Raw genomic sequence first — 257,646 nt, 5'->3', positions numbered from 1 at the left:
TGTTATCCAGTTCATCAATGAGAACGCTACAATTAAAAACAAGTGAAACTAAAACTAAGGCCCTATATTTTATAAATAAAATAAAATAAAATTGGGAGAATACGACATCCCGAGGATCACCGACGAACGGGGCAGTATGCGCTGCGCATGAGGAAAATTGTTTTTGTCAACATTTGAGGCGGCCCGGCGCTGGCTGCTGCATCATAAAGAAAATTGGGCCTGCTGATTTTTTTTTTTTTTTATATTTTATAAATGGTTTTAATTTTCTCATGCCATAAGTATCTAATGCTATAGACACATTTTATATGGAGTCCACATCTATTTAAAAAACAAAAAAACAAAAAATATTGAACGAAAATCGAAGGGTCATTGGTAGGAGAAAACAACTCTCCTACAACATAAGAAAATATTTTTTCTTTTATAAATATCACATATCTTTCACGGAAGACAATTATATTTGTTTTTTCCTGAAAATAGATATGTTTAGCTCAAAAGACTAATGAGTTTCTTTTGGATCTGAGTGCTCTCTCTAAGATATCTATGAATTAAATATCCTTGAATATAGCAGATCACTATGCATACGCAAGAGAAAAATAAGTTTTGTCAAAGGGGTGGTATGCGTACACAGTGACAGCATAAGAATAAAGAGAGAGAATGAATTATCCCTATAAGTTTTATCTCTTATTTATAGGATTTATCTGTGGGTATTTGAACTATGGACCATTTGTGCATCTTCTAGCAGTCTAAGCCTATGTTTGATGTTGTCAATTATGATTAATATCTTTAATTGATATTCTCCTTTGATTATATTGGATTCTTATTTTTATTGTCCCTTATTGGGCTTAATATTATATGGGCCTCATACAGCTAGGTAGTCTAGATGTTTGGGCTATCGGGTGTATATAAGTTAATAATTTCGGATCTTTATTATAAGAAATATCTGGGTCTCTATTGACAACTATCCAGATTCCTATTGAAAATTATCAAATTTTCCATTAAGGATCATCCGGATTTATATTGCTCAATATTGATTATATCTTGAAACTATCTATATCTTGATCTAATTGTTATCAAATCAAGCATAACAATAATTGATTCCAAGAAATAATCCATATATTTCTCAGCTGGGTAAATTGAATTCCCCATATTGTGCTCAATATTGTTGAGATATAGTTCATATTCTATCTTTCCGTTTCAATCCGGGTTATGGACATTCTTTGGTTTTTGATTATAAGTTTCCCCCAACCCGGAAGAAATGATTTCTATATCTATTTCGGTTTATGTGAAACTCACTTCACAAGAAAATATTTTCTTGATTTTCTCGTATTGTTCTTTATCTACCTCGGTTCTTAGCCATGATGATAACTTTACTCGTATAGATCCGGGATAAGAATTTCACGCTTCTCAAGTAATGATGATAATTTTACACATAGCAACTTTAAAGGCATATAGCGTATTATAGCCACAATATGCCGTCTTCGCAATTCGTGTGCATTTAATGCACAAATCGTTTCATCTATCTAATCATTACTTTTGAGGTGAATCGACATATATGCCTCTATCCTTTGCTATTCACACCTCCAACGGTTACGTTTTACCTTTCATATTCCCCCCATTTTCTCCTTCGTTTCTCATTTGCATTTCTGAGGGGTCTTCACTTTACTCTCGTCTTCCATTTTTGAAACACGAAAGTTCTGGCATTTTTCCTTCTTCGTTTGGAACGCATTTTGGTCTCCAAATATCTCTTGTTCAGGTACTTTCGTTGTTCTTTAAAATCTGTATTCTTTTAAGCTTATTATGAGTATTTCAAGTAATTTGTATTCTTGAATCTTCACCTTTTATATCATATCGTCTATTTATTCAAATACGCTTTTCTTATTGCATATTCTGCAACTTTAAATCCTTGTTGCTATCTTCCCAATATTTGCACTGTATTTCCTTAAAATTTGTGGTTGATATTTATGATTGAGTACATAATATATGTCTTTTTTCCTTGGTTGGTGTTTGATAAACCCTTAATTTATCATGTTTTAGGGCATAATAATAGAAATACATAGTCAATTGCATGAAAATTTAGGTTTTGTAGTGAAAAAGCATGAAAGTTTGATTTTAAACTAACATAATGTGATCTTGCTTGTTTTGAAGTAAGAGACATTGAGGATGATATTTAAGATCAAAAGAAGTCAACTTGGAGCAATTCACAAGCAACTTGAAGACTGATAAAGCGCTCTTTAGCGTCCTACAGCACGCTAAAGCATGCTCATAAAACAAAAATGGCCAAAACCTCTGTACTAGCGCGTAGAAGCGCTCTACAACACGCTGAAGCGCTCTACAGCACGCTCAGATGAGCAACTTTTCCTTCGAAGAGCGCGCTTAGGCAAAAAAGTTATGGTAATTCAGCGCGCTAAAGTGCACTAATGAGCACTAAAGCGGGCTAACACGATCCATTCCAGGCCCAAAAATCTTAATCAATTAGGGCATGGATTAATTACCTATAAATAGGGGATTTCAACAAAGATTAAAGAGCTTTAGATAGTTTTGATTAGAGAATCCTTTATTGCTTTCATGTGTTTTTGAATTCGCTATGCTAGGCTGGATTTCCATGAATTTAGGGGAAGATGAAACCCAATTGAGTTTATATGTTTATGAATTAATTTATCTCTGAATCTCTTCCTTTCCATAATTGAATGAATTTGTTTATGTTTAGTGCTCTTTATGAGTTTGCTCCTCATAGACTGATTTATAGAAATTGTATGACAATAGGAATGTTGGTACATGAATCCCGATTTAACAAATTTATCATAATCCTTGGGATCTAGGGATAGACATAGGGTAATTATGCAATCTTGTGATTCTTGATCATAATGCATATCTTCTTGAGGAATAATCGGGGAACTACGATTTTTTTCAAGATTACATAGAATTAGGGTAACAAGAGATTGAGCTCTAATAAATGTAGAAAGAATTGATTGGCAATATATTAAGGACGAATTCTTGACTTTTTAATTCATAACATATAGAGGAGATTAGGGAAAATTGAAACCCTGACTACACTTGTTTCAATTGTCAAAAATCAACCTTTTCTTAAATTCTTAAATTCTTAAATTCATATGTTCTTAATCAATTTAGTTTTAATTCAACATTATTAATAATTGTTTGTTCAAATAAATCGCGATAGCGAACTAGTACTTGAATATCGATCCTCGTGGGAATGATCTCGTACTCATGTACACTTTAATACTTATTACAGGTATACTTGCCGAAGTTACAACAACGTTTATGCGTATATAACCTTATTCTACTTCTCCTTTATTTCAAAAGATTTGAGCATTTGCTCTATTTGATTTTTTTTTACGAGAGGAAAAAAAAAATTCCATCATACTAGCCATAGTGATACAACAAAGGAGGATGAGGCCAAATCTCTTCGAAGTATTCCCCTTGGACCCTGATTTTGGCTTTAGGGGATACCTCGAACCGAAGAAAAGAAACAGGAAGCACTACTTCGGGACTATCGTAGAGGAGGTAGTAAGAAAAGATCTGGATTATCAAATCCTATGATCCAGGGAAATCCTATAAGTCGGGGTCGTTCTATTTCAAAAACTCAAAATCCCCAATATTTTTCAAGAACTGACTCAAATCTATCACGGATAGTTTCTTATCAAACCTTGGATATAGCAACTTCCTCATTAGTTTGAACTCCAAAAACCTTAGAGTCAAGTAAGGAGAAACTAGTTGATACTTGTTATTCTTTTGTATTCTTAAGTTATAATCTTGTGGAATGAGTTTGTGACTCTTTAGCCGAGTTTACTTTAATGAGTTGTTTACACAAAAATATTTTGAAACCTAAATCGGCTCCAGGTGATGCAATTCATCCAATTTCAATATCGGATGCGTTATCAAGCTTATCAAGTGATAGTTTTTTTGATTCAGGTATGTCTTTAGTAATTTTTGATTCTGTCTTTCCTTGTTTTAGGTATTATGGGGTCATTTTCTACATAAATTATAGCAAAGTCATGCTTTGCTGAGTCAGATTTCGAACATCCTCTAGCTGCTTTGATATCTAAATATCCTTGGGTCACATATGAATCTTAAAAACTTTATTTGAGATGAGTGTGGAGGATGTTGTCGAGCTTTCTGTTGGTAAAACATAAGATTATTATGTTATTCCTCCCAATGAAAATGAGCTAATGTGATAAACCTTCTTTTTTCTTTTTCTATCGAGATATGATTACCAAAATCGGTCTTCGATTTCCTTTATCCGAATTTCAAATTAGTCTTTTAAATCATCTTAATATTGCTTCTACTCAACTTAACCCTAATAGTTGGGGTTTTGTCAAAGCTTTTGAGCACTTTTATGCATATTTAACCTTGCCTTCTACTATTCCACTTTTCTTTTATTTCTTCTCAATCCTTACTTCTCGTATTGGTCGTGAGCCTTGAGAAAGAATAGGCTGGATTAATATCCGAGGTCATCCCTCCAGAAAACTTTTCAATGTTTATTCTAACTTCTTTAAAAACTTTAAAGAAGGATATTTTAAGGTTGTTGCCCGAGTTGGAAAACAACCTTGGTTTCTTTCTTCTTCTAAAGTAGGAGAGGTTGAAGGGAAGTTTCCACTTTATTGGTCTACAGACCATCATAATTTTTGTCCACCAAGTTACCATTTCAAAGAAATTTAACTTTCGGATATTGAAATTGACACAGCTGCAGCTTTACTTGCAAATGTGAAAAAGCATGGCCATGTTGGCATAGCTTCGTTCCTTTTCAAATCTCAATCCGAGTTGGATTTGGAAATAAGTATGATTTAGTTATTTCTCTTCAATTTATCAAATATATATAATGAAAAATTCCATTACTTGTCTAATTTTCTTATTTTTAATTTTTTTAGTTCCAAACATGGATGAACAACCAACTTTCATTGTGTTGAACCAAAGGTTTCCAAGTCTGCATTGTTGAAGTTTTGATGATTATAAAGGACCAACAAGCTCAACATGGATGCACAACTTAGAAGGCAATGTAACAAGTCTCAAATGGCACTAGAAGACCCAGGCAAAATGCAAAAGTGAAGAAATAACTCAATTGTGCAAAGTCAACTTCAATGTCAAAGTATTCAAGTGAAGAAAAGACCTAGAAGACTCAAATGATGAAGACACTTGAAGATAATTGAAGACTTATATTCTATTTATGTGTCATATACTTTTAGAGTCATTGAATGTATGGATTTGAGTATATTAAGTCTATATTTCTCTAGATTGCATTTAGTAACATAAACTCATGCATACAAGTCTCACACACGTGGACAACTGTTAGATTGATGCTAGGAACATGCATTCATGTGTGAGAAGTGATAAAAGATCATTTAGAACTAAGTTGGATGAAATTCGAATAATTTTATGGTTGCTGTGGGCTATGTAGCACCGATACCGACATGAGACACGTGACACGATACGACACGACACTCCGACACGTTAATTCTAAAAAATGTTAGATTTCGACACGTTAGGACACGTTTTGATATTAAATAATATTGTTAATTTATATAGTGTATATTATATTTAATATTCAATAATTTAACAAAATGTAATATAAACTTATAATATTCATAAGTTTTGCAAAGAAACATAAGATATCTCAAATATTTATATTAAAATCAATAAAATGGTAATCGTAAGTCAACGAATCTAATAGTTGAAACTAAAAACTCAACACAACGCAACCTTTGAACTTTTTTTTGAATTTCTATAACGTGTGTTGGAGTGTCGGGGAGTGTCGGAGTGTCCGAGAGTGTCGGGAAGTGTCGGACACGACACATCAGGATTTTTGAAGTGTCGGTGCTTCATAGGCTGTGGGGTGTGAACTTGTTGGTTGCTTAGATGTTCTTTTAAGGATGTTCCCTTTCTTTAGTTCATCAAGAGAACGAATGTGTTCTCTTGACTTCAACCCAAGTGCGCAAGTGCACCCATCAAGTAATAAATGAGATTATTAATGCCCAGATTATCGTTCCCACGAGGATAGAACTCTAAATAATACCTTGAACTGTTTTACAAAGAATTAAAATGAAACAAAAAGACAATATTTGAACTGTTTGGTCATTCGTTCCCTAGTATCTTGAAAACGTTCCTCAAAGATAATAAGTTCACACTAACTTCAAACAACTCCTCGCATCGTTATATATCAAATCCTTCTTGATGTGAGAAGGAACGACAATATTCATTGGAGTTTTGGTGCTATAGTCACAAGATTTATAAAAGAAAGTAACTACAAGATAACAATATTTAAGAGACAACAATATGGATGGATAAAAATATTTTTTAACACAAGGAATAGATCCACTATTCCATTCTTCAATGGCTATATTCTCAACCTAAGACTTAACCCTTCTGAATTTGTTCAAGTCTTTTCACTGCCAATTATGATTCCTCAGCTCATGGACTTTAATGGCTCATAAGTTTCCATATTAGCATGGCTCCCTTGACTTCAACAATTACTAAGTTCAGAACCTTCAGTGAACGAAATGGTTCCTTATTCCTAAGGCAACCAGTAGTGTTGTTTTTACAACACTACCTTCCTCCTCTGATTAAGTTGTCTGAAATTCCTTCCTTATGGAAGTTCCTTTCTCAGTTTGAGTTCAATTTCCATTGATACGCAAAGAATAAAGCACACTTAAATCACAGAAATACAAAAGCTTCAGTGCAAAAGTTTTGAATATAGTTTTTTAAGAACTTCACAGCTTTTTTGTTCCACAAATAACTTAGCCCATGGCTATAACTATAAACATAATTATTCCAAACTGATGTCCCATAGACACGAGATTCAGTTCAGAGATAACGACTGGAAGAGAAGGGAAATAACAACTTATATTAATAAGAAACAAGATTAGGTTACAAAAAAATAAAATGAAGAAGTATGGTAGTTGCTCATGAGGAGTCTCAAATGGATGATACAGAATAGAGGAAGAGTTGCTGTCACTTAACTATTGCTAAAAATTATACAACTGAAAAGTAGAAACTAAAACTGAAACTGAAACTAATTGATCTCTTCTTAAGGAATTCAATCCTTTCTTCATGTTGGAACGTCCTATTTATAGGCTAGAAGAGTGGATGGCAAAACTTGTAATTTTATTTAAGTTGCTTTCTTGACTGCATGGAAGGGGCGGTGTGAACAGTGCTCTTTTGAGAGGCAAGTTGCTGGATGGGACACTTATTGTTGAGTTTGCATTTCCTTCTGCTTTCCCCAAGCTTACTTTTTCTCTCACCCAATGGTAACTCTTTATTCTCTGCTATGCACTTTTTTCTACTTTTTGGAAGCTTATTTTCAACGTTTCTTACAAAGGGGTCAGAGAGATTGAGTTAGTGGAGCAGATGTATTTAATGAATCAATTCGTTCTTCTTTTTCCTATATTTCTCAAATGATTACCTCATCATATGTTCCTTAGTGTGTTTTTGTTATAAAGATCTAAACATGTGTTCTTAATGAAAAAGTTGGTCACCAGATGAAGGAACATATGGCTTTTTATTGCCAAAATGAGCTTAGATGGGAACGAATTTTCGTCCCATCAGTTGCTGTCATGAAATATCCGGATATATGAACTATGTATCTGGATATGGCATATCCAGATATGGTATCTGGATATCTCTGTTCAAAATATCTGGATACAAGTTCAAATATATCCGGATATATCTCGGGGATCATGTAATAAATTTTAAATCCGAATAAAATCTTTTTGTATCTTTTTAGATATCACTTGGGTTATTATATATTCATGTTTTAGGGTTCAGAAACATAAGAGAGCGTAGTATTACATTTATTAGAGTCAGAATTACTCAAGTACAATGACCAATGCTTAAATTTGATATTCTAGAGAGAGAAATTTCTTTTAATTCTTCTTCTTCTGTTTCTGTGTAATTTTGAAATTAGGGAGGTAGCTCTGTTGTGATTGATTCAATTGGAGTGTTACTAGAGTATAGGTTAAGTGTGATCAAGGGGTTGATCACAGTCTTGTAAAATTTCAATTGAGGTTTAGTTCAAGGGGAGTGATCCTAGGGTTTAGGTTAAGGGTGATCAGGTAGATCACAGCTCATGTAAAATTCCTCTTGTAAAACGATTTCTTCAAGCACCATTTGAAAGCTTAATGATAGTGGAACGATCGACCTCAGTCTGGATGTAACTCTCAGTGGTGTAGATTGAACCAGGATATATCCCGATGTTATCTTATCTTCTCTTACCTTTTTATTTTCCGCTGCATATACTCTCTATGATTCATTGTTCTTGATGTTTTGAATCTTTTTAGAGTTTGAGAATTTTTGTTAATAGTTTAAAATATTTCTTGCATGCTTTCTTAAAAAAAGGGTTTTTAATTTTTCTTTGCTATTTGCAAAAAGTTTTAAAACACAATTCACCCTATCTTGTATTATTATTTAGTCATTTTTTCATTACACATTGCTGCTTTGAGCCGGGATAAATCCACCTCAGCTTCTGATTCGAAGACAAAGAAACACAAAGTTTCTGAGCCTAAGGCTCCAAAAACTACTGCTGGGGTGAGCAAATCAAAGGGAAATCCGACAAGCAAATCCAAGAATATCTCAGCTTATGCTGCTGGTGGTTCTTCCCACATTGAAAAAGATCAAAATCTTGCTCCTCCTCCTGTTGGTCTTTCAAGGGGTTCCATATGGGATATCGGAATTACCGGCAATCTTCGCTGTGTTATCTAACCTCATACTCGTTTCTATGAGCCTTATGCCCCTTCTGATGCTGAAATCAAAGAACTTGAGGATATTGAAGTATATTCTATGAAGGAAACTCCTTTGGTGAAGACTTATGCTTCCATAAAAGCTAAATATGGCAAAGCATACTCCGAGGTTATTACTCTCAAAGAGGAAAAAGCCAAAATCTCTTAGGAACTTGGAAAATGAAGGATGAGCTAAAAACAATGAAGGACGATTTGATTACTTCCAGGAGGGTCAATTCTTTAAATATTGATTCTCTAAAGTCATATAAAATTACAATAGAGCAAACTGAAGCCAAGTTGAAAGAAGCTCAAGTAGATGCTTCGTATTATCATTCTAAGCTTCAAAAAGCTATTTTGAGTTATTTCAACTATGCTCTTTCTCAAATTAAATTCCTCAACCCGGGTGTCACACTCAACATTGAAGGGATGCATCAATTTGCTTACCTGAAGAATGGAGAATTAATTCCTCCATCTCCTTCTCCTTAAGAATTTGACTCTCCAACTCAGTTGAATGGAGACAATAGTGAAGGTGATGAGGAAGTAGGTATCGAAGATGTTATTGCTGCCAGGGTAGACAATTTGATGCAGGTTGATCCTGATATTTTTTAAAGAGTGAAGAGCCATAATGCCAGTTTGAATTTGTATTTTGACTTGGGGCCTTTGGGCCCCATTTGGTATTGTAATGAATATTGCCGGGTTTGTTCCTGGTTCTTTTTTCTTTTGATACTTTTTCTCCATTGATATTTGCATGCATTGCTTGCTTTCAATATTATTTCAATATGGGCGGCCATTTAGGACAAGGCCTATCTAGTTGTTTACAATCATATATCTTTATTGAATATATGATCTTAGCTTATTTACCCAATATTTAGGTTTATGAAAAATTATTTATCTATTAACTTGGATTTATATCCGATATATATTTTTTACCTGACCGAGGTCATACTATATTATGTGGAATCCATGCTTTTATTTACCTGGTGTTACAATGAAATTTATTTATTTTAGCCCACCATGTTGCCAAAATTTATATTTTGAAGGTAACTATTTATCCCTTCCATTTGTAACCTGGTTTTCATCTTTAACCAGGATCAATTCTCTAGATTAAGAGCAATTGTGTCATATGTTCAAATTCAACTTGTTTGCCATATTGTTCGAACATTCTGACTTCATTAGAGTCATTTTGACAATTCATCTCTTAAACACGGATCATTATATTGATGCATCAAAGTTAACTTACAATAATATACTTGAATGAAAACTTTCACATTTATTCGAAATGACAAACGATCCATATAAAACAAAAATAATTCGCCTAAGTACTGAGGAATATTCAAAATAGCCTTTCTAAGGAACTTATATTCTAACTGAAATATTGCTTCAGTTTATCCACGTTCCATGTTCTTTTGACAGGCTTTTTTTCTAAAGTCTCCAGGATATAGGCTCTTTTACCAAGTTTCTCTTTTACCCAGTAAGGGCCTTCCCTGTTTGCTGCCATCTTTCCATCTCTAGTATTCTTATTTCCTATGTCTGATCTACGAAGTACCAAATCATCTTTCTCAAATGATCTTGACCTTACTTTTCTATTTTTTTTAGCTGCAATTAATTTATTGGTTGCAATATCTCGATAATGTGCCGTGACTCTCTAACTTCATCTATTAAATCCAACTCTATAGCTAGAGCTTCACTATTTTTTTTTCTTCTTCTTTCAAAGTCTTTATTTTCTTCCAAGATGGCTCTCCTATTTCAACCGGGATCATAGTCTCACATCCATAAGTAAGTCTAAATGAAGTCTCACAAGTTACTGTTTGAATGCTTGTCCAGTATCCCCACAAGACAAAATATAATTGTTGAGCCCAACTTGCTTTAGCATCTTCCATCCGTTTCCGAAATCCATCCATGATTATTTTATTAGCAGCTTTAGCTTGCTCATTTGACTGGTGATGTTCAACATATGCGAAGTTATGTTGAATCTTGAAATTAGTCACCAACTCTTAGAACTTCTTATCAGTGAAATGGGTTCCACTATCTATTACTATCTCGATTGGAATTCCAAATCTAGAAACAATATTTCTTTCAAAAAATCTTTGAACTTTAGCCGAGGTAATTGTTGTTACGGGTTCAACTTCTATCCATTTTGTGAAGTAATCAACAGTTACAATCAACCATTGAAACTGCCCTTCAGCCGCTTTAAATGGTCTCAAACAAGTACATGCTCCATTTATGGAAAGGCTATGGAGTCGAGATAGATTTCAATTCTTCTAGAGGAGAAAATATCATCTTTTCCTTTTCTGTCAACTATTGCATTTCTTAACATGTTCTTTTGCATCAACTTCCATAGCAGGCCAATAATATCCTGCTCGAAGAACTTTTTGAGCCAAAACTTTGGCACCCATATTTTGACCATTAATTCCTTCATGGATCTCTGCCAATACATACTCAACTTCTTCCGAGTTCAAACATTTCAATATTGGAGAATGCAAGTTTTTTGTATAATTAATCTTCTATCATTGTATACATAACCGCATCTCGGATCAATTTCTTGGCCTCGACTGAATCCTCTGCCAATATTCCTCTTTCCAAGTAAGCACTGATTGGCCGCCTCCAATCTTCTCAGGACATAATAACCATCACACAGCTTGGCTCAGCTATACTCTATTGAACCACGGTTTTATGATTATCTGGGTTCTTTATACTTGCCAACTTAGACAAAATATAAGCTCTGATATTCTCTCCTCGAGGATTAAAATATTTCATTACCAGAAGCCCCTTAACTTGATCTATCCTTCAATTTGTGAAGTGACAAGCTGTGAATCATTTAAGACTTCAGTTTTTTTGGATCCATGTTCCTTTACTTACATTAATCCGGATATCAAGGTTTCATATTCTGCTAGATTATTTAACGTTAGAAAGTTCAAATGTAAGAAATGTTCTACTGAAATCCCTTATGGGCTTTCCACAATGATTCCAGCTCCACTCCCTTTAGTATTTGATGATCCATCAACATAAACTTTTCATATGTCATCATTATCACCACACCCTTCATTAGATGGAGTGAACTCCATTATGAAGTCAACTAGCGCTTGAGATTTGATGGTATGTCGAGCTTCATAAGTAATATCAAATTCAAAGAGTTTGATTGCCTAGTTAGTCATCTGTCCAGCTAAATTTGGCTTATACAACACTTGCCATATTGGTTGATTAGTTCTGACAACAATCTGATGCACTTGAAAGGATGGACGAAGTCTCTTTGCAGTAGTGAGTAAGATAAATGCCACTTTATCTAATTTCTGATATCTCAATTCAGAACTCTGAAGAGCCTTCCTAACAAAATATATCAGCTCTTAGCCTTTATATATTTCTCTCACTAGCACAACACTTATTGCTTCTTCTCCAACAACCAAACATAAAAACAAGATTTCTTCTAATTTCGGTTTTGATAGAACTGGTGGCACTGCCAAACACCTTTTAATTTTTTCAAAAACAGCTTCACAATCTGAGTTCCATCCATATTCAGCTTCTTTTTTCAATAACTTGAAAAATAGGAAAGCATTTTCTCCAGAATTTGGCAGAAATCTCGTCAATGCAGCCAATCTACCTATTAGCTATTGAACTTCCTTTTTCACTTTAGGAACCTTTATGTTTAATGCAACTTTGTATTTATTTGGATTTGCTTCAATTCCTTTATGGGTAAAAATTTTCCAGTCAGGACTCCAAAAGCAAATTTAACCGGGTTCAAACAAATGCGGTGGGCTCGCAACTTCTTGAAAGTTTGTTCCAAATCCTCAACATTGTTTGCAGGATCTACTGATTTTATAATCATATCATCTATATAAACTTCTATATTTCTACCAAGCCGATCTTCAATTACTCAATTCATCATCCTCTAATATGTTGCCCCCACATTTTTCAAACCAAACGACATTACATTATAACAATATTTTTGCTTCTCCAAGATGAATATCGCCTTTTCTTGATCTTCTGGATACATTGGTATTTGATTATACCCAAATTATGCATCCATGAAAGATAACAATTAAAACCCAAATGAATTATCAACAAACTATCTATATTGGGCATTGGATATGAATCTTTAGGATATACCTTATTGTGATTAGTGTAATCTGCACAAACTTTTCATGTCCCACTGGGTTTCTTCACTATAACCACATTGGCTAACCATGTAATGTATTTAATCTCTCTTAAAACCAGTATCCAAATCCTCCTTTAAATGTTCATCCAAAACCTTCCATCATTCAATTCCTAGTTTTCTCTTTGTTTGCACATCTGAAGTCGACCCGAGGTATATTGACAACTTGTGATAACAAAACTTGGGATCGATCCCAGGTATCTCAGGTGATTTCCATGAAAAAACATCTTTATTTTTCTTCAAAAAGTCTATTAACCCAGCTTTTATTTTCGAGTTAATAACTTTACCAGCCTTAGAAAATTGTCCAGGGTCATTGCCTAAGACAAGATATTCTAATTCTCCATCTAGCTCTGGTCCCGGAATCACAGCTTCTTGTCTCATATCCAATTCAACCATGTTGATTGCCTTGATTGGATAGCGAGAGATCTCTTTCTTTCCTGCTTTAGCCCCTAGACGAATCTGGGGTGGAGATGAATGCCCTCCTTCATTATCTTTGACTATCTCGAAATAACATTCACGTGGCTCTTTTTGGTCTCCTTGGATAATGATGACTTCATTTTTATTGCTCACCATCTTTAGTTTCTGATGCTTGGTAGTGTAACAGCCTGTTACGTACCGGTAATGTTATCATTGCATATGGTATTAAGCGCAGTTACAATCACAATAATTGAACTCAATTAAATTATGGTTAAACTTTTTCTTTTATTAAATCCTCATTGTTAAACGTTAACTATTTCCATAATCAATTAAAAATAACACCGTAATTGTAAATGCAAAACTCACGGAAGCATAAAACTTATTCATTACAACCCCTCAAGGCAATACCATTAACTCAGGGTTATAAAATTACTTATTTTCAAAATTTACACAGTGGTAATCGATTACCCTTATTGAGGTAATCGACTACTAAAAGTTCCAAAATGAGGCAGTAGCTAATTTTGAGCTCCCCTGTTTTGGGTAATCGATTACCTTGCCATAGGTAATCGATTACTGAACTAGGTAAACGATTACCTATGCAAAATTAATTGATTACTTTGATCACATTGGCTCAAATTTCACGTCCTCTGTTTCAGGTAATCGATTACCACACTTAAGGTAATCAATTACCCTACCGTAAAAATCACAGATGACAGCTTTTTCATTTCAAAATGGACTAAGTCTTTCACTCCTAACACTTTAATACCCAACATACAACTTGTACAATTAATAATGTAGGTTTTAGACCCTTCCATCATGCATATTCATTATGCAGTGTATCAGTTACAATAGTCCTCAATTCCAACGCCATTTAAACATCAATTGGTCACTTTACATCACAAGTCTCTAAATGCCTCAAAACACAAAATATGTGGCCATGGACAAGTCCCATGCTCACCAAGATGTCAATATAAACAATACGCATTTACAAAAGACTTAGAATCTAATCATGAACACCCAAAAGCATGGCAATATCAACATGCAATATGTTCATGATCTAAGTCCAAAATGCTAAAGACTATGTTATGTGCATCAAATGTAATCCTCCAAAATGCTATATTTTTCATATGCACATTATGCTCAACTCCTCCATTAAGCGGGTCTCTTGCCCGAAGATCCTCCATACTCAACATGACCTGAAATGATGTCCCCAAACTCGGGGTAGATATACAAATAAATCTCAGTAAACCAAGGGTACTAGAGGATCACTCCACCTCATGGCCCACTCAATGTGCATACAAAGATTATCATATAAAATGCATAACATACGAAACCACATCACGCTGGGTTCACATCCAAGAACATCCACACAAGGATTCCGCTCAAGGACCCCATCATATAACTCCCGGGAAGCTTCCTGGTGCCTCTCTCATGGATGAGACGACCCCATGGCAAAACCCAACTGGAACTCTTCAAGAGACATTTCCAGCAGAAGTCCCACGTTTGGATCATCCTGGTACCGCTCCCAGAGTCGGCCCCGCAATAAAACTCGATTGGAATCCCCCAAAGGGATATCTCCAGCGGAAGTCCAAACCACACACATCTACTAACCAGAGATCACAGATATGTCACACAACATGCTCCAAGCATGTCACACAATCATGGCAATAATGCATGAACATACATTTTATACAAGTCAAAGAGCACACAATCCGACCACTACCTTCCACTAGGTGAGGTGGAACACACGATGGATAAAACTCAAGTACCAAGAGTTTACCTCAACTCCGTAAGCAATACCCTTCCACGTATGCTCCAAGCTTATTCCCCTTCTATTTGTTCCGTGAGTGGTAACCTATATTCATCAATCAACCAATATCATCAACACTTGCATACAACCAATTCAATTCACAACAATAATACTTAAACATAACCATTTAGGCCTAATGGCCATCTCACATTTGATTCAAATACCTCAACCATTTTAATCATCTAACTAATTCACCAATCCACTATTCTATGCATCAAAGCATCAACCATTAATTGTACAACATTTTCACATCATTTTTCTTATTTCTTTCCATATGGTCGAATTCTTCATGCCATTATACTCCAAGGCTTTCAATTCAATTCAACCCTCACACACATCATAAAATCCTATAATTAACTCATTCACATGCTCCACAACTCAATTAATCAATCTTATCATCATATCAATTCACAAAGTACTGAAATCTCATCTCAAAATTTCCTAAGTTACAAATTTACAAATCACCATAAATTTTATTGCATCAATCACATCATTTATAATTATAAGCATTTAGTTCCAAAGGAGACATACCATTCAATGCTCCTAACTACTACACTCAACACACATAATCAAAAATCTTCATCCATTTTATGATCTCCATTAAAACTCAAAGAGAGTGTGAAAACTTACCACCAATAGCTTCCTAGTGTAACACCCCGTTGTACACCCGGAACGTTAACATTGCTACATGATGTTAAGCTTAATTTATTTTGTTCCGCAACGTAATGTGGTTATGATCACACAATAGGGCATTTTAAATTCGGCATGTTTTAAAAATAAAAATTTAACCGAATTTTGGTATCAGAGCAGGGCCTCTCTTCCAGTACGGTGTGGTTCGAGCACGAACCAGGCAGAAGCTGGTGGGCTTGTAACATCCTGAGCGCTGACGAGGGAGGGAGGGAGTGATCGCCGGTGCAAAGAGGCACGGACAAGGAGCGGCTCCTGACAGGCTTCCAGCGGGGGTTACTTACATGAATGAATCGAATCGACACCCGAAAGAGAGAGATTCCAAAGACTTTGCAGGTATGAGACTGCACAATTTGGGATAGCTTATAAGAATTAATTGGTACTACCTATACTAACAAGATGCATCTTCTTTTCGGTAGCCCAGAACGGAAGAACTCCACAGTTAAGTGTGCTTGACTTGGAGCAATTCTGGGATGGGTGACCTCCTGCAAAGTTTTACCGGGAAGTGTGCGAGTGAGGAAAAAGCACACTGAAAAGTCTCGTGTTAGTATGTGGGGATAGTCATTGATTCTTGAAGCGGCCGGGCGTTACACCTAGGGTCCAAGAGGATGGTCTCCAACCAATGAATAAACACAAAAAGCACCAAAATTTCTCCAAAATGTCACAAAATTCGTGGCTAAAAATGGAGGATTTCTCCTCACACAATGATAACCACACGGTGCACTCTACAAGAAAGTCACTCACAAGATGATGGGGAACAACTTTGTAGTTGGGAGTTTCTCTCAAAAGTGTCTAGAAAAAGAGTTAAAGATTCAAAAGCTCCAAACCCTCTCCCATGGACACAAGCTCGACGGGAGAAGAAGAAGGAGGAGAGAGAAAATCAGATTTTGCATCTCACTTTGTCCATTTATCACTTAAATTACTTAAGTGGGTCCCTCTTGTCATTTAACTTTCTTAAATCGCCCAATTTAACCAACAAATTCATAACCTACTTATTTTTCTCGTTCACGCCATGTTTTTACTTCCTAGAAATATTGATCATATTTTTGCGCTTATCGATACAATTATACCGCAGTATTTTACACCGATAAAATCACTATTCATCAAATTTGCAGAAACTTGTCTATCCACTCAATTTTTCGTTCTGAATCCATTTTCAGTGTTATTTTTCTCATTTGAGATCTCCTACTCAAATTTTCTTTCCTAGGGTTACGTGTTCAGTAAATTACCATTTTACCCTTCTTATGTAATTTGACCCTAATTTCAGAATTTTCACTAATCCTACCCTTTAAACCACATTTTCATGTATAATAATACGTTTACAAAATATGAGGTGTTATATGTAGAGACAAACATATCCCATTTATGAATAATTGGTCTCCCCAAAATTATATTGTTTAGAGAGCGGAAGTTGGCTACGATGAATATCATCCTTTCTGACTTAAAAGCTTCTTTAGTTTTCAGAGTTAATCTGAGATCTATATATCTCTTTGGAGAGTTATTTTCTCCATTGAAGGCTATCAAGGTAGTCTTGCATGGCTTCAGATCTTCCTCATCAAGATTCATTCTTTTAAAGGCATCCAAAAGGATGATATCGGCATAGCTGCCACGATCTATATAGATTTTCTTAACCCGACTATTCACCAAGGTTCCTGTGATAAACTATCCCTCTTTGTGTCCTGGTACCACATCTGCCAAGTCTTCTTATAGTGAAATATAACAAAGGAGGATCTGGTTTATTAGAATCTTTCTAGAATTTTGGTCGATCCCTAATCGAGAGCACTTCCCTAAAATATAGCAACTCATAATAACTCATATACTAATCAAATATTCAAATTTCATAACATAAATATTAAAAAAAATAGAACATCCCAAGAGTGTAGATTGTAGAATGTAGAAAAATTATTTTACTTATGATTACACACAGTTCAATTATTTTCATCTCCATCTTGAATAATCATGGCCTCTATATCTGGCTCATCAAGTGAAAGGCTAGAAAATTGAATCGCTATCTATATATACATTACTCTAAATCTTAATTGTTATTTTTATTTATATTTAATAGCTTTAATCTATTAGTTTAAGATTAAAAATATAACTTATATATATAAATATTATTTTCTTCGACTAATGACTCATGGTATAAATGGATTAAGATTAAATCTATTAGCTTTAAATTTTTTTCTCTTTCCATTATTTTGTAAACCCCCCTTATGTCATGAGTTATTAAAAAAAATTCTCTTTTAAAATGCAAAAGTATTTTTTCACACACACACACACATACATATATATATATTCTTTAAGAAAAACCTTCGATTATAAATTAAATAAAATAAAAAAATAAGATAAGGGAAACATATATTTACTAAATTTTCACGTCCTTACCTAACTTTCGTAATTGCGGAAGAGAGAGAGCGGGAGGGTATTATTGTCTTTCCGCAAATGGATACAAATACAAAGGCACCAACTCTATAAAGAAGACAAGGATGGCAGTTTGGTCCTTCTGTACCTTCCTCATCTTCCTCGGTACCTCTCTCTCTCTCTCTCTTCAACTTCCCAAAACCCAGAGCTTCAATAAATCTCGTGTTAACGGTTTACACCTATGAAACACGGACACGTGTTTTTTGAAAAAAAATGTGTGTCCGACACGTGTCGGACACGGACACGTTAGGACACGTTCGGACACGCGTCCGACACGTGGTCAACTTTTTGGGACACGTTGACTTGAGGGACACGCGTGTTTGACTGAATCCGACACGCAGTCAACGTATCTGGACACGTTTTGGGACACGTTTTGCACTTTTTTTGTAAAAAATAAATAAAATTACAATTAAAAAAAAGAAAAATTATTTAATAAAAATAAAAAATGAACCCTATCCTCTAATCCTCTCTCGCGCCGGAGAGTGGAGGCTGCTGGTCGCCTGGTCCCCGTCCTTCTCTTCTTTCGTCGTCGGTCATCGTCGATCGTCGGTCATCGTCTCCGGTCGTTGGTCGTCGTCTCCGGTAAGTCTCTTTCGGTTCTCGCCTTTTTGATTATCAGTCCTTCGCTTCCTACCACTTGATATCCCATCTGTTAATGGGATTCCTAATTTGTACATTGCAGATCTATAACACCCTCCTCGTCTCCGGTATGCTGATGTTGGCTGCTCAGCCAATACTGTTGTTCATTTTCTTACTATTTTTATGTACTATTACCCTGCTGTGTTTTTGTTGCCATCAATGTTTGTGGTACTCTTCACTTGAGAGCTTTTTCTACTATGTACGATGCGATGCCTATCTTACTTCTTTTTTCTGCCTTTTTGTTTTTGGTACTATTCACTTGAGTGTTTTTTCTACTAACTTCAATCTTTTGACTAATGGATAAAAGGGTGTTCCATTGTATATATTTACTGTTAAAAGCAAAATAACCGCTAACAAATAACTACTGTTCCCTTATCCCCTGTAATGTAACCTTTAAAATTTATTTAATTTTAGTGTATCTTCTTCATCACGTGACATGACAGCAATGACAGATTGCAAAGATCAACACGTATAATTATATTATATATATTAAAAAATTTATTTAATATCAAAACGTGTCCTAACGTGTCCAAATATGATATTTTTTAGAATTAACGTGTCATCGTGTCGTGTCGTGCCGTGTCCCGTGTCTCGTGTCCGTGCATCATTGGTTTACACTCCAAACTAACACCAACATCACCACCACCTTTTCCTCTTCCATTTCCCTTTCATTTTCTCTCCATCTTCAACATGAAGAAGCAGAAGTGCGTAGAAACGCAGCGTTCGAACTCGAACCTGAACCCGTTCGACGTTATATAGGAGGAACTCCTATTCACAATCCTGGACTTTCTAGATTCAAACCGGAGATTTGAGAATCGAAAGAGACTTACCGATTTCTGATTATGACCGGAGATGTAGACGACGACCGACGACGAAGAGAAGGACCAGCAGCCTCCAGCGTGAATGAACGAGAGAGAGGATAGGGTTCTAGAGTTTTTAATTTTTATTAAATATTTTTAATTTTTTTAATTGTAATTTTATTTCTTTTTTACAAACAAAAATGCCAAAATGTGTCCACATCGTTGACTGCGTGTCGGATTCGGTCAAATTCGCGTGTTTCACTAGTCAACGTGTCCCAAAGAGTTGACCGCGTTTCGGAATGTGTCGGTGTCCGACACGTGTTCGACACGCAAATTTCTCCAAAAATCATGTGTCCGTTTTCAGAGGTTATAACTTATAATCAGTGATAGGAGAAGAGCTTTTTGCAGCAAAAAAAAAAAGACCCAATATGTATATATAAATATAAATTTTATTAGTTTTCTATAAAATTTTCCGGATATCTATATGTTTTGTCCAGTATATCCAGCTTAGACCTATTAAACATAGGGCCCAATAAAGAAAAAAACCATAAACCCCTTAGGAGACTCAAGTTTGTCACTATATAAGAAGGATTTTCACCCTCTTTCATCGAATGATAAGCAATATGCATCAGGTAAGTATTCTACCTAACATAATATATTATAATTGATGCTGACTTGAATATTGAAATGTTTTATGTGTGTACACCCTCTTTTCTTACCGGAGCATGCGAAAAACTACTCGGTCGCCACCGCCATCATATATATTCCTTAAAAACTCAAAGGCGATAAGATCTGGTACACAATTATGTTCACTCTCGTGTCCTATCACATCTCATCAAAATATTATCACGACAAATTTCTCCTGTAAATCCAAAGAATATCGTAATTTGTGGCCTGCATGCAATGTTAGTATAATTTTTATTTATATTTTTTCTGGTGAGCAGCACTTCAAACAGAATATTTTTCAACAGTCACAAGACATTACGAAATTAAATACTTTGAGAAATTAAACACAGGAACTCCTCCGAGGTTGATGAAGCTTCTAAGAAAATATCTCTCAACATGACAACATATATAACGTCAAAGCCATTACGAAAGCCACAATTCTATCAATTTAAGATTTTTTTTCCTGGTAAATGAATTGCCACGTCACCACTTCCCATTGATGTTCCAATGTCACGGATGGGTTCCAGTAGGCGTGTCAATTTGCACGGGCTTAAATACGGATCAACTATGAATTGACTTGTGGAAGATTCAAGAACAACTTAAATTAATTATTTAAAATTTACTCTTAATTTTTTAATTTTTATCATTTATTTTTCAAATTACAGTTTAAAATATTCATTTTAATAATTTATTGAATTAAATCATATCCAAGAGCTTAAATTAAATTATATTAAAAAATAAATTAATTATCACTTAAAATAAATAAAAGCTTATATTAAAATAACATTTAAATAATTGTAATAGTTAATTGCAATATTATTCCGTTTACGGATCCAGTTATTTCACTGTAGGGTAGGTTATTCTACCTCTCACTTTTTTGTCTACTTTTGTCTATCACTCTAAAACAACATTAGATCATAATCTTAACTAACATTTTTTTTTTTCTCTTCTTGAGTAGGGTGGTAGCTGCCCAAGTTCTAGCTAGATCTCATGAGGAGAGGTTGGATGAGTGCTAGGAGCGCGCTCAAGCGCCTTGCTGCCCCTGTGAGTGCCAATGCATTCGGCCTCCTCGCACTGGAGCGCCCAAAATGGGGCTTAAGCGCCCAGGATTGCGCGCTGGAGCGCCCTGGCTTGCGCTTAAGCGCCCTTTGCTGCAGAAAGATGGAATGCTTACTGTCCCCTCGAGTTTTAGCGCCCAGGGTTGCGCGCTTGAGCGCCCTGGTCCGCGCTTGAGCGCCCTTAGCCACTGAAGGAGGAGATGCTTCTGTCTCTGCGCGCTAAAACGTCCCAATGGGAGCTTGAGCGCCCAGAATAGCGCGCTTGAGCGCCCTGATACGCGCTTAAGCGCCCATCCACACTGAAATACCTGATGCTTCCTGCCTCCGTGCGCTTAAGCGCCCAGATGGAGGCTTTAGCGCCCGATAGCGCGCGCTTGAGCGCCCGGTAGCGCGCTGAAGCGCGCGGGGCCTGTGACCAACACTCTTTTGTGTTGCTTCAAATTGTCCTAACTTGGGCTACAGTGCTCCGATTTGGGCGCGGTTTGAAGCCACGCATAGCTAATGAAGAAACCTACAATATAGTAGAAGTTGTGAAATAAATAAAAAGTAAATTAATGGTTTAAAAATAGAATAAGAACATGATGTTAAGCTTAATTTATCTGATTCGGCAAGGTAATATGGTTATGATCACGATATTGGGTATTATAAGTTCGGTATGTTTTAAAATGAAAAATTTATCCGGATTTTAATTGAACCCATGTGATTGTAACTGCGTTTAATATCATAATGCGATGTTAACAAACCGGTTCTAGAACGGGGCGTTACATCTGAGATAACAAATCTCATTATATGTTCTAAATTTCATATCAGATGATGGTCAAAAATCAAAACGGTGGCAGTTGAAGTAAGGAAGTATGTCATGTGCTGGTGTTTCAATTGAGCTTGAAGAGTATTTTTTGTTTGGAATGTGTACATAACCGTAGTAGACCTTGTAACCAAATATACCGGTTGGTTTCTCTATAAAGATGGTATATGCATAATTATATAATGAGGCTGAGTATATATAATTATGTATATCTTAGTATAAGCATGTGGTTTTTAGACCGAATTCTATCCTGAACTGATTTCCTGACGTTTCTTTTCATATTCTTATTTTCTAACACATAGATGAGCATGTTCAGCTAAGAACTTGTTGAAAATCGGTTCTTAGTCCACAATTTTAGTTTACTAGTGTTTAGGAATAATATAACTTATTAACTCATTTTATGTTTGTCTCTAAAGTGCATAATTAAGACATATTCACTTTTGATTTGATTTAAATTATCCCCTCGAGCAATTGAACAAAATTACAGTTCGGATTTTTTGCTGTCAGCTGGGAGCTCATTTTTAATGATCCAGGAGCTTGTATTCCCTTTCCAAAAATAGAAGGAAAAAAAGATTGAGAGAGAATTTAAAAGAAACGAATTCTGATAAAGGACCACCAAATAAGATTATGATCCTAGAGCATATTAAAAAAATACCGTGCAATGATGACCTAGCCTCAATGTTGTGAATCTTGTGGTGTAGCATTGTCTCAGTTTGTCAGTACTAAGATATACTTTATGTTTTAGATATAGCTACTGGAAAGTCGATATGTCCGAGTGGTTAAGGAGACAGACTCGAAATCTGTTGGGCTTTGCCTGCGCAGGTTCGAATCCTGCTGTCGACGCTTTTTTTTTCATTTTGTTTTTGTTTTTTTATTTATATTATAACTAGATCATATATTTCATAACAGAAAAGCCGAAAAGGAAACAACACATTGAGAATGTTGGTAGATTAACGGCCACCGGCACATACAATTATTTCATACGAAGTTAATATGTGATGCATATCCATTTTTGACCAAAAAACCAACTTTTTTGTTTATTGTGGAATACAAAATAGAGCGTGGATATTCTAACTATCAAAAAATTTCATTACTAACTTACTACCCATCATATCATCATTGGATCAAAGAGAGAGAATGTTAAAAAAATTTTGAAAAGAGAGAAAATGTTAATATAATGGTGATTAGATAAGTAGTAAATTAGTAGTGGAAAATTTTGAGAGTGGGAATACCCCTCCTTTACAAAATAATCCATATTCAAATGGTGACCTAGTTTGCAAAATGAAGCGTTCAAGATGATCATTTGAGAGAACAATTTAATTCAACAAGTTTTGGGTTGAATAATCAAATTTTGTTTTCAGCGTGGATTAGGAGTTTTCTTGACCGTGATTGCAACAATAGTGAGCTTCATGCTAGTATGTTAGATATAGAAATATATCCTTGTTTATAAAACTTTCAAACTCTTATGAATGTCTTATTATATAATCAAAGCTGCATTCCTTCAGACAATCCCCAAAAAGCACGCTACCACAAGTTATTCTTTGTTTTTTTTCTCGAATTACTTATTAATAATTCTCACTTCTATACTATGGCCACCAACTATATTTCAGATAAGATATTTATACTATGAAGAATGAAGCACCAGAACTAAAATAGAAAAACTATCTAATATGAATAAAGAGATATCTACAGTGGCAGACCCATAAAATTATATGTCGGGGGGCGAAAATTTATATTACTATTATGAAAAGGTAATGTCAGTTTTGGTTGGATGATCACGTTAGGAATACAAAAATACCTATTAAGAAGAATATAATAAAACTATAAAAAAATTTGCCAATTTTTTGGTTAGAATGTCAATTTTTTATTTTTAGTGACAGTGGTCCAATGCACCCTCTATTTCAATGAAGAACTAGCCATAAGTCCTTATATTTTGTTTCTAAAATCAATTTTTTATTGTTTACTTTCATGCCTTCTGGTGCTATAATTGCACTTTCTTTGATTTATTTAGAATCTTATTTTCTCCCTTAGTTGTTATATAGCAGAAGACACAGTAAATTAATTAACGTGTTATTTATTTTTAGCATTTGGTCACAAATAATAATTAATAACTATTATTGACCTTTTTTCTTTGTCAATAAAGTCAAAACTTAAATAATCTTTTCCTGAGTTTTAACATGAGAATCTGTACAAATTTTTAATGATTATAAAAAGTAAATTATATAATCAATTAATATAAAATCAAATTCTAGACAAATTTGACAAGTATAGTGAATATGCATTACTAACTGAACTCTTCTTTGTATACAACGAAAAAGCCAACTTTGCACATTAATTGAGGAGGATAACAAACCAAGAAGAAAACCTACTATATATATACTGGCAAGTTGAATCTGGTAAATAATAGTTATCTCTAATTGGATGCAATGAACGAGTGGAACACTTTTCTTATTAATAGCATAGCTTGTCTTTCACTTTTTAAAAGCACTTTCAAAATTTTCTTTTTTAGACCATATTGCATATCATTTAGTAAAACATATTTTCATATTTTAGAGAGGGACGGGGGGCCTACCCTAACCCCATGTAGGTCCGCCCTTGGATATCTATAAAAGCATTGACTATGTTTTTAATCAAGGTAAAATTTAAGATTTTTTTGTTTAAATTTCAACCTACTATTTTAATGCTCATCTACAAACAAATGTGGACTATAACTATAAGTGATTTATTTATTATTTTATTGTCTCGAGTTTAAATTTATTAAAAGGTTGTAGGACGTTATATTTCTATGAATTCGCTAGAGTCAGAAAAAGAAATTACTTGGACTAACTAGGAGACAGAATGTTGATTGAAACCTTAACCAAATATTCCAACACAACAAAAAGGAAAACAAAAACTATATTTTGGTTAACTTTTGTGATTCATATAATTGTAAATCCGACCTTAGCTCAGTTGGTAGAGCGGAGGACTGTAGTGGGTTGCCTCAGAGACATCCTTAGGTCGCTGGTTCGAATCCGGCAGGTCGGATTTCATTTTTTTCAATGGATTATGTTGTCATTTTTAACTTTTCAGCACCAAATTTGATTCTTACAGAGAAACACAAAACAAACTTCAGAAGAGGTCCCATCTGGACCCCTTACTGCAATGGGTTGATCAATTGGCGTACATGCTACAATTTATGAGTTATCATTATCACCACCTGCTCGGAAAAATATTGTTTGGCCTTAGCCTGTGCATTTTGATATTGAAGGTGACTAGTCATAAAAATAAATTTTTGGGTGGTCCTTTTATTTGTACTCGGATACGTACCAAAAAAATTAAAACTACCTTAAAAAAAGTGTTTACTTCAGCTGGTATTTGAAAACTACCCATTAAGGAAACAGTGTTTCAATCAGTCATTAAAGGTATGAATCTATGATATTGTGGTAGGTTAATATAAGTCTTACCTTATATATGCTCATACATATGTTTAATACAAAGGTAGTTTGCTAAGCTGAAAAGGTTTTATTATTAGAACTGGGTAATAATAAGAGAATGTGATTTTCATACAACCTCTTATACCCCAAAGCTCTGAGCACAAACAAATTAAAGCTGCATAAAAGTGAAAACATTGCTAAGAGACAACTTTGTCTCATACAAGGACAATGAACACATTTTTCCTTTTTGCCTTTCATGTGATCCAATGTATGGAGCTTCATTACAAAATTGCCACACGAAAAACAATCCTGAAAATGCAGCTGTTTCCTCTTCTTGTCTCTTTTGCAGCCCTTTCACAAAGTGACGAAATTCCTCTGCCTCTCCCATGGACCACTATAGCAAAGCACAAACCATTCCATGGTAGGCCTTGCCACTTATGTTTATGACATATTTGAGTCCATACCGATATTATCCCTTATTTCACTGGGGACCCAAGCTGTCGCAAACACACAGCTGTTACCTTTCCATGTAAGAACCAACATACCCTCTTCCCTTTTCATCCCCCATCCACTAGCATGCTCATCTAGCAAAGCTTTAACTTCCCTAACAGTTTCATCACAAAATGGAAGACTCAAGTAACCAGCATTTTTCATTCTTTGGGACATTTGCATCCCAGACTCCAATCTCTCTATTCTTTGATGACCTTCAAAGCTTATGATGTTTTCGATTTTCTGGCCTATGTCGGATTCAAATTCTGTTCTCTGACAACTATCCTTAGGCAAAAAGGTCTCCAATGCATCAAAGGGTATCCAAAGATGATTGAAACAGGTGGTGATTCTTGATGTGAGACTTGATGCACTAAGATCACAGTCTTCATCAACCAAAAGCACAATCCGGGGGTTAAGACCTTTTATTAGATTAAGAAAAGCATCCCGAAGGGAAAGATTTTGGCGACTTCCCTTTCGATCATCAGACAAATATCTTAGCCAATTTTGGCAATTTATGACCAAAGCTTCATCTTCCCTAAGGTTTAGCACAGTAGGATTCAAGAGACTTAAAAGTGATTCAAAATTAAAGCTACTTGATTCATTGCTCAATTCTGCAGATGATAATGGAGTTGTATTTCCAATAACATTGAATTCAAAAGGGACACCCCTGAACTTAGCGAAATTCCCTAAACGTAGACCAACTTCATGTATTGATATATTAACCAAGGGAGGTACCTGTGGCCCACAAGATGGCACAGTGATTCTAAGTGAAGAAGGTCCTTCAGGCCTTTTAGCTAACGCATCTATAAACGTAGGCCACTGCATACAATGGGTTATGCTAAAATCTAGAATATGTACCCTTTGGAACCCCATAATTGTTTTGAAAATTTCATTATTGGATGCACAAAATCCAAACCTATGCCAAGGGATCAGATCCACATACCCAGCTAGCTCTGTCAGAGTCATCAATCTCCTTTGAATGGTGTTGCTTCCCTTGAAATTCATGGCCGCAGGGCATATTCTTGAAGCCCTAGAGATTAATGCCCTTAGGAACCACGAGGTGAGCCTTTGGTTAGTGTCACCAACAGGAGAAGCAACGTTATTGAGCACCCACATAACTTGTTGAGCCAAGGTGACATCGTTGCTCTCCAAAGCACTGGCACAGTGGAGTAAGAGCTTCTCAATACAAGCTCCATCAAGGCTTCCAAGACACCCTTTAAGTGCCCCTGAAAGAGGACTGTGGGGTGTGTTAAAGAGAGTAGTAGGGTTTTGAAAGGAAAAGGTTGTAGTTGTGCCCTTTAACTCAGCTTTCATGTGGCTATGCGTGGACGTGACTTGCATGGCACAGTTCTGAAGTAGAAAGAAAAGAGAAATAGAGGAGAAGAAGGGTTATGTGCTTTTGTTTGACTCAAAGTATATATGGAAGAGGTTGGTGAAGGGGATTGGAAAGCTAGCTTGGGGTTGGTTAGGTGATGTTAACTAATGAGTTCTGGAACTAAAGCTATTATTGGGAACATAGTATATACGGTAGAGATGCAGAGTGGAGTGGAGGTTTTGATAGCTGCTTAGTTTATATGAATCTTGAAACCATATTTATAGCAGAGGTAGGACCTGGCATGAAGGGCTACATCCAGATGTTGAGTATGGAGCCAAAACTTAATTGTGTCCAAATTTGAAAACCTTGAGTTTTTGGCATACATACCCTGGATAGTTTTTAGCATATGATTTCAATATCATTTTATATAGTTAAACTATAGTGGCATGCTTGGTGATTTATCGAGGACATCAGTGGCAAAAGTCACTTGAGGATGAGAGAGTTGGTCAACTTTGGCTCTAACTATATATAGTTCACGGAAGAATTTCTATGTACGTCTCTTCATAATATATATATATATATATATATATATATATATATATATATATATGGAAAAAATATTTGCTCTTTTAAAGGATATAACTTTATGTCATTTTAGATCCTAATCGTTGATTTCAGTCAATCAATTGTTAGGATTTATTAAGTCAAACTTATTAATTAATTATTAATTCGCAATAAAACCCAATAAATCCTAATCGTTTATTGACGAAAATCAATGGTTAAGATCTAAAATGACACAAAGTTATATCCTTTAAAAGGACAAATGTTTTCCCATATATATATATATATATATATATATATATAGGCAAGATCCTACACCAGTGTCAAATTTGAAATTTGAAATTTGACACCTCATCTGAGAGTCATTAGATTAAAAAAGATCGATAGTGTCACATGCTTATAAATCAGAGTCGTTGATCTCTTTTTATCTATCGGCTCTCAGATGAGGTGTCAAATTTCAAATTTGACACTAGTGTCAAAGGATCCTACCTCATTTATATATATATATATATATATATATATATATATATATATATATATATATATATATATATATATATATATATATATATAGGGTAATAGTTTTCTCATACAATAGAAGATAACTATTATCTCCTACAAACTCATTTGTGCAGGTAGGGTCCACTTTCAGGGGGAGAGAAAAAAAAGTAAAGTGGAACCCATCTTAAATTTGTGCGTGTAGGACCTACAGACTTATTTGTGCAGGTGGGGTCCACTTTCAGGGGAGAGAGAGAAAAATTAGAGTGAGACGCATGTTGAATTTGTGTGTGTAGGAGATAGATTATTCATTGTGTAACATAAAAATAATAAATCTCATATATATATATATATATAAGCAGGAATTTTTCAGTATAAGACTAAGAAATCTTATTTTTTATCTCAGCCGTTGATTTTCGTCCATCTAATTGTTATAGTTTATTGAGTTATATCAATTAATTAAAATTATTAATTTTAATTAAATGAATTACAATAGTTAGTCTTACAAAAAAATCAACAGTTGAAATTGAGAATAAGAATTCTTAGTCTTAGAGTTAAAATATCTCTCCTCTACAATGTTGTTAAAATCGAGATCTTAAGTAAAATCGATAGGGGATTAAAAAATCGTAATGTAAAAAAATCATAAAAACGTAAAAACGTTTGAAATATTAGTAAAATCATTTTGATGAAAAAAAATCGTAAAAACATAAAATCGTCGTGATAAATCGAGATTTTAACAACAATGCCCCTTTACAAGTATATTATATCTCTTATTCCCTTTTTGGATAAATATTGCAGAAGTGATGCCGGGTGAAAAAATTTGGAGTGACCAAAAGATCATATAAACCTAATTTTTGGCGGCTTCTTCATTGCTTTTTAATTAGCTTTCCTTGTTTGGTAGTAATGATTATTTTGATTATAAAGTAAATTAAAACTCAAGGTAGCGAATAGGTTAAAACGGGTGTACTAAGCCGGCCCACTCTTGTCGAATTCGTTTTCATGGAATAGCTATATGAAACAATATCCCAAATAAGTTTACTGCTAGAAATCTGATTTTCCTGCTACCTTCATTCCCATGCTCTTACATAATGCACATATTTAATGCACTATATATATTAAATATGACTGAGTTGTGACATGAGATGCCAAAACTAAAGACAAACCAGAGCTCTTCCTACAAGGCCATTATTTGGGTCACTTTTATGTACCGTTCTTTCTCCTGTTTTTTTCCTTTTCTTTTTTCCCGCCCTTATGCCACTCTCTCTTGTTTGACGATATCCGTTTGTTATAATAAGTAAATTAAGAACACATAATTAGACATGCGCACGTACTTATTCCGGATTTTGTTCTTTAATATAACTCATGGATTTGCTTTTTCTAGAGTTACTGTAGATAAGTTATCTACAGTAAATTCAATACGACGTCGTTTTAGGACGAAAATTATTGTGTTTTTATAATTTTAATTTATTTATTTCAGGATTATTATAGTCTTTATAATTATAATTTTTTAATCTTTTAATTCCAAAACGACGTCGTTTTGAGAGTAAATACAGATAACTTATCTGCAGTAACTATAAAAATATTTTTCTATTCATTAATATACAAAATAAGTTTTAGTTTGAGATCAGAATTATTTTTCCCCTACCAGTTCATCCGTTGCGAAATCGGCAAGTATACCGTTCGTTTCAAGTAATAAAGTGATAAGTAGAGTATCGTTCCCTCGAGGATTAATGCATCAAGTACTAGTTTAACTATTCCCCTTAAGTTGAAAAAAAATTGGTTTGGTTTGTGAAAGTAATTGAGCGTTTATAATTTAAAAACTGAATTTAAAATAAAATAATATTAAAAAATAGAAAATTAAAAACAATTAATTTTCAACGCATGCAAGAAAATCAAGAACGGAACAGAAAATATGAGATTGAATAAATTGTAAAAAGACTGTAGTCAGGATGCAATTCACCTCTGATCCTCCCTTATATTCTTATATTGTATTTTATAATTAACTAATTAGTTTGCTCAGACAATTCATTATTTCCCTATAAAATAGTTGAACTCTAATGTCTTAGTTCAACCCTTTAACCCAATCAAAATTCTAATGTCTTAGTAATCCCTCTTGAATTAAGCATTAAGCAAATGAATTATAAGTCTGCAATCTATGTAAGTCTATGTCTAGGTCATGCACAAATTGTTATTCTATCCTTGTCCAGATTAAAACCCCAATATGTCTATTGTGAATTCTAACTCTCAAAGACCTATAATTTAGAGTGATCAGTTCTAAACAGGATATGGAAAAATTAACACAGGGAGAATAAAACAGCTAACAAATTAAATTATAAAAACAATATAGAAAATATAAAGGATTCACATCGAGTTCGTGATCCCAACTACAAAAAGAAATTAGCCAGACATATTCATGTCTGACTTTAACAAATTAAAAGAATAAAAATTGTTCATAAACTAAAAAGAAAAGAAGAAGAAGAATAAAAACTCAATGTCTTCAGCATTCAACTCCGATGGAATCTTGATCTCCAGCGCGAGTCTCCAAGAATTCTCCCAATTCTTTGATCTTCACAATTCTCTCCAGCCAAAGATTTCTTTGCTCTGAGGTCTGAGTCTTTATTTATAGACTTAATATTGTGCTTAGAAATCTTGATCAAATCTTCATCGTATATCTTGGTCCAATCTCTTCTGATACAGTCTAAAATATGAATAAAAACTATCTCGCACCTCCCGCGCTACTAGCGCCAGTGTCGCGCTAAAAGCGTGGGAGTATTGTTCATGAATCAGTAGCTTGGCGCTACTAGCGTGAATCCCGCGCTAGTAGCGCGGGTGGCAAGATTGGCTGGCGCTACTAGCGCCAGTGCCACGCTAGTAGCGTGGGAGTCTCTGGATGAAAAAGTTCCTCTGGCGCTACTATCGCGGGGCTTCAGACTTGTGCTTCCAAATTGGGCTTCTTTCTGGTCTGTTTTCCTACAAAATTAGTAGAAAATCAATGACAAGATATCTGATTAAGATTTATCAATTTAATAATAATTCTAGCCCTTTTTATCCAAGATTGATCAAGATTCTTTCTCTTTTTTGGCTTAAAATCATATATATGCTGGAGGCATATCATCATCCGTGTAACGTCTGGCAACTTGCAAGGATTAACGACTGTCCCCACACACTAACACGAGACTTTTCAGCGTGCTTTGTCCTCACTCGCACACTTCCCGGGAAAACTTCCCAGGAGGTCACCCATCCCAGAATTGCTCCAAGTCAAGCACGCTTAACTATGGAGTTCTTCCGTTCCAGGCTACCGAAAAGTAGATGCATCTTGTTTGTATAGGTAGTACCAATTAATTCTTATAAGTCATTCCCAATTGTACTGTCCCACACCAGCACAGTCTCTAGAATCCCTCTCTTTCGGGTGTTGATTCGATTCATTCATGTACCCCCGTCCCTAGAAGCCTGCCAGGAGCCGCTCCTTGTCCATGCTCTTTCGCACTGACGATCACTCTCCGCCCTCGTCAGCGCCCGGGATGTTACATGCCCACCAGCTTCCGCTTGGTTCGTCCTCGAATCACACCGTACTGGATGAGAGGCCCTGCTCTGATACCACTTGTAACGCCTGACAACTTGCGATGATTAACGACTGTCCCCACACACTAACACGAGACTTTTCAGCGTGCTTTGTCCTCACTCGCACACTTCCCGGGAAAACTTCCCATGAGGTCACCTATCCCAGAATTGCTCCAAGTCAAGCACGCTTAACTATGGAGTTCTTCCGTTCCAGGCTACCGAAAAGTAGATGCATCTTGTTTGTATAGGTAGTACCAATTAATTCTTATAAGTCATTCTCAACTGTACTGTCTCATACCAGCACAGTCTCTGGAATCCCTCTCTTTCGGGTATTTATTCGATTCATTCATGTACCCACGTCCCTAGAAGTCTGCCAGGAGCCGCTCCTTGTCCATGCTCTTTCGCACCGGCGATCACTCCCTGCCCTCGTCAGCGCCCGGGATGTTACAATCCGCAACACAGCTAATTTGGTTCTAGTACTTCGGAGAGGGTACGGTGCTCTCAATACTATTTTCTCTATTTTCAAGAATATATTTAAAAATAAAAAATGAATTATCTCACGAGGTTAATTATGTGAGACAGGTTTATCTTTGGAAAATATAATCATCATGTTACATGACACAAGTTACATCATGTTGTAGAGACAAAGTTGATAGAGTCCACTGTTTAATTTGTTTTTCATTTTTTAGTTAAACAGTGGACTCCCACCAACTTTATCTCTACAACATGTTGTAACTTGTATCATGTAACATGACCACATACAATCCCTTTATCTTTATGTTCATACATAAATCAATGGTTATATTTTCCTCACTTTTTGTAGTGGTTGAGTTGTGCATGTGTAGATGAGATTGTCTCACATGATGGGATCCATTTTCATTAAAATGAGAATATAAGTGCACGAGGTGCAATTTAAATCTAATGGATCATGATTTTTAATTTTTTTTGTTAGAAAAAAAATATATAAAATTATTAAAGTGGTCTTCACCTATTATTTCGAGCTTTTAGATGGAATGATTGCATGTCATGGTATCAAAGCCTCCCTGATCAATGGATATGTGCAATATCCATGTTTCAAACTCAAAAGGCTATTGATTAAGGGGATATTTCAGAGAAATTATATAAAATACCATTAAAATGACTTTTGTAAGAACCCACACCGTTAATTAAGGAATTTAATTAATAAATTATCAGAAAATAGGAAATGATTTCATAATTGACCCTAATAATTATTATGAGGCTCTAATAATTATAGTAAGTGAGTAAGAATGCTGAAAGTCGTTTTTCGGAAGAAAAGTGCAGATACCGGTTCTGCTAGTCGGTATAAATGCGTACCGAAAAAGTATCCCGGAAATTTGTTATAAGTGCATGATAATTACTAGAATAATATGTAGGACTTGGAAAATGAGTTTCAAGTCAAAATAATGAGAACTGGTGCCAGAAACCGCTACTGGCTATGAGAAGCGCGTACCGAAAAAGTGCTTCGAAAATTATAAGAAAAATATGATAATTCTTGTAAAATTGAGTAGGTTAATAATTCAAAGTTTGGGATTAAAATGTTAAGCGTAGCAATTAAAGTTAATACAGTGTGTTTGAGGCTTAAGTGGACTATAAATACCCTTGTGATGGCACATAACCCTAGGAAATAGATTCTCTACGTGAGTGTGGGGCAAGTCAGCTGCTGGTTCCACTGTTCCATTGCTTCACCACCATTTTGTGAGCCTTGTGAACTCTTTTCTTCATTTTCTCTTCACTTTGTACCTTGGGTGAGTGAATCAAAAAATAATACAATGGAAATACAATGGATTTAAAATTTATACAAAATGTTTTTCTATTTCGAAAATATCGAATATCTTTTTTACATCTTCTGCACGAAGATCTTCCATTTTCAAAAGGTCATTGTGAGTGGGAAAGAAGCACTTTCCCTGAGTGTGGTGGCTGTGTGGAGGCTGTTTGGGGTCTGAGTTGCCTTGTGTGAGTGTGTGAGCTTCTTCCTTGGGTTGTTGGAGCTCCAAGGAGCAATCTTTGTGAAGAAAGATCCTTGCTTGGGTGGTATTTTCGTGCACCCTTGAAGTCAGTACCTTGGAGCTGTTGTGTGAGCTCTAAGAGCAGCCCTTTGCCTCTGTTTTGAACTTTGGTAAGTTGTACCAACCTTGACCTTGTGTTTTGATGAGTAAAAGAGGTGTCTTGGTATGTTTAATGAGTTAAACAAGTAACTAACTGTCATTTGAACATAAATGAACCTTAAGATGCATGCTTTAACGTTTGAAAGTGTTAAAAATGGAACTTTGGAAGGATATCTTCGCGAAATGCAGAAACTGCATTCTGTCACGAAATATCCGGATATTTGTCGTGGAATATCCGGATATGGGGATCTGGATATCCGGATATTGCTAGAGTGATATCCGGATATTGGATATCCGGATATTGCCTGTGAGATATCTGGATATTGCGTATCCGGATATGTCCCCGAGGAATATCCGGATATTCTGAGTTTGCGAGGAACAGTAGCGTACTGTTCATCCAGAACTTATCTATGGGTTTGTGGACCCTAGTTTGAGGAAGTTGAACTTCTGTAATTAATTAATGTAAATCAGAATCATATGATTAAGGGCTTATGGCTTGGTGAGAAACCTTAAGACGTAAAACGTAATGGAAAGGCGTTGTCTTAATATTGTATGCTTGCGGTGCATGTTATTGATATATTGTTGGTCCATAACAGATTGTGAATCTGCTGTGTTTGGACTTTGAGTTGTGGACTCTTGGCTTTGGGTGTTAGCTTGCAAGGTAAGCTTTCATGTCCTCGATTTAGCCATGTTGTGGTTCCACCATGTCCCATGGGGGTATAGTTATATGCATGTTGTGTTACATGCTTTGAGATATATGAATTGCTGTTGAGCTTTATGTGTTAATGGCTTTTAATATGCATGTGTTGTTCCATCTTGACGGTAAGCCTGAGTATGTGGCGTCATACAATACGGTGATCCGGGGTGGATACAAGCAGCGTCTTGTACTTATTGTGGGGTTGCAGACGTACATCCTGCATTTCTCTGGCCAGTAGATTAGTATTGACACACATGACATGATTATCTGCTGCATTGCACTGATTTTAGAACTGATGATGATAAACTGCTTTTAAACTTATATTGCACATGTAAGTGAGCTTGGGGTGGAAGATCCTTGAGGAACCCTTACCTTACTGAGATTTTTTGTTTAGAGATCTCACCCCATGTTTGGGGAATGCTTATTTCAGGTTCAGGTAGTATGGTGACTGATGCCTCTGGCGGCAGGAGGCCAGAGCTTAGTTGATGATTTTACTGCTTATTTGCTAGCATGACTGGGCTGGATGCTGATTATGTTTTCTGCATTATTATTAATATGTTGTTGATGTTGAGACTTATGTTGGGTTTTGTTGCCTTATTTGGGTGAGCATGGGAGTTGTCTATGCCACTATGTTGTTCGTACTTTTGAGTTGAGTTGTATAAACTGATAGTTGATCCGGTCTACGTGTTGTAGTTCCGTGACTAGAGACATACTTTATGTTGTTTTAATTAATGAGGTATTTCAGTTAGCTGTTTTATTGCAATTGCATACAAGCGATGTTTTATTAATTGGTTAATAAGCAAGTTGGTAATGATAATGACTTCATAATTGAAAAGAAAAAGATATTTCACATTTTTAATTAAGCGCAACTTAATACGATAGTATGATAACATTACCGGATATATACGGGGTGTTATAACTTTCATCAAATAACTTGAAATTTTAGGTGAAATGGTTCCATTTCATGTCTAGTAAATTTTTATAAAACTAAATTATTTTTTAGTTTAAAATTATTTGCAGTTGATTGGATTTGAGTCATGAATATATATATCACATTGGAATACACAACACTATTCTTTCTGATTTCCTAGAATATGTTGGAAAATTTTTTCAGGAATATTACTAAAAAGTTATTTGGTAGGGTAAAACTTTCTTGGAAATATTGGGTTAATTTAACTGATATTACGTTTAGTTGATTGTAAAATATTCCTGGAAATTTGGACTAAAATTACAAAGTTGCCAATGTGTTTAAAATCTCTTTTCAACGTTCATTTTACCCCATCACTACAAGAAAAGGTGTATTTCGCGACTGAATTTCAACGACGGTTGACTGTAAACCGTCGCAAAATATGATATCACGACTGTTAGTACGACGCCCTAACCAACGGTCGTTAAATATAACAATTCTACGACGGATATCAACGACGGTTTGTAACCGCCTCCAAATATATCATTTCACGTCGGTTGAAACTGACCCTGAATATACAATTTCACGTCGGTTGGGCTAACCAACTCAGAATATAACATTCCACGACGGTTCGGCTAAATGTGAAAAAAAATTAAACATAATGACAGCCAACAGGATTTGAACACATTACACCTTGGACAAATTAAATGACAACAACCACTAAGTCATTGAATTCTTCGTGCTATTTTGTTATTATTATTAAGATATATATGTGTATAGGATCCTTTGATATCGGTGTCAAACTTTGAAATTTAACACCAAATTATAACAGTTGACTTCCACCAATGAACGATTATCATTTATTAGGAATTGATTTTTAATTAATGAATTGGATTCATAATTAATGATAATCGTTGATTGACGAAAATCAATAGTTAGGATTTAGTGTCTAATTTTAAAGTTTGAAACCAGTGTCACATGATTCTACCCCATATATATTACATACTTTTACGTGTTATTTAAATCAAGCTTTTCAACTAGTGACACTTCCAATTGGACTAGTGAACCACTTATCTACTACCGAAACCGAGTCTATAATAAGTCGCATTTTCATAAAATTGGTTCAACCATATAATTTTGTTGAGTATCTCTTCTCTGAAATCTCCTTGCTATAATTTAGACTTAAAGCACCGAAATTGAATGATGGTTACATAATTTCTATACATACCCTAATATGGAGGCCGGTACAATTGGAATAATGAAAAGTTATATTAATAGAGTATAATTTGGAGATCAAACTGAATATTTAATAACATAGTAATTTTGATTGGAAAGTCAATCAAATTTATTTCGTACCATTCGCTTAATGAGAAAATGTGTATTAAGTGAGAGAAAAAAATAGGTCATGAGAGAGAGAGAATGGACAAAAATAAAATAAAATAAAAGTATGGGTCCATCTTTTTGTGAAAGTGAAATGAGCACAACTTGTGTCAATTTGAAACGACAAATATTTATGTACAAAAAAAGGACAAATATTTATTTCGTAAAATAAATTATGGTTAATATTTAAAATAAATGAATTACTGTAAAAATCCTAGTTTATTTTTAATTTTAATAATCCCTCCTAAATATTTGAAGATGTCACGTTTTAGCAAAGCATAAAATGTAAGTGTATTGACCTAACTTAATTGTAAGGTTGTTATTTGAATTAGTTTTCAAATTTAATATCAACGTGGGAAGTTAACGTGGTTTTAATTGGTTTTCAAATGTTATTTAAAGATCAGTTATTCTTGCGTGATATCAAGGTTCATCCATCCTTGAAGCTTTTGAGTAAGGATGAAAGCATGCGTTTTATCTTATGTGTTTGGGAAATAGTTCCAATGATTTTGGGAAACCAATAATCTGAAGATGCAATTTCCAAATAAACTCTTTTATGTGTAGCATTGATGACGACGACCACAAGAGACGTTAAGATTCTTTTATCTGTTTGACTTAGTTGGTGTTTCAATATTTAAATTAAAAAAATATAATTTTTAGTATACTTCATAAATAAAAGGTATCTTAATGAATAATGTAACTAAAATAAACGATGTTATCAAAAAAAAAAAAAAAAAAACGAAAAAATGTGTATCATTTTAAGCGAGAGAAAAAAAAGTAATGGAAGTGATAGAGAATGGACAAAAAAATAAAGGTATGAGTTCCACCTTCTTATGAGAGTTAAATGAACACAACTTGTGCCAATTAAAATTAAAAATATTTTTCTATAAAATAAATTATAATTAATATTTTAAATAAATGAATTACTGAAAAAACCCATTTAATTTTTAATTTTAATAATCCCTCCCAAATAGTTCTTCAATCCCACTATATTTTCAAACCCAAAAGCCCAAATTTTCTCATTCCCTCTGACCCTTTTTTCCCTTTCCCACATTTTCTTTTAACCCTCCCTCCTTTCACCTTCCTATTCATTAGGTTTTTCACTACCCGCGTTATTTCAGTAAACCCCAAGGAGGACATCCCCGCGTTATTTCACTTTTCGCTTCCCTTCCCCTTTCATAGTGTAAACCTTTTCGTTTTCAACATCAGTTCTTCCCCTTTCCCTTTCAGTTTTCGCTTAATCACCTTTTCGCTTCCCTTCCTTGTTCATTCGAACATCAGTTGTTCAACGGCTTATTTGGTCTCGTCATCTCAAGGCCGGTAAGTTTTTTTAAAATATTTTGTCATCTCTTGATATTTTCATTTCCTCATCTTCATTTTGATTCTGTTTTGGGGATTTAGGGTTTTGCTTATTTGGTCTCAGCCATTATTTGACAATGCTAGTTTTTTTCGAAGGGGCTGTGTTTCTGAATTTTTATATCTCTGCCTCTACCTTCTAATCTTTGTTGTTCTGTTTTTCCCCCCTATCAAACGAGTAAATCCAAGCAATGAGTTTCAGTTTACGAAAAAAATTTAGTTACTGTTTTTTTGAAGTCCAATGTGGTCACTAGCTAACATAGCTAGATTTTTTTTAAGAAAAAAGAAAAACTTGGAATAATAAACGCACCAAGATTTAATGGTTTATTGTTTTTTTTTTTGTGAATGAGCGATTTTTACTGGTTGATAATATCAATTTTTTTATTATCAATTTTTTTTTGAACAGGAGTAAGGACCATAGGAGCGAGTTGTGCGTGAGAAGCGAGAATTGTAGCAGAGGGGAGGATTGGAGAATAGAATTGTAGTAGAAGCGAGTACATAATATATATTATTTATATTATTTATATTGATACTTAGTATATAAAATTAGTGATCATGGTGTTTAACTTGTTTATAAAATTAGTACATAATAGAATTGGGCATCTCTGATCATCAAAACTGACTGCTTCTGCAAGAGTTTAACTTCATTCCATAAATTTATCAAGTGCTTGAATCTGTGCTATTTGATTTGCTTAAATTGATTTATGGTATTTGAATTTGTTGAGCTTGGTTATACTAATAGCTTTCCACTTAATATATAGGTGCACTTGTAAGCAATCTCCTCATTGGAAAGTGCAATTGGTCCCTCAAAATGTAAGTTATATTTTGTTGAAGAGAGAGATGTTGGGGAGATGAATGTCATGACTATCTTAATATCATTCGTAGTTAGATTGGGACTTGGTTAGTCTAAAGTAAAAGATCTCTAAAATTTATTTCAAATATGAGCTAACTAAATGGTTTTTTTGACTTTGTTATTTTGTTCTTCAAATATGCAACTTGTGTTACTGGTTATAGTTGACTTGTAATCATGTCTTATTGGTGAAGTGAAAGATTTATATAACATGTTTTATAATTGCAAATGTTTGATTTAATGTGCTTTGTATTGAAATGCCTATTCTACAAAATTTGGCACTTATTTTGCATGCTATTAGGAATTGATTTTTATTGTTAAGTGTTGATCTTCACAATATGTATAACCCTATATGCTTCCTGTTGGTTTTATGTATAATTAATATGCAAGTTTAGTTATAGTGATTTCTGTGTATAATTAATATGCAAGTTTAGTTATGGAGAATCAGAGAATAGGTAAAATGATAAAATTTTTGACTATTTACTGACTTGCATGCTTGATCTGTATTGGTTATTAAATCTATTTTTAATAAATAAATTGGAATCAATTTAAGTTTGTATATATTATGGCTTGTGTCCTTTTAAATTATTATTTTTGCAACTTTTTTGAGTTCACTCCCTTTTAATCTTACTGCCTTACTATATGTGCATTTTAACTTTATATTAACTTCAATGACTTTTTATGTTGTCTTATTTCATGCCTCTTTCTGTAAACTGTCAGTGCCTTATTGAAATTCTGGTGTATAGTCCCTTTCACTTTCGATACCATCTTTGGAGGTACGTGTAACCTAACACACACTTCATTGATGCATGTTATTTGATGCTATTTTTTGTGTAGAAACAAAATATTTTGCACCGCTTGTAATTTGCTATTAGTACTTGGTTGAATCATATAGAGTCTTGGTAAATAATTTTTGTTGGTTATTTTATTGTTTTAGGAAATTGAAAAAGGTAAGCCTATCAGTAGAGCGGAAATGTATGGCTATTCACATCTGAAAAAAGATGGTACATTTGTGAATGAAGAGGCTATGGAGAAAAATGTAAGTGGAATATAGTTGTTTACTTGTATTCCTATATGACAATGTTACTGTTTTTAAATTGGTTGTTGGATCAAATTTTGTAGGATTTGTTATTATCTGCACAAAATGATGGAACTTTATCCGAAGAAGATGCTTATGTTCAGGTGTTTGGGAAGGAGCACCCTGGACGTGTACGGGGTATGGGATTTGGGGTCTGCCCTTCCCAAATTTTTAAACGTCATTGTAGTTCTGGGGCATCTTCCTCAACATCTAGAGACAATGAAATTAGAGAGTTGAAATCTAAAGTTCAATCTTTGGAGGAAGCATTGGCTTTTGTGGTACGTAGCTTTGGGGGTCAAATGCCCCCTGGTTTTGCATCAAATGGATTGCAACAGGTATATAATACATTTACCAAAATTTTCTTATGTTTTCTGTTTGAGATGATGATTGGAACTTGTTTTAGTCATGTATTTTAAATTGTATAATATGACTGCAAGGGCAGAATAATTTATCAAATTTAACGGATTTAAGGAACTTGATTATTAGTCTCTCAATATATTGTTATATTGTTATGTTGAAACTATAAAGTTGGAATTCCATCACATGTCTACAATTGCTCATATTCAAACTGTACGAACGTAGATCTCTAGTTTCACTGTGATATGTCTGCTGCATATTTTCTGATATAACATATTTGATAATTACAAATTTTCCATGTGGTACAAGGTTGAACAGTTTTTCTTTGGATAATAGTTTTGGTTGGTATAATAATGTATAAATCTTAGTAGTTATGGTTCTTCGAGACACTTATTAATTGGACAAAAACAATTTTTTAAGTAAAGGCTTTTAAATTATTTTTCAGTACCCAATATGATTGAGACTTATATTTGAGCTATTTTTTTTTTTTGCAGCCTCAAAATTTGGGCTCTCCCAATGGATTCAGGCCATCCTCTTCTGCTAGTCATGTACCAAATGCCCAAGGACCTGAACTTCAAGGACACCCATCTCCTCCATAGTTCTCCTTTTTATATATATATTTTTTGTTTTCCAGAACAATATCAGGGTGATTACATTTTGATGGATAGCTTTTGGTGATTACTTTTTGATGTATAGCTGTTGGTGATTACTTTTGGATGGATAACTTTTGTATTTTGGTGTATATCACAATGTCAGGGTGATTTTTTGGTGTTAGGACAATGCTACTTTAACCAACAATTACATTTTCCATTTGATGTTTTAAATTATTAGAATTTAGTGCAAATGGTGATTACTGTTCTAACTTTAATTATGGATGAAAAGCCTTGAATTTTTAATTTATTTATATAATTATTATATTGGATTATAAAAGATTGACTTTTAATCAAATTTGCCATTTTTAGTAATTAAACATATATTGCCATTCCTAAAATATATATATATATATATATATATCAAATTGTATCTAAAAAATAAATGTTAATTTTAAAATTTTAATTTATCAGCTTAAATGATATTTAATGTTTAAATTCTTGAAAATAAATTATTCATATATTTATTTGACAACGTTTTGTATCAGTAAATATTTCATTATTTACCAAAAAAATAATGTATTATTTTATTATAGAATTGATAAAATATAAAATATATTAAATTTTATTTGTTATTCCACGACGGTTAAAAACCGCCTTCGTATATCTACCACTACAAATATTAGGCATTTGAATTGTTATTCCACGACTGTTAGCAACCGCCTTTGAATTGTTATTCCACGACGGTTTCCTCGCAGCCTATGAATTCTAATTCTGCGACGGTTTACCAAACAGACTTGGAGTTCTTATTCCAAGACAGAATTCAACCGCCTTGTTATTGTTATTCAACGACGGTTAGGCACAGCCTTAGAATGCTTATTCCGCGACGGTTACAAACCGCCTTGGTATTCTTATTCCACGACGGTTATAAACCGCCTTGGGATTCTGATGACCGCCTTATGAACCGTCGTGTTTTTCCCAGTCGACGGTTATTCCAGCGGTTCAGCTAAACCGTCGTTGAATTGCCTCTCGACGGTAGTAACAACGACGGTTGGTTAACAGCCGAAACACGCATTTGGAGGCGGTTTTAACCGTCGTGAAATGACCTGTGAAACGCCTCTGTATACCTCTTTTGTTGTAGTGCATCTAGAGATGTGGAATAGTTAAGGAAGGACAAAGATCTTGGAGTAAGAGTTTATAGAAGTGATGATATGTCGTCATTTTCTCTGTTCACCACTCTCCCTCTTATCTTCTTCTTCTTCAGGCTTCAACTTTGTGCTGCTGCTTCTTCTTCTTCTTTCTCTAGCTCTCTCATGGAGACCCACAACCAAGGCCACACCAAATTCTTGGAGTTCCCCTTTGTTTCTTCTAACCTCAAGAACCTCATGGTTGATCTTTTTTCGACACTAGAGAATCGCTTTCACTCCCACCTTCTTCCTTGCTCACTCCCCCCTGATGTTCAACATTATCAAAGCCAGAGTGATATAGTCCAAGTGTTACAAGTCCCAGGGTTTATGAGACCTTGGGCATTCACATCCTTTGAGCTAGCTTTTGGGACGGTGATCTCAAGGTTCGTAACACCAAGCTTCACTACATATCAGAGCAGGCCATAGTAACATCCCAGTATTTTTCCTTCTGCCTTAATGCTCTCACAATCCTTAAATTATTCTAAATTTTCTCTTCCCCCCCCCCTCAGCTCCCAAATAATTCATGCTCCCTTACAAATTAGAAGACGAAGACACACCGCAGAGATGGAGCAGACGAAGACGAAGAACTTCTAGGGCATTTTCATCTCAAAATGTTGTTAATCCTTTCCCACTCGGTGGGAATAAAATAATAGCATGGGTGAAATGGTATTTTGGATTGGGAATGTGTAGTTAAAAATAAAATTATGAAAAAAAATTATTCCGAAAATATTTTAACTTTTTTTTTTTTTTTTTTTACTCATACCAAACATGGAACAATATTTTTCCTCACCCTACTTTCCTAGGATTTCATACAAAATCCTTATACCAAACAGCCCCTAAAGTCTTATTCTTTCTTGATTTAAAAAAATATATTGAAAAGCTGGTACCCACTTTATTTTCTCAAAAAAAAAGAAGGTACATTTATTTTGTATAAAAATTACAAAACTAATGAAAGTAAACTCTTAAATTTATTTATTTTTTTAAGAATTTTTTATTTTTAATATAATTTTAATCTTTAATCTTTTAAATATATGTAAATCCAAAACACATTAGCACTGATGAGATGTTGAATTATGGCTAGTCCAATAGAATGGAGGAAAAGAGTAATTAAAGCCAATATCTGAATATCATAAATTCATAACCATATGAAAATTGATTTTTTGTGTCACAGGCTCACAGCCGTATTAGACGATGGCTGTGAGTTGTGACAAGGGAGGTAACTGAAATTTAAAAAGTTTGAATTTCTACCAGTTGTTTCTTATTTATAAAATTGAATAATAATGGTCTGCAATTTATAGTTAAGGTCAGGAGTTTGATTACAGATAAAAAATGTGTTGGCATATACTATTTGCTTGTCCCATTTTGTCTTGTGTATGATGATCAAGAGCAATAAATAATTGCGATATACAATGAGTGGCTAAATAGCTCTTATTCTATGAAATAAATTTAATTATATATACAATTAATATATCGCATAAAAATGATATATTAAAATTCTAGTTTTTCAAGAATATATTTTTGTAAAATAGATCACCAAACAAAATTTTATTACAAAATAAAATAAGGTGGTTCTTCTAAATCTTTATTAAAATGGTCCCAATTTTTTTTTTTAATTTGTCATAAAATTGGAGATACGTGAATTTGTTCATATTTTTTTTAAAATAATTTTATTTTTATTTGAGAGATTAAGCCAAGTCAACACATTTGACAAGATCTAGTGATGATAGCTCAAGAGTAAGTGTTTAAAAACTCAGCCCGACCATCGACTCAGCCGAGGTCAGGGTTACGGGGTCATGGGTTTAACCAAGGGGACATGGCCACATGGGGTCACTTTGCTGACCCAATTTTAAATATTAAAAAAATATAAATATATATCCTATATGAAAAATTTTAAAAAATTAAATCACCAATCGTCAAAGATTCAAAATATACTTAACATAATTCAACGAATTAAATCCATAAGTCGATATTACACAAGTTAATCAAAGTATCAAACTATTAAAGTATAAAACACATATTCCAATTGAGTTAATGAAAAATTATATCATCAACTAAGGCCATCTTTGTCCTTCTCATGCACCTACATCAGCATGTGAAAGGAGATCCTTTATCCAAGAGAGAACGACGGAGGAGAGGCAGTTGCACAACGAATTAACAAAGGGGAGAGAAGAAGCGGAAGAGAGGGAGAGAGAAGACCAAAGAGGATAAGAGGAACCACCACCATGGCGGAGGAGATCACCGGATTAGGGGGACTGGGTCTGGGTCTAAGAGAGAAGATCGAAAGAGAAGAAGAAGAAAGATTCAGATTTCAGATCTAGGAAGCAGCGAGTTTTTATTTTATTTTATTTTTACACACCAAACAACGTCTTTTCGTGTGTAAACTTTTTTAAAAATAAATTGCAGTAACCCCCTCTAACCCGGGAGTTACGGGTTCATCTGGAGAGTTTCAGGGGTCAACATGCATGTAGGGTCTAACTGTTGATCTTAACCCTCAAAGAGAAGGGTCAGTGATCCGGTGGGGTTGACTCCGGGGTGGGGCGAGATTTTAAAACATTACTATTGTGAAGAGTTTAGTTGATTAATATTTCAATTCTTTTAAATTTTTCAACACGAAGGGTATGTTTCGAAATTCCAATATTTATATTAAGGGGCAGGATATTCTTACATCGGTGCAAAAATAATAAATTTTGTACCAAATCTTGATCATTAATTTGCTTACATCTAATGACTCAAATATTTAATAAATAAAAATCGTTAGATATAAATAGGATCATCGATCAAAATTGAAAGTGTAACTTACACCGGTATAAAATGATTCTGACCCTTATATTGGGGCAGTATATTCTTACTCCAGTGTAAGAATAAGAAATGTTACATTAAAACTTGATCATTGATTTGTTTACATCTAACGGCTCTAATATTTAATAAATCAAAATTGTTAGATATTATATTAATATGATATTTAAATTTTGAATGATATATATACATTTATATATATATATATATATATATATATGAGAAAAATGTTTATTATTTTAAATGACATAATTTTGCATCTTTTTAAATGAAACAACATCGTTTTGATGCATAATTGATTATTTTTTACATTTTCTCTCCTTTACTTTCTCTCTCTTCCAAATTTGATGGAGAATGAGAGAATCTAAAATATTAACAATTATACAGCAAAACTAGATTGTTTAATCTAAAATGACGCAAAGTTGTGTCATTTAAAATGATAAATATTTTTTCATTTATATATATATATATATATATATATATATATCTATATATATATACATACATATGGACATGATCATCTTACACCAGTGTAAGAATAATAAGTCATAAACCAAATATTTAATCATTGATTTCCATGCATGATTATAATTTATTAGGAATTATAAATAATTAATAAGTAGGACCCAATAAATCTCAACTGTTAGATGCATATAAATCAACAGTTAAAATTTGATATAATAATTGTTATCCCTGTATATAGAGATAAAATCAACTTACATAAGAATAACAAGTAGTTTACGGAAAAAAAATCTTAATCGCTAATTTTTGTGCATCCAACGATGAAGATTTGCTGTATACACACACATATATATATATATATATGTATAGGGCATGATCCTTTGATATTAAATCTTCATTGTTGATTTTTGTCAATCTAACGGTTATAATTTATTGGATCAAACTTCTTAATTAATTAGTAATTCTTAATAAACTATAATCATCGATTAACGAAAATCAATGGTTAGAATTTGGTATCAAACTTTTAAGTTTGATATCGGTGTCAAAGGACAAAGACTATATATATATATATATTATATAACAAAAATATTAGATAATTTTTAGAATCTATCGTTACACTTCGTAAACTAAAAAAGTTGTCCCCGTTTAAAAAAAAAAACTCAAAATTAACAACTATTATAACTAATTTTGATAATGTTGTTATTGGAATCTTAATATATATTAAAAAAAGAGTAAATACTGACTGTAGTACTGTACCAGTCAAAAAATATACAAGAATTAGAATTGCCGTAAAAAAACATTAAATATTAAAAGAAATGTAAAATATATGTAGGAGCGGCATTTGCGTCAGTAAGCCCAATACGACGTTGTTTTGGGGCAGAAATCATGGTATTTTTATAATTTTAATTTATTTCAAGGTTATAATAGTCTTTATATTTATAATTTTTTAAGATTTTAATACCAAAATGACGTCGTTTTGGAAAAAATGCAGATAACTTATCTGTAGTAACTGCAGAAACATTTTTCCCAAAGTTAATATTAGATATACTAAAAATAAAGATTTTATGTTTGTTATGTTACATGATGTAACATAACAAACATAAAGCCCTAAAAAGAAAACGCTCCCACAATGTCAATTCCAAGGAAAATTGTAATTTGGACTAATAAAAAATGTACATTGTATTTATAATTTTTTTTTTACAATCTCTTACAAATTATATTATATATCATAGATAGTATATACTCAAATAGTATGTAGTTATGTACTACCTATAGTACGTAGTTTAGTTTGTAAGAGTAAGTAAATAAAAAATTTATAAATATAACTCTCTCTAATAAAAAAAATAACAAAAAAATAGAAGAATTTGTACGTAACAAATCAAGACATATAAAGGATAGGAGAGAGACTTTAAAATTTAGTATAGTTCTCCTAAAATTATTAAATGTTTTTAGCATATTTGTTTTAACTTTTAGCTTTGTGTTCTCAAGACGTATAGTTGTATTTGAATAAGTTATAGACTCAATTAAAATACCGAGTCGATGTTCAGTAATATGTCTATTAGGTCATAATTAGATTGTTTGAACTGAATTTATATAAAAATATGTAATAAATATAATAACAAAACCAAAATAGCAAGTATAATGATGTAGCTTAGTGGTCAAAATCACACGTATCCCTCTTCAGATAACACTGATCTCAACTTTGTGTTGGTCATTTTTTTTTTTTTTTGATAACAAGTGTTGGTCATTTTATAAGTCATATCTACTAACAATTTTTTTTCTTTTTTAATTGCTAATTATGTATTAATTGAAGACTTTATTTGGTGATATTCAACCTGCCAATTATGTGTCAATTATTTCACTTCCTGAGCTTATTTGCACATGAAATTTTTTATTTTTAACCTTTTATTTATTTCATTATTTTTTATTAATATAAGGGAAATAAGTGATTTTAAAAATTTTACTTGCATCTAACTTAGAAATTGTAAACTATTCCTGTTATCTTTTTTTATTTCATTATTTCAAAACTTTGAATTAATTTTTATTTAATCTGGGATTTAATTTAAGTTTTTCTCATCACTCTGTCCTTGTAATTTTTAGACAACTCAATAATACAACTGTAAATTAATAAACTGTTTTTATCTGTATTGTTTTGATGGTCTGAATTAATTTTTGTCGTTTGTAACAGAGGTAATACCAAATTCGATAATCAGCTGGAGAAATTTGAGTATAAACATGTGATACTTATATTTACAGAAAATAGTGCAAAAAAAATAAAAAATAAAAAAGCACACATCATGTTGGATTTGATACAACCTACGTTTATGAAAAATCATTTCTCTTCGTACAAAAGCTGCATGTGAAGAGATGTCTCTATCATTTCATCAATTTGTGGGTAATATATATCTTCTTTGTTTTTGGTGACTTCCTCTTACTACTTTGCGGGTAAAAGGAAGTAATTCTTTTACATTTGCATTCCTGTTTTGTCATCAAATGACCATCGATCATAAGCATTCTTACATTGTAAGATTAACAGTACAATCCTCATTTAGGCTTTCTAACACTAATTTTCTTTTCTTTTCTTATTGGATGCTATGTGAACTACAGGCATATATGAAAATAAAGTAATAAAATTGACCTAAATTATGATTTCATATGATAGTTAATTCATTCATTAGGTAAATATTGATGGAATAATTGAGAAAATTTTAGTTTCCATCGTATTTTTGATATTAATTAAAAATAATAATTAAAAATAAATTATATTTTATTAATTTTATAATATTTCTTATTTTCATTGCACAATCCCTTTAGTTTTTTTCCAATCTCAAACCTAAATGTATACTAATATTCAGTCGAATATTTTTTAGAAACTTATGTTTGCCTCAATATTTGGATAACCTTTGTAATAAATAAAATTTTTCTTCTTTATTTTTTTCTAGAGAACTACTAAGATAAAAAAAATTCCATATCACAAAAGCTTAGTGACAAATAAAATACTACCTATTAGTATAAAAAAAAATGACCCGCGGGCCAATCCGCCCAGACCCACAGCCAACCCGTTTTGACCCACAACTAAGCGGGGCGGGTTGAGGTGGGTTGGTGGGTTGAAAAGTATAACTCAACTCGTCCCATTTTGGCGAATTGGTGGGTTGACCCGTCGGATTCAACCCAAATTGCCACCTCTATTAAAAATTTCATCACTAATTATAATTGAGACTTCTTGAGAGGGACGCTAAACACAGTGTTCACAATCGAAGCCTCAATTCCATTTTCTAATGGCATTAATTTACGGAAAAAGTGTATATCATTTTAAAGGATGTAAAGTTGTGTCATATTAAGTGAGAAAAAGAGATAAATAAATGAAAAGAGAGAGTGGACCAAAAAATATAAAGGTGTGAGTCTCACATCTTTGTGAGAGTAAAATAATATAAATTGTGTCATTTAAAAGGATAAACATTTTTTCCTTAATTTTGATATAAACTTGAAAGTTGTGGCAATATCCATCCCTGCATCTACCATTGCTTGCGAGGAGTAGCCTGTGCTATAGAAAAGATGATTGAAAATTCAAATCACATTGGTATATTAAAAAGTAAATAATTTTTTAATTTTAAATTTAAATGACTCTAAATTAACTACGACTGTAACCAGAGATATAGAATGGGCTTCATGCAAATAGTCCATGTTGAAATTAAACAAATGTAACCAGAGATATAGAATGGGCTTCATTCAAGTAGTCCATGTTGTCAACATGGAAGCTTTTTTTCTTTCGGCTTAAAAGTTTAGAGACCCCAATGGCTTAAATTAAAGCCCAAATTGAAGGGCCTGAAATAAAACACATCAAAGCCTTGCAAATTATAATGATAATCTAAACAATGATAATTTCTAAAGCACAAGTAGGAGACCAAAAAATTCATGATTATTATTTCCAAAAAATAAAATAAAAAATTCATGAATTATGTGACTAACTGAAAGCAATAACTTGGCCGAAAACAAAGTCCATGGTTTAGAAATTACACAAGTTGAACTACATTTATTATTTTTTTGGTGAGGACTATATTTATTGATTTAACAATGTCATATAATAAAACTTCAGCAAATTCACGTGTAACATTATTAGGTTTTAAATTCCGCCATAATAATGACATTTGTCTTGGTCATATAATGTATACATTTAGTACGTAGTTTTGATTCTTCTTCATAGCGAACGTGACTAACTCTAAGGCAAAAAATAGGTTTAAAATTTATTCGGAGAAAAAATTGGTGTATGTACAAAATAGATTTGAGAGAGAAAATATATGTTTTAAAATAATTAAAGAATAAAATATGCAGCAATTTTAATTTATAAATTAAAAATAAAATATAGAAAAAACAGATACAACTTTTTAAGAAACAACAAAAATAACACCATTTGTTTAGATATATATATATATATATATATATATATATATATATTGCAATTGATTTATATTATACAAAATGGATAAATTAATTGCAAAGATATTTGATATTAATTATGTATTTTGATTTATGTAGTTTAAAATGCAACTATTTATTTTATAAGAGAATTTATTTTTCAATTTAATTCATATTAATATTAGTTATTATTTTAATTACAATGCACTATAGTTGCAAGATTAATAATTGATATTGATATATGTTGGTGTTAATTGATATTTTACTTTCTATCTAAAATAATAAATATAATTATCATATATCCTAATTTCTAAAAAAAATAAAAACATTAAACCATTTTTTTTAGATGACATTAAAATTTTAATTTTGAAGATATTGATTTTTAATTGTATCCAAATAATGAAAACGATTTTGTAGGATTTTAAATGCTGTATTTTCTTATCTATTTCTTTATTTTAAGCAATTAACAAGATTTTTTAGATGAAAAACAATAAAGAAAAAATATTAAGGGCAAGTTTGGTGCACAGTATAGTATAAGGTCTGATTGCGTAAGACCTGATTAAATTTTAATAATATCCAGCGTTTGACAAGGTATTGTATAAAATAATAATCATCGAATCTTTGGTAATGCACTATATAATACTATATAGGATAAAAGAAAATATTTTTTACAAAAATACTCTTTAATAAAGAATTTATATAATTCTTCCAAATATGTCATATGATATTAATTTCTACAAAAAGTTAATAATCAGTGTGTCTAAAAAATATATTAATTTTTATAAAAAAAAATACCAATATTTTAAAAATTAATATATTGAAAAATTATTTTATATTTTAATATATTAATATTAAAAATATATTAATTCTTAAGAATTGTACTGGTCAGCGATATTAATACATTAACCCCTTATCAGGCTTAATCTCATCCCATTAGGCCTGATTAAATTATACATCGTTTTGATGTATTAAGAGACTCTATTGTATAAGCTTATATTATATGATGGTCACACCAGATAACTAAAATTGTCATAACATCTAGTATAAGCTTATACTATCAGGCCTTATATCATACCAAATAGGCTCTTAGGGCACGTTTAGTGCATAATATTGGATAAGACCTGATAGTATAAGACCTGATTAAATTTTAATACTATCCAGCGTTTGATATGATATTGTATAAGATAATATCCTTCAATATTTTAAAAATTAATATATTAAAAAAAATTATTTTAAAATATTAATATTGAAATGATATATTAGTTCTTGAGAATTGTACATGTAAGCAATATTAATACATCAATCCCTTATCAGACCTAATCCCACCCCCTTAGGCCTGATTAAGTTATACATCATTTTGATGTATTAAGAGGTTCTGCTGTATAAGCTTATAATATACGATGGTCACACCAAACAACTGAAAATGGCATAACGTATAGTATAAGCTTATACTATCAAGCCTTATACATCACACAAAATATGCCTTTAAGGCATGTTTGGTGCACAGGATAGGATAAGGCCTGATAGTATAAGACCTGATTGTATAAGACTTGATTAAATTTTAGTACTGTCTAGTGTTTGACATGATATTGTATAAGATACTATATAGTATAAAATAATACTATCCAGTGTTTGGTAATGCACTGTATAGTATTAGATAGGATAAAAATAAATAATTTTTACAAAAATACCCTTTAATAAAAAATTTATATAAGTATTCCAAATATGTCATATGATATTAATTTTTATAAAAAAATATTAATTTGTAAAAATAAAAATCTCTAAAATTGGTGGACCCTTTCACACAAGCCCAGCAAGTCCACATTCAACGAGCTTCTGGAAAATTGGGCATTTTGATTTTGATGGACCCTTTCATCAAGCTTCAATTTTGGTTCAATTCCCCTTCCCGTAAAGATGGAGTGGAACGATCTTTGCTGGTGCTGTTTCGGCGGGGATGAAGCTTGTTCGCATTTGGAATTACGTAGGTGCAGAAAGTTGTGGGAGAAGATGTAGATGGGTTTGCAAGGGTGAGATAGTAATTCGAAGGCTGAAATAGAAAGAGGGATTTCAAATAGGTCAAGACGATGGAGTTCCAGCGCTAGGAACGGATACAAGAGAAACCATTGATGTGTGAAGTTTTAGCTCCATGGTTCTGAGATAAGTGTATTGCTACTGCTATGGCGAAAAATATCTACCATCAAACCGACAGGGTAGTTTTTTACTACCAAAGAAGGAAAGCGGGAAGAAGATGAAAGAGGGTTACAGCGAAAGAATGGGGAAGAAGATGAAAGGGGGTTACGGTGGAAGAATGGGGAAGAAGAAAAAAAAGGGTAGGAGGGGTACAATGGGGAAGATAAAATGACTAGAGATTATTTTAATACATTACTCTCTTATCAGGTCTAATCCCACATCCCTAGACCTGATTAAGTTATACATCATTTTGATGTATTAAGGGATCACGCTGTATAAGCTTATTTTATACGATGGTCACACCAAACAATTGAAAATGTCATAATGTATAGTATAAGCTTATACTATCAGGCCTTATCCATCATACCAAACAGGCCCTTAGTGGATAAGTGATAGTTAGAAGCAATTTGTGTGAAGAAGTGCATTATATAAGTATAAAATATGCAAGTTTGTTGCAAGACTTAATCTTATAAATTCAATTATGTTTTCATTAGTATTAATAACTTAAACAAACTACAAAAAAAAAACAACAATCTAACCATCAATTCAAATTCACATGGCACAAAATGAAGTTTTTTCCCTACGCCATAATGGAACACGATGCTTTGTCGTTCAAGGATGATAGCCACCGCTTTGAAAATTTAAGTGTGGGTGATAAAGCTCACATCGGGAAAAAAATGAATCGAGTAAAAAAATTACCCATAATTTTAGTGCTTTGATATTTTAGGTTCAGATATGTGTTGAGACAACTTGTTGTGGGTTGTCGCTTAGCCCATTGATGTGTGGATGCTACTCACCTTATTTTGTGTTCCCACGACTACTTAACAGTGATACCATAGCCAATGCTTGATTGGTATATGACAACCAAGTAATCGACTAAGCTGAGTATTTGGAGATGATGATTTATGTTTGAGTTTTGTAGTTGTGTCAAACCAATTTGTGGAATCAACACTTGCCCACCCTTGTTAATAACCTTGAGAGGCAGTTGACAGGTTGTGGGGCTTATAATTGAGGGGAAGTGTAATGCCCCGTCGGTCGCCGGTGCATTAATATACAATAGTACAAGGCGTAGCATATTTAATAAAGGATACGTGGAAGGTCATTATCATATTATGAATTTATTTTAACCTCACTAAGTGAATAAACTTTTTATTTTTTACCTTATGTATTATAATAAACGTAATGTCCATTAATAGAAATATTGTCTCACTTCATTAAATAAAATACTAATCATGCCCCTACATCGAGTAGGCATGGCAACATCCATACTCATGGTGTGACATATACATAATCCCAAATCAACAATAAAATCAGCTTATCTAATAGTGGCATACACAACCCTATGCTCACATCAAATAAAACATACATAGTTTGGCATATAGTCATATCTAAGTAAATGCAGACACATAAAGTAAAATCCATGCATGTCATGCAAAAATATCTACACCGGCCTCTTGCCTTAAGAAGCATCCAACTCATGAAAATCAGCACTTGGAAAATGTTTCCCAAATGAGGTGAGATGACAATCTCGGTAAATTGGGATTCACGAAGAATCACTCCGCCCCAAGTTCACTTACAGGTATATTAAGTTTAACAGAATAATAAAATGCATAATACTAGATATATAGCATGTAACATGTGCAATATCACTATCTACTGGTCAGAGACAAGTATGCAATATGCACGTCAACAATATACCAAAAAAATATATGAGGATTCCCCCATACCTTACACTCCTATTGTCATATAGGACACACTATCACATTCACATATATATCAATACATTATGCCATAAATCATTTCCAAATACATTAGATATATATTAATGATAAATAATTTTCTAAAAATATACCATGCACATAAACAACCTCCCATGAAGTTTGGTGGAACAAACATGTATTAACCCTGAGAACCAAAAGTTTACCTGTCGCTGCTAAGTCCTCCAACAATAACTCGGCGTCCAACCAAAGTGGTATCCAACAGTGTCACAATCTGTTTCCATAATGTACGTACAATCAATATACATATTATAGTCCAAAATCTGTAGAGAGACTCTATTTCATTTTCATTTTCCACGCTTAAGGCTCTTTCCAAATCCACAAGTGCTTAATCTTATAGGTTATGACTTAAATTTATTTTACAGAGGTCCCTACAGTTCAATTAAGGATTCTATGTCATTACAAAGGGTTCTGCTCGAACAATGCACAAGAAAATGGAAAATCAGGGCAATATCTGAATATTTGTCGGGGACATATCCGGATATTAATATCTGAATATTCCCGAGTGCATATCTGGATATCTATATCCGGATATCATATCTGGATATTTCACAGCAGAAGTTTAGTTTTGCCTTCTACGTGAAGATATCCATCAAGGTTCCATTTTTACCATTAATAGAGGTCCAAGCTTGCGTTTTTAGGTATTTTCATGCTAATACTAACCTAGGTTATCTTATTTACTCGTTTTACATACCTAAGACTCAATCTTTTCATAGAAACTCAAGGTACAAAGTGTAAGATTCATACCCCCAAAGCTTCAAAACAGAGGAAATGAAGTGTCTTCAAGGTCCCTAGTCTACTGTCGACTTCTGCCAAGCAAGGAATACGAAAATGGCTTGTCCAAGTTGGTTCTTTTTCCACATAAATGGATCCTTGGTGTTCTAATGAGTATGAAAATGGCTCCACTCCACACAACAAAGAAGGGCAACTCTCAACCCTCAAAAAATAGAAACCAAGACACTCTAAGAATGAGTTTTTCTTCCACAAGACCTAATTTTTCAAGTGTTTAAGGTCATCCCATGGAAGAAAGGTGAGAAAAATTGGTCTTTGATGATTTTCATGAAAGAAAGCTCAAGTTTTCTTGGAGGAGAAGAAGAGAGAAACCTAAAGTGTTAGAGTGTGTGTGCAACATAGGTTATGTGAAGAATGAGAGGAAATTAAGGGGTTTTAGTCTTTTTAGACTGCTTACTTAAATTATCGATATTAGTTTGGATATCTCTAACACTCATATTTTCTTTTAACTTTGTATTACTAACTTAATATATTATCTAGCAATTTTTCTTAATTTATTTTTGTATTTCGGGTCATTTTGTCGGTACCTACTTTTACCGTGAAATATTTACACTTTTCTCCCGAAAAGTGATTTAATTCATAATTATGATTTTCTTATAATTATCCTATTTCAATTATGAAATAATTTCCTTAAATTCATAAATTATTATTATTGATTCACTAGAATTTCAATTTAACGATGCATGTTCTTACAGGAAGATTTTTAGAAATTCAAGAGTGAGTGATAAAATCCAATATCGGGTGAAAATGAACTAAGCAATGAACATATTAGTAAAAAGACCCTGACTATAATCATTCATTCACAACACTAAATCTATCAATTGTTCACAAAGTTACCAAGCATCCAATCTACAATTAAGGGTGTGCAAAAGAACAAAAAAATTGAACTGAACTGCACTTAAAAAAATTTGATTTTAAAAACAAATTTAAGAACTAAACCGGTTTACAAAACCATGAACCGAATTTTTTTTCTTCTTCTCTTATTTTTTTATTTATCTTTTTTTTTTCTTTACTAATTTTGTTCCTTCTTTTATCTTTATTTTTATTACTTTATGTCTTTAGTTTTTTCTTTTTCTTTTTTCTCTTATGTATTTTGCTCTCTTTTTTATTTTATTTTTCTAATTATTTATTGCTTTATTTTCAAATCTATGGTATTATTATTTTATTTTTTTCTCAATATTTTCATATTTTTCATTTGGGTTTAAATCTAATTTAAAAACCAATTTTATGGGTTTGCAAAAGAATCATAAAAAATAATAAACTTAAAAAAATATTTTTAAAAATCCATTTTTAAACCGAATTGTTTTTAAAAACTAGTTCTTGAATTGAAAATCAATTTATGAACCAAACTATTTTTTTTCTCCTCTTCATTTATTTTTCTTTTCCCCTGTCTATTTTTCTTCTCTTATTTATTTATTTACTGTCTTCTTTTATTTCTTTATTTAGTTTTTAATTTTTCCTTTTTTCTCTTATGTATTTTTATTTTTATTTTTGGTATCATTTATATATATATATATATACATATATTAATTTTTTTCCTTTTTTCCCTTCAATCTCTTAGTAATTTTTATTTGACCCATAATTGATTTTAAAAACAAGTTTGAACTGATTTAAAACTAGTTCAGAACCCTGAATTGAACTTGTTATGAACCAGTTCAAAACTGAATTGAACTAATAAGACAATTCAATTCTCAGAATTAAATTATTCTTTCCAATTCATTTTGGTTCGGCAAAGAAAACCAAACCAAACTGAACCATACACACCGTTATCTACAACTATTCTGCGTGCCTAGTTAACCTCTACATGATGAGCTTATTCACTATAAGCTGTCCATTACAAATGTCAATTAAAAGGAATCCCATACTCTTTTAGATATTGGCACAATCATACAATTCAAGCTTGTATACTCTTCACATATCTCATAAGGCATAAAGTACGTAATAATCATAACTCTCATGCAATTAGAGGCATTGCACACATAGTATGTTAGGTAACAGAGTATCATACAGGTAAAATAGATTTTAGAGAAACATGAATTTCAAGACACTGTTAATCATACCAATTTGTTAGGTAAATGTAAATCTAGTGGGAGTCTTTTCGTGATTCACAACGGTAACTAATTAAATAATCATTAAATTTAAGGTTATCCCTTTTAACCACTTTTTAGATAATAAGGATGTAATTAACTTTATCTTAATTCTATCGGTCAAGAGAACAACAAATACGCCATTTGAAGTGACACACAAGATTTACGTGAAAAACTCAATTGAAAAAAATCATGGGTAAGATCAAAGAAAATTTTCACTAAGTGGAAAAAATTACTAACTCTCTAAATTAAGGAGAGAACAATATCACTCTCTTCTATATAAAGAGAATACACCTTACTAAAAAATAACATTTAGGAGATGCTATTTAATTCCTCTTTGAATATTGTGATGAAAAGAAAACATTTTATCTTGAACTTAGGATGTCAGAGAAAAGGAAATGAATCCTATTCATAGCAAAAGAATTCTACACATTGCGTTTTTGTGTTGCACTGTTCTTCCACATTATTTCTTAAATTATCCGCAATTGAATAACAAAAACTAGTAAGCCAACATCCAAAAGGCCACTAAATGAATAGTGGAAGAGAATTGTTTCATATGAAAACAAAAGCCATTGAAAAATGACTTTATCTTCTCTTCATGATATATTATTTTGTTACACGGGAGAATACAACATCTTTCTAAATATAAGGAGAGAACAATCTTACCCTCTCTTCTATTAAGAGAATACACCTCACTCAAAAATAACACTCAAAAGATATTATTTAATTTCTTTTCGAATTGTGTGATGTAAAGAAAATATTCTCTCTTGAACTTGGGATGATTTGAGCAGAGGAAATGAATCCTATTTATAGCAAAAGAATTATTCGCATTGCATTTTTGTGTTGCGCCGCTCCTCCGTATTCTTTCTTCAACTTTTCACAATTGCATAACAAAAGCCACTGCATGAATAATGGAAAAGATTTATTTTATATGAAAACAAAAGCCATCGAAAAATTGCTTTATCTTTTGGTCATTGTATATCATTTCCATACACTAGGGAATCACAAAACAAAAATTTGGGGGTTTTCTGCAACCACTTAGTCAAGTAACTTCTCTAAGTTATTTGAATAAGTGTCGAGTTTTGCATAAATTTTCTGCAGAATTTGAAGTCTTCATTTTATTTTCTTTTTATTCTCATTTTTCCATTCCAAGATACCAATGTCTAAAAGTCTCAAAGCATACGACAAATGATTTATCAAAAGTTTATTCATCATTTTCACCAAAATCACATATGCACACATGTGGGAGAGGGAAAAACATACATGTATTCAATCTTTATACAAAATTACAACATTCTCCATTATATCAATAAGCAACTCATTCAAATTTTGTGGTTGCAACACAAGGTTTTTGAAGAACTAACAATATACAGCCCTTCAAGTAGGGATGTATATGGAGTAGAGGTGTTCGCGGTCTGGATTGGATCAGTTTTGGAAGCAAAAATCATCTGATCCAATACTTTCGGTTTGATCATTTAATCATCCATTCGGTTTGAATTTTTTTCAAATCCGATCCGATCCAATCCAATTTTTTCCGGTTTGGATTGGATCGGTTTTCGGTTTTTTGAAAATCCTAAAATTTGTTTCATGATTATTGTGCAAATAACATCTTTTGTATATATTGGCTTTGTAAATTTTTATTTTTTTTGAAATACAAAAATATCAGTAAACGATAATATAGTTTTTTTTTGTAATGAGATATGAAGCTCTACACAGATGGAATTTTGTTAATGAGATGTGATTAGGTTTTTTCTTAGGTGTATTTGATGGGTTAACATGTCTTGGGTTTAGAAATTTTGAGCTATGATTAGGGAAAAGCCCAAGTAGGTAGAGGAAAATTAATATATTGGATCGGTTTTCATCAACCCATCCGAAAACCGATCCAATCCAATTAAAATTTGCTATTTTTTTTCGGTTTTTGATTTTTCGATTTTTGGTTTATTCGGTTATCGGTTTTTCGGTTCGGTTACCGCAGTTTGAATCAGTTTGGATCGGTTGATGAACACCCCTAAGCGGTTTGATTCAGTTTTTAATAATAACTGAACCGAACTTGTTTTTATATTTTGGTTTACAAATCGAACCGATTTGATTTTTTTAAAAACCAGATTTAATTTTTCGAAACCATTTTGAAACCAGTTTATAGTTTAAAACTGATTTTAAAGTTCAAAATCGGTTTTGTAGTTCAAAACCAATTTTATAACCAATCCGAAACCCATATGCTAATTGTTTGGATGATACTGGCTCTGCTTAAATTTAATAGTTTCCAATTTGGTTGCAAAATGCTTTCACAAATATAGAAGTTTTTAAATTATTTAGGTTAAAAAAATTCAAAAATTGAATTTTTCATTATATTGTTTCGAAATATGTTGTGGGACTTTGTATTTCAAACTCATACAATGAGATTAATAATTAATATTTATTACACTTATTTGTGCTCTTGATTAATAGTTTTATTATTGTTTATTACGAGAATAAAGGACTTTTGGGCTAAATTAATTAGTTGGGCTCTTAATTTAATTTAATTTGTTTTTATCATAAATTTCCAGATTTATGTTACTGCAGTATTTTAATCATAACTCTTGCTACAAGTGTCATATTAATCTCATTCTTATCTTGTTTTGCAAATAATTCAAAGGGCTACAAATGTTATAAAGACATGGAAGCCAATTCTGACAAGAAGATGGTCGAAGTTAGAGCCCAAGTTAGAAATATGATTATGGAATTTTAGTTAAATAAGCGGGCTTAAGTTATAATTTTGAACACAATGTACATGAGGCCCGGTGTAAGAACCTGCACCGTTAATTAAGGAAGTTAATTAATTAATATATGAAATTAGGAAATGATTCCATAATTGACCTTAATAATTATGAGAAGGCTTAAATAATTATAGGAAGTAATTAATAATGTTGAAAGTCGTTTTTCTAACGAAAATTGCAGAAACCAGTTCTGCTACTCGGTATAAATGTGTACCGATGAAGTATCCCGGAAAATTATAAAAAGTATGAATATGTCACTAGAATAATATATAGGACTTGTAAAACAAGTTTCAAGTTAAAATAATGAGAACTGGTGCCAGGACAGATACTAACTATGAAAAAGTGCGTACCGGAAAGGTGCTGCGAAAAAATAAATAAAAATATGATAAATCCTGGAAAAATGGCTAGCTTCAGAATCCCAAATTTGAGATTAAAATGCTAAGCGTAGCTATTATTGTTAATACTGTGTGTTTAATTTTAAGTGAGCTATAAATACTTACTCTGACCCAAAACCCTAGGCCATATTCAAATGCTACGTGAGTGTCTTTAGCAGCTGACAAGCCTTCCTCTATTCTTTGGCTCCCTCCCTTGTATACTCACCAAAGAAATAATCTTTCCTCATTTTCTCTCTACCAAAACACTTTAGCTTGTAAGAGTTGGTCTAGTGAGAGTGGGGAGTGTCTCATTTCTGAGATTGTGGCCTCTGTATTGAGGTGGAGTTGCTGTCTTGGAGCTGTTTGCTTGGGGTTTGAGGTGGTGTGAGCTTTGTTCATACCATTGGAGGCTCCAAGAAGTCATTTTGTTGGTGAAAGGTCTAAGCTTTGGTGTTAATTCGTGGCTTGACAAAGTCAGAACCTTGGTGTGTAGTTGGAGACTTCTTTTGTGCCTCATTTTCTGAGTTTTGAGCATTGGAGGTGAGCCATGATCACCTCTTTGTCATTTTGATGATTTAAGCTTGTTTAATCGGTTAAAAAGCAAAACTTGGATCATTTAAGTAAATGAATGTGTTTCTGAGTTCTTAACATGCTTATGAACATTTGTTTATGGAGTCATTGGACTCCAAATCACGTTTGAACCATTAAAAATGGAATTTTGCATACGACAGTTCGAATTTCTGCATTCTGTTGGAGAAGTATTCGAATACTTTTCGTTTAGTATTCGAATACTTGTCCACTGGTAATCGAATACTCCTTGCAGGAGTATTGGGATACTTTTCTGGGAAGAAAAATATTTGGATACCTTTGAAGAAGTATTCGAATACTGGAGAGTATTCGAATACAGTGAGTTTTGGTATTTGAATACTGTGGTATTCGGATACTTGGGGTGTGGGTGTTCGAATACCTTGTGGTATTCGAATACTTTAGTGAAAGTAATCGAATACTTTCTGGAGAGTTGGAGTATTAAATACTTTCTAGAGATCGAGCTGAAGTATTCGAATACTAATCGTGTAGTATTCGAATACCTCCTGTAGAAACAGCATGAAATGAGTTAAAATGAGTAAGAAAGCCTTAATCACTTAATGAAATCTTGAGAAATGATTATTGATGATTAATTATTGTATAAACAGATTGTGATTGTGCTGTTTGTGGGCCTTGAGCTTGTGTGGACTCTTGGCTTGGATTGTTAGCTTGCAAGGTAAACTTTCATGTCCTCAGTTTAGCCATTGTGTGGTTCCACCATACCCCATGGGGGAATGGTTTATATGCATGATGTGTTTACATGCTTTGATAATTGAAAATGCTGTTGAGCTTTATGTGCATGGGCTTTTAATATGTATGTGTTGTTCCACTTAGACGGTTAACCTGAGTATGTGGCGTCATACAAGACGGTGACACTGTGGGTGGGTGCAAGTGGCGTCTTGCACTAGTGTGGGTAATAGACGTATTCCTGCATTCTATGGCCAGTAGATTAGTTATAACACATATGACATGATTATCTGTTGTATTGCACTATATTTGAACTTATAATGTTTAACTGTTTTTGGAACTTATATTGCACATGTAAGTGAGCTTGGGGTGGAAGATCCTTGAGGACCCCTTATCTTACTGAGATTTCTGTTTAGAGATCTCACCCCACGCTTGGGGCGCTTATTTCAGGTTCAGGTAACCCATGGGTTGAGACCTCTAGCGGCAGGAGACCGGAGCTTAGTTGATTGATGTTTATCTGCTTATGCTGACTATGCTTGGATGCTGGTTTATGTCTGTTGATATCATGCTTATAGCTTTATTTGATGTTATTGTTGAGACTCTGTTGATTATGTTGCTATTTGGTGAGCATGGGGATTGTCCATGCCACGTTGACTTGACTTTATAATTTTAGTTTGAGTTGTATTAATGTATCAGAATATTGTCCGGACTCGTGTTGTAGATCCGTGACTTAGATACTCACTTATTTATCTAATGAAGTATTTCAGTTAGCTGTCTTTTGCAATTTACATACAAGCAATGCTTTTATGAAAATGATTAAGTAATCAACTAGGCTAAGTGTGGCTTAATACGATGACATGTTAACAAACCGAGTATACACAGTGTGTTACACCCAGAGCAATTATTTCTGTTTTTGTTTCCTTTTATTTTGAGTTGGATTTGTAGAGCCTTGAAGCCCAACTTGATTAGGGATTAAAAGGGCGAGAATAGGGACCTCGTGGATTATTTTTCGTTTGAATTTTCATTTTACAGCTTTGAAATTAATATAACTTTTGTCCTTTTTCTCTCCTATTTTCTTCAATCACCCAAGGGTTGAGGATTCCATGGTTGAATCCTGAGGACCTGCGCCTCATTTTGAACCCAATTGTTTCTCTTTCCAACTCGGTTTGATATCGCGCAATTGTGAGTGTTCAATCTGAGATACACGATTGCGTTCTTGGGAAAGAGATTAACCATTAGATTTAGTGGTTAGGTTGATTAACCTAATGAACTTAAGTCGAACGGGTTGATACTCTGTGATTGCGCGAGTAGACGCGTCGTATTCAACGAAACGCTAGGCGATCCTCTAGAGAGGGGTTCCTAAACGAATATAAGGATTCCGATTCGCTTAGGGTCAACTACGATTTGGTAATTAATTATCCAATGATGGATGTCCTTGGAATTCTAATTATTGGTTTAGTTGCTTTTAATTTGATTATTCTCGTTTCTTTTTTTTTATTTACTTTTCATTTTCATTTAAATTGATAATCTTATTAAATTCCCCCATTTTATTTTTCGTTTTTCTTTAGTTTCCGTTTCTCTTTTTAGTTCCCGTTTTTATTTGGTTTCCATTTTTATTTGATTTCCATTTTTATTTAGTTCTTGTTTCATTTAGTTTTTGTTTTATTTAGTTTTCATTTTTTTTTATAACTGAGCGATTAAGTTCCTTGCAAACTCCTTGAGAGACGACTCAGGTTGACGCTTTAATACAAAATTTTAATAAACCTGATTTAATTAATTTGCGTGAGTTCGACAGCTCGTGTATGCCAAAACTTCACCTATGTGATTGCTCTTGAAGTAGAAAAAACCAAGTAATTGATTCTTGTAAAATATCAAAGTCTTGTATATTACATTTATCTATTGTTAATAGAACCTCTTAGGTTTAACAAGTATTTGAAAAGGATTATCGACCCTTGCCCTAAATAGCAATGTGTAGCCTAATTTTCGAAGCAGTAAATTGCTCAACAACTGCTTACCAAAAAAAAAAAAAAATTTGCTCAAGAACTAAAACAAATGCAAGAAAAGAAATGACTGAGTTAAGAATGGAATAAAGCATACTGAAATATTTTATTCTTTGATGAACAATGTTAAAATAAAATCAAAAATTGGGGAGAAACAAAACTTGTGTAGATGTAATGACAAAGATGAAGATGAAGAGTTTTGTTACAAACGGACTTCAATCTAATTTCTGATTTAGAGTTTTTTTTTTTTTTATAAAATTGGGGAGAAACAAAAGATCGATACTCAAATAGGAGAAGTACAGTACCAAAGTAAAATACCACATGTATATTGGTTTAACTTTGGTTTGATTATTTTGAATTTCCGAACTGTTGTGAAAATGGATAACCAAACCTAAAACAAAATTAAAAAATTTGATTGATTTTTTAAACCTTTTTATAAAAATCAGTTTTTGGAACTAGTTGATTTAGTTCATGAAATGGTTTGGATCATTTGATTTTTTTTGAACATCCCCACCCTCAAGTATTCAACTGAAAGTTTAATGGAGAAAATGAGAGTTTTCAAACTTATGTGATTTGTAGTTTGTTAAAACAAAACTCCACACTTTCACATTTTTACTTCGATTCGAGCCCCTTTCCTACATAAAAAAGCTCATTATAATTAATTTGTAATTTTGAACAAGCCTAAAAAATTCCTAGCTGAGAGAATGCCATAGGAAGGGAGCTAGAATGATGTTTTCAAGTACATAAGGGTGTAACTTTTGAAGGAAACAAATGGGTTGCTTGTGTGAAATTTTGAGAATGAAGGAGAAGTTGAAGGTGAAAAGCTGGGACAAAGATGAAGTGAGCAGGGGCGGACCCAGGAAAATTTTTCTATGTCCGCACATTTAGTGGCGCTGCCCACGAATTTTTTTTTGTAAAAATAAATTAAATTAACGCTTGAACCCGCTCATAATCTAGTTGCTTCCATAACAAAGGATGAAGAAATTATGGGAATGGAAAATCATGGGAATGAGTATGTGACGGGGGAGGAAGAAAAGTGTTCTCTCTAATCAATTTGCATTGCTACATTGTTTTAATCATCTCTGTACGTTGCTATGTTGCTAACTAATATAAGAATAAATATCATTTTTGGTCCCTAACAAAAAATTCGGTCCCCACTTTAGTCTATTATAAAAAAAGAGAGTCACCTGTTCCCTATGAAATTTAAAGTGGACATAGTTTAGTCTTTTTGAGACTAATGTAAGTCTTTTTTGAATTTGTGAGGGATCACGATTTTAATTAAATTATCCACTTTGAATTTTTTAGGAACCTCCTCGAGACTAATTTTTGGTAAGGGACTAAAATGGGGATCATATTTTTTGTTAGGGACTTAAAATGATATTTACTCCTACTATAAATATTGAACCAAGAGACAAATAATAACCTACATGACTACAAAAAAAAATTAAAATCCAAAATCTCATGTCTGCACTTGCGGACATGTGACCCAACCTAGGTTCGCCAGTGGAAGTGAGTAGGGAGATAAATGATTTGTGGAGACTTGTATGTGTTGGAAAGAGAAAGGACAAAAATACCCACTTGTGAAAATAAGAACATACTTAGAACTAGGATGTTTTGGTCCTTTTCTATTTCTAAACACTTAGGGGGTATTTGGTAGAAGATAATTTTTTTTGGTCCGAAAATCATGATTTCCAAGAATATGGAGGGAAAATTACTTTTCCGAAAAAATTACCAAAAAATTGTTTAGTAGGCCAAAATATTATCAAAATTTTGTCCTAAAAAAGTGTAAATTTTTTTCTAACACATGGGATTCCAAAAATACCATCCATTTGGTGGTATTTTTGGATGACATTTTAGAAAAAAATTGTACACAAAATAAAATTTCGGGAAAATTAGATTCCCTGAAAAATTTTCAGAAACCTTTTACAAAATCTGAATAAATACAATTACCAATGTGACTGTTTTAGGAATCTCAAAAAATTTCTCTTACCGAACACAGAAAAAAAAGAGTTAAATACCCTCCAAACGGATGCTCAAACACCCACACAGACAATACCCAGTAATACATATAAAAACATCACTTAATAAAATAAATAAAAATTTTACGGTCACTGCACACCTGATACTAATAACGATAAAAGTTTTATGTTATACATAGTGTTATTGCATTTATGTTCATTAACTAAATTATATACTCTGATTGATTAAGTTTTTAGATTATCGTAACTTTTGTCTTTTGGAGCAATAAGATTGTCGTCTTTCTCCTTTAACGTATAGTCTCTGACTCTCTATCGTTTCATTTTTTAAAGTTTTTGTATTTTTTTATTAATTTTATCTACTATCTTTATCCATACATGTATTTTTTTAAGGTAAGTCTGGTTTTGATCTTTGTCCTTTATGGGTGTTTTGATTTTCTTATTTGGGTAATTTTATGATTTCAGTTGTAACTCTTTTTGTTTGGAGGTGTTGTGGAGAGAGAAGATATTCAAATATACCTTTGGAATGGATAAGATGTAACTTCAAGTTGTAGTACTAATTTGTGTTGGTTTTCATTGTAAAAGATACTTTAGTAAATGAAAGAATTTGGACTAGAGGTAGAGTTTTCTTCCAATTTTTAATTGGACAGTATTTCTTTCCTGGCTAGATTTGATGTTTCTTATTATTTTTTTTTTTTTTTGATAACATGATGTTTCTTATTTAATTTGCAAGTGTTGTCAAACTTCTATTAATGCGATAACTTCTCCTTACATAAAAAATATTAAAAATTTCTATATGTTAGTCTACATCTTTAACATTAAAAAAATGCATAATGACAGAATTAGAATAAATATGTTATTATGTAATATATTTGTTTTCAATGGAGGGTGTTGACAAATATCACAAACAAGTAGCATCTAAAATCATGTTAGTATATTTCCAAAAAAAAAAAAAAAATCATTTTAGTATTAAAACTTGTCACGTTAGATTTTAAATATATGGATATTTGAGATACTTATTAATAATATTTGAGATAAAATTATAATGTTAATAGGCAATATTAATAAAAATAATTTATCAAATTTTAATCGTAGTTAATGACAAATATGTTTTGCCAGTAAGTAAGTAAAATTTATTTAGGGAGATGGCCAAAATCCAAACTCACAAGAAGAGAACTGTTAGAAAGACTTCCTAATCACGAAGAAATCGAAGTTAATTTTGCAACATTGATAGTTAGGATATCATCTTCAAGGATATAAAAAAGTGATAAATAGTTTATCAACAAAAAAAAGTTGATAAATAATGCTTTTGTGTTATTTTAAAGTTTTTGAATCCAATGTCTTAAAATTTAGCCAGGTGAACTAATTAGACCACAAATCAACAGTGTCTCATTTTTTTTTTTTTTAATATGCTAATCTAGAATCCTACGAGGGTAGAAACACCAGCAAAATCTTGAGAGAAAAAGTTGGCCACAACTAGGGAGGTAAATGGGCTAGGTCGGCTTACATGGCCTACGGCTTAGCATATATTAGACCAAATTTGACCTATTACAAATAGTAAAATAGAACAGGTCTAGACTTTTAAAAAAATCTATTTAGAAAATAGACCATATACTTTTTTGTACATGTCGGGCCTATAAGCCAACAGGCCGGCCTATATCATATTATTGATTTAAAATAATAAAAAAAATTATTATTTTAATAATTTTGAATAATAAAATAATATTATTTTAGTTATTCTTTTAATTGTTGAATGTTTAATAGGCTTAAACAGGCTAACAGGCAGCCTAGGTCAAAATTTTTATTTTTTAAATATAAGTCAGACCAGACTTGTAATTTGGAGCCTATACAGACTAACAGTCACCTCATATTTTTTACACAAGTCTAACCTATTTAATTTCAAATCTAGCCTAACCTAGCCACAACCATGAGGAGGCATGTAAGGGACAAATTGTGGGCATAGCTAGCAAGCCAATCAAATCAACAACTTATTTCCATCACAAAATCATAAAAAATCCATACGCATCAATTATGTGATCTCAAAATTTTAATTGATTAAAATTTTAACTGATCAAGGGGAACTATATGTCTCCAATTTCCTTGTTGATCATGATTAAACTAAATTTTAATTGATTCAATTTAACAGTCAAAATCATGACCCAAAAGTCTTAATAATTTTTTTTAAAACCAAGTCTTAATATTTTAAGAGGTAAGATATTCTTACTACAAAATATTCTTAATACCAATTTATTACCACTTTTTAGTCATTGAATCCAACTTTTCAGCAAATAATTTTTGAAAAATTTCTGAAAAGAAATAAAAAAAAAAGCTTTTGATATACTATCTATAATACATAATTAATAATAGATTAATAATAAAAATATTTGGTAATAAGAATATCCAACTTTGTATTTTAATCCCAAAAACATTTGTAACGTCATTTTGAGCCATCATCATAAACACGCCTTCAACATTAATTGTTAATCATGGAATGGGCCAATAGGGCAGCCCAATTGGATACCAGTGGTCCTTCCTTCAGAGTCAACACAAGTTTTCCATTCATATAAGACTGAGATTTCGAAGACTCAAAACCCTCACTCGGCTTGGTTTTTTTCTTCTCTCAGTTAAGTTCCCAACCAAATCTCAAGCCGTTTTCACGCTAAAGGGGTATTTTCGTACTTCAATTCCACCAATAAATATACACAAAATGGGTAAAAAAGAAAAGAAAAGAAAATAATAGGAAGTTTTCGTTTTTCATCCAGACCAACAAGAACACACAACGCAAGGAAGAGAACGACATATAATAGCAGAGAGAGAGAGAGAGAGAGAGAGAGAGAGACACTAAGGAGGAACACACTATTACTAATTACCCTATTCAACACACAATACCTCTTAATAACAAATCGTAGTTCTCGATCCTTCTTCTTCTCACGCTCTAGCTTCGATTTTCTTCCCGATCTATAATCTTTTCTCGGTAATTTTCTTCTTCTTCTTCTTCGTTCTTGTTTTTAATTTGTCCTTCTCGATGTTAACGGAGTGGCTTCGTAGGGTTTAAATCAGGAATTATATTCTTTCTACGTAATGTTTCTCGTTCGTTCGCATATGCCGGTGTGAATTATATAAATTTGCTTCGGTTTTAATCTCCGTGTTCGTTTTTTTGTGGAATTTAGGGTTTTCAATTGGATCGAGGATTGAGGAGAGCTGAAGCATCTGCAGCATGAGCATCGATAGCCCCGGGAAAGGGGACAGCTAGGGTTTCGAGCTTCTGACCTCGACGGTGAGATTTCCATGGGCGATGGAGGTGTCGTGTGCATGCCTTTGCAGTATATTATGGAGAGGTTACCGAATGCCGAGAAGACGCTTTGCGGAGGCAAGAGTGGGAATGGCTTCAATTCCAAGTTGCTCAAGTTTGCTGACAGCGAGAGGAAGAAGATGAAGGCGAGAAAAGAGGAGCCTGCGAGGAAGAGTGAATTAGGGTTGGACAGAGTGAGCAAGAGAAGCAACGATGTTGAGAATGGTGAAATATGCGGGGAGATGGTGCAGAAGGAAGAAGTGGAAGAGGGTGAATTGGGCACTTTGAAGTGGCCTAAAAGTGACCTGGAAAATGGAGAGTTCGTGCCTGAGCTGCTGCCAAGGAGAAGCGAGATTGAGAACGGAGAGATTGTGAGTGAGAAATGGAAAACAAGGGAGCTGGAGAAGGGAGAGATTCATTCTGGCAAATGGAGAAAAGATGATGTGGATAAAGGGGAGGTTTTTCCTGAGAAGGGTAGGAAAGGAGAAGCTGAGAAAGGTGAATATGGGTCGTGGAGAGGTACAAAGGATGACATCGAGAAGGGAGAATTCATTCCAGATAGATGGTATAAGGGAGAAATGGGTAAGGACAATTATGGTAACAGTAGAACCCACAGGTTCCATTCAGATAGGGACAAAGGGTGGAAAAGTGAACGTGAACGTACCCCCACTTCTGGGAGATATACAGTTGATGAAGGATTTAGAAAGAAAGAATTGAATAAAACTGGGAGTCAGCATGCTAAAAGTTCTCCCAGGTGGGATAGTGGACAACAGAGGAATATAAGGATCAGTTCAAAGGTTGTGGATGACGAGAAAAACATACACAACAACGGTAAGGACCCTACACGAGATTATACTTCTGGAAGTCGCTTGAAGAGGTTCGGTAATGATTCTGACGGCTGTGAGTGGAAGCGGGCAGCAGATTATGCCGGTTTAAAAAGCCGAAGGGTTTCTGATGATAGCTATCGCCATGTTTGTTCAGAGAACTATTCTCGTCGCTCTGGGGAGCAGTCTTACCGAAATAATAATTCTGCAAAATTATCAGCAGACAAGTATTCTTCTAGGAATCATGAATCTTCTTTCTCTACCAGACCAGCTTATGACAGGCATGGACGTAGCCCTGGTCATTCTGAGCGGTCGCCTAGAGATCGAGGCAGATATTATGATCATAGAGATCGCACTCCACTGCATCGATCCCCCTGTGGTCGTGACAGGTCTCCATATTACAGGGAGAAATCCCCCCATGGTCGGGAGAGGTCCCCATATACAAGGAACAGGGATAGAGGTCGTCAGCATGATCATAAATTGAGAAGTCCTACATGCGCCGAGCAGTCGCCACAAGATCGAGTTCGGCATCATGATCGGAGGGACCATACTCCAAATTTAGTAGAAGGATCCCCCCTTGATCGAGCTAAGAAAGATGGTCATCAGGAAACAAGTTGTAAAACCTTATCAAGTGAAAAGCACAACTCCGAGTATAGTTGTAAGGATCATGAAGATAAGAACATTCAAAGGGAGTCAAATGGTTCAGTTACAGAATCTCAAGGTGAAAAAAGTTTGCAAGTTACGAATGAGTCTATAGAGAATGACACCTGCTGTCAACCTGTAAAGGAACAGCAGTTCTGCAGCCCAACTTTAATTAATAAAGAATCTCCTTGCTTTGAGCCACCTCCTGAGGAGCTGCCTTCGATGGAAGAAGATATGGACATTTGTGATACCCCTCCACATGTCCCTGTGGTGACAGATTTGTCATCAGGGAAATGGTTTTACCTCGATTATGGTGGTGTAGAAAATGGGCCTGCTAAACTGTGTGACATCAAGGTCCTTGTTGATAAAGGGGTACTGATGTCAGATCACTTTATCAAGCATTTAGATAGTGACAGGTGGTTAACAGTTGAAAATGCAGCATCACCAACGGCAGCTCAGAGTTTTCAGTCTGTTATGTCGGATACCATAACTCAACTGGTAAATCCTCCAGAAGCTCCTGGTAATCTTTTGGCAGATACTGCAGATATTCTTCAATCTGGTCCTGAGAATTATCAGGAAATGCCAGCCCCGCAGCAGCCACTGGTATGCCCGAACGACAGTTTGCTTACATCTGAATTTTTCGAGGACTTCCACATTGATGAAAGGGTCAGAAATCTGTTAGAGGGTTATGATGTCATTCCTGGGATGGAACTTGAGGCAATAAAAGGTATTTTTTTGGGTCCATGTATTCTTGTGAATTTCTTTAAAAAGTAAGAAAAATTCTCAGAATTTGTTATCAATCTTAATTTCTCCCTATTTGCTGAAATATCTTATCTTTCTCAACTTGGTTATCGTTATTTTCTCTTGCAGAAGCTTTGCAAATGAATTTTGAATATGCAAAAGGGGAGGGCTTGGGAGACTATGAAGGTACGTAATTGGCTGATGGTTCTTTTCGGTTTTTCTTTACTCGATCAATTCTAATAATTCATAGTTTGTTTTATTTTTGGTATTCTGACAAGTTTGACTTTATCGTTGATTTGAAGCATTTTATATTGTCCAATATTCATATTGTTTGTCTTTTTAGGGAATTTCAATTTGTTTTGATTTTCTGGTACCTGGCAATGTTGAGGTTGTTTTCTTATTGGAGTTATCCGTTACTAGTGTTTTGGCTTGGTTTATGGAAAGCAGCTTCCTGTTGTACTTTCTGATATTTTTCTGCTTGCACTTTGACAAGAGGACTATTGTTGTTAATACATGGATGGGAGCTTTCAAATGTTTGAACCTTGTATATATACATTAAATAGGTGTTCATTAAAATTTGTATATATACATTAAATAGGTGTTCATTAAAATTTGTAAGTATTATTGATTTAAGCTAATGCATTTGGAGTTGATGTTTGAAATCTAATTAGTTTTTTAATGGTCTACTTATCACTTTCGCAAGGTAATTTGCATATCATTTTAGGCTTGGCTTCATTACCCTTTTGGTATGCTTGCCTGGATTCTCTACTTCTCTCAGTTGATCAAAAAGCTGGCATTCATCCCATTCAGTCGTGTTTGGTGGTTTAGTATTTCATTATATCTTTGCAATTGATATGGTGTGTTGGTGATAATATAAAATTTTGAATTCATTTATACATTGGAAGCAGATTAAGTGAATAAAATCACAGTTTCTGATTTTTGTTAAAAACAAAAAATGCAAAACATGATATCTGGAACTTAAAATTGTGATTTTCTTCATCATGTTATGCGTGTGCACTGTTTGTACATTATGTTTACTCCTCATCTGGAGAAGTTCAATGGAAATGCGCTTAGAGTTATACGCTCCATGAAAAAGTATTTTTGTCTTTGTTCAGGTTTTCCTTGGCATATTTTCTGCTTTAGGGAAGATTGTGATTCAAGTACTGATTTAACATCTAGACATTCAGAGTCTCAGTTAAGTACCGGTGACAAGGATAATGGATATTCCTTTGGTGTTCCTAGTGATTGGTTTTCCACCTGTTGGTCATGCAAAGGTGGCGACTGGAAGAGGAATGATGATGCCCAGGATAGATATTCTCGGAAGAAACTTGTACTAAATAATGGTTTTCCATTATGTCAAATGCCAAAGTCTGGCTGTGAAGATCCTCGCTGGCCTCAAAAAGATGACTTGTATTTTCCTTCTCAAAGCAGGAGGCTTGATCTCCCTCCATGGGCTTTTGGTGCTGATGAATGGGTTGATTGCAGTGCTGCGAGCAGATCAATTCAAAGTAAGCCTGCTTCTGTGAGAGGAGTGAAAGGAAATGTTCTTTCGGTGGTCAGGATAAATGCATGTGTGGTCAAAGACCAGGGATCATTAGACCAGGGATCATTGGTCTCTGAGTCACGCCAGAAGACCCGAGGCAAGGATAGACATCATTCAAGGTCAACTCGGCCTTTCTCTTCTACCAGTGATAGCAGGAGATCATCAACTGAAAAAGATTCTCAGTCAAAAGCTGATAGTGATCAAGGTTCTTGCCGGAGCATGGAATTCATTAACATCCCTAAAGACCATCTCTGTACTGTTCATGAGCTGCAGTTACATTTGGGTGACTGGTATTATCTTGATGGTTCTGGGCGTGAAAGAGGCCCTTCGTCATTTTTGGAGCTACAGTATTTTGTAGATCAAGGAATTATAAAAAAGCATAGCAGTGTGTTTAGGAAAAGTGATAAACTCTGGGTTCCTGTTACCTCTGCTGCAGAAATTTCTGATGTTAGTCTCGCGAGCCACCAAGAAAGCAGTTCAGCGTCTGGTGCATGCTCTGGACTTCCGTCAAAGCAAACTCAAGGTGTTTCATGCAGTGAACCTCACACAATTTCAAGTTTGTTTAACTGCATACACCCTCAATTTGTTGGTTATACTCGCGGGAAGCTACATGAACTGGTAATGAAATCATATAAGAGCCGGGAGTTCGCTGCGGCTATAAATGAGGTGTTAGATCCCTGGATCAATGCAAGACAACCAAAGAGAGAAATTGAGAAACCAATATATTTGAAATCAGGTAATGATTAGTCCTTTTAAGGTACATTTTTTGCTTTGTCATCCCCGTTCCCTGCCTCTATAAATTTTTATCTTGTTTTTTGCCTTTTGTTTTATTGGCCCAAACTTCCAGTTTTTTATTTTATTTTTTTTTATTAGTGATTGGTGAACTGATTCATTTCTCTTTAGCCTATTGCCCTAATGTATTGGCTTGACCTGTATCAGTTGAACTCATTTGCTACCAACTTCACCCTTTTGATCATTGTTTGCGGCCTTGTCATGAGCTCATGTGGGGTAGTGTACATTAGATTGGACTATCCCAGAAGATTTGATTCAAGTGGTCTCCTGATTAATTTTATTGATGTTTTCTTGTTTTGTGTGTGCTTGTGTTGGGGCATGTAAATTTCAGAAGGTGATGCACATGCTGCCAAAAGAGCCCGAATGATGGTTGATGGCAGTGAAGAAGACAGTGATTTGGAAGATGTTGATCTTACTATTGAGAAGGATGGATCAACTTTTGAGGATCTATGTCGTGATGCTTCTTTCCCTGAAGAATTTGGTATTACTGATTCTGATGTAGGAAGCCGGGGCTTATTGGACGGTCGTGTAATGGCACAAATCTTCCATTTTTTGAGATCTGATTTGAAGTCTCTTGTCTTTGCATCAATGACTTGCAAGCATTGGAGAACTGCTGTAAGGTTTTACAGGGAAGTTTCAAGACAGGTCAACTTGACATCCTTAGGTCATTCCTGCACTGATTCCATGTTATGGAACATTATGGTAGGTTTGATATATATTTTACAATTCACATTTTAAGGAATGTTTCTCATTCTTCATTCTAATCTAATCTGGTTATTTGTTTGCAGAATGCTTATGAGAAAGACAAGATCAGTTCCATGATTCTAATGGGTTGTACCAATATTACGGCTGACATGCTTGAGAAAATTCTTCTTTCATTTCCTGGTTTATGTACCGTAGACATTAGAGGGTGCAACCAGTTTGGAGAGCTGACTCCTAAATTTGCCAATGTGAAATGGATCAAGAGCCGAAGTTCACACATGACTAGAATTGCAGAGGAGCCTCATAAAATCAGAAGCCTTAAACACATTACAGAGCAAACTACATCTGTTTTCAAATCCAGCAGTTTAGGTATTGATGATTTTGGTCAATTGAAGGATTATTTTGACAGTGTGGATAAGAGAGACACGGCGAAGCAATTATTCCGTCAAAACTTATACAAGCGTTCAAAACTATATGATGCGAGAAGGTCCTCTTCCATTCTATCTAGGGATGCTCGTACAAGAAGATGGGCAATCAAGAAATCTGAAAGTGGTTATAAGAGGATGGAGGAATTCCTTGCTTCAAGACTGAGGGAAATTATGAAGACAAACTCCTGTGACTTTTTTGTGCCCAAGGTACTGTGATAAATTCTTTTAAAGTTGCTATCATGGAGATGCCCTTTATTACTCATGATTTCTTGTCTCATTCTTTCTTTATGAATAGGTTGCAGAAATTGAGGCTAAAATAAAAACTGGTTATTACAGTGGCCGTGGGTTGAGCTCTGTCAAGGAGGACATAAGTAGAATGTGCCGCGATGCAATAAAGTATGTTATTTTTTCCTATTTTGCCTTATTCTTTGGGAGGTGTTATTCTCTTTTTTTTTCTGATGCCATGGTTATATATTATTGTTGCTGTTGTTGGAGACATTGAATTGAAGATGGGGTTTATTATTATTTTTTTTGTTGGTACAAAGATGGGGTTTATTATTTATTGTGACAAGAATCCTGATTGAGTGCTGTATCTTCTTGCCATGGAGGTTCTTCTGTTTGATTCTCAGCTGTATGCATAAGCTCTACTGTTTTGCAATTATAGTTGTCTTTCATCTGTGCTAAGATTGGTGGGTTTTTATACATCTTAGTTGTTTTGCATCCTGATATTATCTTCAAAATTTATATATTATATGTTCCAGTTGCCTCTTGTTATGGATTTGTTAATTTAGTTTGTGTTTCTTGAGTCATCTAGAATGTGTTTCATCTGACTTCACATTCTTTTTTTTTTTATCCCCAATGTTTAATTTTTTTTATTGTATTCATATTCTTATTGATTACAGAGCAAAGAATCGAGGTGATGTTAGTGACATGAACCATATTATCACGTTATTTATTCAGCTTGCAACACGATTGGAAGAGAGTTCTAAATCTGTGCATGACAGAGATGCACTACTGAAGTCATGGGACAATTCAAAGTATAAGAAGAATAGATTGGTGAATGAAAGGAAGTATAGGAATAATGGAATACATGGTGGTTTGGATAATGTAGATTATACCTCTGATCGAGAAATTAGGAGGCGCTTGTCAAAGTTGAATAAGAAATCTATGGACTCAGAAAGTGAAACATCTGATGACCTTGATAGGTCTTATGAAGATGGTAGGAGCGACAGTGGTACTTCAACCTCGGACACTGAAAGTGACCAAGAAGTACATTCAGAAAGTATAGTTAGGGAGTCAAGAGGGGATGGATGCTTCACACCTGGGGAAGAGTTGGATTTTATAACTGATGATCGCGAGTGGGGTGCTCGCATGACGAAAGCAAGCCTGGTACCTCCAGTTACCCGGAAATATGAAGTCATTGATCAATATGTCATTGTAGCTGATGAGGAGAATGTGCAAAGGAAGATGAGGGTTTCTTTACCGGATGACTATGCTGAGAAGCTGAGTGTGCAAAAGAATGGAACCGAGGAGTCAGATATGGAACTTCCAGAAGTCAAAAATTACAAACCAAGAAAGCAGCTTGGAAATGAGGTTATTGAGCAAGAAGTTTATGGAATCGATCCTTATACACATAATCTTTTGCTTGATTCTATGCCAGAGGAGTTAGATTGGTCTCTTCAGGAGAAGCATTTGTTTATAGAAGACATGATCCTTCGAACATTGAATACGCAAGTTAGGAATTTTACTGGAACTGGAAGCACTCCAATGAGCTATGCTTTGCAGCCTGTTATTGAAGATATTAAAAGGTGCGCGGAGGAGGACTATGATGCAAGAACGGTTAGAATGTGTCAAGGTATCCTAAAGGCCATAGAAAGTCGTCCCGATGATAAATACGTAGCTTATAGAAAGGTAAATGTTCTTTTTGTTGTTTACTTGAACTAAAATTTAATAGTTATCTTCCACTAATTTTCTGGCATTTGATTTGCTGGATCATGCAGGGGCTTGGTGTTGTTTGCGACAAGGAAGAAGGCTTTGCCCAAGATGATTTTGTCGTGGAGTTTCTGGGAGAGGTATGGCTTCATCACACTTGAATATCTCAACACTTTCTTGTTTATTTAATGTGCAAACTATACATGCTTTGTGCTTGCTCCTACTTTGGATTAATCATAGGTTTCTGCGAGAATGTCAAATATCTAAGCTAAGGAATAATCCATCAACTATAGAGAATATAAAACCGTGCACTCTTACGAAGTGTTCTGTATTCTTTAACATTATTAAACTAGTTATGATCTATTCTCTACAAATGTAGACATTTATGTGTTTTACATATGCAACATATTAACTAGGCAGTGATTAATTCTGTGGTGTGTGCCTATAACAACTGTGGTCTATTCAGATCGTTGGTTTTTCTAGTTTTCCTCAGGGGTTTGGACTTTTTCTGTCTTTTCCTGCTAAGGTTTTGTATAGAATGTTACATGGAGATTAATGTTCATATAGATATTTGCGCTTTTGAATTGATGAACTATAATGGTTCATTTCATTTTCTATACACGAGGCTATCTGATACAGACCACCAAGATAATGGAAATAGTAAACAGAAACACAGCTATTTGGGCCCAGAAGGATCTGGATTTTCTTATATATTGAATGAAAAACAGTATTACAAGCAGCAAATGAACTACAATGTTTAAGGGCAGAAAATTAAAGCAATTACAGAAATTAACTAAGACTTAATTCAGTAACAATAAATCCCAGCACATTCGAGAGGTGCTGAAGCTCTCCCAAGAACCGTTCTCTATTCTTCAGATTTCCGATACCCTTGCACGATCCCACTCCCACTACTTAACCTCTCTCCATTCCCATTGTGCTGTGCTCCCCCATTCAGTTGTAACAACCTTGCTGAGTCATCATGTGTTGAACTTGGGGCAGCATGGGTAGTGTAGGTTGGGTTTGGACCAGCATAAGCAGCATGAATTGGGCTCGAATCACCATAAGTTGAAGCCCAAACTCTTCTATTTTTGTCTCTCTTGTACACCCTATTGGGTTTGGATGGGGGCTTATCACTATCCCATTTAGAAATTTGGTCCGAAGTGTCTTATGCCTATATGATGTTGTGATGGCTAGGCATTGTGATTTCTGTTATACTGAATTTTTTTTTCATAGGTTTATCCTGTGTGGAAGTGGTTCGAAAAACAAGATGGGATTCGATCTCTGCAGAAAGATAGTAAAGATCCGGCACCAGAATTCTATAACATCTACCTTGAGAGGCCAAAGGTGCCCGTCACTTAAAAAAAAAAAGTTTATGATGTTCAACTTGTACGGTCCACCCATCTTTCATTCTGTCTTTATCTAATCTTGCAATTTTATGACAGGGTGATGCAGATGGGTATGACTTAGTTGTTGTTGATGCTATGCACAAGGCTAATTATGCCAGTCGAATATGTCATTCTTGCCGACCTAATTGTGAAGCCAAGTGAGTTGTTTTGACTTTCATGTTATTTGATTATTGCTAATATGTTTGCTGACTTTTTCAGCTTCTGATACTAGTTCTCTTGTAAAACAATTTGTTTGCTATTTTAGTGCATTGCCTGCATTTTGGGGGAGTCACATATGCATGAAATATTATGTGCATCCATTTACCAGCTACAGTCATATATATATATATATATATATATATATATATATATATATATATATATTTTCTTTTTCTGGGGTTACAATCATGATTGCTTTTGTTGTACAGATTATATCATTATATCCTTTGATTTAACCTTAATCTGCACGAGTCCTAGCTTTCTTTTGAAAACTGTAGTAACTGCTTGTGGCCCATCATGATCTGCATTTGGCATAAGAAAGCTGTTAAACATTGTGGTGGTTTCGGATGGTCACATAATTTTTTTTTTGCATGTTAAATTCAATTAGAATTTTTTTGTGTCATTGTGATAATTCCTTTCTAGAGGGCGAGCTTGTAGTAGTGATATAAATGCTTCTTTGTGACTGAAGTCATGGCTTCGAATTCGGAAAAAAGCTTTATAAGAAAATCGTAGGGCTTCGTAGAAAGATTGCCCTCATCTCTACTCTCGCCAGTCTGGATTTAATGGAGATTGGTTTTGTGATAATTCGTTTCTAAATTTATAATGGGTTAGGTCTATATTATTTGCTATTAAGAACTTAAAATGCCTGGTTTTTGATAGACGAGCATTACTACTGGATTCAGATTTAAAAGTCAAATGCAAAGTTGTTTCTTCATATTATGTTGTCTTTTATTCCCCTTCTGTCCTTCTGTTTTGTTCTATAATGTGTTTGTTTTGATGCATTTAAATGCCTTTCTTTTTGCTTGCTTAGGCTTCTTGATTTCTTGTTTGTCTATTGTTGTGGAGATGTTACGTGATAATAGATTGATTTAAATCTCTATCAGCTTATCTCAATCAAATAGTTATATTTCAGAGAATAGATTGTCAATTAGTTATATAATTGACTATCTCTTATTTGTAATATAACTAATTGATTGAGATAAACTAGTTGAGATAAATCGATCTCTTTTGATGTAACAAGAAAATTCTTTGGTAGAATAGCAACAAGAAAAATGACTTTAATGGTTTTACATTTAAACAGATGACATAAAAGATCTTATGAAAGGAATAAAGAAGTAATTGTGTTGGTTCATTTAAGGCAATGGTTCTAATGGATATTCAGTTGTAAATTATATCATTAATGTCCTTAAGTCTAAATGACTTATTTAGTTTCTTCGGAAGAAATTTAACTAGTTGGTTGACAGAACTTCCGTTTTTTTTGTTCCTTGCCTTGGCTGTGGCAGCAAAGTTACCGAGGAACAAAACCTACGTTATACAAATAGTGTATTTAAATCTTTCAAGATTTAAGACATGAGTCTGAGACTTAATCAAATAACAGATTTTTATAATTTATCTTAGTTCTGTCCCTAGTAATGCCTCTGGGTTATTTATTGGTTAGCTGAGGACTATAATACTGGAGTACAATCCTTTTGTTTCATTTTTTAATTGCGTTATCGTCTCTGCTAATTATCTATTGCCTTTGTTTTCCTATTTTTTCAGAGTTACTGCTGTTGATGGTAAATATCAAATTGGTATTTATAGCGTTCGTAAAATTCAACATGGTGAGGAGATCACTTTTGATTACAATTCTGTAACAGAGGTTTGTCCTGTTCCCTGCTGAATTTATCTATTCAAGAGATAAATGAATGTGCTGTATATCTTTGTATGATGAGTACCTGTTCATCTCAATGTAGAGCAAGGAGGAGTATGAAGCATCGGTTTGTTTGTGTGGAAGCCAAGTATGCCGGGGGAGCTATCTGAATCTGACTGGTGAAGGGGCTTTCCAAAAGGTTTGGACTTACAGGAAATTTTCAACTTTTAGGTTCTAAGAAAATATTAATGGAGAAAATATGACTATTACTGGGTCTACAATGGAATTCCTAGACTTGCTTTCCTTGTTGGTAGTTTTCTTCACATGAAACCTTCGCTGGAGTTTGTGTAAAAAGTGAAATAATATAGTTCTATTGTCATTTAATCATTTTGTTATTTTATCTGTTAACCAGAATATTTTGTCCCTTGCAGGTTCTGAAGGACTCACATGGAATTCTTGATCGTCATTATTTGATGCTAGAAGCTTGTGAATTAAACTTTGTTTCTGAAGAGGATTATAATGACCTAGGAAGAGCTGGTTTAGGCAGTTGTTTGCTTGGAGGCCTGCCAGATTGGCTTGTTGCTTATGCGGCTCGCCTTGTATGTGCCTGACTTCTGTGTTGTTACCAATATTTTTCAGTTTTTTTTGTGTATTAATTTTCCTTGACACTTGTGCTGTGATGAAGGTGAGATTCATCAATTTTGAAAGAACTAAACTTCCTGAGGAAATTCTAAAGCATAATCTGGAAGAAAAAAGAAAATATTTTTCAGATATATGTCTTGAAGTTGAAAGGAGTGATGCTGAGGTTCAGGTGTGCTCTCTGCCTGTTGGTCTATTTTCTCTTCATGTTGTTTATTATCATTAGATGACATTTCTAATTTTTTTATTCTCATTTTTCATTCAAATGTTTATTTCCTTTATCCTATCTTTTATATGAATCAGGCTGAGGGTGTGTACAACCAAAGGCTTCAGAATCTTGCTGTCACACTTGATAAGGTGATTGTGCCTCTCTGCTGTCTGTTTTTGCTTCACTATTCTAGCATTTAATTTTAGATAGGAAGAAATACTTTGCATTTAAAACAGGATCACATAGGAGGAATGGTAAAGACTAAATTTTTTGGTATGGGCTACTTGTTAACAAGAACCACCAGGCTGATACTGTTTAAGATAGGAAGCTGCATGGTATAGCAATTTCTAAATGGTCAAGAATTTTAGATCTCATGTTGTATGTCAAGAACTTCACTAATGCACACTTGTGGGGTATCTTGAATTGTACAATTTTAACTCTTTTTATAGATTGTTATCTTATTGTAAATAAGTAGTTTTCAGTTAATTTTGCTTCTTGTAGTTTGGAGATGATGTTAATCTTTGATGGGGTATTACAGGTAAGATATGTTATGAGATGTATTTTTGGTGATCCACGGAAAGCACCACCTCCTCTTGAGAAGCTCAGTCCTGAAGCAGCTGTTTCCTTCCTCTGGAAAGGAGAGGGTTCATTTGTTGAGGAGCTTCTTCAGTGCATAGGTCCTTATGTGGAAGAAGACATCTTGAATGATCTCAAGTCCAAAATTCACGCTCATGATCCTTCAAGTTCTGGTGATATTCAAAAAGAGGTTCGGAAATCTCTATTATGGTAAGTCGTTTGCACTTCTAATTGGTCTGTTTGTATTTTAACCGGGTGGAACTTGCAGTCTTTACATTATGTTTTTCTCCTCTTTTCTAAAGGTTGAGGGACGAGGTCCGGAATCTTTCTTGTACATATAAATGTCGGCATGATGCTGCTGCTGACTTAATCCATATTTATGCTTACACCAAGTACTTCTATAGAATACGGGTATGTTTTTCCACTGTGAATACCAAGCTTCATAAACCACTTCCAGTAAAGTCTGACAATGATAGGGTAGGGGTGAATATGCAGTTAAATTTTTCTTCTGTAATTTTAAAATTTATTTCTGTCAATCTAAATCAGGGTTCACCCTACTCCCCCCTTCCTTCTTCTTGCAGGATTATCAAACCATTACTTCACCACCTGTCTATATTAGTCCACTTGACTTAGGTCCAAAGTACATTAACAAGTTGGGAGAAGAATTTCAAGAGTATCAAAAGATATATAGTGAAAATTATTGTTTAGGGCAGCTGATTTTTTGGCACAATCAGAGTAATGCAGATCCAGAACGTAGCCTGGCTAGGGCTGGCAGGGGTTGCTTGTATTTACCTGACATTAGTTCCTTTTATGCCAAGGCTCAGAAGCCATCTCGACATCGTGTTTATGGTCCAAGGACTGTCAGATCTATGCTGGCAAGAATGGTTAGTTTCTTATATCTAGTTTTTTAAGTTGTTATATTTTCATCCTAGGTAGACTTTGTTTTCGGAAAATAACAAATAGGAAATGTTTGTCCTCGTAGGATAAAGTTTGCCAGAAAATGATATGGTTCCATCAACGATAACAACCAGGACTTATCCCAGTTGGTGAAATGATGTTAAGTGATACGCATGTATCAAGATCCTATATTATTATTATTATTTTTGGTCAACATTAAGAGCTTAGAAGGCCCAAAGCAAGAAAAATTTCACCCTAAAACAAGCAACTATGCTATGCTAAAAAGTACGACTGTAAATACATACATGCATGCAAACTTAAAAATGAACAGTCACATCCACCTATCACTAGATATCTCCTTTGCACCAAGCAACTTCCTTTCAAATTATGTGAGAGAGCTTACCAGGGGACTGAAAAACCCAACTGAGATGAATGGATTTCTTAGATGCGAGATAAGCAACCTCATGTGCAGCCTCGTTACCTTCTCTTTTTGTCCTTAGGAAACCACACCTTTTCAGCTGTCTTGATACTACCTTGATATCTATTAACACACTTCCTGTTTCCCATAGATCTGATGTGCCTCTACAAGCCTCAATTTAGATCAAGATCCTTTATTTGAATAGCTGTTTGATCAGACTGTTTTCGTGCTTGAAGGCTAGCCTAGATATGTTCTTTGTGATTTCTTGTCTGTGCTGTTGGTGATTAATCATCTGCTTTATTTATCCAGGAGAAGCAGTCCCAGAGATCTTGGCCTAAAGACCGGATATGGTCATTCAAAAGTTCTCCGAAATTCTTTGGTAGCCCAATGTTAGATGCTGTAATAAATAACTCTACACTGGACAGGGAGATGGTTCATTGGTTGAAGCACAGACCTGCCATATTCCAGGCCATGTGGGATCGTTAACATTTTGCATGGTTAGGGGAAGTGGTCAGAGCGTAACACCTATTAATAGATACGGAATGGTTCATCATTCAGAGCTGCCTGCCTCTTTTAGCGTGGGGGGTCTGCAATTATTAATCCAAAGCGTCATTCCTTGTACCGCTGTTCAGTCATTCTTGTGTACAGTTTTCTTGACCATTGATTTGTAATTCATTTGATTGTAGGGCATTGTTTTACTCTCATGTAATATGAAATGAAAGTTAGGAAGAAAAAAGAAAGGTTAATTCGAGGCGTTGCTGTGTTCTTATCTTGTCTGTTAACTAGGGCTATCTTTTTAGGGTTTCGATTTTCTCATGCGGTAGGAGAAAATGTTCTCATGTTGTAGACACATCTTGTGTGGGGTCCACATCTATTAAAAAAATAAAAAAGCAAAAGAAAATATTGCACGAAAATCGAAGGGTCACTAGTAGGAGAAAACAATTCTCCTATTACATGAGAAAATGTTTTCCCATCTTTTTATATGCTGAAGTTCAAGAAGCCCACAACATGCTCTTGATGTTTTGAGATATATTGACTATCTCAACATGCAAATTTGATCGAAAATGTAAAATTAAAATGATTCTAAAATAAAACATAGAAGTTTTTTTTTTTTTTTTAAAAAAATGATAGCAATGGAGGAATAATAATAAGGAGATCTTGTCTTGAAGGGAGATCCATATATCTCCTCGCTTGTTGTGTTCCCGAAATGTATTTCGTCGTCGTTGTTGTTCCTAAAGCTTCCGCCATTTTAGATGGCTTGGATATGCAGTGAAGTCAGACAGAAAATGGTGTGTTTGCTTTCTCTTTCTTACTCGGAACAAAATGAGAAGAAAAGAATTCTTACATTTCATGAAATCTGATACAAAGAGTGCAGAAAACACGATACATGGAAAGGGAAAGTAACTTTTACTAACCTAGCTAACTCAGAACATTAACTATGGTTAAAAAAATAAAAGATTAACTCACTGGTGAAGTTAACTAATCAAAGATCCCAAATAAAGTTAACACATTAGTTATTACTCTTTTCTTTGCTTTTCGTAGCCACTGATATTTTTTGGATTAGCATATTCCTTCTTTTATTTTTTTATAAAATAGGGATAAGGATATAAAGCAAATTTAATATACCTTGTATAAATAAATAATAATAAATTTTATTTTTTATTGGTAACTTTTTAAAAAAAATGTAAAAATTGTTTGATTTAAAAAAGGTATATATATTAAAATATAATCTATATTATATGAGATTGATGGCTTTCCTATGAGAGGAAGATACCGTTTTTCTTCAAGAAAAAAATGGTGGAGCCCACCGAAATATTAGAAAGGAAAGAAAAACGGATGTACGGTTTTTTATGGTAAGGGTTGAAGAAAAATAAAGTTCCACAGCAACTAGTCTACTTTGATTTTCATATTATATATATTAAAAATATTAAAATATATTTGTAAAATTTAATATTTTTTAAAATTAACATATTATTATCTTGTGTCGTGTCTCATATTCAACATATGCTGAAGTTTTCCTTATGAATGCTCCCCGAGTGATGACTACAAATGTTCGGATTTGAGATGATGTGAGTTGGTTTTTGGAACATGTAAATGCTGCGAATGGATTCTATAGTAGTTTATGTTGGGTTCTCTTTTCACTTAAGCCCAATAGCTTTAGTGAGAGTGAGCTCAAAGTTCAATTTTAACCCATGAAGCTTAGGGTTAGTTTTGAATTGGGCAGGGTATATAAACACTCATCTCTCCCTTGTGCCTCCTAGGGTTACAGTTATCAGAAATACACCAAAGAGGCAGACGTTCATCATCTGAACGGTTGCCCACACGACCCCCTGATCCCCTTGAGTCATAGCCTGGAAGATCAACCGTAGAGCAAAATTGCGACCTTTCGTGGTGCGTTGCTGCAAGATCGTGAGCTTGACAAGGAGAACTGAAGGAGAGAAATCGTCACGCTCGCTTCTTCACCCCAGGTAATCAAAGCAGTGTCTTCATTCCTCATCGCATCGGTACGATGCGCTTCCGCGTTTCTGATGATATACCTTCATGTGGTATCAGAGCCGGATTGTGATGAAGATTTAGATCAGCCTTGATTGATTTATTTTTCCTATGTGATTTTTGAAAATATGTCACCTTTATTCTGTATTTGTTATTTATATTCATGTTAATTCTTTATAGTTCATTTTCATAAAAAGTTTAAATTTTAATCGGTAAAAATGCTTTAATCCATGGTTAGGGTCTCTCGTATATTTCTCGATTTGTAACAAGGAGGCTAATCCCATATGATTAGGTTTCCTCCTTGCTGTTTTTATTTATTTTTCGGAATTTCTATGTACTTTTCCAATATTTTGTAAAAGTTCAAGATAGAGAAACCGCGAGGAAGATGCGCAGTTAGCACTGTCGGAGACTTTTGGAGGACTTACTGATCTCAGAATGGGGCTATACATATATGGTTGGAAAGAGGACGGAAAGACGAACGCAACGGTGGGTGGATAGCCGCCACCGGATCCTCCACGCGCCTCCACAAGCTTCTGAGAGTGGCCGCCACTCTCCGGGAAAGAATGAGAGAGTGAGGGAGCGTCCGGCCACTCTATGTGGCGGTCCTTCCACTGGAGTTTCGGCCTGACTTGACTTCGGTTGACGGCGTGGCAGACCTGACGGCTAGGGTTCCTCTTTCGCGTCCTAGGGTTTCTCGCCAAAGGATTGGGTCTTTGGGCCCATGAAAACTCTAAAGGGACTTGAGACAGATACTATGGGCTAGGCGAAAGTCGATTTTCAAAGTTGTAATATTTTATTATTTTTTTTATATTTTCTTTAAAATAGGAAGGCCATGGATTAAAGTAATTAGAATTTATTATTTAATGTTTTTATTGATTGATATGAATTATATGTGCGATTAACATGATATTTGCGATAACATGTCATATCGGATAGGAAGGTGCCATATTGTTGCATGATCACATGTCATATGCGCATATTTACTATTATGTCATTATCGACTAGTATGATAGTTTATGCGCGTAGTTTTTGATTTTAAATATTTCGGTAAAATAAAATTATGGTTATTATGATTTTAGAAACAAAATCTAGATTAATGGTTATATTAATTTTGAAAATTAATTAATTATTATGATTTTGGTAAAAAGCTAAAATAATCAAATTGATTATTTTTGGAGTTTTAAAATCAACCAAAATTAGTAAGAAAATTTTCTAAGAGAATTCTTTTATTTTGCGTGTAATTTGTGGATCTACTAAAATGGTCATGTGTTAAACACACGCTGCCTATCATGACCGGATTTTAGGACCTTAATGATTTCAAAATTCAGATAAGCTAAGTGATGCACGTTCATCGGCGCTCTTGCTTACATAGTTTTGAAATCAAGCAAAGGATACTCTCAATTAAATAATTCTTGGAAATTGGAAAATATTACTTATGTTGAATGAAAGGAGATTTAAATTAAGAAATTAATTTAACCTTCAAGCGCATTATAGGACCATTAATAAAATGATCATGTGAAGTCTCATCGAATAAGCATGATTGGATTTTATTAGATTGGACCTAAATAATTATGGGATGAGATTTAAATTAAGAAATTAATTTAACCTCCAGGCGCATTGAGCCTATCAATAAAATAATCATGTGAGGTCCCCAACGGATAAGCATGATTGAATTTTATTGGGCCTTAATAATTTCAAAATTTTAATAAAGTATTGTACGGCTCATCGTCGATAATACTAAGTTATTAAAGATATTTTTAAAATTAAACAATGAATTCGACAGGGCTTATGAAAATTCTCAAATAAAAATGTTGAATGGGAGAAGGTTTTAAATTAAATAAGTAATTTTAAAATCTATGGGCTCCATTTGTGGGTTTATTAGTGAAATGGTTATCGCTGAAGCCCCATCGGATAAGGATAATCAAATTTCACTAGATTAAATCTTAATAATTTCAAAATTTTAGTAAAGTATTGTACGACCCATTGTCGGCAATTCTTAGACACTAAGGATAATTTTGAAATTAAACAATGGTTAATTACATTCTACTTTGGTAAAATTGTTAACCCTCCCATCGAGGCTCTGGCAATGGCACTAAAGGCCCAAATAACAATTTTGGTTTTTACAAGTGACTTGCCCATCGTAAGCGTTGTAAAGATAAACTGAAGGATTGTTAACAATAAACAAGAGTAGTTATGAGAATCTACTTGTACTTTGTTTGTTTATTGCATTATTTGTTTGTAATTGTGTGCTTTATATGTTTTTTCATAAAATGACTTCTTTCAATCCTATAGCCATGATTTAGAGTCAAAAGCCTCTAGATGGTACAAACTATGAAAAATGGAAAAGAAATTTTTATATTGTTCTAAAAACATGAAAGATAAAATTTGTCCTGACAGTACAAGGGCCATAGCAACCTGCAGAGGATGCGTCTAAGGACGCAATACTCAGATTGGAAAAGGACAAATATGGTAGTTCGCTATTATGTTCTTGTCGGTCTTTCCAAACACTTGCATAAGAAAATGTACATGGTTAAGAGTGGAGTAGAGATGCTTTGGACTCTTAATGACATGTTTGCTGTGTCTAGAAATTCTGCTAGACAGAATGCAGTCAACGCAGGTTTTGCTAAAAGTCTTGTTAAAAATCCAAGGGAAAATCCAAGGGTGGTAACAAGAACAAAATAACTTGGTTATCAGTTGTCAAACCAGTTACTATGCAGAAGCTGCAAGGCAAGTTCTTCAGGTGCAGACTGAAGTGACACTGAAAGAAAAATTGCCCAGAGGTGATGAAAAGAACTAGACATGGGCATATCAAGGCCTGATCAGTGAATGAATTATTGATTCAGGAATCACTGATTATGTTTGTTACTCTTTGCAGTAGTTCAAACATGGCATACCTCTCAGCAATGGACATAGATATTTTAAGCTTGAAAATGGGAACTTGTGTCTGCATTTGCAGTAGGACAAGTTATTTATAAGACTATGGTTTTGAGTGACTGTTTATTTGTTCCAGATTTCAAGAGGAATTCAATTATTGTTAGTTGTTTTGGTTAAAACATGGTTTGACAATGCAATTGATTCCTCAGTTACATTTCGGAGTTCATCTTCGTCTTGTTTGTTCTGGTACATTGTTCAAATAGTCTTTATTACCTTTGTCTTATACCCCTAAATTTATTGTGTTGAATGGAAAGGATGATGAACAAGAACTTTCACCAAATAAATTAAAGTTTCAAATGAAACATATTTTTGGCTTTTATGATTGAGTCATATTACCTCAAATAGGAAACATGATTTAGTTGAAAGAAGGACTGAAAGTTCAAGAATTCTTTAACTAAAAGCTACATGTTGGTCCTATTTGGAAGGTAAAATGGCCAAGCAATCCTACAAGGCCAAAAAGATTTGCGCAACTATTCAACTGGAACTGGTACATGCTAATGTATGTGGACCAATTAGCGTTCAAGCCAGAAGAGGTGATGAGTACTTCATTATATGAATGCTTACTCTGGATTTGGACAGATGAACCTAGTGCGCCATAAGTCTAAAGCTTTTGGAAAATTCCAAGAGGTTTAAGTCTGAGGCAGAAAAGCATCTAGGTGTTCAAATTAAAATACTTTGGTCTGACTAAAGTGTTGGCTACCTGTCTGGTAAGTTCAGGTCTTACATGATTTAAGAGGGGATAGTTTTCGTAACTGTCACCTCTAGGAACGCGTTAGTTGAATGAAGTTGCAGTATGCAAAAATCAAACATTTCTAGACTTGGTGAAGATCATATTCAGTTATTCATCTTTGCCAATGTTGTTCAAGGGAGATGCCTAGGAGAAGGAAATGTACCTTCTTAATTTGGTTCCGTCAAAGTTTGTTGTAAAGAAACATAAGGAATTATGGAATGGGTGCAAGCCCAGATCAAACCATATTCGGATTTAGGGTGCTACGGCACACGTCCTACAACAGCAGTCAAATAAGATGGAATCTTGTATGGAAGAGTGCATATCTTTTGGCTACCCTAAGAGAACGAGGGATGATTTCTTATTTAGTCTTAAGGACAAGATAATCTAAGTGAGCACTCACATGATTTTCTTAAAGGAGGACTAGATGAGAAATTATAAGCTCTTAAGTAAGGTTATTCTTGATGAGATTTATCTCTGATCAAGAATTTATAGAATCTTTATAAGCTTCATCCACTGTTCCCTTGATTGTTCAAGAGGGGATATATATATCTCTAGGTGAACAGACAAGAGAACCGTAATTGGAAATTCAACATGATAATATATAAGTGAAACTAGTAGAAATATTAGTATCACATGTGGAGGAACAATATCAAGAATAATTGGATCCTTAAGAAATTGAAGATCCATCATTTGACCCACTCTTTGTTTTACCTATAAATTCACAAGGTCTATTGCATTATATTCGTAGTGAGAGAGAACCTTGTTAACTCTCAAGTTGTATCTTGTTGAGTGACATTGATCCTACTAGTTACGATAATGCACTAGAAGATGTTGTTGATCAAGTGTTGCTCAAGCTATGAACAATGAGATGAAATACTTGTATTTCAACTTCGTTCAGTCCCTAGTAAAGGCACCAAGAGGGGGGGTAAAATCCACTAGGTGCATGTGGACATAAAAAACAAAGAGAGGATGGACAGGAAGGTGAAAATCTTCAAAGCTAGTTGGAGGCAAATTTTGCCAGACTCCATGCTCTAGTCTATCCAGATTCTCTTAGTTGCTGCTATAAGTCTCAATTATGAGATTTAATTTTGGGAGTTGGATGTCAGGATATCTGCATACAACAACCAAAAGGGTTTATAGCAAATGGGCATAAACACATGGTATGCAAGTTGTGAAAGTCTACTTCATGGACTTTGTAAGAACCCGCACCGTTAATTAAGGTATTTAATTAATTAATTATGCAAAATTAGGAAATGATTCCATAATTGACTCTAATAATTATTATGAGGCTTTAATAATTATAGTAAGTGAGTAATAATGCTGAAAGTTGCTTTTCGGAAGAAAAGTGCAAATACCGGTTCTGGTAATCGGTATTATTGCGTACCGAAAAAGTATCCCGGAAAATTAATGTAATTACATGATAATTACTAGAATAATATGTAGGACTTGTAAAACGAGTTTCAAGTCAAGATAATGAGAACTGGTGCTAGAAACCGGTACTGGCTTGGAAAAGCGCGTACCAGAAAAGTGCTCAGAAAATTATAAGAAAAATATGATAAATCTTAGAAAATTATGTAGTTTCATAATCCAAAGTTTGGGATTAAAATGATAATCGTAGCAATTAAAGTTAATACTGTGTGTTTAATTGTTAAACCACTATATAAGCCTTAGTGGGCACTAAACCCTAGGCCATATTACATTCTCTACGTGAGTTTGGAGCTGGTGGCTGCTACCTTGGCCTTCTTCACCTTTGTGTAACCTCCCTTGTAGCCTTTCTTCCCCTTTTCTCCACTAAAACACCTTGGGTGAGTGGGAATCATCTTTGTGAGTGAAATGTGAGCACATTTTCTGAGTTGTGGTGGCTGTGGGAGCTGAGTTGTTTTCTGGTTTGGTGACATTATTGTTGAGGAGTGTTGTTCTTGGCTTGTGAGGCTCCAAGGAGCAACCTTTGTGAAGAAAGGACCCTCCTTGGTGTGTATTTTCGTGTTCTGTGAGAGACAGAACCTTGGAGCTGTTGTGTGAGCTCCAAGAGCACCCTTTTTCTGAGTTTGAGCTTTGGTAAGCCTTGTCACCTTTGATCATGAGTTTAATGCTTAAAAATGAAAGCTTGATGCATGTTAAGGCTTAAAGATGATAACTTGTTGTTGGGTAATGTTGAACACACCTGCATGTTTAGGTGCTTTAAATCGTTAAAAACCCAACCTTGGAAGGATATCTTCACGAAATGCATTTTCTGCATTCTATCGTGAAATATTCGGATATGTGCCCGATGAATATCCAGATATGTGATATCCGGATATGGGTTTTGTGTATCCGGATAATAGATATCCGGATATGGGATTCTGGATATCCGGATATTGCATATCCGGATATGTCCAGTGAGATATCCAGATATTGAATATCCAGATATGGTCCCGAGGAATATCCGGATATTCTGGAATTTCGTAGAACAGTAGCTGTGCTGTGTGTACAGTAGGCAATTGGGGGTTTGTGGACCCTAGATTGATGAAGTTGAACTTCTGTAATTAATGAACTAAGTCAGAATCGTTGTGATTAAGGACTTATGGCTTGGTATGGAGCCTTAAGACGTAAAACGTAAGGAAAGACATTGTCTTTAAGTTTTATGCTTGTGTTGCATTTTATTGATATAGTATTGGTCCATAACAGATTGTGAATCTGCTGTGTTTGGACTTTGAGATGTGGACTCTTGGCTTTTGGGGTTAGCTTGCAAGGTAAGCTTTCGTGTCCTCGGTTTAGCCATGTTGTGGTTCCACCATGTCCCATGGGGGTATGGTTTATGCATGTTGTGTACATGCTTTTGGATATTTGATATGTTGATTGAACTTTACATGTAATGGCTTTTAATATGCATGTGTTGTTTCATCTTGACGGGAAGCTTGAGTATGTAGCGCCATACAAGACGGTGTATCGGGGTGAATGCAAGTGGTACTTGCACGGTGTGTAGGTGATAGACGTATACCTGCATTGTCTCTGGCCAGTAGATTAGTATTAACACACATGGCATGATTATCTGCTGCATTGCATTGTTTTAGAAATGATAAATGATAAACTATTTTTGAACTTATATTGCACATGTAAGTGAGCTTGGGGTGGAAGATCCTTGAGGACTCACTGAGATTTCGAGATTAGAGATCTTACCCCACGTTTGGGGAATGCTTATTTCAGGATAAGGTAGTATGGGTACTGATGCCTCAGGCAGTAGGAGGCCGGAGCTTAGCTGATTATGTTTTACTGCTTATGTTAGCATGACTGGATTTGGATGCTGTTTATGTTTTCCGCTATTTATGATATGTTGTTATTGAGACTGATGTTGGGCATGTTGCCTTATTTGAGTGAGCATGGGGATTGTCCATGACACTTTCTGTTAGTACTTGTAGTTTGGAGTTGTATAACTGTTAGATGGTCCGGTCTACGATGTCGTAGTTCCGTGACTAGAGCCATACTTATATTATCTATGTTATGAGGTATTTCAGTTAGCTGTTTTATTGCAATTACATATAGGCGATGTTTTATTAATTGATTATTAAGCAAGTTGGTAATGTTAATGACATCATAATTGAAAAGAAAAAGTAATTCCGCATTTTAATTAAGCGCAGCTTAATACGATATTATGATAACATTACCGGATATATACGGGGTGTTACAGACTTAAGCAAGCATCCAGGTCTTGGAACATCAGTCTTTGATCAGGTTATCAAAATTTTGATTTTGAGAGAACCTTGATGTGTATTTGTATGTAAAGAATCCAATGGAAGACAATAGTTTTTCCTGGTACTTTATGTAGATGATATTCTCCTTATTGAAAATAACATGGAGGTAATACCAAGTATAAAGAGTTGGCTAAGTTAGTGTTTTGGTATGGAAGTACTGGGGAAGCAAATTATATTCTTGGTATAAAACTCTTATGAGACCGGAAGAATAAGTTGTTGGCATCACCTCAGACTACTTACATTGACAAAACTCTTGCCAAAATTCAACATGAGAATTCTAAGGCAAGAATTATAATTCTCAAATGTAGAATTCATCTCCCTAAGAAGTAACAAAAGACTCCTGAGAAGGAAGAATGCATGAGCAGGATATCTTATGCTTTGACAAAGGTAGTCTCATGCATATCGTGTTGGGCGTTAAACCAGACATCTGTCACACAGTGAGAGTAGTGAGATGGTACCATTCTGGATATAGAGGAACACTAAGATTATTGTTAAGCATGTACTCAAGTATCTTTGGAGAACGAGAGATTATATGCTGGTATGTTCTAGTGGGAGTCTTGAAAAGCTGAGTTTTCACAAATTCAGTTATTTCAAGTGGATATTGACTCAAGAAATCAACCTCGAGCTGTGAGTTTTTCACTAAACTCAGATAGCATTAGAGGTGGATCTTGCAGACCCAGTTACTAAGAGTTTGCCTGAACTTGTGTTCGAGAGCATGTTACTTCTTTGGGTCTTAGGAGGATCCCAGACTTGCATTAAGCGAGTGGGAGTTATTGGTTTCGTTGTGCTCTTGGAGTAAGACGATGAAACAATGAAATTATTTTCTAAATTTCATAAATAAGGTTTTATTTATTTATTTTGCGCACTATTTACAAACATCAAGGTCCGGATCAAATTGTGGAGTATATGATCATATGGATACGTTCATGGAGGACATGATCATAGGTTCTCATAATTAATGAATAGATTCATAGCTGTTAAATAAAGTTGGACACTTTATTTAGGCTGCAATATTTCATGAAATGGTTTTGTCCGAATCATTGTAAAATATTGGTGTGAATTAATATTCACATTGAAAGGATCAAGGTGAGATTTGATTAAGGTTGTTTTTCTGTCATAAGGTATCAAATCTCCAGTTAACTATAGTTATGTAATTGCTCTTAATCATGAGTTTATTATGAATAGGTAATCAAATAGTTTTCATTCTTTGATTTACCAACGAGTGAGGTTCGATCTATTGACGGCCAATAACTCAGTATTTTGGGAGTGAGATTATTTGATTATCGGTATTTATGAGATAAACAACATGGAATTTGTAGGATATGTCCCCTTGATATGTTTCGGTACTTGGATATTAAAGACACTGGCAGTGCATGTAATCCATTAGAGAAACTATCATAGTCAAGGGAATAAATAATTGATTGAGTTACAAAAAACTTGTCAATTAATTATAGACATTCTACAAAAGGGCGATGCATATTCATGTTATAAGTGTTGTTAATCTTGGAGTTCAAGTTCGGGCTTTTAGCGGAGTAGCACCGAATTAGATAATCATTCGTTGATTATCAGGAGCCTTGATTAATAACAGATGGTAGATCCCCAGGCTAGCTTGAGACAAGGGATGAGTTGTATAATCAGATGATGATGGCTTATGGGCTACATAGTTGTGGGTTTATGAACTCAAGTTTGTGTCCAAAAGAGCAAGTGAGAGATTGTTGGGTTTAGTATGCTCTTTTCACTTAAGCCCAATAGCTTTAGTGAGAGTGAGCCCAAAGTCCAATTTTAACTCATGAAGCTTAGTGTTAGTTTTGAATTGGGCAGGGTATATAAACACTCTTTTCTCCCTTGTGCCTCCTAGGGTTACAGTCATCAGAAACACACCAAAGAGGCAGACGTTCATCATCTGAACGGTTGCCCACACGACCCCCTGATCCCCTTGAGTCATAGCCTGGAAGATCAATCGTAGAGCGGAATTGCGACCGTTTGTGGTGCGTTGCTGCAAGATCGTGAGCTTGACAAGGAGAACTGAAGGTGAGAAATCGTCACGCTCGCTTCTTCACCCCAGGTAATCAAAGCGGTGTCTTCATTCCTCATCGTCGGTACGATGCGCTTCCGCGTTTCTGATGATATACCTTCAGTTTAATAAAGAATGCAGAAGGTGGAGTTGCTTCTATTATATATGTTGCCCAAGTAGCACTTTTTGTTGTCAGGAGGGATGTTGTTTGCTCTCTGATGCTGGCCTCCTTGTACTGAGCTAGCATCTGTGTATCGGTTTAGCAAAAGGGGTGATTGGATATTTGAGCTAAGAGTAAATATCTTTTTTTGGTTCTCCGCAAATTTCACGATACCCGCTTTAGTTCCTAGCAAATAAAAAGGCTTATCGTGGTCTCTAAGAAATTCAAAATGGACCTATTTTAGTCTTTTTAGAGACCAATATGAGTCTTTTTTGAATTTGTGAGGAGGGACCACAATTTTAACTAAATAGTTCCATTTTGAATTTCTTAGGGATCACAATGAGACTTTTTATTTGTTAAGGACTAAAACGAGCATCGTAAAATTTGTTGAGGAACAAAAAGAGTATTTACTATTGAGCTAACTCTTCTAGTGATATTCCTTATAATTAGTAGCTGATAACTAACATTATGGAGGGAGAAACAATATCACTTAATTGTTTGCCTTTTTTTGCTTGATTCGTGTGCTTTTTGGGTGCAGTAGTAGCTCCTTTGGAAATGAGGTCGGTTGTCTTTAAACTTGAAACAATAACACTAGCTTAAACTTTTTTTTTTTTTTGCCAGTATAACTCTTTGTAATGACAAAGTATTACCTGCTAAATTGTTAGCAAAAAAGTGCGCATGATGGCCATCTTTAGACAGTATATACCTAGGCTTTTTCATGAGTTGGTTTAGTTTAGTTTAGTTTTAGAAGAGGGATAATTAAGCCAATCAAATCAATTGGATTGTTTGCTTCTATTTTGTGAAATTTGTTTGTTAAGCCTAAAGTAAACTAAATAAAAAGCTCATTGATGTGGTTCATGTCATCAGAAATCCAACATTTCACGACATAAAATGCATAATAAACCCGTGATAAAATATAAAATTACAAGTACATATTCATGAAAAAGTAAGCTCATCTCAGTATTGAGATTATACTCCAACTTCAAAACTCCATTCAAACATAGACATAATTAATTACAAAAGGTAATCCGAAGTTCAAACTGTAAACTCAAGGTAAAAAATGCATGACAATTTGACACAAGAACATAATAATAAAGAGCAGTTAGCAACACAACAAAATCAGTTTACAAATTTATGTAGCATTAGTTTAAACTATATATACTTACAAGGTATCAACACAATGTACATATATTATATATTAGTAAGTATTATAGTTGATGACAACGACATGGAATTAGAGCAACACAAAAAAAATAAAAATAAAAAATCAGAGCTTTTCAGTCTGAGAGCTTGTTGTCAGTTGTCATCAGAGGAGACAAAGTTGTTGCAGCTGCTTGTCGGCGGTGGCCTCTGATTGGTGGTGGTTGATCAGAGCAAAAAATCATAGAGCCCAAAAGAGGCAAATTTGTTGCAGCTTGTCGCCAGCAACCTCTGATAGATGTACTCGTCGAAGATGACCTCTGGTGATAGCAGAACTCGTCGTCCGTATGTGGTTCAAATCAATGAACACTCTTTCTGTCTTTCATATCCCTTAGTTTTTTTATTTTATTTTTCTTTTTGTTGTGTGAAATTATAATAGTATAATAATAAGATGAAGGTTGATAATGTGGTTACATTTCGATCTTCATCTCTAAGCCTATATATAGTTTTTAAGGAACATCTGACAAATCAGTGTCGGAGACCGTAGTCCACGGAGGGACGAGTTGGCTCCACTTTAGAACAACAAATGAGGCAGAATTAAATGATTGCATTGCATCAATTAGCTAGTAAGTTTTAATTGCATGTACACCTTGTACATGCTTTTTTATTTTTGGTCCCTGCTCCACATAAAAGAGCAATATTGGTGAACGGATGGAATCATGAGGAAAAGGATATTCAGTGTTCAGGCATTATCTGACAGTACATCAAGCACGTACGTGTTATAATAATTAAGCCATGCTAACACAACCACGCGCATTACAAATGTCTATTATTCTCACCACAATTCCACATATAACCCTCTTTAATTTCTTCATATTACATATATAAGAAGGTTCTATTTGCATATCATAATAATACATATATGTATATATGTCCATCAATTAAGAATCACTCTCTTGCTATATAATGGCTATAGCTAATTTGTGAAGAAATGCAAGTATAACCTTTTCATTATTCATGACATGCAACGCTTGTGATAATATACACAACAAACTTCGTGTATATTATATGCAACCTAAAAACCTTTGAGAGAAAAAGTAAAGAAAAGAAAAAGTTGAGAACGATAGTGATAATAAAACAAAAAAGGACAAGGGGAGCAGCAAAGCGGGTTTTCACGGTGGTGCAGCCGAAACGGCCAGAGCAGACACAACAAACCAAAACACACACACTCTCACACACACACGCACTCTCTCTCTCTCTCACAATCACAGCTGTTTTAGTTTCTCTCTCTCTATCTCGGCCACCTTACACCTTCACATCATCATGAACGTACGAACCCTCTCTCTCTCCCTCCCCAACCCAATCATCATCTTCCTATTCCTTCATCCACTCTCTACATTCCACGTGTCCCTTCTTCTCGTAACTCCATTTTCATTTATTATTATTTATTTATTATTATATACTCTCTCTTTCTCTCTCTAAATGTGTGTGCCTATATATGTTGTCATACTATGATATACTCATTTGTATTCATGCATGATGGACCCAAATTTCCACTCCATGTTTTCCGGCGACGCCTCCTCCTTCGACCCCATGTTTTCCGGCGTCAGCCTTCAGTCCCTTCTCACTCTCAACCCTTCTCTCTTCACCAACGGTTTCCCAAACTTGGCTTCTCTAACCGACGTCGACCCTCCACAACTGAACCTACCCGAACCCACAGAAACTCCCAATCTCAAAGAGAAGAAGCTCCTTGTCCCCAAAAACGAAAACCACCACAACCACCCTTACCCTTCTCATCTTCCCATAGAAGAGTTTCTCGCTCAACAACCCTTCAACTTCTTCCCCAAATACCAACCCTACGACCACTCCTCCGCGTTCCACCGTCTCCCCCAACTCCGTTCGCCGGAGACCTCATACCCAGCCGAAAGAAAACGCCTCCGCCTTGATCCCACGGCGGATTCTGCGGCGGCGGCGGCGGTGCGTGGAAAGGCACCGTCGGTGATCCCTCAGAGCAACCTGGCACGGCAGAGAAGGCAGAAACTGAGCGAGAAAACGCGTTGCTTGCAGAAACTGATGCCATGGGACACGAAAATGGACCAAGCAACCCTTATGGAAGAGGCTTGCAAGTACGTGAAGTTCTTGCAGGCACAGTTCTGCGTCCTTCAGTCCATGCCGTCACAGACCTCGCCTTTCCTGGCCGCCGTTCATAACAACGGCGGAGGAGGCGGAGGCGGTGGTGGTGTTTTTGGTGACTTGGAGAGGCTGAACAGGAACCAGGTTTTGCAGGTTCTGGTTAACTCACCAGTTGCACAAACCATGCTTTATTCTCAAGGGTTGTGCGTTTTCTCAATGGAACAGTTAGCATTGCTCACACAATTATATGATAGGAAGCAACAAATGTCTGATAATGCTTCCTCCAAAACTTTCTTCAACTAGCTAGGTTTAGGGCATGCAGGCTCCTCCTCACTCTTTGTTTCTGTCAGTATTGACCCTTTTTTTTTTTTTTTTTTGCTTTTTTGTTTTTGGCATTATGTTTTTGATTATGGTTAAGTTTTATTTAAAGTTTAATTACGGGATACGATGTATGAATTGAATGACTACTTGTGCGTTTTTAATTTTATTTTGACTAGCCATTAGTGACTGTTTAACTTTCCTAACCATCTTTTTTAAGCCTTTAAAGTTTATATTAACTCCTTCTGGTGTTATTTATTGTTCGTAAGTCGACTAGGCTTGTCAAATCTTGTGACTGTCTATTTTTCAAAGATTAAACATGTCAGTTTTGAAATAATTGTTCTGTTTATTACTAGTTATTCTTGAAAAACAAAAAAAGCTAATCTACTAATTATATTCTCAATTAACTATTTATTTATTATTTTTTTGGTTTAATTTAACACACTTTTTTCCACTTTCTTTTATTCTTCTGTTCTCTCTCTCTCTCTCGCTTTCTGGCTTCTTATCGTTTTCCTTTTTATATTGTTTTACTATTTTTCTGTATTCTTTTTGTTTTTTTTGATTAATTATGGGATTTTGCTATTTTAGTGATGATTTATTTCCCTTTCCTGTGTTTGAAATTAGTCTCTAACATGGGATGGGCTTTTCCTTGGAGCAAAGTGGAAACCTTTTAGGAATTTAGTGACCTTAAATAACAGTCCACAAAACTTTATTTGTAAAGATCCAAGCTATTTTGGTAATGATATATTTTAGTAAAGATCCAAACTTTATTTGTAATGTTGCGACAATTTTTATTTTATTTTTTATGTGACAAATAATATAAAGGTTGTAACAAAATAATTTTATGTTAGAAATTCTTAACATTAATTTTTTATGCATAAACTGTCACATAGTTAACTTATTTAATTTTTTATTTATCATAATTTTCATTTTTTATCCTTTAATTTCTTACACTTTAGCAAAGAGAATGAAACTGCTTTGACGCTGAAATTAATAAGATCAACAACTGTTTACCAAAAAAAAAAATAAGTTTACCAAAAAATAAAAATAAAATAAGATAAACAACTCAGAATGAAATATAATTTTATAATGAATAGTGAAAGTATTAAAGAAGTAGGCTGAGGATTCTATTTATGGGTGTTTGATGTTACAACTTACTAATATTAATCGGTACTCATTATGGTGTGGGATAGCTTCTTAAATGTTCTCTGGTCTAGATGGGCTAGATTCCTAAAATTCGGGCCTACTATTTGTGAAAGTGATATGTTATATTTAAAAATTTATAAATACTTACAAATTATATTATGTATTATAAGTAATATATATTACTATATACTTAACTAAAATGTATTACTCATACTATATAATATAATTATAAGAATTTGTCAACTTTAAATTTGTAAATATAACCATTCTCTTTGTCAAATATAAAATACTATACGCACACATTGTGGTGTCGGTAAAAAATGTACTGGTCCGTGAGTAAGTTATTATTTTTCTTCAAGCACCCCAAATAAAGTTAAATAAACATAATTTTTTAGCCAAGTTTTGAACTAGTTCCAGACAGCCTTTTTTATTTAATTATTTACACAGTTACACGCTAAAAGAATAAAAAACAAAGGAACAATTGTTGAAACTTCATTTATTTGCAATCAAGTATAGGAATCATGCAGAGAGAGCGAATACACTATCATTTGGCTTTTACTCCCAATAGTGTGTGTGTGTTTTTTTTTCTTTAGACTACAATGGTCGGTTATGAAATGTGTTGTTAGATCATAGATGTTATTTCACAGGCCCTATAACTGGTGCTCACACACACACAAAATATACAGGCAATTATCTGAATATACTTATATTATATTACTGATTCTGTCAAGCCCAAATTACAAGAGTTATAGTGTGCTATTTATAAGCAATAGCAAATGATTAAGAGTGATAATGACTAACATAGGAAATCTAAACATATTAATTGTCCACTAACATATACCTAGGGACACACCTCTTCACCATAAACCTTTCATTTTTCTATTTTTCTTTTATTTAATTTAAAACTTATCCAACAAAACTCCCCAATAAGCTTTAAATTCTTCTACCATCCTTCATCCCAATCTTCTTCTTGAAGTTTTCTAACAGCATTGTTGGCAACGACTTAATATGTCACCCACTTGATCTCGGCTTGTAATATGAGTGCGCTCCACCTTTCCTTCCTTGACTTGATCCCGGATGAAATGAAACCTGACATCTATATGCTTACTCCTCTCATGGTTGATCGGGTTCTTTGCTAACTCGATTGCAGATTTGTGGTCAACCCGGATCTCGGTTGGGCCGACTTGTTCTTGCTCCAATTTACTCAATAGATTCCTCAGCCACATTGCGTGACAAATGCACCAGGAAGCAGCAACGTACTCGGCTTCACAAGTAGATAAAGTCACAATGGGTTCCTTCTTTGACACCCACGTGAATGTCGTGTTTCCCATGGAAAACACATAGCCAACCGTGCTCTTCCTGTCGTCGACATCTCCACACCAGTCGCTATCTGAATATCCCATCAGCTTGTACTTGTCTGAATATCCCACCAGCTTGTACTTGTCTGACTTCGAATAATGAAGTCCTTGCGAGATTGTTCCTTGAACATATCTCAATATCCTATTTGCTGCCTTCCAATGTGTGTAGCCCGGATCTTCCATGAACCGGCTTATAATCCCAACACTTAGACACAAGTCTGGTCTTGTACAAGTTAAATACCTCAAACATCCTACTAGACTCCGGTAATTACTCGGATCAACTCTTTCTCCTCCATCATACTTCGAAAGTTTTAAGCCGGGTTCCATAGGAGTTGAAACCGGATTGCAATTTATCATTTTGAACCTCTTCAGGATATCTTTTGCATAAGCTTATTGATATACGAAAATCCCGGATTTTTATTGTCTGACTTCCAGACCAAGGAAGTATCTCATCAGACCGAGATCCGTCATCTCGAACTCTTTTGTCATTTTCTTCTTGAAGTCTTGTATCATCCCTTCATCATTTCCCAAGAGGATTAGATCATCAACATATAAAGCCACCAATAAAATATTACCTTTTTTCTTCTTCACATACAGGGCATGTTCATATGGACATTGGTCAAATCCGTCCTTTTTGAAATAAGAATCAATACGGGTGTTCCAAGCACGCGGTGCCTGCTTCAGCCCATACAAAGCCTTCTTCAGCCTTAACACTTTTCTTTCTTGTTCGACTTTCATGAAACCCGAAGTTTGTTCGAGATATACCTCCTCCTCAAGTACACCGTTTAAGAATGCCGACTTCACATCCATCTGATAGATTGGCCATCCAAGCTGGGCTGCATATGAGATCAACAACCTGATTGTCTCCATCCTCACTACGGGTGCAAACACCTCGTCATAGTCTATTCCAGCTTTCTGCTTGTACTCCTTTGCTACTAGCCGAGCTTTGAATTGCTCAATCTCCCCTTTAACATTCATCTTCTTCTTATATACCCACTTCACACCGATGGGCCGAATTCCTTTTGGTAGCTCGGCTAACTCCATGTCTTATTCCGCTCAATAGCTTTTATCTCTTCTTCCATGGCAGATTTCCATTTTTCATTTCGGACAGCTTCTTCATAGCTCAAATCTTCAGAATCTGCTAACAAGCAAACGAGATGTGCTTCGTTAGTTGAGTCATACAAGTATTGCAAGCTTCTCATTCTCGGTTGTCTCTGCTCTTCATCATCATCAGAGACTTCAGGATTTGTCGGGATGTGGGTCGAAGGTTGTCCGACCTCAATTGATATATTTTCGGGTTCCACATTGACCCTGGATGTACTATTCCAGTCTCATTCATCTTCTTCATTCACTTTCACATCTCGGCTTACCAACACCCTTTTATTGACGGGATCCAACAACTTGTATCCCTTCGTCTTCTCATCATATCCAATAAACACAAACTTCTTACTCTTATCTTCAAGCTTCGTTCTGAGCTGATCCGATACGTGTGCATACGCAACACTACCAAAAATCTTGAAATGAGCCACTAATAGCTTTAGACCACTCCATGTTTCCTGTGGGATCTTATCATTCACACTTGAATGCGGACATCTATTCTGCACGTACACAGGACATTGTACGGCTTCTCCCCAAAACTCCTTAGGCATATTCTTAGTTTTTAACATAGAACACACCATATCCAAGATAGTCCGGTTCTTTCTTTCAGCAACTCCGTTTTGCTGTGGTGAGTACGGCGCGGTCAGGAACCGCCTTATCCCATGTTCTTCACAATACCTTCTAAAGGCAGTTGAAATGTACTCGCCACCTCGGTCAGAACGGACCGACTTAATGTATCTCCCGGTTGCATTTTCTATCGTCACTTTAAACCTTTTAAAGGCCTCTAGCACCTCAGACTTTTCCTTCAGAAAATATACCCAAGTCTTACGACTGAAATCATCAATAAACGAAACAAAGTATCTCTTTCCACTGAAGGACCCCGGAGTTATGGGTGCACACAGGTCGGTATGTATTAACTCCAAAGGCTGCTTAGCTCGGTATCTTGCCATCCTTTGGAACGGGCTTGCGTGTTTGCCCAGCACACTGTAACGCCCTGTCTGCAGCCGGTTAATTAACATTCATATGATAGTAAGTGCAGCATGCTCAACTTAATTATTTCGGAAGCTAACTAAATAAATTTTCCCTTTTTCCTTATGTATTGCAAGCCTTTTTACTTCCATGGCCAAAATAAAACGGACAGCATTTCCTCTGTATTTTGGACCTCTGGAGATAATTCCCACTATGATAATTTCAACCTGATCGACAGTTTAATATAACTCAGGCATATCACAGCATAGATAAAACATATTGCCCAGCCATCCATGGCCTAGGCTATCTCATAATCATACTGTCTCAAAATAATGTCCATAATGTTACTTATATAATTACATCAAATAAACAAAAGAGATGCAATTAAATAAGTAACATAGACCTAAGCATGCATAACTAACAACATATACAGACTATCGACATGGCATAGACATCTCCTATGCTCTCAAAAAAAAAAAATATACATGGAACATACAACCCAAAATAAAGTATGTCAGGTAAAAATCTAAATATCCGTAAGACCCTGACAATCATGTCAAGTAGTATCTCTCATCTGGCCTCTTGCCACGCGATGCCTCAGTACCATCAACTTCTGTACCTGAAATGGTAATCCCCATAACGCGGGGGTGAGATAATATAATTACCTCAGTAAGCTAGGGACCCTTGGAGGGCTCCTCCACCCCTAAGCTCACTTCTGGTATAAACACAGTATAAAAATCCATGCATGCATCAGAATATGTATGACAATGCAGTGTGCAATAATATAATCCTACTGGCCAGAGAATACAACAAGTATGCATTACGCAAGGAAACACCGTCTTGCAATATACCGTATGAGGAAACACCGTCTCATACTATGCATAAGGAAACACCGTCTTATGCCTCACACACACAAGGAAACACCGTCTTGTGTGGCACACAAACATCCATACATAAACATGCACCATATATCATCATTTTCACATACCATATGAAACTACCAACCTCCCTCGGAGTTTGGTGGAACAAATGGGGGATTAGTCCCAAAGGATCGAAAGCTTACCTGGGAAGTAGTGTCCTCCACTAATTCTCGTGTCCACCAAGTCACGATCTCTCACAAGTCACAACCTAGTTCCAAGATGGGAAGACCATCAGTATTCCCATATATCAGTCTACCACGTTTAATTTTTCAAGACTACCCATACAAGAAACCTACACTTGATTTTTAGTCCAATTTATCAAAGTGTCCTAAATGGTGATTTCATAATTTTTCCTTTTACGGGAACCAATCCCAAGCATATTTAACAAAGAAAGCTATATTCAAATCACTCTCTAACTATCCGTATAAAATAATCCTATTTATCACCATTTAATGCCATTATCTTTCCAAATAATTAAGAGAGTTTGTATATGGTGTCACTTCGGCCAACCTCCAAGCATAATGGATATACCTACATAGTCTCCTTTATCATAATATTATGCTTTCACGAATAACATATTTCGTGTCTACTATCATTTCACATAAGTACTTTAACATGGCTATAAGATCCATACTTTGGAATATAAATAGGTCAATAGCCTAAGATACCTTCATTTTACCTTGTTAGGTTTGAAAAGTATGCAGCCATGAATTCTCCACTCTTAAGCAAAATCTAATTTGTAGGTAGAGCTTCTTGTAGTCTTCTTCCTAATTTACTTCAACGGTACTACCCCTTATACTCAACAGTCCAAGTAGTGGTTCCATTCTCCTCTTCTATGCGAAAATGTTTGGCTTCTTCTCCATTGGTGATTGTTCCCTCATGCCTTAGTCTTCCCTTCAATGATTTAGAGTGATGATAATGAAGCCAAATTCCCCACCCCTTCCCAACAGCCCACTCACGGTCAAGATGAAGAAGAAAAAGATTTTTCTCTAGCAATTTACCTTTTCCAAGAACTACTAAAAGCTAAGAAGGAGAGGAAATGCTTTTGATTAAAGGGTAATAAGGAAGAGACAAAGATGAGCGTTCTTGGAATAGTGACCGTGACAACTTGCAGGAGCTTCTAGGAAGTTAGGTTAGTCTTTCCTCTCATGCACAAAGTCAAAAATGCAGTGGGTACAATCCCCTTTTTTACGGAAATTTTCAGAAAGTAGCTAGGAGAGGTCAGAATTTATTTTAACCCCTTAGTACCCCTGTTGTTTTGGAGAATTTAAAACTTATTCACTTAACCTTTGGATAACTATTCAACCGCTAAAATTTCTGGGTACAAATTTTAGAATGTACCTATGTCCTACTAGATTAAATTTTATTTGATTCTTTACTACTTTACATTAATTTAATTATTCATTAATAAATTCGTAAGCTCATATCTTATAGGTTAGAGTCATTATACACATAGTCTTCACAGAACTTTCCACTAGAATTTATCTTTGGCAGTCCTACTACCATGTTCTTCTTCATCAGTTCGGCTAGACCACCATAATGAAGGTGTCCAAACCGTCGATGTCACAGAGACATCTTATCCTCCACCTCGGCTTGCAAACAGCCGACCTCCACGCTCCTTAAACTTAGCTTGTACATTCTGTTCTTTTCCATCTGAACTCGGGCTATCAGACGCCCTTGTGTATCTTTCAATAGTAGAACTCGGTTTGTCATTAGAACCGAGTAACCTTTCTCCATCAATTGTCCAATGCTCAAGATGTTACTTTTGAGCTCGGGCACATAGTACACATCTTGAATTGTTCCAACCCGTCCATCCTTTTGTAGAAAGCAGACCGTACCACGGCCTTTGGCATCAATTTTGGACGCGTCTCCAAAAGAGACATATCCGACTTCAACTGTTCTCAACTCTTTGAACAAATGTTTGTAACCACACATGTGATTACTGGCACCAGTATCCGAGTACCACTGCGTCTCACTCTTCGAGCTAGTTTCACCATGTGCTAACATCAGAACTCTTCCATCTCTTATTTCTCCTTCTGCAGCGAAGTTTGAAGTCTCGTCAACTCTTCTTTCATCTCGGCAATCTTTAGCGAAATGTCCAACTCGGCCACAGTTGTAACATCTGTCAGAGTTGCAATCTTTAGCGTAGTGACCATACTTGCCACACTTGTAACATTTTACATTACTTTGATTCGACCACTGGCCTCTTCCTCCTTGACCACGTCCTCTACCTCTCCAGTTTTGCTGACTCGTCTCAGCTCTTTCTTCATGTTTCACCTCCTGACCTCGGCCACGACCACCTCGGCCATTTCCACGTCCACCTCGTCCACGTCCTCTACCTCGGACATTTTGAGAGTACAACACTTTTTCATCCTTAATTGTTGCTTTTGTCTGAAGTGCTTGCTCAAGAGACTCCTCCTTCTTTTTCTTCTTGCGCTGCTCATGCGCTTCAAGAGAAGCAGCTAGCTCTTCAACAGAAAGCGTAGCCAAGTCCTTAGACTCCTCAATTGCACATACCACATTTTCGAAGTTGTCTGTCAACGACCTCATAATCTTTATAACAACTCTAGAGTCAGTCAACACCTCTCCATTCCGTTTCAACTTGTTCACAACGGTCTGAACCTTGGTGATGAAGTCCGACACTCCTTCGGTTTCCTTCATCTTCATCCCCTCCAACTCTCCTCGAAGAGTTTGAAGTCTGACCTGCTTCACACGGTCTGCGCCTTTGTAGACCGTCTCCAATATATCCCAGGCCTCCTTTGCCGTCGTTGCGCCTCCAATCTTTTCAAGACCACCGGTTTTGTAACATCCCCAGCCTCGAGCCGGTTCAATTAACATGCATATGATACTTAACAGAAACAGCAGAAGAATTAACTTACGAAAATACGAACTAACTTTTTCTTTTTCTTTAATCCTTTTTCACATGACATATCACATTGCATACTTCTTCTAATTTAATTCTTATTTTACGGAGACGAAAATTGGACAGAGTAACCTCTGTAAATTGAACAACTGGGGATTTTCCAATCCCACTCTCAAGAGTTCCTGATAGACAGTTTAAACAATATATATTTCCAGAAGTACCAGTCATGAAAATATACTCAGATACCCATCTATGGGCGCATGCTGAACTTGGCTCCGTGCCACAAATCTAATAGCATGCAATCCAATACATAACATAACTGAATACTACATAGTCATATCATCATGCCTGAATACATAAATGTACATGTATCGAATATGAACACTATGCAACAATACATCTTTTCCAAAAATACGTCTAAAACAAATAGTAGCATCCGACCACCCAGAACTCCACATCCTCATACTAGTACCTCTAGCCACGGTTAGTGTCCTTGTCCCATGAGGCTCTTCAATTAACTGTGTTCCTGAAATCATATCCCCAAACGGGGTTAGAGACGAATCTCTAGTAAACTCCAGGTTTATGGAAAACCCTCCATACCCTGGGCTCACTTCCTGCATGCCAGTCAGATACATAATATACAAAACATCATATAAGCAATTATCATAACTGAACAAAGCATATATACATATCTTATCAAAGACAAACGCATTCATTCCCAAGGGATGACCCCAAGCGAAAATCAACGCACATAACAAATATCTTTTACAAAAATCATCACAATACTCACATCAGAACAAAACGTGTTATATCAGAGACGTACGCAATCGTTCCCAAGGGATGACCCCAAGCGGAAATCAACGTACATAACAAATATCATTTACAAAATCATCATACATATCCCATAAAACATGTCATATAATCAAATATCATAACTAAACAAAACATATACACATATCTTATCAGAAACGTACGCAGATAATCCCAAGGGAGGACCCCAAGCGGAAATCAACGCACGTGTTCCCAAGGGAGGACCCCAAGCGGAACCAGAACATATCAGAGGCGTACGCAGTCAATCCCAAGGGAGGACCCCAAGCGGAAATCAACGCACGTGTTCCCGAGGGAGGACCCCTAAGCGGAACCAGAACATATCAAAGGCGTACACTATCAGTCCCGAGGGAGGACCCCAAAGTGAACATCCGGGTACTATACAATCAATGGCCAGATATTGTTACAGAAATCATATTACAGAAGTCATATAATAACAAAACATATCATATTAACACATATCAAAGTAAATACATCAAAACAAAACATATCATATTATCATATAGCTCTATATGAATGCATCTATATCATATATCTCATACATATCATACAACCTGACCACAGTCCGTACACTATGGCGGAACACAAAGTAGGAGCGAACCCCATAAACATAGAGCTTACCTCTTGGAGCTTTACAATTTTCTTACTTGAAGAACAAGCTACTTATCATGCTCCACGAGAATCCAAACGTTCACAGTCCCTAGGTACACCTAGAGAAGGAATTCAACACAAAACTCAATAAAATGATATAATGCCATGTAAATATACAAGACACACACTTTATTGTTTATTTTCTTTTTACTTAATCATATTAAGTCATGAGTGGGTGGTTCTTTGTTCAATAAATCCCCACAAAATTTCACACATTCACTTAGTCTTAGGATAGTCCCAACTTAAGGCAGAATGCCCATTACAATGGAGCTATAAGATTTCTCTTTGTCTAGTGCCTAAACCCAAGCTTAGCCACCTATATAAATTATTTTACGCATATAAGTGTTCTCACTTTGCGAAATAATATCTCCGAACATATACCTCCTTTGAAAATGGCTAAAACTCATTTTAAGGTCATACAAAGGAGCTACCTTATTTTCTTTTTTATTTCACCAAAGCGAAGGTCCATATACCTTAGAATATTATTCCACGCATAAAAGTATGCTCGATTTGTAAAACAGTAACTCATAGCACATACTTCCTTTGTAAATGGCTAAGAGGCACATAAAGGAATTCATGCCAACTTCATGATTCCAATGCTTTAGTCCATCAAATTCAAGCTTATCACACACCTCTAATCCAAGATTCATTAATTCATATATATACGGTACTACGGTACTGTTCATCTCTACAATACTATTCATGTATACGTCACTATTCACGTATACAACACTATTCAAAAATATGGTATCTTTAATTTTTCAGATACATTTTCATCGTTAAAATTCTCATCTAAACACTTTTCTCAACATGAGCTAAACCTGAATCAAGCTCTAACATGCTCAATCAAACCAAATTTTCAAAATGAAACCATAAATTCAATCTTCATAAAAACATGAAAAGGAAGGGAATTTCTTACCACAATACACTCTAAAACAAAGGAGAGATGAGTATCTAAGCTCCCATGGCCTCAAGCTCCATCAAAATCCATCTTTTCCATGAAATTCGAAATCTTTGGAGGAGGAGATCTCTCTCTACAGTGAAACCCACCCAGAAATACTAGTACCAATGGATTCCTCTCGAAATTCTCACAAGTTTGGCTTTTGAACGAAGTGATTTGGAGGTCTCTAGCTCAAGTTATGAATTTTGGAAGATTTCCATCAAAATCCTTTTTTTTTTCTTCATTTTCATGCTCTTTGTCGCTGCCTCCCGTATAAGTCACGAGATGAGAATGGGAATAGTGACTCCCTAGTCACTTAAGCAAGTTCATTATATCAGCGGGTATAAGTTCATCTATCTACCCACCTCCATTCATTGCCAAACTTTACCCTATAGACTAGAATATTTTTCTAGTCACGTTTCTATTTTATTTTCACTTTTTGGATAACTTTATTTACCCGCATTTTTATCCCTTAACTGTCATTTTAACTCTTTTTTCACCAAAGGTGACTTTATTTCTTTTACTTCTAATTATTCTTCAATATTAAATCCACAATTACTAGTGAGGGTTATTATAGGTTTCTTCTACAGCTTGAAACATCATGAATAGTGCCGCTGCATCCTTTGTTCTCAATGCACTCAACTGCTTGAGTTGATTTGCTGAATATCCTTTTGTTGTTTCAGGTTCTTCGAACCCATTTTGCACCAATCCCCAACTGTCATAGGCTCTTAGAAGAGCCTTCGTTTGGATGCTCCAGTTTTCATAGTTCACCTTTGTCAGGCGGGGCACTGGCAGACTATTACTCATATTCTCCATTGGCTCAAGCTCTGATACCAATTTGTTATTTCACAGGCCCTTTAATTGGTGCTCACACACACACACACACAAAATACACAGACAATTCTCTGAATATACCTCTATTATATTACTGATTCTGCCAAGCCCAAATTACAAGAGTTACAGTGTGCTATTTATAAGCAATAGTAAATGATTAAGAGTGATAATGACTAACATTGGAAATCTAAACATATTAATTGTCCACTAACATATACCTAGGGACACACCTCTTCACCATAAACCTTTCATTTTTCTATTTTTCTTTTATTTAATTTAAAACTTATCCAACAATAGATGCATTGTTACATTTAAAATTTTAGTTTTGTCAATTCTTCGATTCAGCTCACCAATTTATGTTATCAGATTGGCATCTACTTTAAATGAACAATATGTAGTTTCTGAAGTTTTTCACGCGTTCCATTGAATATGAATAAAATCAACCGTTTTGTTAAAAGTTTTCTTCTGGAACTATAAGTTAAACCCTTATAGCAAATCTCTTTCAATGAGCTAACTTAAAGTAAAGAGATATGATGATTTGATAATATCCCTTCTCTTCTAAGAGACTCATTTACATCTTGGAGGCTTTTACGAAGCACATTGACGTTTGATATTGGTTGTGTTTTAAGTTTGAAAACAGGATTGACGTTTGATATTGGTTGTGTTTTAAGTCTGAAAACAGGTAAGGCTGGACCTATAAAGAACGGGGAAGGATCCGTTTACAAACTTTTTTACAAATTATACTAAATATTTTACAAATTACATTAAATATGACCGGTCATATACTCTTGATTGAAGTATGACTGGTCATACTTAATGTAGTTTATAAATAAAAAATTTATAAATATAACCTTCCCGTCAAAAAATATGCTGCTAAGGTGCTACCTCTGTTGGGTTACTTGTATATTTACATTATGGGACAAGATCCGTTTACAAACTTTTTTTGCAATTACATTAATGTAGGATCGGTCGTACACTGTGTGATTAATGTAGGACCGGTCCTATATAGTGTAGTTTGTAAGAGTTTATAAACAAAAAAGTTTATAAATATAACCTGCCCCTTACATTATTGATAAAAAGTATAAACCATGTTACATGTGCAATACTATTATGCCACTCAATAAAGAACAAACTGGTGTTTGATACCAGAAGTACCTGATCCTTAAAACACTGCAATTGTATACAAGTTCAAACATTTTAGCCGTCACATTTTCTTTTTGTCTCATCTTTTCTTCTTGTCGTTACGTTTTCACACACATTCTAGCCGTCCTATGATACCCAAAAATGGCACAATCAATCAGCTGCATGAATACAAGGTAAAACTTGCATAGTATTCATCGTTGTTTTTTAATCATCGAATTGGTGCCTTCTCAAAATTTCCAACCTAACTAGTGAAAGCCCTTATATATAAACAAAGCCATAACAAAATCGCAAGCACCCCATCTTCAAAGTTCCAAATATTTTGAAAGGCCTTTTACAATGCAAGTCTACACCATGTATTCTAGTACTACACTTAAATTCTTATCACTGATCATCTATGCTTTTGCCATTGTGAAAATAACAAATGCTAGTGACCCAGATATTCTATCTGACTTCATAGTCCCTCCTAATATAACCACAATTGATGGGAACTTCTTCACCTTTACTGGTTTCCGTGAACTTTATGCACAAAACACACCACCCTCAACTTTCAAGGTATTGAAGGCAAGCAAAGCAGAATTTCCAGCTCTTGATGGACAAAGTGTCTCATATGCTGTTCTTCAATTCCCAGCTGGGAGCATCAACCCTCCACATACACATCCTCGTTCTGCTGAGCTACTTTTTGCTGCTCATGGTTCTCTTCAAGTGGGGTTTGTGGACACAAGCAATAAGCTCTTCACTCAGACACTAAAACCTGGGGACTTGTTTGTGTTTCCTAAGGGACTTGTGCACTTTCAATACAATGCTGATACTCAGAAGCCTGCTCTGGCTGTATCTGCCTTTGGTAGTGCCAATGCTGGGACTGTATCAATTCCTAGTACACTGTTTAACACCACCATTGATGACAATGTCTTGGCTTTGGCCTTCAAGACTGATGTTGCAACTATTCAAGCTTTGAAGAAAGGCTTTGCTTCCTGAGCATCAAGGATTCTGATTCCATCTGTTAGTTCAATATTACCATTATGAGTTTACCCTTGAGTTCTTTCTGTTTACCTGATTGCTGATGTTGTTTTTGTTCTTTCAGTGTCTCATGTTTCATTATTTCTGTATGTGTTCACAAATTTTTTGTGACAAATTATATAAAAGTTGTGACAAATTAATTTTATGTTAGAAATTCTTACATTATTTCTTACACTATAACTGTCATATAAATAACTTGTTTAATGATCTTTTTTTTCTTTTATATTATCTATTATTGGTTTATCAATGGGAGAATCACTGGGCGGCAAAGCTCACTACCAAGTTTTAATATAGATGCGTTTTCAGGGTCTTGAATTCGAGAAGACTAATTAAGCTGAAACAATATCTTATCAGTTGATCCACGAGATTGATAGTTAAAAATCAGAAAATTTAAAGTAAAAGAAGAAGAAAAAAGTATTACGTGCATTTAATCATGAAAACTTAAAAAGAAGAAAAACTACTTAATTTTTAGTTAGGATAAAGTAATTTTTTTCCAAGAGAGTTCAGTGTCATTTACGACATTAGGAATAACTGAATAAATATTCTTGGCTTTATCGTTGATGCCCTGGCTCATGTGATCACGTGGTAACAATTCATTGATTACTTGATTGAAGGGTAAACAAAAAGAAAGCAAAAAATAAAATAAGAGAAATTTTTTCATTATTGCCCTCGTATCCTTACTTTGTTTGAGCATGAGTAATTTTTTTTGGAGTGTTGAAATTGTCTTTCCAATTGTGAAAGAAAAAAAGAAGAAGAAAACTTTGGTTGCTTCATTCAATAATATAATTGTTGTAGAAAAAAAAAGTCTGAACTTTTATTTTCAAATGATAGTGAGAAGTATGAACTTTACACCTAAAATCTAAAACATTAATTTCATGAGATAATACGTGCTTGTAGCATGCAAAATATTGATTATGCGATGTGTTTGCTGAAATAAATTATTTGCCACTCCATACATTAAAATTCAAACATTCATGAAATTTACTCACTTGTTCACAAACATTTGGCTGATCACTAAGTAGAGATACCTATAGTCACGCTATTCTATGAGCTGGTTTATGCCCTGCTTTCCTTGCACCCTATCAAACGAATCCAACACTAGAGAAAAAAAAAAGAGAAAGAAAAGAAGATACAAAAGTATATAAAGCTTAGTTTGTGCAGTTTGTATAAAAGCTTTTTCTACCTTTCATATATTTAAGTGTTCCCCCCGCTACATCTTTTTCCCCCAATCTTTCTTGTTTAGCACTTGACAACAAGCAATCTAGAAACAAAGAACTTCAACCAGAAATGGCTAGAGGAGCAGGCATTTTTCTGTGTCTCTTGATTGTAATCATGGATGTCACAGCTGGGATTCTTGGCATCGAGGCTGAGATTGCACAAAACAAGGTATGTTTTAAGCTAAAAATTATATGTACAAGGACAACTTTTAATGCTGTGAACTTTATATTAAGGTGCAATAGTTGTTTGAAACAAACAGGTCAAGCACTTAAGGTTGTGGATATTTGAGTGTAGAGACCCAAGCCATAAGGCCTTCATGCTGGGGTTAGGTGCAGTAGTACTTTTGGCTCTAGCCCATGTTGTAGCCAATTTGCTAGGTGGCTGCAATTGCTTATGTTCTCAACAAGATCTTGAAAAGGCTTCTCCCAACAGACAACTCTCAATGGCTTGTCTCATTTTAACATGGTAATGAGAGACAAAAACAGTAACAACATGAATCATTCACTAAATTTATACCCTTGTTTTTTTTATTATCTCATTTTATTTGTGTTGTTGATCAGGATTGTGTTGGCTGTTGGATTGAGCATGCTGGTTATAGGGACTACGTCAAACAACAAGTCAAGGGGTTCTTGTGGTTTCACACACCATCACTTCCTGTCCATTGGTGGGATTTTGTGTTTTGTTCATGGCCTATTCTGTGTTGCCTATTACGTTTCTGCTACTGCCATTATTAATTAGCGATTAAGATTACATCTGAAGTGGAGGTCACTTCTGATTGCTTTATTGCTTTTGGGGTTTGGCTTTTCTAAATGTTTTGCTTTACCAAATGTGTCCAAGACATTCATGCTACTTGTATTAAGGTAAAAAAAAAATGCAACCATTTTTAATGACCACCAAATTATTCTCTCCACTTATCCACTGCCATGTATCATGTATGACTATCATACAAATCTAATTTAGGTTTTATTTACTTCGTTGCTGCATATCCATGGGATTTGCTGTCACAGTGGCCAAGGAAAGATTTTCATTACTAAAAATGATATGCTGAAATCTGCTCCAGCCAAATAGATCTTTTTTGTCCTTTTTCCTACTTATTTTTTTTTAATATATATTTTAACATCACAATGGACCATTTAATTTACCAAGGGCATAATCATGAATATAAACCTGTTAGAAAGGCTTAATCTTGCACATAATCTTCTCCTCTCCATTTTTTTTTCGGGGGTGAATCTTCTCCTGTGTTAGTAATGTGCAAGGTTGGCTTATTAACTATCTGTAGAAAACTCACTAACAATAGTCACCAAACATGTAAAATATAACATTTTAGTAACAATTGATAACATCTATAATAAACCTTCACGAAGAAAATTGCAGGATGAAGATTGCTCATTCCAATATAATGATTTAATAGAGAGGAATCTTGAAAAACTACCTCCACCAGAGGAACTATCACACTTTGCCATTGACTTCAAGGAAAGCATTAACCCGATCTAAAACAACATCCATCTAATTAGTGGTTAAAAAACAAACAAGAAATCAACCTATGTCCTACCCCACATACAATTGTGGGGGGTATCCGGGTTAAAGGTCTAACAGGAACACAGCAAAGCACGTTGGATTGAGAACCCCCCCTTGCTACTCACAGTTTGATGAGGAAAACCATAGTAGACGTTAGGTAACTTCCATTTTTCGGTAGTCACCGTCACATGGAACAGATCCCTTCAGTAGCATTGTAGCACAGACATTTCTCCAAGTTAGGCGTAACGTCCGAAGTGCTGGCAAGAGAGTGATCGTCGGTGCGAAAGAGCATAGACAATGGCTCATGTCAAATTTTGCAGTTGGGGTACATGAATAAATTGAATCAACACTCGAAAGAGAGAGATTTTAGAGACTGTGCTGGTATCGGACGGTACAGTTGAAAATAGTTTATAAAAATTAATTGGTACTACCTATACTAACAAGATGTATTTACTTTTCGTTAGCCCATGACGGAAGAATTCCATAGTTAAGCGTGAGCAATTTTGTGATGGGTGACGTCCTGGGAAGTTTTTCTAGGAGGTGTCTGAGTGAGGATAAAGCTGAAAAGTTCAGTATTAATATGTGGGGATAATCATTGATTCTTGAATTGGCCATACGGTTAGGGACCCTGTCTCCATAATTGACTTTAAAGTCAGCAACACCTGCCACGTTATGAAGTAGAAATTTATGCTCTCAAGTCAAACTCACTTGCATAACTTCATAGTAAAAGCTATGTAGGTAGGTTCTCATCATCATCATCATCAGAACTAGAGTCATGCATTCGCCGCTCTGCTATGGCTGGAAATAGCCGCCTATGTACATCAGAAGGTGACGGATGACTCTTGTCTGGAGAGGATGACATGGATGGAGCCTCTATCTTGGAAATAAAAGCCTTCCCTGTCTTCATTGTTGTATCCTTCACCTCTTTGCAAACCTTATCCAACATTATCAAGAAATCACGTACAATCACAAACAAACGCAACCCTTCATCTTTTCCTGCATTCCCATGGAAATAATCTGCAGCGCTCTTAACCTGAGCCATTATCCTCTTCTCTTCCTCCATTAACCATGACACTTCTCCTTTTGTTTTCTCCACAAAACTTGCCAGGGAATGTTGGAACTCGCTATCTTCTTCGAGATTCTTCAAATCATTGTTCAGCAAGTCTTCAGCTTTTTTCAATAACACATTAAGTTTAAACACTGCAGCTGTTAGTGCATCACCATCTATAATTGCAGCCTTTTTCACATCTTCTAGTTCACTGCTTAGACCTGAAACCACTTGAAGGCCAAGGCTACGATAGTGCTCTTCTGATTCTTCATTGGTGTCCTCAATGAAATCCTCAGTTTTCATACTAGAATGGCTTTGGCTTGCTTTTGCTGTTCTAACCGCTCTTACACCCTCGGAACGTATAATCTCCTGAACTACAAAGTGAAGTAGTGTGGTCTTGCCATCGGTTCCTTTTACATCTGCAAGTTTCAAAAGAGTGTCAAGCCTAAATGCTTGAGCACCACCACGATAGGTACCATCATTCATGCGGTTTCCAGTCTTCAGAACTGCTTCTAATAGCTTTAGGAAGAGCCTGCTTTTTCTTAGTTTGTCGCAAGAAACCTGAAATTAAGATCAGATACAACAACCTCAAACGTGTTAGTTCTTAACTTTTTCTCTGTTTTAAGGTAACCAGATCTCATGAATGCATAAACATCAATCAAACTTGTAATAGTTAAGTGGATGAAGACCCGGGAAGAGGTAGAAATTGACATGATGCATGCTTTAGTTCATCGTCAATTACTATTCCCAACAATGTTATTTCTACGCCTAAACTAGTACACTTTTCCTATAATACCTACCTCTTTCAGAAAAAATAAAAATAAAATGAACCTCACTTTCTGTCTCTTCCACTTCTACCATTTTCATTCAAACTTGTAGCTAATATGCAGAAAGAATTGTGTAACTTTAAATATAGATTGGAATTTGATAAAAAGAAAAAAGGAAAAATTCATGAATCTAATTGTCACCTCTAATGTTGAAAAGCACTCCTTAATGCTTGAGGCTTCTTCTGGAAGTGTAAACATGAACATCAAAGACTCAAGACGTTTGAAAGCAAATGGAATGTCAACCAAGGCCTTGAGAAACCCCTCTGCAGGGCTAATTTGAGTAACGTCCCCTGTGAATAACCTTAGCTTCAGTTCCTCATCCGTTGTTGGCGCCATCTTCAATACTGTTTGGATGAGCTCAACAGGAATCTCGTTACCTGATTCAATCAACATATTGCAAGTAATTCACACTGTTAATCTTGGAGAAATTCCAAAAAACAATAATTGCCTTTGATTTTTGAATGCTAAAATTAATGAAGCAGAACCATAATAGAAAGAAACTTAAAAAACACATCTGTCATTCATTCTAAGTTCAATCTAGGAAATCTGAGTCCTAACATATTCACCGAACCATCATCAGAGCAAAAGTATATCAAGTCGTAAATACCAAAAAAAGAAAAAACAAACCATTAATTCTTGGTATCATGCACACATAAATGTCAAATGAACAGCATATAATGTTAAATTAAACAGTACTGAGTAGCTTTAAGTCAGAACTTTCTTAATGTGTGAGGTTATTCTATGCAATTGACATAGAATGTCTTGCCAGAACCAAAGTCATATAAAATCACTCCCCGTTAAACTCGACTAGCGAGTATGGGGTGGATGAAATTCTTGTACGCAGCCTTACCCTTGCATAATTGCAAAAAAACTGTTTCCTGGATTCGAACCCATGAACAAAGTCATATAAAAGAGGAAAAAATGAAAAGAACAAGACAATGAAATGGGTTCAAAATTTCAACAGAAACTAATAACCACTCTCTTATAAAGTAAAATTTACTTAATTGGAGCTGAAGTAACATCATTAGTCACGAAATTTTTTATGCTTGAGATCAACGTAGCTTTCCCTTAATTCTAGTCCCCTAGAGAAAGACACACTTAGACACAGAGAAGGAGAGAGAGAGAGAGAGTTACCTTCTTTAAGGGCATCAATAACTTCTTCTGTGGTTACATTCAGAGCACGTAAAAGAATTGATAAATTCTGTGCTTTCTTAGGGTCAATAATCTGAATGCACTGGATAGAAGGTTCTAGAGATGGTGACTCTTTTCTTCGTTCATTTCTGTTCGGGTTGGCGCAGCCAAATAAAGACTCTATCTTTTCTTCACTGAACCTGGTAAGTTGTAATAAATGTCAGCTATCATATTGGTATATTTTACTACTTTTAATGGAAAGTTTGATTTTGACTGGACTTAAATGTTCTTACTGGAATGACCCTGCGCTGATCTCATGCCAAACCATTGCTTGATCAGGATTTGCAACAACCTTATCCCAGAAAAATGGCTTTAGTTTCGGTTTTGGAGCATCAGATTCACCACCATCACTGGAATGAAGTGGTCCTAGAGGTGAATCTTGATTTCTACCTGCCACTGGTTTGGGAGGAGCAGGTGGAGGCCGAGATACTCTAGGAGGAGGCGGCGGAGGGCGAGGCTCAAGAGCAGGAGGCGGCGGAGGTGGAGGCTCAGGGGCTGATCTTCCCGGAGGAGGTTGTAATAGAGAGTTTGGTACTTGTCCCTTGCCATCTGATGATGATGATGTTGTCTCAACCAATGAGGCATTGTTGTCTTCAGTCTTAATGGACAAAGTCCTTATAGAAGGGTTCTTTCTATAGCTAGTACCAGATTCTTTCATATCAGAATTTTCCATACCAATAGACCTCTGTGAACCTGAATACCAAAGAAACATTGATTGAATGACCCTTTTGTAAATTGTAATGTTTCATTATCATTATCAGTTAATATAGAAAAAAAACTAAACATAGACATACCACCAGAGAGATCACTTGAGCTTAATATGAGTAAAGGCCTGTCATCTCTTTCAACTTTTTTGCTCTTCCTTACCTCACGGTAGCATAGTAACAAGCCTATTAAGATTATAATTCCTGATGCAATGGAAGCAAAAATGATTGGCTTCTTTTGTTTGTTATCATGTATGGGATCAAAAACATGATGAAGAGGAGATGGAGGAGGTTGTGGAGATGGAACAAAGAGTGGCAAATCTTCATATGGGAGCTTCGGAGTTGGAGATGGAGATTTGGCTGATGAAACAGAAACTGGGCTTGGTGATGGCTTGGAAAGCAAATATCTATGACCACCTATAAAACCAAAGATTGACACATGATGCTTCCTCAGACTATGTCCCTGCTCTTCTGAAACAGGAGTAGGAGGATTTCTGTTTGTTATGCAATCCAAAAAGTATTGTTTCATATGGGGAGGCAGAAATTTTGTTGCTTTGTGTATGTCCTTTTCTATTGAAAGAGTAGATCTCTTGTCATCACTCCCTTCCAATAGATGCATGTTCAAGTCTTCAATATTATTGTTCCTCTCTATCAATTCTTTCCTGCAATGTTTCCACGCCTGCTCTGCCTGTATCAATAGATTGAACAAATGCAATTCAGCATACAGAAGATGGTAACAAAAGTGACACAATTGAGTGAATTCAAGGTGTTCTTTTAACTGCAACTTGTAGCTAGCTAGACATCTTTTTGCTAGATCAAGGTGTTCAAGATAAAAATGGTAATTGGTAAGTATTTATATATGCTTAACAATAGTTACATGGTAAAATAAAGTCGCGCTGAATTGAACCTAAACCTTTTATATCTGTCATATAAAGTACATAGGTATCACATAATAGGTATGTAATACACATGCATAAGTAGTTTAAGATAATTTGATGAAATGCAAGAAAACTTATACAACACAACAAAAGAACACCAAGTAGAAGAATAAAGCTGTCAAACTCAAAACCACCATTATGATGAATTCATAGCAGTCGATTCAATTTGCATTCAGAATACTAATAAAAATCATGAATTTAAATAAAATAAAAAGAAGAAATGAAAAAGAGAGAAACAAATGCTAAAACTTTGATACCTTTTTTCCATCTAAATGAAGGGACATTGATAAAGCAGCATGGTCTCTATAAAACTCCTCGGGTTTCCACCTCTTCCCCTCTGAGCCCCTTTTGGCCAACGCGCAAAGAAGAATGACATAAACAACCGCATAACCAGGTCTTGGCATAATTCCTTCCAAATTCACCAACCAAAACGCATAATCTCCTTTTCATCTCATTGAACTTGAAAATCCTTTCAACTAGTCTCTAATGCAACAAACGTACCACATGCATGCATGCACCTTGGTCGAAGAGCTTTTAGCTTCAAAGATTATAACAATATCCAAATTTTTCAACTTTTCGAAAAACCCACCAAGGTGGGAATGCCTCTAAATCTTAGAAACGCAGAATCAGATTGGAATATGACAACATGAGTTATTATTTGATGATGTTACAACGTAAGGCGAAGAACCATTCAAATGAACGTGCGTGAGACCAGAAACCGATTCATGCAAATGTGGATATTATTAATATTAATTTGAGGTTGCAGTTGAAGAATTTGTGCAGTGATTTTGAAAGTTTGTTGTTTGTTGTGTTTGAGGGAAGGGACGTCAGAAGAGAGAGAAAGACAACGGCGCGTTGAAGTCCTAAAGAGACGTGAGGAGAACAATGTGGGGTGCCCGTCATGATTATGTCCTCATATCTTTGACTTTTCAATTACTATGAGTTTTAATATTTAGTTTCTTGCCCCCAAATAAATAAGTACAATGATTAATTGTGAATCTATAATCTAGAAATGTAGGGCCTATTTGATTCTAAAAAATTATTTTTACACAACAAACTTTATCAAATAATTTTTTTTATATTTTGTATGACTTTAATGTTTCAACAAGGAAGGTAGATAAGTAATTTACATTTATTTTCAAAATGACATCGTTTTGAGTTAAAAAATAAAAAAATTATAATGAAAAAGACTAGTATAACCTTGAAATAAATTATAATTATAAAAATACTTTGATTTTTGTCTCAAAACGACGTCATTTTGGACTCAATATAAATAAGCTATCTATATTGACGGTAGAAAAAGTGAACACTTTTTTTATTCCGAAAATTAATTTATTTTTTTGAAAACAAAATTCAATCCGCCATAGTTTTTTATTCAATAAAAATGAATTACAAGTGTCACTTTTTAAACAATGTTTCTGCAATATACTTTTTCTTTTCTTTTTCTCTTCTATAGTATTTATTACTTAATTGTAGGGGTGACAATATGGGTTGAGTCCGGCGGGTCAACCCGCCAACCCGCCAAAACGGGGCGGGTTGGGTTGAGGTTTTCAAACCATCAACCCACCTCAATCTGTCCCGCCTAGAAGTGGGTCAAAACGGGTTTAACCCGTCGGGTTATAATTTTTTTTTTTTTTTACAATTAAGTAGTATTTCATTAGTCCTTAAATTTTTGTGATATTCAAATTTTTTTTTATCTTAGTACTTCCTAGAAAAAATAAAGAATAAAAATTTTATTTATGACAAATGTCATCTATATATAAATTTCTAAAGAATGTTTGACAAATATTAGTATACATTTAAGATTGAGACTAAAAAAATATAGAGAAATGTGAAATAAAATAAAATAATATTAGAAAAATTCTTAAAATATAATTTATTTTTGAATTTTAATTAATTGTTTTTAATTGGCAGGTTGGTGGGTTGACCCGCCAACCCACCATAAAACGGAGGGGGTTCATTTTTTCAACCCATATTTTTTGGCGGATCAACCCGCCCTATCCTGTTTTTGGTGGGTTGGTGACGGGGCGGGTCAACCCAAACTGCCACCCTGCTTAATCGTTTGCATTCATAATTTTTTATTTTTAATAATTGCAAAAACAATATTTTTTTAATAAAGCCCATTTCCAACAATGCTTTTATATCTTATGCTAACAAATACGCAATTTTGTGGTAGACAATTAAAAGTTCAAGGTGATTTACAAAATTAATCATCTATCTCTGAGCCAGTGAGCTTCATCTTGTAGTATTTTCTCTTTTTTTTTTTTTTGGATATCCTTGTAGTATTTTCTCAACAAGTATATAAGCAATTATTTGGCAAAAGTAGTGGTAATTTTTATAATATAATGAGAATATTTTCATATGGGGATGTAGCTCAGATGGTAGAGCGCTCGCTTAGCATGCGAGAGGTACGGGGATCGATACCCCGCATCTCCAACGGTTTCATGAAATGGATTTTTTTTGTTTTTTTTGTTCTTTTCATTGTTGGAGATTGGACAACCTTGCATGCTCTGCTTCTGTGATTGTGGTGATCTTATCAATGTAAAGCTTCTAGTTATATGATCAATAATAATATAATATATTCGTTATTTGGGTTTGCTTCTACTTATCTTTTCAATAACATGCTGGTCTTTAATTATTTGCTCGAGCTTAGATAGATTAAAACTTTGCGTAAACAATTTATTTCGTTCCTGTCATTTAGCATTTGCATAAGTATATAATTGTAATAAAAATATTCATATTATCACCACTATTTGGTACACTTTGAAAAGCCGTGTTATATAGGCTTATAGATATATACAGAACATGTAAAACAGATGCGTGTAGTGATGATGAGTTTCTGTACTAGGGGAAAAACTAACCCTTTCCTTCCATTCCTTTCTCATTTTTAGTTTCGGTTTTGCTTAAATAAACGTAAGATAATTGCTACTAGATTGGCAAGTACATCAGTGAGAGCTCTAACACTAACACTCATATCTGTTTCTTTATCCCATGAATATGGCTTCACTGGTTTGGTTGCTTCAAGAAGAACCTCCAGTGGAATCCTTGGCTTTGACCTCTCCATAGGAATTGTGTAATGATAGTACTTCTCTGGTTCTGGACAGTAATCCTGCAAATTTTTGGCATTGGGGGGGGAGAGACATTGATTATTTCACTTCACACACCACAAAATATGAAAACATTATCATCTTTAATTAAATGGAGTAAAGCTAAGTTACCTGATTAGCATGCATCTTTCTCACAAAGATTTTGAATATGTCAAAATTTGTTTTCTGCAGTAACTCATCTGACAAACGGAGGTATGTCACCCCATACATCCTTAGTTTTGGAGGGCCCTTTCTGTTAACACCATTTGGTCTAGCATTTAGAAGAATTTGGTCATAAGCTGCACGGTCATACCTTGAAAGTGCATTTTCCCCTGCAACTTCAAGGTTTTCTATCCATCCTCCACTCAGGACCTGCATGGGAATACACAAATTAGAATAAACCTATGTAGGAAAGATATGTAAATGGTGACTTCAAGAAAATGCATGCAGGAATCATTTCTCTAATCCTATGTGATTGCACTATATTAGTTCACGCCTATGTTTTATGCATTCACTATAATAACTATACCACATACATTATAGAAAAGGAATGAGCTCAAAACAAGCTACATTGTGGATAACTTGTTTCACTGAATAGCAATATGTCATGGAGTTTATCAATCACAAATTCTCTTGATTTTGCAGAGAAGGCATTATTAGATTGGATATGAAGTTGGAATAAATTACTTGCTGAACAAGTTCCTGGGCACCACTTTTGGCTTCAGCTCTTTGCTCAGAATTTCTCATCTCAAGACATGTAAAGTTGAAAATAGCATTATGTCGGGAGAGCATCCTTGCTATAGGACGGTATCCATCTCTATCATTTAAGTTGTAATATCCTGAAGTAAGCTCTGCAGCATGGTTTTCTGTTTTATACCACCAGTGGATTCCAGCAACCTATTTTTATAAGAAACTGTTAGCTGATTGATGCAAAAAAAAAAGGGCTTATTAATTTACCATTTATATTTAAGAGTTTACTTTTGCTGCTAACTTCACTTTACAGCCTAGGAATGCTTTGTTGGCTTCATCCAGGATTTCATCACCATGTATCAGCAACTTGTTGGAATACCATGTCAGGAAAAATTTCCCTTTCTCTGTTTGGTAAGTTCCCTTTGATCTGAAAAATTCTGTAGATTCAGGTTTGTCATTGCATTCCCCAGCATTATCAGGAAGCTCCCATTCAGGGTGGCCTGCCCTTGTTGCAGCCTCTTTGAAATCAGCTTTAAGATATTTGTCATAGCACTGCAAGATTTTGGATGTATTTAAAGAAGTTTTAGAATTGGAAAGCATTATCATTATGATATGACTAGTGAATATATACCATAAAGCTAAAACCTTATTTCTTTTTAGTGATATAACCGAATAGTTTATGTAACCATGCACCAATTGCTACAACAAAAAAGTCCAAACTCACCTGAAATTCTCCAATACCTGGAAATACCCACCCCAGACTTTGTGTGTAAGAGGGATATCTGAGTTCCCCCGCAGGGCCAAGTCCTACTTCAACGTCTATCATGAGCTCAGATTCCAAAAAATCTGCCATATTCTCTCTGAAACTCTTCATGTAGTCACGATACATCTGTATCAAACAACCAATTTCAACATCAAGAAGTAAACATGTTAACAATCACTGCTGTATAAACGGATACAGTAAGCAATTTGTCAAGAGGGAAATATAGACTATAGTCAGATTGCTTGAATTGGTGACCAGAAAGACCAACCAATTCCTTTAAATTCAAGATAAAGTTCCCAAAATTGGACTTTGTACAATTACTGATAAGGCTTAGTTAAACTTGAGCTTTAAGTAACATGCAGAGTTGTAAATAACAAATTTTCAAGAAGCTCTCACCTCAATGGCAGTTCGTCCATAAAATAAAGGCTTGTTGTCCACGCCAAGGGACAGACATTCCTTGTTCCTATAACCTGTTCGATTGGTGTAAAAGATGTCAGGGTCTGATTCTCCAACTTCAAGTACCCACTTGGGTAGTGGGATGAAAACAGAATCTCCAACATTCCCTCCACATTGGTGGAATGACATTATAGCTTGCAACTTTAATTTGCAATCTTGAACTAGTTGAAACAATGTCCTATAAGCAGACCAATCATATTGCTGAGGCCCTTTGGATTCTACGATACCCCACCAGACATCAACCATAACCCCATCAACACCTGCTGCGTGCAGCTCCTTGAGCTGTTTCTCTAGTCCCACTCTGTCTTCTAAGACATTCTCATTTGTAACAACTCCCAACTGGCAGGAACCAACACATATTTAAAATGGAATACAACACATTCATATGTTGTTGCATGGTTATATATGTAGACAGAAATTTTAGTTTTATGCCTTACTTGTAGCATCACATATACTGGTACATAATTTGCAAGCATTGGATCTTCGTAAGTTGGAGCAATTGGTGCCTGCATTTTATGAATTCAGAATTTTCAAGGTTACATGCTTCTATTGGTTCCGACCCACCATTATACAAGGCAAACTGTTGTTAATAGAAGCGAAAAAAGAAATAACGTGAGGACAAGAACAAAACGAGGAGGAAAATAGTTTTATCTATTTTTTTTAAAATAAAAATAAAGAGAAAATATGATTCTTTATGAGGGCAAAACTGTAGTTAGAAATAGCCTATGTTGCTCAAATTTCCGTTCTGAGTTTTTATAAAATTTTGATTGGTCACAAGAAAAAATGAAAAGAGAAATTAAATTAAACTTTTTTTTTTAATACAACACTAATTATATTTTTGAGGTGACAAGTTTTAATTCTTTGAGTTTGTCATGATAAATTATATCTTAGTCATAAACATTTAACACTCTTCTTCGTTTATCTCTAAAATTATATTTGGTGGAATAAAAAAAGAAAAAGAAAGGGCACGTGCAAAGATAATGAACCATTCAAATTTCTTACCGAGTTGTTCTAACTTGTGACCACAGCTTGATGATACAGTACTATCATTATAGTTATTTGCTATCCATGAGAGAAAAAAAAAATGGTTACCTTTGGTTCAGCAATTGCAGCTTTCAATGCCATACCAACACCACGTTGTTTCTTTACGTGCCCACAACCCAATTGGAAGGCATGGTTCGTTCTTGGCTTCCTTGCTCTTTCCACACGTATAGCTCTGCCCCTCCATTGCATTCCCTGTTGAAAATACTTTTCTTGAAGCTCAATTGTGATTCTTCCTGTCCCCGTTCCATGTGGTGCTGTACACACCACGCTTTCCATTTCCCGTTAATTAACCTAATTAATCACCTCTTAATATTATTTACTTGAAGTTATATAAACCTCCATTGCATGTAATGAAAATATCTATCAACAAAAGAGAGAGAGGGGGAAGAAAGAGTGAGCAATGGCAATCTTTATTATGTTCTTTCTGTTTATATATGGCTTTAATGATTCTAATAGATAAGTTATCTACATTTTCAAAATGACGTCATTTTTGGTTGAAAAATTAAAAAATTATAAGAAAAAAAGACTATTATAATCTTGAAATAAATTATAATTATAAAAATACTTTAATTTCTGCCTCAAAACGACGTTGTTTTGAGTTCACTGTAAATAAGTTATCTACATTATATATAATATATATATATATATTAGAGCCTTTTTTTAACACAGCTTTATTTTGGTGGGGTTCGGTTCGGGAAATTATGGACCAAATCAGGAACAAGACACACAACACAAGCGGGAGTGGTGGATGTTGCTTAAGATAGTGAGAACTTCTAGACCGTCAGTGTCATTTTTTCACTAGCGTTTCATGTGCATCTCACAATGTCCACGATTCTTTCTTTCTTTTTTTTGTGTATTTTCCCTTTGGGTTACGTTTTTCAATTGGGCTTTATTCAATCAGAATTTAATTTTAGGATCGACGAATCTGGTTGGCATCATAAAGCGAATAGTGGGTATCAATTGGGCTATGTCCTCGGCCCACTTAAATATGCAAAAGTCAATTCAATTAAAAGAGAGTTATTGATGTTATGCTTTGTAATTTAAGAATAATACTTTGTAATCTAATTTAGTGGATAGTAAAAATTCAAAGAATTTATAATATTCCTTTACGATATTTTTTTTATCTAATACTTATATTAATTTAATTAATCAAACAAAAGTACAACTTTTTTTTTGTGTGAGATTAAATTAGTTGAGTCCATCATTTCGAATTATTGAAATAGACTATCTCAACATTGTTTAAAACATTTTTTACTAAAATATACAAGCATTAACCCAAGGTGTTGTATAGTTGGTAAACGGATTGTGCCTAAAAAGAGATCTTATAACTGAAAAGTTACGGATTCAAATTCTAAGCGAAACCATTTGGAGCCAATAATAAATATCATTAGCTTTACATCATAAAAAGGATTAATTTCATTCAAATGAGTGATCGTAATTCCTAATATGGAAAGTAAAATAAAATAAAATAAAATAAAGAGTTTCATTAATGTCATGTTAAAGGAGATAAGTTATCTCATGTCATAGAGATAAATTTGTAGGCTTCACCACCTGAAAAATAAAAAAAAAAATAAAAAAAATATGGCACAATTATCGAAAAATATGTAGGAGAAAAATTTATCACATGTAGCATAAAAGTAGTTTTTCCATAAAATAAATATACAATTATTAGAGGAGGCGGGCAATCCTATCACAAACGTTGACGTGGCAGACATGCATGTCTGTCAGGCTCGGTTCTCTATGATAATTGACTATTCTACTTTTAACTGTTCAAAATTAACATCTGATTCATCCTCGTTCATAGTAGATTCCTTCATGTGAATTGGACACTCTTGAGTGTAACATTGCCCTACCTACTTGCGAGAATTAATGTCCAACTTTATATGCATCTCTCAATTGCTACCCTTCGGTCTAAGGTTCTCTGACACAGTGAAAAGGAATGTTATGTAAAAAATCAAAATTAAATAAATAAAACGTTAAAATCTGATTTACTACAACATAATTTTTTTTTTTTTTTTCCTTTGAAGTTGATCAGTGGCAATCGGCAGCATTTCTTGAGGTAAAAGAATCATTTTTATAATTTTTTTTTTTAGTGGGTGGAAATTGGCTTATGCTAATGGCAAAAAAAGGGGTTTTAAATTTTAACATAAGTAATGCTTACAGAGTGTTAGGAGCAGCCAATATGATACACAGTAAAGTGCAAAAAGTGACCTTGACCGTGGTCCTTATTTTTCTAACACTTGAATTGGCCTTCACGTGCTCACATTAACTCCCCCCACTCTCTGGCCTTATTTATAAGGTAGCCATAACTAACAATAAGTCCTCATATGCAACTCTTTCTCCGTTTTCTTTCTCTCTCAAAAACGCCATGAGAAAAAGACGAAAAAGAACAAATTAACACGACACACAACACCCATCTCTGCTGAACCAGACAAACACAAAACAGATAGAAGGAGCATCTGTACTAGGAAAAAAAAAGAAGAAGAAGAGAAACCAAATTACAAGGACAGCCAGAGAGAGCCCCCACCACCATCATCCTTTGTTTCAGAAAATCAAATAATCTTCTCAGCTGCCAGAACCACTTCAGAGACAGAGAGAGAGAGAGAGAGAGAAAAAAGAGAAGAAAAAATGTGCTACGTGGGGAAAGCAACAAAGATCTTCATCTTCATTGTGACCGTGCTTGTTGTTCTGGGTCTTGTCTTGGGATTCGGGCTCATACGCCGTCACCACCACAACAACACCAACAAATGCTCCGATGGTTCCTGCAATTCTTCTCCGGTTACCTTTCCAACTCCCAATTTCCCAATTGAAAACCCCACTTCTCCTCCTGCTTCCGCCGCTACCACCACCACCCCCACACCACCACCTCCTCCCCTTGGCTCCAACCCATCTTCACCGCCGCCGCCATTGCTGCAGTCATCTCCTCCTCCTCCTCCTTCGCCTCCTCCGCCGCCGGAAACCACCACTCCGAATCCTCCGAGCGTGGCAGCACCGCCTATGAGTACACCTACTCCAGGTTCGGCGCTAGTGACCCCGGGTCCTGTGCATACTATTGCCTAGCTTAGGTAGCTGCATTTTGCAATGTATGATCCGTGATAGTAATTAAGGGCTCTAGAACTTTCTTGATAGCATTTTGTTTTGTTCGATTCTTAATTGTTGAATTGAGAAAAAAAGAGGAACAAAAACAAAAGAATTGTAGGTGGATCTGAGTGTTTATTATTTCTTACATTTTTTTACTGAGGTAGGTGTTTATTGATGTTTTTAATGATTTGAGAGTGAAACAGGGAGAGCATCTTTTGTAAGCTGGCATTGTAAAATTACAGAGCCATCCCTGGAATCTATATTCATTTTCAATGATGACACTGCAGTTAACTTTTTACTCTGTTTTCTTGTCCTGTCTTTGTATTCCTTTAATTAACTTTTTAGTAATAACTATTTTCATCGGATTTGAATCTTTTTACGTGACAAAATGATTATGTTATCATATTATTTGATCATAATTACTTATTTAAAAATTATATATTTTTTTATCTTTTATTTTATCATCAATAAATGATTATAATTAAATAACATAATTACTTTTTCATATAAGAGAATTCGTTTCCTTGTTGTTGAAAGCTGTGTATCTTAGTTACTCTCGGTAGGGGAATCTAATCAGTAGATCACACTTTCATCTTCATCTGGTCTTTTCTTTTTTAATGCTTTTCTATGTAGCACCCATCCTCTTTCATCGGTTGTTTGTTAACTCTTTGGATTCCAAGAGTATATGTGATTATATGAATATTCAATTTGATTAAATTAATCAAATTTTTTTTTTTTTTTTTTATTTTCTTGCAACCACGAAACTATTTCACCTTTTTGTAATTACGTTGTCGCATAAGTAATCATTTCTTCTTTGTAATTAATAATTGAATATACTAATGGACTAATCATATCATGTATTCAAGTCTAAGTTCGTAGAAGCACTGTTCACTGAATATACTAATGGACTAATCATATCAGTAGAAGAATGATTGGTTTTCCTTTTATTGTCATTTTAGGTAATTCGATCTATATCATTTTCAAATTTTTCTGCTGTAATAATAATGGAAAAAGTATTTATTCTTTTAAATGACAGAATCTATATCCTTTCACTCTCTTAAAAATATGCGATCTACATTTTTATATTTTTTTGTCCACTTTCTCTCCTCCTTTATCTATCTCTTTCTCTCACTTAAAATGACACAAATTTACATCCTTCAAAATAATACACACTTTTCCCAATAATAATACATAACAAGCAAAAGTCATGATTCCAGGTTTATTCTTAATTTGTTTTGGTTTAGTTATGTTGGGGTATTTAAGTGTGATGAAGTCTTATTTTGATTGTAAATGAGCTAAGTGCATATAAATGGAAAGGACCGTGAACTCAATTATTGTCTTAAAATTTTGGGTTGAGATTTACTACTAGACTCACTTGTTTCAGTTAATGTAGCTTAGTTCATTAACGGTGGTCCTCCGTCATGAGTTTCCCTGGCCCACTTATTTATGTCATCAGAGCCGAGTTAGGCTGTAGCTAGTATGGTCTCTGGCTAGAGGCGGATGAAGTATTTGGACATGGATACTCGAAAAGAGGGGACATATATCAATATGAGGTTTCGCACTTAAAGGAAACATTGTTAGGATATTTTTTATAGATAAACCACATGCATCGTCCATTGGAGGCAATTGTTGCAGACTCGGCAAGTGCACTGATCGTGCAAGTAATAAAGAGTACAGAATCGTTACCACAAGGATTATAATTTCAATCACCAATTCACTACTTCCGCTTAAGTTAGACAATCAAAATCAATTGTGAAATTCAATTTGGGTTCGAATATTAAAACAAATTAAAACAAGAACAAGAACGTAAAAATTTGGATTACTTGACAGATAAAAAACGTAGTTAAGGTTTCAACTTCCCCCAATCTCCCCTTTATGTTTTAAATTCACTCTTTTAGATTATTCGTCCATAATAATAAGCCAATCGATTCTACTAATTTGATTAGGATTCAATTCCCTGACACCCTAAATCTTTATAATCTTGAGAGAACCTTATTTTCTCGGTTATTCCTCAAGAAAATAAGTCTTACGTTCAAGAATCATAGATTGCGTAAAACTCTATGTCTATCCCTAAAATCATAAAGATTACTATGAAGTTATCATATACGGATCATGCACCAACATTCTTATTGCCGTGCAGTTACCTAAGATCAATCTACAAAATTCAAGCTCATAGAAAGCATTACGAAAATATAACTTCATTCAAAATAAAAAGGAAGAGTAACATTAAGAATTCATTCAAAACATAAAAGATCAATTGAGTTCCATCTAACCCTAACTACAGATAAAAACTTAAACTAACATGGTAAAATCAAGAATGAAAGAAAAGATTAAATCTTCCCCAAACTTTATGGATATGATAGTATGGTGAGTCTTCAATGCTTCCAATGCATACGTGATCCAAACCTGTCTGTGACTTTCAAGAACATGGACTACGCGCTTCTTATGCTTCCTCTCAGCTTCCGTTCTCCTAAGAGTGATCCGTTCCTTTGATTTCTGCTGCAATTTCCTTTTAAAAGGTTGAAGAATCTGTGCCCTAAGTGAAAACAATCAAATGAGTCTAAGTTGGACTGTAACAGGAGCTTAAGCCTTTGGGATGGTAGTGCAGATTAGTGTGAGGGCGCTTAAGCCCTCTATTCGCAGAGAAATTTTTCATGGTAACACGCTTAAGCTTTCTCTCACATAAGCTTTTTGCTCTTTCTGTGCAATTTGGGCACTTAAGCTCTCTGTTGGGAGCTTAAGCCTCTGCTTCAAAAGATGTAATTTCTTCTATTTTGCACTTGATGACTTCTTTCAATTCTAAGCTCCAAGTCTTTGAACTTCATATTTGCTCTCATTTATACTCATTTACCTTCAAAGCAAGAAAAAATCAATTATTTAATTCATATTTCAATAGTTCATGCTTTTCCACAAATAAACCCTAATTCTCATACATTTGACTAGATAATTCATGTAAAATTAGTTCTTAAAACATGATAAACTAAAGGTTTATCAGCAATCCTATTCAAAGCGGATTCAGAATTAAGACTTTAAACCCCTCCCAAAGATGATATTTATATCAATATGGGATTTCACACTTGATTAATAATTAAGCAAGTGAAGTCCATATAAATAAGAGGACCTATGAACTAAATGTTTTAAGATTTTGGGTTGAGCCGAATTAAATAACTAGTCTCAATTATATTATTAACACTTGATTATTAGTTTGAAATATAAATGTTTAGTTTTAAGGGAAAAGTTAAAAAAAAAAACCTTATGGTATTGCTTTGAATCACTTACATCCCTATGTTTTATTTTTAAACACTTAACCCTTGTGGTTTTTTTCATTCACGTTCCTCTTTAACACTGTTAGAAACTTAATTAAATATATCTATTTTACCCTTCTCAAAAGAAGAAAATAGAGTGACAAAAAAGAAAAAGAAAAATAAGAACAACTTAAAACACTTAAAATACTAAATGAAAAAATAGAAGAAGAAAAAGATAAAATGTGTTTAAACTTTAAATAAAAAAAAGATAAAGGACAAAAAGAAAAAGAAAAAATAAGACCAAATTTATTGGAAATCACAATAGTGATAGAAAAATCTAAAAGTAAAAAAAGAAAAGAAAATAATTTGAATAAAAAAAATCTGAATACAAAAAAGAAAGAAAGAAAAAGATTAAATATACCTAAATAAAAAAGAATAAAATAGACTGAGCAAAATAGAAAAAAACAAATGAATCATGCCCTGCTTTCCATGTTGTGCATGCAACCTGCCTGTGCAAATTAGACAAATTTTGATCGCAAACTTCATTACAAAATAAAAGAAAGAAAACAGAAGGAAAGTGACAATTGTATTTAAATGGGAAGGTCGAAAAGGGCTAACATTTCCTTGTGAAAATGGGAAAATGAGAATTGCATTTTACAAAACTACACTTGCAAGTAATAATATAGGGTATTTTGAATGTATTCGATTGAGTGATGCCACGGGTGAATGAAAGGTCATGTATCATTGTGTTATTGCGACTTCTCAATTCTGCTTTGTGCCCACCCACCTCCTACTAGTCTTGAGTCCTCGCAATATTTTTCTTTTGCGGTGCTGAAAATAGGTTCCCGCAGTGGCAATTACAATCTTTTCACTTTCAGGGCCCAGAGGTCAGTGAATAGCAAGACCCAAATCATGGCCCCGCACTTGAGTGCACTTTTGTTTTTGTTTTAAAAACAATAGGTTTATTTTTTTTGTAAACAAAATCAATAGTTATTACTTAGGGAGAATAACTTACCATGTTGTAGGATAAGTTCTCTCACTCTTACAGAAAAATTGAATTTTTTCCTATAACATGATACATATATAACCCTATTACTTACTATGTTTGTTTTTATTTTATTTTTCCTAGTTTTTGGAGCTATATTACTGTGTTTTGTGGTAGTTGCGCCATAGCTTAGTAGCCCCAATCATGACTGGTTGATCCCTCTGGGCTAATAGCACCCCTCTTTGATTTTTAATTTTTTTTTAGGAATATCATTAAAGCTTGTTTTAGAATAAAAAATATGCTTAATTTTTCTAATCAGTAATATGGTAAAAAACACTTATATTTCTAATTATGATTTTATAAGAGTTATGTTGTAGGAAAAATGATTGTGTCATGTTACTGAGATTCGTTTTTTGTGTCTTAGTTCTTTTTTTTTTTTTTGCTTCAAAAAATATGGGGCCCACAAAATATTGTGTGTAGAAAACTTTACCATGTCATGTTAAAGGACAAACGAAAACCCCTTCTAATTATCTCATTTAATCATTATAATAACTTTATGAGTTTCTTTCATTACTTCCCGTGGAATGTTAAAGAGCCGAGCTGGGTCGGGCTTTGGTTATAAAAGGTTAAGATTGTGTTTAAATGTATAAATCTAGCCTAATATATTACCTGTTATGAATATAATTATTGGCTTGTGGTATGACTTATTTATAAAAAATAAAAGTCTGGTTTAACCTATTAAAAAAATAAGACAACAAAAATTGTCCAAATAGAATATACAATCAACAACACTAATAATTCCACAAAAATTCATAAATTCAATGTATATCAAAGCAACATAATATAGATCAAAATAATTCAAAAAGTATGTTTAACTAATAAAATGAGGTAAAATGGGAAAGAGAAAGAGGACTATTATAAGTAACATAAAAAATATTAAATAAAAATAAAAGTTAATATATTAGGCCAGCCTGAGAGGCTTTAAGGCCAGGCTTTTGAATTAGATCCCGATGCCTTATTAAACGAGCTTTTATACAAGTCCAAGACTGGTTCCAACAATCAATTTTAGACATATAAGTTCAGGTCTTCACGAGTTGGGCCAAAAGCCCCTGAAAGGCCCCTGTTCGTTTATCATCCCTACTTCCTGTATTGACCTTTCAAAGTATATTTACGTATTGTTTGAGGATAATAAGTTTTGGGGAATGTTATATTTACTAATGTTTTAATTTTTTTTTTGGTAAAAGAAAGGGCCGGAGCCCACAAACAAGAAACGAAAAGAAACTAAGCAACAACCAGGGCACGAGCCCGACCAACTGAAGAAATATCAGCTAAGTACATAAACTGAATTTTGGGGGGATGTTCCCCCCAGATAACCTGATTGGCACCCACTTCGCTATCCAGGATATAATTAGCCATCCAGTCTGCACATATGTCCCCCTCCCTATATGTGTGAGAAAGCTTGATCCTCCAATCCTTATGTAACCATGTTCGTATCCGAGAAATTAAATGGCCTTCATAGACTGCTGCATCATTTTTGGTAAGCACAGAGATAACACTCGTCGAAACACTCTCAAGCTCAATGCAACAGAAACCTTCCATCCAAGCAATCTTCAGACCACGAAGAATACCCCACAACTTCGCTTTAAAGGATGAACATGATAGCTTATTGGCGAAGCCTTTGATCCAATTACCTACTGAGTCACGAATAACACCATCACAAGCAGCTGAACTAGGGTTTCCACGGGTAGCCCATCCATATTGAGCTTTACAAAGCCACCCTCTGGGAATTGCCACGCAATGCTAGATATCACGGTTCTCCTGCCCATACGATGATTGCTAGGACTATTAAAGGCAGCCTCTACCTCTCGAACAAGGTTATTGATCATGCGCTCCTTAATAGCTAAATTAAAGAGTGAAACCCTATGCCGAATCTCATTCCTCTATTGCCACAACTTCTAGCAGGTTAATAAAAAAATAGTTAACCAATTCTTTGGAACTCTTATCCCCACACTTCCTACAAAATTTACCGAAAATCATTGCTCCAAATCAGCTTCAAAGAAGGCAAACTCAAAAGTATTAGGAACTAATCTACTCCACAAGTTTTTCACCACTTGACAATTCCTCAATGCATGGAGGAGGGTCTCTATCGTTCTTGGTAACTGGGCAGATATTAGACCCACTACCCCATTGAGCAATGTAGTCCATGGTGAGCAGACGATGGTGCAATACCTTCCACATCAGCAACTTAGTTTTTTGGGGGCCATCCCATATCCATAAAGAGTGCCACAAGTTATTTGATCCCATTGCACTTTCCTCAACATCTAGAAGCCAATCATAAACATCTTTAAAAGCAACAGATGAACTACTACCAATCCTCCATCTTTTCCTATCCAAACCATTATCGAGGCTAGGAGGAGGAGTGTTATGCAGCAGGTCAATAGCAGTAGGTGAGACCCACTGCTCTAACAACGCCCAATCCCAGTCTCCTGAAGGTGTGGTCATGTCTGCCACTTTCTTGTTAGCGTCAATCTCTATTGCACCAGCAAATGCCATGTCTTGGATGCAAGAACCTTGGTCTAGCCAACTATCACACCAAAAACTGATCTCCCTACCATCCCCAAGCTCCTAGACAAGCAACCCTCAAGAGATTTCCACGTCCTAAACATATTTCTCCAAAGTTTGGAATCTCCTTTCCGCTCTTCAAATAGCCTACCCCTTCTATCATTCGACTCATACTTAGTTTTGAGGACTTGCACCCAAAGCTGATCGTGATCAGAAATCACTTTCCAAGTCCTTTTTACTATAAATGCATCATTTATAAGATCCAGCCTCTTCAGACCCAAGCCACCATACACTTTAGGCAAGTGCTCCACTTGATTAAGTGACGTCTGCAAAATCCATCAGTGTCCCCTAGATAAAATCCCTCTGGATTCTTTCGACCTCGTTACAAACTAAAACAGGAAGCTTACAACTTTGTAGTTGAAAATATGGAATGGAAGCCATAGTTGATTGTGCCAACGTAATTCGACCAGCTTGGAAAATGCACTGCATAATTTCTCATTTTTTAACCGTTGATTTCAAATTGATCTAACGATAATCAATTAAGTAATAAAAATAGTAAGTCTAAATTGGTAGTAAGTATAACCGCCCCATAAGTTTTAGATGTCTCAAATAACTTCACTCTTATGTTGAAATTATCCTCTAATGTTTCCATAAAAACTGAGATGGACACGTCTTTCCCCATAAAAGAAGTCCTCTTTGCCAATGCATACATGAGGTTTGTATAACCATTGTAATGTTAAGATTGGTTTGTGTGGTTTAGCGTAATTCACGATCATCCATCCATTGAGCGGAAATGATTTAAATTACCATTTGTTGTGATTACATACTTGATTTCTAAAACCAAAGACTACACGATATAACAATGTTATCTATTTCTTATTATAAAACAACATTTGTTTAGGGAGATCACGTCAATTAACGGCACGCATCAAGCCATTCCAAAAGCAAAAGGCTAGTTGTATTTCGTTACACGTCATAGACGATCACATTAATTGAAAACTCTGCACAATATACTAACCTCAATGAAGTATGAACTAATAACTATTATCGTAACAATTAATATAATTATGATGTCAATTTCGATAACGTCATTGCTAAGAAACATCACTTCAACTGCCCCACCCAACTCTCACAAAATAGTCCTCTGTCAAAAAAAAAAATGATAACTCCTACAATAGAAAGTTATATGTACTTATATATATATATATATATTTTTTTGGTAAGCATATGTACTTATATATTTAAAGATATAGTTGTACTCAATCTTATTATATATATAAAATTTTTAACACCAAATTTTAATATTTGATTTTTGTCAAGTTATTATTTATTAGGAATTAAACTTATTAATTAATATTAATTTTCAATAAATGATAATCGTTGATAGACAGAAGTCCACAGATAGAATTTAATGTTAAATTTTAAAATTTGATATCGATGTCAAAGGATTTGTCCCTATATATATATAATATATAGTAGGAATTTTTTTTACAAACTTACAAATTACACTATGTTTGACCGATAATACTCTTCTCAAGAGCATATTACTGGTCAGACATAATATAGTTTGTAAGAGTTTATAAATAATTTTTTTTTAAATATAACCTTTCTATATATATATATATACATATAGAGACAGGATCCTTTGACACCGGTGTCAAAAAAAAAGTTTGACACCTCATCTGAGAGCTGTTAGATTAAAAAAAATCAACGATTCTGATTTGTAAGCATGTGACACCATTGATTTTTTTTAATCTAACGGCTCGAAGATGAGGTGTCAAACTTTTCATTGACACCGGTGTCAAAGGATCCTGCCTCGTATATATATATATATATATATATATATATATATATATATATATATTATTTCTTGGGACAAGTTATATTTACAAATTTTTTTGTTTACAAACTCTTACAAATTACACTATCTTCTTTGAGAGAATACTCATTACACTATATTCTCCTGGAAGAACATAATGTAATTTGTAAAAAATTTCAAAAAAAATTTATAAACGCATTTTTTCTCATTTTTCTTATGCTATAGATAATTTTATGCGCACATAAAAATAAGTGAACCAATCTGAGTAGGATTTGATGGCGTTTGCTTCGCTCCTCTGCACTGTATCAATGTAATGCAATGTATTGTTAATTGGCCATGAAGCACTGTGCCAGAATGACAAACAATCTGCTGCTTCCGTCACAGCCTCACAATCACAGTGACTTTCTCTTTCCTCTTATAACGGATGATAATTGAGAAGGGACAACTAAAACAAAGCTTACAAATGAATAATGTTGTTTTATGTTACATAGTCATAGTACTATATTCTTACGCTATTCACTACTCTCTCAACCTTAGTTGATACACACCCTTCTTCTCCCTTCTCGCTTCCAACATGGACATCGATTCCTCAGGAGCCTCCACTTGGCTCTATGATTATGACTTTGATATCTCAGTTGATGGAGTTGACTTCATGGCTGCAGACTCTGGTGGTTTCAGCTGGGTGCCTCAGAGTCACACCTTCAAGGGTCCTTCAAATATGAGGTGGGTTTGTGTTCTTCTTCAACTTCGTGTTGACAATTGGAATTGCTGTGAATATTGTATTTCTTATTGTACCTTTATTAAAAAGCTAGAACCCTGAATTATCCCCAGCTGCTTCATGATGATTAATTTGTAATTGCAGTTTGGAAATGGATTACTCACTGGATTCAACTGTCCTGGAAAATGGCCCTTCAAAACGGTAATATCTCTTTTGTGGCTCTCTAAAGAGTACATGAAGTTGTACCTTCATAACTGTTTAACCACTATTTAATGGACTTCAAGGTTTTGTGATTTGGCATTTTGACCATGTAGCAGTCATAACCAGAAAAGTTTAGAAATTTATACAATTTGCTGCCTTTCCTATGACATGCTTTATGAATTATGAGATTCTACAGCAATAGAGCATCCAATTACCCAAATGTTGTTGATTACAACTTTATATACAGTTTTCTCCATGTGTGAATATAGAAGAAGAAATTAATGTTATATATTGAGTGAATGTGGGTTTGAGTAAAACAATTTTATCACAAATTGAATTTTGAAATGATTCTTCTAATTTCCTCTGCTAGCTAATCATTGTCAGTCACAATAAAGAATATGGACATAAAATATTGAATATTGAACATGCTTGGATTTAGTTTAAATATTGAATAAACATTTTTTTTTTCTTAATGAAATTTGTCTGTTAATTGATTAAGGAATCATGTATTCAATAAGTCTGCTTTTTAAGTCAAAATTTGTGATTAGTTGGCATCTTTGTCTTTTTTAACTCTGTCTCCTTGCTCTCTTATTTTCTCTAAATGATTTGCCACTGTTATGGCTTCAGGTTAAGGTCTGAATCATGTGCATCTGGCTCCAAGGCATGTCGTGAGAAATTGCGAAGGGATAAACTAAATGAGAGGCATGTTATTATTTTGCATATTGTCTGACTGAGTTTAGTCTTCTAAATCTCATGTTTTCAATTTGACATGTTTTTTAAGGTTTCTGGAATTGAGTTCTATCTTGGAGCCTGGTAGGCTGCCCAAAACAGACAAGGTTGCTATATTAAGTGATGCGGTTCGAGAGGTAACCCAATTAAGAAATGAAGCCCAGAAGCTGAAGGAAATGAATGACGAATTACTTGCAAAAATTAAAGAATTGAAGGTTATTTTCTGTTTTGTTGTGGTTATTTTGAAGCTTAACCATTCTTCTGATAAATATTCAACCGTGAGATTTTCTTAACATGGGTAAATGTGTCTATGCATAGTTCATCCTTCAAGCCTAATAGGATTGTTCACTCTCCTTGTCTAATAGGCTCTTTTGTGAGAGGGCGTATTAAAGAAATATAAAATCATTAATGTGAGTTTCACCTAATAGTTTAAACTTTTGGATTGAATTGGTTGTATTACGTAATGTCATTATTTCTGAAATTTTGGTGGCTATGATTTCTGATTCTCAAAATAAGTGGCTATCATGTGAGTTTATATGAATTGTAGTTCTGAATTTCTGTTTCCTTGCAGGCTGAGAAGAATGAGATTCGTGATGAGAAGAATAGACTCAAGGAAGACAAAGAAAAGTTGGAGGAACAGGTCAAGTTGTCAAATGTACAACCCAGCTTCATGCCTCATGCCCCGGATGCTAAAGGGCAAGCTGCTAGCCACAAGCTGGTACCTTTCATTGGTTACCCTGGATTTGCCATGTGGCAGTTTATGCCCCCTGCTGTAGTTGATACATCAAAGGATCATCTGCTTCGACCTCCAGTTGCATAAAGTGGTTAGCATCCACTTATTTGTTGTCTGTGTGCTTGTATTATAATTTTGTCCAAGTTATTCATCATGTCCTTATTGTGTGTTTTCTAAAATCACATGCTGAAAGTGTGCTCGGAAACTGGTTAATAAGATAAATTTGTGCTACTACTATCTAAATTGTAATAAGAAAATGATTTATGTCATGGTTACAAAGTATGTCGCATGATTAAAAATCAAAGTGAGTTTAACTGATTGCTTGCTAGAATGTTCTCTTTCGTCTTGATCCAGGACTCCAGAAGGAAATTTTCTAAACCAAAACCCAATAGCTCATTTGTCTATTTTTATCACCAGTACTTATTTCATTTTCCACAAGACAAAGAGTGTCTATATTGTTGCATGATCTTCACTGAATGCCAAGTCCAAATCAGATAATATAAGATTCGAGATTTGCACCAAGAAAATCACCATATACCTGCTGAGCCAAAGTTCTGTGAAGAGTTAATTCAGCGATGGTTTATAGAGAGAAGCTTTTTGTAGTGAGAGCGTGTGGGGAGAGTAATTAGAACGAGAGTGGATTGATCATCAATCAGTTAACAACACAAAAATTTTCCTATGACTCAACTAACTTTTCCTGTACTGTTTTATTTGTGTTGTCCCTCAATATGCATCAAATTGAGCCTAAAAATAGTTCTATCTTGTTCACAGCAGCTGCTATAGTATGAAAGTAGTTCAGAGTCATTTTGATATTTTAAAGCAAGTTTGAAGATTTGAAGTTGCCTAGTGATTGTCCTTGGTAGGAAGGCCAAAAAGCAGTTTAAATAATAGGTTATAAAATCAAATCAATTGTTGACAAGAGATATTTTTATCAACTAGTAAAGCATACTCTTATCATATCTCTAAAGTTGGAAGCAATAAGCACACCAAAGCAATAAAGAGAAACACCAAAAAACAAATTTTCACACAGAATAAGCTCAGTAGCAATGGTTGAGTGAGATTTTTCCCATCCTTAGAAGGCCATAAGCATCATTAGTAAGCTTAACACTATCGCAATGGAGGTGTGTAGATTGCCTTTCCTGGTCGATGAAACTGAGAGGTCTGGTGAATGTTGTGCTAGAGGTGAGGCAGCAGCTGGAAATTCAGTGGAAGGAATGACTGGAGAGAGTGTAGGACTTTCAATATGTGTTTCTAACAATGGACTTGGTGCTGCTGGAATATATTCAGGAGATTCTGCTGGTGAAGTAGTAGATTCTTCTGAAGCAGGAGAAGGAATGATGGAAATAACTGGGGAATCTGCAGGTGAAGGAGCTGCTGATGGTGCAGGAGAAGTTGCACTGGCAAGAGTGTCTATTTCAACCTTCATTCCTTGGCTGCAATGTCCTGGTGTCCCACAGATGAAGTATCTTTTTTTTGGTGAAGTGAGAGGGATGGTTGTGGAGCCATCATTGTAAGATTGAATTGGGTTAGTTGGCTGGCAGGAGTCATAGTCTGCCTTAGTAACTTCAGCCACGTTATGGTTTGGAGGGTACTGAAAAACTGCATGTACACATGTCAATGTCGTTAACTTACAAGAATATTGTGCATACGATGTAAATTTGTTCAACAAAGAAAAAAAGAAGGTAATGTGTTCTTTTTAAGTAAATCAAAGCATGAATCAGGATTATGTCTCATGAATGCATGCTAGTGACTTACTGAGATTGTCTCCCACTGAAAATATTTGGGATGACGCCCATGATTGAAGGTTTGAGTTTGTATCCCACCCACCATTCGGTCCTCCAACAATGTGATTTGTAGCCATGGCCAATTTGATGAGTATAGCCACAAAAGATACCCTGATGATGTTTTCAAGTACACCCATGTTTGCTAGCTGCCAAGTATGGAATGTCAGAGACAGAGAAGAGTCACAAGAGATGGAAACTGATCAAAGTTAATTAGACAGATATGACTGATGTGACTTGAGTATGGAGGTCCATATATAGAGAAAGGCATAGAGGAATTTGGTGAAGACTCTTTAGAATGATGATGATTCTGAATGCTTGTGATTCAGTCATGCAATGCTGGAGTAGGTATATGATTATCTTAGTTGGAATGCAAGTGCTTTTTCTTGTCTGTCTTGACTCTTCTACCTAATTCCTTTATCTTAATTTTTCGTGCAAAGAGGAAGGGTTGGAGGCGTTTGGGTGGTTGATGCCTGGCGGATTCACTGGTGTAGAATTTTCAGGTGATAGTTGTTGGATTGGCAACAACTCAAGTTTGGCATTTTCCACCTTTATAATTTGAAAACTGTTTTCATCAATTCCACTACCAGAAATTTGTGACTTAGTTCACTTCCCCGCACATCTTTCGACCAAATTTTTTTCATTGGAATCTAGAGTCTAGCCAATCAAAAAAATTGTGACTTAGTTCACTTCGTGGCTTTGCAGTTCCCTGGTGATGCACCTAATCCAAGTATTCAACTAACCCATCGTGCCAAAATATTAAACTAATATAGAACAGGAACATTATTAAAAAGCAGAGGAAACTTGTATTTATTAACATTATAACATCAAAAGCAGAGTTTCATACGGAATACGAAATCCGGGTGAAGCTGATTTTTTACAAAAACAGCAGTGGTTGGGAATCGAACCCAGCCAAGATAGTGAAAAGTATTACCATTTATTATTATAGGCTACCCTTAATTGTTTGATTAAAATCTATCTTATAATAGATTTATTACATAATTTAAGGGTAAAGGATTTCTCCAGTCAGATAAGTTATCTCCGTTGAGCTCAAAATGACGTCGTTTTGAGGCGAAAATCAATATTTTTTTGTAATTTTAATATATTGCAGGGTTATATTAGTCTTTATTATTATAATATTTTAATCTTATAATCCCAAAACGACGTCGTTTTGAGCTCACTGGGAAAATATTTTTCCCATAATTTAATATAAATTTATTTAAATCAGTTTAATTAATGATTCACTAGTTGAACTAATGACTTAGTATCTCGATCGAATTGATGACCGGACCGAGTTTTAAAACATTGATTACAAGTTTAAACTGTTAGGTGAGATTATATTAATGATTTCATATTTCTCTAATATGCTCCTTCACACGAGAGTCTATTGGACTTGAAGGATGAATGATGTATCAGGTTCAACTATCTTGCTAAGAAACTCCACAATATCTTATTTTAATTAATAACCAATTAGTCATGCCCTGCTCTTTCAACTCAAAAACTTAAGTTATTGGATGATATTTTATTAATGATTTTATATTGGAAGATGCATGTAACGCCCGGCCACTTTTAAGAATCAATGACTGTCCCCACACACTAACACGAGACTTTTCAGTGTGCTTTGTCCTCACTCGCACACTTCCCGGGAAAACTTCCCAGGAGGTCACCCATCCCAGAATTGCTCAAGTCAAGCACGCTTAACTCAAGTCAAGCACGAAAAGTAGATGCATCTTGTTAGTATAGGTAGTACAAATTAATTCTTATAAGCCATTCCTAACTGTACCGTCCCATACCAGCACAATCTCTGGAATCCCTCTCTTTCGGGTGTTGATTCGATTCTTTCATGAACCTCCAAGCTGCAAGATTTGGCATGACCCGCTCATTGTCCGTGCCCTTTCGCACCGGCGATCACTCCCTGCCCTTGCCCCAGCTCTTGGGATACATGCCCACCAGCTTCCGCCTGGTTCATCCTCGAACCACACCGTACTGGAAGAGAGGCCCTGCTCTGATACCACTTGTAACGCCCGACCACTTTCAAGAATCAATGACTGTCCCCACACACTAACACGAGACTCTTCAGTGTGCTTTGTCCTCACTCGCACACTTCCCGGGAAAACTTCCCAGGAGGTCACCCATCCCAGAATTGCTCCAAGTCAAGCACGCTTAACTATGGAGTTCTTTCGATACGGGCTACCGAAAAGTAGATGCATCTTGTTAGTATAGGTAGTACCAATTAATTCTTATAAGCCATTCCTAACTGTACCGTCCCATACCAGCACAGTATCTGGAATCCCTCTCTTTCGGGTGTTGATTCGATTCATTCATGAACCCCCAAGCTGCAAGATTTGGCATGAGCCGCTCATTGTCTGTGCCCTTTCGCACCGGCGATCACTCCCTGCCCAGCTCTTGGGATGTTACAATGCATCGAGTAGATGCATTTCTGTTGCTAGAAATCGACCCCTATTTAGAGAATACATAAGGGCTAGCTTTGAGTTAAGACTTAAGCCGATGGCAGCTTATATTTATGCTTTTCTTTTTTCTTTTTCTGAAGCACTCCTTGATCTCAATGTTACAGCCAGCACGATAATGTGTTATGAACCACTCAGAAATCTCAATCTAAAAGTTTAAACCTTATAGTTCTCGTTAAGAGAAAAATTAATTAGTTAAGCTGCATAGAAAAGGTTTACATTTATGTTTAATCTCTTGAAAAAAAATTGTATAAATATTGCTTGACTCTCAAATCAATAAATGATATGTACAAAATATTTTTTAAAAATAGATGTATTTGTAGCATGGCTTATATAATTTTGTACATGTTATTGTTAATCATTCATTTGAGTACCTATGGTAAGTAGTGTTTACCTAGGAATTTCTCCAAAGGGCTATTCCACTGCCATATGATCATTTATTTAGTTATCAAGTATAACAGAACACAATTTGCTGGGGATACAGTATTAGAAACTTCTAGGCATCAATAATAGGATACAGTTCATATCTAACATAGCAGCTACCACCCACAACCCGTCCACCTTGCTTTCCGTCACAACAATTTGGAAGTTCCCTAATAGCATCATCAAGACACTTCTTACAAACAGGGCCAGAGAGGTCCCTTGTACACTGAGCCAAATAATACAGTGTTTTTGATTCTTCAAGCTTCGATTCCCCAGTGGCATATAACTTGTGAGTTTGAGATTCTTTGTAAGAGAAGTTGCTTAACAACTTATTCACTTTATCATTGAAAGTGGTGACATCATCAACGTCGTAGATGTAAATCTTGTACAACTTATCATCAATTTTCCCAAAAAAAGTACTCATTTCTTGAAGCTTATTGTTTACTTCGTTGACACAAGACATGCAGTTTGTGGTGTCAAAATCACCACGACCCAAGGCTCATTCACTTGGTCTATGCCTCGGCCAACGGAGCTAAATCCAAAAGTAGTAGGTGGTACTATGGGGGTATAACAGGTCAAACAACTGGTTAATTAGACATGATTCTATTTAAAATGAATTAAATTCTTGTGTTTCTTCATTCTTAAGCCAATAATATTTTAATTTGATAGATACCCTAAATAATCATTTTAATTCAAAAATTTAAGTTGGTGGGTGAGATTATATTAATGATTTTATATATTTTTAACAAGCTCTCTCATACGAGGATCGAAGCCGTGATACCGAGGCTCTGATACCATGTAAAGAACCAATTCAACCCAGAAGCTTAAGCTAATGAGTGCTAAAGCACATTGACACAGTCCAATCAATGCCCAAAATTCTTAATCACTTAGGGCATAGACTAATTACCTATAAATAGGGAACTTCAACACAAATTAAGCAACTTTTGATAATTCAGAATTGATGAATAAATGAATTGATAATAAACACGATCGTTTCAAGTAATAAAAGTGATAAGTAAATATCGTTTCCTCGAGGATTACTGCACCAAGTATTAACTTAACTATTCCTCTTAAGTTGGAAAAGAAAATTTGTTTGTTTTGTGAAAGTGATTGATTTTGGAATTTTAAAACAGAATTTTAAAACAATTAAATTTAAACGCAGAAAATTAAGAACAATTAAATTTGAATGCATGCAAGAGTATCAAGAACGTTAGGAAAATATTGATGAAAAATTTGTAAAAAGACTGTAGCCATGATGCACTTCACCTCCGATCCTCCCTTATATTCCTATATTGTATTTTATAATTAACTAATTGGTTTGCTCAGACAATTCATTATTTCCCTATAAAATAGTTGAACCATAATGTCTTAGTGATTTCAACCCTTTAACTTAATTAGAATCCTAGTGTCCTAGTAATCCCTCTTGAATTAAGCATTAAACAAATGAATTAAAAGTCTGTAATCTATATAAGCCTATGTCTAGATCATACACAAATTGTTATTCTACCCTTGTCCAGACTAAAACTCCAATATGTCTATTGTGAGTCCTAACCCTCAAAGCCCTATAATTAAAGTGACCAATTCTAATCAGGATATGGAAATATTAACACAAGCAGAATAAACCAAACTAACTAATTAAATTATAAAAATAATATAGAAAATATAAAGGATTCACATCGGGTCTGTGATCCCAACTACAAAAAGAAATTAGCCAGACATATTCATGTCTGACTTAAACAAATTAAAATAGTAAAAAAGAATTCATAACAAAGAAAGAAAAGAAAAAGATGAAGAAGAAAGATCAATGGTCTTCAATCTTCAAGTTCTCCGGAATCCTGATCTCCAGCGTTAGTCTCCTCATCTGAATATTGTTGCCTCTGTCGAAATCTCTGGTGTAACACCCCGTATATACCCGGTAATGTTATCATACTATTGTATTAAGCTGCGCTTAATTAAAAACTGCGGAATATCTTTTTCTTTTCCAATTATGACGTCATTATACTTAGCCAAGTTGATTACTTAATCAATTTCATAAAAACAATGCCTGTATGTAAATTGCAAGACAACTAACTGAAATACCTCAATATAAAATATAAAGTGAGTATCTAAGTCACGACATTACGTACATCACGTAAATCGGACAATAATCCTGATACATTATTACAACTCCAACTAAAACAAGACATAACAAGTCTACGTGGCATGGACAATCCCCATGCTCACCAAATCAACAGCATACACGACAGAGTCTCAACAAGATAATCCAAAATCATAACACGAAGCTAAAAGCATAAAAGCAGCAAGCATATCTAGCATCCAATATGTCAGCATATAATATCATCAATATCTAACTCAGCTCCGGCCTCCTGCCGCCTGGGGCCTCAACCCCCACATTACCTGATCCTGAAATAAGCATTCCCCAAACGTGGGGTGAGATCTCTAAACTAGAAATCTCAGTAAGACAAGGGGTCCTCAAGGATCTTCCACCCCAAGCTCACTTACATGTGCAATATAAGTTCTAAAAGCATTTATATCAATATAAGTTCCAAAACTATGCAGTGCAACAGATATTCATGCCATGTGTGTTATCACTATTCTACTGGCCAGAGAAATGCAGGAATACGTCTATTACCCACACGTAGTACAAGGAACACCGCTTGCACCTCACCCACAGCCTCACCATCTTGTATGTACCACATACTCAGGCTTACCGTATAGGTGGAACACCACATGCATATCATAAAGGCACTAGCATATAACAGCTCAATAGCATTTCCAAAACATCAAAAGCATGTAACACAACATGCATATAACCATACCCCCATGGGACATGTGGAACCACAACATGGCTAAACCGAGGACACGAAAGCTTACCTCTTAAGCTAACTATCCAATCCAAGAGTCCACAGCTCAAGTCCAACACACAGCAGATCACGATCTGATTTAGGACCAGTAAGCATATCAACATTCATAGCTCATAAGCATTAACATAAAGACTACATTTTTTCTTTACGTTTTACGTCTTAGGGCTAGCTTCACACAAAGCCATAAGCCCTTAATCACTTGATTCTGACTTAGTTCATTAATTACAGAAGTTCAACTTCATCAATCTAGGGTCCACAGACCCCCAATAGCCTACTGTATGAACAGTACAGCCACTGTTCTACGAAATCCCAGAATATCCAGATATTCCTCGGGGCATATCCGGATATCCAATATCCAGATATCTCACTGTACATATCCGGATATCCAGATCCCCATATCCGGATATCCAATATCCGGATATTTCACGATCAGATATCCAGATATTTCACGACAGAATGCAGTTTCTGCATTTCATGAAGATATCCTTCTAAGGTTGGGTTTTTAACACTTAAACACGTTAAAGCATGCATTTTTAGGCACAATAAGGTTCATACAATTGTTGGTTACTTGTTTAATTCATTAAACATGCCAAGACATCAACTTTAACCCAATAAACTCATGATCAAAGGTGGTAACACTTACCCAAGGTTCAACCAGCCACAAAAGGTGCTCTTGGAGCTCACAATACAACCCCAAGGTTCTGACTTGGTTCCAAAACGAAAAAGGCACACCAAGGTTGGTTCTTTCTCCACAAAGGTCACTCCTTGGACCTCAAAATGCCAAAACAAAGGCTCCCTCAATCCCAACCCAAGAAGGCAACACCTCAAGCTCACTACAACAACATCACAACTCAGAATGGAGCTCACAACACTCTCACCATGATAGTTCCCACTCACCCAAGGTGGTTAAATGAAGAAACAACCAAGAAAAATGGTCTCTTGGAGGTCTCAAAGGAGGAAGAAGGAGGTACAAGGCTGCTGCACACAAGACTCAGCAATTTCTCACGTAGAAATGAAGGGTGGCTGACCTAGGATCATGTGCAAGGGTCCTTAAATAGCTCACTTAAAATTAAACACGCAATATTAACTTTAATTGCTACGCTTAGCATTTTAATCCCAAACTCAGGATTCTTAACCTTCTCAATTTTACAAGAATTATCATATTTTTATTATATTTTTTGGAGCACCTTTCCGGTATGCGCTTTTCATAGCCAGTATCAGTTTCTGGCATCAGTTCTCATTATTTTGACTTGAAACTCGTTTTACAAGTCCTATATATTATTCTAGTAATTATCATGTATTTTTCATAATTTTCTGGGATACTTTTTCGGTACGCATTTATACCGACTAGCAGAACCGGTATCTGCACTTTTCTTCCGAAAAGCGACTTTCAGCATTCTTAATCACTTACTATAATTATTAGAGTCTCATAATAATTATTAGGGTCAATTATGGAATTATTTCATAATTCTCATAACTAATTAATTAATTACCTTAATTAACGGTGCAGGTTCTTACATCTGGTCTCACCATTCTCTCCAGCCAAAGATGCTTTCCTCTGGGGTCTTAGTCTCTTTTTATAGACTTTGTGCCCTTGTTTAGAAATCATGATCATATCTTCAATAGAATCTTCACTAGAATCTCTAATCTATATTTGATTCAATCCTTCAGATATTCCCCTTTTTATTTAATGGAAATTTTTCCTTAAAAATATTCAACAAAGATTTGATAAGATCTTGAATGATTCAGAAATCCAAAGCAACTCTACTTGATATCTCCAATTTATCTCTTTATTGAGCTGAAATTACTGCAAAATATCAGAAATCTTATGAGAATATTATTGAGAATAAAATAACAATTTAATTATAATTCTCATAACTTTTAATTACTTTTAAATCAATTTCATGCTCATATTGACCCTTAATACATAGTAAATTGGAGACTCATCAAATAATTCCCAGATTTAGACATTGTTGTCCTCAGCAATAAACTAGAATAAACACTATGAAGTAGGAACACAACCTTGTGAGAAGAGACACATAAAATTCAATCATAACATCGCATCAAACAAAAATTTATAGCAGAAGCTCATGAGAGTACTATGCTAAGCATGAATGATTTTTAGTGTTGAGAATTTCAAACAAGACTTTTCAGTTTCAAAAAGGAAATTAGAATCTAACTTGAATACCCATCACTAAGATAAACAATACACTCATCACTCAAGTGTTTGGGGTATAATCACTCAATCTATCAGTGTAATAATACTACCATAAGCTTGATCTTATTCTCAAGTTCCTAAAGATAAGAAACATAGATAACATATAAAAATCGATCCAAAGGTCATTTTAGGGTTGTAATGTGGCCTGGTTTAGGGGTAGAAATATTTGAAAAGTAGCTAATTTTATTGTGTGAGTTTGAAACACATTTAATTCAAGGCTCAGTCAACTCTCAAACAATTTTTCACTACTTTTTCCTTTTAATTCAAGATTTTTATTCCTTTTCCACCACCTTTTTCTTCCTTCTTGCTAATAATTTATAGCATAAATTCTCTTTCTTTTCCTTTTGCACATCCTCTTTTCAGACAGATTTCTTTCTTTCTTTGTTTTATTTTTAGGTACTCTTTTCCTTTTCACCACTTAACTTTCAATAGAGAACTTCACCTTAAATTTTCTTTGATCAGTATTTCAATCTCATTTAAGGGTGAGTCAACAGAAACTGGCGAGCATTGTGCAAAGAGGTGCTTGGTCACGCCCCGCTCGTGTCAGAGCAGCCGTACGGGGATGTCGAGCTCGCATATTTAGACAGACATATGCGGATTGGGCTGCAGTTGCTGTGGATCCACAACAGGTTATATTTTTTACTAAGGCACACATTGCGCGTATGTTGGGATCATGGCTTCTATGCGACAAATCTGGAGGTAGCGTCGTCGGATGTCGCTACATTGCGTTGCTTGCAGGAGGTTTTGATGACATTGGACATTACAGTTGGGGATCTGCTATTCTCGCACATTTGTTTAGACAATTATGCGAGCTTACTAACCCGCGCAGATCAGACATGGGTGGATGACATATACTGCTCCAGATATGGGCGTGGACCAGATTTCCGCCTATTGCTCCTCCTCTTCCTCAGCCTACTTACTCAAAGTGGCACTTCGGGCACCGCTATGTGTTATTTGTTTAAGAATTATACTGTAATTTATCTGTAACAAATTATTAATACTTTGGAAATTTTCCTTTTGCCTAACAGGTGAATGTCCAGTGATTCACGCCTGCATGGGGCGTGACTAATCACGCCTATTTTGGGTGTGAATGGCATGGAATTCACGCCTATCATGGGCGTGAATTGTTCCGCCCATTTTGGACGTGAATGACTGCAATAGATCCGAAATTAGTTTCCAAACTGCAACCTATTCGCAATTAATTATTAAAAGTGTAATATTTGAATTTTTTTGCCTCCTATCTTCAACAGTATATTATACATACTCCTGGGTTGCTTTCCGTGTCATTGATTAGGATCTCTTGCACTGCGGTAAAACACTTTTTTATTTGGGTGAAAATTACATAATTTAATTTATTCATGTAGTACATAGTAGTAGGTTTATCTCTTATTGGGAATGAGGTCAACCTATCAAACTCAATCCATAACTTAGTATTTCTATTTGAAAAATTTGACTATGTCATATCGGAAGTTGCAGCTTCCGTTCCCAGCAATGCCTCCTTCTGAACCCTCCCAACAATTTAGAGTTTGGTTAATTGCATCACCAAGACACTTCTTGCAATCACTGCTAGAAAGGTCTCTGGTGCACTGAGCCAAACCGTAAAGTTTCTTTGATCCCTCAAGCTTTAGCTCTCCCGTTGCATACAATTTAGGGTTCACAGAAGCTTTCTGAGCAAGCTGACTCAATAATTCTTTAGTCTTGTAGTTGAAAGTGGAAGGGTCTTTTACGTTAACCCCAATCCTTTTACAGAACATGTTTGCTTCGTCAATATATCCAAAGAAATTTGTATCCACATACTTAAGAGAGCAGTACTCAGCCCATATGAGGGCACCTTTTTGGTAAGGGCAGCGAGTGCGGATTTCTTTGATAGCCCCAGAAACACAAGTTTTGCATTCTGAGGTTGAAACATCGCCCCTACAAAGAGCGAGTCCATATACTCCTTGTTGGTTTTGGTAATTGCCAGCTATGCTAACACTAAAACCTGTTGGAGGGGTGTTGTGGATAAGTGAGTTGCTGAGCGTTTTCAAGTATGATCCATAGGGACTATGAGAAGTGAAGCTATCTGATCTGTCACAGACGAAGAGATTTTGGGCTCCAAAAGATGTTTGGAGGATGAGAGCAAAGGTCAGGGAGAAGAGAATAATGGTAAAGAGCTTTGAGGAGGAAGACATTTTGGATGAAAGTGATCGAGGAAATATTTGTTTATGATGGTTTTGCTTATGGAATTGTGGAGGAGGAGACTATTTATAGAGAAAATCCTTTACTTGGCCTTTGAGGAAAAGTTTAAGTAGTTGACATTTTTTATTACCATTTTAAATAGCCTGATAGGCAACGCCATGTCAAAATTTGGCCATGCTTAAATATTTGGAAAGGTTTAAAATTTCTAAAATTACTTTAGATAACTTTATCTAATGTTCACCAAAATATACATAAGTGCTTCAATCAAAATACATATAACTTTATCTAATGTTCAATTAAAATTGGCAAAGTTATATATCATTTCAATCCATGACTTTTTTAATATTTCTTTGAGTCTTGAAAGTTTTCTAATTTTGGGAGTGATGTACTATGAAACACCGATACTTTAAAAACCCTGACGTGTGTCGTGTCCGACACTTTCCGACACTCCGACACTCTCCGACACTCCAACACGCGTTATAGAAATTTAAAAAAGGGTTCAAAGGTTGCGTTGCGTTGAGTTTTTAGTTCCAACTATTAGATTCGTTGAATTACAATTACCATTTTATTGAATTTAATATAAATATTTGCGATATCTTATATTTTTTTGTAAAATTGATGAATATTTTAAGTTTAGTTTAATTTTTTTATTAAATTATTGAATATTAAATATAATATATACTACATAAATTAAAAATATTATTTAATATCAGAATGTGTCCTAACGTGTCGAAATCTAACATTTTTTAGAATTAACGTGTCGGAGTGTCGTGTCGTGTCACGTATCCCGTGTCAGTATCGATGCTACATAGGTGATGTATATACCAGGAAACCCACATCCTAACCCGCAACATTAGGGCCTTGATTTAAATGCCCATATCCCTGATATAATCAGAATTTGCCTACCGCATTATAACTCATGCTTTCAAGATGAGATTAAGACTGGGTCTTATTTTCTTTACCATCCTAAATATAAATGACAGACAGCTGCATATCTGCAATTATCATAATAAATATCATTCATATGTATAATTAGCTCTCTAAAACATGGTAGATTTAGTTAGATTATAAATGAGAGGCATCAACTAGAATTTTATATATGTTTCTTATTATGATTAGACTAATCAAAGTTATTTTATTCAGAATGTGTGACGCACTCAATGCATGTTTCAAATTTTTTTTTTTGCCTTGATACTGTTTGTTTGTTTGTTATCTGATGTCAACCTGAGATCATCTGTTTTATATATGCACAACCATAAAATTAGAGTATGACTAGCTAAGTATGATGTAGTTCCCATGCGGGCCGGAACGGCAAACCTCACACATCGTTCGCACACATGAAATTGAATTTGGAACTAAACATCCAATGATTATCTTTATAAATGAATGTGACTGATGTTCCAACTTAAATAAAAAGTTAAGCAAAAGCAGACATGCACGCAGTTGATAATGAGAGTTGAAATTCAGGGTGTAGTGGACAATAAAATTGTAATTGTTTTTCCAGAAGATCATTTGTGCATAAAATTGTTAGTTTCGGTGGTATTGACTTAAGAGATCGATTGCGACGCTTCAGGGATCCGGATTAAAACTATTCTCTTTCGTCAGTCATTCATCTTTGATAAACATATACATATATGCCTGATTAGAATATCAAATTTTTTAACAATCTTTATAAAAGGAAAGTATTTGAGAGAAATATATATGGAGTGAATCCTCTCGTATGTTATTTAATATGATCATATGATATGAGAGATGATTTTCTTTTTTGATAAATGAGATATGATTTTTTTATTTTTATTTTTTGGATAAAACAAAGGTGATTTTAACCAGAGTGAATCAATAGTGATAATTTTATAATTTTATATTCTAATATTTTTTATTCTATTTTCTTATCATCGTTAATTCACCATATTTATAAAAAAGAAATAGAGAATAGAAGGTTTAGCGACGGTGGAGAAAATAAAAATTTAAAGAATGTTGGTTTAAAAAATGCACACAAAACAGAATACCTGAAAAATAATCGAAAATTTTCTTCAATGTGCTACCAAATATGAGATTTTAGAAAAATCCACCCTCACTTTTTCGGACATCTAAAAATAATCTTCCTACCAAACACCCCCTGATCTCATTCTCTCTGCATTTTTTACTCTCACTCTCGTGATTCTGTAGCATTACGATTGGAAGACCATCATTGGCATTATCGAAGATTTGTCTCCTTTGAAGACAAAAATCAGTTCATCAAATTCGGAGGCCACTGGTCCCAGGTCTTGAGTTGTTTTCGGCCTTCATCTTCTTCGTTAGGGATTGTTTTCGATCTGTTGACTGTCGTCCCATGATTTATTGTATTTTTGAAATGTTGTAGGATATTCTTGATTTTCCAATTCTTTTTGTCGTCCAACCTACCATCCATCGAGCTCATCACATTTAAGGGAAAGTTGGATTGAGCTCATCACATTTAACTGTCATGCCCTAACAATCTCCCATAGACAAACACTAGGGTGTAAGGATCCACACCAACAAACTTTGATACCATGTAACAAAACTATTTCACCGTATCATCAAAAAGAAAAAGAAAAAGAAGAAGCCTAAGCCTATTTCACCAAAAAAACTTAAGTTATTAGATAAATGTCACAATAATGCTTTTATATTATATTTCGAATTAAAAGTTTAAGTTTTTGAGTTAAAATACTCATTTATATGGTATATAAGTCTCTTGTGGCCAAGCGGTCACGATTTTGGTCCTCACTATCTTTCATTCTAATAAAAAAATAATTAAATATTGTGGAGTTATTTAGCACAGGTAGGTAGGACAAGATGCATGATTCATTGTAAGTCCAATGTACTTTTGTGTATGGGAACGTATTAGAGAGATACATTATATATGAAACCATTAATATGACCTTCATCTAATAGCTTAAGCATTTAGATAAAATGTTTCTTCAAATGGTATCAAAGCCTATAGTCATAGGTAAAATCTCATCTCCATCATTCTATTAAAAGAATAAAAATTGAATATTAACAAGTAAGCGGGGTTTGATGCATTGTTCACCGTTCAAGATAGGGGTGTTCATGAACCGATTCAAACCGCGGTGACCGAACCGAAAAATCGATAATCGAAAATCGAAAAAAAAATCGCAAATTTTAATTGAATTGGATCAGTTTTCGGATTGTTTGATGAAAACCGATTCAATCCAAACCGATCCAATATATTAATTTTTCTCTACATACTCAGGCCTTTCCCTAATCATAGCTCAAAAATTTCTAAACTCAAGATCCATTAACCCATCAACTAAACTCAAGAAAAAACCTATTCACATCTCATCAATAAAATTTCATTTGTGTAGAGCTTCATATCTCATTGCCCAAAAAAAAAAAACTATATTATCGTTTAATGATGCTTTTGTAATTCAAAAAAAAAAATTTACAAAGCCAATATATACAAAAGATGTTATTTGCACAATAATCAGGAAACAAATTTTAGGATTTTCAAAAAACCGAAAACCGTTCCAATCCAAACCGAAAAAAAATTGGATTGGATTGGATCGGATTTGAAAAATAATCCAAACCGAAAGAAATGAATCAGATGATTTTTGTTTTCAAAATCGATGCCATCCAGACCGCGAACACCCGTAGTTGAAGCCCAATGAACTCTGGTGTGAGAGGGCAAGTTATAAAGCAATATAATATAAAATCATCAAAATCCTCATCTAAAAACTTAAATTTTTGGGTTAAGTTAATTCTTTTACATTATATTTCTTAAAACTTTCATCTTTTGATTCATCTTAAAATATTCTGTGCTTTGCTCCCTCCCATCTTTCCATGCTTTTTCTTCTTCTGGGTCATGTTAAATCCAAATTCTCTTCTTATTCTTCGCCCCGATGATTCTGCAGCCATGTTTGTATTCAATCAATTTTCCTCATTTTAATTTTAAACCCTAGTCCTAACTCCAACTTTGCCCATTGTGCTGCTAGAAACAAGGGTGATGGAAAACAACGAAGATGACAGATAATTAAGGTGGGAGAGGGTGAATTGAAGAGAGAGAAAAATTTACACCAATTAAGATCCAATGGATCTAATATAATCTAACGATATATCAAATTTTTTGTTTTTTAGTTTTTTTTTTAGTACACCATATATCAAATTTATTTTATTCACGCAAAAATAGTAAGCTTATCTTAATGCGAATGAGATCAACCTATCAAGGCCAATCCATAAGATTAGAGTATTTACTCTTTGAAAAATGGGTATGTCTCATATCGAAAGTTGCAGCTTCCACCCAAAATTCTGCCTCCTTTAGCCCCCTCCCAACAATTTGGAATTGGGTTAATTATATCATCAAGACACTTTTTGCAATCACTGCGAGAAAGGTCTTTAGTGCATTGAGTCAACCCATAAAGTTTTTCTGATTCTTCAATCTTTAGCTCTCCGGTTGCATACAATTTAGGGTTCACAGAAGCTTTCTCAGCAAGCTGGTTCAAGAACTTTTTTGTCTTGTAGTAAAAAGTGGCAGGGTCACTTCCACTATTCCCGATCCCCGTATAGCAGTACGTGTTTATTTTGTCAATATAACCAAAGAATTTTGTATCCAAGTACTTAAACATGCAGTAATCATACCATATGATGGCACCTTTGTTGTAAGGGCAGAGACTGCGAATTTCTTTGGTAGCCTCAGAAACACAAGTTTTGCAATCTAAGGTTGACACATTGTTAGCTATAAATTATGATTATTTTAATGGCTTTATTTTTACAATATTTGAGTTGAAGGCTGGATATTAGTGCATGGTAATGGGCCAAATGAATGCCAATCAGCCCAAAGGTAAAAAAAGAGAGAAAGAGATAAACTGATGATTTACTACTCTCTTTTATTATTTTTACTGCAGTTTGGAAGCAAGATCAACTCTTTGAAATCAAGATCAAATCTGAACCATTGGATGGACATAGAGATGGATGGACAACAGTGCATTTGGAGGCAGCTTTATAATTTTTAGTTAAATAGGAGTCTGAGTCATTTTAGGGTCAGATACCGTATTTGTTAGTTTCAGTTTACGTTTTAGAATTTTGTATTTTCTCTCTTCAAATCTGAGTGTTTGTCTTGAAAGCTGGTGCATGTTCTTCAATTCTTGATCTCGAAGTGCATTGACAACGCACCTTCAAGGAAAGGAATCACGGATCTGCATGCGAGCTATTGTTTTCATACTACTGCAAGTTTTCTTCCTAGCTCTAGTTTAGGAACTTTGACTCTTGAAGAACCGGTTTGTAACTTTACTTTGAGTTTTCTTTCATGAATGTTTGTGATGCATGTTTCTTTACTTTTAGATTTGTAATATTTTTGAATATGGGTTTCTGATCTTTTCCTTTCTGGGATTCACGATGATTGGGTGATCTTTTATTTTTCTGAATACTGTGATGGTTTGCTTTAGTTTCATTTGATTAACAAGATTTTGATTTTAAGTTCAAGAACACCATGGGAATGGGTCTTGAATAATTTTTGCATAACTGTGATTGGGAAATCAGGTTATGTCCCTTGTTAATTGAACCCTTGAGGTTAGGGATAACCCAAGGAGGTCTTTGATACAATTTTTAAAGATTTAGAAGACTTTGGGAAAAGATCCTTCTAAAGATTAAAATCTGGAACTGGGAAGTTTCAGATAAAATAGCCATAGTAATTCGAATTCTGATACTAAAGTGCCGTAGCAGTTATAAAACGCAGGAATGCGAAATTTTTCCTTCATCCATGATTCAAAGAATTCCAGAACCTTATAATTGATACATTTGTGATTAGATATCTCTCTGTTAAATTTTGTTTAATGCAAGTTTGATAAATACCTTGTTTGATTTAGAATTTTCTTAGTTTTAAAAGATTGATCACTTAATTTCAAGAAATTAGAAATAGGAATTAAAAAAGGAAAACTAAACAACCTGTTCCCTGAGAACGATAACTCTTTCTTTTGAGAAAAATACTATCCAACACACATCACCCCTGCAAAGAGCGAGTCCATATACACCATTAGCAAGTCCATATACTCCATGTTGGTTTCGGTATTTACCAGCTATGCTAACACTAAAACCTGTTTGAGGAGTGCTGTAGATAAGTGAGTTGCTAAGCCTTTTCAAGTATGACTCATAGGGACTGTTTTGTGAGAAGTACTCTGAGCTTGAGCAGAAACGGAAGAGAGGATTGGCTCCAGAAGATGTTTGGAGGATGAGAGATAAGGTAAGGGAGAAGAGAATAATGGTAAAGAGCTTTGAGGAAGACATTTTAGATGAAGGTGATCGATCAAAGAAATATTTGTTTATGATTGTTTTGCTTATGGAATTGTGAACATGGAAAATATTTATAGAGAAAATCCTTTACTTGGCCTTTGGGGAAAAGTTTAAGTAGTTGACATTTTCTATTGACCATTTCAAATTTTAAATAGCCAGATAGGCAACACCATGTCATTATTTGGCCAAGCCTTAAATATTTGGAATTAGGATAATGTCTCTGATTATCTTTGGCATCATCGTAGTAATCACCCGCGCGCGCGTGTATGATCGAGTAGTTTTGGATTTCTGTGACCTAGCACACTGATTTCCATGAAAGTAATCTTTCAGTGGTATGCACCACTTGTGGAGAAACCAGGAGGGGAATTGTCAAATAAACTGATAATTTTTTAAAGGCAATAGAACTAATTACCCCTATATACATCTTAACTAGATATGTGTAGAATGTAGATAAAAGCTTATAGACAGTTAAATTATGATGGTTGAAAATTGAAATGTTGCCGTATATCCATATATATATATATATATATATACACGGTAAACTCATAGCTAGAAAAAACCACTTCTACTAGGTTTTGATCCACTAGGTTTTTTTTTTTTTTTTAATCAATCTGTATAATCTCCCAAATGTTTTACTGAAGTTGTTCCCTTTCATTTTACTTAATGAAATGGAACAAATATTAAACAGTTGTAACATTATATATGGTCTATGCATTACAAACAATGATTACCCGGCCGTTTACTAGTACCTGCCCTTAAGATTACTTGTTCTGGCCTGGGAAAAAAATATCTCTAAACATTAATTCAATGATTAGATGCTCACCAAGCCGTTTTGTTGTGACTTCGACAAGTGCACCAGTCGTACAAATAAAAAGTGTATTGAGTATGAGATCATTTATACGAAAATTACAAATTATTCAATCACTAATTCACTATTTACGCTTAAGTTGGACAAATGATCAAGAGAATTTTATGAAAACTAAACTAAATAACATGCAAGAAAGCAAAATATGAGTAACTTGACAATCAAGAAATGCGGTTAGGATTTCGATTTCCCCTAGTCTCCCCTTTACGTTATGAATTAAAACCTTTAATTGAACATCTTTTCATATCGCCAATCGATTCCCCTAAATTATTTAAGACTCAATCCCTTAATATTCTTATTTTGTACTCTCTTTAAAAATTCCTAGTTCCCCGGTTATTCTTTAAAGAAAATAAGCATTAAACGCAAGAATCATAATGATTGCATAAACCATATGTCTATCCCTAGAATCATAAGAATTACGATGAATTTACCAAGCACGGTTTACGTACCAACATCCCTATTGTTATACTTCCACCATAGATCAATCTAGAAGATCAAAGTTATAAAAGGCATGAAGAAAAGATAAATTCATTCAATATAAAAAAGAAATTTGACATTAAAGATTATTCATAACATAAAGATTTGATTGAGTTCTATCTATCCCTAACTACAAGAAAAATCTAGGCTAACATATGATGGAATCAAGAAAACAAGAAAATAATAAAACTTCCCCAAACTGCATTGGCATCAGGGCGTGGAGAATCTTTAAGGCTTCCAACGTATATAATATTGAATCCAACCAATCTCCAGCTCTCCAAAACATGAACAACGTACTTCTATGATCAAAACTGAACTTCAACTGTCAAGTGTTGTTTGTTTCCTCTAAAAAATAGCTTATATATGTGTAGGAATCCTTGTTTTAGGTGAAAACCACGAAATTGACCTTAGTTGGATCGCAATTGGGTTTTAAAAACGTGCAAACGTGCTATTTTGACAAGAAAATATGATTTTATATTTTGGGCATAACTTGAGCTATACTCGTCCAATTAATGTGATCTTGTCTCATTGGAAAGATAAAAAAGATATCTACAACTTCTATAAAGAACACAAGATCGAAATCTATCATCTTGGATACGAAAAATTGGTCGGAAGACAGCTTAAGAGAGATTTTCAATAAATCATTGCTCCTTATTTATAGCTTTAAGTCCTTTTAGCTTAACCAATGCTCCCATTCAACTCAATTGTCGTACAAAACCAGCAAAAATCATTCACATAAATCAATAATTCAAACTTTGCATTTTCTAGCTAAATAACTTAAGTTTTCTTGTTTTTGACTATATATAAGAGTGATTTTAGTCTTTAAAAACATGATAAACAATGAGTTTTTCACGTTTATCATTTGCACTTATCGGATGATACCTCTCTTTGTTTTACCTTATCTTCATCACCCCATGGAACATTTATAAATGAGTAAGATTCTTGAAGAGTGCATGGACTATAAAAAAAAATCACTTCACATGCCTCTCCTGTTTTTTATTTTTATAATGTTTTGTGATTCACATAAAAATAATGATTTCTTCGTATCATTAGGTCTCTAAATTAAGCATGGTAGATTTATTTGATTATAAATGACAGGCATGAACTAGAATTTTATATATGTTTCTTATTATGATTAGAGTAATCAAAATTATTTTATCTAGAATGTGTGACGCCCTCAACGCATGTTTCAATTTCTTTATGCCTTGATACCGTTCGTTCGTTTGCTATCTGAAGTCAACCTAAGATCATTCTGTTTTATATATGCATTCAGTGGAGCTCCGATTAGAGCCCGTTTTAAAAAATTATGTGTATTTATTTTTTTAATTTTAGTTATTCATATCATAATATATTTAAATTATATTAAATATAGAGCACCTGAGCAGGCAACACGAAGAAGAGTTATAATTTTATTAAATATTTTTAATTTTACTAAAAATATTTTATTTTTTTTATACAAGTGAAATTAAATTGAACACATAATTTAATACAACTTATCCAAATCTCTCACCAAAATTATTTTAAATTTTAGATAGAGCTAAATTACAAATTGTAACCCGAGCCTAATTATAATTTTCACCCGGTCTAAATTATAATTTATTATATAATTATATATAATAAATACAATTTGTTAAAATTTAGCCCGTGCCACGTGGCTCCACTAAGTATGACGCAGTTCCCATGCGAGAAGTATTGGCAAACCTCACACATCCTTGGCACGCATGAAATTGGATTTGGAAATAAATATCAAGGATTATCGTTATAAATGAATGTGACTGATGTTCCAACTTAAGCTAAAATTATGTAAAATACATTATTCTAAATAATTTAGCAAAAGCAAACATGCACCCAGATGATAATGAGAGTTGAAAATCAGGGGTAGTGGAAATTAAAAAAGTAATTGTTTTTCCAGAAGAACATTTGTGTGTTAAATTGTTGACGGTTCTAGAAGATCATGGGCAAAAAAAATTAATTTATTGCAAATTAAATAAAAAATTATTAATTTATTGTTGTTTTCAAATTATTTATGAGTATATTGCAGAATGTCACGTCCAGGTTGAACATAAATACTCACGTCCAATATAGACGTCATTCTCCATAAGAACACGTTATCACACCAATCACGCTTGTAAGAGACGTGACCTTGTAAAAATGAAAACGTTATTCAGCTGTGTACTTAATTTTTTTGCCCAATACAATACAATACATCAAACAAAAAAATAAAATAAAAATAAAAGGGTTTAATTTTCTCATATTGCATGAGAATTCAATTCTCATGTTGTGACTCAACTAGTGGTGGGTCCCACATTTATTAAACAAAAGAAAAAGAAAAGAAGTAAATCAAAAGATCACAACATGAGAATTGAATTCTCTTTTCATGCAATATGAGAAAATATTTTCCTAAAATAAAAACATGGTAATGATAAACTCTCTAAATTATTGGGGAAGACAAAACGAGAATAAAAAAGAAAGCTGCTACCCCTTCTCTCGCTACTAATACCCCAAAACAAAACCGGACAATTACAAATTGTGGAATGAGAATGGCACCAACTGCAAGACAACTGAGGCAAAGGGCAAGTAGTAATTGACCCATCAAACAAACAAAAACCCATGTAGTAGAGAGAGAACTGCCACACTACACTGTGTATATAGTATGTAAACTCCTCCCTACAGACAAACACAACACTCAATTATTTGTGTCCATCTTCTTCCCATTCAGCAGATTTTCTGGTTCTGGGTTCATCTCCCTTTCCCCTTTCCTCATCGTTTTTACCCTTGTTGTGCTTGCGCATTCTCTTGACTTTATTGCACACCATATGTTTGATTAGGGTCGTGAGTGACGCTCACAGTCCCGCAACTAAGAAGAACAAGGAATGGCAAGAGAAGCTGCCTGTTGTTGTTCTCAAAGCCGAAGAAATCATGTACAGAAAAAGAGTGGTTGAATTACAGACGGTGTTGGTACAGAGTTTTGATTTTCGTTTTCAACTAACAAGGTCACGCCTCTTGTAGGCGTGACTGATGCTTGGCTTATGTCTTTTTTGTAATTGGTGTGACGTCTTTTTTAAGCGTATTTTTATGGGTTATGATGTCTACATTGGGCGTGACTACTCACGTCAAATTTGGACGTGACATCTGCAATATACTTGTGAATAATTCGAAAACAACAATAGATTTATATTTTTTTATTTAATTTGCAATAAATATCAAAATTTTGAACAAGCTTATGGAAAAGAAAAAGTATTTGAGAAAAATTGTTGCTACTCACAGCAAGTGTACCGATCGTACAAATAATATACTGATTAAGTAAGAGATCGTTCCCACGAGGATTACGGTTCAAGCACTAATTCACTATCGCAAACTTAGTTGGACAATCGAAGTTGTATTCGGAAACAGAATTTGAATTGCAAAATTAAAATATTAAATATTAAAGCTAATTACTTGCAAGAATTAAAGACAAGAAATTAAAGATGTGATTTAACTAATAAAATAAAAACGTAGCTAGGGGTTCGATTTCATTTAATCTCTTTATTACGTTTGAATTCCTTCTTAATGTTAATTGTCCTTAGTATCAATCTAATCAATTTTTTCGCATGTTATTAGAGTTCAATCCCTTGTTACTCTAAAACCTTTACAATATTGGAAGAACCCTAGTTCCCCGGTTATTCCCCAAGCATGCAAGCATTAAATTCAAGAATCTTAAAGATTACGCAAACCCTATGTCTATCCCTAGAATCATAACGTTTACGATGAAGTTATCAGATATGGATCACACACCAACATTCCTATTGTCATGCATTCACCGATGATCATTATATAAGATTCAAGCCTATATAAAGCATTAAAAACAGATAACTTCATTCATGATATAAAGGAAAATTAACACAGCGAATTGTTCAAAACATAATAAATTGACTAAAATCCATCTAACCCTAACTACTTAAAGAACTAGCCGGACATAGCAAAATCAAGAACAAAAGAAAATAGAAAAGCTCCCCCAAACTCCATAGATAATCGGTGGATCTTCAATATCTCCAGTGAACACTTGACGTTGATCCGTCTCCGCCGCTCACGAACATGAATCTGATGTTCCTCCGCGTTCCTTCAGCCTCCAAGCACCCAAAAGTTGTTTTGCAATGTAAAATTTATGTATTTCTGGTCCCCAATGGTGTTTAAATAGGTCAAGAGTTCGTATTGCAGTAGAAAACTTGAATGGGCCTAAGTTGGACTTGTCTGGGCGCTTAAGCTTGTGAATGGGGGCTTAAGCTCCCACTTCTAACAACTTGATAAGATCTTCAATCTTATTGTTTTCACCTTGATTCATCTTCTTTTCTGATTTGATCTCTCTTTATCTAAATCTTCATATTTGAATCATTTGTTATCAAATCCCTTTAGAAATAACAAATATATTAATTAGTTCCAACAATCAGATAATGTTCATGATTATCATTTTAAAACCCTAATTTTTGACTTGTTCAACTAGATAATTCATATTATTTTAGTCCATTAAACAAGATAAACTAAAGGTTTATCAAAAATATATACATGTAATCAAAATTCTAACCTGTAATGAATTAATTAACTAAAATGTATCAGTAAGTGAGAAAGTGAGAGAAAATTAATAGAAAAAGAGATATTTATAGGAAATAAATAGAGAATAAAAGATGAACAGATCGAGAAAGAGAAAACAAATTTAAATAATGCTTTTTAATTGTAATTATAAAAATATTATTTTAAAGAAAAATTAGTATTATTTTAAACCATATAATTTTGTGTTATTTCAATTAAAATGACCATATTTTAGTACATATTTCATGATTTTTTTTATATTTTTTCTCTTACATAAAATTAAATTGAGAGAGGAAGAGAGTATTCTGAAAATGAGAGAATACAAAAAATCACAAAGTGTATACCAAAATACAATTCACTTAAAATAATACAAAATTATGTATTTCAAACTCAGAAGTTTTTTTTCCTTATTTTAATTGTGTCACTTGATTAGAATTTTTGAATTTTTAGATTTTTTTATGCAACCTAAATTAAAACGAGCAAAAAAAAAAAAAAAGAAGCCATCGCACATGTCTGCAGTAACGGCTACAGGAAAATATTGTAGGGATAGAATATTATATTCAGAAACGGGAATGTTACTTGAACACAAGTTTGAGTAACATACTATAACCCACTCGTTTTTTTTTTTTTTTTTATTTTTTTTTTTTTAATTATCATATCAATATATAAAGACTTAATTTGTACCAATATCTTTTTCCGATTTATCAATTAAATAAAAGTTACCCGTATATATCTTCTAAGTTATGCTATTCTCAGTCTTCCACACTTTCATTTTCTTTTGCTCACCATGTGCACACACCTATGCAAAAAATAAGGACTAAGTTTACATCTTTTGCAAACTTCAATTTCACATTTATCTCATCCCGTAATGCGTATTATAAAATGCGAAATAGTTGCTCTTTTCGCCTCATAAAACTTCATTGTTTGATACATGGAGAGATAAATGGGCATTTGCACTAGCCATTGATACAATGAGATTCTTAACTATTTGAGGATTAAGAAAAATTTATCGCTATGTAGCATGATCAATTCCAGGGACTGATGTAATTGTGCTATGGTTTTATTCTAATTCTAATGTAACAGGGACTCTGAATGTTGGTTATATATTATTGACCTATCAAATTCCAGGGCATTTTGACCATAGTAATTTTTTTTTGAAAAAGTTTGATCAGATTAATTTTTTTGTCAAACTTATTACTAATGTAATGCATATCAACGCGGTAGAAAAAGTACCGCTTTAAGACGCGGCATATTGAGTACCATGTTGCTTGCAATTTCAGCATGTCAACAGTGTGTGTTTCAGAGCTGCATTTATGGATTAAGGACGCGGTACTTCGACTACCGCCTTTAGCAATCATAAAAGGAGAATCTGATTATCTACCAAAATACTTAAAATATAAGAGTATTGGTATTTATCTTTTCACAAATCTTTTGCAAACTCTAAGATAAATTCATCTAGAACGTTGCAAGAAGCTACAATAAAACTAGAATTTTTTTATGACTGCTCCCATGAGAGTTTGTAAGAGATTTATTTGTACAAATATCATTGTTTGATCATTTAATAAAAAATTTAATCAAAAGATGCAACTCAATGATTCTAATGCGTTATTTTTTAAAGTGTTATTTTTTAAGAAAATAATTTATAATTTATAACTTTTAAATAAGAAATTAATATTTATCTAAATGTCAGTTTAATCTTTGTAGTAAGATTCTTTTCGTGAATTTTTAATATATAAACTGAATAAAAAATTCGGTAATTTTAATTTTTTTAATTGATTAAATTTTTGCATCTTTTGAATAAATTTTTTATTAAATGATCAAACAATGATATTTGTACAAATAAATCTATTACAAACTCTCATGCGAGCAGTCATAAAAAAATTCTAGTTTTATTGTAGTTTCTTGCAACGTTCTAGATGAATTTATCTTAGAGTTTGCAAAAGATTTGTGAAAAGATAAATACCAATACTCTTATATTTTAAGTATTTTGGTAGATAATTAGATTCTCCTTTTATGATTGCTAAAGGCGGCAGTCAAAGTACCGCATCCTTAACATGCTGAAATTGCAAAACAACATGGTACTCAATATGCCGCGTCTTAAAGCGGTACTTTTCCTGCCACGTTAATATGCATTACATTAGTAATAAATTTGATCAAGAAATTAATTCGATCAAACTTTTTCAAAAAGAAATTACTATGGTCAAAAAGCCAAATTCCAGTGCATGGGAATTTGGATTAAACTATCTTTCTTTATTTTTGGTTCATCTACATTAATTACCTATTTCACATCCCACAAACTTCAATATTTTGAGTCAGTTATGTGACTAATGTTGAGTTAGAGCTTAATTTCGCCCCTCCAAATATCTCACTACATCATCATCATCATCATCATATATATATATATATATATATATATATATATATAAATCTTGCATTTCTTTGGCCAGTAGAATATCTTGACACACATTACATGATTATCTGCTGCATTGCACTAATTTTTGAACTGATATTGTATATTGCTTTTGAACTTATATTGCACATGTAAGTGAGCTTGGGGTGGAGAAATCCTTGAGGACCCCTTGCCTTACTGAGATTTCTGTTTAGCGATCTCACCCCACGTTTGGGACACATATTTCAGGTTCAGGTAACCCAGGGGTTGAGACCTATAGCTACAGGAGGCCGGAGCTTAGTTGATTGATATCGTGCTGATTATGCTGATGTACCTGTTTAGTGATTATGCCTTATCCATTACCATGATGTTTGTATTGAGACCTTATGAGTATTCTGCTTATTTGGTGAGCATGGGGATTGTCCATGCCACATTGATTTGATGATGTTTTAGTTTGATTGAGTTGTATAAACTATCAGGATCTGTCTGGCCTACGTGTTGTAGTTCCGTGACTAGAGACACATTCAATTATTTATTTATTGAGGTATTTCAGTTAGATGCCTATTTGCAATTACATACAAGCAATATTTTGAAAGTGATTTAAGTAATCAACTTGGTAATTGATAATGACGTCATAATTGAAAAGAAAAAGTTATTCCGCATTTTTAATTAAGCTTGGCTTAATACGATGACAAGTTAACAAATCGGGTATATACGGGGTGTTACATTTTATGGTATCAGAGCACTTTTTAGGGAAAAGCCTGTATGTATTGCAATAACTTAAGATGTTGTGTTGTAAGTATTGTCTTGTGTGTTTCTCTGTTTTGTTTTGCTATGATGATGGAATTGTGACCACATTGCGTAGGCCTGATCAACTCATTCTTTGTGTACCTTATGCAGAGTTATGGTAATGCCTAGGAGAAATCGAGAGACGAACGAGGATCAGCCTGATCATGTCCTGACTGCATTAGCTGAGATGCAGGCGGCTAGACTAGCCAATCAAGAGGTCGCCAGATTGGCCAACTTGGCAATGATGGACGCCGTTTGAGAGGCAAACACTACAAGAAAAGTGGCAAATCCCGTCGGTCGTATACAAGCGGTTACCAGCAAACCGCCTGTGAAGAAGCATTTTAGGCGGATATAAGGGCGGATAAGAAGGCCGACGATGTTTGGGGTCATAACCCGTCTGATTCAGTGGCGTTTAATTAGGACCGCCTTTGTTTAAATAGAATTCTGAGGCGGAATTCTGGCGTTTGAGCTTCACCGCCTTCAAACATTTGCAATACCAGGCGGGTCTGACGTCGGATATGGGAGGCCGTCGTTGAATTCGTGTAAAAAGAGGCGGTTAGATTTGAACCGCCCAAAAATCTGAAGCGATTTAGGTAAACAGAGACGGGTCTATGTTTTTTCAATTAATTTCTTCTTCTTCTGTCCGGCCAAACAAGTCAATAGTTTTGGTTTTACAATTCAAAGAGAAGAAGGAACTTGCCAAGGTCACGAAGAGTGAACGAACTTTTGGTACAAATGTCTTTTTCATTTTAAATTTTATTTCATTTTGTTAGAGGTTGTTTGTGAATATCTAATTGTTCTTCAAATGTCAACGAAGGACTGATTTTATGAGTTTCTTTTCCTTGTAGAAGCAACAACAGAGCAGTGATGGAGGAAAGGGCAAAATTAAGGATCTTTCACGGCAGTAGGATCTTGCATCATTGTTGTCGTTCATGCTTGTATAGGAAATCTTGGTGAAGCTCGAATATCATTTAGTTGGTTTGGGCAAGTGACTTGAGGGTTGGTTGGTTCTTACTGTCCAACGCTCGAGGGTCTCAGAAGGTGTATTTTTGGTTAGGGCAATGTCGCCTTCAAACGCTCGAGGGTTGCTGCTGAAAAAGAAAAGAAGAATCCCACGAGCAGATCTAAGTCATCTGACAACTCCATTGCTGTTGAAGAAGAAAAAGGAAATCCAAAGGTATTTGATGTACAACCCCTTTCTTTATCTAATCATTTGGTTGTTTCAATTATCTGCGCTGGTAGATATTGGGTGAACTTAATTGGTGACATCAGATTTTTATTTTTGTGATGAATATCTAGTTTTCTGATCTTATTGGTGATTTCGGTAACTTTAAGATGTATATATATTTTTTAATGGGGTGGGGAGAGGTTCTAGATAAATTGTTTAGGGGAGTGGATGTTTGATGGTTAAGAAAATATTACTATTATCATTTTTTTAGATGAACTTCTGAAGTTGGGTATGGGTTCTCCTAGTTTGTAACTTGCAGTTCTGTGTATAGTTTAAGTGGTAACCCATTGTGTTCTTGAAGAAATTTATTGATTTAAAATGTTTTGTTGATGTTTGAAGATTAACCAAGATGGGAGCCCTTCGGTGGGATGATATTGTGCATGGACACCAAGAATGGAGACTTGTGACTTGCATTTGGTTACATGCTGGAATCATTCATTTGCTAGCAAACATGTTAAGCCTGGTCTTCATCGGCATTCACCTTAAACAGTAATTTGGGTTTGGTATATATTTTCTTTTTCATACTAATATATGTTCTTATGATTACACTAACATCTTTAGTACAAAGTGAGGAAAAATAAAACATAAGATGAACATTAGACATCTGATCTAAGGACACCTTTAAAAGTTTTACTTTAATAAATGGTTATGACCTAACATTTTCGTTTGTCAAACTTGTGGCAGTGAGGATGGGAATCATATACCTATTGTCTGGATTTGGAGGGAGTGTACTGTCTTCTTTATTTATCAGAAACAACAAAGTAGCGGTGAGGATGGGAATCATATACCTATTGTTGTTTACCTCAAGTCTTTATTTATGAATATATGATTAGGGCATCATGTTGTTTTTCGTATACTTAGTATTACACTTCCAAATGCTTCTTTTTGCGTATTTTTGTAATTATGTATTTCACCGTAGTAGCTGTGTACAAACTAACGTTTTTTTTCCTCAATATGAATTGAGGGGCCTACTTTGTGAGGTTACTCTTTGCTTTGGAATATCTTCTATTAGAAAAAATATATATGAAGTAGGAAGTACTAAGGAGAAAATTTGAGACTTGTCAATGGGTTTTTTCTAGTTCAAAGATTTGTAGATCATTAAGGTGACCCAAGAATGTTTTACTAAATTGATTTTCCCTCGTGTGTTTGTATGTGTTTTTAGTGTAGCAGACTCATATGGTCAGATTATTTTACATATTATATTGGACAAGTGGACTTGTAAAATACATGTTAGTCTACAACTTTTTGATTTAGCCAAGTTTCCTATAAATTTGTAGTCTCCTTATTTACAATTTTTCTCAGTTTAGAATCTAGTTCAATGACTCAATTAGCATAATTCTTTGACCATTAAGAATAATCCCATCTATCTCTGTTTCTCTCTAATGCAGGCCCATTGTCATTTTACAAGACAAAGCATATATATATGAATTAAATAGTCTCACAAGAAATCCTAACATTTTGCTCAAGATACTTGGACAATATCGAGACTCGATGGAATCGAACAAGTCGTGTTGATGATGCTCATGTTGATACACAGCCACAAACACGTGTAGAAGAATTCTTTCCGCAAGTAGGTAAGCCAATTGGTGCTTCAACATATTTCAACCTCACTAACATGGAAAGATTACAAGCGCATAGACATGTGCTTACCAATTGCCCACTTGTTGAAAGATATCTTCAGTAAGTACGTAGGTATTTCATATATAATTTATTGTCATTCAGTAAGTTATGATAATGTTAAGAATAAAGTCATATATTTATTTAGGGAATTTAGGACCGATGTTAAAAGGCAACTAAGGAGGACTAGTCGAAATCAAGCAGAGATAGATAAGCGGGTGCATAGAGAGTTTGTAGAATGGTTCTCTAAACGTGTGAGTAATGTATCACATATTAGTTTTATCCAACTATAGTGTAAACTTTAATATAAAATACTTAACATTTTAATTACTACATATTGTGATGTAGATTATTGTAGATGTGAACAATATAGAACAATCAGATGTAGCTATCATGCTTTCCCTTGCAAAAGGTCCATTGTATCAAGCTAGAAAATTCAATGCATTAAATGTAAATGGCATGAAGTTTCGTACCTTAGAAAGAGACAACAACCTCAAAACTCAAAATAGTGGGGTTTATGGAACGTTTGACACTAGAAGCTATTCAAGTAGTAGAGATGACCAAATGATATGTGGGGGGGTTCCTTATTATGGGAAATTGGTTGACATCATTGAGATTAATTACAATGGTTTGTTCATAGTGCCTTTGTTTAAATGTCAATGGGCTGATACAACTACTCAAAGAGGGCTAAAAAAAGATAAATTGGGATTCACTCAGGTAAACTTTTCAAGACTCATACATTCTGGTGAAAAAGATGATGATGAGCCCTTTATAAAAGCTTCTGAAGCTCAAATGGTGTTTTACGTTGATGATGACAAAGAAAAGGGATGGAGCATACCGGTTCATGTAAAGCCAAGAGACTTGTATGATATGGGTGAAGATATTATGACATGGACTGGCCAATTTCCATCACAGAACTTGGACCATCTTGTTGTGGATGACACAATACCTCTTCAATTATCAAGACCTTCCACAGATGATGACAATCTAAATTTGCATGCTAATCCAACCGAGGATGAAGAAATGGGGATATGATATAGTTTGGTTCATTACAGTTACATGTTCTTCACATGGTTCTTATTTTGTATTTTGTGCAATGCTTCTGGGTTAGTGGTGGTTTTTGATCACATCACTACATAATTTTTATTTAATGTGTATAGGTCTGTACATGCTGGATTTACTGGTTAAACTTGTCCATAAAGTGGTGTTTTATGTTGCTTTCATTGGAACTATGGAGGTCTATGTGTACTTTTTGGTTATACTAGTTTATCCAAATTGATTGAGTACATGCTGGTTTACACTGGTAAATTTAAACTGGATACATCTGTACATCCACTATCTTTACTGTTTTTTTTTGGTAAATGTCTGTACCGTTTTAACTTGTTATACCAATGTGTAATTATGGTTTTATGTACACTATTCAGGTATATGTCTACTCGCTGGTCAAACTAGTTTATCTGAAATGTATGAGTACAAGCTGCTAATAGAGGATTTGAACTATATGAATATGTACATGCATCAGGATACTGTCAAATTGTATAATGCTGGTTTTAATATTATATTACATTAAGTGTGTACATGTTGGTTTGCCTGATTTCGTTAATTATATCCCAAATAGACATTTGAGATTTCTCTGTTTTGTACCACTATTATGTGTGCTTGCAATTATTTTTATCCAAGCAGGACAATGGCACGTACAAAGAGGTTCACTAGAAGGGTGCATCCCACAACCTCCTCTGCTAATGAAGGGACAACCAATGTGCAACAACAAAACCAAAACTCGGTAGTACCCACTCAACAATTGAGTACTCAGCCACATGAATTGGTGATCCACCAACAACAAGTACCTTCTGCTCAATCCCTACCACCATCTGCTCAATCAGGATCTGCACGAGCTGCAACTGCAAATACTGAACCTCCACCATCATCTGCTCAACCTACACCAGCACCTGCCGCCTCTGAACCAGTCTCTGCTCAATCTCAGCCATCTGATCGAAGACCACCACGAAACCCTTCCCAAAGGACATGCAACAAATACTGGGTTGTTAATGTGCTAGGTAACTGAGTCGTAAACCAATATTTTAAACGGCTATTAATCTTATATACAACTATATTTAATTCTTACAATTTTTTTTATCTTCTTCTTGCATTAACAACTTTTTACTAGCTGATAATGGAGTGGCTGATGAGGAAAGACTACGTGTGCGGGATGTATTGGTACTTCCTCCTCATAAGAAAGTAGTAGTGGAATGGAATGAGGACAATCAGCCTGTTGGGGAGGCTGCTGCCCTATTGCTTGGTTTTTTGGGTCACCTTGCATGCAACCCAAATATATTTCCTATTAGTTATGACAGGTGGCCTCATGTACCAGACATATACAAGGAAGATGTTTGGCTAAACACTATTCAGGTAAGAATGGTTCGTAACTTTTGTAACAGGCCCATGTTATAATTATGTCCACATTGTGTCTAATTTTGAGCTTATTACTCTCTTCCAGAGGAGATTCGTTATGGATAATGATGACCATTATCATTTCTGTGTGGGCAATATGGGTAAGAAATGGAAAGACAACAGGTGGAGGCTAGCAAATGAAATGTATGAAAAAGATAAAAGCTTTGAGGAAAATCTAGAATGTTTCCCTGATGGGATGACAAGGGAACAATGGGGTAGTTTCTTGGCTTATAAAACAAGTGAGAAAGCAAAGGTAATGAAGGATGGTTTTAATTTTTTTATTGCGGTCACTTGTATCCAACAAATACCTAAAACTTTTTTTTCGATGCAATGCAGAAATATAGTAGAATCAATACTGCTAATAGACAGAAACAAACTATCCCACATACACTAGGCTCAAAGACCATTGCAAGGAGGAAAAGAGAGCTGGTATGGTTTTGAAATAATGTTAATTGCCAGTTTACTATTCATATATTTTACTTCTGTAAAATTATGGAACTAATATTATTGTGCAATGCCAAATGTCAGGAAATAGAACGTGGAACAAAAGTGACCAGGGGGGAAATGTATGCTGTTGCTCATAAGAAAAAGTGTGGAAATTTTGTGAATGAGGAAGCTAGGCTGAAAAATGTAACCAATTTTCGTTGTAATTTATTTTGATTAATTACTGTCATACCTTTCAGGTACACTACTTGATAGTTAATTGATTGTATGCAGGACCAATTACTAGTACAGATGCAACAAACCAATTCTGAAGTAGAGGCTTTTATTAATGTATTTGGGAAGGAACACCCAGGTCGGGTTAGAGGCATGGGTTTTGGGGTGGTTCCAACCCAGATACGTAGAACATCAACTAGTTCATCCTCAACTTCTTCTAGTAGTCCTACACAAGCTGAATATGATGCCCTAAAAGAAGAGCTGGACACTATAAAAGGCAAGATGGAAGAGCTTGACACATTGAAAGCACAAATGGCACATTTTCTGCAAAATTTTGGAAGTCAATTGCCATCTAATCAGGTAAATGTGTCTTAAATCTGCTTTGGGATTTCTGATATCATATTCATTCTTGTTATATAGTTGACAAACCCTTATAATTTGGATAACCATTATGCATGTCCATTTCATATTAACATTGAAAATAGATCTCAATACTGTTCTTCCTATTAATTGTTGTCACTTCCAATGTGGTTTACATATTGTCGCCGGACCTTGTTATATAATTGAAATTGCTTTCATCTGCCATAAAACTCTGCATGTCAATTTAATATTACGTTTTAAAATAGGTATCATCATTCTCTTGTAATAATTGTTGTCATTGGTCTAAATACTGTCATCTTATCTTGTTATATAAATCATATTGCCATCACTTGGATAAAAAAATGTATATGTACCTTAAAGTTTGATCAATTGCTGTCACTTGGATCTACATTTGTTGCTTGGATCAATGCTGTCAGAATATCACATGCATTTCTTAATGTGTGTTGCTTGACTCTGTGATGCTTTGTCGTTTTTATACTGCTTGTTCACTTGTCAACTAAATCAACATTGCTCCTTTAGGAAATTAGGTAGAATGTTACAATTTTCAGTGTTGTGGTATTTGGGACTGAATTATGAAAATGGGGTAGGAACTCAACTTAAACCACTAAAGCTCAAATTGGCAGGAAGTCAATTTTCATACATGTGTTTTCTTGCCTAATTCTTTTACTGTTCCTGAACTAAATATTTTGTAAACATTGTCTTCGATTAATGTATGATTTATTTCCCCCCAAAATTTCAGGTTCCTGACATGGGATCTCCTGGAATTAGAAAGTCCTCCAATGCTAGTCATAACCCTTCTCTTGGACCAGAATCTTCAAATCATGGACCCACACCACTAGCATCTTAATATTGGACATCATTTCAAAGTTTTTGATGGAACATGTATTGTGGATATTAAGTTCCCCGAACCACTGCTTGTGCACTGAGTGCTATATTAGATGTTTGACATTATATTTTAAATTTTCATGTTTTTGATGTTAAGCATTTCCTAGGTATGTTTTGCTTATTACCTAGGAATAGGTTTTATATTTTTGGTGGTTTTGTATATTCAGTGCCACCCCAATAATATGTATGTCACTGACTCATTCTGTTTTGGATGTTAGGAATTTCCTGGGTATGTTTTGCTTATTACCTAGGAATGGGTTGTTTTGGATGTTAGGAATTTCCTTGGTATGTTTTGCTTATTACCTAGGAATAGGTTTTATATTTTTGGTTTTTTTGGTTATTCAGTGGCACTCCAATATGTATGTCATTCACTCCTAACGTCAATATTGAATACATATTTACCTTTTTTTGTAGTCTTCTACTCAATGCTTAAATATCCCTTTTGCATAAATTACTATTACATATTACAATATAGGATTTCTTATAAAAACAAAATAATTTTTTATTTTTTTTTAAAAAATTATGCAAATTGCTAGCGGGTTATTAAGACCGTCGAGTACAATAAATTTGCCGACACAGTTAACGGACACCATACCCGCCTGCATTTTGAGTTCTAGCGGTTCATCTAACCGCATGCAATAATTATTATTGCAATTCATGAAATTAGTCTGACGACATCAACCGCCAATTAAAACGCTTCGATATGTTTAAACCTGGCGGTTAATCTAACCGCTTGGAAATATTTTTTATGCCATTGATGAAGTCATCTCCGACGACATAGGACGTCACGTGGGCCGCCCTGAAATGTCAGTGGCTGATATTCCAGCGGTTTATCTAAACCGCCTGTGAATGCATCGCGACAGTAATAACCCAGACGGATTACAAACCGCCAACTGAAGAAAACAAAGGCGGTTTTAACCGCCTATATATATCAAACAAACCGCCTGCAAATACCTACTTTCTTGTAGTGAAACCGAAAGGCCACGGAAGATGTTCTTGAGGCGAACAGGCTGGCGAATATGACCATGATGAGGGTCATGTTGGAGGAGATGAGGGCTGGCCACAATGAGGGTCAGTTTCCTCCGCCACCACCTCCACCGCCTCCACCCAGTCTTCAGGACGAGAGCTTGAGTCACGTTGAGGGTGCCACTCCTCTTACTGGGTGACGGAACCCTACTTGAAGCCTGCTGAGGATCGTGACGTGATTGACTGCCGGCTTAATGCTTTCCGCAAGCATAAGCCACCTTCCTTTGATAGATCTTATGATCCTATTGCTGCTGCGAGATGGCTACAGGCGCTGGATAAGATCTTCAGGGTCATGCAGTGCACCGACTCGCAGAAATTGATGTTCGCCACATATATGCTGGAGGGCGATTCACATTGTAACACCCCGTGTTAACCCAGTTTGTTAACATGTCATCGTATTAAGCCACGCTTAATATTAAAATGCGGAATAACTTTTTCTATTCAATTATGATGTCATTATACTTAGTCAAGTTGATTATTAAAATCCAATTACAAAATATCGCCTGTATGTGATTGCAATCCAACAACTAACTGAAATACCTCACAACATACATGTGAGTATCTAAGTCACGGATCTACAACACGTAGTCCGGATAATATCTTGATATATAATTAATTACAACTAGAAACAACTAAACATAAAGTCAATTCAATGTGGCATGGACAATCCCCATGCTCACCAAATAAGGTAAACAAGTCCCACAGCAGTCTCGCAATAACATCATGAAACTAAAAGCATAAAAGGCAACAGTCAATATCCAGCAATCAACACAAGCAGCATAACATCATATAATCAGCTAAGCTCCGGCCTCCTGCCGCTAGAGGTCTCAACCCCCGCATTACCTGAACCTGAAATATATGCCCCAAACGTGGGGCGAGATCTCTAAAAAGAAATCTCAGTAAGACAAGGGGTCCTCAAGGATCTTCCACCCCAAGCTCACTTACATGTGCAATATAAGTTCAAAAGCAGTTCAACAGTATAAGTTCCAAAATAGTGCAATGCAGCAGATAATCATGTCATGTGTGTTATAACAATTCTACTGATCAGAGAAGTGTAGGAATACGTCTATTACCCACACAGTACTAGCCCATGCTGTACCCGCCCCCAGTACCACCCAATGGCTTCCAGGCTAGGCGAAACACCACATACATATCATAAGCTTTTTGCACTTAACAACTCCATAGCATTTCAACAAAACAGTACATGAAAACACATCATGCATATAAACCATCCCCCCATGGGACATGGTGGAACATACAATGGCTAAACCGTGGACACGAAAGCTTACCTTGCAAGCTAACTATCCAATGCCAAGAGTCCACACAAGCTCAAGGTCCAAACACAACAGAATCACAATCTGTTATGGACCAATTAACATATCAATATTCAACTCTACACTCATACAATATAAAGACAATGCCTTTCCATACGTTCCATGTCTTTAGGCTTCTCACAAAGCCACAAGCCCTTAATCACTTAGATTCTGAGTTACAATAATTATTACAGAAGTTCAACTTCATCAACATAGGGTCCACGAACCCATAACTCAGTTCTGTATGAACAGTACCGTTACTGTTCACGCAAACCCAGAATATCCGAATATTTGTCGGGGTCATATCCGGATATTCAGAACCACATATCCGGATATCAATATCCGGATATCCATATCCGGATATTTCGCGACAGAATGCAGTTTTGCATTTCGCGAGATATCAATCCAAAGGTGGTTCATTTCACGACTCCAAAGGCTTAAGCATGCATTTTAAGGTGTGTTCAAGCTTACCCAACCACAAGTTATTAACTTTAGTCCATTACATGCATCAATGATTCATTTTTAGCTAAGGAAACTCAAGTTCATGGGTGGTAAGGCTTACCCAAGCTTAAAACAAAGGTGGATGATGCTCTTGGAGCTCACCAATCAGCCTCTACACTTCTGACTTTCAAGGCACACGAAAATACCACTCAAGCAAGGATCTTTCTTCACAAAGTTTGCTTCTTGGAGCTCAAAGTGCCAGTACAATGGCTCCCAAGACTCTCACCAAGAATTCAGCCCCAAGAACCTCAACAAACAGAGATGACAACTCAGAAAATATGCTTCTCACTCACCCAACACAAGCCACTAAGTGTTTACAAGGAAGAACCATGAGAAAAGGTTATCATTTGGTGGTTTTCCAAGGAGGAAATGGTGGTGGCAAGAGGAGAAGGCACCAAGTCAGAAATGGGAGACACAAGGATCACGTAGGGAGGCTGAGAATCAGCCTAGGGTTAAGTGCCCTTAGTATATATAGGTGGTTTAAGTGTAAACACACTGTATTAGCACTAATAGCTACGCTTAGCATTTTAATCCCAAACTTAGGATTCTGAACCTACTCATTTTTCTAAGATTTATCATATTTTTATTTTATTTTTTGCAGCACCTTTCCGGTACTCGCTTTTCCATAGCCAATATCAGTTCTGGCACCAGTTCTCATTATTTTAACTTGAAACTCTTTTTACAAGTCCTATATATTATTCTAGTGACATATACTGACTTTTCATAATTTTCCGGGATACTTCATCGGTACGTATTTATACCGAGTAGCAGAACCGGTATCTGCACTTTTCGACAGAAAAGCGACTTTCAGCATTATAAAACACTTACCATAATTATTTAAGCCTCATAATAATTATTAGGGTCAATTATGGAATTATTTCCTAATTTCACATAATTAATTAATTAACTTCCTTAATTAACGGTGCGGGTTCTTACACACATGAGTGGTGGATGAACACCTCTCACGCTTTTGAGATGCAAGGTCATGTTATGACATAGCCATTCTTTGAGGACTGTTTCCTTGGGAGGTATTTCTTGTATGATGCTCAGGAGAGGAAGTAGGGAGAGTTTGACAGGCTAGTGTAGGGCTCGTTGTCTGTTGACGAGTACTTGGCTAAGTTCAATGAACTGGTCAAGTTTGCACATTTGAGGATCGCTATGCCTACTCTGACATTTTTTGCTGCTAAGTTCCGTAGGGGACTTAACGAGGAGATAGCTGATCGCATTGCTGGAGCTACATAGAGAGATTTTGGGACACTGGTACAGCAGTGTCGAGACATAGAGGATGTATGCATTGTGAGCAAGGCCAAGAAGGCCAAGATTGCTGATGTTTAGGGAACTAGTAGTCCCACTTCCTGGAAGGACATGAAGTTTGCTAGTAAGGGAAAGGGAAATCAGTTGGCTGCTAGGCAGGCGCCTAGTCAGTTCTAGAGGACTTCTTCGCAGCAGGGAGGTTTTGCTAGACCTCTTTCCACTCCTAGATGTGCGGGGTACGGAAAGGAGCATGCAGGACGTTGTGCTACTGGCCAGCTAATCTGTTTTCACTGGGGCAAGGAGGGCCACTACTCCAGAAATTGTCCGTCGTCGACGGCGAGAGCTGCAGCAGTTCAGGCAATTCCACTTCAGATGGTTCCCCTTCCACCTATAGCGGCACTTGCAGTGCCACATGCCACGGCTCATGTTTACACCCTGGATCGACAGTAGTCAGAGAGACCTCTGAACCTTGTCAGAGGTACTGTTTCCATTGGTGGATCTGTTGTTGATGTCTTGTTTGACTCTGGGGCTACGCATTCATTTATTGCAACCCCGATTGCTGTGGGGCTTGAGTTGCCCATTGCTGTGCTTTCTCCACCGTTGCGGGTGACCACCGCCACCGGAGAAAAGTGTGATACCTCCACTGTACATCAAGATGTCGTGTTTCAGTGGGATGGCTGTGATTTTTCGGTAGATCTGATTGGGTTGCCGATGGCTAACTTGGAGATCATCTTTGGCATGGATTGGCTGTCCAAGAATTGTGTTATGATTGACTGTTGTGCCAGGCGAGTGGTGATGTCTCTGTGTGACTTCACAGCCAGGTAAAAAATAAGAAGTAAAAGAAAATTTACAGAGCAGGTAAAATGGATAACTTTTTTAATTTCTAACAGTATCAACAGTGGATTTGGATGGAAAAAAGCACAGTGAAATGAATTGATTGGAAAAAAAATAATCTTAAGAAGGTAAATGATTCTAAGAAAATTCACAGGGTTTTTGAACTTTTCTCTGTTTTTTCTTTAGAAACTAATTTCAAGATATTAGTGTAAATTCAAGAATTTATATCAATGTATGTAGACTTCTTATTCTTAAATCAATGTAAATGTAACATGTCCTGTATATATATGGCGCCCAATGACAAATTTATACAAGTGTAAGAATAATGAATCTTACACTCGATCTTAAATGTTGATTTATTTCTATTTAACGATTCTGATTTATTTATACGTGAGTTGTTAAATACAAGTGAGATTAATAATTATGACGATTAGTCAATTCCCTCCAAATATATATGTAAACTGTTTTATTTGCATGAAAATAACATAGTTTATTTTATTCATGCATTAAATAGTAGTAAGTTTATTTTATTGGGAATGAGATCAACCCATCAAGCTCAATCCATAAGATTCGAGTATTTACTCTTTATTGACAAATGGGTATATCTCATATCGGAAGTTGCAGCTTCCGCCCACAACCCTGCCTCCTTCTTTCCCATCACAACAATTCGGAAGTTCGTTAATTGCATCATCAAGACACTTCTTGCAATCACTGCTAGAAAGGTCTCTAGTGCACTGCGTCAACCCATAAAGCTTCTCTGATTCCTCAAGCTTTAGCTCTCCGGTTGCATACAATTTAGGGTTCACAGAAGCTTTCTGAGCAAGCTGACTCAATAATTCTTTAGTCTTGTAGTTGAAAGTGGAAGGGTCACTTACTTTATTCAAGTTCCACATATAGAACTTGTTTGTGTTGTCAATATTACCAAAGAAATCTGTATCCAAGTACTTGAACAAGCAGTAATCATACCATATGATGGCACCTTTATTGTAAGGGCAGCGACTGCGGATTTCTTTGGTAGCCTCAGAAACACAAGTTTTGCAATCTGAGGTTGAGACATCACCTCTGCAAAGAGCGAGTCCATATGTTTGTTGGTTTTGGTATTGGCCAACTGAGACAACACCAAAACCTGTTGGAGGGGTCTTGTAGACAAGTGAGTTGATGAGCGTTTTCAAGTTTGATTCATAGGGACTATCAGATGTGAAGTTCTGTGAGCTTGAACAGAAATGGAAGAGAGGGTCAGCACCAAAAGATGTTTGGAGGATGAGAGCTAAGGTAAGGGAGAAGAGAATAATGGTAAACAGCTTTGAGGAAGACATTTTGGATGAAGGTGATCAAGGAAATATTTGTTTAAGATGGTTTTGATTTTGGGATTGTGAAGAGAGAACCTATTTATAGGCCTTTGAGGAAAAGTTCAAGAAGTTGACATTTTCTATTGACCATTTTAAATAGCCAGATAGGCAGCACCTTGTCAAAATTTGGCCATGCTTTGACAATTTGGAATTAGGATAATGTCTCTGTCTATCTTTGGTTTCTTATTCAGTCATTAAAAGTCACGAATTCAAGCATGCATGGATTCGTTCCTTTTAATTTTCAGAATATGGTTTCTTCTTTTTGGCCATTTCAAATTATGATTGATGTATTGTTTAGTTTGACATAAATGTAAATTATTTTATAATTAATAGATTTATGATAAATATTGTTTACGGAAAAATTATACCAAACCACCTTGTACAGTAAATTTGCATCAGTCAAACAAGAATCATTAGTGTTTTCATAAGCGCTTCGCAAAAGTAAATCAATTATATATTGTGACAACATTGATGAACCTATCGAAGAATCATAATAATGCAATAAAGTGTCATCTTAACAGTATTCTACATTTTATTTTGGCCAAGTTTATATACAGCATTCCGCATTTGAGTTTTAGAAAAAGACAAAATGGACGGAACTATAAAAAGATCTAATTAAAAAAAAAAATAATTAGAGAAGAATTTTTTTTTATCCAGGAATCTCGATTTTCAGAAATATGATTTTTTTCATTCAGTTTACGATAATATTCAAAAATTAAAAATTTAGAAAAATTCAATTTCTCGAAAATCCTAAAGAATACCACATACCAAACACCCCTTTAAATGTATTCTAAAATACGTGATAGTGGTAATCAACACAATAAAGCCAGCACTAGCTAGTGCTTAAAGACCCAGTCACTAGGGTGCATCACTATCATTGTCTTATACATAATTTATTCCCTCAGCAGGTTGGCAAACCTCAGTATATATGTTCATCCAATAAGTGACCCTGAAACTTTGAATTGTAGGATTGCCTAAATTAAAATAATATGGGCTGTAAATGCATAGTGCTCACGCAACTAAACCATAAAGTTCTATCTTAACAAATAAACTTCATCTATATGAAAATTTCTCACCATACATCAGCCAAACCTAGAAAGTTGAAAAAATCATTCACACTTATGCACGTTCTCTAGAAATATTAACGATTAAGTGCATGTACGAATAATTGGTCTAAAATTACTTTTAAGCAATTAAGATAAGATATATATGTTTTAAAAGAAATTTTATGTATGAAAACATTTACTAAGATTGATCTTATAAAATTTGTACCTAGATAGTATTGAATAAAATTAATTTTAAAATTGAAATCGTTAGAAGAGTGTTTTATTTAAAATTATAGTGGGAAAAATTGGTTAGACAATGTTTTTTTTTTTCATAATCTACATGATTATGTCTTTAGGTACATTTCTAAAGCCTACACACACACACACAAATAAAAAATAAAATCTTGAAATAATAATAAATCACAAAATCAAAATGTTGATAATATAGCTTTGAAAAATATTATTTTTAAAGCATTTTATGCATCAACCCAAACATTTTTTTTTAAATAAAAAATTAAGTACATAGGAAAACATGGGAGTGGAATATACAAATACAAATACAGAGGGGAGGAGGGGAATGGATCCTCCTATGCGTTAATTAGCATGATCATGTTATATGAAAAAATTCTAACCATACAAAGATGAATTAATAGTGATAAAGAAAGAAAAAAAAATAACAATAGGAAGTTATAAAATCATCACTGTTAATTTGATTATAAATGATTGATCATCTAACATACGATAAATTTCCAGCAAACATACACCCAGTTGATGATGAGAGTTGAAAATCAGGGGCAGTGGAAATTAAAAAAGTAATTGGGTTTCCAGAAGTTAATTTATGTGTAAAATTGTTAGTTTCGGTGGTGTTGACTTAAGAGATTATCGACTGCGACGCTGCAGGGATCCGGATTAAAACTATTATCTTTCGTCAATCATATCATGCATCATTAATGAACATATACATATGCCTGATCAGAATATCAAAATTTTGTACCAGCTTCTAGAAAAGGAAAAGTATACAAGATAAAAGTATACACTACTAGAGAAAGCACGATATAATCAACTGAATTTTTCCAACGAATTTCATGAAGATTCCGTTGATAAGGTAGTCATGGATCGAAAACCTTCGATCGACACATTGCATCTATTATTGTCGTCGGATTTTTCTTTTGACGTACAAATTGTATCTGTAATAAAATACAGATGGAAAAAATTCCTTCAAAAATACATAATTTTCGTCGAAGAGTTTTAGTCGACAATAGCTAAGTGAGCGTAATTAAAATAGAGTGATAGTGAGAAATTTTGAAAGCAGATGTTGGCTTCGTGTGCATAAGTGAAAATTTTGGTAAAGAAAAGTTCCCCTAATTAAACCGGTTCACCAACGCGAGCAAAGTCTATCAAAATTTTCAACGAACTCTTCGGCATCGAAAGAACAATTCTCTCTGTTAACGATGAGGTCACCGACGTAAATATTTAGATCGTCGAAGTCTTCAATCGAAATAACATAGTCAATATAGTATCAAGAAAAGAAAAGAAAGAAATAACCGTCAAAAAACCTGTGTAGGTGTTCGAGAAGTGCATCGATGGAATTATTTCCACGGAATTTATTCTTTCTAAATGTGTGTGGGTATACATACATTTACTCGAAAATGGTGTGTACTGGTTTTACCTTTTCGACTGCGTTTTTCTTTGAGTAACGCCGTCGATATAACTTCAAACGTTAATTTTGTCTATATTTATGACAAAAAATTTTATGCGCTATTGTGGGTCCCAGCGATGGAGCAAGGGAGAGCTGATCCCCGAGACATTGACCAAACTGACACAGCTTTCATAAAAATAAAAATATTATTGGTATGCTGTGCTCTAATAGAAATTTTTCAAAATGTCACGTTACAATCTCGCTACACCACCAAGCGAGATTGGAACGGATACGTGGCAGGCTACAAGGGTGCCCCATTCACGCTGATCTGACAAGCGAGAATGGGTTGTCAATCACGCAGGCAACAACTCCTAAAAAGCTGTCCACGTGGCCATTCTTGCTAGGCTGCCAGACAAGAATGGTTGTACTTGCAGACACGTGTCAGCACCATGCCATTCGCGCTGGGTTGCTGACCAAGAATGTTTTGTACTTTTCTGACACGTGTCAGCACCCCACCATTTGCGCTAGGCTGCTGGGCGTGATTTGTTCAGATAAACCCACGTGTCAGCAGTATCGCTGGGCAGCCTACCAAGAATGATTCTTCTATATATAGTAATAAAATGTCCACATTCCAGCAACCATTTTTGGGGAAAAATAGTCGATGACCCAAAATTGCTATTTCAGGTTATATTCTATAACTGTTTCTTTTTCTTATAATTTTATATTATTCGTTTAAAAATGAGTGATAGTAATGATTCAGTAATTGCTCTGTTATATTACAATGGGAGAAAATATTTGGGTCCAAATGGCTAAGTTTTCGAAGAAGAAACGAAAATATTTCGTATGAGCCCGCGATGTAGTTTTAATGAAATGATGAAGACAATATGTGACACCTTCCCCTGTATGCATCCAAGGGAGTTGTCTGTTAAGCGAATTAGAGTCATATTATTCTCGTATAAGTTCTGAAAACTTTTTTTTCGTCTAATTAAAATTTCATTTTCAAATCTGGTCAAAAGAAATTAAAACAGTGTGAAAACTTAATGAAATATATGGCTTGCTGAAATAATCATTTTCCTGAGAAATCTGTCTTCGTGCAAAAATTATAATAAATCGTGCTTTCAGAATTTCATTGTAAAATTTATATAATCAGAAACTAGACACGTGGGGCTTCGCGCGCATATAAATTATAAGCAATTCGGAGGCCTGTAGCCCCACTAAATATAACTCGCACAGTGCTCGCAAAACAGTTTATAAAAACAGCACTTCAAAACGTTCAGAAATTATTTTCGCAAAATGTTTCCAGAATTTTCCAAATTTCGAACCGGCCATAAAAACCTTAAAACAGTAGCTAAATGATGCTTCCAACAGTAATCCAAACTTCCCAAAATATTACAATAATATAGTCATCCAACAGACAAACAATCAACAACAGAAAAGCCCAAACAACAGCAATTAATAGCAATCATCCATTTAACCACGTCCTCATATGCTCTTTCGTCCCCCTGCAATTTTATAAAAATTGCAGCCCCAAAGGGGTGAGAAAAATCCCAGTAGTGTGATAACAAAACAGTAATGCAACAGTACTAACTAGCTACAGAATTATAAAACAGTCGCATCATTAGTTCAAATCCGTCAAATATTAATCATAATCATAGTGCGTACATAACGCCAAAAGGTGCGTATATAACGCCAAAAGTGTACGTTCCTAGCACTAAGGTGCACGTATCACTAACAAACATAGTGGAGAATCCTGGGTGGCTCCTCAAAAGGGCTCCAACTGTGACCTAAGCGGACAGAAGCCAAATGTCCCATACCCTGGTACCGGAGTGATGCCTATATGATGCGTGCCCAAACATATGGTTACTTTTCATAATTATTTTCAGTAATCACCATGAAAAATATGCAGGTATGCTATGTAATGGTCCGCACACAAAGCAGCTAAAATTATGATATGGGTATGCATAACTAAATAATAATCAACATAGCATGTGTTCCATTGATTTCCAATAACAAAATGCTGAACACCAATTACTTCCCAAAACAGAATTTCCAGCACGTCAAGTCCATGAACAACATACGAACAACATATACAAAATTCGAATCCAAAGCATGAGAGCAACATTCACAATCCATGTACTAGCAAGCAGTCACAAAGGTAATGCCACCAGACACTTACCTCGCGTGCCACAAATAAATTACCAAACAGCAGCGAAATAGTCCACGGTCTTAGGGGTTTCGCGTACCTAATACACCATTGCACCAAATCAGAATTTCACATAATTTTTCCTGTAACTCACAAATAATTTTGAGGCTTCTAATCTTAGTGCCTTGGTCGAATTAAGATGTTTCTAAAGCCACTTATTTTACTGTCCTCAATTTTATTCCATCAACGGTTAGCAAATTTTAAACAACATGTGCAACGAAAATTCCTAAGGTCTCACCCTATGCAGATTCGGTTTTCTAACAGTAGCATGGTGTTCAGAATATTTCATTCCCATACTAATTCCTACTACTACCAAGGTGCGCTAATGGGAGCCTAAAACATGCTGTCTATTTATTTTAATTCATGCAAAGCTTGGGATACACTAAGGTAAAACTAAACAGTCCCACACTTTTGTAAGAGGCCATTTCCAAGTTTATTTTTATGTTTTCAAGTTAGGGTCCAAAGGGATTTAATAAGGCAGGGACAAAAGGAGATAAAAAAATGTAGAAGAACTACTTCCTAAACATGCTTGACCACTTGAACAGAAAAGGTGAAGAAGGGTTCAAAATTTGTGCTTACCTCTTGCAAGCACACAAAGAACACGGAATGGACAAGGAGTAGCACCTTAGCTTCCTAGATCCACGAAACAGCAAGTTCAACCCTTCTAAATGGTGACCGCGCGCACAAGAGGAGGGGAAAAAAGTTCTTGGATAAGAACCTACATTCAAGAGAACATCTCCATCAACCCATTTTGGTAGGAGAATGCAAGGGAGGAGAAACTATACTCTACCTCCTTGTATGAAGCTTAGGCTGAGCAAGAAGAAAAGAGATGAAGGCTTGATGATAATAGTTCTCTAGAGATCCATGATTCGAGCAAGAATGGTAGGAATGACATGAAATTATTTCTGGATGCTCACTCACTACTTGGTTCATGATTTTAGGGAGGGGGAAGGAGATGGTATAGCTGAGTTCTATACTGTTTCACAAGACAAATGCTTCACCCTATTACCCTAAATCAGCGCTTGGAATGAATGAATGGGAGGTTTACAGGGATGATTTTAAAAGCCATCAAAGGTCAGAAAATTTTGGGCTGTCTCTCTCCTCTCATGCGTCTACAGGGATGCAAAGTGGGTAAGATTTTTGCCCACTCATGAGACATGCAAACTGACTCCTAACATCTTATTGGTTGCATGTTCAAAGGCTGTTTTAGCTTGGATAGTGTAGCAAGTAATCAGCTGCCTTTTTACACCTCCTAGGCGCACATGTGAAGGGAAAGCAAGGATAGAGTTTTGCCAAGTGGTGATCACTAACCAATTAAGGGCTGCCTTATGGGATTTCTTAGAATGAGATAAGGATAAATACATGATTGGGCTGAATCTTAAACACCCCTTAAGACCCTAAACATTCGGCCTTATCATGAGATGAGGACCAAAAATATACAAGCCCAATTGTGTTACTAACTTAGGTACTAACCCACAAAATTATTAATTCTCTTATAGCCTAAGTGACATTATGCTTTCTTTTTATATGTTACAATTAATTTATTTCTATACCTTTTAACTAAAGTTTCACATGCCTAAAATAAGTACTCACCTACCATGTTAAATCAAATAATTCCCTAACGTAAATTAATTCCATTCTAGGGAAAATAGCTACATAACTCGAAGACAAGGCAAGTATTACATATACTTCGAATTTAACACACGTATCCATATTCCTCATAGCAATTTATATAATTTCCTAATTACGTGGGATGTTACACTCTCCCCACCAAAATGGAATTTTGTCCGCAAAATTAAACTTACTTACTAATTAAAAAGTTCTGGATATCAATTCCGGATGTCATCTTCACGCTCCCAGGTGGCTTCATATGCCGATTTATTGTTCCACAACACTTTGACGAACGGTATTTCCTTGGAACAGAGTTGTTTAACAGACCTCTCGAGAATTTGGAACGGTTGAACATGATACATCAGATTTTTCCTTAATTCCACTTCTTCCGGCTGTAACACATGAGATGGATCAGAGAGATATCTCCTCAGCTGCAACACATGAAATACATTATGAATCCCTGACAGATTAGGCGGTAACGCCAACCGGTAAGCTGATTCTCCAATCCTGTCCAAGATAAGATATGGCCCAAAGTACGCTGGACTTAATTTATTCACTCTCATTCTCCTGCCGAGTCCCGATGTGGGTGTGATTCTCAAAAATACGTGGTCTCCCACTTCAAAAGATAAGGGCCTATGACGATTGTCATAATAACTTTTCTGTCTCGCCTGAGCCCGCTGCATATTTTCTTTAATCTTTTGTACATGTTCAGATGTTTCTTGAATCATATCAGGCCCCAAAATACTCTGCTCACCAACTTCAACCCAACACAACGGGGATCTACATTTCCTCCCGTACAATGCTTCATACGGTGCCATTCGGATACTGGAATGATAACTGTTATTATACGCAAACTCTATCATAGGAAGATACTTGTCCCAATTGCCTCCTTGCTCTAAGATACATGCCCGCAACATATCTTCTAGAACCTGAATAGTGCGTTCCGTCTAGCCATCTATTTGCGGATGCTAAGCAGTGCTCAACCTCAAATGGGTTCCGAGAGCTCACTGAAAAGACTCCCAGAACTTAGAGGTGAACTTGGGATCACGATCACTGACAATACTGGTGGAAACTCCATGCAACTTCACAATCTTCCGAAGATAAATCCTGGAAAGCTTCTCTGTATTATACGTCGTTCTGACACTCAGGAAATGAGCTGATTTCGTCAATTGATCAACAATTACCCAGATGGCATCAAATCCTTCTCTCGTCCGAGGAAGTCCGACTACAAAATCCATGGCAATATTGTCCCATTTCCATTCGGGAATCTCCAGAGGTTGAAGAAGTCCTGAAGGTTTTTGATGTTCATACTTCACCTTCTGACATGTTAGACACCGAGCTACATACTCCGCAATATCACGTTTCATACTCGGCCTCCAAAACGAAGTCTTCAAGTCATGATACATTTTAGTGGATCTAGGATGAACGGCATAATTACCTTTATGGGCCTCCTGCAAAACTTTTTGCTTCAGCTCGTCATTCGGTACCACTAACCGACCTTGGAATCTCAACATTTCATTCTCATCCCAAACTATGTCTTGGATACTAGCCAAATTATGGACTAGCTCCTCATCCCTTTGAGCCCTCTTGATTCTATGGAGTAACTCATTCTCTATTTTTACACTGCCCAACCTTATACTACGCCTTCTTCTGCCAACGGATAGATTTATGTCTGGATAAGCCTCAAATAATTTATGTTCTTCCATCATCAATGTTGCAGTGTAGAGAGTCTTCTGACTCAAGGCGTCAGCTACTACATTTGCCTTGCCTGGGTGGTATTTAAGTTCAAACTCGTAATCTTTCAAGAATTCCATCCACCGTCGCTGCCTCATATTTAACTCCTTCTGATCGAACAAGTACTTCAGACTCTTGTGATCGCTGAAGACATCAAACTGTGAGCCATACAGATAGTGTCTCCAGATTTTTAACGCGAACACTATGGCTACTAACTCCAGGTCATGAGTAGGATAATTCTCCTGAGACTTTAATTGCCGAGAGGCATAAACTACTACCATACGATCTTGCATCAACATACATCCAAGTCCTTTCAAGGACGCATCACAGTATACTTCAAACTTTCTAGTTGGGTCCGGGATAGTAAGCACCGGAGCACTTGTCAGTCTACCTTTTAACTCCATGAAACATTCTTCGCAAGCGTCAGTCCACTCAAAAGGCATATCCTTCCGAGTGAGAGGCTGCACTAACTGGGAAAAATTCTTGATAAACCTACGATAATAGCCTGAAAGTCCCAAGAAACTCCGCACTTCAGTGACGGTCCTGGGTCGTTCCCAATTCATTACTGCTTCAACCTTGTTGGGATCCACAGCAATTCCTTCTGCTGAAATTATGTGGCCTAGAAACTGGACTTCACTAAGCCAGAACTCACACTTCGACCACTTTGCATACAATTGTTTCTCTTTAAGGATTTGTAAAATGATCCTCAGATGTTCCGCATGCAGTTCTTCATTGAGGGAATAAATCAGAGTGTCATCGATAAACACAATAACAAACTGATCCAGGAATGGGCGGAAAATGTGGTTCATATAATCCATGAATACCGTCGGAGCATTTGTGAGTCTGAACGGAATCACCTGGTATTCGTAGTGCCCATAACGAGTCCTAAAAGCCGTTTTTGGAATATCCTCCGGTTTGACTCGGATTTGGTGGTATCCCGATTGTAAATCTATTTTGGAAAAGACTCTGGCACCTCTCAACTGGTCCATCAAATCATCGATCCTAGGGAGCAAATACTTATTCTTCACTGTCACTTTGTTCAGCTGACGATAATCCACACACAACCGTAGACTACCATCCTTCTTCTTAATCAGAATTGCTGGAGCACCCCATGGAGAAGTACTGGGTCTGATAAATTCTTTTGACATCAGCTCTTCTATCTGCTTCTTCAGCTCCCGAAGTTCCAAAGGTGCCATACGATACGGAGCAATGAAAATAGGTTCAACTCCGGGAATAAGTTCAATGGGAATTTCTATTTCCCGATGAGGAGGTAATCGAGGAATCTCATATGGGAACATCTCCTCGAATTCATTAACAACAGGAACATTCTGAATTTGGTTATCAACCGAAGTCTCAGACTTAATAAATAACAGATAACCTTCAACTCCCCGAAGGAGATCTTTTCTAACTTGTAATAAAGAAATAGTAGCAAAAGGCTGAAAATTACCATCCTTCGAAGGAACTATGACCTTCCTTGCTCGACAGTCCAATGTTATTCCGTTCTTCGTCAACCAGTCCATACCGATAATCACCTCAAAATTGAATATCGGTAGAACCACTAAATTCACTGTATAAGTGTTCTCTTCCAATTGCAAAATAACACCTCTGCAGATTTTTGAGGCCGTACAAGATCCTCCAGTAGGAGTACTGATTTTTAATTCATAAGGTAACGGAGTTGGGGTGATGCCTATTCTCATAGCAGTGTGTTTCGCCATAAAAGAACCTGATGCTCCAGAATCAAAGATAACAGATATTGGATAGCCATTCAAAATTACATTACCTCGAATCATATTAGGATACTTCAGAGCCTCATTTGCATCAAGAGTGAACACCCGAGCTTGAGTAGGATTTCGATTAGGATTCTGTGGGCAATCAGAAATAAAATGTCCCGACTGTCCACATCCGTAGCATAAGTTGTTCCCACGTCGGCAGACTCCAGGATGATACTTCCCACATGTAGTACAAGCATTGAGACTCTGCCGTTCGGTTGATGATTGGCCAGGAGCGTTATTTCTTTTGAAGTTTCCATTCCTAGCTTGTAACTGCGGACCCTTACCTCTGTTCATTCCGGTGATCCTTCTGAAGAACCGACCCACTTTACTTCCTCCCTGAGATTGCATCGGCTATTTAGACAGATTCCTTGCTTCATTAATAATTTCCTCTGCTTGCCGACTCTGATTAATCAATTCAGGCAGAGTACGATTAGCTGTAGTCAGCATGAGTTTCCGGATCTCTGGGTGCAGTCCACTCTCATATTTCTCCACTTGCCACTCTTCATCGTAGATGTTCCTATCAAAGTTGGCATATTCCATCAGCTGCTCAAACTTGGCAATATATTCACTGACATTCATATTATTCTGTCGCAGTGCCAACAATTAAGTGTGCTTCATTCTTCTCATGGCCTTTGGGAAATACTTGTCGAGGAAAACCCGTCAGAACACAGCCCAAGTCAGATCAACATTTTGGGCTCGGAGCAGGGCCCTCGCACTGGTCCACCAAGTCAAAGCTTCAACAATCAGCTGGTATGATGCATAGTCAGCCTTCTGAGCTTCCAGACATCCCATATGTTCAAATATGTGCTCGATCATCTGCAGCCAGATGGCTGCAGCCTCAGGATTATCCCCACCTTCAAATGTAGGTGGCTGAAAGTTTCGAAAGTCTTTCAACCTCCGCCTAGCAATTTCCTCAGCATTGTCCTGCATCTGGGGTTGGTTCAGATTTTGATGCCGATATTCTCTCCACTCTTGACTCATGTTCTGGACAAAAGTAGCTAATCCCTCAACAGTGGTGATAAGGTCGTCAGGTGCATTTTAGTTCTTCCCTGAGTTGAACCGCGGGTACCTGCCATGTTTCTGCACTCACAATACTATAAAATGAGCTGATCAGACTCACTGCAAGCTATTCATGATGGCAATCCCAAGTAGGTACTCGAGTTCAAATCAGATAAGTTAATAATGCATCTGTGCCTATCACGGCGTATTTCTGACAGTATAATTATAACTTGTACTATATCTCAAACAGTTAAAAAATTTATCATACAGCAAATGACATTTATTTAACAGTCAATGACAATCATCAAACAATTCAGCAAGCAGCAAAAAATTCAAACAGCAAACAGACACCATGAACCAAAACTACTCTGATACCAATTAGTGTGACACCTTCCCCTGTATGCATCCAAGGGAGTTGTCTGCTAAGCGGATTAGAGTCATATTATTCTCGTATAAGTTCTGAAAACTTTTTTTTCGTCTCATTAATATTTTGTTTTCAAATCTGGTCAAAAGAAATTAAAACAGTGTGAAAACTTAATGAAATATATGGCTCGCTGAAATAATCATTTTCCTGAGAAATCTGTCTTCGTGCAAAAATTATAATAAATTGTGCTTTCAGAATTTCATTGTAAAATTTATATAATCAGAAACTAGACACGTGGGGCTTCGCGCGCATATAAATTATAAGCAATTCGGAGGTCTGTAGCCCCACTAAATATAACTCGCAAAGTGCTCGCAAAACAGTTTATAAAAGCAGCACTTGCAAACGTTCAGAAATTATTTTCGCAAAACGTTTCCAGAATTTTCCAAATTTCAAACCGGCCATAAAAACCTTAAAACAGTAGCTAAATAAGGCTTCCAACAGTGATCCAAACTTCCCAAAATTTTACAATAATACAGTCATCCAACAGACAAATAGTCAACAACAGAAAAGCCCAAACAGCAGCAATTAACAGCAGTTATCCATTTAACCACGTCCTCATATGCTCTTTCGTCCCCCTGCAATTTTATAAAAATTGCAGCCCCCAAGGGGTGAGAAAAATCTCAGTAGTGTGATAACAAAACCAGTAATGCAACAGTACTAACTAGCTACAGAATTATAAAACAGTCGCATCTTCAGTTCAAATCCGTCAAATACTAATCCTAATCATAGTGCGTATATAACACCAAAAGATGCGTATATAACGCCAAAAGTGTATGTTCCTAGCACTACGGTGCGCGTATCACTAACAAACACAATGGAGAATCCTGGGTGGCTCCTCAAAAGGGGTCTAACTGTGACCTAAGCGGACGGAAGCCAAGTGTCCCATACCCTGGTACCGGAGGAATGCCTATATGATACGTGCCCAAACATATGCTTACTTTTCATAATTATTTTCAGTAATCACCATGAAAAATATGCAGGTATGCTATGTAATGGTCCGCACACAAAGCAGCTAAAATTATGATATGGGTATGCATGACTAAATAATAATCAACATAGCATGTGTTTCATGGATTTGCAATAACAAAATGCTGAACACCAATTACTTCCCAAAACAGAATTTCCAGCACGTCAAGTCCATGAACAACATACGAACAACATATACAGAATTCGAATCCAAAGCATGATAGCAACATTCACAATCCATGTACTAGCAAGCAGTCACAAAGGTAATGCCACCAGACACTTACCTCGCGTGCCACGAATAAATTACCAAACAGCAGCGAAATAGTCCACGGTCTTAGGGGTTTCGCGTACCTAATACACCATTGCACCAAATCAGAATTTCACATAATTTTTCCTATAACTCACAAATAATTTCGAGGCTTCTAATCTTAGTGCCTTGGTCGAATTATGATGTTTCTAAAGCCACATATTTTACTGTCCTCAATTTTATTCCATCAACGGTTAGCAAATTTTAAACAACATGTGCAACGAAAATTCCTAAGGTCTCACCCTATGCAGATTCGGTTTTCTAACAGTAGCATGGTGTTCAGAATATTTCATTCCCATACTAACTCCTACTACTACCAAGGTGCGCTAATGGGAGCCTAAAACATGCTGTCTATTTATTTTAATTCATTCAAAGCTTGGGATACACTAAGGTAAAACTAAACAGTCCCACACTTTTGTAAGAGGCCATTTCCAAGTTTATTTTTATGTTTTCAAGTTAGGGTCCAAAGGGATTTAATATGGTAGGGACAAAAGGAGATAAAAAAATATAGAAGAACTACTTCCTAAACATGCTTGACGACTTGAACAGAAAAGGTGAAGAAGGGTTCGAAATTTGTGCTTACCTCTTGCAAGCACACAAAGAACACGGAATGGACAAGGAGCAGCACCTTAGCTTCCTAGATCCACGAAACAGCAAGTTCAACCCTTCTAAATGTTGACCGCGCGCACAAGAGGAGGGGAAAAAAGTTCTTGGATAAGAACCTACATTCAAGAGAACATCTCCATCAACGCATTTTGGTAGGAGAATGCAAGGGAGGAGAAACTATACTCTACCTCCTTGTATGAAGCTTAGGCTGAGCAAGAAGAAAAGAGATGAAGGCTTGATGATAATGGTTCTCTAGAGGTCCATGATTCGAGCAAGAATGGTAGGAATCATATGAAATTATTTCTGGATGCTCACTCACTACTTGGCTCACGATTTTAGGGAGGGGAAGGAGATGGTATAGCTGAGTTCTATACTGTTTCACAAGACAAATGCTTCACCCTATTACCCTAAATCAGCGCTTGGAATGAATGAATGGGAGGTTTAGAGGGCTGATTTTAAAAGCCATCAAAGGTCAAAAAAATTTGGGCTATCTCTCTCCTCTCATGCGTCTACAAGGATGCAAAGTGGGTAAGATTTTTCCCACTCATGAGACATGCAAACTGACTCCTAACATCTTATTGGATGCATGTTCAAAGGCTGTTTTAGCTTGGATAGTGCAGCAAGTAATCACCTGCCTTTTTACACCTCCTAGGCGCACATGTGAAGGGAAAGCAAGGATAGAGTTTTTCCAAGTGGTGATCACTAACCAATTAAGGGCTGCCTTGTGGGATCTCTTAGAATGAGATAAGGATAAATACATTGTTGGGCTGAATCTTAAACACCCCTTAAGACCCTAAACATTCGGCCTTATCATGAGATGAGGACCAAAAATATACAAGCCCAATTATGTTACTAACTTAGGTACTAACCCACAAAATTATTAATTCTCTTATAGCCTAAGTGATATTATGGTTTCTTTTTATATGTTATAATTTATTTATTTCTATACCTTTTAACTAAAGTTTCACATGCCTAAAATAAGTACTCACATACCATGTTAAATCAAATAATTCCCTAACGTAAATTAATTCCATTCTAGGGAAAATAGCTACATAACTCGAAGACAAGGCAAGTATTACATATACTTCGAATTTAACACAAGTATCCATATTCCTCATAGCAATTTATATAATTTCCTAATTACGTGGGATGTTACACAATATATCAGAAGTTGAGATTACAACGAGGGCAAGTTCTATCTCGGTTGCCTGCTAGATATGCCTTGGGACCTGAAAGTTGGGTTCCTGTAGAGATTGTTGAGGATGAAGATGTCGCTTTAGTGGTAGATGCATTTCAAAATCATCCGGTGGACAGTGTAGCAGTCAACATGTTCTCCCTTCCATTCACTCAATCGACATTAACATGGAGCTGGTTGTGAGTCCCGAAGACAGAAATGTCTCACCCTGTAACGCCCCGTGTTAACTCGGTTTGTTAACATGTCATCGTATTAAGCCACGCTTAATTAAAATTCTTGGAATATCTTTTTTTGTTCAATTATAACGTCATTATCATTACCAAGTTGAATTACCTAATTCATTTTCAAAACATTGCCTGTATGTAAATTGCAAATAGACAGCTAACTGAAATACCTCATAAATAAATAAGTTAGTATCTAAGTCACGGATCTACAACACGTAGTATGGACATAATCCTGATACAATTATACAACTCGAAACAACTAAAAACATAAAGTCAAGTCAATGTGGCATGGACAACCCCCATGCTCACCAAATAAGGCAACAACGCGCAACAACAGTCTCAAATCAAATAACATGACAGTAAAGATAAAGCAATGTCGGCATCCAGCAAAATCATCATAATAGCATGCAATCAGTTAAGCTCCAGCCTCCTGCCGCTAGAGGTCTCAACCCCCACATTACCCGAACCTGAAATGGTGCCCCAAACGTGGGGTGAGATCTCTAAACAGAAATCTCAGTAAGACAAGTGGTCCTCAAGGATCTTCCACCCCAAGCTCACTTACATGTGCAATATAAGTTCTAAAAGCAGAAGTTCAATATCAGTTCCAAAATCAGTGCAATGCAGCAGATAATCATGTCATGTGTGTTATAACTATTCTACTGATCAAAGAAATGCAGGAATACGTCTATTACCCACATAAGTACACGCCCATGCTGTACCCGCCCACAGGACCACCCCATGGCTTCCTGTCTAGGCGGAACACCACATACATATCATATAGCATTTGCACTTAACAGTCCAATAGCATCTCAGTAAAACAATACATAAAAACACATCATGCATATAACCATCCCCCCATAGGACATGGTGGAACAAACAATGGCTAAACCGAGGACACGAAAGCTTACCTTGCAAGCTAACTATCCAAGCCAAGAGTCCACACAAGCTCAAGGCCCACAAACAGCACAATCACAATTTGTTTATACAGGAATTAATCATCAATAACCATCTACCAAGGTTACATTAAGTGATTAAGGCTTTCCATCTCATTTTAAGTCATTACATGTTGTTTCTGCAGGAGGTATTCGAATACTCCTCGATGAGTATTCGAATACTCCAGCTCTCCGAAAGTATTCGATTACTTTCACTAAAGTATTTGAATACCACAAGGTATTCGAATACCAACACCCCAAGTATCCGAATACCACAGTATCCAAATACCAAAACTCACTGTATTCGAATACTCTCCAGTATTCGAATACTTCTTCAAAGGTATCCGAATACTTTTCTTCCCAGAAAAGTATCTCAATACTCCAGCAAGGAGTATTGGATTACTAGAGGACAAGTATTCGAATACTACACGAGAAGTATTCGAATACTTCTCCATCAGAATGCAGAATTCAAACAGACTTCTGCATAATCCCACTTTTAAGGGTCCAAAAGTGATTTGGAGTCCAATGACTCCATAAACAGATATTCATAAGCATGTTAAGAACTCAGAAACACACTCATTTACTTATATGATCCAAGTTTTACTTTTTAACCGATTAAACAAGCTTAAAATCTCAAAATGACAAAGTGTGATCATGGTATAACTTCCAAGGCTTAAAAATATGAAAATGGCACTGACTTGGAGCCTCCAACACAGCTCCAAGGTACTGACTTTAAGGAACCACGAAAATGCAACACAAGGTGGGTCCTTTACACTCTAAGGTGGCTTCTTGAAGCCTAAGATGCCATGACAATGGCCTCAACCAACCTAACTCCCAAACTCAGCACAAAAACCCCACACACAGCAGCTTAAAATCACATAATGAAACACCTCACTCACCCACAAGCCAACTACTTAGTGTTTACAAGGCTAGAGGTGGATAATCTCTCATAAAAGTGGCGTCTTGAAGGATTTTGGTGAAGAAGAGTTAGTGGAACAGTGAAGAAGGAGAGGGGCACCAGCTGCTGACCAGCCACCCATGTAGAAGACAAAAAGAATTAACCTAGGTCTTTGTGCCACTCTCTATATATAGTCATATTAACCTTAATCCCACTGTATTAGCTCTAATAGCTATGCTTATCATTTTATTCTCAAACTTGGAATTCTTAACCTACTCATTTTTCTAAGATTTGTCATATTTTTATTTTATTTTTCGCAGCACCTTTCCAGTACGTGCTTTTTACAGAGCCAGTATCAGTTTTGGCACCAGTTCTCATTATTATGACCTGAAACTTGACACACTAGTCCTATATATTATTTTAGGAATATTCCCACACTTATTATAATTTTCCGGGATACTTCATCGGTGCGCACTTATACCGAGTAGTAGAACCGGTATCTGCACTTTTCGTTAGAAAAGCGACTTTCAGCCTTATTAATTACTTTCGATAATTATTTAAGCCTTCTCATAATTATTAGGGTCAATTATGGAATTATTTCCTAATTCTCATATTTATTTAATTATCTTCCTTAATTAACGGTGCGGGTCCTTACATTCACCCCACCTTTTTAAGGATTTTGTCCTCAAAATCAGAATATACCTGTCTCGGAAGTCGGGATACTGCCGGAGAAGCTTGTCCTCTCGCTCCCAGGTACACTCCTCAGGAGTTCTTCCTGTCCACTGTACTTTGACCATCGGAATGATCTTGCTCCTCAGCTGTTTCTCGCCACGATCGAGAATCTTAAGTGGTCCGACGAGAGTCTTTAGGTTCTCCCGAACTTCCACATCATCCGGTTGCACAAGTGCGAAGGATCCGCTACATGTTTGCGAAGCTGGGACACGTGAAACAAATCGTGGATGTTGGCCAAGTTCGGAGGCAAGGAAAGCCGGTAGAAAACAGGTCCTACTCTACCAAGTATCTGGTAGGGCCCAATGAAACGCGAGCTCAGCTTCCTCACTCCGAGTGCCCGAGATTCATAGGGCCATACCAGATCCTTTGTAGAGTAGGACCTGTTGCCTACCGGCTTGCCTTGTCTCCGAACTTGGCCAACATCCACGACGTGTTTCACGTGTCTCAGCTTCAGAAGTACATAGCAGATCCTTTGCACGTGGTGCAACCGGACGACGTGGAAGTTCGGGAGAACTTGAAAACTCTCATCTGACCACTCAAGATTCTCGATCGTGGCGAGAAGCAGCTGAGGAGCAAGATCATTTCGATGGTCAAAGTACAGTGGACAGGAATAACTCCTGAGGAGTGTACATGAGAGCGAGAGGACGAGCTTCTCCGGAAGTACCCCAACTTCCGAGACAGGTATGTTTTTGATTTTGAGGACAAAATCCTTAAAAAGGTGGGGTGAATGTAAGGACCATCACCGTTAATTTAGAAAATTATTTAAATAAATATAAAAATTAAGAAATAATTCCATAATTGACCCTAATAATTATGAGAAGGCTTAAATAATTATGGTAAGTGATTAATAATGTCAAAAGTCATTTTTCTTACGAAAATTGCAGATACCGGTTCTGCCTCACGGTATAAATGCGTATCGATGAAGTATTCTGGAAAATTATGAAAAGTGTGTATATGTCACTAGAAAAATATATAGGACTGGCATAACAAGTTTCAGGTCAAAATAATGAGAACTGGTGCCAGAACTGATATTGGCTAAGTAAAAGCGCGTACCGAAAAGGTGCTGTGAAAAATATAATAAAAATATGACAAATCTTATAAAAATGAGTAGGTTCAGAGTCCAGAGTTTGGGATTAAAATGATAAGCGTAGCTATTAGCACTAATACAGTGTGATTAAACTTAAACCGGCTATAAATAGAGCATTACACAGAACCCTAGGTGGATCTCTCATAATTCCTATGTGCCTTGGCTGCTGCCACCCCTCTTCTCTTCTGAAAACTTGTGTTTTCCTTCATTTTCCACCAAAGATACCACATTTCCTCCATGAAAACCTTTCTAGATCATGGAATAGGCTTGTGGTAAGCATTGTGAAAGTGGAGAGTGTGCTCTTGGGGCTTGTGGGTCTGTTTCTGAGCATTCTAGGTGCTGACTTTTAGTTTGGTGAAGTGGGAAGACATTCCTTGGGTTGGTTTAGTTTCATGAAGCTTTCTTGGTAGAGAAAGGACCAACCTTGAAGTGTATTTTCGTGGTCCCTTGGTTGCTGCTCTGTGGAGTGGCATTGGAAGCTTCAAATCACTGCCTTTGTTTTGTTTTAAGCTTGGGTAAGCTTCGCCACCTTTTATCATGAGTTTATTTAGCTAAAAGTGGAGTCTTGGCATGTTTAATGAGTTGTTTAAATAACTAACTTGATCACTGGACCTAAAAGCCTATAAAAATGCATGCTTGGACGTTTTAATGGGTTAAAAACCAAACCTTTGGAGTGATATCTCGCGAAATGCAGAAACAACATTCTGTCGCGAAATATCCAGATATGATATCTGGATATTGATATCCGGATATGGGGTCTTGAGATATCCGAATATGGATATTCGGATATTGCCCCGACATATATCCGGATATTGTGGGTTCTCGAGGACAGTAAGGGTACTGTTCATACAGAATGACATTTTGGGTTTGTGGACCCATGTTTGGTCAATGTGGACTTCTGTAATCTAAGTTAGAATCTAATTGATTAAGGGCTTATGGCTTTGTGAGAAGCCTAAAGACATGAAACGTAAAGGAAAGACGTTGTCTTTATGTCATATGCTTGTAGAGTATGATTATTGATATGATTATTGGTCCAAACAGATTGTGATTGTGCTGTGTGTGGACTTTGAGCGGGTATGGACCTTGGATTGGTTCGATTGCTTAGAGGTAAGCTTTTGTGTCATCGGTTTAGCCATTGTTGGTTCCATCATATCCCATGGGGGGATGGTTTATATGCATGTTGTGTTTTCATGTATTATTTTATTGAAATGCTATTGAGCTGTTAAGTGCAAATGTCTTATGATATGTATGTGGTGTTCGCCTAGACGGGATGTGATCCTGTGGGCAGGTATGGCATGGGCGTGTACTATGTGGGTAATAGACGTATTCCTACATTTCTCTGGCCAGTAGATTAGTTATAACACACATGACATGATTATCTACTGCATTGCACTGGTTTTGGAACTTATACTGTTAAACTGCTTTTGGAACTTATATTGCACATGTAAGTGAGCTTGGGGTAGAAGATCCTTGAGGACCCCTTGTCTTACTGAGATTTCTGTTTAGAGATCTCACCCTACGTTTGGGGCACCATTTTCAGGTTCAGGTAACTCGGGGGTTGAGACCTCAGGCGAGAAGAAGTCGGAGCTTAGTTGATTAGTATTTATCTGCTTATGCTGATTATGCTTGGATGCTGGATTATGTCTGTTGCTATTATGTGTTTAGCTTCATCTTATGGATTGTTGTGTGGAGACTCTGTTGGCTATGTTGCCTTATTTGGTAAGCATGAGGATTGTCCATGCCACATTGACTTGACTTTATGCTTTTAGATTTGAGTTGTATAATTGTATCAGGATTATGTCCGGTCTACGTGTTGTAGCTCTGTGGCTTAGATACTCACAGATATTTATGTATTAAGGTAATTCAGTTAGCTGTCTATTTGCAATTTACATACAGGAAATGTTTTGGAAATGAATTAAGTAATTTAACTTGGTAATAATAATGACATCATATTTGAAAAGAAAAAGATATTCCGCATTATTTTTATTTAAGCGTGGCTTAATACAATGACATGTTAACAAACTGGGTATACACGGGGTGTTACAGGAGGCGTTGTACATTCATGTGTACCGAAGGTAGAACCAGCTGAATAAGCTGGTGGTGGACCATACTGCGAAAATGGACCTGATGGCCAATAATACGGCTACGAAGGCCCTTAAGGAAAGCCTGCTGCAAAAAACAACCCATGTGGTCGCTGGGGAAGAATAGGCACAAACATAGGCCGGTTGGTCATTGAGGGCCGAGTGAGGTGTAAAGGATGTCCATCAATGCGTGCCCGTCGGGATCTATGCAGATCGTGAGGCGGTCACTGTGTGTGACAGACACTAGGTTGAGGCAAGTCCTCTCTAAGCTCAATGATTTTATTTCCTTCATGGACAGCACACAAAGTCCGCTCTACCTCATGACGAAGAGTCTGCATCGAGAAAGAACTCTAAGACTGCTCTTGCACCATGTAGTATACAGTCTCCACATGATCGGCCTGTAATAAAAAAAAATTATAAGCATCAACACATATGATCATAGAAAAATATAATTAAAAAAATAATATGTACAATAACATACCACATGTGATGCCTGAGTAGCCCTCTAAGTCAGCCACGTCGGGTCACTCCCCTATAACATACCATAATATGTGCCCCTCACCTGCACATGGATGAAGATTTTCCGCCACTAAATTATCTCTGTCATTGCACTGTGCAGTATAAGAAGCAAATCGATCTGTCCAGTCCACATCGGGCTTTCCCCTTAGGGTGGTAGTAGACATGTCAGGTTGAAAATCAACAGGGGGTGCGGGGATAGGCTGCCTAAACCCAAACTGTCTGAGCATCCTATCGGGCTGATGGTAACCCAGGATGTGGTAGTAATTAAGAGGACACACGGCCAGCCATCTGCGAGACTGATCAGAACTCGGCTGGTGTGCATGAAAATTACGATACGACAACTAAACAATCTCATGCCTACGTATGATATCTAGGCGGAACCGATATCTCTCCAAGTTGGCGGATCGATGCTACCGCCTATCATATACATTAAATTTGCATAATTAAAAAAAATATCATTAATATAATTATGAAAAACATATCACATTAATAAAACTAAATGTACCTCATACCTGTGATCGTATATGCCTTCTGGGTCAACCACATCGGGAAGAGGAGGGGAGACTCGTCGCAAGCGCGCCCACGCCCAAAGCTGTAGAAGCAATAGAAATCCACCCATATTTGAGCGAGCTATGTCTGTCGCTCTAGCCAACTCACGATATAGAAAAGCCAGTACCGCAGAACCCCAACTAAAAGTTCTCGTACACTGAAAATCATCAAGGAATAATAAAAATTGTACGGGCACATAACTGGAGGCGGTATCCACGAACAGCAACCCCCCCAAGATACGCATAACCAGGGAGTGTGTGTACATAATACGCTGTGCCTCAATGGCATTATGCTGAGAATAGTTACCATATGCCTTATAAAAAAAAGGTAGACTGAACCCGTGACTTAAATCTCGCCCAGCTGCTGGGACAAGTCCAAGATATCCAACAATCAATTGTTGCCAATTATGCTATCCAGCCCGACCGAATACAACATGACCATTTGTGGGCAAGCCCAATATATGATGAACATCCTCCAAAGTAATGCTCATCTCACCATGGGCCATATGAAACGTCTGTGTCTCAGGGCGCCAACGCTCCACAAGAGTAGAAATAAGCGCATAGTCAATTTGGAACAACAAAAATAGGTTATGTATTGAAAACATAACTATTAAAAAAATCTGTGAACACAAATAAACAAAACAATATATACTCACATCATGGTTGCGCAACCGCGCAACGTGGAAGAAACTTGCCTTCCTTAAGTATGGATGAATCTCCTCAGGAAAACGCATAGGATCGTGTGTGGCCGCCATCCTGACATTAAGTCGCCGATCTGCCTCACACTTCCATACGTATCTTGATATGTGCTTCTCTTGTAATGTCAGGAGAGACGGGTCAATAGGCCCGAGTGTAATCAACCTACGAGGAAAGTCTGGGGATCCGGGAGGTGTGGGAGCATGGTCCTCATGGGGAAATGAACCATGCAGTGAATCAGGCGGGGATGCCATGAACCTAATATAAAATACAAATTAAACAATCTTAGTCATGCTAATTATAAATATTAGTATAGCGAAAACAACAAAAATATGACATATATAATACATTTGTTTCATCCTATATTGTGACTCCTGCAATTAAAAAAATTAACTACCCTAAAATTTACTTATTCTCCTACTTTATATAATAAAAATAAAAATTAGGTTTTTATCCTACAATTTGTTTATTAACAAATACTAATAATAATAACAATATAAAAAATAAATACTACCCCAATTACTAATTACAAAAATTAACTACCCTAAAATTTACTTATTCTACTAATTTATATAATAAAAATAATAATTAGGTTTTTATCCTATAATTTGTTATTAACAAATGCTAATAATAACAAAAATATTAAAAATAAATACTAACGTAATTACGAATTAAAATAATTAACAATACTTAAATAATATTAAACTAATTATTGTAATTAACATTAATAATGTCTCTTATCCTTTAATTTGTTTTTTAACAAATTCTAATAATAACAATAATATAAAAAATAAATACTACCCTAATTACTAATTACAAAAATTAACTACCCTAAATTTTACTTATACTACTAATTTATATTACAAAAATAATAATTAGGTTTCTGTCCTATAATTTTTTATTAACAAATGCTAATAATGACAACATATCAAAATTAAATACTAAACTAATTACTAATTAAAATAATTAACTACCATAAAATTTACTTATACTACTAATTCATCTAATAAATATTATTAATGTCATCTATCCTATGGTTTTTAATATTAACACATGCTAATTATAAAAATAATAAAAAATAAATACTAACCTTAAAATGCAAATACACAATTAGAGAGATAAATTTCATTGAGAGAGAAAAACCTTGTATGCTGAGAGTTATGGGAGGTGGGATCAGTGTGAATGGGGCACCATGGTAGCTAGGGGTGTTAACGGGTCGAGCCGAGTCGAGCTTTAGTCTTAAAAGGCTGAGCCTGTGTTTAAATGTGTCGGCCTTACAAAGCCTGTTACCTGTTACAAATATAATTATCGGCCTGTGGCTTACCCTATTTACAAAAATTAAAAGCCCGATTTAGCCTGTTAAAAAAATATAAGACAACAAAAATTTATCCAAACAGAATATACAGTCAACAACACTAGTAATTCCATAAATATTCATGAATCCAATGTATATCCAAATAACAAAATATAGAACAAAATCTTTCAAAAAGTCTGTTTAACTAATAAAATAGGGATGAAATGGATTGAGAGGAGAGATGGCTATTACAAATAGTATAAAAATATAAATAAAAATAAAAATTAATATACTAGGCCAGCCTGAGAGGCTTCAAGGCCGAGCTTTTGAATTGGAGCCTGGGGCCTTTTTACTAAACGAGCTTTTATAAAAGTCCAAGTCTGGTTCCAACAACCAATATTAGGCATATAAGCTCAGGCCTTCACGAGTCGAGCCAAAAGTCTCTGGCTCGTTTATCACCCCTAATGGTAGCCTGTCACGTGACCCGTTCCAATCTCGCTTGGTGGTGTAGCGAAATTGTGACGTGGCATTTTGAAAAATTTCTATTGGAGCGTGGCATACTCGGTAATAATTTATTAAAGGTGTGTCAGTTTGGTCAATGTCATGATGATCGCCCCTTCAATTTTATCAACACTATTATAAAAGGCCCCTTTTTTTACAAAAATTTTCCGTAAAAAATGATGAAAATTTCATCTAAAATAAAAATTTTGAAGGAATTATCGACAGACTTCAAGTCATTGAAATTCCTTTTGTCAAAAACTATTTTTTTCGACGAATATTAATTTCCATCAAAATTTTGGACCAAAATTATTTTTCTTCGAAAGCCAATTTATTTTGACAAAAACTAATAGTCATAAATACTATTTATTTAATGAATTTAGATGAAAATTTTGACATATTATATGTCCGTCGAAAAGTTTTGTCTCAATCTGCAACGAAATTTAACTAGAATTTTGATGAAATTTTTGACGGAATATATTTTTGTCAAAAATGTTGCATTTTTTACGGAATTAAATTCCATTGAAAATAATTGAATTAAATTTTAAAACATTATTTTTATATGAATTTTATTTTTTAATTTTTTTAAAAATTTATTATAGGGATTTTAATTCAACAAATACTTAATGGTGATCCTGATACATAAGTAGTAATTTTAAACATATAATACACAACTAAACTAAGATCAATGACAAAAAACATCATACATAATGAAAAGTATGAAATGCATACAAGTAAATATCATATATCCAAATGAAAAATGTGTGAAAAAAATAAATCTATCTTCCTCGTTATCACACAACATTCACCATGGAACTTTCATCACTAATTATGTCCCAAAGAGGGACGGATTATTTTTTTGTCTCTAAATCCGTTCCAATTAGGATGGAATATTTTATGTCTCCAAAATCCATTTCTTCATACTTTTTTAGTAGTGGTTGCATATTGATCATATATGCAACTAGGTACATATGCTTGCACAAAGGCATTTAAGGTAAGTTAATTAATGCTGAAATCACACCATAATATGATTAAATAACAAAAAAATTATAGAATGGTATTGTGATATTCCTATTAGGGAGAATTTGCATCTATCAATCGATTCACATAAATGACTTTCCTTGTTTGATCTGGTGATGTTAAACTTATCGACAAAGTACTTTTTTTTTTAGCTTAATTCTATCAAGATTACAAATATTTCTTAGCAACATATTTATCTGATGTCAATTGTTGATAGTCACTATTTGCCTTCACTTATAAATGCTCAAATATTTATTTACAATACCATATAAATATATAAATAAATAAATATATATATATATGTATATATATATATATATATAATATATATATATATATTATACATATATAATATTTATATATATAAATATACATAAATATATATATATATATATATATATATTATATATATAGGCAAAAATATTTCCTAACATACTAGACGTCCAACTAGTAATCTTGATCATAGATTCTCATTATTTCCCGCATTTAATGCTTTTACCCACCCATGTATAGTTATGATTCCTTGTTGGATGTCCAACAACTTGAGAAATGATATATATATATATATATATATATATATATATATATATATATATATGGGAGATTTCTTTTGAGTCCAGAGTCAGACTTTTAAGTCTCACTCTCCATCTCAGCCGTTGATGGACATAAATCAACGATTGTCATTTATACTATAATTAATAATTAATTAATATAACTTCCTAAACTATAACCGTTGAATGGAAGGAAATCAACAGCTAGGATGAGGAGTAAGATTTATAAGTCTTACTCTGGAGTCAAATGATCTCTCTCTATATATATATATATATATATATATATATGGGTTTACATTTCTGCAACTGTTGTACGTGCAACAATCAAATATTTTCCATATATATACGTGAAAGCATTAAATGCAAGGAATCATAACCATACAAAAGATCAAAAGATGTAAGCATTAAATGTGGGTAATCATAACCATACACCGATCGTTGCTGTACGTAAAGCGGCTGCAGAAATAATTTTACCATATATATATGTTTGCATGCTTGCACAAAAGAAGTTTAGGATTTTTCATAATGCTTAAAACATACCAAAATAGGATTAAATAGCATGTGATATCTTGACTAGTAAAATTTACTCAAAAAATAATATATTTTTTATCGAAATTTATGACAAAAAAATTTTCATCAAAATTTATGATGAAAAATAATTTCGTCAACATTTTTGATGGAAAATAATTCCTTCCAAATTTATGATGGAATATTTTTCCATCGAAACATTTCGTAGCTAATAATGACAGAATCGTATTCCATCTCTAATTCTGTCAAATTTTTTGACGGAATCCTTTTCTTTCCAAATATTTCGTCATTAATAATGACCGAATCGTATTCCATCTTTAATTCCATCAAAATATTTGATGGAATCTTTTTTCGTCTAAATGTTTCATCGCTGATAATTACCGAATCATATTCCATCTTTAATTTCATCAAAAAGTTTACAGAATGCGTTTCCAGTCAAAAATTTCATCACTGATTTCTATGAAAAATTTTCTATCGATAATTCAGTCTTTTCTAGTTGTGCAAACCTTTGTCTTAGACTATTTTCATACTTAAAATACATTAAAGATGAAGAAACATAAGCTCCACCTCCCCTTTCCTTATTATTTCTCATATATGAAAGAAAACTAGGAGTTTTTTTTTCAAAAATCTAGTTACGTGTCTACTCACTATTGTATTGTCTTGTCTAAGTTAGTTTGAATTTTATTTTTCGTCCCCCTACACAATTTTCTGGCCCTACTATTGTTCGGTCCAAAAACTCGATCATTCATATGATGCTAGCAGTGCTGCCTCGGATAATGAATTAATCTTCCAGGCAGCTGGTGGGGTTAACCGTAAAGGACGGGTATACGATTTAGGTACACGGGCAGGAGCATGACAGGATGCGCACATTGATTATGCAATTACAGGGTACAATTGCACAGCAAGAGCAGAGGGATGCACAACAAGAGGAGAGGGTTGCACAATAAGAGAAAAGGGTTGAGCAACAGGATAGTCTCATGGCTATGTTGCAGAGGCGAATAGAAAAAATGGAGAAACTTATGCATAGGCTTCCTGAGGAATTATTAGATACTGAGGATGATGACGAGACTCAGCCCCCATCACAGGATCTGGGTGATGACCATGATCACGTAGGTCATCCACCAGCATGACCTTTGTATCTTGGTTGGAAGTATAAGATATGGACTATTGTGCATAGACTCTTTTGATTAGTATATGACAGGAAGTTTTGTATATGTATGTCCTTTTTGATTAGTATATCTCTTAGAAATTTATACATATAGGACTCTTTTTATTAGTATATGACAAGGACTTTTGCATATGTATGTCCCTTTTGATTAGTATATATCTTGGACATTTAGGCTCGTTTAGTGGACATGATAGGATAAGGACGGATAGGATAAGATGAGACTCGTAGGTAGTATTTGTTACTTGCTTGGATAAGGGTAGGATATGATATGGGCATGATAAGATCATATCCTATCCTGTGTTTTATGTGCATTAGATAAACAATATGATAGGATAATAATATCCTATTTTGTGTTTGGGGTGAATTAGATTGCGTCAGGATATGCTTTAAATAGACAAAAATACCCTCAATAATATATTTTCATATAATTCATTTTTATTTGATTTGTAGACTTTTTAAAATTTATTTATACATTTGTTCCTATTTTATATAATCATTTCTTTCTTTTTTCTTTTATTATTTATAAGATAGAACTAGCGTAATCACTCAATTGAACAATATCCACCAATGTTGCTTGAAGATAAAATTTTGAAATGGATAACCATACATATTCACAAATGAGTAATTAGCTCAACCAGATGATTTAAATACAACAGATAAATAATTAGGAATGCGCTATTCTGAATAAAATTTCCATATAGCCAGGCAAAATAAATAATGGTTCTCAAGTCACTAATAATCAAGGTTCTTAGGTTCTCAAATCACTTCTATAGACATTGTATCAAATCAAATAACTAAAGCAACAAAGTCAAGCAAAATAAATAATCTCCATAGTAATCTCTGTATCAATGACTTCATGAATGTAAGACGAACAACATCATTAGATCCCATAAAAATATGCAATCGATGGGGCACATATAGTATCTTATTTGATGCAGCCAAGCACTCTTCTTTAGTTAAATCAAGTTTCAGCAGTTCATTCATGAGGCCAATAGAATTATCAAATACATCTTTGGCAACTCCAAGGCGATCTGCAACTCTTTCCAATCTTTCTGAGCTTTTTTCTAGCAATTGCCCTAAACTCTTTCCCAATTTACATATGCTATTAGCAATGGCTTGTGCTCCTTGATTTTTTTTTCATGGCTGAGTTTCAATTTGATCATGTTTTCTCTTAATTTGTGCTTTGTTGCCTGAAGCTAATTGAGACAACTCAACTGTAATATCATCATCACTTCCTTCTTCATTTTTATTATCTAGCTCCTCAACAACATCAGCAGGGGTAACAGCTCCTTTACGAATGGCACGATCCTTTCCAAAAGCAAGAGCAAGCTTAGTGAGATTGATGTATTCCTATAATATTTTGCATTAGGATGATTCTGCAAGATAATAAAAAAACAAAAGTATCTTTAATTTATCAATAGAAAGTTAAGGGAATTAAAATTAAACTATGGAGGGAAAACACACAATATTTTATTAACCTTAATATACTTGGTCTATACATAGTCACTATCCACCATTATCATTTTTTTTCTCATCATCCCAACCAAATCCACTTTGATTTAACATGTCATAAATTGTGGCATAAATTGTCCTTAATTCATTGCAGACTCAGTGTGTGGTTTCACCTTAATTCCACATCTAGGAAACTTTTCTTCCATTTTTTTCTCTGTCATTCTTAAGGTATGTGCTTTGAATTGTCCATTGGCAAGTCTGTGACCTTGATGCACAGCTTCAATTAAAATATTAGGAAGAGCTTCATCCTCCTCATACGATCTCTTCTTTTCTTGCCACTTTGTTGCATGATGTTCTCAGATTCCATTCTTATCACATTATGAAATAATCAATCATAAGTTAAACAAAAAAATTAAGAAGACACTCTAATTTAGATTATATTGTAACTAATTAAGCAAAATAAAACGAACTCAACCAAACTTTATAATGATATCTTAAATATGAAGTAGGCAGAGATCTCTTATAATGAAGCTTAACAATCAAGTTATATGAAGGAACGAACTGTATATACATCAAAAGTATGTCCATTGAACAATTAAATCTACCGAAAGAATATTTTACAACAGAACTTGGCTTATAAAACATCATAAGAATGTCAATTTTTTGTTTTCTTTGTTGGTAACTCGATAACGTTCTTGGAAAGACAAGTAAACTGCTACAACTAATAACATTGGACAGGGTTTCTAGTTTAACGCATAAATGTTAAAATGATCATAGTTCAAACTTCATACAGCTGGTAGATAGTCATTGATTGCACAAGACAATGCCTTGGGTTTCTGTAATTACAGTTCCCACCTCAGTCAATTATTTGAGAAACAAATATAAACAGAAAAGCCCCCAATATATTGGCAGAAAGGGAACATATAACTTGTAACACCCCATTCTAGAACTCGTTTGTTAACATTGCTTTATGATATTAAGCGCATTTACAATCACATTGGTTCAATTAGAAATACAGATAAATTTTTATTTGTGAACAAAACCAAATTTAAAATAACCAATTAGAAATATGATATTAAGTGCAGGTACAATCACATTGACATTGCGGAATAAATGAAACTAAGCTTAACATCATATTCTTATTTTATTAGACCACATGTAGTTAAGTGTCTTCATCTCTTTTATTATAATATAAATTTTATACTTCCTATATAGTTATCATCTCCTACTATATTATAGATCTCTTTGTTAGCTTCGAGTGGGTTCAAAACGCGCTCAAATCGGAGCTCCGTAGCTCTAGTTATGACAGTTTTACTAAACTACGTTTTTGCAAATTTTCGGGTAGCGCGTTTTAGCACTCAATTGGGCGTTAAAATGCCCAGAGACAGAGAATTTGGCCCTCTCCAGTTCTTCAGGGCATTTTAGAGCTCGGCTTGGGCATTAAAATGCCCAAGGGCAGAGATTTTTCCTCCATTTCATGAACACAACGCGTTTTAGCACGCTTATCAGCTCTAAAACTCTCTTCAAATGGGCCACACATGCCCTCCCTTTTTTCATATTATTTCATGAGGAAATTCCTCCTCTTTCTCCATCCTCTTAACACCTAATAGATTAGGAATGGCCAACAATATCCAACACATATTGTGTCTCTTATAACCATCATTTTTCTTTAATCCCTTAAATAATCCTTGCACCAATCTATAATTACAACAACATAATATCGTATTACATCAATGTTCTTCACAATAACATACACACCAAATAGGGATATGTTGGGTATAAATTATTGCTATCCTATCCTATCAATCCTAACCCAGCTCCTCCTATAAGATAAGTTATCATGTGTTGGGTAGGATAAAATGAGGTAATAAGATAAATTAATCATATCCTATTGACCTACCAAACAAGAGATAAAAATAGGATATGATAAGTTATCATATCCTTTCTATCAGGTGCTCCAAACAGGCCCTTACAAATATAAGACTCTTTTTATTAGTATATGACAGAGACTTTTGTATATGTATGTCCCTTTTGGTTAGTATATGTCTTGGACATTTATACATATAAGACTCTTTTGATTAGTATATGATAGAGACTTTTGTATATGTATGTCCCTTTTGATTAGTATATGTCTTGGACATTTATATATATAGGTCTCTTTCGACTAGTATATGACAGGAACTTTTGTATATGTATATCTATTTTGATTAATATATATCTTGGACATTTATACATATAAAACTCTTTTGATTACTATATGCCAGAGACTTTTGTATATGTATGTCCCTTTTGGTTAGTATATATCTTGGATATTTATAGATATAAGACTCTTTTGATTAGTATATATATGATAGAGGCTTTTGTATATATAAGACTCTTTTCATTAGTATATAACATGAACTTTGTACAAATAATTATATTAAGATCAAATTATTTTGATATGTTATTTATCAAGTATAAAACATAAATTGGTATTAATTTTGTAGAGAGAAATAAAATAAAAAATTCGACGGAAAAGCAATTTTGTCGAAAATTTTCGACAGAATTTGTTTTCCCTAAAAAATTATTACAATATTTTTTTATGGAATTTCATTCATTTTCTGTCTAAAAATTTTGACGAAATTATTTTTCCGTAGAAACTTTTCGCATAAATTATTCCATCGAAAATTTTCTACGGAAATTAATTCTATCGAAATTTTTTGACAGAATCTCTGATTTCGTTGAAAAATTATTACCCACGAAGAGATATTCGACGGCTTCATTTCCGTCGATAATTTCATCAAAAACTTCATTTTCGACCGAATTTTTCCGTCAAAAAAATAGCAATTGTTTAGTAGTGCATATTGAATTTTTTAGTGGTGATACGTGTAATTAAAATTCTAACCTACAATTAAGCAGTTAATTAACTAATGTAACAGCCGAACAGGTAAGTGAGAAAGGGATAGTAAATTAATGGGAAAAGTGATACTTATATAAATAAATAGTGAATAAAAGGTTAACCGAAATGGAGAAAACAAAAATTTAAAGAATGTTGGTTTGTTTTTTATTTTTAATTGTAATTATAAAAATATTATTTTAATTCTGTCACTTTTAAAAAATATCTAAGTTTTAAGTTTTTTTAATACCCTAAATTAGAGGCCAGCATGAAAAAAATAAAAAATAAAACATGGCCATCGCACGTGTCTGTCGAAACGGCTACAAGAAAATAAGTTTGAAAACTGACATACTGTAACCCATTATTTTTCTTTATCCTCCTTTTGAACTAGCCATTGTACTATGAGAGATTTTTAGCTATTTGGGGATTAAGAAAATTTTATTGCTTTGTAGCACGTCAAACACACGGAAATAAAGAGTGGTTTGAAATTTTTTTCAAAATTTATAAATATATATAAGAAATATAGGCGTAAAAATAATATTATTGATTAAACAAGGGATATTTAAATGTAACGAGTCTCACGTTGATTGCTAATGGACTAGGTGAAGTGCATATAAGTGGATGGACCTATGAACTTAATGTATTAAGATTTCGGGTTGAGACTTGGTGTCGTACCCACTTGGTGCGGCTAGTCTAGCTTAGCCCATTGGTGGTGGACCCCTGCCATAGGCTCTCTCTTGACCCGTCTGACAGTGGTGTCAGAGCCGGATTAGACTCGGACTAGCCATGTGTTTGGCAAGGAAGAAGGTTGAGTACTTGGACCCTGGGGTACTCAGTTGAGGAGAACATATCAATGTTAGGTTTCACATTTGAGGGGGAGATTGATGGGATATTCAAGTGTGATGGTGTTCTAAGTTGATTGATAATGAGCTAAGTGAAAACTATAAAAATGAAAGAACCCATGAATCCAAAGCCTTAAGGGTTTGGGTTGTGACGTGGTGTCGGATCAACTTAATATGGTAGTCTAACTTAGCTCATTGGTGGTGGTAGACCCTTTCCATGGGCTTCCTCTGGACCCGTCTGACAACAATAATGCATGACGGTACAATATGTATATACTACAAACACAAGGAGATTAAGATACATAGCATATGGACTTGTAAAGAATCATTTAAATACAAAAGCTTACGTCGTTAAGTGAATGTCTTTTTAATGATTTATACAAGTGTTTTAAAACCCTGCCCCACCCCGGGGTTGACCCCTCTAGGTAACTGACCCTCTTTTTGAGGGTTTGGATCAGCAGTTAGACCATGCATGCACGTTGACCCCTCTGACCTCCGAAATCTCCCGGTTGAACCCATGACTTCAAGTTCAAAGGGTTATAGGGGGTCACTTCTTCTTTTTTAAAAAAATTATACACAAAAAGACGTCGTTTAGTGTGTAAAAAAAAATAACAAAATAAAAACTCGTTGCTGCCTAGATCTAGAACTAGATCTAAAATCTGAATCGTTATCCTGCTTCTTTTTCGATCTTCTCTCCCAAACTTAGACCCAATCTCCCTGATATAGTGATCTCGTTCGTTGTGGCGGTGGTTCCTCCTATCCTCTCTTCGGTCCTCTCTCTCCCTCTCATCCGATGTGTTGGTTCTTCTCTCCCTGCTGTTGATTCATTGTGTCGCCGCCTCTCCTTCGCCGTTCTCTTTTGGATAAGGGATCTCTTTTCACATGTTGTTTTAGGTGCGTGAGAAGGAAAAGAAGGGCCTATGTTTAATGATATAACTTTTCATTAACTCCATTGGAATATATGTTTTATACTTTGATAGTTTGATATTTTGATTAGCTTGTGTAATCTTGACTTGTGGATGTAATTGGTTTAAATATATAAAGTATATTTTGAATCTTTGATTTTTGGTGGTTTGATTTGTTTGAATTTTTCATATAGAATACATATTTATATTTTTTAATGTATAAAACTAGGTCAGCTAAGTGACCCTCCGATTGAACCCGTGATGCCTGACCTCGGCCGAATCGATGGCCGAGCTGAGTTTTTAAACACCGGTTTATACTATATATTCTCTAACACGCCCCCTCGTACCAGCGCTCATTGGGTTTTAACAGTGGACAATGCACAAGCCCACCTACCTGTGCTAAAAAACTCCACACTACTTAATTATTTAATAATTAAATGGGGCGGTGAGAATAGAACTCATGACACCGAGGCTTTGATATCATATAAAGAACTAATTTAACCCAAAAACTTAAACTATCGAGTGAGGACCTTTTAATGGTTTATAATATTTTTTAACACACACAAATGGACTTGAAGCATCGATATTGCACAAGCCCAATTTTTAGTTTACCTTATAGTTTACAAGACCTCACACTTATCACACTTTCAAACATAGTTCTAAATTCATATTCATATCATCTGTAACCTGCACGTTCTACTCTTTAAGAAATGGATAAATCTCATATCGGATGTTGCAACTTCCACCGACAACCCTGCCTCCTTGTTCTCCATCACAACAACTTGGAAGTTCGCTAATTGCATCATCAAGACATTTCTTGCAACCCATGCTTGTAAGGTCTCTCGTGCACTGAGCTAACCCATAAACTTTCTCTGATACCCCAATCATTAGCTTTCCGGATGCATACATTTTAGGGTCCACAGAAGCTTTATAAGCAAGTACACTCAACAATTCCTTGGTCATGTAGTTGAACATGTTAGGATCACTCACGTTTTGCCCGTTCCACAAAAAGAACTTGTTTGCCTCATCAATCTTGCCATTGAAATCTGTGTCCAAATACTTGAACAAACAGTTGTCGTACCATATGATGGCACCTTTGTTGTATGGACAAAGATTGAGGATTTCTTTGGTTGCTTCAGAAACACAAGTTTTGCATTCTGAGGCTGAGACATCGCCCCTGCAAAGAGAGAGTCCATATGCTTTTTGATTTTGGTATTGGCCAACTGAGACAACACCAAAGCCTGTCGGAGGGGTTTTGTCGATAAGTGAGTTGATGAGTGTTTTCAAGTTTGATTCATAGAGACTGTGAGATGTGAAGTTCTCTGAGCTTGAACAGAAATGGAAGATAGGAGCAGCTCCAAAAGATGTTTGGAGGATGAGAGCTAAGGTCAGGGAGAAGAGAATAATGGTAAATAACTTTAAGGAATACATTTTGGATGAAGGTGATCAAGAAAATATTTTTTTATGATAGTTTTGCTTTTGGGATTGTGCAGAGAGAGCCTATTTATAGAGAAAATCCTTTGCTTGGCCTTTGAGGAAAAATTTAAGTAATTGACATTTTCTATTGACCATTTTAAATAGACAGATCGGCAGTACCATGTCAAAATTTGGCCAAGCCTTGACAATTTGGAATTTGGATAATGTCGCTGTCTATCTTTGGTTTCTTACTCAGCCATCAAAAGTTACAAATTCAAGCATGGATTCATTCCTTTTAAATATTTTCAGAATATGGTTTCTTCTTTTTGGCCATTTCAAATATGATTAATATCTTGTTTAGTTTGACATAAATGTAAATTATCTTATAATTAATAGATTTATGATAAATATTGTTTACAGTAAATTTGCATCAATTAAAAATGAATCAATTATTGGAAAGGAAGCGGACCGTATATATACCTGTATGAGGAGCGTGTCTTTACCATCATATTATTAGACTGCTAACATTAAGTGTCGAATATCCTCATAAGCTATATGTAAAGATATTTCGATCGAATATTTGCATTAAGTGTTCAATTGGCACGATACGTGGTTGTTAAATTCATATAATTAACACGTGAGACGTCAGAATCCAAACTAATCACATTATGTTAATTAATGTGCTACAGTCAATGAGCCAGGGAGGGGTTAGCCGGGCGATTATAACTCCCCTTCAAAAATTTATATAAATATTTAGTAGTGGTATCATTTTCTATTTTTTAATCGATGGGGTTAGAGCATGTGTTCGATCCTCTCCAATATCATCTGGTAGAAGTTAAAAGATCTAATCCTGTGACTCGCGCCGAATCAGACTAGTCGCGAAACGATGAACCGGTTGAAATATATTTCCAAAAAAAAAAATTATTTTATGTGTTTTACTCATATATCTAATGTTCGCCCCATCTTCAAAAGTTAGAATAGCCTTCCCATGTAAATACCACTTCTATAATTTTGCTCCCCACAATAAAAAAATAAAAAAAAAAATTCTAGTTCCGCTGTTGGCTATAATATGTTGTGCATGACCAAACATCTCTCAAAATCACAATTCTCTCTATTGAAACTTAGAAAGCAAATTGTGTAACCTATCGAAGAATCAGCATAAATCTACATTTTATTTTGGCCGGGTTTATGCAGCATACCGCATTTCAGTTTTAGAAAAAGACAAAATGGACGGAACTATGAAAAGATCTAATTAAAGATATCCTAAAATACGTGATAGTGGTAATCAACCCAGTGATGCCAGCACTAGCTAGTGCATAATCACCTAATGTCAATGGACTATGGTGCATCGCTATCATTGTCTTATACATATTTTTTAATTTCCCCCAGCTGGTAGTCAAACCTCAGTTTATGTGTTCCTCCAATAAGTTACCCTGAAACTTTGAATTGTAGGATTGCCCTAATTATTAACCCACATTCATATCCATACAACACTCTCGTGCGTCATGAAGATAGAATTTCTATGGCTTTGTATAGCTCCACTAGATTTCATACTGTTGAGAAATATAGTCCCACATTGGTTGTATGGACAACTAATGTGAGTTTTTTTTTTTTGGTATTTGAAATATTATTGAATTGTGTATTAATCTGATACAAAGAGGTCTTTATTTATAGAGACTAAAAAACTTAATTCTTGACCTAATGGGCTTGGCCCAATACAACAAATACTAATAATAATAAAAAAAAACTTAATATTTACAACACTCCCTCTCAAGCTGAGGAATAGATATTTATCATTCCCAGTTTGCCAGTAAGTTCTTGAAATCTGTCTGAAGAAAGTCTCTTTGTCAATAGATCAGCTAATTGACGTCCAGTGGGAATGTATGGAGTGGTAATCAACCCGTTATCAAGTTTCTCTTTGATGAAATGGCGGTCGACCTCAATATGTTTAGTCCGATCATGTTGAATCGGATTATGAGCTATACAAATAGCAGACTTATTGTCACATAGCAGCTTCATATACTCACATTAGTTGCCCATACAACCAATGTGGGACTATATTTCTCAACACGCCCCCTCACACGAGAGCCCACTGGACTTGAAGGGTGGACAACATACAAGCCCACCTACATGTGGAAATTCCACCACAAGAGAAAGTGGGGGACGACGAGGCTCTGATACCATGTAAAGAACCTTGGGATACACCCAGTGGCGGAGCCACGTTGTAACCTGCAGATGCCTTGGCACTGGCTTAATTAGCCACGTTCATTTAGCTACACTTGAACGTGGCAAATTCTGTTTCAATTTTTTTTTCGAAAATTAGCCACGTTTGGTCGTAGCCAAAAAACCGTAGCTATTTGGGCACTAGCTGAATTTTTTGGCACTAGCTGACTTGCCATGCTAGCTCCGCCACTGGATACACCACCCCAAAAGCTAGCTCAAAGGGTGAGAGTGTCCAAGGCCTTATAAAGGCCACATTAGTTGCTCACACAATCAATGTGGGACTATATATCTCAACACATACTCCACCACATCTCCAACTATTATCACTTTTGTCTTTTTCCTTATGCCTCACATGGGTTACAAAGGCGTTCCTCCATGTTATGTTAACTAACAATTAATACATCAAGTTAAGAGCTAGAGATCATGAAATTTTACATTCTTTAATGTTTCAGAAAGTTTAAAGAAAGAGCTATAGCTTTGATGCATGAAGACACCTAAAGTTGATTCTGATATTAAAGAATTTTCAATGGAGGTTGAAGTTACTGCAATATTACTGTTATCGAATTTGATTCAGTTTCAGTTTTTGATTATATTCTCAAGGGTTCTGTGACTTGGGTTCTGTGATTTTACAAGAAGCAATTATGGAAATATTACTATAATAGTGGTGGAAGTGGAGTACAAGTGATAGTGCCATGCCTCGTAATAGAATAAGGGGCTGTTTGGTTGAAGGATTCTGTTGAGAATGATAGATAAATGAAAAGTGGGAATATAAGAAACCATCGTTTGGTTTAAGGTGGTTCCTGACTTAGCTACCTAAACCTGAAAGCTAGCAAACGTATTTGCATATCTATTGCAACTGATATTGCCGGCCAAAGTTGCCCTTTTCGTAGGTGGTATTCCTGAAAACCTCCATATTTGCTCACACCATATATGTAAGAAAAGACCAGCGTACCCCTTGTTTTCCTAGCTACCTAAATCTGAAAGCTCACAATCGATATTTTATAAAACAAGGGTATTTTCGTCATAGCACATTATTTCCTATCTATATTTTACCAAAAGCCAAACATAGACTTTACAAAAGTTACCTAATTTCCCTGGTAAAATTTTTCCAAAACAAACAACTATTTTTACATTTTCCTACCAAACTTACTTCCCAACCATTTCCCTACTAATCACATTTCCTTATGATTCATAAAAATTTCTCCTCAATCAAAGGCCCCCTAAGTATTGTTTAAAATATGAGTTTTATTAATCTCATGCAATAGGAGTAAAATTTTATGATATTATAGACATAACTATGTATGAGATCCACCTACTTATAAAAAAAAGAAAAAAATAAGAAGCAACACGAAAATCGATGTATGTGTGGGAAAAAAATACTCTCCAACAATATGAGAGTATATTTTCCCTTAAAATATACAGGTCCAAAACTCAAGTAACTAACGGAAATAATAATAATAATAATAATAATAATAATAATATCCTTGGATGGCAGGAGGTCATTGATATTGTTCGCGATAATAGTTCGTTGTTCAAGATTCAATACACAATTTTTGAGTTCTTTTTCGTTAACTTCAAATATTTGTGAGTAAATAATAGGGATTATACAAGTCCAAACTATATTTAATCTCTACCAATAGTATTTAAAATTTATTTATAATTTTATTACGCAATTATTTTATAAATATAAAGGTGGATTGTTTGATACTTAAAAGTTTTAAGGAATGAGGTGGCATAAAACGAATGTGCTCAATTATTTATGTTGATTTTGATGATATTTGAAAAATGATTTGGAACAATATTATGAAATTTATGATATGTTTATATTTTTAGAGTTTAAATATTTGAAAGTCATTATATTATTATTTAAATGATTTTTAATATATAAAGAGCCCATGATTGATATATTGCAATTCTACTTTAAGTATATCTCTAATAAATCCTTGGTTTACCATATTTTTAGGCCAAATTACATAAAGATTATATGGTAGATTGCATGGAATTCAAGGTGTTATATGACAAAAAAATAAAGATTTGAGAATTGAGCTAATGTTTTGATATCTTGCTCATTTTGAAGGTAAATCCACAATATTTGGTGCTAAGAAGTGATAAAGGAATCATAACAAAGATTTAAAGCTCAATCTATCAGCCCAATCTGCAGGATCTTAAATAAAAACAGAAACAAATCAAGATTTGATTAGGAATTGATAGAGATTCATGGGGAGATTTGATGAAGAATTAAGATATATGGCTTCAAAGGTTATAAATAGAGAGCTTGGGGTCAATGGAATTCACTCATTCACAGACACACCACGGGAAATACACAGAGACCCAAAGGAGAAATCCTGTTGCGGAGCGTTGGAGCAATGGGGAGCCAAGTCAACATCACACTAAAGGCTTGGGGAACTATTTTCTTTCTTATTTCTTTTGAATTCAGTATGCTAGGCTAAGTTTTTCTGTAGTTAGGGGTAGATGGAAACCAATTGAATCCTTATGTTTATGAATTAAATTATCTCTGAATTCTTCTCTTTTTATATTTGAATAAATTTAGTTGTCTTTAATGCTTTCTATGAGTGTGCTCCTTATAGATTGATTTAGGAGAATTGTATGGCAATAGGGATGTTGGTGCATGAACCCTGATTTGATAAATTTATCACAATCCTTGTGATCTAGGGATAGACATAGAGCAATTGTGCAATCTTTAAATTCTTGATCTTAATGCATGTTTTCTTGGAAAATAATCGGGGAACTAGAGTTCTTTCAAAATCACATAGATTTAGGGTAACATGGAATTGAGCCCTAATTAACTTAGAAAGAATTGATTGGCATTATATTAAGAGCAGATTCTTGATAATTTAATTCATAGCATATACAGGAGATTGGGGGAAGTCGAAACCCTAACTACACTTGTTTTTAATCTTTAAAGCAATCATCTTTCCAATTCTCGTACTCTGGTACACTTTTATTACTTAACGACCGGTGCACTTGCCGAGTCGCAAACAGTTTTTGGCGCCGTTGTCGGGAATTCGATCCTTCAACATTAGAGGTAACTAAAAACTGTTTAGATTGGACGTTTTAAATTTCTGCAATTTAAATTCTGCATTAATTTTTTTTTAGTTTTTTTTTATTTTTTTATTTTTTTTTAAATTTGTTTCTGCATAATTTTGCATTTTCTGCATTATATTTTTTTGTTTAAATTTTCTGTTTTCTGCATTTTCTGTTTTTCTGCATAATCTCTTACTCTTAGTTTATGCGAGGTACTGTTAACCCACGATCCTTGCAGTTTGATCCTAAGATAGAAAAGACATCCAGAAAACTCAGAAAAAGCGCAAAAGAAAGAAAAGAAAAAGAAGCAAAAGCATCAAGCTTGACGAAACCAAAGGAAGAAACTATGGCTGACAATAACGCGATTGAGAATCCTCCTAGAACCTTGGGAGATTATATGACTCCAGCTCGAGTTCCGCAGACAGCAAGCATTGTTAGACCAACCATGGAAGCTAACAACTTTCAACTCAAGCCAGCACTGCTGCAACTGATTCAAAAAGATCAGTTCGTTGGAGGAAGCACTGAAGACTCTTACAGTCATCTAGAGAATTTCTTGCTCTACTGGGACACCTTGAAGATGAATGGAGTCTCACGTGACGCCATCTTGCTCAGACTCTTCCCATGTTCACTGAAGGGAGAAGCAAGGTGGTGGTTGCAATCACTGCCTCAAGGAAGCATCACAAACTGGGGCGACTTAGCAATGAAGTTCTAGGCCAGATTCTTCTCAGCTTCAAAGATGGTAAGGCTCAAAGTAGAGATCACTGCTTTTGAACAAAAAGAAAGTAAATCCGTGTACGAGGCATGGGAAAGGTTTAAAGGACTACTCCGAAAGTGTCCCCAACATGGAATTGAAGCTTGAGAGAAAGGACGAATCTTCTTCCAAGGAATGACGCCGAGCACAAGAACCTTGGTGAATGTTGTAGTAGGGGGATCATTGAAAACAAAAACTCCAGCGGAAGCATTGGAATTGCTGGAATCTTTAGCCTCTCAAGAGTTCGATAATGCTCCCGTCTCATGCAGGAGAGCAGGGATCATGAAGCTTAACGGCTATGATGCACTGTTGGCCCAGAATGAAGAAATATTGCAAATAAAAAAGAAACAACAATGGACGATTGTGGAACTATTTTCTTTCTTATTCCTTTTGAATTCAGTATGCGAGGCTAAGTTTTTCTATAGTTAGGGGTAGATAGAACCCAATTGAATCCTTATGTTTATGAATTAAATTGTCTCTGAATTCTTCTCTTTTTATATTTGAATAAATTTATCTGTCTTTAATGCTTTTCTATGAGTTTGCTCCTTATAGATTGATTTAGGGGAATTGTATGACAATAGGGATGTTCGTGCATGAATCCTAATTTGATAAATTTATCACAATCCTTGTGATCTAGGGATAGACATAGGGCAATTGTGCAATCTTTAAATTCTTAATCTTAATGCATGTTTTCTTAGGGAATAATCGGGGAACTAGAGTTCTTTCAAGATCACATAGATTTAGGGAAACAAGGAATTTAGCCCTATATAACTTAGATAGAATTGATTGACATTATATTAAGAGCAGATTCTTGACAATTTAATTCATAGCGTATAGAGGAGATTGGAGGATGTAAGAACTCGCAGTGTTAATTAAGAAAATTAATTAATTATATATGATAATTAGAAAATAATTCCATAATTGACCCTAATAATTATTATGAGGCTCTAATAATTATAGTAAGTGATTAAGAATGCTGAAAGTCGCTTTTCAGAAGAAAAAAAAGTGCAGATACCGGTTCCGCTAGTCGGTATAAATGCGTACCGAAAAAGTATCCCAAAAAATTATAATAAGTGCATGATAATTCCTAGAATAATATATAGGACTTGTAAAATGAGTTTCAAGTTAAAATAATGAGAATTGGTGCCAGAAACTGATACTGGCTATGAAAAGTGCGTACCGAAAAGGTGCTCCGAAAAATATAATAAAAATATGATAATTCTTATAAAATTGAGTAGGTTAAGAATCTAAAGTTTGGGATTAAAATGCTAAGCGTAGCAATTAAAATTAATACTGTGTGTTTAAGACTTAAACCACTATATATAGGCTCTTTTGGCCCAAAACCCTAGGCATCCTTTCTGTTGCTATGTGAATAGGAGGCTGATAGATTGTTCCATTGTCACTCTTCCCTTGTTCTTGACCAAAACTCAAGCAAGTGACCATTTTCTTGGTGGATTCTTCATCCTAAACACTTGAGCCTTGTGAGGGTGTGTCTTGGAGGGCGTGGATTGCTCTTTGGCTAAGTAGTGTCCTCTGTTTGGTGGTTTTGAGTGTTGTCCTCTTGAGTTGAGGTGGTGAGAGCTTTGTTCTTGCCATTGTGAGCTCCAAGTAGTGAGCTTTGTGGGGGGGAAAAACACCATCTTGGAGTGTCATTTTCGTGGTTGTCAAAGTCAGAACTGTGAGGACTTGGTGGGAAGCTCCAAGAGTGTTTATTTGCTGAGTTTAAGCTTGGGTAAGCTTCATCACCTTTGATCTTGAGTCTAAGTGGTTAAAATGGAACCTTGATGCATGCAATGAGCTTAAGATGATAACCTAATGTTGGGTAATGCTTAACACACTTAGAAATGCATGTTTAAGCTTCTGTAATCGGTAAAAGTTGGACCTTTGGTTTGGATTTTCGCGAAATGCAGAATCTGGGTTCTGTCGCGAAATATCCGAATATTTTGTTGTGAATATCCGGATATTGATATCCAGATATGGGTATCCGGATATGGGGATCTGAATATCCGGATATGGATATCCGGATATTGGAAGAGAGATATCCGGATATTGATATCCGGATATGCCCCCGACGAATATCCGGATATTCTGGGATTTCGCAAAACAGTAGTTGCACTGTTCATACAGTAGGCTATTGGGGGGGTTTATGGACCCTAGATTGATGAAGTTGAACTTCTGTTTTAATTGAACTAAGTCAGAATCAAGTGGTTAAGGGCTTATGGCTTTGTGTGAAGCCTTAAGACATAAAACGTAAGAGGAAAACGTAGTCTTTATGTTTAAGCTTATGAGCTATGAGTGTTGATATGCTTGCTGGTCGTAATCAGATTATGATCTGTTGTGTGTTAGACTTGAGCTGTGTGGACTCTTGGCATTGGATAGTGAGCTTGCAAGGTAAGCTTTCGTGTCTTCGGTTTAGCCATGTTGTGGTTCCACCATGTCCCATGGGGGTATGGTTATATGCATGTTGTGTTACATGCTTTTGCTGTTTTGGAAATGTTGTTGAGCTGTTATATGCTAGTGCCTTTATGATATGTATGTGGTGTTCCACCTATACGGTAAGCCTGAGTATGTAGTACATACAATATGGTGAGGCTGTGGGTGAGGTGCAAGCGGTGTTCTTTGTACTATCTGTAGGTAATAGACGTATTCCTGCATTTCTCTGGCCAGTAGAATAGTATTGACACACATGGCATGAATATCTGTTGCACTGCATAGTTTTGGAACTTATATTGGAAATTGCTGCTTTGAACTTATATTGCACATGTAAGTGAGCTTGGGGTGGAAGATCCTTGAGGACCCCTTGTCTTACTGAGATTTCTGGTTTATAGATCTCCCCACGTTTGGGGAATGCTTATTTCAGGTTCAGGTAATGCGGGGGTTGATACCTCTAGTGACAGGAGGCCAGAGCTTAGCTGATAGATGTTACATGTTTATGCTGCTTATGCTGATATGCTGTTATAATTGGATGTTGGATCCTATTTATTGTATTATGCTTTTAGCTTCAATTTATGGATTTCTCTGTTGAGACTCTATTTGTTATGATGTTGATTTGGTGAGCATGGGGATTGTCCATGCCACATAGACTTGATTATGTCTTGTTTTATGTTGGAGTTGTGTTAATGTATCAGGATTCGTGTCCGGACCACGTGTAGTGGATCCGTGACATAGATACTCACTTTATATATACTCTGAGGTATTTCAATTAGATGTTTATTTGCAATTTACATACAGGCGATATTTTATGAAATTGATTAAGTAACCAACTTGGCTAAGTATAATGATGTCATAATTGAAAAGAAAAAGATATTCCGCATTTTTAATTAAGCGTAGCTTAATACGATGATATGTTAACAAACCGGGTATACACAGGGTGTTACAGGGGAAGTCGAAACCCTAACTACGCTTGTTTTTAATCTTTAAATCAATCATCTTTCCAATTGCTTTTTAACTCTGAATTTTAATTTGCATGTTATTAATTATTTTCTTTTTTCATCTAAATATAGATTGTCCAACTAAATCGCAATTAGCGAACTAGTGTTTGAAACCCAATCCTTGTGGGAATGATCTCGTACTCCAATAAACTTTTATTACTTAACGACCGGTGCACTTGTCGAGTCGCAACAAGTTTTTGGCGTCGTTGCCGGGAATTGGATCCTTCAACATTAGAAGTAACTAAAAACTGTTTAGATTGGACGTTTTAAATTTCTGCAATTTAAATTCTGCAATAATTTTTTTTTTAATTTTTTTTGCATTATATTTTTTTGTTTAAATTTTCTGTTTTATGTATTTTCTGTTTTTCTGCATAATCTTTTACTCTTAGTTTATGCGAGGTACTGTTAACCCACGATCCTTTCACTTTGATCCTGAGATAGAAAAGACAACTAGAAAACTCAGAAAAAGCGCAAAAGAAAGAAAAGCAAAAGAAGCAAAAGCATCAAGCTTGACGGAACCAAAGGAAGAAACTATGACTGACAACAACGCGATTCAGAATCCTCCCAGAACCTTGGGAGATTATATGACTCCAGCTCGAGTTCCGCAGACGGCAAGCATTGTTAGACCAACCGTGGAAGCTAACAACTTTGAGCTCTAGCCAGCACTGTTGCAACTGATTCAAAAAGATCAGTTCGCTGGAGGAAGCACTGAAGACCCCTACAGTCATCTAGAGAATCTCTTACTCTACTGTGAGACCTTGAAGATGAATGGAGTCTCACATGACGCCATCTTGCCCAGACTCTTCCCATGTTCACTGAAGGAAGAAGCAAGATGGTGGATGTAGTCACTGCCTCAAGGAAGCATCACAAACTGGGACGACTTAGTAATGAAGTTCTTGGCCAGATTCTTCTCAGCTTCAAAGATGGCAAGGCTCAAAGCAGAGATCACTGCTTTTGAACAAAAAGAAAGTGAATCCTTGTACGAGGCATGGAAAAGGTTTAAAGGACTACTCTGAAAGTATCCCCAACGTGGAATTGAAGCTTGGGAGAAAGGACAAATCTTCTTCCAAGGAATGATGTCGAGCACAAGAACCTTGGTGGATGCTGCAGCAGGGGGATCATTGAAAACAAAAACTTCAGAGGAAGCACTAGAATTGCTGGAATCTTTAGCCTCTCAGGAGTTCGATAATGCTCCCGTCTCACGCAGGAGAGCAGTGATCATGAAGCTTGACGACTATGATGCACTGTTGGCCCAGAATGAACAAATATTGCAAATAAAAAAGAAACAACAAGCACAATTACATGCTCTTACAAAGCAATTTTAAATTCTCACGTTTCTTCTGTTAATAATTCTCAAGTTACTTATGGTATTTCTGCAGGTACTCATGCTACTGAAGATTGCGATTTCATGAAGGCACTTGAAAATGCAGAAGTCAACGGAATCTGGTATGATCAAAAGAACAAGAATAATCTGGGGAGGAACCAATATGGAAATAATTACAATCCAGGGTGGAAAAATCAAAATCAACACCCAGGGTTTAGTTACAAATCAAATCATCAGTTGAATCCTCCTCCACCAGTGCAACAACAGCCTCCACCACAAGGTAACACTTCAGAGTGGGAGAAAGCCTTTGCACAACTTTCCAGACAACCACCTCAGGTATGATTAAGTTTATCATGTTCATAAGTTATAAGCCCAAATTTAGTTGTGATAACTTTTGAATCGAACTCACCGATGAACAAATTGTGTCCGTAGAAAATTCAGACATAAATGATTTTGTCGAAAACATATTATGTCTGTCAAAGAGTTTTGGTTGATAATAAATGTTTGTATTTGACATTTCTATCTCTATTGTCGATGAACATTGCTGTGACTTCGGTAAGTGTATAGGTTGTAAAGTAATAAAATGTGCGTGAATACAAGATCGTTCCCATCAGGATCAGATTTCAATCACTAGTTCACTAATCGCAATTTAGTTGAACAATCAAATTTGAGATGAGACGAATAAAAATTAAAAACAAACAAGAACATGCAAATTCATATTGGTTTTGACAATCAAGAAAACTCGTAGTTAAGGGTTCGAATTTTCCCAATCTCTTCTTTATACTATAAGTTAAACAGTCAAGAACTACACTTAATATAATGCCAATGAATTCTTTCTAGATTAATTAAGCCTGAATTCTCATTACCCCAATTCTACGTGATCTTGAAAGAATCCTAGTTCCTCAATGCATTAAGATCAAGAATTCAAGATAGCATAAATGCCATATGCCTATTCCTAGATCACAAGGATTATGATGAATTTATTAACTCTTGTTTCATGCACCAACATCCCTATTGTCATACAATTCCCCTAAATCAATCTACAAGGAGTAAACTCATAGAAAGCCTTAAAAACAAATAAATTCATTCAAATATAAAAAAGAGAAGAATTTTAGAGATAATTTAACTCATAAACATAAAGAATCAAATGGGGTTCATCTGCCCCTAACTACAAAAAGATTTAGCCTAGCATAGCTAAATCAAGACAAGACAGAGTAAAAAGAATCCCCCAAACTCCATTGGTGTGATGGCGTGAAGAATCCTCAAATCATATCTTTAATTATATGATTCCATAAGTTAGGCCTGGCTTGGATCGCAGATGAGCGTTACAACGCTAATTAAGTGTTTTAACGCGCTTAGGGACAAAAACTTTCGAGAGGAGAGCGTTTTAAAACTCCACAACATGTAGTAACGTACTCATCGAAGAGAAATTCCTCATGTGGAAGCGCGTTATAACACTCTACAGAGCGTTAAAACGCGCTAAACCCGAAGCTTCCTTCTTGATTTCTATGTAGTTAGCGCATTACAACGCTCTCTGAAGCGTTTTAACGAGCTCTTTCAATTTTTACTTGGCTTCTGGGATACTTTTTTGGAATTCTTTGGTCTCTTATTTCTTACTTCAGGTCTTCTACTTCATTCTTTCATCAATTTAAGGCTGTTTTCCTTCAAAACATACAAGAACAAATTATATTAGATCAAATTCCAACTTTCATGCTTTTTCAGTATATAACCTAAGTATTCATTTCTTAGACTATGTAAATCATGTAATATTAGTCCTAAAAACATAATAAACTAGAGGTTTATCAAACATTCCCAGATTTGAATATTATTCTCCTCAGCATTGAATTAAAACAAAACATAGGGAAAGAGTAACAAAAATTTTATTTGAATGAGCTCTTCAACAAGAAAACAAATTAGAGCGAGACCCTTCAGTATTCAGGCTTAATTATTGGACAATAATGATACATTACTTAAGCAAAATTCATAATCCATTAGTCACAAAATTGTAACAAGCATTCTCGAGACAAAGAATAGGAAAATTTAGCTAAACACCCCTCACTAGGATTTTCAATTCACTCACACTCAACTGTTTGAGGGTTGTGTTTCACTCATTCTTCACTTAATCATACTACCATAAGCTTGCTTATATTCTTACTCTCCACAGTCTTTATGATATATAAAGCAGATCAAGAGGTCTTTGTTAAGGTTGCAACGTGGCCTGGCTAAAGGAAAGGAAATATTGTGGAACTGTGGTTCAAAGATTAAAATTCATATTCAAAGACGAATACATACCATTGTGTAACTTAATGGTACATCTTTTTCTATATTCACATTTTTTTCTCTTCTTCTTTTTCTCTTTTCATTTTTTTCCATTCGCAAGTATTCTCATACTTCTTTTGCCTCTTTCATTTAACTAACCTTTGCTTCCTTTACCTTTTTCCACCTTTTCCACCTAGTTTCTCCCATACAACAATACTTCAAGTGTGACATTTGATATCTATTTCTCAATTCAAATATGAAAGTTAATCTAAATTGGGGAAGAATGTGTATATGGAGTGGCTAATTACTTACATAGATTTTCACATAATAAACAGCCCTAGGCTCAAAGACTCAAACAAAAGGATAACGTAAGGGTTAGCTATTTGGCCAATTGGTTAAAAGAAAGAACATACTCTATCATCTCTACCATATATATCATATATCATTTCAGGTAAAAAAACAAAGCAAGTCCTAGAGCATTTCATGCAGTGAAGTGCACACTGAATAAAAACATTTCTGTATAGGCTCAAAACCTACAGCTATGGGTACACAGTTAAATTCCATTCTTTATCCAAATTCATCTCATTACTCTTCTACAGGTGTAGGGCCTAACATGTCGCTGTGTATCAGGTCAAGGATCCGCAAAGCTCTTCCTCTTTTGGAGTCAAAAGACACCTAGTTTTGCTTCTCGTGCAGGCAATGCTCGCAAAATCCAAAACTCATAGAGCAGGTCAGAATTCCATCTACCAGCTTCTTTGATGATAGAGTCTCCAGGCTTTTTCCCCCAATATACCACAGCCGTCTATGCCACAACATTGCAGTGTCCCCCTCCGCCTGTTCAAATATATAACTTTCACCACTGAACACTGTGTGACCTAACAATTTACCATAACTTATCCTCTTGCAATAACATAGCTTCCTGAGTCAATTTGCAAGAATACTTGTCATTGCTGAAATTGATACCCACATTTGCCATACTTCCAAAGGAGATAAGATTTCTGGTAAGGCCCGAAATATGCATCTCGTCTGGTAGATTCTTGATTGTTTCGTCATTCATCTTCACCTTTACCTTCCCACACCCATAATAGCATGAGTCGTGTCATCTCTCATTTTGACTATACCGCCAGAATATGGTTTATAAGTGCAGAATCACTCCCTGTGAGGTGTCATATGAAAAGATGCTCTAGTGTCAATGATCCATTCATTGCAATTGCTATGATTGTCAAATGCCATGTACATATCTCCTACCCTATCTTCATCATCCTTCTTTGTACCAGAACCAGAAATGCCATTGCAATCGTTATGACTGTCAAATGCCATGTCAATCGCTATGCTTCTCATGACCTACAATTTTACTCCTGTAATTCCTTCTGTTTGCACCTCTAACATCTCACTTTAGATTTATCATGGGACTTTGATTGTCCCCTCGATTTTCCTTTGTGATAAGACTTTGATTTGTCACCACTTCTTCCTCTAATAAATAGAGCCTATTTACTGGTACCTTCAGAATCTACTTTCTCATATCCTCAGACAAAAAAGAAGCATCAACCGTCTCAAACAACAATTTATTAACACCAGTACCGATTGAAATAATGATGTTCTCCCAAGAGTTAGGCTGTAAGAACCCACCCCGTTAAATTAGGAATTTAAATAATTTAATTATGAGTTTAAGAAATAATTCCATAATTGACCTTGGATAAATATAAAAAGATTAGAATAATTATTGAGAAGGACAAATAATGCTTAAATCATTGTTCTGATGAAAAGTGCAGATATCGATTCTGCTTCGCGGTATAAATGCGTACCAGTGAAGTATTCCAAAAAATTATAATAAAAATATAAATATTCCTAGAAAAATATATAGGTCTAGGATATCAAGTTTGGAGCAAGAATAATGAGCGATGTTGCCAGAACTAATATCGGCTACGTATAAAACGCGTACTGGCAAAGTGTTTCAAAAATTATAACAAAAATAATTCCTAAAAAAATGTCTAGGTTCAGAATATTAAGTTTGGTAGAAAAATGATTACCGAAGCTATTAGAACTAATACCGATGGATTAATTAAGTGCACTAATAAATAGGAATTGCACACAGCCCTAGGTCAGAAATTGCAAATCCTACGTAGCTGCATTCCACTCCCTCATTACTGCCACCTTCTTCCACCCAACCCCATAGTCTTCCATGCAAGAAACCACCCAAGACACCACATTTTCTATTGGTTCTTCCTCTCTAATCTTGTAAACACTTGAGAGCAGACTTGGTGAGGGAGAAAACCATTTCTTAAGAGGTTCTGAACTCTGTTTGTGGGGGTTGAGTTGCTGACTTCTTGGTTGAGAGTGTGAAGGACATTTTCACTCACTTTGGTGCTTCAAGAGGCCATTTTGTGGAGGAAAGAACCTTGTTGGTAGACCAAATTTGTGGCCTTGTTGAGTCTGAGTTGTAGGGTGGTGAGAACAGGTTCAAGACACTTCCTTTTTTTCTGTTTTCAAAAGCCTTAATGTAAACCATGATCATTTCCTTTGAAGTTTCATGAACATAGCTTGTTTGAGTCTTTAAAAATAGGAACTTTGATTATTCAAGTTAAGAGTTATTAATCTATGTATAATAGGTGGTAATAAACTTCTGTTTATGGAGACATTGGACTTAGAACCATTGGGGAACCCTTAAAATCAAGTTTATGCAGAAACCATTCGAGTTTTTGCATTCTGTCTGAAAAGTATTCGAATACTTCTCGTGAAGTATTCGGATACTTGCTTGGTATTTAAATACTTATCAAGAAGTATTGGGATACTTTTCTGGGAATGGCAGTATTCGAATACTTTGGTGAAGTATTCGAATACTTATCCTGGAGTATTGGGATACTTAGTGATATTCAGATACTCTAGTAAAAGTATTAGGTTACTTTTGGTATTCGAATACTTTACTAAAAGTATTGGGATAATTTTTTGGGAACAAGAAGTATTCGAATACTTATTGAGGAGTATTCCAATACTCTTGGCAGATTGGGCCTAAAGTCAATTTTAACAAGTTGGGAAGCCTTAAATACAATATAGAACCTTAATGAAATTCTAGAGTATGAATATTGATGATGTAAATGCTATGAAAACATATATGTGACCTTGTTGGACATTGTTATTACTTGTGACCCTTGGACACCCAGTTGTGAGGGAGGATTTAGCTTGATAGGTAAGTTTCTGGTCCTCGGATTGATCTGTTGCTTGTTCCACCGACCTCCATGGGAGGGTGGTTTATATTCATAGTATGCTTTTATGAAAATGATATATATACGCATTGGTATATGTCAGAGATATGTGGATATACCTGTGATGTAATGCATGGATGTGATGTTGATTACTTACACGATCAGGATGTAACCCTGGTGTGTAAGGTATAAGACTGCGACCCTTATGTTTAGGTAGGTCGCAGACGTGTGTAATTCCTATCATGTTTCCTGGCCAGTTAAACCGCACTTGCATACATCACATGAGATATGAACTGTGGTACATGACTTGTATTTAGTGTTTTGGATGTATTATCATAATTATATTGCTTTAACATGAACATGCATTGTATTTAGTGTTTCGAACTTATTATATACTTGTAAGTGAGCTTGGGACAGAAGAGCCATTGAGGACCCATTGTCTTACTGAGATTTCTTACTAGAAATCTCATCCCGTGTGCGGCACATTTTCATGTACAGGTACCTCTGAGGTTGAGACTTCTGGTGACAGGAGGCCGGAGTTGAGCTGATATTATGCATGCTGCTTTATTGATATATCTGGATCTTATTATGCTTTGTTCTTATTATATGGCTATTGTACCTGAGACATGACTTGATTATGTTGTTTTATTTGCTAAGCATGGGGGTTGTCCATGCCACATTGGTATAAGTTATGTTTAATTCAGACTTGAGTTGTATTATTGTATCAGGACATGTCTGGTCTACGTGTTGTAATTCCATGACTTGATACTTATTTATACTATGAGGTTATTCAGTGTAGTTATTTATTGTAATTTACATACAGGCTATATTTTGAAAAAAATAAGTAAATCCACTTGGGTAAAATGATAAGTTTCATAATTGGAAAATTTTAGCTTCCATATTTATTGAGCTACGCTATTACCATTTATATGTTTAATACACCAGGTGCACACGGGGTGTTACTTAGGCAGTGAACACAACGAGGTGCAAGTTTTGTCTTCCTCATCGAGGTTGACATCTACAAATGTAATTACACACAAACAGTATTAAATTCATTTAAATCAGCAGAGAAAGAATCACCTTTGCTCATCCGCAAATTATACAGCCTCCTTCGCAGAAACAACTTGTCCACGAGTGACTTGCATTGATAGAGACCTCCCAGCTTCGTCCAGAGATCCTTTGCTTCCTTCTCTGAAGTTACGTTCACTAGAACGTTATCTGCCATGCATAAACAAATCAAGCTTCGTGCTTTTCGATCATCTCTGATCCATGTCTTCAACTACTTCGACTCGCCTGCCTCTGATGTTTCGTCACTGACACGTACTGATGGCTTCTCATCGTCGATCACGTATCACATATCCTTATCAACGAGCAAAGCTTCCATCTTTAGTTTTCTTAACTCGAACCCCTTTCCACCAAACTTTTCAACATCGATCCTTGGTTGTCCAATCGACATCCTTTCCAGATCAATTTCGTAATTTTCTCTACACCAAGAAAAAATCCCAAATCGTAAAACCTTAATCTACCATCACAGGAACCTCGGTCGCAGAACCAAAGCCTAAATACCACTATCAGGCGAGTCCAGGAGGAGCATGTGGTGGAGGACCACCACCAATGGGCTTAATTAGCTCAATCATACCAAGTAGATCCAACACCATGTTACAACCCAAAATCTTAAAGCAATGGATTCATGGGTCTATCCACTTATATCAACTTCATTTAGCCCATTATCAACCAATTAATATAGGACTCATCACAATTGAATATTCCAACACCCGCTGCCATCACCACCTCCACCATCATTACTATTATCCCACCACCACCATGTCGCCGCCCCTACCACCATCTCTGCCATTACTAAATCTTTCTCACGTAATTTGTTTTCACATATACTTTTTAGTATTTTAATTTATACATAAAAAATATTTTTAATTTTAACATTCAAATAATATGTTCAGTCAACATTACTTTTCATTATATTGAAGTGCAAAATAAATTTAGCTTTAAAAATGAAATTTTCTAAAATAAACAAGACATAATTTATTTTTATTTTTTTCGAAAGTCATCCAAAATGGGCCTTACAAGTACTCTTCCTCCAAAGCAAAAGATCTACGGAGTTACGTGTAGCGTGACTGAAGGAGGGCCTCAGGCAACGGGCCAATTCAATATGTTTGCAGAATTACTCTCTCTCTCTCTTTTTCTTTGATATTTAAAAAATGGATCCGATTAAAGATGCATGCAGAGTACTACTAAATTTGTTTTTACAAACTTAAAAGCAAAGGCAAAGATGTAACTTAATGTCTAATTATTAAGAATTTGACAAAGCAGAATGACAAAAAATTTGTAAGTACAACGTTTACTTAAATCTCTATCGTATCCTAGAATCTTTAGAAACGTTAGAAAATACTTAGGGAAAAAGATAACAAAAATCATTACAAACTATTGTGCTGCTGACCAACTTAATTTATATTAAAACCAGTGCTTCCGAGTAACTCGCTCGTTGTCTCATTAGCTATTAATGTATCTACACAAATATCAGAATAAAATCACAGACATCGTTCTAGCTTAGCTGAAAGCTGCATTAATGTTGAAACCTTTAGATAGAGCGAAGTTACAGAATTATCACGCCCAAGGATTCCCCATCCTATGCGTTTTCCCTTTACTTCGTTTGGTTTCTATATAATGCTTGTGTATGTGTGTCCCTCCGTTTGTATTTCATTTGGTTAACATATACATTTGAATTCTGATCTGTCAGTGCATGTAAATCAATTCATCCTCTTTGCATTCTCTTAATGCAATTTCCATTATTAGGTCACAAAATAATATCTAAGTTTACATCTTTTGCAAAATTCAATTACATATTTTATCCCATCCCCTAGCGCGTATAATAAAATGTGACGTAGTTGCTCTTTTTAGCCCATAAAACCTCATTATTTGTTATATGGATGGATTAATGGTCATTTGCGTTCTAGCCGTTGATGCTTTGAGAGATTCTTAACTGTTTGGGGATTAAGATAAATTTATTGCTATGTAGCATGATCAAACGCACGGAAATAAAGAGTGGTTTGAAAAAAATTTCAAAAATTATACATAAGAATAGGGGTAAAATAATATTAATGTTTAAACAATGACAATAAAATAATCCATGACGGTACAATATGCATACTACAAAACACAAGGAGATTAAGATACATAGCATATGGACTTCACACTCATCACACTTTCAAACATCGTCCTAAATTCATGTTCATGTCATCCTTAACCTGTAAGTTCTACTCTTTAACAAATGGGTAAATCTCATATTGGATGTTGCAACTTCCGCCGACAACTCTACCTCCTTGTTTTCCATCACAACAACTTGGAAGTTCGCTAATTGCGTCATCAAGACATTTCTTGCAATCCATGCTTGTAATGTCTCTTGTGCACTGAGCTAACCCATAAACTTTCTCTGATTCTCCAATCATTAATAGTTTTCCCGATGCATACATTTTAGGGTCAACAGAAGCTTTGTAAGCAAGTACACTCAACAATTCCTTGGTCATGTAGTTGAACATGTTAGGATCACTCACGTTTTGCACGTTCCACAAAGAGAACTTGTTTGCCTCATCAATCTTGCCAATGAAATCTGTGTCCAAATACTTGAACAAACAGTTATCGTACCATATGATGGCACCTTTGTTGTATGGACAAAGATTGAGGATTTCTTTGGTTGCTTCAGAAACACAAGTTTTGCATTCTGAGGCTGATACATCGCCACGGCAAAGAGCGAGTCCATATGCTTGTTGGTTTTGGTATTGGCCAACTGAGCCAACACCAAAGCCTGTTGAAGGGGTTTTGTAAATAAGTGAGTTTATGAGCGTTTTCAAGTTTGATTCATAGGGAGTGTTGGATGTGAAATTTTCAGAACTTGAACACGAATGGGAAAGAGGGTCAGCTCCAAAAGATGTTTGGAGAAGTAGAACCAAGGTTAGAGAGAAGAGAAAAGAGGAAATGAGCTTTGAGCAAGACATTTTGGAGGTTGATGAAGTTGGTAATGTTGGATTTGATGATTCTGATTGAGTACAGCCTCAATTTATAGTGAAAGTTATACCTATAGACTATAGTTTTGTATGAGAGAAAAAATCAAAAGGTTGATCTTTTCTGTTCACTTTTCTTGGTAACTAATTAAAGTACACTATTTGATGAGACAATGTCAAATCATAACGCGTAAAGGATTTGGCCAGCCAAATGCCTAGTCCAAAATGACTTCTGTATATATTAATTAATAGCGGATCATTGATTTTTTATTTAAATACTTGGGAATTCTAACCGAATTAATAGAGACATTAAAAGGAACTAGATCCCGGCAACAGCATATATTACTTGTATATTCTAACTAAATTAATCAATTAAAAGTATAATTTTTGCATATCCTCCGAAAACACATTTCTAGTATCCTTATCAATATTCATTAAATAAAAAAGTGCATGTATTTAACATCTTGCGGAACTTTCTTCATTTAGCGATTTGAAGAAAGTAAGAATAATTTTAAATCTTCTCAGTACATCAGCTAATTGACGCCCGGTGGGAGGAAGTTCTTTTGAAGAGAAATAGATATAAAGAAGTGGAATCCATATCTTTAATTTTTTGTCTTTATTTTTTTCAGTAGGACTCACATTATTTTGTGTCTATCTTTTACTTAAAAAGATCTAAATTTATATAATTTAAAAGGACACACTTTTTCCATTTTACAAAACCGATATATGTGGTTATCAAAACCATTTTTTTTCATTCAAATTACAAAATACCCAATAAATCGAATGAGATTTGTGAACTCTATTTCTTCTTTGACTCTTCTCTTTCAAAATACCCACGTTGTTGTTCTTTGATTTCAGAAACCCCTTACACTTTCTTTCTCTTTTGCGTCGTCTTCTTCTTCGTTCTCGAATATCAACTATCTGATGAGTCTCCAATTTATTATGTATTAAAGATTAATATGAGCATAAAATTAATTTAAAAGTAATTAAAATTTATGAGAATTATAATTAAATTATTATTTTATTCTCAGTAATATTCTCATAAAAATTCTTATATTTTGAAGTAATTTTCAGCTCAATAAAGAGATAAATTGGAGAGCTCAAGTGGATTTGTTTTAGATTTCTGAATCATTGAAGATCTTATTGAATCTTTCTTTGAATATTTTTAAGGAAAACTTTCCTTTAAATATAAAAGGGAAGATTTGAAGTGTTGGATTAAAGATATGATTGGAGATTCTAGTGAAGATTCCATTGAAGATATTATGAGAAATTAAAAGATATGGTTTCATCACTATAAAAAGGAAACTCTTGGAATTCGACAGAGGCAAGCACATTCAGAGGAAGGAGGAGAACACCAGATACCAGAGTTGGAGATTTCAGAGAGAGAGAGAGGAGCTTGAAGGAGATCGAATATCATTGATTCTCCGTCTTCTTCTTCTTCTTCATGACTTCTTCTTCTTCTTTTTATTTCTTTGTTTTGTTTAAGTCAGCTATGTCTGGCTAGTTTTCTTTTATAGTTAAGGTCATGGATCTGATGTGAACCCTTTTGATATTTAAATTGTTTTTATAATTCTTTTATTTCAATTAGTTTTATTTTACCTTGAATGAAATTTCTATATCCTTATTAGAATTGATCACTCTTATAGGACTTTGAGGGTTAGAGCTCACAATAGACATATTGAGATTTTAATTCTGACTGGGGTAAAATAATAATTTGTACATGATTTAGACATACGCTTGTATGAATTGAAGACTTCTTAATTCATTGAAATTAATGCTTAATTCAAGAAGGATAACTAAGACATTAAAATTCTAATTGGATTAAAGGGGTAAATACACTAAGACATTAGGGTTTAACCAATTAATTTAAAGAAGATGAATTGTCTGAATTATGGTAGTTAAAATACCGATTTAAATCTGCGATTTTACGTTTTTACGATTTTTTTAATCAAAACGATTTCATCAAAATTCCAAACGCTTTTACGATTTTACAATTTTTAATGAATTTTTTACGTTATGATTTTACATTTTACGATTTTTCATCCTCCTTCCGATTTTAGGTAAAATCTCAATTTTAACTATCATGGTCTGAATAATTGAAATTATTGATTATAAGAATTAATTTAGATTAATAAGAGGGATCAAATGTGAAGTGTACCTTGACTATAGTTCTTTATTATAATTCTTAATCGTTCTTGCATATTTTTGATAGTTTTTAGAATTACTTTTCGTTTTATTTTAATTGAACAATTATTCTCTACATCAAATTGATTTAGTGTATCAATTCTCGTGAAACGATGCTTTGCTCACAATTTATTACTTTCCCTAATCGGAACACCATCTCTGGTGAACGTTAGACACGATGCTCCGACCAGATTGTTGGTAGTGGCAGGGTCAGTAAATCTCGTATCGGATGTTGCAACTTCCGCCGACAACTTCTCCTCCTTGTTTTCCATAGAAAAAAGCATGGGAGGTTCTCTAATTATATAATCAAAAGCTTTCTTGCAACCCATTCTTGTAAGGCGTCTCGGGCACTGAGTTAACCCATAAACTTTCTCGGATTCTCCAATCATCAGCGCTCCCGATGCATACGCTTTAGGGCCCACAGAAGCTTTATAAGCAAGTAAACTCAACAATGCCTTATCCATCTTGTTGAAAGTGGCTGGGTCAGTACTTACGTTATTCAAGTTCCACACATAGATCTTGCTTCTGTTGTCAATAGTACCAAAGAAATCTGTATCCAAGTACTTGAACAAGCAGTAATCATACCATATGATGGCACCTTTGTTGTAAGGACAGCGACTGCGGATTTCTTTGGTAGCCTCAGAAACACAGGTTTTGCAATCTGAGGTTGAGACATCACCTCTGCAAAGAGCGAGTCCATATGTTTGTTGGTTTTGGAATTGGCCACCTGAGAAAACACCAAAACCTGTTGGAGGGGTCTTGTAGATAAGTGAGTTGATGAGCGTTTTCAAGTTTGATTCATAGAAACTGTTAGGTGTGAAGTTCTGTGAGCTTGAACATAAATGGAATAGAGGGTCAGCTCCAAAAGATGTTTGGAGGATGAGAGCTAAGGTCAAGGAGAAGAGAATAACGGTAAAGATTTTTAAGGGAGACATTTTGGTGATCAAGGAAATCTTTGTTTAAGATGGTTTTGATTTTGGGATTGTGAAGAGAGAGCCTATTTATTGGCCTTTGAGGAAAAGTTCAAGTAATTGACACTTTCTATTGACCATTTTAAATACCACAATTGTCCCCACCTTACCCTTGTTGAGGCATGCGTAGGCCGTAGCAGCGTTAGCCCACTCCCATTCATACAGAAGAATGGCATGAAAATATATTCAAAAAAAAAAAAATTGGCATGAAAAGCGACTGTATAGAGGTGGTAACGGCGAGGCTCAAAAGGTCAAAGTCCCTTAGTTTAACATAAATGTAAATTATTTTATTATTAATATATTTATAATAAATATTGTTTAAGGAAAAATTCTACCAAAGCATATTGTACTCATTATTCTATTTCTTTTTTTTTTCTGGAGTACAAAAGGAGCCAAGGGGAAAAGCCCAAAAGAAAACTACAAATTAACAACTACTGGATCCAGAAGTGGATCCAAAGCTGAGGGTGCTTCAGGGAGCACAACAAAAGATTCTCTAGAATGAAGGGCTTGTTTAGCCAAGTAGTTAGCTCATTTATTAGCGTTCCTTTTCACATGAATGAAGGGCTTGTTTGGCTAAGTAGTCCGCGCATTTATTAGCATTCCTTTTGACGTGGATGAGAGAGCATTTTTTATAACTATGTTTACGAGAATTATATAGTTATAATATTAAAATTATTTTTTTTTTCTATTTCCACATGAGTTGACAATTTTTTAAAAGAAAAAAAATAACTTTAATATTATAAATTTATACTCTTCAAAATACACATAATTATAATACGACCGTTGCGCTGAATTGTATATTAAAAAGTCACTCTCAAGTAAGGAAGTACGGACACTTGTAAAAACAGAGAGAGTTGTGTCTGACACGCTCTAACACAGCGACACGCTCCGACACGGTGTCAGACATGAGGTCAACTTTTTCCGACACGTTGACCATTCCGACACGCGAATCTGACCGTGTCTGACACGGTCAAATGGCATTTTCGTGAATTTTTTTTTTAAAAAATTAAAATATATTAATAAAGCTTCCACCTGATCATATCAATTTTATTTTTTTGTCTTTTTTCCCCTTAAGTAGATAAGAGATCATCTCAGCATCATTGTTGTCAATTCTTATCACGCTCTTGTTGTATCTCCTTGTCTCTGATCTCTCTCTAATATGATTTGATCTCCCTATCTGATATTATATATCTCACATCCCAGTTCTTATTTTTTTTATTAACGTTTCCATCTTTATAACGTGTTGATGAGTATTATTAATTTAGTTTCATTTTTTGTTAAATTATTAAATATTAAATGAAATATACACTATATAAATTAAAAATATTATTTAATATTAAAACGTCACTACAAAAATTCAGGCATTTTGTGGGGGTCATATTTTCATATTGTGGGGGTCTTTGACCCCACAAAGTATATTTGTGGCATCCTCAACAACCCCCAGTTTTACCTACGCCACAACATATTTTGTGGAGGTTTTATGTGCAATGCCACAATTTGTTAAAATATTTTTTGGAGGCTCTAGACCCCCACAAATGATTCAGTTTCTGGAGGTTTAAGACCCCCACAAATTTGTTGAAAATTTAAAAAAAAAAATCAATTTTTCTGTAAAATAAGAAAAATTGAATTTAAATTAAAAAATAAATTTAAAATAATTATGATATCAATAAACTTGGCCTTGGATTACTCGATAAATAGTTAAAACAAATTTAATCTCAGAATTTAAATAAAACCAAGCAGTGAATATTCAAATTAAAAATTAAATTTAAAATAATTATGATATCGACAAACATGAACCCTCAAAATATTAATGAAGCTTTCAGAAACCATTAACAAAAGCTCAACCTAGAAAAGCAATCCAAACACAAGCATTATTCATAGAATGGCATTTGTACATGTTTATTATTGCACACACAAGAATACACACATATATTCCAATAGCTTCATAGGATTCCCCAACTTGGGCATATATATATATATATATATATATATATATATATATATATATATATATATATATATTAAAAAATGAATAAAAATTTACTCCATGAAGGGTAGAAATGGGGAGTTAACTTTAGTGTGCCTAATTGAGAATTGGCAATAGTGTTTCCTTCTAACTAAAATATAACATACTCTGCCGAGCAAAACTTGACAAGAAAATTTGGACTTGAACTGCAACATTTCCCAGTTGAGTGTTCCATCTTTCAGACTACATCTGTGTAAGCAACCCCAAAATATATTGTAGACTTGCCCCCCCTCCCCCCCCGTATTGTTGTAAAGCAGAAACATTCTGATCCTTAGACATTGAAGAAAGTTGTTCGAGCCCAACTGTGAAGTCACCACCAACTGGAGTTGGGGGTGTCACTGCTGCACCTGTCACTGGATGATTCAAAATACAAATTGAAAGATCACAGTAAGTAACTCAAAATGCATAAGCTTTAGTGCTAAAACAGGAAACAAGAAAACTAAATGTATGCCAAAAACAGATAAATTAATTGAAAGCAAATCAAGATTCCCGCTACAGAATACAGATTGATTTATGCATAACGAATGCCAAGTAGGACTAGAAACTAAAAGCAATTCACATTACAACAGCTATATAGGGGTGTGTGACATTCACCAGTTAATAATTGCTAAATTTCATATCTGCCTAAAGATATCAAATACATTAGAATCTTTTATTCCAGATACAAAAAACCAAATAGCTTAATTATTTTATTAACCATTATTAATAGTCTGCCACTAGCTTTACTTGTGTTACCTTAAAAGAAAAAAAGGAAAAAGAAAACGAAAAGCATCAATACCAATTTATTTTACTTTTTTTTTAGGATTTTATGCCAATAACCACTCTGGTTCGTTTTTGCTAACTATCCAGATGGTCCCTTTTTAGTCCTTTTCCCCTTCATTTCCCCCACTTCTTCTTGTCCCTTTCTTTTTTACTTTTATTTATTTATATATACATATATTGTTATTTTATTTTATCTTATTTTATATTTTTATTTTATTTGTTTATTTTTATTTATTTATTTATTTATTTATTTTTATTTTTTTATTTTTTTTTTTTTTTTTCTTTTATTTTTTTAACTTTTTTTCAACCGTTTTGTATCTTTCATGTGGGTTCATCTACCACCGACCCCAATTAATTTGGGATAAAGGTGTTGTTGATGTTGATGTTGATGTTGATGTTTATGCTACAAACTTACCATTACCGTGAATACCTGATTTTCTAATTTGTATTACAGTGGCAACATGTTAATGTTTAATAAAATTATTATTCTTTCCAAGTTAGCTCAGTGAATATACACTGAAACACAATGATGTAGTAACTACACACTGAAACACAACAATATCCGCATAGCATAAACCAAGTAACCTTACTTTCAAGCATCACAATGAAACTGAGCATTGAGGTTGGTATGAAGAGCTCTACCTATCCCTTCCAAAATTATCTGCCAAACAAAGAAAGCTTAATTAGAATATGCTTGTGTTGGATTTTCTCAAATCCACAGTAATGTTATAAAATAAACAAAATGATTCTCCCACCAAATCGGTATCTTTTGCCACAGCAGCAAGCTCAGAGCTGACCTGTCGTAAGATTTAAAGGTAAAAATTTAAAGGTCGCATTACAAAAACACTACATAAATCATGGGTGCAGCGCCAACAGTACCACAAATTTTAAATTCAGTTTAAAACAGATATTCTAATTGTTGAATAAGTTACCCTCAAATAAAGTTTTAAGATCATTAAATTGAATCAGAATCTGACAAAATTTACAATTACATGCCAACAAAAATTTTATATTTGATTGAGATCAACATTTGAGGCACGAAATATGTCATGCATGTTGCTGCAGCATGCAAAGAATTGGTGCTCTTGCACAATAGAACTTGCCATTCTCATTGGTTATATCGACCCCAATCAATAATGTAAAGTATGTGCATGAGTAATAAGAAGTCAAACAGAAATAGAGGACATTATACCCTCCTACTAGAGAAAAAAGTAGAGAGGAAGTTTCACTTAAATTGCCACAAGGAATTTTTCCTAATTCTCCAATTTCTACAAACTAAAACCCACATGTTCTAAAACAAAGGAAAAATTGAAATCATTCTCCAATTTCCCCAATCCAATTTGACGAGCGCAACAACTCAATCTCCAACATCCTAATTCTGAAATCCGCTACTGCCCAAGCAATCGTGCAACTAATAAACACTGTTGCACCGCCATCGGAGTTTGAAAGAAGAAAAGTCACATACCTTGGAGAGATGAGAAACCGTGCAGGTTGCTCGATGAAGCGAAACCCTAGAGATGGTTAGCGAAGGGAGAGGGAATAGGAAAATCCTAAAAATACAAGAAAGACAATGAGCTTGAGGCGTTAATGCAATCGATTTTGGCTTCCTCATGTACTAAATAGATGCAATGAAAATGGTTTAGCAAATACTGGAGAATAAAAAGATCGAGAGAGATGAGAGCGTGGTTTTGTAGAAAATTTACAAAAATTTTAAAATTATAAATATTTTTGGGGGTCAAAGCCCTCCACGAAGTTATAAAATTTGAAAATATCGTGTAGCATTCTTTTAAAACGCCAGAATGCACATAATTATTGAAGGTTTCGTTAACCTCCACAAAATAACCTCCACAAGTTACCTATTTTTTTGTAGTGCGTGTCCCAAAAATCCATAATTTTTTAGGATTGACATGTCGGAGTGTCGTGTCATATCGTGTCACGTGTCGCGTGTCGTATCGATGCTACGTAGCTCTCAAGAATCTCAACTATTAAGAACTGAGCTTTCCTATTCAAGCCAACCGGAGACCTTTAATTATCGCCCACAGCTCACCAATGTAAGAAGAACATATCCCTCTGTTATACAAAAAACCAGCAACCCAGTTACCATTTTCATTTTTTACAAGACCCCCAGAGGTAGCTAGAAAGTTTGGGCTTTTCCTCACAGCAGCATTGACACTGATTTTCCACCATTCTTGGGGAGGGGCAATCTATCTATCTTGACCTGTGATTGGTCTAATACTCTGCACTTGATTCTGATAACTCATGCTAATTCTAATTTCACCTATATATGCAGTGATTACGAAAATTGGATTATCAGGTCTAGTGTATGATGGTTCTTGTTTCTCCATTTCCAAAAAACCACGTGGTCGTGATGAAAATATCCCTACAATCAAGCACCAATTGATAAGACCATCCTTTACTAAGATTTTTACGAATCCATTCCTCAAGAGGTAAAGAAAGAAAGATTGTTGGAATGTTTCCCGAAAACCATATATTCCAAATGGAAACAACCATTTTACAATAACGCAATTTTGTGATAAGTTATCAGGCTCTCGATATAATAAATTGAACCAACCTGATAATTTTATCATATCCTACAAACTCACCAAACAATTAATTAGAACATGATAAGATAAACTATTCTATTCTTTCTTTCCTAAACTGCTCCAAACAGGCCTAGGTGTTGTGAAAATGACGAATTGAGAGGGAGAATTCATATACTATCGGCAATACTGCATTGAGAGACAAGGAAGAGTTTCACAAACTGAAGTGACTTTGCTACCACTGCAACGTAACATGCTAACGTGTAGTGAAGCTTGCGCGACACTTGCTTCCTCGTAAACGTAGGCTGGGTCATTGCTTCCCACTTGTCACCTTCTACTTGAATATTGGAAAAATAAATTTCTTCCTTGGCGAGTTATATTTTTATCCTGAAGTTTGAGCATAGTATTTTTAAGAACAAGAAGAAAATGTTTTATTATGTGTTAGGATATATCACGGACCTCGACAACAACATAGTTGAATACAAAATCTTTGTGACGATAACCTGATGTTTAATAATATTTTTTTTTTGTGGATGAAAGAGGTGCAACACGAGGACTTCCCAGGAGGTCACCCATCCTAGTACTACTCTCGCCCTGATGTTTAATAATTTTAGTTATGACTGCTTGAGCTATTTTTAAAACATATATGGGTTTCATGTACTAAAAAAAATATATGATTTTATCACAAACAAAGCAACAATACGATGAAGGGCTGATAATATGTGTCATTATTATTATTTTATTTTAAGTTTAAGTCTTCTTTTTTCTTTTTTATATTCTTTTGTTTCTCAATACATTTTAACTTTTTTTATAAAAAATTTTTTTGGGGAAAGCACCCTGCAAGGCAACTAAGTATGCAGATATAAATAAAATTTTTTGGGTCCATTACTGTATGTAGGTGTGTATTTCATTTGGTTTACATGTCTTATATTCTAAGACAAAGTCATTCTTGGGAAACTTCGGACACGTGTCTGCTTCTCCTTCACTTTCATGTTTGCTTTCACACTACACAATTCAAAAAGTTTCCTTCTTTGGTAATTCAGGGAATAAAAAAATTCGAAAAGAAATTATAATATGGACCCAAAATTGATGGCCACGATTTGCTATCTAAAATCAATGGTGCAGATCTGTTCTCATTTTTATTGGGACACAACTCATCTTATTTTGAAATTTGAAGTTCAAAATTTAAATTTGATTTTTAAAAACTCACAACTCAATTAATGTTCACCTACTTTGTCCGATGGGATTGTTAAACATTTAACAACATGTACACGCCTTCTCATTGTTCTATGTGTGGTTTAGGAAGACCAAAATGGCTGTGTTCCGTGCGTCAGCTCTCATTCTCCGATCATACTCCTCCTCCGCCTCTGCCTCCGCCGCCGCCACTCGGAGGAGGTCGAAATCCCTGCCGGTGAGGCCGAGGCCGACGGAGATTCCATTTCAGCCAAAGGTTGCGAATGCCGTGAACCTCATCGATCAGGTTCATACGCTGGTTCAGTTTGAAACTTGTGATGATGGAAACACCTATGCTGCCACCGTTATCACGCGCCAAGAGTCCCCTTCTTCTCCTTACCGTTCGTTAGTGTTTTTCCATCATTCCTCCTTTGCATTTCTCTTTCATATTCTTTACTCAAAAGTGTTTTTTTTTAATTGTTGGTTGTTTTATATAAGCATTCCGGTGATATTTGAGGGTGATTTGGCTTTTACTGCGAAAACCCATCTTCAACAAAATGATATCATCCATGTAGCTGGACAACTCAGTACTGATCCACCTCTCTTAGATCAAAGATCTGCTCAGACTAATAATATTCAGGTCTCTTTATATTTACTTATGAAGATGATTTTTAGCTAGCACTTTCCCTTTTGCTCTTATGTTTGTCTCATGTATTGTTTGTTATATGTGTTGTTTAGTGTGTAAAATTTCACATCTTTGGTTTAATCATATTAGGTTATGGTACAAAGCCTCAACTTTGACAAAGGATATCCCCAAGAAAAGAATACATCTGCTACTTCAAAGCAAGATAGAATGTTGACTATGTCTGGTAATCATTCCTTCTGATTTAGCAGCACGTTTTTAATATCATTTTATGAATAATTATTTTTTCGGAATGGAAATATGGGGCAATAGCATTATTGTCGTGCATCCATAATAAATTGTGAATGAAATTTCTTTATAATATTTTCTTTTTTATTCATTTTATTTTTCTGATTGGATCTTCCCTTTTTTTTATATAAAAGAAATTTTATTAGAAGAAACTGAGGGAAAGATAGCAAGTACTAAGGATATTTAATGAAAGTGTAAATTTTTTAACAGTGTGCTGCTTTAGCCATAACTTCCATGAACTCTAACATGTTTTTGGAAATATGTTATTACTGTCTTATTAGCAAGTGGAAAGCATGACATCAATCAATCAACTAAGGATGTCCGTTCCAAGCAAAGTGACGAGCATGACATAGACAAATCTTGGAAGGATCTTCTTAATAACCCCAGTGAATGGTGGGATGTTCCTTCAACAAAGGTTAGGGATTTCTCTCCTTAATTCATCTCCTTCGATTTGCCCCTCTACTATCTGGCAATGATGATGGTTCCTTCAAATTTGTTTATGCAATCTGGTGCAACTTAATGTCGTAGAATCCAAAAGGTGCAGCTTTTCAAAGAAAGATAAATGGTGAATTACTCTTTGTCAATAGCTCAACTCCCTAATGGCTCCTAGAGAAATTGGATACGATTGCAATTGATTTGAAACCTGAACTGAAACACTCAATAAGTATAGATCCATACTCTTTTCTTTTTTTATAGTAATTGGCTAATTGGGTTGTTTGAGCATTCCAAAAATCCCAATCCGATTTTTTTTTTTACAGCCAGTGCAAAGAAGGACCCAGACTCTTCATTGAGTCCTTGGAGAGACCTTCTAGATAATCTGAAGCAGTAGAGTAATTTCCGTGACAGCAAACTGAATAAATTGGTAGTGATTGATGACTTTATCACTTGGGGTATCCTTTTCTCTTTGACGAATTTATTTGGGGGATCTTTTTATATTTCTATCTACTTAGTAGGTGAATCCAAGGCACCCTGACTTCAAGCGCAAGGATGGCAGTCTTTCCCTCTGGCTTAACCGGGCTCCAACATGGGTTTCATCTGAACTAGAAGGACTGGACTTTGATGATGCGGTTGTTAAATCCAAACAAGCAAACAACTGTAAAGGTCTGTATGAATAACTTCCTTTTTCATAAAGACCTTCCTGTGCATCATAAGAATAATTGTGATGCATGACAGACTTGGTACAAAGAGATTCTCAGTATGATTGGGTTCATACCAAATTCCAAACAAATTCAATTTTTTATTTTTGTAGGTTGGAGATACTCTCCATTTTTATATTTTGTTCAACGTCTCATGTTTGTTTGGGCTTCTGCAATTTATTATTCCTCATGTCCTATTTCCATTTCATTTTTCTTCCTATATGTTTTATCACCATATTATGTTTTATTACATGCATCCCAACTAGGTTTAGGTGATCAGTCCTGGAATGATTTGGTGGAAAATCCAACTGAATGGTTGGATAATAGATCAGATGAGGTAACCCCATTTTCTGCTTTGTCCTTGGGTTTTTAAATCTAAACAAGTTTATTTATTAGATTTTGTTTATTGAGTTAATGGTTCATATTGATCATCAGACAAATGAAAGAGCTCTTGTTTCAAGCACAAAGAAACCGGTCTAGATTTCAAGCTCAAATCATTGGTACAGATTTGTTATCAATTGTATTGGCAGACAGCTCATCTTAATTTGAATTTTGGAGTTCAAAATTTAAATTTCATTTTTTTTTAAATCTGACAACTCGTTTAATGTTCAGCTACTTTTTCCATTAGAATTGCTAAACATTTAAAAAAATATACAAGGCTTCTCATTATTCTACGCGATTGCAAAAACACGGTCATTTTCTTGCTCCTATTGTCTAGATTCATAATATCAAATTCAAATTTCTAAATTATTTTCAGCTTTGTGTTCACACCCACAAGAATTTGAAATGTTTCCTATTATAATAACTTTTCAAATTTTTATTTTAACTTTAAATTTAAAAACTCAATTAAGATCTCACTAATATAGGAGGAAAAAAGTTCAGCATTAGTTGGTGGCAAACATTTATATTAATATCCACTAATTTTTCAAAATTCGAATTTTTTTTTTGGTAAGCCAAAATTCGAATTTTAAACATAATATAGGTGGAAAAATATTTCAACATTATTTAGTGCAAACAATTGTATTAATATCTCATTATTTTCTACATAGGAATGAGAATTGTTAAGTATATTAATAATATTTATTGAAAAGTGTATATTATTTTAATACAAAAAATATGTTCAAGAAACCTCCTTTAGTTCGTTGAAAAGTTCATTAATGTATATTGTAATTGTCTTGATTCATAATATCAAATTCAAATTTCTAAATTTATAATTATTTTCAGCTTTGTCTTCACCCTCACAGGAATTTGAAATGTTTCTTATTATAATAAATTTTCAAATTTTTTATTTTAACTTTGAATTTAAAAACTCAATTAAGATCTCACTAACTCCTGCATTGGTATTTGCCAGGCCTATTAAAATCCCACTAACTTTTAAAATTCAAAATTTAAACTTAATATAGGAGGAAAAAAAGTTCATCATTAATTGGTGGCAAACATCTATATTAATACCCCACTACTTTTTCAAAATTCGAATTTTAAACATAATAGAGGTGGAAAAAGATTTCAACATTAATTAGTGGCAGACAATTGGATTAATATCTCATTATTTTCTACATAGAAATGAGAATTATTAAGTATATTAATAATATCTATTGAATAGTGTATATTATTTTAATACAAAAATATGTTCAAAAACCTCCTTTAGTTCGTTGAAAAGTTCATTAATGTATGTTGATGGAATAAAATTAAAACGATTACCAATTCCCTAAATTTTCAACGTTTGAATTCATTAATGATTTTGATGGTCAGATAACGTATGCTACAATTAAAGTTTACAATCAAATACAAGTGAATGCATTAGTATCTATTATCAATGGAGTTATATAATTGTGACAAAAATAATACAAAACGATAAGAAATTCCCATTAAAATAATATAAATGTATTTTTTAAAACAATATGTTGTAAATATTTGTTATTTTATTATTATTAGTATTTGTTGTATTGGGCCAAGCCCATTAGGTCAAGTATTAGGGTTTTCATTCTCTATAAATAGAGATCTCTTTGTACAGATTATTTACACAATTCAATAATATTTCAAATACCCTTTTCTTTCAAGTTGGTGTCAGAGCTCTCGATCCTGAGGGCTCTGCTTCCGCAATTACCGCTTCTCTTTTCCTCCTCTCGACGCCAATCAGCCGCCACCGAAAAAAATTTCCGGGGACCTTTTTTGGACCGAGAGGACCTGTTTTCAAACTTTTTTTCTCTGATCTATCAGTCTGTGGACCTTTTACAATCAATTGACGGCCGGATCTCTTAAGAATGACTCAAACCCACTACTGTTCATCACTGGAACAGTACTTTCTGGTGACCGTTTGGACTCCGCTCAGCCACAGAAGGGACCGCCACCTCCGGACGACCTCACGGTGAAAATCCCAGCTTCGGCGGCCGCCGCACGCGCTCCCACGCGCTGCCACACTCCCGACGAGTGAGGCCCACTCGCAGACACCTCCACCGACGCGTGGAGGTGCGTGACTGCTTCTTTCCAGCTCCGCTCAACAGCGTTCTGATCGTCTCTTCATCCTCTTTCTGGATCTGTGATTTTTTCTCAGATCGGACGTCGTTTGGTATTTTTCCTGTATTTTTTGGATACTTGGTGCTATTCTTTGACAAGTTTTGTGCAGTATGGCCTCTTCTCAAAGGAGTTCCTTTACCAAGTTTTCTAATGGTGCATCTTCTAGAAGAGATGATCGATGGTGTTCTTATTGTAAAGCAAACTGTCTTAGAAAAGATGGCAAGGTTGCGTGGTCAAGCGCATTTTACTTCCTCTGAAATAACTCCTGCACCTAATAAGACCCAACCTGCATTTCGTCCAGATGAGTTGGAACGGCTCTGAACCATTCTTGATTCTATGAGTAAGCCATCTAATACTAGTTCTTTGACTATGACTTGTATGAGCTCCCAAACTTATTCTTTCCTTTCTTCATGTAATGATTTTAAACATTCTTGGGTTGTTGATTCTGGTGCTACTGATCATATGGCTTGTTGTGCTGACTCCTTAACTTCTTATCATCCTACCATTGGAACTCATACAATAGCCGTAGCTGATGGCTCTCATACATCAGTTGCAGGTTCTGGTGACATAAACTTACAGCAGTCCTTACATCTTAAGGATGTTCTTCATGTTCCTAAACTCTCCACGAATCTTCTTTCTATTCATAAAATTACAAAAAATTTGAATTGTATTGTAACCTTCTACCCTACCCATTGTGTTTTTCAGGATCTCGCCACAGGGAAGACGATTGGTAGTGCTAAAGAGCAAGGTGGGTTGTACTATCTGGTGTCACAATCTCCTGCAAATAAAGTAACAGACCACATCTTGATGTCTCATGGTCAATCAACTGCTGATTCTTTAATTTGGCTTCATCATAAGCGCTTAGGTCATCCTCCATTTAGTTTACTCAAATCTTTATTTCCGTCATTGTTTTTGTCTAAGTCTGTTGAGTCTTTTCATTGTGATGTTTGTGAATTTGCTAAGCATCATCGTGTGTCTTTTCCTTCTAGTATTACTAAGAGTGTTGAACCTTTTGATCTTATTCATTCTGATGTTTGGGGTCCCTTTAAAGTCCCCCATGCTTCTGGAAATAGATGGTTTGTTTCTTTTATTGATGATTGCACTCGTGTAACTTGGGTGTACTTAATGCGTGAAAAGTCTGAGGTACCACAACTGTTCTTTCAATTTTATAAAATGGTTGAGACCCAGTTTGGTAAAAAAATCAAGAGACTAAGAACAGATAATGGTACTGAATATGTTAATCACAGTTTTCCCCAATTTATAAGAAATAGCGGTATGATTCATGAACTTACTTGTGTTGACACCCCCCAACAGAATGGGGTTGCTGAAAGAAAAAATCGTCACCTTCTTGAGGTGGCTCGTACATTAATGTTTCAGACACATGTACCCAAATACTATTGGGGAGATGCTATTCTTACTGCAGCATTCTTGATCAACCGTTTACCCACTCGGGTACTTGACCATGTAAGTCCTATTCACTATATGACTTCTTTTTTCCCTTCTATTCCAACTATGAGTCTTCCTCCACGAGTGTTTGGGTGTGTTGCTTTTGTTCATGTTCATAACATCATCGCAGTAAGTCGGACCCTAGGGCTATTAAATGTGTTTTTCTTGGTTATGTTCCTGATAAGAAGGGCTACAAATGCTATCACCCTAGTAGTAGGAAATTTTTTGTTTCTATGGATGTTACATTTCAGGAATCTGAGTCCTTTTTCCAAGGTCCTCATCTTCAGGGGGAGAATCCTTCACCAGAAATCTCGTCACCTCCCTTCTTTGAGTTTGAATCTTCAGTGTCTACTCCTTTACCTGTGTCAGTGTATCCTCCTCTTGGTCCTGTTCCTCCTGTGTCTGATCCTCCTGTGAGTAATCCTCCTGTGACTGATTCTCCTATGATTGATACATCAAGTACACCAGAGATACGGAAGATTATGACACCTGAAAGAAGGAAACAGCCCACATTGTCTCAGCAGCAACCTCAATCGTCTGAACCACTGGTAAGTCTTGAATCTCATATTTCTGATCATGATGTTAATACTTCTGATGACTTACCCATTACTACTGATTCTGATGATTTACCCATTGCTCTTAGAAAAGGAAAAAGAGCTTGTCCCAAGAAATCTTGTCCCTCATGTCCCTCTTGTACTCAATACCCTATCTCTCATTGCTCTAATACTTGACCTAATGGGCTTGGCCCAATACAACAAATACTAATAATAATAAAATAACAAATATTTACAACACTCCCCCTCAAGCTGAGGAATAGATATTTATCATTCCCAGCTTGCTAGTAAGTTCTTGAAATCTGTCTGAAGGAAGTCCCTTTGTCAATAGATCAGCTAATTGACGCCCAGTGGGAATGTATGGAGTGGTAATCAACCCGCTATCAAGTTTCTCTTGGATGAAATGGCGGTCGACCTCAATATGTTTAGTCCGATCATGTTGAACCGGATTATGAGCTATACAAATAGCGGACTTATTGTCACATAGCAGCTTCATAGGTCCCTCACATTTTATTTTGAGATCATCAAGTATAATTTTCAGCCACAGTAACTCACAAATGCCTTGAGCCATAGCTCGAAATTCAGCTTCTGCACTTGATCTGGCGACCACATCTTGTTTCTTACTTCTCCATGTCACCAAGTTACCGCAAAGAAACATGCAGTAACCAGTGGTAGAACGACGGTCAGTCACTGATCCATCATAATCAGCATCAGTGTAAACTTCTAAAGAGAGATTGCCATCACGTCGGAATAACAATCCTTTACCAGGAGTAGCTTTAAGATACTGCAGAATTCTCTCTACTGCCTGCATGTGTTTCTCCTTTGGATCGTGCATAAACTGACTGACAACACTAACAGCATAAGCTAGGTCTGGTCTAGTATGAGCCAGATATATCAATTTCTCAACTAGCCGTTGATATTGTCCTTTATCAACTGGAGGACTCTCTTCTTCATAGCCTATCTTGTGATTCTGCTCAATAGGAGTATTAGAGGGTTTACACCCGAGCTTTCCTGCTTCTTTGAGAAGATTAAGAACATATTTCCTCTGGCTAATAAAAGTTCCTTTCCTTGAATGAGCTACTTCTATCCCTAGGAAATATCTCAGTTTCCCAAGGTCTTTGACTTCAAACTCATAGGCAAGCCGTGTTTGCAGAATCTGTTTCTCCACAAAATCATCACCCGTGATAATAATATCATCAACATATACAAGGACCACAGTAAGCTTCCCATTATGGGAGTGCTTGAAGAAAAGAGTATGATCTCCTTGACTCTGTCTGTATCCTAAGGTCATCATAACCTTAGTAAACTTTCCAAACCAGGCACGACGTGATTGCTTCAATCCATACAAGGCCTTTTTTAATCTACAAACTTTATTTTCTCCCTTCACAAAATCAAAACCAGGCAGGATTTACATGTAGACTTCTTCTTCTAACTCACCATTGAGGAAAACATTTTTCACATCAAATTGATTTATATCCCACTTGTAATGGGCTGCAAGGGATAACAAGACTCTCACCGTATTCATCTTTGCAACTGGAGCAAATGTTTCTTCATAATCAATGCCATAGGTTTGAGTGTAACCTTTGGCAACTAATCGAGCCTTGTATCTCTCAAGAGTTCCATCAGAATTATATTTCAGGGCATAAACCCATCTGCACCCTACTGCTTTCTTTCCATTAGGCCTATCAATAACCTTCCATGTTTTATTTTTCTCCAACGCATTCATTTCCTCTTGCATGGGTTGAGCCCAATTCCTATCTTTCAAGGCTTCATGTACTGATTTTGGGATTGCAATAGAGTCTAGTGCTGAAACAAAGCTTTTGAGCTGCACAGAAAGATTAGCAGAGGAAACAAAATGGGAGATAGGGTATTGAGTACAAGAGGGACAGGAGGGACAAGATTTCTTGGGACAAGCTCTTTTTCCTTTTCTAAGAGCAATGGGTAAATCATCAGAATCAGTAGTAATGGGTAAGTCATCTGAAGTATTAACATCATGATCAGAAATATGAGATTCAGGACTTACCAGTGGTTCAGACGATTGAGGTTGCTGCTGAGACAATGTGGGTTGTTTCCTTCTTTCAGGTGTCATAATCTTCCAATTGAGGTTACATGTATATTTATTATTATTAGTATTTGTTGTATTGGGCCAAGCCCATTAGGTCAAGTATTAGGGTTTTCATTCTCTATAAATAGAGACATCTTTGTAAAGATTATTTACACAATTCAATAATATTTCAAATACCTTTTTCTTTCAAGTCAATATTTAACATAAAATTTTTAAATATACGCATAAACAATTAAAATAATATACATGTATTTTTTAAAACAATATTTAACATAAAAATTTTAAATATACATGTATAACCAATTACAAAAATATATAAAAATCATAAATTAAAATAGAAAAAAAATTATATAAAAAAATATGCATAATTAATATAAAAAGTTTTAAATTTTAAATTTAAATAAAAAATGACGTCTGTCATTTTATTAAAAAAATTATTAAATTTAAGAACTATAAAAATGAAAATTTTAATTTAGTACATAAGAAAGAAATTAAACTTTCGTTTTTTTATTGCAAGAGTGTAATTAACACAAATACTTGCAAAAAATAAACATTTGTATAAAATACTGATAGTTAGAGGTGAAAACTGGGCTCGGCCCGGAGGGCCGGCCCGCCAATATGTTTTTATAATTCAATTGAAATTTTATTTTTCTTCTTTTATAATTAAATTACTAAATCTGATTTCAATTTTTGTAAATACAAATTTGTGAAATTCTAAAGACTAACGACACTAATCCTTGCAAAAAATATTATTTATATAAAATTCTGAAAGTTAGAGTGGAAAACTGGGCTCGGCCCGGAGGGCCGGCCCGCTAATATATTTTTATAATTCAACTGAAATTTTATCCTTCTTCTTTTATAATTAAATTACTAAATCTTATTTCAATTTTTGTAAATATAAATTTGTGAAATTCCAAAGACTAACGCCACAAATCCCTGCAAAAAAAAGTTATTTATTATTATTTTATAAATCTGATGGTAGTAAATGAAAGTTCATTTCCGAGATAAAATATAAAAACCTAGACGCAACTATAAAAAATCTTTTTTTGTGGATAAATATAAAAACCTTTTACGTGATGATCGTTAGAGGTGGCAAACTGGACTCGGCCAGGAGGGCCGACCCACAAACACATTTTTATAATTAAATTAAAATTTCATCATTTTTCTTTTATAATTAAATTCCTAAATCTGATTTTAATCCTTGCAAATAATAATTATTTTTTATTAGTTTTTAAATGTTATTGCAATAAATGAAAGTCTATCTCAAAGATTATTGTAGTTGTATGCAAAATTAATTATCCCTCTGAATAGCAGATTTTTGTCTGTAGTTGATATTTGCAAAGTTTTGTGTCAATGCTGTAATTTTTTTCACCTGAAATATAGAACAAAATAACAACACAATTTTTTGTGAGTAAAAGGTTTGCAGTGTGATTAACCAACCACGACAAACGACAAAAAATTTGATCTTTTTTCCCGTGCATCGCACGGGTAATATACTAGTACTTCTAAATTCTGATCTGTCATTACATGTAAATCAATTCCTCCTCTTTGCATTCTCTTTTTGCAATTTCCATTATTAGGTCACAAAATAAGATATAAGTTTACATCTTTTGTAAAATTCAATTTCATATTTTATCCCATCCCCCTGGTGCATATAATAAGATGTGAAATAGTTGCTCTTTTTAGCCCATAAAACAGCATTACTTGTTATATGAAGGGATTAATGGTCATTTGCACTAGCCATTGATACTATGAGAGATTTTTAACTGTTTGGGGATTAAAATAAATTTATCGCTATGTAGCATGATCCAACGTACGGAAATAAAGAGTGGTTTAAAAAAAATTTCAAAAATTATAAGCATATATAAGAAGGGAAAAGTATTTCTCCAGTCATCGGAGATAAAATTATCTACAGTGAGCTCAAAACGATGTCGTTTTGGGTTATAACATTTAAAAATTATAATGATAAAGACTAATATATGTTGGATATATGCTCTTTTAGTCACTAAAGTCCTATTGGGCTTCAGTGACACTTGAGCCCATGAGGCTTAGGGTTGAGTTATGTCTAAGACCTAAGGTATATATTCATGGTTTTCTCCTCTTATGCCTCCAAGGTGAACAGATCATCAGAAACAAACCCAAGAGGCAGACATTCATCATCTGAACGGTTGCCCACACAACCATCTCATCCTCCTCGAGAGATAGTCTGGAAGATCGATCATAGAGGGAACAACTATTGTTCGTGGCCACACAACTACGCCCTTCCAGGTAATCAAAACGATGAAGGTTAATCTTTTCCCTCGTCGTGTCGATTCGATGCGCTTCCGCGTTTCTAATGATATACCTACAATTGGTATCAGAGCCGGATAGCGATGAGGAAAAGAACCAGTTTTGAAATAAATTCATGTGATTGTTTTTGAAAATTATTTTTTGAAAATATGGCATCTTTTTCTATATTTGTTATTTATTTCATGGTGATCGTTCGTTTATAATTCTTATTCGATATTGCTTTTAATTTTAATCGGTTAATCGCTTTAATCCATGGTTAGATTCTCTCATGTATTTCTTGATTTGTAACAAGGAACCTAATCCCATATGATTAGGTTTCCTCCTTGCTGTTTTTGTTTTTTTTGGAATTTCTATGTATTTTTCGAATTTCTGTAAAAATTGGAGATCAAGAAATTGCGAAGAACATGTGGATTCAACACTGTCCGAGACTTTTCGTGGACCTCTGGACCTTGGAATTGGACGATCCATATATGGTTGGAAAGAGGACGGAAAGACGATCAAAATGACGGGTGGATCGCCGCCGTTAGAGCCTCCATGCGCCGCCACACGCCACCTCAAGTGGCTGAGAGTGGGCTTCACTCTTCGGGAGAGATACGGCGCGTGGGGGCGCGTGCCACACCCTTTTTGGGTGGTTCTGGCGGCCGTGTTCTCGTCTCCCTGTGGCGGTCCTTCCCCTGGATTTTCGTGTTGAGATGACTTCGGCTGACGGCGCGGCAAAACAGTTGGCTAGGGTTCCTTTTTTGTCTCCTAGGGTTTCTAGCAAAGGATTGGGTCTTTGGGCTTGTGGGCCCATAGATACCCTAAAGGGGCTTGAGACAGGTACTAGGGGCTGGACGGAAAAGGAATTTCAAAGTTGTAATTTTATTTATTGATTGATTATTATAGAAAGCCATGGATTAAAGTTATTTATTTATTATTTAATGCTTTAATTGAATGGTATGAATTATATGTGCGATGAAATAACATGTCATATAGAATAGGAAGATGCCATATTGTTGCATGATCACATGTCATTACTGCATAGTAGCTATTATGTCTTGAATCGACTAGTATGATAGTTAGTATGCGTGATTATTTAGGTTGTCCATTGGATTAATTAATTATGGATTTAAAATCTAGATAAATAATCCAGTTAATTTCCTAAGAGAAAATTGTTTTTTGAGAAAATAAATTTTTGTGGGTTTTCTGAAATGGTCATGGAGTAACACGTGTTGACGCAAAGTGACCGGATTTCTGAAATCAAACAAATTTTTTTTTTTGAATTAAGCATTTCTTGGAAATTAAAAATTCTAATTTTTAAAATATTGAATGGGTGAAGGTTTTAAATTAAATATTTAATTATAAAACCTACGGGCTCCAATTGTGGGTTTATTAGTGAAATGATTATCGCTGAAGCCCCATCGGATAAGGATAATCGGATTTCGCTAGATTAAACCTTAATATCTTCAAAATTTTGGTAAAGTTTTGTACGGCCCATCGTCGGCAACACTTAGATACTAAAGATAATTTTGATAATAAACAATGGTTAAATACATTCAACTTTAATAAAATTGTTATCCCTCCCATCGAGGCTCTGGCAATGGAACTGAAGGCCCTAAATAACAATATTAGTTTTACAAGTATCTTGCCCATCGTAAGCCTTGTAAAGATAGCTAATGGATTGTTAAACAATAAACGAATAGTAGTTATTAGAATCTACTAGCGCTATATCTGTTTGTTGTTTTTTTTCGAGTTTGTAAATAATGTGTGTAATTTTATTTTCAGAAAAATGTCTTCATTCAATCCTTTAGCTACTATTTTGAGTCAAAAACCAATGGATGGTACAAACTACAAACAATGGAAAACAAATCTGGATATTGATCTTCAATATGTAAAGCTCAATTTTGTTCTGACCACCCCTATACCGGCGCAGCCTGCTGAAGATGCGCCTGAGGCAACAAAGGCCCAATTTCAGCAGGAGAAGGAGAAAT

At 35.0% G+C, this 257,646-nt stretch overlaps 18 protein-coding genes, 5 non-coding genes and 4 pseudogenes across 23 annotated transcripts in view; 12 read left to right on the top strand and 15 right to left on the bottom strand.

The window, feature by feature from the left end:
- Positions 1-22,940: 22,940 nt before the first annotated feature.
- Positions 22,941-23,022, top strand: TRNAS-CGA (transfer RNA serine (anticodon CGA)). The gene has a single exon. It is a non-coding gene; the product is annotated as a tRNA-Ser (tRNA).
- Positions 23,023-25,113: 2,091 nt separating this feature from the next.
- On the top strand, positions 25,114-25,203 carry TRNAY-GUA (transfer RNA tyrosine (anticodon GUA)). Its single transcript is given in 2 exon segments — positions 25,114-25,150; positions 25,168-25,203. It is a non-coding gene; the product is annotated as a tRNA-Tyr (tRNA).
- A 792-nt stretch (positions 25,204-25,995) lies between these two features.
- On the bottom strand, positions 25,996-27,395 carry LOC133307853 (scarecrow-like protein 32). The gene has a single exon (XM_061508412.1). The coding sequence runs from the start codon at positions 27,393-27,395 to the stop codon at positions 26,034-26,036; it is 1,362 nt and encodes a 453-aa protein (XP_061364396.1). The 3' UTR covers positions 25,996-26,033.
- A 40,826-nt stretch (positions 27,396-68,221) lies between these two features.
- LOC133307848 (histone-lysine N-methyltransferase ATXR3-like) lies at positions 68,222-83,124 on the top strand. Its single transcript, XM_061508408.1, has 20 exons — positions 68,222-68,414; positions 68,611-70,925; positions 71,069-71,125; positions 72,055-73,218; positions 73,606-73,976; positions 74,063-74,611; positions 74,700-74,800; positions 75,307-76,315; positions 76,405-76,476; positions 77,570-77,680; positions 77,779-77,879; positions 79,480-79,579; positions 79,674-79,769; positions 80,002-80,169; positions 80,256-80,381; positions 80,513-80,566; positions 80,956-81,203; positions 81,296-81,404; positions 81,575-81,877; positions 82,618-83,124. Exons 2-20 carry the CDS (start codon positions 68,729-68,731, stop codon positions 82,792-82,794), a joined length of 7,113 nt encoding a protein of 2,370 aa, XP_061364392.1. The 5' UTR covers positions 68,222-68,414; positions 68,611-68,728; the 3' UTR covers positions 82,795-83,124.
- Positions 83,125-97,049: 13,925 nt separating this feature from the next.
- Positions 97,050-97,946, top strand: LOC133307841 (transcription factor bHLH117). Its single transcript, XM_061508400.1, has one exon. It carries the CDS (start codon positions 97,050-97,052, stop codon positions 97,944-97,946), a length of 897 nt encoding a protein of 298 aa, XP_061364384.1.
- Positions 97,947-100,087: 2,141 nt separating this feature from the next.
- On the bottom strand, positions 100,088-100,792 carry LOC133307840 (secreted RxLR effector protein 161-like). Its single transcript, XM_061508398.1, has one exon. It carries the CDS (start codon positions 100,790-100,792, stop codon positions 100,088-100,090), a length of 705 nt encoding a protein of 234 aa, XP_061364382.1.
- Positions 100,793-111,062: 10,270 nt separating this feature from the next.
- On the top strand, positions 111,063-111,686 carry LOC133307826 (germin-like protein 9-3). The gene has a single exon (XM_061508388.1). It carries the CDS (start codon positions 111,063-111,065, stop codon positions 111,684-111,686), a length of 624 nt encoding a protein of 207 aa, XP_061364372.1.
- A 1,329-nt stretch (positions 111,687-113,015) lies between these two features.
- On the top strand, positions 113,016-113,695 carry LOC133307852 (protein VASCULATURE COMPLEXITY AND CONNECTIVITY-like). Its single transcript, XM_061508411.1, has 3 exons — positions 113,016-113,114; positions 113,206-113,411; positions 113,507-113,695. The coding sequence occupies exons 1-3, from the start codon at positions 113,016-113,018 to the stop codon at positions 113,682-113,684; spliced, it is 483 nt and encodes a 160-aa protein (XP_061364395.1). The 3' UTR covers positions 113,685-113,695.
- A 1,499-nt stretch (positions 113,696-115,194) lies between these two features.
- On the bottom strand, positions 115,195-119,576 carry LOC133307839 (formin-like protein 3). The gene is made up of 6 exons (XM_061508397.1): positions 119,430-119,576; positions 118,310-118,922; positions 117,764-118,223; positions 117,474-117,670; positions 116,481-116,716; positions 115,195-116,073 (listed from the first exon to the last, which is right to left on the bottom strand). Exons 1-6 carry the CDS (start codon positions 119,574-119,576, stop codon positions 115,195-115,197), a joined length of 2,532 nt encoding a protein of 843 aa, XP_061364381.1.
- Positions 119,577-121,535: 1,959 nt separating this feature from the next.
- Positions 121,536-121,608, top strand: TRNAA-AGC (transfer RNA alanine (anticodon AGC)). The gene has a single exon. It is a non-coding gene; the product is annotated as a tRNA-Ala (tRNA).
- Positions 121,609-121,922: 314 nt separating this feature from the next.
- LOC133307847 (beta-amylase-like) lies at positions 121,923-125,580 on the bottom strand. Its single transcript, XM_061508406.1, has 8 exons — positions 125,260-125,580; positions 124,605-124,673; positions 124,108-124,506; positions 123,673-123,837; positions 123,237-123,500; positions 122,946-123,155; positions 122,391-122,630; positions 121,923-122,281 (listed from the first exon to the last, which is right to left on the bottom strand). Exons 1-8 carry the CDS (start codon positions 125,485-125,487, stop codon positions 122,060-122,062), a joined length of 1,797 nt encoding a protein of 598 aa, XP_061364390.1. The 5' UTR covers positions 125,488-125,580; the 3' UTR covers positions 121,923-122,059.
- Positions 125,581-127,839: 2,259 nt separating this feature from the next.
- On the top strand, positions 127,840-128,271 carry LOC133307838 (classical arabinogalactan protein 9). Its single transcript, XM_061508396.1, has one exon. The coding sequence runs from the start codon at positions 127,840-127,842 to the stop codon at positions 128,269-128,271; it is 432 nt and encodes a 143-aa protein (XP_061364380.1).
- Positions 128,272-137,203: 8,932 nt separating this feature from the next.
- Positions 137,204-139,563, top strand: LOC133307846 (transcription factor ILR3-like). The gene is made up of 5 exons (XM_061508405.1): positions 137,204-137,626; positions 137,766-137,822; positions 138,450-138,524; positions 138,604-138,766; positions 139,123-139,563. Exons 1-5 carry the CDS (start codon positions 137,478-137,480, stop codon positions 139,369-139,371), a joined length of 693 nt encoding a protein of 230 aa, XP_061364389.1. The 5' UTR covers positions 137,204-137,477; the 3' UTR covers positions 139,372-139,563.
- A 793-nt stretch (positions 139,564-140,356) lies between these two features.
- LOC133307850 (uclacyanin 1-like) lies at positions 140,357-141,205 on the bottom strand. Its single transcript, XM_061508410.1, has 2 exons — positions 141,040-141,205; positions 140,357-140,883 (listed from the first exon to the last, which is right to left on the bottom strand). The coding sequence occupies exons 1-2, from the start codon at positions 141,203-141,205 to the stop codon at positions 140,357-140,359; spliced, it is 693 nt and encodes a 230-aa protein (XP_061364394.1).
- Positions 141,206-144,029: 2,824 nt separating this feature from the next.
- On the bottom strand, positions 144,030-144,419 carry LOC133307836 (cysteine-rich repeat secretory protein 38-like). The gene has a single exon (XM_061508395.1). The coding sequence runs from the start codon at positions 144,417-144,419 to the stop codon at positions 144,030-144,032; it is 390 nt and encodes a 129-aa protein (XP_061364379.1).
- A 6,072-nt stretch (positions 144,420-150,491) lies between these two features.
- On the bottom strand, positions 150,492-151,209 carry LOC133307835 (cysteine-rich repeat secretory protein 38-like; annotated as a pseudogene).
- A 4,233-nt stretch (positions 151,210-155,442) lies between these two features.
- On the bottom strand, positions 155,443-157,474 carry LOC133307827 (cysteine-rich repeat secretory protein 38-like). The gene is made up of 2 exons (XM_061508389.1): positions 157,186-157,474; positions 155,443-155,927 (listed from the first exon to the last, which is right to left on the bottom strand). The coding sequence occupies exons 1-2, from the start codon at positions 157,472-157,474 to the stop codon at positions 155,443-155,445; spliced, it is 774 nt and encodes a 257-aa protein (XP_061364373.1).
- A 13,624-nt stretch (positions 157,475-171,098) lies between these two features.
- On the top strand, positions 171,099-173,747 carry LOC133307834 (uncharacterized). Its single transcript, XM_061508394.1, has 7 exons — positions 171,099-171,468; positions 171,579-171,820; positions 171,909-172,115; positions 172,199-172,291; positions 172,391-172,492; positions 172,580-172,879; positions 173,640-173,747. Exons 1-7 carry the CDS (start codon positions 171,099-171,101, stop codon positions 173,745-173,747), a joined length of 1,422 nt encoding a protein of 473 aa, XP_061364378.1.
- A 5,544-nt stretch (positions 173,748-179,291) lies between these two features.
- Positions 179,292-180,029, bottom strand: LOC133307833 (cysteine-rich repeat secretory protein 38-like). Its single transcript, XM_061508393.1, has one exon. The coding sequence runs from the start codon at positions 180,027-180,029 to the stop codon at positions 179,292-179,294; it is 738 nt and encodes a 245-aa protein (XP_061364377.1).
- A 28,097-nt stretch (positions 180,030-208,126) lies between these two features.
- On the bottom strand, positions 208,127-209,159 carry LOC133307832 (uncharacterized; annotated as a pseudogene).
- Positions 209,160-214,110: 4,951 nt separating this feature from the next.
- On the bottom strand, positions 214,111-214,845 carry LOC133307828 (cysteine-rich repeat secretory protein 38-like). Its single transcript, XM_061508390.1, has one exon. It carries the CDS (start codon positions 214,843-214,845, stop codon positions 214,111-214,113), a length of 735 nt encoding a protein of 244 aa, XP_061364374.1.
- A 5,995-nt stretch (positions 214,846-220,840) lies between these two features.
- On the bottom strand, positions 220,841-220,947 carry LOC133307854 (small nucleolar RNA R71). The gene has a single exon (XR_009751094.1). It is a non-coding gene; the product is annotated as a small nucleolar RNA R71 (small nucleolar RNA).
- A 4,262-nt stretch (positions 220,948-225,209) lies between these two features.
- Positions 225,210-225,316, bottom strand: LOC133307855 (small nucleolar RNA R71). The gene has a single exon (XR_009751095.1). It is a non-coding gene; the product is annotated as a small nucleolar RNA R71 (small nucleolar RNA).
- Positions 225,317-234,338: 9,022 nt separating this feature from the next.
- LOC133307825 (cysteine-rich repeat secretory protein 38-like) lies at positions 234,339-235,076 on the bottom strand. The gene has a single exon (XM_061508387.1). It carries the CDS (start codon positions 235,074-235,076, stop codon positions 234,339-234,341), a length of 738 nt encoding a protein of 245 aa, XP_061364371.1.
- A 2,400-nt stretch (positions 235,077-237,476) lies between these two features.
- LOC133307851 (cysteine-rich repeat secretory protein 38-like) lies at positions 237,477-238,201 on the bottom strand (annotated as a pseudogene).
- A 6,676-nt stretch (positions 238,202-244,877) lies between these two features.
- LOC133307831 (protein OSB2, chloroplastic-like) lies at positions 244,878-247,285 on the top strand (annotated as a pseudogene).
- Positions 247,286-257,444: 10,159 nt separating this feature from the next.
- LOC133307830 (uncharacterized) overlaps positions 257,445-257,646 on the top strand; it is a 351-nt gene continuing 149 nt past the window's right edge. The window contains exon 1 of the mRNA XM_061508392.1: positions 257,445-257,646. This exon is cut by the window's right edge and continues 149 nt beyond it. Coding sequence (XP_061364376.1) covers positions 257,445-257,646 — 202 coding nt within the window.

Source organism: Gastrolobium bilobum, unplaced genomic scaffold, assembly GCF_033153095.1.
Source record: "Gastrolobium bilobum isolate Gb01-03AN ecotype WA unplaced genomic scaffold, APGP_CSIRO_Gbil_v1 utg67448, whole genome shotgun sequence".
Lineage (NCBI taxonomy): Eukaryota > Viridiplantae > Streptophyta > Magnoliopsida > Fabales > Fabaceae > Gastrolobium > Gastrolobium bilobum.
The sequence above is the reverse complement of the archived record's forward strand: the minus strand, read 5'-3'. Positions and strand labels throughout refer to the sequence as shown.

What these genes read in the sequence shown, in the direction of transcription:
- LOC133307850 (XM_061508410.1), bottom strand. Translation starts at nt 141,205, where the DNA reads ATGGGTGTACTTGAAAACATCATCAGGGTATCTTTTGTGGCTATACTC. An exon ending in TTCAGTGGGAGACAATCTCA is followed by an intron (nt 140,884 to 141,039) that starts GTAAGTCACTAG and finishes GTGTACATGCAG; the next exon opens with TTTTTCAGTACCCTCCAAAC.
- LOC133307825 (XM_061508387.1), bottom strand. Translation starts at nt 235,076, where the DNA reads ATGTCTTGCTCAAAGCTCATTTCCTCTTTTCTCTTCTCTCTAACCTTG.
- LOC133307834 (XM_061508394.1), top strand. Translation starts at nt 171,099, where the DNA reads ATGGCACGTACAAAGAGGTTCACTAGAAGGGTGCATCCCACAACCTCC. An exon ending in CAAGGAGGAAAAGAGAGCTG is followed by an intron (nt 172,292 to 172,390) that starts GTATGGTTTTGA and finishes GCCAAATGTCAG; the next exon opens with GAAATAGAACGTGGAACAAA. An exon ending in GTCAATTGCCATCTAATCAG is followed by an intron (nt 172,880 to 173,639) that starts GTAAATGTGTCT and finishes CCAAAATTTCAG; the next exon opens with GTTCCTGACATGGGATCTCC.
- LOC133307826 (XM_061508388.1), top strand. Translation starts at nt 111,063, where the DNA reads ATGTATTCTAGTACTACACTTAAATTCTTATCACTGATCATCTATGCT.
- LOC133307852 (XM_061508411.1), top strand. Translation starts at nt 113,016, where the DNA reads ATGGCTAGAGGAGCAGGCATTTTTCTGTGTCTCTTGATTGTAATCATG. An exon ending in CTGAGATTGCACAAAACAAG is followed by an intron (nt 113,115 to 113,205) that starts GTATGTTTTAAG and finishes TGAAACAAACAG; the next exon opens with GTCAAGCACTTAAGGTTGTG. An exon ending in GCTTGTCTCATTTTAACATG is followed by an intron (nt 113,412 to 113,506) that starts GTAATGAGAGAC and finishes GTTGTTGATCAG; the next exon opens with GATTGTGTTGGCTGTTGGAT.
- LOC133307833 (XM_061508393.1), bottom strand. Translation starts at nt 180,029, where the DNA reads ATGTCTTCCTCAAAGCTGTTTACCATTATTCTCTTCTCCCTTACCTTA.
- LOC133307839 (XM_061508397.1), bottom strand. Translation starts at nt 119,576, where the DNA reads ATGCCAAGACCTGGTTATGCGGTTGTTTATGTCATTCTTCTTTGCGCG. An exon ending in TTCATTTAGATGGAAAAAAG is followed by an intron (nt 118,923 to 119,429) that starts GTATCAAAGTTT and finishes CTATTGATACAG; the next exon opens with GCAGAGCAGGCGTGGAAACA. An exon ending in TGGTGGTATGTCTATGTTTA is followed by an intron (nt 118,224 to 118,309) that starts GTTTTTTTTCTA and finishes TTTGGTATTCAG; the next exon opens with GTTCACAGAGGTCTATTGGT.
- LOC133307827 (XM_061508389.1), bottom strand. Translation starts at nt 157,474, where the DNA reads ATGTCTTCCTCAAAGCTCTTTACCATTATTCTCTTCTCCCTTACCTTA. An exon ending in TCTTTGCAGGGGTGATGTGT is followed by an intron (nt 155,928 to 157,185) that starts GTTGGATAGTAT and finishes CATAATTTATAG; the next exon opens with CTAACAATGTGTCAACCTTA.
- LOC133307847 (XM_061508406.1), bottom strand. Translation starts at nt 125,487, where the DNA reads ATGGAAAGCGTGGTGTGTACAGCACCACATGGAACGGGGACAGGAAGA. An exon ending in AAGTGAAGTTAGCAGCAAAA is followed by an intron (nt 123,156 to 123,236) that starts GTAAACTCTTAA and finishes TTATAAAAATAG; the next exon opens with GTTGCTGGAATCCACTGGTG. An exon ending in CCCAGGAACTTGTTCAGCAA is followed by an intron (nt 122,631 to 122,945) that starts GTAATTTATTCC and finishes ATTCCCATGCAG; the next exon opens with GTCCTGAGTGGAGGATGGAT.
- LOC133307838 (XM_061508396.1), top strand. Translation starts at nt 127,840, where the DNA reads ATGTGCTACGTGGGGAAAGCAACAAAGATCTTCATCTTCATTGTGACC.
- LOC133307846 (XM_061508405.1), top strand. Translation starts at nt 137,478, where the DNA reads ATGGACATCGATTCCTCAGGAGCCTCCACTTGGCTCTATGATTATGAC. An exon ending in AAGGGTCCTTCAAATATGAG is followed by an intron (nt 137,627 to 137,765) that starts GTGGGTTTGTGT and finishes TTGTAATTGCAG; the next exon opens with TTTGGAAATGGATTACTCAC. An exon ending in AGGGATAAACTAAATGAGAG is followed by an intron (nt 138,525 to 138,603) that starts GCATGTTATTAT and finishes ATGTTTTTTAAG; the next exon opens with GTTTCTGGAATTGAGTTCTA.
- LOC133307828 (XM_061508390.1), bottom strand. Translation starts at nt 214,845, where the DNA reads ATGTATTCCTTAAAGTTATTTACCATTATTCTCTTCTCCCTGACCTTA.
- LOC133307836 (XM_061508395.1), bottom strand. Translation starts at nt 144,419, where the DNA reads ATGTCTTGTGTCAACGAAGTAAACAATAAGCTTCAAGAAATGAGTACT.
- LOC133307840 (XM_061508398.1), bottom strand. Translation starts at nt 100,792, where the DNA reads ATGGAACCCGGCTTAAAACTTTCGAAGTATGATGGAGGAGAAAGAGTT.
- LOC133307848 (XM_061508408.1), top strand. Translation starts at nt 68,729, where the DNA reads ATGGGCGATGGAGGTGTCGTGTGCATGCCTTTGCAGTATATTATGGAG. An exon ending in GGGCTTGGGAGACTATGAAG is followed by an intron (nt 71,126 to 72,054) that starts GTACGTAATTGG and finishes GTCTTTGTTCAG; the next exon opens with GTTTTCCTTGGCATATTTTC. An exon ending in GGAGTGATGCTGAGGTTCAG is followed by an intron (nt 80,382 to 80,512) that starts GTGTGCTCTCTG and finishes TATATGAATCAG; the next exon opens with GCTGAGGGTGTGTACAACCA.
- LOC133307841 (XM_061508400.1), top strand. Translation starts at nt 97,050, where the DNA reads ATGGACCCAAATTTCCACTCCATGTTTTCCGGCGACGCCTCCTCCTTC.
- LOC133307853 (XM_061508412.1), bottom strand. Translation starts at nt 27,395, where the DNA reads ATGAAAGCTGAGTTAAAGGGCACAACTACAACCTTTTCCTTTCAAAAC.